We start from the raw sequence: 266,510 nt of genomic DNA on the forward strand, positions 1-266,510 counted from the left end.
TTATACCCAAGGGGAGTGTCCTTAACAGTAGAAATAATGCACAGCCAATGTTAGTACAGCAAGGCTCGCCGGAGGGAAGACAGGCAGCTTGACAGACATTCACCACAGTCAACCCCCGGCAGAAGAAGGGTTAAAATCAAAAGGACAGCTGCTAGGAAAGACTGAAGCAAGCGATACGTGGATACCATGTTTGGCATTGAGAATATTCTAACAGCCAAAATACACCAGTATCTAGCAAGCAATTGAAATATAATGATTCTTCTTTGGCTTGGCTTCGCGGACGAAGATCTATGGAGGGGGTAAAAGTCCACGTCAGCTGCAGGCTCGTTTGTGGCTGACAAGTCCGATGCGGGACAGGCAGACACGGTTGCAGCGGCTGCAGGGGAAAATTGGTTGGTTGGGGTTGGGTGTTGGGTTTTTCCTCCTTTGTCTTTTGTCAGTGAGGTGGGCTCTGCGGTCTTCTTCAAAGGAGGTTGCTGCCCGTCAAACTGTGAGGCGCCAAGATGCACGGTTTGAGGCGATATCAGCCCACTGGCGGTGGTCAATGTGGAAGGCACCAAGAGATTTCTTTAGGCAGTCCTTGTACCTTTTCTTTGGTGCACCTCTGTCACGGTGGCCAGTGGAGAGCTCGCCATATAACACGATCTTGGGAAGGCGATGGTCCTCCATTCTGGAGACGTGACCCACCCAGCGCAGCTGGATCTTCAACAGCGTGGACTCGATGCTGTCGACCTCTGCCATCTCGAGTACTTCGACGTTAGGGATGAAAGCGCTCCAATGGATGTTGAGGATGGAGCGGAGACAACGCTGGTGGAAGCGTTCTAGGAGCCGTAGGTGATGCCGGTAGAGGAACCATGATTCGGAGCCGAACAGGAGTGTGGGTATGACAACGGCTCTGTATACGCTTATCTTTGTGAGGTTTTTCAGTTGGTTGTTTTTCCAGACTCTTTTGTGTAGTCTTCCAAAGGCGCTATTTGCCTTGGCGAGTCTGTTGTCTATCTCATTGTCGATCCTTGCATCTGATGAAATGGTGCAGCCGAGATAGGTAAACTGGTTGACCGTTTTGAGTTTTGTGTGCCCGATGGAGATGTGGGGGGGCTGGTAGTCATGGTGGGGAGCTGGCTGATGGAGGACCTCAGTTTTCTTCAGGCTGACTTCCAGGCCAAACACTTTGGCAGTTTCCGCAAAGCAGGACGTCAAGCGCTGAAGAGCTGGCTCTGAATGGGCAACTAAAGCGGCATCGTCTGCAAAGAGTAGTTCACGGACAAGTGCAAACAGAGGAACTACTGACATGGTCTTTGCCCTCAGACAGCTCCAAGAAAAGTGCAGAGAACAAAACAAAGGACTCTACATCACCTTTGTTGACCTCACCAAAGCCTTCGACACCGTGAGCAGGAAAGGGCTTTGGCAAATACTAGAGCGCATCGGATGTCCCCCAAAGTTCCTCAACATGATTATCCAACTGCACGAAAACCAACAAGGTCGGGTCAGATACAGCAATGAGCTCTCTGAACCCTTCTCCGTTAACAATGGCGTGAAGCAAGGCTGTGTTCTCGCACCAACCCTCTTTTCAATCTTCTTCAGCATGATGCTGAACCAAGCCATGAAAGACCCCAACAATGAAGACGCTGTTTACATCCGGTACCGCACGGATGGCAGTCTCTTCAATCTGAGGCGCATGCAAGCTCACACCAAGACACAAGAGAAACGAAATATAATGATATGTTTTATGAATATGTCAGCCTATCAGGTTGTTTACGAATTCTGGTGCTTCTTCTCAAAACAGGTGGTTCCTTTGCAACCTTGTGAACTGGTACAGTTCCTGGGTCTGTAGTGTGGGACTGACTTCTGGACCTGCTCCAGAATCGCCAGCGTGAGGCAGTGGAGCCTCAGCATGGCCATCTGAAAGCTTACTAGGGGTCACAGGCTGGGGTAGGGGGGCGGTGAGCCCAATCTCTCAGGCTCATTCTGAGTAAGGGTGTGAGGAAGGGGCGAACCAGGCGAGGCCAGACCTCTTAGGGGTATAGTGTCAGTACTCCCATCTGGGAACTTAACATGAGCATAGTTGGGGTTGGTATGCAGTAGCTGAACTGGTTGGACTAGGGGGTCTGTTTTACGCGCCCGAGCATGGCTCTTCAGCAGCACGGTTCTAGGCTCAGATAAACAGGCTGCTCAGTCCATCACAGTTCCTGATATCCTAGGAAAGGCAAACATATGTTCATGAGGTGTTTGATTTGTTGCAGTACACTATAAAGACCGAATAGAATGTAATGCCTCAGGCAGCACCTCCTGCCACCGGGTAACAGGGTAACCATGTGTTTTTAAAGCAAGGTTAACAGTCTTCCAGACTGTAGCATGAGCCCTTTCAACCTGCCCATTGCCCTGTGTGATGTAGCTTGTGGCAATCCCCTTTTGTAGCAGGGCTTGCCGCAGTTCAGTGCTCATGAATGCTGAGCCTCTATTGATATGAATGTAATTGGGAAAATCAAAAGTGCTGAAAATTCTGACAAGTGTCTTAATGACAGATGCTGACGAGACGTCAGGGCAGGGTATTGCAAAGGGAAACCTGGAATATTCCTCAATTACAGTAAGGAAATATACATTTTTGTTGTTGGAAGGTAACGGCCCTTTAAAATCTAAGCTATTCCTCTCAAAAGGTCAGGTTGCCATGATGAGAGTGGCCTCTGGAGCGTTGAAGTATTGCGGTTTGCATTCTGTGCAAACAGGACAACTTTTAGTCAGTTTCCTGACTTCTTCAAAAGAGTAAGGAAGGTTGTTAGCTCTTATGTAGTGGAAGAATCTTGTGACTCCTGGGTGGCACAGTCTGCTATGGATCTCTTTTAGCCCCTCCAGCTGAGCACCAGCAGCAGATCGTGACAATGCGTCAGAGGGATCATTTAACCTGCCCGGTCTGTACTGGATCTCATAATTATGTTGAGAGTTCTATTCGCCAGCGTGCCATCTTATTGTTCTTGATTTTACTTTTGTGTTTAGTACTGAACATGTAGGCTACAGATTTCTGATCAGTGACAAGAATAAATTTTCTGCTGGCTAGAAAGTGTCTCCAGTAGCGAACAGCTTCAATAATAGCCTGGGCTTCTTTTTCAATGGCAGGATGTTTAAGTTCAGGTTTGCGTAATGTGCGGGAGAAGAATGCCACAGGTCTGCCCTTTTGATCAAGGGCTCCTGCCAAGGCACAATCTGAGGCATCAGTTTCCACTTGGAATGGGACATCCTCGTCAATGGACGAGAGTGCAGCTTTGGGAATATCAGCTTTAATTCTCTCAAAAGCCTTCAAGGGCATTGGAGAGAGAGGAAAACATTTAGTGTCAAACAGAGGGTGTGCCTTCGTGACGTAGTGGTAGGAAAAGAATCCCATACACCTTTTAAGGGCTTTTGCTGCGTTTGAGGGTAGTAACTTCTTAAGGGGGGCCATTCTTTCCGGGTCGAGGTGGATTTCGCCCTTGCAGACAATGTAGCCCAGAATGGGTAGCTCTGTCGCATTGAACTCGCATTTGCCCTCGTTAAATGTAAGATTGAGTTCTTTAGCTGTTGCTAAAAATTTCTTTAAGTTGTTGTCGTGCTCAGCCTGTGTTTTTCCACAGATAGTGACATTATCCAGATAGGGAAACGTACCCTGTAACTCATACGTCCTAACAATCTTATTCATTTCCCTCTGAAACATTGACACACCATTAGTGACTCCAAAAGGTACCCTTTTAAACTAATATAACCCCCTCCGCCCCCCCCATCAGCCTCAAATGTTGTATAGGGTCATTTTTTTAAAATGGGGATTTGGTGGAAAGCTGCTTTGAGGTCGATAGTGGAGTACACTTTGTATTGTGCTATCTGATTAATCATTTCATTGATGCATGACAGGGGGTAGGCATCCGGGTTAGTTTAACGGTTGATTGTCTGGCTGTAGTCAATAGCCAGTTGTTTTTTTGTGTGATTTTTCACAACTACCACTTGGGCTCGCCATGGACTCTTACTGAGTTCAATAACTCCCTCTTTAAGCAATCTCTGGGTCTCAGTTTTGATAAACTCACGATCCTCTTTGCTATAAGAACGGCTCTTAATAGCAATCGGCCGACACTCGGGGGATAAATCACTGAAAAGGGAGGGAGCTTTGATCTTTAATGTGGACAGACCGCAGTAACTAGCGCGGGGGATGGTAAGTCTGGGTAGAGGCGCACCGAAATTTAACACTGCACTGTTCATCTGAGATTGAATATCTAACCCCAGTACTACAGGGGCACAGAACTCCAGCATAATAAAGAGCCACACATCAGCCAGGCAATGTCCCTGCAAACTTAACGTAACTTTACACTTGTCCCATACAGTTTTTGTAAGTTCATTACAAGCCATTGATATCTTTCGGTTCGCTGGATATCTCCTCAAATTTAAGGCTCCAGCAACTCTCTTGTGGATATAACTGTCAGTACTCCCCGAGTCTATTAGAAAATCAAGAGTCTCACCATTCACCTCCCCTTCATAGCAGAAACTCATGGTACAATAATGAAAGACAATAGATGTATATACAGTTATATCCAAGTGGAGTGTCCTTAACAGTAGTGATAATGCATAGCCAATGTTAGTACAGCAAGGCTCACCAGAGGGGAGACATGCAGCTTGGCAGACATTCACCACAGCTGTGTTTGAAAAAAATCTGTCGTTTGTCTCCCGAGATCACCCTGTCTCCACGTCTGGAGACAAACTCTCACTCCATGACTCCCTTATCCGTTCATCCCTTTACACTAATCTCCCCCTTGGTTGCTTGCTAATGCAACACTTGTTTCCACAACTCATCCCTCACCATTATTTTAGGCCCCAAACAGTCCTTCCAAGTGAAGCAACATTTTATTTGTGAATCTGCTGGGGTCATCATCTGCATCTGGTGGTCCTGTGGAGGGAATGAGAGCTGATCATGGTGGATAGGCTGGATGGCTTCTTGAGCGTTTTTGAAGCTGCAATGTAAGGAATATGTCATCACCCTCCTGAAATTGAGGGATCAAGAGGTGAAGCAATCACTGCAGGATATCCAGCCTTGAGTCTCATCATATTGTCACAGGATTTAAGTGGTCGGTCCATCTGAGATTCTGGGCAATGATAACCCCCAGGATGTTGATGGGGATGTGGGCAAAGGCAGTGACACTTTCCTGATGCTTGTAACACAAAAAAAGAATTGAACATGGTGCAGTAAACAATCTTGTTTCTGAAAGGAATTTTGGGGTGACCTGAATCTGTTTGGGCTTAGGGCACTGGAATAAAAAAACCTTTTCAGTGAAATCCGAGTAGTTAGACTTCCAACATCTATAAACACCCTTTTCTGCATAAGATATGATTTCAACCTCTGGAGTGTTTTACCTTTGATGTCCATTGAATTCAATTTTACCAGGGCTGTTAAATGCCATATTTAATCAAGTATTGCCTTTATGTCAAGGCCTGTCACTCTCATCTCAGCTCTAGAATGTGTCTGCTTAATCCATGTTTGTGCCAAATTAGGCATCATACACAAGTTACTGTCAGCAAGTGCTACTTGATAGCACAGTCCACAATATTTTCCATCATTTTACCAATGTTTAAGAGATTAATTGTTCAACAGTGAGTTAGATTAAATTTGTTCTTCTTCTTGTAGATAGGAAATACTTCACGATCTGTATTTTTTGCAGATAAATTCACTGACTCTAGGTCTATCACAAAGATTTCCAAACTGAGTAAACATATTTCATTCTGACTTTGTTAAGAATGGACAGAGCCATAATAATGCAACCAAATTTACGTTCCCTTCTGTTACTTTCTTTATAGACTCAAATGATGCCAGATTAACATTGTTCAAATACAATCTGAAGTGTATCCCATAAGATTAGAAGATTGTAGCACTGGCTAAATAGTCAATTTCCATTTCTACAAAGTCAGAATCACAACTACCTTATTCTCTTCAAACACCCATGTAATAATTTTATTTATTTATTTCATTCTATTTATATATTTTTTCCCCTCACACAGAAATCCTAAGATATTACGATAAGGAATACCCAGCCTTAAGCAGGATTTGTCCGTTTACACAGAACCAAACAAAAGTGGCTTAATGCCAAGTCAGTGTTTTTAAAAAAAATATACACAATAAGCCGACATTCCAGGACCAAAAGAAGCAGGACATGTAACACAACAGCATTGGCGTCTACTGTCATGTATAACATACCATATTTGATGGCATGTTAGATCAACTTTTTCCCCCCCAACAAATGTCTCAAAATTATTCCCCCAGTCTTAACTGCAAAGTTCAAATTAGGATGATAGTGATCAGTGTTGGCAATGCTCACTGTTGTTGCTACATGATTCACCTGCATCACTGCTATCCATCATTGAGGGATGGCCATGGTCTATTGGGAGACTCTTCTGGTGGCCTGCTGTCGGTCCTCGCACTGGTCATTGTGTTAGAAAGTGTCAGGTTTGAGAGAGATGAGTCTGGACACAAGGGACTGGAATCAAACATTACTTTTATTAACACAGAATAATTAATAAAAGAGCATGGGAAAATACAATCAACAATTTAATAAAATATATGCACAATTTATAACAGAGCATTGGAAAATCTACTGCAAGTATTGATCTATAGCAGTGGATTTCAAACCTATGTCATCAGTACTCTGTGATTAGTAAGGGATTACTTAAGGTGGTATGTGAGTGGGAAGGAAAGGTTGAGAACCACTGCTCTAGACCCATTTGTTACTGATATATTTTGCTTGAGAAAAATTGTCATTTGCCCATATACTTTGGGAGTTTTGAAATTGTCCATGTAATGCGTCAATTAGCTAAGATTTAAACAGTGGTTTTCAAACTATTTATTTCCACTCACATACAACCTTAAGTATTCCCTTATTATTGTTGGGGGCTGGTGGCAGGCTGTTGGGGAGCAGTGGGGCAGTGGGCTTCAGACTGTTTAAACTGAGAACAAACCCACAGACCAGCATGCTCACTGGTGACTAGAGACATCTGGGGACAGCTGAAAGTGGGATCAGTTTGGAGACTCGTCTTTTATCACAGAGCCACTATCTAACACTAATTTCCTCTCCCTTAAAATCTGAAGCTCTGTCCGTGACTGTCTTGAATACATTCAGTAACTGAACATATTCACACCCTCCTTCTGTTGAGTTCCAGATTCAGTACCCTTTGATATATACTTTTTATCTTAATCATGAATGATCAAACCCTATTTTGAAAGACCAACAGCAATCCCACATCTGCCCAGTCAAAACCATGAATTCTGTACTTAAGAATTAAATCACCTCTCATTCTCTTCCCAGCAACACATCAGTGCTTCACCCACCTAATGAAACAGTGAGATGAGTAAAGGATGCATTATGGTGGCGCACATCCTTGTGGCGAACTACACCGGTGGGGCAGCCGCGAGAAGATGGCGCCATCGGGGGACCTTCGTACTGTGTGCTTTAGGCCAGGGCACGCACCTCAGGCGAGCATGGTGATGTCACTGCCGACGCGGGGGCGGAACTCACACCGTCCTTAAAGGGTGCGCGCAAAGTTTGAATAAACAGTTCGTTTGAAAACCCCCCCAAAGTGGTAGTGGTGTGTTTCATTCCTTGTAGCAGTCACTACATTGGTGATCCGAATGAGTCCAGATGGTTTACTGGCCTCCTGGTATGGATTCAGCAGTAATCAGCGCAGGCGCGGTGAAACTCCCCCCCGCCCCTTCTGGACGCATTGCCCATGCACTTGTTTCAGGCAGGCGGAAGCGCAGCTTCGCCTCAGATGCCATGATGTTCTACCACGTCATGAGCGCGCTCGATGAAGAAACCACGGCCAGGGTGGACAACCTTATTCACCACCCACTGGGGGAAGGTAAATAACTTGCTCTCAGAAGCCTCCTCCTAGGCACCTTCGGCTTCTCCCGTTGGCAGCGAGCTACCAGGCTACTACACCTGGATGGTCTGGGTGACTGAACCCCATCTGCCCTCATGGACGAAATGTTGGCGCTGGCAGAGGGCCACAGACCCTGCTTGATGTTCGAACAGGCCTTCCTCGAGCAGATGCCAGAGGACATCCAACTCCTGCTGGCTGATGAGGATTTCTCAGATCCTCGGAGAGTTGCAGCCCATGCAGACGTCCTCTGGTGGGCCAAGTGAGAAAACGAGGCTGCCCTCAGCCAGGTCACCCACCCAGGACCCAATCGGCCACAACCGCCCCCCAGGCACAAACAGGAAGAACACCACCCCACCTGGTGTTTCTACCATCAACGCTGGGGGACCCAAGCCCTCAAATGCAGGCAGTCCTGTTCGTTCCAGGATAACGATCCGGCCAGCCGCCCTTAGTGGCTGCGACAGCTAGCTGCGTGAACAGCCTCCTGCACGTGATTGATAAGACCAGTGGCCAGCGTTTCCTGGTCGACACCAGAGCAAAACTGAGTGTGCTTCACCCGACTATCCTTAAGACCCACACCCATGAAGGGGGCCCAACCCTACGGGCAGCCAACGGATCGTCCATCAAGACTTTCGGCACATGCAGTGCACAGATCCAGATTGGATCAGGTTTCGCTGGTAGTTTGTACTGGCCTCGATGGGCATGGCGCTACTAGGAGCAGATGTCCTCTGGGCGCACAGCCTGTTGGTGGGCATCAAAGACAAGAGGTTGGTGCATGCCCATACCTTCCAATCCATCTGCCTCGACTCCACAGACATGTGGGACCCAGGAATAGCTTCCATCAGCACCCCCAAGGATGAGAATTATCTCATGCTCGATGATTTCCCCGCCATCCTGCAGCCACAGTTCACTTCCGCCATGTCCCAACATGGAGTCCGCTACCACATTTCAACTCAGGGCCCTCCATCCACTTCAAAGACAAGCCCCCAAGAAGCTGCAACTGGCAAAGAAGGAGTTCTCCTGACTGCAGTAGCTAGGGATCGACCGCAGGTCGGATAGCCCTTGGGCCTCCCCCCTGCACATGGTCTTGAAGGCTTCTGGGGTTTGGCGCCCATGCGGGGACTACCGATGCCTCAATGACACAACCAAACCGGACCGATACCCCATCCCAACATCCCACATATACAGGACTTTACGGCCAACCTGCATAGCGCCCGAGTGTTCTCGAAGGTCGACCTGGTACGGGGTTTACCACCAGATCCCAGTCCAGCCCAATGACATCGGAAAGACTGCCATCATCACGCCGTTCAGCTTATTCGAGTTCCTGCCGATGCCCTTCAGCCTCAAAAATGCAGCCCAGAAGGAAGATCTCTGGATTTTTTGTTGTTATTTGTGATTTTATTTAATACCTGATTTAGATCTTCCCAAAATTTTCTCACTTTCTCACATGCCCAAATTGCATGTACTGTTGTTCCCATTTCCTTCTTACAGCAAAAACATGTATCTGATACTGTTGGATCCCTTTTTTTTTTAAACTTTTAGGGCGTGATATATAACCTGTGTAACCAATTATAATGTATCATGCATAACCTTGTATTTATTATATTCTTCATAGTTCCAGAACATAACTTTTACCATGTTTCATTTTTTTAAATCTTTGTTTAAATCTTTTTTTTTTGGGTTTATAGGTTATTTCATCATTTTCCTTATCTTGCAGTTTAATGTACATGTTCATTATAAATCTTTTAATTATCATTGTCTGTAATCACATATTCAAAGCTGCTTCCTTCAGTCCGTTTCCCAATTTATCCTTGAAGTAGGCTTTCAGTTGATGGTATGCAAACATTGTACCATGAGTTTTTCCATAAGTAAAGAATTAGGCCTCAAATTGGATGAAGCGCAAAAAAGATTTATTATGATAGCCTTAGCTGCAGCAAAAAAATGTATAATGTCAACTTGGAAATCAGAAGAGAGCCTGAGAATACAGCAATGGTACATGGAAATGAATAAATGTATTCCATTGGAAAAAATAACATAATTTAAAAAATAAAGTCACATTATTTGAGCAAATGTGGGAACTGTACATGGAACATAACAGAGAGGGCTTGCCTCGGACCTCCACCCCCTAAGATGATAAGAAGATAAAACGACTTGATCCAGTGTGTAAAAGTAGATGACATTTTTCTTGTTTATTTTCATTGTGTGAAGACATTGTTTAATGGTTATTATATTGTATATGTTGAATGTTTAATGGGTTTGCAGGGGGGTGGGAAGGGGGGAGGGAAGGTAGGGAGGAAAAAAGGGGAGAAAGTGCCACTGTGCATATTTAAGATGGAAATGTTTGTATGTATTTTGATTGATATGGTTCACAGTGTGAAAAATAAATAAAATTAAAAATTTAAAAAAAAACGCGGCCCAAACATTTCAGCAGCTCATGGACGGAGTGGGCAGAGTCTTTAATTTTGTGTTTATCTATCTTGACGACATCTTCATCGCCAGTCGGGACCACAATTAACACAAGGTCCATCTCCGTGCACTTTTCGTCCATCTGGCAGAGTTCGGCCTCACAGTCAACATAGTCAAGTGCCAGTTCGGCAAGGAGTCCCTGAAGTTTCTGAGCCTACCATCTCCGCGGATGGGGCTGCCCCAGCACCCGAGGAGGTCGCAGCCGTACGCCAGTACCCAAATCCTGACACCCTCAAAGGTCTACAGGAATTCACCGGGATGGTTAACTTTTACCAGCACTTCATCCCGGGGGCAGCTTACATCATGCGGCCATTGTTCGCACTGATCGCCGCCAAGAACAAAACTCTGGAATGGGTAGAAGAAGCTGAGAATGCTTTCATCATGATGAAAGATGCCCCAGCGAGCACCACCCTGTTAGCCCACCCACAGCCTGATGGCCACACTGCTCTCTCAGTGGACACTTCAGCCAATGTCTGTTGGGGGCATCCTAGAGCAATCAGTCAATGGCCAGTGGCGCCCGCTTGCTTTCTTCCGCAGAGTTGGTCTACGGCGCACCATTGTCGCTACCCGGGGAGTTCTTCAGCCCAACCATCAGTTCCGCGACCGGGAATCAGACCTTGCTAGCAGACTTGCAGGGTAAGCTCGCCTCACTAGCACCCCCACCACCGACCCACAACAGCAGCTGCCTGTCCTGCATCGCAAAAGAACTGGCCATGGTCGACTTCATTTACATCTGGCAAGGCCCACACACCGCGCTCCTGTAGCTCCCCTACAAAGTCCTGCAATGCTCAGGCAAGACTTTCACCCTAGACATCGGGGGCAAGGGGGAGATATTCACAGTTGACAGACCTTAGCCAGCCAGTAGTGACGGCCGGCTGAAACAAGGTCAACCGTCCAAGCAGCGAGACGCGTAAATCAGTTCTGAGGGGGGGGGGGGGGGCGGAGTGGTGGACTTGTGATGAACCAGCCCCGCTTGTACCGCTGCATTGGCAGGGCAGCCACGAAAAGACGGCACCGTCAGGGGACCTCCGTGCTGCATGGTTTAGGCCAGGGTGTGTGCGGTTATGTCACCACCGACACGGGGGCGGAGCTCATGCTGCCCTTAAAGGGTGCAGTTTGAATAAACAGTTCATTTGACACCCCCACCCCCCCCCCCCCACCCATCGTGGTAGCGGTGTGTTTCATTCCTTGTAGCAGTTGCTACAGTGTCACAATTTCACCACCAGGTCACTTCATCTCCAACTCCAGCTATTTCATCTCCAGCTCATTTCAGACTTCTGCATTTATGGGAGCATGCATAGATATCTGAGATGGGCTAAACACAAAGTGCCAGATTGAATCTGCCTTTTACCTTCTCTGTATAATTGCTGGCCACCGGGAGAGAGCAGGAGAGCGGTATCATTAAAAAGATTGTTCTTGTCCTACATTTTGTCCGTAAATTCAGTACATACCTGAGTTGTCCTTTTACGCAGACAGCATTCCAGCACTGCTACTAATTCAGGTGCTGGAAAAAAGCCAGGACCCCTCCATCCCAAATTCCATGCTGGAGCTTTTTACATAATAGGCATAGCGTAAAAAAGCCGCAAATATCGGAATGAAGTGGCTATGTTAAAAAAAAGCTTGGGTATTTTACTTGAAACCAGGAAAAAGAATATGCATGTATGAAATAGATAATAGAAGGGTAAGAGAACCTGTCAGCCATTCAAAAAGATAATGGCTAATTATTTAAATCTCTGTGCTAATTCTTGCACTAATTCCACATCCCTTATTTTCCTTGATACCATTTTAAAAAATTGATCTCCCTCTTGTGTGTAGCCTTCCTGGTGGGGTGAATTCCTAAAGTTTGCCACCCTTTTAGGTGTAAACATTTCTTCTAATCTCACAGTTTGGCTATATTTTTGAGACTGATACCTGTTCTAGACATTAGAGCTAGGCAATGTATCAACTTGTACTTTTCATTCATTCAGGTACCTTGCCATTTGGCGTGGGCGATCATGTCACAATCTCTGACCCCCACCACCCCCACCCCACCCCAAATTGTAGTTGTTGCCTCCCTTGTTCTCCTTTGGTGAAGACTCCATCTTTGAGCTGAGACCACAGTCTATGTTGAGTTCATGTATACTGAAGTGGTCTCCCGTTGCCTTCTTCAATTGCAGTGTCCATACTGGACAGGTAACCCTGGCCATTGATCAGCAGATTCATCTGCCCAGTGTTTTTAGTTTTAGAACCATAAATTCCAATTTGTAGAATCTGTTTGTAAAATCATCTACCATCTCCAATTCATGGTTTCACGTGAACTTGATTGGGAGACCAATGGTGACCTGCAGGATATCAGATGGAAGGAGCGCCTTGCACCTCTTTTTGCGAAGCAATTGCACAACACCAACACCAGTATACACCCTCAAATAAACCTGAATGTGCATTGTTATATTTCAAAAGTATTAATGTGATTGGTTTTGAAATCAAAAGATAATGTTGTATAAATAAAGATGACTTTCAGTGCCTATACCAGGAAACAACATGCAATGATTAGTTCTTTAAAGTACATATTCGTAGAAACCCATGCTGAGGGACAAGGTGACATAATGACAAACGGCTAAAGGCAGAGAGGTATTAAGATCTTTCTTGTCTTTGGATAATCTTCAAACTTTTCCAGATACCATCTGCAATTAAAAAAAATTAATTATTTTTCCTTACAGTGCCAATATCGTAAATATTTCAAAATATTTGGACAATATTGTCATTATTTTTCTTTGCGTCTTGTCCAGCTCTTCCCAACTTTTTAGAATTAAGCTACATTTGTTCACACATGGTCAGATATACTGTTCTTGCTAAATAAATAATTAATGTTACAGACCTAAAATTTTAAAAAGTGAAATGCTGAAAATACTCAGCAAGTCAGAGGAGAGTTCAGGGAGTTAGGCACTAGTTTGAAGGACTGGATCTCCAGGATTGCTACCCATGCCATGTGCTCATGCTGTTAGAAATAGGAGGATCATGCAGGTTAACATGTGACTAAAGACATGGTTCAGGAGGGAGGTCTTCAGGTTTCTGGATCATTGGGTTTTCTTCCAGGGAAGGTGGGACCTGTTCTAATAGGACAGTTTGCATCTGAACTGGAGGGACTAATATTCTTGTGGGAAAGTTTGCTAGTGCTGCTCCGGTGGGTTTAAACTAGATTTGCAGGGGGATGGGAACCAGAGTGCCAGAGCAGATAGAGGAGTGGAGGGGGGAAAAGATGATGTGAAAATTACATGTTAAAAGTCAACAGGTTGTATGTGGTGGAAATTTTCTAAAGTGCATCTATTTCAATGCAAGGATTATTATAGGAAAGGCAGAAAGCTTAAGAGTGTGGGTTGGCATTGGAATTATGACATTGTGGCCATTAGTGAAACTTGGTTGCTGGAAGGGCAGGACTGGCAGCTAGCTCAATGTTCTGGGATTCTGTTGCTTTAGCTCCAATAGAACCAGGGTGGGATTTTTAGTCTTAGTTTTTAGTTGTTAGGGGGAGATGCCGAGATTGGTATTGTATTAACTATGTTACTTTGTACTTGTATTACTTTAATTTGTATTTTTTCTGTACGTGAATTACTTACTTTCTTCATATGCTAAAATTAATAAAGTTTCGAAACAAAAAAAAGAACCAGGGTGGGAGAATGAAATGGAAAATATCATAGCTGTGCTCAAGACAGACCAGAGGGCTCGTATACTGAGGCTATAAGAGTGAAGCTGAAGAACAGGAAAGGTATGACCACACTCATGGAGTTGTATTATAGACCGTTTAATAGTCAGTGAGAATTGGAGGAGAAAATCTGTAGAGAGATAGAAAACAGCTGCAGAAAACAAGACTGTGATAGTAGGATATTTTAATTTTTCACATATTGACTTGGACTCCATACTGAATGGATTGGAGTTTGTCAAATGTGTTCAGGAAAGTTTTCTAAATCAATATATAGTTACCAACAAGAGAGGATGTAATCCTGATTCTCCTTTTAGGGAATGACACAGGACAGGTGACAGAAGTATGCAGAGGGGAACACTTTGAGTCCAATGATCATGATGCCATTAGTTTCAAGTTAATTATGGAGAAGGATAGGTCTGGGCTTCAGGTTGAGATTCTAAATTGGAGAAAGGCCAATTCTGAGGAAATATGAATGGATCTAGAATGTGTGGATTTGGATAAATTGTTTTTAGGCAAGGATGTGTGAGGTAAGTGGAGTACCTTCAAAGGTGAAATTTTGAGAATATAGAGTTTGTATGTTCCCATCAGGATCAAAGGCAAGATTAGAAGGCATAGGGAACCTTGGTTTTTGAGGGATATTGGGGATCTGGTTCAGAAGAAGAGGTATATACCAGATATAGGCAACATGGAGCAAATGAGGTATATGAGGAGTTTAAAAAATGCAAGAAAAATCTCAAGAAAGAAATCAGGAAGGCTCAAAAAAATAAAGGAATTTGCTTTGGCAGACAATGTGAAGGAAAATCCCAAGGGTTTATACAGGTATATTAAGAGCAAAAGGATAATAAGGGACAAAATTGATCCCCTTGAAGATCAAAGTGGTTGACTTTTTATAGAACTAAAAGAGGTTGGGGAGATCTTAAATGTGTTTTTTTCTTCCAGTATTCAGTCAGAAAACTGGTACTGGGTCTAGGGAAGAAAGGAAAACAGCAGTGAGGTCATGGAACCTATACAGCTTAGAGAGGAGCAAGTGCTTGCTGTCTAAAGCAAATAAGGGTGGATAAATCCCCAAGGCCTGACAAGATATTCCCTTGGACCTTGAGGGATTGAGGGAGGTTAGTGTAGGAATTACAGAAATATTTAAAATGTCCTTAGCCACAGGTGTGGTGATAGAGGATTCCATTGTAGCTCACATTGTTCAAAATCCACCAAAAGTAACCCTGGAAATTTATAGGTCAGTAAAACTGATTTTAGTAGAAGATAAATTATTGGAAGGTGATCTAAGAGATCAGATATACAATTATTTGGATAGCCAGAAACTGATTAGGTATAGTCAACGTGGCTTTGTGTGTGGTAGGTCAGGTTTAACCAATCTTGTAGAGTTTTTCCGAAAAGGTTGATGGATGTCGTCTGCATGGATTTTGGTAACACCTTTGACAAAGTCTAATGTGGGAGGTTAGTCAGGAAGGTTCAGATGCTATAAATTCATGGTGAAGTAGTGAACTGGATTAGACATTGGCTCGATAGGAAAAGCGAGAGTGGAGGTGGATGATTGCGCATTGTGGACATCGAAGAAAGTTTTCAAACATTGCAGAGGGATCTTGTCCAGCTGGAAAAATGGACTGAAAAATGGCAGATGGAATTAAGTGCAGTCAATTGTGAGGTGCTGCATTTTGGAAGGACAAACAAAGAAAGGATATACACGGTGAATGGTAGGGCACTGAGGAGTGTGGCAGAACAGAGGGACCTGGGAATAGATACACAATTACCTGAAAGTGGTGTCACATGTAGAGTTGTAAAGACAGCTTTTGGCATATTGCCCTTCATAAATCAAAGTATTGAATGTAGGAGCTGAGATGTTATGGTAACGTTGTATAAGACACTGGTGAGGCCTAATTTGGAGTACTGTGTGCCATTTGGTCACCTAACTACAGGAAAACTAACAATAAAATAGAAAGAGTGCAGAGAAGATTTACTAAGATGTTGCTTGGATGTCTGGAACTTAGTTACAGGGAAAGGTTAAATAGATTAGGACTTTATTCTCTGAAGCATGGAAGAATGGGGGGAGATTTGATAGAGGTATTTAAAATTATGAGGGGGATACAGTAAATGTAGATAGGCATTTTCCACTGAGGGTAGGTGAGATACAAATCAGAGGACATGGGTTAAGAGAGAAAGGGAATAAAAGTTTATGGGGAACGTGAGGGGAAACTTCTTCACACAAAGAGTGGTGGGAGTGTGGAATAAGCTGCCAGCTGAGCTGGTGAATGCTGGCTCAACTTTAACATTTAAGAAGAATTTGGACCTGTACATGGATGAGAGAGGTATGGATGGCCTTGGACTGGGTGCAGGTCAGTGGAACTAGGCAAAAACAAATGTCAGCACAAACTAGAAGGGTTGAAGAGGCCTGTTTTTTGTGCAGTAACATTCTATGGTTCCATGTTCAGGCTGCATTTGTAGGAAGAGAAACAGAGTTGTTGCTTTAGATCAGAAAACAGTTGAAAGAACTGAAGAGAAGGCAAGAAACTTAATTTTTTATTGTATCCTTTTCAGTTCTAATTAAAGATCTCCGACTTGTTAAGTATGTTGGTCTTACCACAAATGTGACCTGACTTGCTGAGCAGTTACACCATTTTCTGTTTTTATTTTATATTGCCAATAATGTAGTTTTGTCATGTTATGTGCCTGTCCTTTCATGATGTCAGTTATCTCAGAGGACAGTTAGCAGTTCCACCGTTGTGAGAACTAGCATTTAGTTTTTTTTAAATTATGATCTCCCAAACCAAGTTAGTTACAATGCTATCATAATTTTCATTTCATATTTGCACCCCTGCCCCCTGTGGAGTGTTTACACATCCTCAGATGGCAATCACAGTTTTAAACAATTACTAAAATTTAAATTTACTGAACTCTTGTTCAAACACAAATCTAAATTAGTACGATATAAAAATGAAATACGAATACCAAGCAAAAAGCAACACAGATTTAAGTTGAATGCAACTACTGTAGGGTTCTACAAAATGACATTCATGCTGAAGAATTACACAATTTAGGATATAGATTTGCAGTTTAGAAACATTGATAAATTGCCAAGCTTAATAATGTTGAATAACAGCAAGATTGAAATTGTGGGAAAACTGGCTTTAAAACAGCTTTGGTTAACACTGAGAATTTGAGAAGAAAATAAATGTCCCAAGGAATTAGTGCATAAGCGGTGATTGTGCCATGGTAGGTGAGGATTAATAAAGATTGGGAGGTAAAACACGGGGTTTTGTTGACACTGTGGTTAAGTGCAAAAACATGCAAATGCTAGAGAAACTCAGCAGGTCAAACAGTGCCTTTATGTAGCAAAGATGAAGATACATCACTAACGTTTTGGGCTAGAGCCCTTCATCAAGGTGTTGGGGAGCATGAGAGATGTTCAAACAAAAGGGGGAAGGGGGGAGTGGTGAGGGTGGGAGATTGGTGGAGGGGGGTCACTGCAGGGGGTGGGGGGAAGGAGTCTAGGTTAGGTGAAGAGAGAAAGGAAGTAGGAACTGAAATATCTAGTTAAAGGGCAGGGGTAGAGGGGAATAAAAGTAAGCTTGTTAGTGGAATGCAGTGAACTCAATGTTCATGCCCTGGGGTTGGAGGGTGCCCAAATGAAAAATTAGGTGGTGTTCCTCCAATTTGCGGGTGGTTGGGTGGGGTAGTGTGAAAGGCCATGGACAGACATGTCAGCTTGAGAGTGTGACTCAGAATTGAAATGGTTGGCTACACCAAGGTTGTTTTTGCTGCAGATAGAGAGGAGGTGCTGGGCGAAGTGATCTCCTAATCTGCGACCGATCTCACCGATGTAGGGAAGGTGCACAGAGGGCATATCGGATGCTGTAAATAAGTTCTTTGGAGGTACAGGTGAAGTGTTGCTTCACCTGAAAGGTCTGTTTGGGACCTTGAACTGCGGTGAGGAAGGAGGTATGGGTGCAGGTATTACACCTCCTATGACAACAGCGGAAGGTGCCGGGGGGGTGGGGCGATGGGTGGGAAGGAAAGAGTGCACAAGGGAGCGGTCACTACAGAAAGCTGACAGGGGAAGAGTTGGAAAAATGTATTTGGTGGTGGGGTCCTGCAGTAAGTACCGGGAATTCTAGCAGATAATGTGTTGGATGCAGAGGTTGGTGGTGTGGTAGGTGAGGATGAGGAGGATTCTGTGTTTATTGTTTCTAGGGGCGGGGGAAGGTGAGCAGGAAATTGAGGAGATACAGGAGAGGGCCGAGTTATTTGTGGTGGAGGGGAAGGCACATTTGTGGAAGAAGGCACGCATTTCAGAGGCTCTGGACTGGAAGACCTCAACTTGGGAGCATATGCAGCGGAGACAGAGAAATTAAGAGAAGGGGATGGAGTCCTTGCAGGGAACAGAGTGAGGACATTTAGTCCAGATAGTTGTGGGAGTTAGAGGGTTTGTAATAAATGTCATTGGAGAGTCTGTCTCCTGAGATGGAGACAGAGAGATCCAGAAAAGGGAGAGTATCATCAGAGATGGACCAGGTGAGTTTGAGGTCAGGGTGGAAATTGGCTGCGAAATTTATGAAATTGACGAGCTCATCACGGGTTCATGAGGCTGCCCTGATGGAGTCGTTGATGTACCAGAGGAAGAGTTGGGGGATCTTACCAGTATAGGTTTGTAGCATATTTGGCTCCAGAAACAGGCAGGCATAGCTGGGACCCATGTGGGTACCCATGGTTACTCCTTAAATCTGGAGGTAGTGGGAGGAGTTAAAGGAAAAATTGTTAAAGGTAAGGACAAATTCTACCAGGAGGAGAAGGGTGGTGGTGGAAGGTGACTGCTCAGGTCTGAGGTCCAGGAAAAAGCAAAGTGCTTTGAGGCCTTTTGTGTGAGGAATGGAGGTGTAAAGGAATTGGACATCCATTGTGAAGATGAGGCGATCCTTTTCGGGGAATCTGATGTTTTGGAGGAGGTGTAGGGTGTGCAAGGTGTTGGAAATGTAAGTGGGGAGGGATTGAACAAGGGGATAAAATATGGAATCAAGATAGGATGAAACTAGTTCCATGGGGCAAGAGCAAGCAGAGACAATGGCTTAACCCAGATGGTTAAGCTTATGTATCTTGGGTAGAAGGTAGAAATGGGTGGTGTGAGGATGGGATTCAATGAGTTTGGTGGTCATTGGGGGGGGGGGGGTGGGGGGGGTGGGAATGTGCCCAGAGTCGATGAGGTGAGAGATGGTGTTGGTGGCTAGATGAGTGACGGTGGGTTCCTGTGGGAGGGGTTGATAGGAAGAGGTGTCTAAGAGCTGTCGACAGGCCTCAGCAAGGTAGAGGTCAGTGCACCAGACTACAACTGCACCACCCTGTCTGTGGCTTTGATAGTGAGGTTGAGGTTGTTGCAGAGACAGTGGAGGGCCGAACATTCTGAGGTGGTGAGGTTGGAGTAGGAGAGGGGGGGTAATGAAGTTGAGACAGTTGATGTCCCAGCAACGGTTGGAGATAAAAAGGTCCAGACTGGGCAGCTGGCCAGGAGGAGGAGATCAGGAGAAGGAAGAGGTCTTGAAGTGGGAGAAAAGATCTTGGGGGGGGGGGGTGGTGTTGGAGAGTTGCGACCAAAGTAGTGGGCCTGGAGGTGAAGGTTACAGAAGAAGAGTTCAGCATCGATGCATGCATGGACCTCATTGAGGTGTGGGCGGAGAGGGATGAAGGCGAGACCTCTGCTGAGTATAGAGCACTCCACCTCCGAGGGGGGGAAGGTCAGAGGGGATAGTGAAAACCAGGCAAGGATCAGAGTGGGAGTTGGTGGAGGGTTGGAGAGGTCTGAGGATGGAGAAGGGAAGTGGAAGAGATTTGAGGGGGGAGGAGGGGGTTATGGAAGAGCATGGGGGGAGGATGGGGGAGGGAGAGAGGGGGAGAGAAGGTTTAGAGGGGTAGCCCAAGGGAGGGGGGTAGAAAGAGGATTGGTAGTTGGAGGGTGGGGAGGGAGAGGGGGAGATGGGGGTGGAGTAGTGGGAGGTTGGGGAAGGAGGAGTGAGTGGGGGTTAGTAAAGTGGGATCCAATAGAGAGATCAGGACACCAGATATAGTTAATGTCGGGAGCCAAGTGGGACAAGTCAGCGTGAAAGGTTCCAGTGTCTTCTGCAGGTCCAAAGCTGGGGTTGGCAGCGGTGGCATCAGGAGCTGCAGTGAATAGGAGGTTGGAGCCTGGGTTGGGGTGGGATCCAGGTTGGGGTGGGCAGCCATGGCTTCTAGAGCTCTGTCAGGTCGGTGACTGGGGCCCGGATACTGGTAGGAGATGGCATCTGCAGCTCCAGTGAATAGGGTGGTGGTGTGGGTGGTCAAGGCCTGGGCTTGGGTCTGAGGCCATGGCATTGGGAGCTCTATGGTTGCAGTATGCAGTAGCTGAGTCTGAGTCTGGGTCAGCAGCCATGGTGGTGGGAGTTCTGGAGGGTGGGCGACTGGGGCTGGGATGGGAATCCACCTGGAGGGTTACAGAGGCTGCAGTGTCCAGGGAGGCAAGCTTATGGTTCTTGATGGAGGCCAGATGAGCATGGAACTGGTGGTTGAGCACGTGGATCTGGCAGCGGGTGTACTACAGGAGCGTTTCGATGCAGGCCAAGGCCAGCTAGGTCCAGAGCAGTGGCAGTAAGAAAGTAAGTTATTCCTATTCCTACTTCCTTTCTCTCTCCACCTAGACTAGACTCACCACCCCCCCAACTTATCTCCCATGTTCCCCCACACCTTGATGAAGGGGTCTAACCCAAAATGTTGGTGATGTATCTTCACCTTTGCTACATAAAGGCATTGTTTGACCTGCTGAGTGTTTTTTCAATAAAGATTGGGATATCTGTTTTGATTTGGTACATATTGAGTTGGGATTATGGGGCTGGTGGTCATCTGGTATTAGAAAGCTTTACCTAATTATACTGGTCAACATTTCCCGCCCCCCCCCCCCCCCAAAAAGGTTTACTTCCTGAAAAAATAATTGGGGATTATGATAGACAACTTCAAGCTAAACACGAAGATCATTTCAGATGCATGCTGCATCTCCTCACCAAGCAGAAGGTGGTGCTTCTATAGACATAATGTAATAAAGACAAAATATGTGCTCCTGCCTTCCCTATTATCCTCATTCATTTAAGACTTATTGAATTAAGCAGCAGACATAACAATGACAGGAAACTGTACCTACCGATGATGTTGTGCAGCCCGAGATGAAAGAAACAAAAATCCAAATAGAGCAAATGCCATAGTTGGCAGTGACCAGGATGCTACAGCATATCCCATCCATTCCACTATTTCTCCAAAGAAGTTGGCACCAGAAATGTATTCAAACATTCCTCCTTTAAAATATTTTCAAATAAATTATTTAGATATATCAAAGCTGAAAGGCTTGATTGATATTTTTCTGAAATAACTCACCTCGTGGGATTTTGTATCCTGTTTCACCAGGTTTTCGTAGGTTTCGGAGGATATGGTCAGAATGCAGATTCACTAAAAATCCGAGAAACCAGAATGCTGATCCTAAAAACAAATGGAACACTAACTTCATAACTTTCTCTTAACTATCCAGTTCTTTTTTATATTTGAGAAAGATGAAAAAAGACTCAACTGGGATAGAAAAACCAATGCTGCGTTATTTTGCGGCAGTATTAAAGTGTAAATATTACTATAAATTAAATTTCAAAATAAATAAATAGGGCAAGAAAATAGTAGAATGTAAGGTAGTGTCTGTGTTACGAGCCCAGAAGACCCCAAAACCCAGCAGCAATAGATATTCACCTGGACAAATGGTTAATTAAACAAAAGTTGCTTTTAATTATCTTTAAAATTGAAAACAGAATCAAACTTTTATTTATCTCTATAACTTAACTAACCCAACTTAACCCCCTTCTAATTCTAAACACACATGCATGTAATGTGTGTGTAAGTTCAGAAAAAGTTCTTTGATTCACAGTCCAATCTCACTTCTCATTCCTCCCATTTCACTGGTTGCAGAGAATGCTTAAACTGTGCACAGAATTGAACATTTATGAAGTTCACTAGGCTTTCGTGGTTGAAAGGTAAATGGTTACTGCTCAGGGAGGTTCTTGTCGGTTTTCAGAGAGAGATTTGTTGTTCGCTGGACACCTACAACTGATTCCTTGTAACCAGCCACTTCAATGTCATGTTGAAAAAACTTGCTCCATCAGGGTTTTCCAGATGATAACTTCTTTCTTTCAGGTCACCACAGAGTTCCTTTTTTGTTTCCCTTATTTCAAGTGAAACATTAGGCAGCCAGTCCTCTCCTCTTGTACAAGGACTTTGACCAGGCTGAACTAAGCACTCACAACCCTTCTTCCAAATGGGTTTTTTCCACAAGCTTGCCAGTTTGTCCTGTTCCAGACCCAGCTGCTGCTGAACTGAATCCTACCTCTCTCTCTCAGAGAAAAGGTTATTTTTCTCTCCCTGCTTGCAAAACCACATGACCCTCTTAGAACAGCAAGTTCCACTCCAGACATCCTGCGGCTCTGAGTTCTTTCATCTGTTGCCTTTGTGTAAACAACAGTCCATTAGTGAAGTCACTTGGGCACTCTCCAAAGCTTTTGCAAAGGCTCTTGGAGCCAGCCTGTCTAGCATGAACAGAGCTCCAATATTTTAAATAAGATGTGTTTTAAAGTGTTTGTATGTGACCTACTCTAAAAAACCTGCCCCAATTTATCTCCCAAAGACATATTTATACTCTGTCACATTTGTGATTCATTGTCCATTCAGAAATCTGATAGCAGAGGGGAAGATGTCCTTGTGCCACTGGGTGCTCATTTTCAGGCTCCTGTACCTCCTCCCTGATGGTAGCTGTGTGAAGAGGGCATGGCCTGTGTGGTATAGATGTTGCTTTCTTAAAACACCGTATCTTGTAGATGTCCTCAATGGAGTGAAGTCTGGTGCCTGTGATGTCACAGGCTGAGTTAACATGGAGTTTTTTTTTCTTGTCTTGTCATTGGCATACCGGACAGTGATGCAACCAGACAGAATGCTCTCCAGGTACACCTGTACAAATTTTCAAGAGTCTTTAGTGACATACCAAATCTCTCAGATATGAACATGAGCTATTCTATAATTATAACGGTCAACCAGTTTACCTATCTCGGCTGCACCATTTCATCAGATGCAAGGATCGACAATGAGATAGACAACAGACTCGCCAAGGCAAATAGCGCCTTTGGAAGACTACACAAAAGAGTCTGGAAAAACAACCAACTGAAAAACCTCACAAAGATAAGCGTATACAGAGCCGTTGTCATACCCACACTCCTGTTCGGCTCCGAATCATGGTTCCTCTACCGGCACCACCTACGGCTCCTAGAACGCTTCCACCAGCGTTGTCTCCGCTCCATCCTCAACATCCATTGGAGCGCTTACATCCCTAACGTCGAAGTACTCGAGATGGCAGAGGTCGACAGCATCGAGTCCACGCTGCTGAAGATCCAGCTGCGCTGGATGGGTCACGTCTCCAGAATGGAGGACCATCGCCTTCCCAAGATCGTGTTATATGGCGAGCTCTCCACTGGCCACCGTGACAGAGGTGCACCAAAGAAAAGGTACAAGGACTGCCTAAAGAAATCTCTTGGTGCCTGCCACATTGACCACCGCCAGTGGGCTGATAACGCCTCAAACCGTGCATCTTGGCACCTCACAGTTTGGCGGGCAGCAACCTCCTTTGAAGAAGACCGCAGAGCCCACCTCACTGACAAAAGGCAAAGGAGGAAAAACCCAACACCCAACCCCAACCAACCAATTTTCCCCTGCAACCGCTGCAATCGTGTCTGCCTGTCCCGCATCGGACTGGTCAGCCACAAACGAGCCTGCAGCTGACGTGGACATTTTACCCCCTCCATAAATCTTCGTCCGCGAAGCCAAGCCAAAGAAGAAGAAAGGACAAAGAGAAATGTGCGAGTGCACATTATAGGGTTAATATATTAGAATCCTTAGGGCAATGGAAAATTAACAGAAAAAGAGAGAATCATTGTGACGGGTTATGTGATATTTTATATTGTATATAGATTTTTTTTGCAAGATCGATTGTGGGTTTTTTTTAGTTAGGTCACATACAGTTACAAACACTTCAAAACAGATCTCATTTAAAATGCTCAAGCCAAAACGTCCAGGTTCCAAGTGCCCTTGCAAAAACTTTGAAGAATGCCTATAGAGACTTCACATGTGATAACTGGACATGCTGTGGAGTAATGGATTATTGTTTTGGAAAGCAACAGATGAATGGACTCAGAAGATTGGGTCTGGAGCTGCTGTCTGTCTGAATGCTGTTCTAAGGTGGTCATGTGGTTTTGCAAGCAGAGAGAGAGAGAGAGAGAGAGAGAATTCAGTTATAGTTCAGTAGCAGGTACTGGAACATGACAAGCTGGAAAGCTTGTTTGAAACCCCGTTTTGAAGATGGGTTGTGAGTTCCAAGTTCAGCCTGGTCAAAGCTTTCAGTCTTTCAAATAAGACTTGTTTTAAAATGTGTGTATGTATGTAACCTACTCTAAATCTTATAAATTCTCCCCAAATATTAATATTGTTACAGGAGGCAGCATTTGACATGCAGCACTATTTTAACAAATATCTATGAAGTGAAAGAATTTCAAATGCACTCTCAGCCTCCTTCTTCCTCCAAATGCAGATTAATTTTGTCATCTGGTGAATTTTTGAGCACAGCTGCCATATTGTTTGGCATTCAGATACATGTAATGTGTTTCCAGAAGCTCACAATCCAGTGTCTCAGCTTCTTTCTTACCGAGCCTATTTTCCTTGATGTTAACTATGACTCAATCGCATGCCCAAATGACACATTCATTTTTGAGCAATTACAGAAATACCCTGTTGAAGTGAGGACAAATATTATAACACCAAAATCGTTTATCCAAGTGAATATTTAGCAGACTAGTTTGTTAATTCTGTCATTCAATAAGTATTGACAACCACATGCTTGGCAAAAATGTATACCAGATCATGGAGATGTGTAACTACCAAGCCAATATTTAAATTTACCGGTAGTCAAAAATGTGAAAACATCAATAGATACAGATTTTAAATTAACACAAAAACTGGAATAGCTCCTGCTCTCTTGTAACTCTTTCATTATCTTTTTTCTTTTAAAATATTTCCAATGAGTTTAATAAAAAAAATACACACACATAGATCTAATGCATTTGCTAGAATATAAAAGACTTAAAAATGTCAACATTTCAAATAAAACCCTGATTATACATAAGATAAATTGTGTGTATCCCTTCAGATCAAACCCAGTATATCAAAACAATGAAGAAGGAAAAAAAGGAAAAAGAGAAAAAAAAGCATTAATAATCAAGCCCATCCCCCTACACAAGGCAAACTTGCATATCTAATAAGAACAGGAAACAAAGGACAACAGTCAGAGACCAGACAGCACTGTTAGGGAGCATCCAATCACCCTAATTCATTAAATTATGGTAATACTCCATGAATGGGCCTCTCGTCTATAAAAAGTTCTCTATTATCTTTTAACGTCTATGGCCATCTGTCTTTTCTTTCTGTGTGATCCCATTGTTTTCTCTTCTTTGCCACGAATCACAAATTGACATCAACTTGGTGGCTATGAAGTAGTGTGGGCACCAAAATATCCTTCAAACTTCTCGACTGACTCTGCTTTTACTCCCACCATCGCCTGCAGTTTCTATCTTCCTGGAGGATATGGCCACAAATCCCCTGCAGCCCAGCACAAACTAGAACCCAACCAACACAATTCCCATCTCTCATCATGTAATTTGTCAGCACCTGTCTTGCGAAAAGCTGCTAAGTCATCAGCAGAAGATTATGGAACATTGAACAGTTCAGCATGGAGCCTTTGGCCAACATATCAATGTGAAACACGATGTTGAAATCAAACTAAACTCCACTGCTTGCACTTGATAGACACATGAAGGGGATGGAGGAATATCTATCTAGAAGCCTCTTAAATGCTAATATTATATCTGCATCCATCACTGCACCTTGCAGCTTGTTCCAGGCATGCACCATTCTGTGTAAAATATTTTTACGCCACATCTCCTTGACATTTTCTCCTCTTCACCTGAACCATCAAGTCTTCTCGTGTGTGCCCTCTACCTACCTATCCTGTCAATGCCCTTCATGATTCTATAAACCTCTATCAGGTCTCCTTTTTGCTTATGACACTCAGGAGAAAACAATCCAAGTTGCCTGATCTCGCCCCATAACACACCCTCTCAACCAGGAAACATCCTGGTAAACTTCTTCTGTATCCTTTCTGAAGCCTCGACATCCTTCCTGGAATGAAGCGACCAGAATTGCACACAGTATTTCAAGTACAGCCAAACCACAGTTTTATATAGTAATGATTCCATTACTTTAATAGTTAGGATATACAGTTATTTTAAAACAGGTTTGCAAAAAGACAAACTAAATAAAAGTAAAAGGTTACAATATTGTGACAACAATTGGGATTTGCAAGGTAAATTAGAGAATGATGGGTAAGAAAAAATGCAAGTAGTACAACTTTTCTCTGCAGAGGTTATCATGAGAAAAGGTCCAGTACTGCAAGGTGCTCTAGTCACAGGGAGGCACTGATAATCTGTTGGCCTGTGCATTGAGTTTCAAAAGTTGTTTGCAACGATGAGTGGGAGCAGCAAGTGGGCGGTGGATAGATGGGTTAGTCTGATTGGATGTGAGAAAGGAAAATGAAAGCTAAAATTTCCCAAAGACACCTTTGTTCTTTAAAAAAGTTAACATTTTAGTGGCGGCTACACTGCTTACTGAAGGATCGCACAACCAGACAGGTTGAGTTCAGTGAGCAAAAACTGATTTAATGCAGGCTGCCTGTCTGGGAGCCCCTGATATCACCAGGGCATCACATGGGTCCCCAAGCGCGGGCTTCTGAGCCCGGTGACGAGGTTGGGAGGAAACCCCCAACGGTGCCATTTTGGCCAGCTGCCCCGCCACATGCATGACAAGCAGGGCCAGTTTACCTGCCTAATGGCGTACTGCCACACAGCACCCACCACCACCCCCCCCCCCCCGGAACCGGCGCCAATGTCCTTTTTTGCCGGGCGGCCTCACTTCTTGGGTTGGGCCACAACTACTGGTTCGGTGGGATCAAGCTGGGCTGGCTTTAACCTGTCTACCGTAAACAGTTCCCTCTTACCACCGATGTCCAGTGTGAAAGTGGATCCTGAACACTGGTCGACTTTGTACAGCTCTGGTCTTTGTAGAGGTGCTGTGGATGGGCCCCGCCTGAGAAAAACGTACACTGCAGAGTACAGCTCGCTGGGGACGTAAGAAGCCTATGTGCCGTGCCTGGGCAGCGGTGGGGGTGTGACAGAGTTCAACTGGTCCCGGAGGTGGGGAAGTAGACCGTGCGGTAACTACTGGGGGTTGTGAGTGCATTAATGAACTCACCGGGTAGGGCTAGAGGTCCACAGTAGTCCAGCTCAGCTGATGACGCCTGTAGGTCTTCTTTGAGTGTCGAGCGGATGCCCAGGAGCACCCAAGGCAGCTTGTCCACCCAGTCGGGGCCTGTGAGGCAAGCCATAAGTGCCGACTTAAGGTGGCGGTGCAATTGCTCGACTAGCCCACTGGGCTGTGGGTGATAGGCTATGGTGTGAGGGGCAAAAAATACTGGCTCGATCCCCAGTCTGTTGGCAAGCTGTGCCCAGAGTGCAGAGGTAAACTGGGCACCCCGGTGAGGTGGTTAGGGATGCCAAACCGGGCAACCCAACCATTCAAAAGCGCTCAGGTGCAGGAGTCCATAGAGGCTACTGGCATTAGGATTGCCTCGGGCCATCGAGTGGTGCGGTCTACCACTGTGAAAAGGTAATGGTTACCTCGGGAAACGGGTAAGGGCCCAACGATGTCCACATGTATGTGGCTGAACTGTTCCCGGATGTGTCCGAAATCTTGTATGGGCACTCTTATATGCCTGTGCACCTTGGAAAGCTGGCAATGGGTGCAGGTTATGGCCCAGTCTGCAATCTGCTTCCGAAGCCCGTGCCAGGCGAAACGTTCTGCCACCATACGGACCGTGGACCTGATGGAAGCGTGGGAAAGGTCATGGATATGGTGGAAGACTTGCCTGCACCACTGCTGGGGAACCACGAGTCACGGGGTGCCCATGGAGACATCGCACAGTACGGTACCCTCACAGTGAGGAGTCGGGAGGTCTTGGAACCACAGGCCCACGATGGCAGTCCTGAAAGCCTGGGTCTCCTCGTCGGACTTCTGGTTCCGGGCGAACTGGTCGAAGTCGAGGCCGGGTGTCAGCGTACAAATGGCTGGTCATGAGAGTGTGTCGGACATTGATGGATTTGGAACAGCCCCCTAGTTGGGCCAAAATTGAGATGGCAAATATTTTTGAATTTGAAATACATCAATTTTTGTTTAGATAGAATGTAAATTTGTTACAGCAACATAATGTGCCTATACTAAAACATTTAATGAAGTTATGGACAAAAAAAGAAAATGATAGGTTCTAGTGGTGAATTGTCGGCCTTGACTCCGTTGTATAATAATCAACTTATTTCTTTCTCAATACATAATCGAAGTTTATTACATTGTAGATTTATAGGTGTGGAAAAATTGGGAGATTGTTTTAAAGAAGGTAAATTTTTATCTTTTGATCAGATGAGGGACAGTTATGGTATTGATAAGAATTCTTTGTTTCTTTATTATCAAATTCGATCTTTGGTAAAATGTATGTTTGGTAGAGATATGACTTTACCTGAAATGCCTAAATTTGAGACTTTTCTTATGAAGGTACCAGAGAAGGGTTATATTTCAGTTATGTATCAAATATTGCAGGATGGTATGGATAAAAAGGGTTGGGATAAATCTAAAGGTAAAAGGGAAGCGGAGATTGGTTTTATTTTTTCCGAGGATGATTGGTCAGATATTTGTTATGATAGTGTAACTAGACTGATATTTATGCAATGATTAATTATAATTTTTTACATCAATTATACTTAACACCTGAAAAGCTAAAAAAAATATGGTTTTCATGAATCACATTTGTGTTTTAGATGTGGTAATGCTTTTGGAACTTTTTTTCATGCGGTTTGGTCTTTTTGGAAGCAAGTACAATTGTTTTTGGAATACCTGTATAAGATTGAAATACCTTTAGATCCGACAGTATTTTTATTGGGTAGTTTGCAACCTCTGAAAGATCTGGGATTAGATAAATTTCAACTTGCTTTTGTATATTTAGCATTATCTGTAGCGAAAAAATGTATTGCTAGTACGTGGAAAGATACAAATATGATTGATATTAATAGATGGCATAATGAGATGAAATATTGTTTAATAATGGAAAAAAATCACATGTTTCGCGTGATAACTATAGTTTTTTTTATTAATAAGTGGTTGTTATATTCAGAATATTTACATTTTGATTTGCATTGATTAGATCTTAATATGTATGCTTAATTTTTCTTTATTTTTTTTCTCTTTATGGCTTTCCTTAGGAGAGTTGGGTGAAGGGGGGGGTTTCCTTTTTTTTCTCTTTTTCTTTTATATATATAAAATATATCGTTCATGCTTAGTTTATTGTTATATATGTTGCTTAATATCTGTATTTTGAACGAATAAATAAAGTTTTAAAAAAAAGAGTGTGCCGGCAACCACGTTGTCTTTCCCCGCCTTGTGCCGAATGTCGGTGGTGAACTCTGATGCAAAGGAGAGGTGATGCTGCTGGCGGGCTGACTAGGGATCTCTTGCCATAGCAAGCACATGAGTGAGGGGTTTGTGGTCGGTAAAAATGGGGAAAGGCCTCCCCTCTAAGAAATAGCGGAAATGACACACCGCCAGATACATGCCCAGCAACTCACAATCGAAAGCACTATACTTGCACTCTGGCGGGCGAAGAAGTCGGCTAAAGAATGCCAGTGGTTTCTACTGTCTGTTCACCTGCTGCTCCAGGACAGTTCTGATGGCTGTGGCAGAGGCATCGACTGAGAGCGCCATATGCAGGTTGATACGTGGGTGGACGAGCAGGGTAGCCTTCGTGAGGACATCTTTTGTGCCTTCGAATGCCCTGCTGGCCTCTGGAGTCATGGGGAGTGTCTTGTCTTTAGCCACAATGAGGGCGAAGAGTGGCTGCATGATGCGCGCAGTGCCTGGAATGAAGCGGTTATAGAAATTGACCATATCCGTGAACTCCCATAGCCACTTGAGGTTGTCCAGGCGTGGGAACTCCCTGATTGCAGCATCCTTCGTAGCGGCAGGTATGGCTCCTTCAGCCATGATGGTATGGCCCAGGAACTGCATGGACTCTTTCCCAAACTGGCACTTGGCTGGATTGATCATTAGGCCAAAGTCGGACTTATGTTGTGCCTGTCTCTGCAGGTGACAAGGATGTTGTCTAGATAAATGAATACAAAATTCAAATCCCTCCCCACTGTGTCCATAAGGCGCTGGAAGGTCTGGGCGATGTCCTTGAGCCCGAACGGCATGCGTAGAAACTCAAACAAGTCAAAGGGGGTGATGGTGGCCGAGGTATATCTTCGGGGTGCACCAAGATTTGGTGATACCCGTCCTCCAGGTTGACCTTGGAGAATACCCTCGCGCCATGCAGGTTGGCCATAAAGTCCTGGATGTGAGGCATCGGGTAAAGGTCAGGTACTGTCGCGTCGTTAAGCCGTAGATAATCACCAAAGGGGCGCCAGCCGCCAGAGGCTTTCAGGACCAAGTGGAGTGGTGAGGCCCAAGGAATCATCCCCACTCCTGCAGATGTGAGAACTCTTCCTTCGCTATCTGGAGCTTATCCGGCGGGAGCCGGCATGCTTTGGTGTGGACGGGTGGGCCTTGGGTGGGGATTTAATGAAACACCCCGTGGCATGGTGATGTGGTGGAGAACTGCAGCTTGAGGAGGGACGGGAACTCATCCAGGATACGCTGAAACTCGTCCTTGGGCGTGCTGACCATGGTCATCTACGGCTGCTCTGTGCGGGAGGCATTGAGGCAAACGGATTGGAAGGTACGGGGATCTACCAGTCGACTATCTCAAATGTCGACCAGAGTCCATGGCCGAGTAGGAGTTCGACACCCAGGATAGCGGTTGGGACAAAACGGTGAACCTCCATGAGAACTTCCGCTGGCCGATCTGGAAGTGGACGATATTTGGATCTCCGTCAAGTTGGCTGCACAGAGGGAAGGTCCTCAAGGCAGGTTCTGGGACTTGATGTCTGTGGCCGGGATGACGCTGATCTGGGCCCCGGTGTCAACGAGGAAATGTTGGCTGCAGACTGAATCCTGCAGGTAGAGAAGACTGTGTTCTTGGCTAGCCACCACAGCCATTAACAGCGGCTGACCTGGTCGCTTCCCTAGAATGAGCAGGGCTGACGACACTTCCAAGCCTTGGCTCCCCAACGCTGGTGGAAGAAGCAGAGGCCTGAAGTGGATGACTTGCTTCTGGGTATGCTCTTTGAGGCCCATGCAAGGGCTGGGTGTTCCACCGCAGCGCTAGAGGAAGGCTTGGCGTGGTCATGTCCATGACTCGTAACCTGCTGGACTGCTGACCCCTCCGGAATCGTTTGAGCCATGGCTCCTGAGCCTTTTGAGTGACCTACCTAGGGTCAACGAAGCTCTCCTGGGACAGTAGCGGCCGGATGTCTTCAGACAGATGTGCTCGAAGAGTGGGCAGTTGGAGTGATCACCCATGAGCATCTCATCCATCAACTCAATTGGAGTTCTGTCCCCCCCAAGGTGTCGAAGCGCAGCATCCGAGCGGCATGCTGGCACCTGGAGAGGCCGAGGAAGCTGGTGAGCACCCGTTTGATGGTCCTGTACTTACCTTCCGCATGTGGGTGCCGAATGAGGTGCAGCACTCGTTTGGTGGTGGCCTGGTGCAGGGCGGTGACCACATGGTAAAACTTGGTCAAATCCGATGAAATCTGGCGGAGGTGAAACTGAGCCTCTGCGTGGCTGAACCAGGACTCCAGCTCCTGAACCCAGAAGTCAGAAAGCTTGATGGCTTTAGCATTGATCAAAGGGTTATTCATATTGGGTTCAAAGACGTTTGAACCTGTCGGGGTCATCAATTGTAGCGGCGGCTACACTGCTAACTGAAGGATCACACAACCAGATGGATTGAGTTCAGTGAGCAAAAAACTGATTTATTGCAGGCTGCCTGGCTGGTCTTATATTCCCAGCCAGGACCTGGCTGAGAACCACGTTGGGGGCCCCCGATGTCACCGGGGCATCATGTGGGTCCCCAAGCGTGCCAAGATCAGGAGGAAACCCCCAATGACACCATTTTGCCCGGCTGCCCCGTCGCATGCATGACAAGTGGGGCCAGTTCACCTGCCTAATAGCATACTGCGACAACATTGTAGTTACTTTCACTTCTAGGTCTTTTCTGCCTTGACTATCCAGGCCAGAACTTACGACAACTCCATAGCTAATTTTCACATGACTCCGGCCATCCCTAGGCCAGAGCCTCTGATGCTTCTGACACAGTTCCACTCTGACCCTGGCCACCCCCAAGCCAGAGCTCCAACGTGTTTTCCTATTCTGACCCAGGACAGAGCCTCTGACGTGTGTCCCCGGCACTAGCCTCATCCAGATCTCCAAATCAAAGGTCTACCAATGAGTTCTCATATGTCCCAGCTATGGCTGTTTTTTGGTTGGATATATGGGCAATCCATGTTACAAACCTACACAAGCAAACCTTGCAACTCTTTCTCCATTATATTGATGACAACATTGGTGGTGCCTCCTCCATCCACAATGAGCTTGTAAACTTTATCAACTTGGCAACTATCTTGTACCCTGACCTCAAATCCACAGTCCAGAAACTCTCTCACCTTCCTTGATCACACAAAGATTTCATTTCATATTCTGCTGCATGACAAATGTACAGTCACCAATGTGCCAGCATTTGACCTCAATTTTGATGAAGAAAATTACTTCAATTAAGCATTCACATATTTGGTGCAGCCTGTGGCAGTTTGCAAAAGCTTACATAATGACATTGTCTACTTTTCTTATCATTGACTTTCATAATACTGGAAATGTCTTAATTCAGTGCAAAAACACCATCAGAAGCTAAGCAATTTGTCTCCACAAATGAAGTTGAACTGAGAAAGGCTGCTACATATTCACTTCTATAATTGTATGTCACATCACAATAAGAGTCTACTTCTTTCAGCTGGATGACAGCAGCTTCAACTACCTATTCATGAGACAACATATACCATTATTGAAGTCTTTTAATTATTTGATGGCTGTTAACCATTTCTGAATCAATGACCCCAACCTGCAGCAAAAATCAGTAAATCAAGATTTAAAAAAAATAATCTTCAACAGTATCTTTCAAAATGAAAAGATTCACAGCACAAACTTTAATCTGAACCACTAATATAATTTTGTGCTCATTTCATGGAAGCTCCCAATCCATGAGGTCATTCAGTCTACCAAGTCTATGCTGGCTCACAGAGAATTCCCATCAATCCCTTTCCCCATTTATTTCCCCATGATCTATCCTCTGCACACATCCAACAACATCCCTCTGTTCCCATTTCAGGAGACAAACTATCTTCAGACATCTTCTATAAACTCACTGACACTCAGTTTCCTAATGACACTTCTTCTCACCCCATCTCCTGTAAGGATTCTATACCTTTCTCTCAATTCCTCCATCCCTGCCCCAAATGCTTCCACAGTGAAGTTTTTCATTTTAGGATTTCAAAGATGTCCTACTTCTTCAGAAAGTGTGGCTTCCTCTCTACTGCCCTCATCCACATATCCTCTATTTTTCACACATCTGCACTGGTCCCAACACACCCCCACATTTAAAACAAAACAAAAATAGACTTTATTCACGTTAAATTATTTACAGAAAGAAAACAGTTTAAAGACTTTTCCCACCCTTCGTTTCATACCCATACATTTTCCACCACTGTACATGGTTACATTCATTGCCACACAGTGACACCTGGTCATTATTCCCTCCTCTGTTGAAAGAGTAAAGTGCGTCTTTCACTGAATTGATGGTCTTCCAGCAGTTTCGGATGTCTGACTCCGCCTGCATCCCTGGGAACAAACCATAAATCAGAGTCCTCTGTTAGGCTGCTGCTGGGGATGAACAGTGACAAGGACCCTTACCTCCTGCTCCACACACTCTTAGTGAATTTACTTTCTGCAAAGAGGTGGGTGACCATCGCCATCTCACCAGTCATCTTGGGATCAACATGCACTGTGGGTGATGTTCTGGATCTGACTGGGAGGGCTCCTCTCACCACCAGCCATTCAAGGTCCTGGTGAATTTTTGTAAGCACTGGTGATGAGGCATTCTGTCAGATGTCCTAGATGGCCTGCTCCAGGAACCATCTTACCATCTCTCAGTGTCTACATGATGTTCCATGCATAGTGGCATTTGGCGCCCTCATACTTTGGTTCCATGCACAGCCTGATAAAGTCACACATGAAGGTGGACCACATTGGGTATGCCCTTACCCAGCTATTTGGTGGTGTGTACATGATGACCCTTTGAACCCTTTCTATTTTGGATCCCCATATGAACTAGAAGACTGTTCTGGCGATTGCCAGAGCAGAGGTGTGGGAGATGGGTGGCACCTGCGCCACATACAGCAGTAACAAGAGCCCTTGCACCTGATGACAGGTTGTTCACTGTTATTGAAAGGGATTGCTGCAACCATAGACCCAATTTCTGGTGGATCTTTCGTGATAAGCTCCAACCAATTTTAGTTGCATCCCACAGATGCAACAAGGGCAGGGTTCCCCTCGTCCTCACCAACCCCCATGCATTCAACATCAGAATTCCATTACCAGACCCATCTACTCCTCCCCTCTTTGCTTTTTGCAGGGATCGCATCATTCATGACTTCCTCATCCATTCATCCCTTTCTACTACTTGCCTCCCTGATACATACCTACTCCTGTGATCTCAAGAAGTTCACTTACACTTCCTCCCTCACCACCATCCAGTGTAAAGGTTAAAACCTTGTTTATGATTTGTGGTTATTTTATGACTTGCCCTTTAAGAAAAAAAAAGTTGTTTTGTAGAGTTACCATAGTTACTATGACATCATATGTCATAATATCTGACCGGATGAGGAGCTCGTTCTCATTCTTGGAATAACCATGGAAGAGATGTGGGCTCTCGAGAAACTTTTCTTTGAATTTGTTATTATTCATTGTTAATATTTATTATCATTTCAATTCATTTATAATTGGTTGAAGTTGAGTATCGTTATCATTTACAATATGCTTTGTTTTTCTCATGGTTATGAAGTGTGAAGCTAAGAAAATGTTTATTCGCTTTTATCAACAAAAATTAAAGCTACTAACAGATGCAATTACGAAGTTTGATTTATTCAGATGAATAAAATGCAATTCAGAATATCATTCCTTACTTTTCTTGAAGATGACATTTTTTGAAAGTGGGACATATTAGAAGGAGGGAAGTGTCTGGTACCCAAACAGTCCTTCCAAATGAAGCAACAGTTCACCAATCAATCTGTAGGGGTCATTTACTGCATCCAGTGCTCCCACTACTGCCTCCACTACATCAGGAACTGTCACAGATTAGAGGAAATCGCTTAGTTGGGTGCCACATCTGCTGCAATGGCAAGTTGCCAACTGTGGTAGAAATGGTTAAAACTGGTGTACGATGCATTACAACTGTTGAGAATAGCTCAGTGCCAAGAGACTCTGGGAACCAGGGAAAGGGGGAGAGGAAGTGTCTGGAGCAACTCCTGGGTCAAGATAGCAGAGAATAATGAGAATTATAAAGATGTACTCAAAGACTAATTTAAATATATATTTAAATATATCCAACTGCACGAAAACCAACAAGGTCGGGTCAGATACAGCAATGAGCTCTCTGAACCCTTCTCCATTAACAATGGCGTGAAGCAAGGCTGTGTTCTCGCACCAACCCTCTTTTCAATCTTCTTCAGCATGATGCTGAACCAAGCCATGAAAGACCCCAACAATGAAGACGCTGTTTACATCCGGTACCGCACGGATGGCAGTCTCTTCAATCTGAGGCGCCTGCAAGCTCACACCAAGACACAAGAGAAACTTGTCCGTGAACTACTCTTTGCAGATGATGCCGCTTTAGTTGCCCATTCAGAGCCAGCTCTTCAGCGCTTGACGTCCTGCTTTGCGGAAACTGCCAAAATGTTTGGCCTGGAAGTCAGCCTGAAGAAAACTGAGGTCCTCCATCAGCCAGCTCCCCACCATGACTACCAGCCCCCCCACATCTCCATCGGGCACACAAAACTCAAAACGGTCAACCAGTTTACTTATCTCGGCTGCACCATTTCATCAGATGCAAGGATCGACAATGAGATAGACAACAGACTCGCCAAGGCAAATAGCGCCTTTGGAAGACTACACAAAAGAGTCTGGAAAAACAACCAACTGAAAAACCTCACAAAGATAAGCGTATACAGAGCCGTTGTCATACCCACACTCCTGTTCGGCTCCGAATCATGGGTCCTCTACCGGCACCACCTACGGCTCCTAGAACGCTTCCACCAGCGTTGTCTCCGCTCCATCCTCAACATCCATTGGAGCGCTCACACCCCTAACGTCGAGGTACTCGAGATGGCAGAGGTCGACAGCATCGAGTCCACGCTGCTGAAGATCCAGCTGCGCTGGATGGGTCACGTCTCCAGAATGGAGGACCATCGCCTTCCCAAGATCGTATTATATGGCGAGCTCTCCACTGGCCACCGTGACAGAGGTGCACCAAAGAAAAGGTACAAGGACTGCCTAAAGAAATCTCTTGGTGCCTGCCACATTGACCACCGCCAGTGGGCTGATAACGCCTCAAACCGTGCATCTTGGCGCCTCACAGTTTGGCGGGCAGCAGCCTCCTTTGAAGAAGACCGCAGAGCCCACCTCACTGACAAAAGGCAAAGGAGGAAAAACCCAACACCCAACCCCAACCAACCAATTTTCCCTTGCAACCGCTGCAATCGTGTCTGCCTGTCCCGCATCGGACTGGTCAGCCACAAACGAGCCTGCAGCTGACGTGGACTTTTTACCCCCTCCATAAATCTTCGTCCGCGAAGCCAAGCCAAAAAAAAGAGACACTGAATGGGAGAATGTAAGAAAGGATCATGTCAGTTTGTCTGTTTTCTTGTACTAATATGAACTTGTAACTGCTAAAATTTTGAGTTCTCATGATGGTGGCGGCTGCTGCAGTCTCTCCATGCAATTATGTCAATAAACTCTGAAAGCGAATCTCAAAGTCTCTGAGATCTTTTCCGCAAAACCAACCACTTCAATTCCACACCCCAATGCCATAGTCATGTCTGTCCATAACCACATAAACTGCCTAGTTAATGCCACTCATAAATTGAAGGAACACTTTATATTTCTTCTTGGCAATCACCGACCAGACAGCATCAATATCAATTTTTCTGATTTTTGTGGACCCATTCCCTGCTCTCTTGCTTTCCCTCATCCCCTTGTCTCCCTTCCACCAGCTATCCAGCCCCTTCGCTTCCTTCTCTTATCAGAGAGCCATCTTTCTTTGTTGTCTGCCCTCTCCTATCACCTCCCCACTCCTTTCCCTTTTTCCACCTGTATTCATCTATCACCTGCTAGCCGGTGCTCCTCCCTACTTCTCCCCTCCATTCCCCAACCATATTCTTATTCAGAGTCTGCCTGATTTTCATCCCTCCAAAGAAGGGCTAAGGCCCAAATTGTCAATTGCCTTTTGCTTTCTATGGATGCAGTGTGGCCTCCTGCATTTTTCTAGTGTCACCATCTGCAGCTTTCTAGTTTACCTTTAGCTCCTCATTAGTCAGTGGGGAAACTATATGTAATCACCTTCCCTAGGTTGTTGAAATTGCAAGTTAAAAGAATGGTCTAAAAGATATTGCCTAATTGATCACTCCAAACATCAAGTCAAGGCTACAATGGAGGACAAACCGCAAGCTAAACATATTAAAGTCAGAAAATCAATTCAGTTTAGACAGCTTCTGGCCATTTTTTGTTATTCCTGATGAAGTGTTTAGGCCCAAAATACTGCCTTTCCTTTCTAAAACATTGCTTTCCCTGGCCCACTGAGTTCATCCAACATTTCAAGATTCAAGATTCCTTTATTGTCATGTAATAGTACAGAACTCGTAATATTACACAAAATTGTCTTCTGTTTGCCATAAAGCAAAGAGGTGCCCACAACAGTACAAGAGAAAGAGAACCAAAAGGGTCCCTTCAGAGACACAGTGTGTCCATGGGTTCACCTCCAGTGCTACCGCAGCCTCTGTAGCCACAAAGACATTTGCTTGATCCAGCAGCAACCCAGGCTCCAGATCTAAAGCTCTACCATGATAAGGAAGCCTTCAGTATCCAAGGTCCTCTGGGAGCCCTTCTTGCCCATTTTGTTTGTTGCTCCATCTTTCAGTAACAAATGAGTACATTGTTCAAAAAGGGGTGGGGCAGCAGGCACAGTAGCAGGTCATTGCAGATCAAGTGACAAGATGTTAAGTATCCAGTTTTATCTCTGGTTTTATCGACCATGCCAAACATTTGTTGGAATCAAACTCCATCCTTGGTGTGCTGCTGCTTTGCTCAGGTATTTACTTTCTGATTATTCATATCAGCATCCAAGTGATTGTTCATTCTGAGAGTCTCCAAATACATGTGACCAGATGATAATCCCAACTACCACAGACCCCGAGTTTAAAAATGGAGAAAAATATATATATATTTTTTTAAGTTGTCAAGTTGGTCTTTAGATTACAGTAATCCCAAAAGAGGGAAAAGATCCACTATTGCCATCTTCATACATATCATTATTGAATATCTTCTTCTCTTTGGCTTGGCTTCGCGGACGAAGATTTATGGAGGGGTAATGTCCACGTCAGCTGCAGGCTGAATATAGATTATTGAATATAGATTATAAATTAATAGCAAAATTACTAGCAAACGGACTGAATGATTGTGTACTGAAACTAGTAAGGCAAGTCTAAACTGGATTTGTTAAAAAAAAGATGAGCAGCTGATAATGTTTGTAAACTTATTGATTTAATACATGCAGCACAAATAAATAAAATGCCAACGGTAGCTGTTACATTAGATGCAGAGAAAGCCTTTGATAGGGTAGAGTGGAAGTATTTGTTACAGAAATTTAAACTATCGGAACAATTTATTAACTACATTTGAGCATTATATAATAGACTGTTACCAAAGGTAGTAATAAATGGATATGTATTAGATCACTTTAAATTAAGCAGGTCAACAAGACAGGGTTGCCCATTATCCCCTTCATTGTTCGCTTTGGTTATTGAACCACTAGCCGAGTTGATAAGGAAGGAAACTATGATAAAAGGAATAAAAATAAAAGAGAAAGAATATAAAATCAGCCTATTTGCAGATGACATCATAGTATATTTAACAGAACTATACAAGTCAATAAAAAAACTACATATGAAACTGAAAGATTATGGAGAGATATCAGGGTACAAGATTAACACTGATAAAAGTGGCGATCCAATGAACAAAACTGATTATTCAGAATTTTTAAAAAAATACCCTTTTCAAATGGCAATCACAGGCAATACGTTGCCTTGGTATCAAAATAGATAACAATCTAAAACATTTATACAAATTAAATTATGAACCATTAATTTAAAAAATACAGGACGATTTAGAGAATTGGAAAGAACTGCCGTTAACTTTAATAGGAAGAGTAAACTGGATTAAGATAAATGTGTTCCCTCGAGTACATATCTATTTCAAACGTTACCAATTCCCCTGAGAGAATTTTTTGCAAAACTGAAAAAAATAGTAAGGAAATTTTTATGGAAAGTTAAGAAATAAAGAAAAGCGCTAGAAAAATTAACATGGAGTTACAAACAAGGAGGGTTACAGCTACCAAACTTTAAAAACTACGACAGGTTAACACAATTAAAGTACTTGCCAGATTTTTATCAGAGAGGAGAAAAACCAGACTGGACTAAGATAGAATTAGACCAATTGGGAGTAAATATCCCGGAACACATACTTTATAAATGGGATGAAAAATTGGTGTAATATAACAATTCACCAGTACTACATCACATACTTAAATTATGATAAAGAATACATCTGGAAGAAAAAAAGATAAATGATATTAAACACAAAACCCATTAATCCCCTTTACAATAAACAATTTATTTTTCAAGGAATGGGATAGAAAAGGAATCAAGAAAATAGAAGATTGTTTTTAGGGAAATAATTTGAACAATTAAAAGATAAATATGGAATAACACAAAGTACAATATTTACATATTGCCAATTGAAAACTTATCTAAAAGATATATTGGGAAATAGCTTGAGATACCAGAAAGTAGCAACTATGAATATTTAATCACAGACACAATGATAATTAAAAAAATTATTACAAACATGTCCATCAAATTACAATATAAAGAAGAAGATGAAATAAAGTTAAAACTGAAACAAAGTTGAAAAAAGATTTAAACACAGAGATAAAGAACAAAACATGGGAGAAGTTATGTAGAGGAACAATGAGGAACATGATAAATACTAGATTACGTATGATACAATATAACTGGCTACATACATTATTTATTACTCCTCAGAAATTATAAGAATGGGACCCAACAGCTTCGGATAGATGTTTTCGTTGCAAAATAGAGATTGGATCAACATTACATGCAATTTGGACATGCTCAAAAGTAAAATTTTTCTGGGAATATCGAAACCTAATATTCAAGAAAATCACAAAAAATAATATAACAAAAGATCCAAAAAGTTTTCTGGTAAATAATATAAAAGACAAAAAAATTAGGACTAAAATTAGACAAAGCCCAAATAAAATTTATTATGATAGCGCTAGCAGTAGCCAAAAAATGTATTAGGACATCCTGGAAATTGGAAACAAACCTTAAAATACAACAGTAGTATCCAGAAATAAACAAGTCTATTCCATTAGAAAAAATTACAGACAATCTGAAAGACAAGTGCACATTATTTTGACAAATTTGGGAGCCATACATAAAATATGTCGGAGAAGGCCGACCACAATCCTCCATCTCGTAAAACAACATAGTTATGAGCACAATAAGATTTACATATGTAAAAGTGGACAATACGACTTTTTTCCTTTTTTTGTTATTTCTTTGTTTTAAGTGTTTTATCATTTCTCGATTTTTGATGAGGGTGGGAAGGGGAGAGAGGAAATGGGGGAAAAGAAAAAATCTCATTATGTATATATTGTTGATGATCATTTGTGGATGTTGTTATTGATATGACTCGTAGTGCAAGAATGTTTTAAAATTTTAAAAGTTGGTCTTTGGCAACTGAATCATGCAGCTAGAGACCTAGAACCACAAATTAAACATTTCATTTAGAGAAAGATTACCTGTGAGGAAGCGTGGACCAGTTATCCAGTCTGAGGGGTAAACAGCATACTTAATTAGGTATCTGGCCTGCAAGTATCCATTGAATGCGCAAAATATGAAAGCTAATGCAAAAGGAATGAAGGGTGTTGATTTTCCTCCTCTGATTAAAAATGGATACACCAGTGACCTGCAATAAACAAAAGTGTTTATCACCTTTTTCCTCAAAAAGGAAAGATTGTTAATATGATTAATCTGGACAAGAAGCTCATAAGTTATGACATTGGTATTTTTTACTGAAGCTTAAACAAACATTTTTATAAGATATTTCTCAGATATTATGCATATCTAATATATTTGTGCATGTATATCTATTAATTTGTCTGCTTGTCTGTTCTCCATGCAAATCAATATGGAGCACTCTAGAAATGTCCAAGGCACTTCAGTAGGGGTAACATTTGGTGCTGAATGTCATGACCACATTGAATTCAACCTTTTAGGTCATAGGAAGTTCATAAGTGTTTTTTTGTTATATACCAGCTTGCAGTTACTTGCATTACTGTTTACTATAATTATGTTAACATTTGATGCTGAATATCATGACCACATTGAGTTTAACTTTTAAGGTTATATGACACTCAAAAGTTCAAAAAATTGAATGCACCAGGGACACCTCAATTAGTTAAAGTGCTGTGCACCAATATACATTCAGAATAAAAGCAAGTGGCCCAACGGTAACAATATTAATATTTGGGGAGAATTTATAAGAAAGATTTAGAGTAGGTCACACATTTTAAAACAGATCTTATTTGGAAGACTGAAGGATTCACATTGCAGGATCTCTGGAGAACAAAAGCACCTTTCACAAGTAGGTGTTAATTGAACTGACTTCATAAAATACTTGACCATTTTTCTTGCTGGAGTCATGCTGTCTACCAGTACCCTTTCTGCAAAGGGCTCATAGAAAGGTCACTCCTGGATTTTGTTTATCTAATAACAGATGGGAGAGGAGCAGAAGAAAGAACTCCTGTGGTTTTGATCAAGAAGGTGGGGGTTTTGCAAGACATGAGTCACCTGCTCTCTTTGGAGTTTCAGCTGGAAGAGAGACAGAGTTGAGTTAACAGCTCAATCAGTCAGTCAGTGTGTGGGACACTGACAAGTAACTGAAAAGTGCAATCCAGGGAAAACTGTTTGGAACTGATGAAAGCAAGTTCCAGAGCAGTAGATGGTTGGAAATGCTGTGTCTGATGTTTCTCTTGAAATAGAGGAAGGAATGAAGCTCTGTGGTAGCTTGAAGAAAGAGGTTACCATCTAGAAGTTCCTGATGGGGCAAGTTTAATCAGCGAGATCCTGAGGTGATTAGTGGTGGTACCTCAGTTGTGGAAATCCTGGGGCTACTCAGGAGACTGTAAATTAGAATGGTTTGGGGGAGGGAATAAAAAATTGAAGAGTACAGCAAGGAGGGGGTTAGATTGCAAACAAAGAAAGCTTGTAGATAGTGTTTGAGGGTGGAAAGGCAGGTGATAGAGAAGGGAGATGCTCTTTATGAAGATGGAAAAAGAACATAATAGAGTTGTTTGTAAAGATAGGGCAAACAGAGAGTAAGAAGTGGGAAATCTCTGAAATGCATATATTTTAATGCTAGGAGCATTGAAAGGAAGTTGAATGAGCTGAGGGTATGGATTGACTCTTGGCAGTAAGACATGGTAGCAATTAGTGAAAAAGTGCTGGAGGGATGTGATTGACAGCTAACTATTCCTGGGTTTCATTGCTTTAGGTGTGATAAAATCGGAAGTGTTGCATTGCTTGTCAGGGAAAATATTACAGCAGTGCTTAGGCAGGATAGATTAGACAACTCGTCAAGGAAGGCTATTTGGGTGGAATTGAGGAATGGGAAAGGGGTAGTTACACTTATATGGGTGTATTATAGATCACCTAATGGGGAGTGAGAACTCGAGGAGCAAATTTGAAAGGAGATAGCAGATATTTGTAATAAGCACAGGGTTGTGATTGTGGGAGATTTTAATTTTCCAAATATAGATTGGGAAACCCATTCTGTGATAGGGCTGGATGGTTTGGAGTTGGTAAAATGTGTGCAGGATAGTTTTTTTTTAAAACAACAAAACGTAGAGGTACCCACTAGAGAAGGGGCAATGTTGGATCTACTGTTAGGAACATAGGAACGTAGGAAGTAGGAACAGGAGTAGGCCAAAAATGGCCCATCGAGCCTCCTCCGCCATTCAATAAGATCATGGCTGATCTAATTTATGACCTAACTCCATCTACCTGCCTTCTCCCCATATCCCCTAATTCCTCTATCATGTAAAAATTTTTCTAACCGAATTTTAAATATGTTTAATGAAGCAGCCTCAACCACTTCCCTGATTAGAGAATTCCAAACATTCACTACTCTCTGGGAAAAACTATTTTTTCTCATCTCTGTCCTAAATCTACTCCCCCAAATCTTGAGACTGCGTCCTCTCATTTTAGTTTCCCCGGCCAGCTCAAAAAACCTTCCTACATCTATCCTATCCATACCCTTCATAATCCTATATGTTTCTATAAGATCTCCTCTCATTCTGAACTCGAGCGATTACAGTCCTAGACAATTTAATCTTTCATCATAAGTCAACCCCTTCATCCCAGGGATCAACCTAGTAAACCTCCTCTGGACCGTCTCCAAAGTCAGTATATCCTTCCTCAAATATGGAGACCAGAACTGGACACAGTACTCCAGGTGCAGTCTTACCAGTATCTTATACAGTTGCAACATTACCTCCCTACTCCTGAATTCAATTCCTCAAGTGATGAAGGCCAACATTCCATTTGCCTTCTTAATAACCTGCTGCACCTGCAACCTAACTTTTTGCGATTCATGCACAAGCACTCCCAAGTCCCTTTGCACAACAGCATGCTGTAGTTTTTCACCCTTTAAATAATATTCAGCTCTTTTAATTTTCTTGCCAAAGTGGATAACCTCACACTTACTAACATTGTACTCCATCTGCCAGACCTTTGCCCACTCATCCAGCTTAACTATATCCCTCTGCAGACTCTCCACATCCTCATTACAATTTACTCTTCCACTCAATTTGGTGTCATCCGCAAATTTGGCTACACCACATTTTGTCTCCTCCTCCAAGTCATCAATGTAAATGATGAACAGTTGTGGGCCTAACACCGACCCCTGCGGCACCCCACTTACCACTCTCTGCCAACCTGAAAAACTCCCACTTATCCTGACTCTCTGCCTACTGTCAGACAACCAATTTTCAATCCAGGCCAATATATTTCCCCGGACTCTACTTTCCTGTAACTTACTGATAAGTCTCTTGTGCGGCACCTTATCAAACGCTTTCTGGAAATCCAAATATACAACATCAACCTGTTCCCCTCTATCCACCGCACCCATTATATCCTCAAAGAATCCTAACAAGTTTGTCAAACAAGATCTTCCCTTTCGAAAACCATGCTGCATCTGCCTGATTGTACCCTTACGTTCCAAAAGTTTCACTATTTCATCTTTAATGACGGCTTCAAGCATTTTTCCAACTACAGACGTCAAGCTAATTGGCCGATAATTTCCAGTTTTCTGACTACATCCCTTCTTAAAAAGTGGCATGACATTTCCTGTCTTCCAGTCTGCCGGGACCTGCCCAGAATCCAAGGAATTTTGGTATATGACCACCAATGCATCAACTATAACTTCTGCCATTTCCTTCAGAACCCTTGGATGCATATCATCAGGACCAAGTGATTTGTCTGGCTTTAGTCCCATTAGTTTCTCCATCACTACTTACTTTGTAACAACTATTTTATCAAGGCCCTCCCTAACATTCGCATCCTTAACTCCACACTTGGGCATGCTGGACGTGTCTTCCACCGTGAAGACTGACACAAAATATTTGTTCATTGCCTCGGCCATTTCCTCATTTTTTGCTACCAGTTTTCCTTTCTCATCCTCCAAGGGTCCTATGTTAACTCTAGCCACCCTCTTCCGTTTTATATATTTATAAAATTTTTTGCTTTCTGTTTTTATATTTTGTGCCAATTTACTTTCATAATCCTTTTTCCCATTTCTTATTACCCGCTTTGTAACCCCTTGTTGTCTCTTAAAGTTATCCCAATCTTCCAATTTCCCACTGCTCTTTGCAGCTTTATACACCTGCGCGTTCAATTTTATACTCTCCTTTATTTCCTTTGTTAACCACGGTTGATTTTTCCCTCTTTTGCTGCCCTTTTTCCTGACCAGAATATATTTTTGTTGAGCATTACAAATTATTTCTTTGAAAATCTTCCACTGTTCCTCAACTGTTTCATCAATTAGTCTGTGCTCCCAGTCCACTCTGCCCAATTCCTCCCTCATCCTATAGTAGTCACCTCTGTTTAAGCATAATATATTAGTTTTAGATCTAACTATTTCCCCTTCCATCTGAATGAGAAATTCAATCATACTATCATCGCTATTTCCCAGATGGTCTCTGACTATTGCATCATTTACTCTACTTATCTCATTGCACAACACTAGATCCAGGAGAGCATTTTTTCTTGTTGGTTCCTTCACATGCTGCTCAAGAAAGATATCGCGGATGCATTCTATGAAGTCCTCTTCCAGACTCCCACGACCAACTTGATTTTCCCAATCTATGTGGAAGTTAAAGTCCCCCATGACTACTGCCATATCATTATTACATGCCTCACTTATCTCTCTATTTATTTCTTGTGCCACTAAACGATTGTTATTTGGTGGGCGATAGATAACACCCACCAATAATTTTTTCCCTTTGTTATTCTTTATCTCTACCCAAATGGACTCAACATTATGCTCTTTAGATCTTATATCATCCCTCACTACTCCCTGGAGCTCATCTTTGATTAAGAGTGCAACTCCACCTCCCTTACCATCCTGTCTATCTCTTTGCACCACCTGATACCCTTGAAAGTTTAATTCCCATTTAGGGTCACCTTGTAGCCATGTTTCTGTGATGGCGACCAAATCATAGGCATGGGTACCGATTTGCGACTCAAGTTCACTAACCTTATTTCTAATACTGCGGGCATTCAGATAAAGTGCCCTTATGCTCTTTGTCCTTTTAATATCTAGTGACTTCTGTAACCTTTTCTTTTGATTTTTCTGCCCACTATTTTTCTTTGTAATTTTCTTAACACTACCATCGACCTGAAAACTCACTGCACCATCTCATTTTTTACTTTCTCCTCCCAACATTACTTTTCCTATTTTACTTTTCCTGGCCATTACTTTATCTTCCCTACCCTTTTCCCTATCACTCTGGTTCCCAAACCCCTGCCAAATTAGTTTAAACCTTGCCCCACTGCTGTACCAAACATACTTGCCAAAATGTTGACACCTTTTGGATTTACGTGCAACCTGTCCCTCTTGTAAAGATCATGCCTTCCCCAAAAAAGATCCCACTGATCCAAGAAGCCAAATCCTTGCCCTGTACACCAGCACCTCAGCCACACGTTCATTTTCCTTATCCTTACATTCTTTTCATCACCAGCATTTGGAACAGGTAGTAATCCTGAGATCACCACCCTAGTGTTCCTGTCTTTCAGCTTTCGTCCCAGCTCACTGTAATCCCTTTTCATTACCTCCTCCCTTTTCTTGTCAATGTCGTTTGTACCCACATGTACCAAGACATCAGGCTGCTCTCCCTCTCCTCTCAGAATATTTTGGACCTGATTTGTGATATCTCGTACCCTTGCACCAGGGAGGCAGCACACCATATGCACACCAGCTCACATAACCTCCTGTCCGTACCCCTGACAATGGAGTCCCCAATAACTACTGCATTTCTCCTTTTCCTTTTCTTTTGGACCACTTTGCCAGGCTCATTGCCATTGACCTGGTGCCCATGGCCATCTTCTGTCCGGTCATCTCCCTCAACAGAATCCAACACAACATAACTGTTGCTGAGTGGGATAGTCACTGCTGTGCTCTCCGTTTTTCTCGCTTTTTTCTTTCCTTCCCTGACGGTTTCCCACTTACCTGACACGGGTTCTGGAGTATTTATCGCCCTGAAAGTTGAGTCGATTAACTCCTCACTCTCCCTTACAAGCTGCAGGTCATCAATCTGCAACTCCATATCCCTAATTCGGTCCCTTAGTAACTGCATCTCGGTACACCTGGTGCAGATGTGGCCATTTGGGAGGGTGGAGGCCACCCATCGTTCACACATCTGACACCCAGTACAGAGCACTAACCCTATTGGCATGACTCTGAATACGAAGGCAGCCACTCCTCACTGGCCGCTCCCTCCCCTTTCACTCCTTTTATTGGTCTCTTGACCAATTAACTCCATCACTTTCAGCAAGCTCCTCCTCCTCTGACTCACAGCCCGACTCTCTCCAAAATCCTCCTCCGACTCCCAGCCGAACCAAGTAGGCCCAAGCCCTGGTAAGCCCCCGACTTTAATAGCTTACCTTCTCCTCACTTTCAGCAAGCTCCTCCTCCTCTGACTCACAGCCCGACTCTCTCCAAGCTCCTCCTCCTCCGACTCCCAACCGAACCAAGCAGCAAGTGGAAAATGAGATAGGTCAGATAGGTACTTTGGGTCCAGTGATCATAGTGCCATTAGCTTCAATGTAATTATGGAAAGGAGAAGGGTTCGGAGAGCTCATTGCTGTATCTGAGCTGACTTTTTTGGTTTTCATGCAGTTGGATAACCATGTTGAGGAACTTGGGGGGGCATTCGAGGCGCTCTAGTATTTGCCAAAGCCCTTTCCTGCTCACGGCGTCAAAGGCTTTGGTGAGGTCAACAAAGGTGTTGTAGAGTCCTTTGTTTTGTTCTCTGCACTTTTCTTGGAGCTGTCTGAGGGCAAAGACCATGTCAGTAGTTCCTCTGTTTGCGCGAAAGCCACACTGTGATTCTTGGAGGACATTTTCGGCGACACTAGGTATTAGTCTATTAAGGAGAATCCTAGCGAAGATTTTGCCTGCAATGGAGAGCAGCGTGATTCCCCTGTAGTTTGAGCAATCTGATTTCACGCCTTTGTTTTTGTACAGGGTGATGATGATGGCATCACGAAGGTCCTGAGGCAGCTTTCCTTGGTCCCAGCAGAGCATGAATAACTCATGGAGTTTGGTATGCAGAGCTTTGCTGCCAGCCTTCCAGACCTCTGGGGGGATTCCACCCATACCTGCTACTTTGCCACTTTTCAGTTGTTCAATTGCCTTATATGTCTCTTCCTGGGTAAGGACCTCATCCAGCTCTAGACTCAAGGGTTGTGAGGGAGCTGGAGCAGGGCGGATTCTTGGACTGAGCGGTTGGCACTGAAAAGGGATTGGAAGTGTTCTGACCATCGATTGAGGATGGAAATCTTGTCGCTGAGGAGGACTTCGCCGTCTGAGCTGCGCAGAGGGCTTTGGATCTATGGCGAGCTCTCCACTGGCCACCGAGACAGGGGTGCACCAAAGAAGAGGTAAAAGGACTACTTAAAGAAATCTCTTGGTGCCTGCCACATTGACTACCGCCAGTGGGCTGATATCGCCTCCAACCGTGCATCTTGGCGCCTCACAGTTTGGCAGGCAGCAACCTCCTTTGAAGAAGACCACAGAGCTCACCTCACTGACAAAAGACAAAGGAGGAAAAACCTAACACCCAACCCCCACCAACCAATTTTCCCTTGCAACCGCTGCAACCGTGGCTGCCTGTCCCGCATCGGACTTGTCAGCCACAAACGAGCCTGCAGCTGACGTGGACATTATCCCTCCATAAATCTTCGCCTGCGAAGCCAAGCCAAAGAAGACAAAGAATTATGGAACGGGATAGGTCAGGGTGAAGAGTTGAGGTTTCAGAGTGAGGTAAAGCTAGATTTGGGGAGATGCAAATAGTTTGGCAAATAGAAGGAATCAGGAAATTTGTAATGTTTCTGAAACAAAGACACTATAAAGTGGGTTGAAATCTATGAAAATATTGGTATGGAAACTGAGAAAAAAATAGTAGAAAATACAATTCAGTGTTAGGGATCCAAGAACAAAAGTGATAAAAAAAAATAAGCAAAGTGAAATTCAAGAAGTCCTTGTTCCTACCCTAAAAATGTGTCAGTTGATTCTTCTCATTTTCTCCAAATCAAAGATATAGCCATGGACACTTGCATGGACTCTGACTACACCCTCCTTTTCACTGGCTACATGGGGCATTCTTGTTCCAAACCAACCCTGGCACAACCCTCCAAATCTTTCTCCTGACAATTGCATTGGTGCTGCCTCAAGCATCCAACCTGAATGTGTTAATTTCATCAACTTTGGAATTAGCTTCCATGCTGCTCTCAAATTTCCTAGAATCATTTCTGACACCTCTTTCACTTTCTGGATCTCACTTTCGCCATCTTAGGAGTAAAATTATCCACAGACTTTACTGTAAAACCACTAACTCCCACAGTTAGCTCGGCTGCATCTCTTCCCACACTGTTGCATTCCATTCTCTAAGTGCAGACCAGTCGTTAAAAAAAAGTCTGCAATCCAAAGCTCCAGGTTGCAAGCTGTTTCAATTTACCTTCCCATCCCACACTAACATGTCTGTTCTCACCCTCTTTCAATGTCAGGGTGAGGCCAAATGCAAAGGGCAGGAACAATGCCTTATATTCCGATTACAACCAAAGGCACAAAGAAACAATTTAAGGTAACCCACTCCCCTCTGTCAGTTTCTGCTTCTGACCTATTCTTGTTCTCTATTACACTCATCATTTTTTTTTGTATATTTTATTTATTAAAGATATAGTATACAAACATGTAAAGAAATACAGATATACAAACTTTTTCCCTCCTCCCACATACCCTGCCCCCCCCCAAATAAAATAAAAAGTAGTTAACATATGTATGGTCATTTACTTATCGCTGTGTTGGGTGCTCTCTCTTTCTGGGAAGAAAAAAAAACCTTATTGCATTACTAAACCCATATATTTCATATATGGGTCCTACACCTTAATAAAGAAAATCATACAAGTTGTAAGTTATCTTTTCCATTGGAATGCACAATCGTAACTCAGCATGCCATCTCTGAATATTCAACTCAATTTCATTTTTCTAAGTAATTCCTAAGCCAGTTAAATAAATGCAAATTGGGACTTCTCCCATTTTAAACCCAAAATTAATGTACTTTATCCCAGCAAAAATAACATCGGGTCAAGTTCCAATTTAGACTTAAACAGGCCTTCAAAAAATTCCAAAATTCTACACCAAAAAGGTTTCACCTTTTCACAAAGCCAGACTGAATGTAGAAAAGAACCAGTCTCTTTATCACATCAAAAACATAAATCTGAACTTCTTTAACTTCTCATAAATTAAGTGCAGCTCTATCTTACATTTATTAAATTAGTCATACTGTCTTCACACAGTCATCCATTCTTCCTGAGATATTGGAATAGCTAAGTCTCCCTCCCATTTAATTCTCGATTTATACAGATCTGACTTCTTCAATTTACGTTATAACAAGGCATACATTTCTGAAATAAATCCTTTCTTGCCTCCATCTGTAATTAAAGTTTCAAATTTTGTTCACTTGGGTAACTTTAACTCACATCCAGAATTATCTAACAATAAAGCACGGACTTGATAGCATGCAAACAGTGTATTTGACACAATTCCAAATTTTTCCTTAAGTCTGTTAAATGAAAGAAAAGAACCAGCTTCATAGCAGTCTTGAATCAACTTAATACCTTGCTCTTCCCATGTTTTCAAATATTGATTGTTCATCGACAAAGAAAACTCTTTATTCTGGTACAATTGAGTCCTGGCAGAAATTTTACCTTTAGTTCCAGCAATCTGATTCCTGTTATGCCATGTCTCCATTAAGTGTTTTAGCACGGTGGGTGATTGTTTTGGAAAAGGCGAGGATTCCATTTATAAATCAATTGATCTACATTTTGTTCAAAAGTTGGCCATCTCCACTTTAGTCCATATCAGAGGTCGATCAGTATCAAACATCCTATTAATAAATTTTAACTGGGCTGCTTTTTAAAAAAAAAAATATTTTTCGCACTATGAACCATATTAACCAAAATACACACAAACATTTCCCTCTTGAATATACACAGTGTCATTTTCTCCTGTTTATCCCCCCTCCCTTCCCTCCCTCCTTCCCACACCACTCCCCACCCTCCAACATATACAATACATTAAACCCATTAAACAATGTCATCACACAATGAAAATAAACAAGAAAATTGTGTCATCTACTTTCACATACTGGGTCAGTTCATTTCGTCTTCTTCTCATTCTGTCATTTTAGGGGGTGGAGGACCAAGGTAGGCCCTCTCTGTTGTGTTCCATGTATGGTTCCCAAATTTGTTTGAATACTGTGACGTTATTTCTTAAATTATATGTTATTTTTTCCAATGGAATACATTTATTCATTTCTATGTACCAAACTGGGCTGCTTCATAATAATTTTGAAAATGTGGTAATTGTAATCCCCACCTAAAGCATACCTCCAAGTCAATTTTTGTAATGACACTCTTGCCAACTTACCTTTCAACAAAAAAAATAGTACTAAAGCACTTTAATCCTTAATTTTTTTTTATCGTAAGTTTTCAAGGAATTGATTGAAATAAATAATGAAATTTGCAGAAAGATGTTCATCTGTATACAATTGACACATCCTATCAAAGTAATTTCCATCTATTTAATATTATTATTCAATAAAGGCAAGTAATTTAACTTGTATAAATGTTGATAATCAACATCCACAACTATTCCTAAATATTTAATCTTTTCAAACCACCGAAGTCGAGTTTTTTTTGTTTACAAGCTGAATAATCCTCCTTTACCAAAGGCATGATCTTACTTTTCTCCCAATTAACTTTATATCCTAACATTTTACCAAACTGCTCTTATCACTTTTGCAGAAGTCCCAACGATTGCTAAGGGTATGTTAAATGTACTAAAACATCATATGCAAGCAGATTAATTTTATATTCTTCTGAGTTTACCTTAATACCTTTGATATTTTCATCCTGTCTCATCATTTGAGCCAATGGTTCGATGACCAATGCAAATAAGGCTGGTGACAAACGACATCCCTGCCTGGTCAATCTAGTCAATGTAAATGAAGAAGATATTTGCCCATTTGTTACCACCCTAGCCTAATGGATTTTTTTTATATAAAGCCTTCACCCAACCACTAAAGAGTGGTCCCAATTTAAATTTCTCTAATACTTTAAATAGAAAATTTCATTCCACTCTATCAAATGCTTTTTCTGAATCTATAGCCACTATTAAAGGTTGGTTGAGTTGCTCCCGAGAGGCATTGATCAAAGAAATCAACTTAACAATATTGTCCTCTGAATATCTGTTTTTAATAAACCCACCCTGATCTACATGGACCAAATTTGGCAGAAACTTCACTAATCTATTAGCTAAAACATTTGCCACTATTTTATAGTCTATATTCAGTAAAGAAATCGGTCGATAAGATTCAACTTTTAATGGATCACTATCTTTTTTTTGGAATTACAGTAATCAGTGCCTCAGAAGAAGATTCTTTTCTGGAATTTTGGTAGCCTGCTTCACAACTTCCATTAATACAGGGAACAATAGGTCAAAGAATTCTTTATAAAATTCAGAAGTAAAACTGTCCTCGTCTGGGGATGTCCCCATAGGCATAGATTGCAACGTTTCTTTAATTTCCATCTCATAAAAATGATTAATTAACTCCTTAATCTCTTTATCTTCCAAACATGGCATATCTAAATTAGACAAAAATGCATCAATTCGATCATTATCTTGTACAACCTCAGAAGTATACAAATCTTTATAAAACAAACAAAATTCATCATTAATCTCCTGAGGTTTATAAGTAACAATTGCATCATTTCTAATAGCATTAATAGTCCTCGAAGCTCGAAGCTATTCCGTTTTCAATTGCCATTCCAAAACATTGTGGGAACGTTCTCAAATTGATATGTTTGTAAAGCATTATATTGTAGCTTTAACTTAGTTAACTGAGTTTTTTTTTAACCTTCTGTGACATCCCGTTGTACTTTCTTTTTGAATTTAACAATTTTCTTCTCCAAATCCTGACTCTACCAAATATTGTTTCTTAACTTTATCTGCGTAACTAACAATATGTCCCCTCAAATACACTTTTAAAGCATCTCATAAAACAAACTAACACTGCAACTACCGTTCATTTATTTGCAAAAAAGTTTTTATATGTTCCCGTATATAGTCATAGGAACATAGGAATTAGGAACAGGAGTAGGCCAAAAATGGCCCATCGAGTCTGCTCTGCCATTCAATAAATTCAGGTCATTTCAACAATGTTGTACTCATTCTTCAACAGTATGCTGTTTCAGCTCTATCAGAACTTGTACAAGAAATGAATAGAAAAAAATGATCAGACAATATCCTGCTTTTATATTCCACCTGAGTAAATCTATCTTGTAATTGTGCTGATACTAAAAAAAAAGTCAATTCTGGAATAAGATTTGTGTCTAGCCGAATAAAAAGAAAAGTCTTTCTCTGTCAGATTTAACTTCTACCTAATTCAGCTCTTTCATTGTCATTGACAACTGTTTATAGCCATTTTTGTTTTACCCAAAAATTTTGGAAATTTGTCCAATAAGGGGTCCAAACAACAATTGAAATAATCCCCCACTAAAATATTATCATATGCCTGATTTAAATTCAGAAAAGCCTCTGTCATGAATGCCTCATCATCCACATTTAGGTGCACAAATTTGCCACTAACACTCTACCTGCCGTTGCAAAAACAGTTCAATGTGAAAGATAACTTTTTATGTATTAGAATAGCAACACCTCTTGCTCTGGAATTAAAAGATGATGCTATAACATACCCAACCCAATCTCTTTTCAATTTCTGGTGCTCCTCAGTCAATTGTGTTTCTTGCAAAAATGTGATATCAATCTTCATCTTCTTAGTATACGCTAACACCCATTTTCTTTTAATTGGGTTATTAAGCCTGTTAACATTAAAAGTTGCAAAATTCAAATTAGCCATGAGCCCTAAATCTCCCTCGGAGTGGCACACCCCACAGCTTAAAACTAAAAAGAAAAAACTCCTTAAAGATTACTAAGACCCCAAAGTAAAACAGAAAAAAAAAAACCCAAAACTACAGCAATACAAGTGTAGTACCTGTCATGATAATGAATGTGTGAGATGTACCGGAAGTCACGTGGTATGAGAGAGAGATAAGAACACAAGCAGGAGAACAAAGGAAATGGGAGAATAAAGACACTAAGAAGTTTACCTGATAAACTTGTGTTTAATGTTTCATTAATTTCACATTTCGGGCCACAAATGTGACATTGGCGACGAGGATGAAAAAAGCTTGAAGAAAATTAAAGACTAAACAAGATTACAGAGGATTACAGACAACTTCAAGGTGATAAGAATTTTCTCTTTGTCTCAGTACTTTTGGGGCTGGAATATTTCCTCATGGCTGGGGCAGACGGTAACTTTCTAACACATAGTGGAATTGCTCATTTTGACCCGACTGGTGATGCAAGTACTGTAAGTGTGAAGTGGAAGGCATGACTGGAAGAATTTGAATCCTATGCCGACAGTCGTGGCCTATTTCTAGATACCGGTACAGTTGAACAAAAAGTGCAGAGAAGGGCGTTACTTCTTTTCACTGCAGGACCCTCAGTTCGGGAAACATTTAAGACACTTTTGAATACTGGAAGAAAGGATGAGTACCAGAAAGCGGTAGATGCATTAAATGCACACTATGTAGTGACACCGAATGCTACATTTCAACGCCATTTGTTTCGGAGAACGAGACAAGAAGATGGCCAGACAATTGCTCAGTTCGTGACGAGACTACGCCAGCTAGCTGTTGGATGCAATTACATGCCAGCTGATTTGGACAACCAATTATTGGATCAAGTCGTACAGCACTGCAGATCAGATAAACTCAGAAGACGTCTACTGGAAAGAGGGAGTGAGTTGGAACTCACCGATGCTTTAACCATTGCTGCTGCATTAGAGGCTGTTGAAGGGCAATTTCATACCATGACCCTGAAAGACAACTCAAGCCAGCAAATTAAGAGGCTCTCACATCGCCATAACTAGCCAAGATATACGTCGACACAGGACGTGGAGTGTTATCGATCTGGAAACCGAGGTCACTTTGGAAAAGACCCATATTGCCCGGCCAAAGGCAAAGTTTGCAGAAAGTGTGGAGGTAAGGACCACTTTGCAAAGAAGTGCAAAAGCAAGTCCAATGCAGACCAGAAGAGGAGGAGTACAACTTCCAAAGGCAAAGCCTGGGGTAAGGAAAGTATCCTGGAAAGAAAGATACCATTCACCAGATAGACGGTGACGATGATGATACCCAGGAGGAACAGAGTTGTTACCAATTTACGTTGAATGAAGTACATCATGAGAAGGTCCCAGTGATCATTGGTGGAGTGACAGTTTGGATCATTGTAGACTCAGGCAGTGACAGTAATGTGATTGATCGACATTTATGGGAGAAGTTGAAAAGGAAAAAGATCATCTGTACCTCAAAGAAGTGTTCCAAGAAACTGTATCCATACACAGCAACCAAGCCATTGCAGACCATTGGATGTTTTACTTCAACTGTTGAAGCTGGAGATAAGTACACTGAAGCAGAGTTTATGGTCATAGAAGAGAGGGGAGAACCATTGCTGAGTAGAAGCACAGCGCAAGACCTGGCAATACTTCATATTGGAGCTTGTGTCAATTCAATTCAGTCATACGAGGATATGAAGCAAGAATTCCCCGCAGTCTTCCAAGGAGTAGGAAAGCTGAAAGGTCGACAATTGAAGCTAGCGGTAGATGAAACGGTCAAACCCAAGGCACAACCAATGCGCAGAACTCCATTTGGACTTCGTGGGAAAGTCGAAGCCAAATTTAAAGAATTGATCGAACAAGACATTATTGAACCGGTGGAACATTCGACACAATGGGTCAGTCCCGTAGTGATTGTGCCCAAACCAAAGGGTGACATAAGACTATGTGTTGACATGAGAATGGCCAATGAAGCTATAATTCGAGAACGACATCCTATACCAACAGTGGAGGAAATATTTCAAGAACTAACTACCAGCAAGGTATTCTCAAAAATTGATCTGAAATGGAGCTATTATCAATTAGAGCTAGATCCAGGTTCCCGAGATGTAACTACATTTGTGATTCACTGTGGATTGTATCGTTACAAGAGACTATCATTTGGAATTAATGCAGCTTCGGAGATCTACCAGTATGAAATCCATCGAGTGATTCAAGGCATTCCTGGAGTTGCCAACATTTCTGACGACATCATAGTCCATGCACCAACGAAGGAAGAGCATGACAAACGGTTGAGGCGTGTACTATCTAGACTACAGGAGGCAGGCCTTACCGTGAATGGAAACAAGTGCCAGTTTGGTGTGTCAGAAATGGACTTCATGGGACACAGACTTACACGGGAAGGACTAAACCCTGCAGAGGCCAAGGTGAAAGCTATTGAAGAGGCACGTGCACCTCAGAACGCAACAGAGGTGAGGAGTTTCCTAGGATTGGTCAATTTTTGTGCAAAGTTCATTCCTAATTTCGCTACAGTGGCAGAACCACTAAGGAAACTAACCAGGAAAGGTGTACCATTTCATTTTGGATCTGAGCAGAAGAAAGCGTTCACAGCGCTGAAGCAAAGCCTGACAGATGCAAAAACTCTTGGATATTACGATCCGGCGGCATCAACTAAAGTCATAGCGGATGCCAGCCAGGTTGGTTTAGGAGCCGTGTTGGTCCAGATGCATGATGGAGGACCAAGAATCATTGCCTATGCCAGCAGATCGTTATCAGATGTGGAAAGAAGATACTCTCAGACAGAGAAAGAAGCACTCGGACTTGTATGGGCCTGTGAGAGGTTCCATGCATATTTATACGGCATTGAATTTGAACTCATCACAGATCATAAGCCATTAGAGGTGATCTATGCACCTAGATCTAAACCATGTGCCAGAATAGAGAGATGGGTACTCAGACTACAACCCTACAAATATAAAGTAATCCACATTGCAGGGAAAGCAAACATTGCTGATCCGCTGTCCAGATTGGTGAAGGATGGAGGTCCACAATCCAAGTCAGAATTGGGAACTGAAACAGAGAGCTTTGTACGCTTCGTAGTTATTCAGGCGACACCGAAAGCTGTGACTACGAAGGAGGTCGAGAGAGAATCCGAACGTGATCCAGAACTCATGGAAGTAAGAGAATGCATACAGAGTGGACAATGGGACAAGTGTACTCACAAGGCTTACATTCCCATCAGAGACGAACTTTGTTGCATTGGACAGTGTGTATTAAGAGGTTGCAGATTGGTGATTCCGCAAAGATTGAGACCGAAGATCGTATCCTTAGCGCATGAAGGACACCTAGGTATTGTTGGTACCTAGCAAAACCTCAGGACCAAGGTATGGTGGCCAGGTTGTGATAAAGACGCCGAGAAATTTGTTAAAACTTGTCACGGATGTCAAATCACAAGTAAGAGTAATCCGTCAGAACTGATCCGGAGTACGCAACTTCCGACAGGACCATGGATCGACGTAGCTGTTGATTTTCTTGGACCTTTACCGACGGGTGAATCAATTATGGTAGTGATAGATTACTACAGCAGATACTATGAGTACGTGGTGTTGAAGTCAACAACCACTGAAAAAACAATACAAGCGTTAGCAGAGATATTCGCAAGATATGGATTACCTGTTACATTATACTCTGACAATGGTCCACAATTCATTTCAGAGACATTTGCAGAATACATGAGGACCACAGGTATCCACCATCATAAAGTAGCTCCGAAATGGCCGCAAGCCAACGGAGAAGTAGAGAGACAAAATCAGTCCATTGAAAAACGATTGAGGATTGCACACACAGAAGGACAAAATTGGCGAGAAGCATTGCTATCTTATGTGGCTGTCTATCGAGCAACGCCTCATACAACCACTGGAAAAAGAAGCATTTTTTGGGAGAAAAATCCGCACAAAAATGCCAGAAATAAAGGAAATCCGAGACGACCAGGAGATGAGGGACCACGATGGTGAAAAGAAAGGTGCAGCAAAGCTGTACACAGATTCGAAACGTGGAGCCAAGTACTCAGACATCATGCCAGGAGATAATGTTCTAGCGAGGCATGAAACTGGTGGTAAGCTAGACACACCTTATTACCATCAACCCTATACTGTCGTATCCAGAAGTGGCAGTATGGTGACAGTCAAGTCTCCGACTGGAGTCCTGTATAAGAGAAATGTATCAGGTGTAAAAAGGTACCAGTCCAGAGATACATCGAGCGAAGAGGTTGAAAGGCCAATACGAGATGCTGAAACTGAGAGACCTGATGATGTTCCAGAGGCAGTTACCAGCACTCCTGATGAAGTGACTAGAGCGCCAGAAACACCCGAAGCCGTGGTGAGCAGTATTTCCGACGCCGAGAGTGAACAACCGAGAAGCGACGACAATATCGCAGGCAGGCCGAAATTAAACCGGAAAGTGCCCAAACGATACGAAGACTTTGTGCCATAGTTTTAATAAGAACTTTGGGACAGTATTTTAATCTTATATCATAAAGTGCATGTATGAGTGCTGTAGGAAGTAAATTTTATGTAGTTGAGTTATAGTATTACCATTAGTTACGATGTTTGTATGTTTCCGAGAGATATTGATAAGTGAAGGTAAAGTTTATTTCTGATTAAAGGAGGGATGTCATGATAATGAATATGTATGAGATGTACCGGAAGTCACGTGGTATGAGAGAGAGATAAGAACACAAGCAGGAGAACAAAGGAAACAGGAGAATAAAGACACTAAGAAGTTTACCTGATAAACTTGTGTTTAATGTTTCATTAATTTCACATTTCGGGCCACAAATGTGATAGTATCCTCCTCAATTACACAGGAATGACCAATGCCACAAGTGGCTGACAGTTTTGGAAGAGTTTGGAACTGAGCCACCCCCCCCCCTCCCCCCAAACAGAACAAGCAATAATCAAAAGATACAGTTACATCAAGTAAGATAAGCTGCCTCTAATGCACGGTTAACCTGATTATCATCATCAATATCAATCACTTGTGTCTCAGTCTCTCTTTTCTCAGTCCTTCCTCCAGGAATCACCACTTGTTGTTGAGGACCGATCCTGACCCTGCTCATTAACTGGTAAAGAATTAGCAAAAATGAGAGCCACGTGATCATTATCAAAAAACTGAGACTGAAAACTTCCTTAACAAACCTTCAACACCACAGGGTAACAAAATGCAAACTTATTCCCTTTCTGCCACAAAACATTTTTAGCTGAATTAAATTCCTTACAACGTTTGATAATATCTTGACTTAAATCAGCATACACTATTATTTTGAACAATCAATGGACTCAAGGAGTCATGTGAAGAAAAGACAAAGCTCAATAAATACAAAATATAAGAAATAAAAACAAGGAGCCATGGTGGAGAAGAGTGCCCGATCTCTGGGGTTGGTGACAGCCCCGCTGAGTCGCAACCCCCCCCCCGACTGCTGGACTACAAAAATGGCTCTCTGAGCCAAACAACAGTGCGCAAACCAAGAAGAAGGAGAACACTGATGGGAGGGGGGCTCAGCCAAGGAGCGGGCAACCACAGCGCAACCAGCTGAGGGATGCCCGACACCAGGGCTCTCAGCTGGAAGAAGAGGAAAGTGGCAGGAGAGGGAGTGAAAGGAAAGAAGAGCAGCAGCAGGAGGCTCAACAGATGAGCAGCTCAGAAGAAGAGGACCAACAGCAAGAGGCCAAGCCAAGAGGACTGACAAAGTGAAACAAGCAACTCATCAGCTAAGTCAGAAGAAGTCAGAAGAAGAAGACACAAACACAGGTACAGACACAATAGAAGACCAAGATCTTCACAGAGAAATAGAAGGTAAAACAGGTGGACAGAACATAGATAAAGCTTTTTTTTTTCCAAGAATAAATGAGAGCATTAAAAGAATGGTTCGAGTAATGGCTGTATAAATGGAAGTAAATGACAAGAGGAAAATTGGAAGAAAGTGAGAAAAAAAATTAAAGAGTCACAAGAGTTGTTAGCTCAGAAAATTGATATGTTGGAAAATTATAGTTGGCAAAACAACATAAAAATAGTGGGCCTGAAGAAAGATGAAAAAGACACAGATATGAAGGAATTTATAAAAGAATGGATCCCAAAGGTCCTGGGAAAGACAGAAATGCCCCAAAACCACAGACACATCAAAAACCAAAATCCATTTTAGTACAATTTTTGAGATATACGACAAGAGAAAATATACTGGAGCAGGCAAGGAATAAAATTAGAGAAGGCAATAAATCATTGGAATACAAGGGTCAAAAAATATTTTTTTACCCAGACATAAGTTTTGTACTCTTAAAGAAGAGGAAGGAATTTAATACAGCAAAATCGATCCTATGGAAAAAAGGTTATACATTTATGTTAAGACGTCCAGCGGTGCTTAAAATATTTATCCCTGGGGAGCAAAACAGACTGTTCTCGAATCTGGCGGAAGCACAAGAATTTGCAGAATGCTTGCAGGACAGAAGGAGAGATGAAGAGATGTAACAAGAATGAAGAACGGCGATAAAATATATATAAAGATGTTAAAACAATGTATAAGTAAAGAATTAAAGAAGGGAAAGAGAAGGGAAGAAAGGAAATAAGGGGAAAAAGGGAGAACTTTGTTATATGTGTAAAAAATAGTGTTTTCTGGAGGGTGTTGTGGGGGGAGAGAATAACTGTCACTGCGAAATCAGTTGACGCTTGTGATCAGATTCGCAATCCAAATGGAAAGGGGAGTTGTGGTTGCCCGGCAAGGGATAAGGGGAAACTCGGGGGGGGGGGGGGGGGGGAATATTTGGGGTTAATGGAATATTGGATGTGGGAGTTGTTAGAGTATTTTATGTTTTAAATGTATTGTCATACATTGAGTTTAAAAAGGGAAAACTGAGAGATGAAAATGGGGAAAAGGGGGATTGTGGTGGTGAGGAAGCGGAAATGAGGTGTAAACAGGATATGAGATGGCCATGTTGAACTATATGACTAGAAACATTAATGGAATAGATAACCAAATTAAAAGGAAGAGGCAATTAAATTTACTGAGAAAAGAAAAAATAGATATAGCATTTGTGCAGGAAATGCATCTAACTGAAGTGGAACATAACAAATTAAAGAGACAATGGGTAGGGCACATGACGGCAGCATCATATAATTCAAAAGCTAGAGGTGTAGCTATATTAATTAATAAAAATGTACCAATCAAAATAGAGGAGGAAATGATAGATCCAGCAGTGAAGTATGTAATGATAAAGTGTCAGAATTCAGAATTTTGGAATTTGCTCAAGAATTTTGGAATATGCACCTAATGAAGAGGATCAAAAGTTTATGCAAGATATTTTTTTGAAGATTGTAGATACACAAGGAAATATTTTGATAGAAGGGGATTTTAACCTTAATTTGGATCCAATGTTGGATAAAACTAGAATAAAAAGAATAAAGTGACCAAATTTATGGATAAATCAATACAGGAAATGAAACTTATGGATATATGGAGGAAGCACCCAAGAGAGAAGGAATACTCATATTATTCAAGTAGGCATAAAACATACTCAAGGATTGATATGTTTTTGTTGTCGGCCCATATTCAAGGGAGAGATAGGAAAACTGAATATAAAGCTAGATTACTATCTGATCATTCACCCCTGTTATTAGTAATAGAACTGGAGGACATCCCACCAAGAAAATATAGATGGAGGATAAACTCCATGCTACTTAAAAGGCATGAATTTAGAGAGTTTAATGAATGCCAAATTAAAACATATTTTAAAATAAATACGGAATCAGTGAAAGACAAATTTATATTATGGGATGCAATGAAAGCCTTCATTAGAGGACAGATAATAAGTTCTGTAACTAAGATGAAAAAGGACTACAGAGAAGTTGGATAGGGAGATGGTAAGTACAGAAAAGGAACTAGTAAAAAGGAATGATATAATGAAAAGGAGAGAATTGGGGGACAAAAAATAAAATACAAAACATTACAAATGTATAAGGTGGAGAAGAACATAATGAAAATAAAGCAAAAGTATTATGAACTGGGAGAAAAAACACAAAATATTAGTCTGGCAACTTAAAACAGAACAAGCTAAAAGAACTATATTGGCAATAAGGAAAAAGGACAAACAAATTATATATAATCCAATAGACATTAATGAGAACTTCAAGGAATTTTATGAACAATTATACCAAACTGAGAACGAAGGGAAAGATGATAAATTAGAAGAGTTTTTAGCTAAAATTGAACTGCCAAAATTGCAAGAAGAGGAACAAAATAAACTGATAAAACCATTTGAAATAGAGGAAGTACAGGATATTTTAAAAAAGCTGCCGAACAATAAAATGTCTGGAGAGGATGGATTCCCAATAGAATTCTATAAAACATTTAAAAAGTTATTAATTCCTCCTCTCCTGGAAGTAATGAACCGGAGAGAAAAAACACAAAACTTGCCAGATTCATGTGAGACAGCAATAATTACGGTAATACCAAAGACGGGGAAGGATCCACTAACACCAGCATCATATAGACTAATATCTCTACTTAATTCAGATTATAAGATAATAGCAAAATTATTAGCAAACAGATTGGCCGATTGTGTACCAAAGATAGTAAAACAAGATCAAACTGGATTTATTAAGAAAAGACAAACAACGGATAATGTCTGTAAATTTATTAATCTAATTCATACAGTTCAAGGAAATAAGAAGCCAACAGTGGCTGTTGCTTGAGACCCAGAAAAAGCCTTTGACAGAGTAGAATGGAATTATTTATTCAAAGTATTTCAGAGGTTCAATCTACCAGAAAAATATATTAATTGATTAAATGATTATATAATGGACCATTGGCGAAGGTAACAGTAAATGGATATGTATCAAACCAAGTAGGTCAACTAGGCAGGGATGTCCATTATCCCCCTCACTGTTCACTTTAGCAATAGAACCATTGGCAGAACTGATAAGAACAGAAAATAAAATAAAAGGGATAAAAATAAAGGAGAAGTATAAATTTAGTTTATTTGCAGATGACATGATAGTATACCTAACAGAACCAGAAATATCAATAAAAGAATTACATGAGAAATTGAAAGAATATGGAGAAATATTGGGGTACAAGATCAAAGCAAATAAAAGTGAAGTGATGCCAATGAGTAATGCAGATTATACAGAATTTAAAATAGAATCACCATTTAAATGGCAAACAAAAGCAATCCTAATACCTAGGTATTAGGTTAGATAATAACTTAAGCCACCTGTACAAATTAAATTATCAGCCACTAATAAAGAAATTGCAGGAAAACTTAGAACATTGGAAAGAATTACCGCTAACTTTGATAGGGAGGGTAAATTGCATTAAAATGAATGTCTTCCCAAGGAATCAATTCTTATTTCAATCATTGCCAATTCCCTTAACAGAGTAATTCTTTAATGAACTAAAGAGAATAATAAGGAAATTCTTGTGGAAAGGGGAGAAACTGAGGATAGCATTAGATAAATTAACAGAGAGGTACAACCAGGGTGGTTTGCGGTTACCAAACTTTAAAAATTATTATAGAGTAGCACAATTCAGGTATTTATCTGATTTTTACCAGTCAAAGGAAAAACCAGATTGGACTAAGATAGAGCTAGATAAAGTAGGGGAGAAGGTACAAAAACATACACTTTATAAGTGGGATGAAAAGCTGGTACAATATAAAAGCTCACCAGTACTGCATAATTTACTCAATATATGGAAGAAGATTCACTTAGAAAGGAAAAAAACAAATGACCAAATACCAAAATTACTATTGATGCAAAATCCGCTAATCCCGGGGGGCGTGGCAAGATGGCGTAGGGAACAGACGTGCCTTCCAGACCTCTCCTGACTCTGATTTATTGTTTTGTCTTTAAGTGCCTGTTAAAGTTCTTTTAAAAGTTTATAAATAATAAGAGGTGTTGGATTAGTGTCTAATGGTTTATATGCAAAAAAAAGGTAAAAGAAAACATCAACAGACTGTTAAAAAAACTACATTTTCCGAAATTGTCTGAGCCTACTTGTTTACAAGAAGCCAGGACTCAGCGTAGAATGGATCCAGAGGAAGACGTACAGAGTTCGGCATTGAAACTCCGTTTTAAGCCGGTGAGGCTCTTTGAAGGTCGCATTCAACAGCTTTCAGACCAAAGAGCTGGACGGGTGCCAGTATTTCACACAACGGCCACTGTGAGTGCTGTTACTCAGACTTTGACAGTTGAATCAGCTGGGGCGCCACCAGCTGGAGAGTTAAAGAGCTGTCATTCGACTGCTACAGTGGTGGCGATTGTAAGGTAAAAACATCATGAGATGGGACCGGAGAAGGAGTCACCCAATACTAAGGAGTAACAGAATGCAGATGTGACCTTGTACACTCAAGATAAGCTTGGCACTAACAAAAGCTGATGAGCAGCAGACTAACAGTGAAGGGTAGCAACAGCTTATTCATTGGACAGTGTAATGGTATGATAATTTACTAAGTATGTGTCCTGAGGTATAAAAAAACATCACTTGCTGATATCGTTAGAATGCGCCTTCTCCAACTAACACTGTTAGTTGTAAGTGTTACAATCCGGTAATAAAGAACCTTGATTTCGACTCAGTCTGGTGTCTGACTCACTCATTCTTGAACAAAGCAGACCTAACAATTTGGTGACCCCGACGTGATGGGTGAGTGAACACTAGACGACGGTTTCTGTTTTTCCTGACAATCATTTCAGCCGGCTGACAAAAAGGTCCAGAGAAGCCTGTTTTAACAAAATTCTCTCATTTAAAAATCTCTATGATTGTCAGTAAGAACTGGAGATCGGAAAAATTAGATGATCATAATTGAAGGTCGTCACCTGCCAGGATTGTAACACGTAAGTGTTTACAGACAAAACTATAAAAGTCCTTAAGGTGTTTGAGTGACATTTGATAAGTGCTTCGCCGACAAACTACTAGAGTTTAAAAAGTCTTTATTGTGTCGTTGCAAAGTCCAATAGAGTGAGAAGGTGGTCTATGAACAATTGGGGACCTGAGTTTTCTGCCCTAAACTGGTTATTAAGAGGAGAAATCTCCCACGTGAAGGTTGGGCTTTGAAAGAAAACGAAGGTTCAGGCTTATTGGTCTCAATTGTATAAAGACTGGCTTATAAATGTCCGGTAGGTATGATAATGTCTGTACACTTGAAAACTTAAGAATTTATTTCCCAAATTCGCCATGGTAGAATACGACAGCGGACATTAGAGATCACGAGACGACAAAAAGAGTACTCAGAGATGCCTGCCTGGTGAACAAGGGCGACGACCAAAGACTGCAGAAGCTGTGTCCGGATCAGGTAAGAGATATCAATGAAAAAGTTGACAGAATCTTAAGAGACACATGGTTTATTCGGAATATCTTTGACAAGTTAAATGAAGGTATTCCCAGTATCACCAAGGAGATAAAGTTACGTAAGTTCATAGATTGGTACAGGGAAACTGGACAAAAATATAGCCCAAAAATTTGGTTTCCTAGTTGTAATTTAACTTTCAGACCTCTTTGGGAAAACAGAGAGTGGAAGACAAGCAATCAGAGTATACAGGACAGTCTGAGGTCCACCGGAGGACCAGACTTAGAGACTGTTTCACTAAAAAATTTTTGTCATCCGGCCTGCAAAGAGACATTTTTAAAACGATTTTCATTAACATAGATCCCCTAAACGGACAAGAACCTAAATTAAAAGAGGCATAAGGAAGCGACCCCGCAGCAATGGCTGCACAGTTGTCTGCTAAGACCTTTGACCAAGTTATTAGGGAAATTAATCAGGAATTAGAGAAGCGAAATGCCAGTAAAGAGGCATTGAAGAAACAAAAGATTCTCCGAAAATGTGTAGATCGCTGGAGGAAGATGGGGTGGTTACCCGGGAGCGCTGAGATGTTCCTGACAGGTGAGGGAAACAAAATTCTAAAGCGTAGGGTCTTAGATAAACTGGAAGAAACAAAACACAGAAAGGAAAGGAAAAGTGCCTGTTTCCAGTTTCCAGCCACGAAGTATCCGGGTTTGCTCTCTCCCTCCCTCCTTTCCCCCTCCCCCTCTCTCTTCTCTCCCCCTCTCTCTCTTCTCCCCCCCTCCTCTCTCACCCACTCCCCCTCCCAATCCCAATCTGTGGCGGTGCTGCCCTGAAATCCCCAGGTGGGGCAGGGCAGAGAAATACAATTTGGTTTTAATTTTGTGCCCACAATTCCAGCTCCGCATCAAATGGGATCTTGTTTTATCCTCTCTCCCTCCCTCTTTCCCGCACCCCCACCATTGTGGGATCAAGGCAGACATTGTGGGCTGACGTGTAGCTCACTCGAGGTGGGAGGGAAGGAAGGAGTGATGGTCCCCAGTGGTGGGAGACCCAATCTGATCCAGACCAGTGATCACAGGATGAGAACCTTTTAAAGGTGTAACCATGAAACGGAAGTGTTAATCTGAAGACTTTTCTCCCACTGGGGCCAGTGCAAGGCATTTTCTCTCTCTATCTCTCGTGCTCTGTGTATCTGCCTCTCTATCTCTTTCTCTCGCTATGCTCTCTCTCTCTCTCTCGCTCTCTCTCACAGTCTCTGGATGTATGTGATGTCATGTATGTACTCTGACAATAAATCTCTCCGACATGATCTGGTTTTACGGAGACTTGTCAGGGCAGTCATGCTTCCCCGGGCTCTAAGCCTAATTAAGGTGGCAGGCCATTCCCTACAAAACACAAAGGGAAAGGATACACGGCGGCTGACAGAGCAGCCAAACAGGTTACTGGATATCAAGAGCCTATACAGGGGATGATTCTGAGGTCCCATGGCAAAAAAGAGGAATTAGAGAGAAGAGAAAATAGTAGTAAGTTGAGTGACAAAAAAGAGAAGGAGGGAGAGGGACCCCCACCAAATATTGAACATCTGATAGAAATACAGGAAAAAGCTAGCCCAAGTGAGAAAGAGGAATGGATGAAACGCAGTGCTACACGACAGGAGATCATCTATGACAATCGGACAGTACATGTCTGGCGCTCCCCAATAGGTACGATAGTTGCCCCCCGCCAATTACTTCCGCTATTATTTGAAGAAGCACATGGGCCGACTCACATTAGCGCCACCAAAACTTATAATACGCTTAAACAACATTGGTGGAATCCCCACTTACGCGAGCACATTGACAACTTTAAAGCTGAATGTACTATCTGCAATGGGCATAACCAAAGGATCACCTTACCCCACCCGCTTTTACGATTTCCAGTACCGACAGCCCCATGGAAAGAGATCTATATTGACTATACAGATATGGGTACTGACCTTAGGACAAAGGAAGGATACCGATATCTCTTAGTGGCGGTAGATAGGTTCTCACGGTGGTTGGAGGCTGTCCCAATGAAGAGGGAGGATGCGGATAGTAGCAGAATATGCTCTGATAATGGGTCCCACTTTAAGAATGAGCTGATCCGACAGGTTGAAGAATACTTAGGGATCAAACACCGTTTCGGTAGTGTCTATAGGCCTGAGAGCCAGGGGCTAGTAGTAAGGGCAAACAGGACGATAAAAATCCAAATTAGGAAAGGTTTTGGGTGGGACCAGGTTGAATTGGGTCGAGGCATTGCCATTAGTACTGATGTCTATGCGACAAGAGAAGGCCAAAGATACCTTCCTGTCACCACACGAGATTCTAACGGGTCGACCCATGCCCGGTCCAAAGACTGATCCAGCCTGGGTAAAGAATTGGAAAGAAAGGGAAGTGGAACTGGACCATTATATGCAGATGCTGGGTAATATGGTTGCTTTAGTTTCACAACAGGTGGCGAATGCAAATAAGGAGAACCCGGACACTGAAGGAGTTCCAGTGAAGGAGGGAGACCTGGTGTATATCCGTAAACCTGGGAAGGTACATTGGACTGAAATTAGATGGACTGGACCATACACTGTTACCGCCGTGACAGATAGGTCGGTAAGAATTGACAAACCAGGGGATAATAATTGGCATCATTTTGCCTTTTGCTCCAAGGCAAAACAACAAGTAGCGAGTATTGGAAAATATGATGAGACTCATGTGGACAATGCCGAGAGCCCTCTGGGCATTCCTGCTGATGGGTGGCCAAACAAGCCAACAGAGTAGTTCGGATCCATGCGGGGCCAAAGTTATTCTGAAGATAGATAAAGACAAGGAAGCACCTTCCAGTTCGATCTATGCTGCACTTCTATCTCTAATAACACAGGGCCAGATGGGTCACTCACTAAGGGGCTGACAAAACTTAAGGCATTGGCGAAGGAATTAAAAGCCCACTCTGGAGTCTCTAACCCTGTTTTGTCCTGATTACATGGAGTGTTTGGGAAATGGGGCACAATGTTGGGACAACTTTTCCTAGGATTGTTCATTTCTGTATCCATTTTTATCACTTGTGGCTGTTGTATTCCATGCATTCGAACGCTGGTCACGAGGACCATTGAGAGAGCCTTTGCCAACCGCGATGAGCTGCCTCCGAAATATCAAGCTCTACAAGCTACGGAGCGGGACTATCTCACTTCAAAGGAGGCGTCAAAAAATGCTGAGATCGATCCGGAGTCTGATGAAGAATGCGACAGGGAGGAGATGTTATAAAATAGACTGTAGCACGAATGTTTACTATTATGTTAACTAATTACAAATGCTTAGAAGGGAAAACCAGTTAGTTGCTTGGGGGCAAATGGGGAGAAAACTTGTAAACGGGCAATGGGATCGGGGAAATGGATGGGGGGTATATGCTAAAGAGGGTTGGGGGGAGCCCTCACCCACCAGCCGAAAAAATCCCGTGAACAGAACCCGTATAGAGCTTGGCAATAATAGGCGAACTAATGTAACACGGTGGTAGCGTAGTCAGGGCAAGATTGTCCTCTAAAGAGGACAAAGGAGGGATTGTAAGGTAAAAACATCATGAGATGGGACTGGAGAAGGAGTCACCCAGTACTAAGGAGTAACAGAATGCAGATGTGACCTTGTACACTCAAGATAAGCTTGGCACTAACAAGCTGATGAGCAGCATCAGGTAAGGGTAGCAACAGCTTATTCATTGGACAGTGTAATGGTATGATAATTTACTAAATATGTGTCCTGAGGTATAAAAAAACACCACTTGCTGATATCGTTAGAATGCGCCTTCTCCAACTAACACTGTTAGTTGTAAGTGTTACAATCCGGTAATAAAGAACCTTGATTTCGACTCAGTCTGGTGTCTGACTCACTCATTCTTGAACAAAGCAGACCTAACACGCTGCAAAATGCATCTTCAATTACAACGGTTTTTCCAGACATCGATTCAGTGAAGATGATTAAAGAGATTTGGTTTAAAGATAACTCTGATCTTCAGTCTCCTGGCATTGCTGGGGGGACTTTGAGAGGGATTTTTATACGAAGTCAAACTGCTAGAAAAGATACTAAATTAAGGGAAGGGACAGAAGATCCCGTGGTCTCTAAGGAACAGCAAGACCCCATTATGCCTGAATCTACTTCTGTTGAAATGTCTGTTAAGGATCTTGAAGATAAGATATATTCTGTATCGAGTCACTTAGCTAATTTTGTGAACCTGTTTATTTCCAAGATTAATGCGATGGCGGATGTCATTAAACCATTGAAAGATTTGAAATGTGTGATCAAGGTTTCGTCGATGCACAGGATCAACTGCAAGATGAAAATAGAATAATTGAAACATTGCAGATCCAAAATAAAAAATTAGCAAAAAAGGTTGATTATTTGGAGAATCAATCTAGACGGAACAACGTGAAAATTGTTGGTTTGCCAGAGGCATAGAAGGACCAGATCCAAGAAATTTTTTACTGAATGGATTCCACGAGTGTTAGGACAGGATAAATTCCCTGAAGGTTTAATACTGGAACGTGCTTGTAGAGTTTTAAGAAGAAAATCTTTTTCAGGACAGAATCCAAGATCTGTTTTGATCCGTTGTTTAAACTATTGTGACAGAGAGACAGTTTTACGTACGGCTATTAGAAATGCCCAGCAAAATAGATCTCCTTTGATGGTTCAGAATAATCCTGTTTTCTTCTATCAAGATTTGAGTCAAGAAATTATGTTTCATCGACGCGAATTTAATTCTGTGAAAGAACGGTTGTGGAAAAAAAGACATAAGGCAACATTCAGGTATTCTGCGGTACTGAAGATTTTTTAGGATGGAAATTAGCCAAAGTTCTTCGACAATCCTAAAGAGGTTATGGACTTTGCTCAGTCTCTACCAATCATGCAGTTTCAGGAACGATGTAGTCCTTCAAGGTCTCCAAAGAGAGTAGAGATGTAAGGTGGGATCCAGATTTTTAAAATAAATGGAAGCAATGGTGACCGAAGTGGTAACGTTGATTTAAAAAAAATAAATCTTTTATCTTTTTTTTTGAGAAGAGTTTAAATAATGATGATAGTTTAATGAAATGGGAGTTGGGAGAGGGAACTGGGTGGGCACTAGTTTCCAGAAGTCATCAGCTACCTGTGAGTTATCTCACATCCAATATTTTGGGGGAGTTACCGCTTTGGGCGGTTTAAACAGGAGGAGGTAGTTGTGACCTCCGACCTGTTTTTTTTTTCTTTTTAATTTTTGGGTTAAGAAGTGAAGGATTTTTTTTTAAAAATAAATAATTTTTTTTAACTCTTTGTTTTCTGATTGTAATTGAGAGGGAATTAGGAGGTTTATTTTTCTCTCCTTTTTTTCTCTTTTTTTGGGGGGGGTTCTCTTTTTTCTTTCTTTTTTAAGAGGATGATGTTACAGAAAATAATAAGTCAAAAATTGAGGATGTTGAATTAGATGAAGAGGAAGATGAGGAGAAAGGTGATAAGAAGAAAAAGAAGAATATTAAGTACAAATACATTGAGGGAGAAGAGTTTAATAAAATTAAGTTAATTTCGATAGAGAATTTTGAAGATGTTATAAATGAAGAATATGGAGAATTTTATAAGAGTTTGAAATAAAAAGTTTATCTGATTGTTTTTCTAAGGGATGGTTTTGTTCTCTCGATGAATTATAAAGGAAACTTGGTATTAATGGAAATTCTGTATTTATGTATTATTAATTATGATTTTTTGTATAACAGATATGTGGTTGATATATGATTTTAATATTTGAACTTAGTTTTAAAGTGGATTTCATTTGTTAAATACATGTATTATGTTTGATATAAATATATGTTTAAGGGTATTATATTAGTATTGATATTTTTTTGTTGTTAGTAATTTTTTTGTTGTTAAGTTTTATCCTTTTTTTTGTAAGTGGGGTTTTTTCTATTTTATTTACAACATTGTTAATTAATTCTTCACTCTTTATTTTGGGGGGGCTGGACTAATTTTAAATTAGATGATTAATGTTGTGTTATAATCATTGGGGGGGGGGGTTAATTTGTGTAGTTTAATGATGTAGCATTCTAATTTATATTATCTTATTTTTTATTATTTCTTTAAATGTAATTTTTATTTTATTCATGTCATAAAATTTTAAATAAAGTTTAAAAAAAAAATCTGCTAATCCCTTTTACAATAGATAACCTTTCCTTTAGAGAATGGGAGAGAAAAGGAATTAAAAGAATAGAAAATTGTTTTTTGGGAAATAATTTATTAACATTTGAACAATTCAAGTACAAATATGGAATAACTTATGGTACAATGTTTGCATATCATTAACTGAAAGCCTATTTAAAGGATAAATTGGGAAACAGACTGAGATTACCAGAAGGAAGTACCTTTGAATATGTGATTACAGACACAATGATAATTAAAAGATTTATAACAAACATGTACATTAAGCTACAAGATAAGGAAAATGATGAAATAAGCTATAAACCCAAACAAAAGTGGGAAAGGGATTTAAACATAAAGATAAAAAATGAAACATGGGAAAAGTTATGTTCTGAAACTATGAAGAATAAAATAAACACAAGGTGTAGAACTCGTCGAAAGAATCAAAGACTTGTTGATCCAAAACAAGGCTTTTATTAGCAAAAGACAGGAGCTCTTCACAGGTGGCCGACCAGACCGGAATGATCAACCTGGCTAGGGACACAACCCTTTAAGGCCCAAACAGTAGGCGTGGCTTAGCTCTCAGCCAATCGCTGTAAGCACAGTCTAGATACTGTAACTATATACACAATATATATTGGTGATAGATGTGTGCTATCACATTCACCCCTTCTTGGAGAACTGACGCTGGAAAAAAAAACAAAAAAGGAAGAAGAGAATGAAAGGAAGGGGTAGGTTAAGGACTATAGCGGTCAGGGGGTCTGACCATCCGGCGTGACCGCCGTAGTGCCGGGATTGGGGTCGCTGGAGTGGTGTCGCCAGCGGGCTCGTCGGGTGCGACCGCTCCTTCGCTCAATTCCCCAGTCGTGTTGTTGGCAGGGTGGCCCGGGTCGTTGGGGTGCTGTTGGACCTTCTGTTGCGGCACGGGGCCTGGGGAATAAAGAGTTGGGGAAGGTTGGGTTGGGGGATTTGCTGAGTCTACTGCGTCCTGAGCTAGGTCCCGCACCGAAACAGTGTCCTCCCGCCCGTCTGGGAACTCAACGTAGGCGTAATGCGAGTTTGCGTGGAGCAGAGTCACTCGGTCGACCAAGGGGTCATTCTTTGAATGCCGGACGTGGCATCGCAAAAGGACGGGGCCAGGGACGGTGAGCCATGGCGGTACAGTGGTTCCTGATTGGGATTTCATCGGGAAAAGGAACATCCTTTTGTGGGGGGTGGCATTTGTTGCGGTACATAGGAGGGAGCGGATGAAGTGTAAGGCACTAGTGAAAACCTCCTGCCAGTGAGAGGTGGGGAGACCTTTAGACCGAAGAGCCAGTGTAACCGCTCTCCATATGGTGGCATTCTCCCTCTCGACCTGGCCATTACCACGTGGGTTATACCTCGTGGTCCTGCTTGAAGTGATACCACACTCCAGAAGGTACTGTTGCAGCTCTGCGCTCATGAATGAGGACCCCCTATCACTGTGGATGGAATTGGGGTACCCAAATGGCGAAAATACTCTGAAGGGCCTGTATCACTGAGGTGGCAGTGGTGTCTGGGCAGGGCACAGTGAACGGGAAGCGGGAGTACTCGTCGATGGCCTTAAGGATGTAGTTATTATGGTTGGTCAACGGTAGGGGCCCCTTAAAGTCTACACTAAGACGCTCGAAGGGGCGGTTGGCTTTGATAACATGGGAGTTATCCAGATGGAAGAAGTGGGGCTTGCATTCAGCGCACACCGAACAGGCTCGGGTCATGGAGTGGATCTCCTCGACTGTGTAGGGTAGGTTGCGTGCCTTCACAAAGTGGGCAAACCTAGTGACCCCTGGATGACAGAGCGCCTCATGGAGTTTCTGTAGTCTGTCCATCTGTATGCTGGCACACGTCCCCCTGGAGAGCGCGCCAGGTGGGTCATTGAGCTTACCAGGCCGGTACAGGATGTTATAGTTAAAGGTGGAGAGTTCGATTCTCCATCTGGCGATTTTGTCGTTTTTTTATCTTACCTCGCTGGGAGTTGCTGAACATGAAGGAGACCACGCGTTGATCAGTCAACAGTGTAAATAGCACCCAGCGAGGTAATGTCTCCAACGACGCACCGCTTCAACTATGGCCTGGGCCTCCTTCTCGATCGAGGAGTGTCTACTCTCTGGACCCTGGAGGGTTCTGGAGAAGGCTACAGGCCAACCAGCCTGGTTCAAGGTGGCTGCCAGGGCGAAGTCGGATGCATCGCTCTCGGCTTGAAACGGGACAGACTCATCGATCGCGTGCAGCGTCGCAGCAGCGATGTCGGATTTGATTCGATCGAAAGCCGCTCTGGCTTCGGTCGAGAGGGGAAAGGAGGTGGTCTTGATAAGAGGACGCGCCTTGTCGGCGTAGTGTGGAACCCATTGGGCGTAATATGAGAAAAGGCCCAGGCAGCGTTTGAGAGCTTTCTGGGTATGGTGGGGGGGTAAGTCCATTAGGGGACGCATGCAGTCAGGATCTGGCATGACTATCCCGTTCTCCACCACGCAACCTAGAATAGCGAGTCGTGTGGTCCGGAAGACACACTTGTCCAAATTGTAAGTGAGGTTCAGCCGACGAGCAGTTTGAAGAAATTTGTCTAGGTTGGCGTTGTGGTCCTGCGTGTCGTGGCCGCAGATGGTGATATTGTCCAGATACGAGAAGGTAGCGGTTAGCTTGTTCTGGTCCCGCTGGAAGACCGCAACTCCATTCGTGACCCCGAATGGTATCCTGAGAAATTGATATAGCCGTCCATTCGCTTCGAAGGCCGTGAATGGTCGGTCCTCACAGCGGATCGGGAGCTGGTGGTAGGCCGAACGTAGGTCAATGGTGGAGAATATGCGGTATTGGGCGATCTGGTTCACCACATCTGTGATGCGTGGCAGGGGGTACGCATCCAGGAGCATGAAGCGGTTAATGGTCCAGCTATAGTCGACCACCATCCGTAGCTTTTCCCCGTTCTTGACAACCACCCACCTGGGCTCTCCAGGGACTTGTAATGGGTTCGATGATGCCCTCATCCAGCAATCTACGCACCTCACTCCTAATAAATTGCCTGTTTTTGTAACTATATTGCCGACATTTGGTGGCCACAGGCTTCCAGCCAGGGGTGAGGTTTGCGAAGAGTGCTGGCAGGGCAATCCGGAGTGTGGAAAGGCCGCAGGATTGGCCCCGTGGCATGGGGGCGGGTTGCTTGGGTGCTTCGGGGGTGGGGCGATGGCAGACCGAGAGGGGGGCGTGGGGTCCCCCAAAGTGTAGGGACACCGTTCAGAACTGACACTGAAAGTCTAATCCCAGCAACACTGGGGCGCACAATTGGGGAAGGACGAATAATTTGAAGTGGGTGACCGTTACGCCTTGTACTTCCAGCGTGGCGATGCAATGCCCCTTTATCCCGGTCGAGTGCGACCTCGTCGCTAATGAGATCCTCTGGGTAGTGGGGATAATGTCAAGTCCCCAACGGAGGGCCAGATCTGGCTAGATAAAACTGTCAGTTGACCCAGAGTCAAATAAGCAATTGGTGTAGTGTCCATGCACTTTAATCAGTTCCATTGCTCTGGTGAGGGGATGAGAGCATTGCTGGTTTAGTGTAATTGAAGCAGTTGACAGGATAGTTCCGTGTGATGATGTCACGCAACGGGATGACATCACGCAACGGGATGATGTAATAGACGTAGTCAATGCTGGAGGAGCAGGTTGGAGGACCTCCCGGAAGTGCTGTTGTGGCAGCGTCGGCGCATGAAAGGTAAGTAGTGGGGTTTGTAGTTGCTCGCGGTTGGTGGTGGGTAGGTCGTTGGTCGCGGCGGTCGGGCCCCGGTGGTCGTCGGCGACGGACACTAGGGTGAGTACCTGGTTGGCCGCGGCGGGTTCACAGTCGGTCGTGGTGGCTGCATCGGGAGCGCCGTAGGCAGCGGCTGACGGGGATCGGGCAGCAGCAGCAGTAGCGTTGGCCGCAGGGGTGGCTGTGGTGGCGGCAGCGTCGGCTCCGGGGGTGGTTGTGGCGGCAGCAGCAGCAGCCGTTGCCACAGTCGGGACCGAGGCCGGGTCAAGTGTTCCGCACGGGGGCAAGAGGCGGGCCAACACCATGGTTGCGAGGGTGGGCTGCCCCTTCCGGATTCGGCGTCTCCGTGACGTCAGGCGTTGCTGTGCAGGGGAGCCCTCACTCTCATTGGACGAGAGCTCTGGGGAAGAAGAGTTTGAATGGGATAGTGGCGATTGGGCTTCACATGAGGCACTGTGTTTGCCGGCAGCCATTTTAGACCTCCAGACTGGAGCAAAAAGGCCATTTTTAAAGTACTTCTGTCACCTGGCTTTTCTTGCTGGGCACTGGGACCTGCTGCGCTTGTCCCTCCCGCAGAAATAACATCTTGGGTTCTCACGGGGAAGTGTAGCAGCAGCCGACAGGCCGTCAGTATCTCGGGGGGTGGTCGGGTAGAAGGGCACTCTACACACATCAGAACGATGGGTCCAGTCCCTAGAGAACTCGTTGGACTTTAAGGCTGCATCCTCCATTGTGATTGCAATCCGGGCCACGTCCTCTAGTTTTTCTACCCCTTGTTCGAGCAAGCGCAGCCTCACTTCGTTGGATCGGAGCCTGGCCACATAGGCATCCCGGACGAGATCGTTTGTGATCTCGGCAGCAGTTTTGTCCACACAGTTACAGTCCTTGCCCAACGCCTTTAATACTTGTAAATATGCCCTGCTGGACTCGCCGGGCTGTTGCTTCCTCGACGCAAGCACGAGCCGGGCATGAACTCTGTTCATTGGTTGATCATACAGTTCTTTCAGTACCTTTATGGCTGCGGTGTAAGTGGTCTCATCCTGGATGTTCTCGTAGACTCTCAAGGACACCATAGACAGCAATGCTGTTAGACGCTGGTTATCCTCCTCCACCCGAATGAATCTCAGGAAGTTTTCAAAGTTCAGCAGCCAGAACTTAAAGGCTTTGAAGGCTGTAGCTGACTGTGGGTCGATGTCAAGTTTTTCTGGCCGAGTTAGATGCTCCATCCCTTTCAAAAAAAATTCTTTTTGCTAATAAAATTGTAGAGCTCGTCGAAAGAATCAAAGACTTGTTGATCCAAACCAAGGCTTTTATTCGCAAAAGACAGGAGCTCTTCACAGGTGGCTGACTAGTCCGGAATGATCCGACCTGGCTAGGGACACAACCCTTTAAGGCCAAAACAGTAGGCGTGGCTTAGCTCTCAGCCAATCGCTGTAAGCACAGTCTAGATACTGTAACTATATACACTACATACATTGGTGATAGATCTGTACTATCACACAAGGTTACGCAAAATACAGTATAATTGGTTACACAGGTTATATATCATGCCCCAAAAGTTTAAAAAATGGGATCCACATTATCAGATAGATGTTTTCCTTGTAAGAAGGAAATGGAAACAACAGTACATGCAATTTGGGCATGTGAGAAAGTGAAAATATTTTGGGAAGATCTAAATCAGGTATTGAATAAAATCACAAAAAATAACATACCAAAAAATCCAGAGATCTTTCTTCTAAGTAATATAAGTAATAAAGAATTAGGCCTCAAATTGGATAAAGTAAAAAAAAGATTCATTATGATAGCCTTAGCTGTAGCAAAAAAATGTATAATGTCAACTTGGAAAATTGAAGAGAGCATGAGAATACAGCAATGGTACATGGAAATGAATAAATGTTTTCCATTGGAAAAAATAACATATAATTTAAAAAATAAAGTCATATTATTTGAACAAATTTGGGAACCGTAGATGGAACATAACAGAGAGGGCTTGCCTCGGACCTCCACCCCCTAAAATGATAAGAAGACAAAACGACTTGATCCAGTGTGTAAAAGTAGATCACAGATTTTTCTTGTTTATTTTTCATTGTGTAATGACATTGTTTAATGGTTTTATTGTATTGTATATGTTTGAGTATTTATTGATTTTGGAGGGGGGCGGGAAGGTAGGGGGGGAAAAAAAGGAGAAAATGCCACTGTATATTTAATGAGAAATGCTTGTATATATTTTGGTTGATATGGTTCACAGTACGAAAAATAAAAAAAATTATTTAAAAAAACAATCAATGGACTCTAGTTACATCTGGCATTCTGAATCGCAAGTCTCAAAATTGTCTCTCTGACTTGGTACCGTAAGCACCAGATCAAAACGGATCGAGGAGCTTGTCCAGGATATGGTTTTCATCTGACCGCCTGGTGCACTCTATCCAATTCCCGTCCATCTGGAAATTCCACCATTCCTAAGACCCTGGGAATCCATTTTCAGAAAAATTGAAGTGAATTTGGACCCTCACTATCTTCTGGTAGTCCCACAATCTTAACATTATTCCTCTGGCTTTGATTTTCCAAAGTATCATTCTTTTTCAATAAATCTGTCTTCTGCACTTCCCACTGATCAACTCTTTCTTTATATTGGTCCATCTCGGCTTTACAGTCAAGAAAGGATTCTTCAAGCTTTTTAAAATTATCTTGCACTTTATCAACTGCTTGAAGACATTTATTCATATCCATTTTAATTTAAAGGGAGAGATTTCTCCCTGTATCTCGGTCATTGCACCTCTCATTTCAGTAAATCCCCGATTCATTTGCATAGCTAAACTTCCAACCTGATTAACCATATAGTTAAAAATAGGATTAATGGATGATAAATCTGACTTAGGTAAGACAAACTTTGTCATTTTAGGCCTAACCTCCATTAAACTTGCAGCCTCCTCCAGTAACTGTACTTCCTCTTCAACCAGCATGGGGACGACTTCCTCCTCCATCAATAAAACAGTCGGGACCACCCAACTGTGGGTACAGACCCCCCCTCCCCCAACCCAGCCCAGGATCACTAGGCCAGTGGAGTTCAGGTCCCCCCGCAGCCTGGACCTGTTCAGTCAATGTACACGTGCACAAAACTTCGCACATGCACAAAGCGTCCTCCACATCGGAGGAAGAGTGTTGTTGGTTTCGGAGTCAGATGTACCTTGCCCAGTGATGTCCGTTGAGATCAGGGAGGAGCTGGACTCAAGCCTGGAGGCTCACTTTGCAAGGTAGGCTGCATTTCTTCCATACTTCCAGCTTGTTTAACTGTTGATTTCTTTAAAACTTTTTCCAAAATCTGCACTTCGGGTTTTAATTAGTTCTGTCAAGGGGAGGTGTTGTTCCACGTCCTCTTCCTACGCCATCACGCCACGACCCCCCCCCCACCCACTCTTATTTCCAAACACCCCCTCCTCAACAACCCCACTAACCAGGCTTCTTCCATCTGGTTCCTATACCTTCTCCTGGTTCACTTTTGCCTACTATTCTTCTCTCATTTCAGAATCAGAATTTATTGTCATGAACACGTCATAAAATTTGACAAATTTGATCTACTCTTATCAGATCAAAAATGCAGCCTTTTATTGTCTCCACATCCTCAGTGTCTTTATTGCCACTCCATCTTCCACTTCCCTGAACGATTATATGCCAATCAACCTCTCCTTACCTGAATCCATCTATTTTCTTACAGCTGTTACCCACGCCACCTTCCCCACTTTTATTTAAATGGTCATTTCAGATTTATTGTCAGAGTACATACAACCCTGAGATACTTTTTTTTGTTGCTGTGGGCAAGATGTTCTTACCAATCCTCACGCTCCTCTTTTCCACTCCAGATGGAAGGTCTGGATCTAAAATGTAGATTGTCCACCTGACCTCATCACCACACCCACCCCTCATCTACTACTCCATCTTCAGAGATCTTCCAGCAGATCCCAGCATCTTCAGTTTCATATGTTCCTCCAAGTCACTATTAAGCCAATACTCTATTGCATTTCAACACTCCATCTCATGGTTGGCACAGATATTTCTTTTACAAACAACCTGTAATTTGTAGAATTACATGGAACCTATTTTACAATCTTATTACACCATTTATTATGATCTCCCTCTTGATCTATCCAAGCATACGTTGACCTATTATGAGTCCTTAAAATATAAGATCGTGTTCCTGAACACATGCAGTGAACTGGGATTCACTGGTAGTGGGTTGTGCTGATGGGTGGCTCTGCCTCCATCTGCTCACATATAACCCTCATTTCCCGCCGAAACCCAGAACCCTTCTGAAAATTACCGTGAAACCCTACCCATAAGCTAATAAAAGCATTTGTTCTCCCTCCAGTTGTGAGAGCTTTGGAATGATGGAAGTGCTACTCAAGCACATCCTGCTGCTGATGGACCATCTGTCCCCCGACAAGGCTGAGGAGTTCACATACTATTCTGAGTGCTGCACCGGGAAAAAATTTTAAGGAATTAAATAAAGCAGTTTGTTTTTATGGAAAGGCAAGTTGTCAAGAGTTTCTGTGCAAATGTTCACATAGATTTTGGTGGTCTCCAATTACTGCATTTTCAGAATTATTATGAAGCGGCACAATTAAAGTTTATTAATAGGTTGTCTGATATTGATCAACTTCTGGTATGGGTGAAGGTGGAGTTGGACTAGATTCAGGATAGAAATATACATCATTTTATATATAAATGGAATCCATCGCTTCGACAGCAGTAGAAACTGCCAGTTTTGAAATATTTGATGGGTGTATGGTATAAATGGAATCAAATTATAGGTTCAAAAGATAAAATTTCAGCTAAGACAACATTATATCAGAACCAGATAATCCTATTTTCTTTGAATAATCCTTATTTGAAAAACTGAGAATCAAAAGGTGTAATACTAGTGGAGGATTGTTTTGAAGCAGATCTATTTCTTTATTTTAATAGATTTAGAGAGAAGTTTGGTATATTACCAAACACTTTATTTGCTTATTATCAGTTACGAGATTTATTGTTAGAAAATTTTGGTAGAGAATTAGTATTACCTGGTCAAATGAAATTTGAGAAACTAATTGTTGATAAGGGGAAAAAGGAATTTGTTTTGGAAATATATATGTTACTACAGGAGAAGATGACGAAGGTTGATACATTTAAAACAAAAGAAAAATGGGAGAAGGACCTACCTATTCCTATATCTATGGAGGAGTAGTTTAATATGTGTGTTGACAGTGTTTCAAAGTTAATTAATATACTATATAGTTTGGTTAATTATAATTTTTTGCATCAGTTATATTTAACCCCTGAAAAATTGAAAAAATACGGATTTAGTGTATCAGATTTGTGTTTTCAGTGTGGTGAATGTACAAATTCAGTATGGGAATGTACAAAAGTCAAACATTTTTGGGAAAAAAATTATTAAATTTTTTGCGAGATATATTCAAGTTAGATCTATATGTTGATCCATGGGTATCTTTATTGGGATATATGAATACATTAACGACAGGTTTGTGAATGGAGAAACCTCAAATTGCATTTATACATTTAGTGCTGGCAGTAGCTACAAAATGTATAGCTGTCACTTAGAAAAATGATGTTGAACTAAGTATACAAAGATGGCACGACAAAATTCAATCATGTATTTATTTGGAAAAGATAACATAATTTGCAGAATAATAATTTTTTTTGTTAAAATGTGGAGTTTGTATTTGGAATGTATGGGATTGGATGTTAAGTAAAAGTTTTTATTCATAACAAAAGATGTAAAAAGATGGCACACCAAACAGCAACCTGTTATAACCTGGTATTATTGTGTTTTTTTTAAAAAAAAAAGCTCCGAAGGGTGGTGGGTTGTTTTAGATGAGTATATTGCATGGCTTTTTTTTTGTTAAAATTCTTAAATAAAATTTTCAAAAAAAAAATAAGAGTTCACATACTGGCTCGACTGCTTCCAGACCTAACTGGATGCGACCAGAGACGTCTTCCACACCGAAGAACTCAGGAGGTCCGCACTCATTTTAAGGGTAGGAGCAAAAGGGTATCCAGTCATCAGGGACTGCACTACATATGATGCTACCATTGAGACTCGGTACCTGAAGTCGCAAAATGAGGTCCTAGTGAGACACCAACTCACTCTACTTTGCCAATGGCCGGAAGAGACCATCGATGACTACATGCTGGATCTGTGGATGCTTGCCAAGTAGTGCTGGAACTAAGCAGCTACGGGCCGCATTCGTGAGGAAGCACAGATCCGGGACACTCCAGTCGTGGGGGTCCACTCAAGGTGAATGAGGCAGCGACTGTTCGAGTTGGGCAAGGAGGACTTGGCTAGCCACGTTGAACTGGCCAAATCATTGGAACAGGCCAAGCTCGAGAACAACAACCTCGAAGCCGGCGGGCTCAGTCACCCAGGTTACCCCTTCCAAGGGCTGTCTGCTCCTGCTACCCCTGCGTTAACGCCTGCAGCTTCCTGTGCTAGGCAGTGCTTTTTCTGCAGCAATAGCCAGCATCCCCGATCTCATTAAGACTCAGCTGTAGCAAGTAAGGGCATTGGGCCTGCACCATTCCCAGATCCGATTCAAGCCCTAAGCCATCTGCCCCAAATTCACCCGAACCCACTTGCTGCATGACACGCTGACAGAGGATGGCGGTGAGGATGCGACACGCAAAGGCTCGGTGGCCATACTGCTATAACTCAAATTCAAACTTGTTGCCATCATCATCAGAGGAGGAAGGAGGGCGGCCATCTTGTCACACCACGAGGTTGACGCCATCTTACCCATGCAGGGCAACACAGGATGGTGGGGGCCACTCGAGTGAGGAGCATGGAGTCTCTGGGGACCTAGCCTTGATGGTCCTGGATCAGGACAGACCTCACCAAACCAGCAACTCCACTGTGACTGTCAAGGTAAACAGACATTCCAGAAGTGCCTGATCAACACGGGCTCTACTGAAAGCTTCATAAACACACAGACTGTGCAAAAGTACAACTTAAAGACGTATTCTTCCAATTAACGCATATTCCTTGCGTCTTATTCGCATTCTACGCGTGTTCAACAAAATTGTACAGTTTATCTGTCATTTGAAAGAGGGAAGGGAGGAATTCTGTAAATTTCATCTGTACATGCTTGATGAATAGTGTGCTCTGATGTTGTTGGGTCTGGACTTCCTGTGTCACCTCAAAAACGTGACCTTGGAGTATTCTGGTCCCTCCCCCCGTAACGGTTCAGAACAGAGGTCCTCTAAAATCAGATCAAACATGCAGCCTCTTCACACGGAATGTCAACCCCCCGCCCACCTCTCTTCCCGAATCTGTCCTCCGACTGCAAACCTGCTGGTTTTTGGGATCCTCAGGTCTGCGTAACATTTTATGAAGGAATCAGAACAAAAACCAGCAGGAATAGATATGCACCTCAACACGGTTACTTCAACAAAAGTAGTGTTTAATTATAATTGAACAAGAAAACAGAATTAAACTTTAACTTATTATTTAACCTACCTAACCCACTTAATCCCCCCTCTAATACTAAGTGCTGATGTGTGTAATGTATATTTAAGATCAGAAAAGTTCTTTGGATCAGTCCAGTCTCACAGGTTGCAGGCAATTCTTGTTCTGTGCACAGAAGTTAGCATTCACAAAGTTCACCAGTTATTGCTGCTGAACAGGCAAGTGGTTAACACTCAGGAGGGTTCTTGCTGGTTTTCAGAGAGAGATTCCTTTTGTTCCAGCACATCCACAACGAATTCCTTCTCAATCAGTCTTGCTGACGAAACTTGCCCCAGATGATCCTCTTTCTTTCAGGTCACCTTTCAGATCGCCAGTCTTCTCCTTCAATCAAGCAGCCTTCCAAAGTTTGCCAGCTTGTCCTTCTGGAACTGATTTCTGTCTCTCCTCTCTATTTCACTCCCTCCCTGAGAGCAAAACTGTTATCTGCTGCCTGCAAAGATCACATGTTCCCAGGCAATGCTTTCTGCAAAAAGCATTCTGCAAAAGTTCAGTAAGGATTCCGTGTTTTAAAATGTTGGTGTGCAACCTCCTCTAACAATTCCTCCCAAACCACCTCTAAATACTATGTCACAGTGGCCACACCTTGGAAGAACATGATGCCAATCTCCAGAGTTTTCTCCAAGTTCTGAAAGCCCTGCAGCTCACTTATAACTCTGACAAGTGCGTGTTCAGGACTAAACGTCTGGCTATCCTTGGTGACGTGGTGGAGAATGGCATCAATAGCCCCAATCCCGATAGGATGTGCCCCCTTTTAGAGCTCCCCATTCCCAGGACCACAAAGGCTTTGAGGAGCTGCCAGGGATTTTTTTCCCCCCACATATTATGCCCAGTGGATCCCTCAATATGCTGATAAAGATTACCCTCTCTCAAAAGCCACTAGTTGTCTCCTCTCGGCTGAAGCCCAAACGGCTTTTCACTACCTCCGGAACCACATTGTGAAAGGCGCCAAGCACACAGTGGATGAGAATGTACCTTTCCAAGTGGAAAGCGACGCTTCTGGCCACTACCCTCAATCAGGTGGGCAGACCTGTTGCATTTTTTTCCCTCAGACATTACAAGGCCACGAGCTCTGGAACCCTTCTGTGGAAAAGGAGGCTCAAGCCATTATAGAAGATGTCAGGGACTGGAAACACAATCTGGCTGGCAGGAAATTTATGCTCCTCACTGACCAGCACAAGGTCGCGGTCGCATTCATGTTTAATAATGTCAAGAGGGACAAAATCAAACATGACAAGTTTGATAGGTGGAGGATTGAGCTCTCCACCTACAATTATGACATTGTCTATTGGCCAGAAGCGCTGAATGACCCTCCAGATGCCTAACTCAGAGGAATCTGTGCCTCTGCACACACTAGCCAACTGCAGTCTCTGTGTAATGAGTTCTGCCATCCAGGGGTTACCCACATGGCTCATTTTATCAAGGCACGCAATCTGCTCTACCCATGGAAGACATCAGGAAAATGACCAGATCTTGCCAGGTCTGCGCAGAGTTCAAGCCTCATTTCACCCACCTCGCACACCTGATCAAGTCATCCAGGCCCTTCAAACAGCTCAGTGTTAATTTTAAGGGACCTCTCCCCTCCGCAAACAGGAACATTTCCTTCCTCTCTATCATTGATGAGTACTCCCGCTTCCCATTCACCATTCCATGTCCAGACACCTCCACTTCATTTGTCATAAAAGCCCTAGATTTCATTTTCACCCTGTTTGGGTATCCCAGCTATATTCATAGCATCCGGGGCTCTGCCTGTAAGAGTGATGATCTATGTCAGTACCTGCTTGTGAGGGACATTGCATCCAGCAGGACTACTATCTTCAATCCCCAGGGAAATGGGCAGGTTGAAAAGAAGAACACTACAGTCTGGAAGGCTGTCAAACTGGCCCTGGAAATAAAAGGCCTCCCAGATTCATGCTGGCGGGAAGTCCTCCCTAGGGCGCTATATTGCATCTGGTCGCTACTATGTACTGCGTCCAACGCTACTCCACATGAGCTCCTATTCAATTTCGAAAGAAGGTCGGCATCAGGAACTACATTTCCAACATGGCTGACCACTCCTAGTCCAATCCTTCTCAGGAAGCACAAAGATTAGCAAGATCGAGCGCCTCTAGGGAAGGGTGAAACTGCTCCATGCCGATCCCACATATGCCAATGTAGAGTACCCAGATGGCAGGAAAGGCACCATCTCCATCAGGGACCTGGCACCCACTGGAACAGAGGGTCCATTGCCTCAAGTGGCCTGCGAGCCATGGAGCTCATTCTCACCACCCCCAGTCAGGGCCTCAGGGGATCCGGTTCAGGAGGAAACTGCACCCCCCCCCCCCACCATTGAGCCGGAGACCCAGCCCGCCTTTCCTTCCTCACAAGGGGACCAGAAGACCCAAGCAGTCCAAGGCCCCCCGGTGCTAAGGATCTTTATCAGGATCTCCAGACTCCCAGACCACTTAAATCTGTAAATAACTGTATATTTTTCAGCACTTCTTTTTGAACCCATGTTCTCAGTCTTCATTCACAGACCATAAATTTTACAGCAAGGAGTGAATTCAGTGATCTGGGATCCACCCCTATCTGCTGACCTATAACCCTGGTTTCCCACCTAAACCCAGAACCCTTCGGAAGACTACTGTGAAACCCTACCCATAGTTATAAGCTAATAAAAGCATTTGTTCTCCCTCCAGTCATGAGAACTTTTATTCACGTTATGTAGATAAAAGCTCACACTTGACTAGAGGGAGAATTAATGCTTTTATTAGCTTACATCACAGTACAGTTCATGAACAGGCCTCAGAGGGGTTCAGGGTTTAGGTGGGAAACCCATGTTATATATGGGCCCCAGGGAGAAGGGCCAGGAGGTAGCACCAGTCATCAGTACAGGACACTTCTAGTGAATCCCAGTTCACTACATTCATCCCTTCCTTCAGACTTAAGGGTCTGTGGATGAAGAGAACAAGGATCAGAAGCCGGTAATAGACACCAAAGAGAAATATTTACAATACTATTAACAGATTCATACTGTCCGGGGGTCTGGAGGTCCTGGTGGAGCGCCATAGCACGAGAGGACCTTGGTCTCAAGTCTCCCTGTCCACCTATGATGTAATGGTAGTGGGCTGCGACTCCAGTTCGACAATAGATGGGGGTACACTCTGCTCCTGAACCAGGTCCCCTGAGGCCTTGGGCAGGGGTAGGGAAAAAGAGCTAGGTAGCTAGTGGGGCACCTGAGGCAACAGATCCTCGGTTCCTGCAGATCCCAGATCCATGATGAAGATGGTGACCTCCCTGCCACCTGGGTATTCCATGTAGGCATATGTGGGGTTGGCATGGGGCAATTTCTTCCTCTCCACCAGGGGGTCAGTCTTGCTTCTCCTCATGTGTTTCTTGAGAAGGACCGGACCGGGATGTGTGAGTCAGGCTGGGAGTGTAGTCCCTGATGCCAACTTTCTGCCGAATGTAAACATGAGCTCATGAGGAGTAGCACTGGTCACAGTGCAGAGTAGCAACCAAATTGAGTGGAGTGCGATGGGGAGGACATCCTGCCAGCATGAGTGTGGAATGCCTTTTTGCTTCAGGGAAAGTTTGACAGCTTTCCAAATTGCGGCATTCTATTTTTCAGACTGTCCGTTCCACTGGGGGTTGTAACTGGCAGTCCTGCTGGACACAATGCCCCTCACCAGCAGGTACTGACATAGCTCGTGGCTCATGAAGGCTGAGCCGCAGTCACTATGAATATAGCTGGGATACCCGAACAGGGTGAAAATAGAATCTAGGGCCTTCATAACGAACCAGGTGGACGTGTCTGGGCACGGGATAGTGAACAGGAAATGGGAGCACTCATCGATGACTGAGAGAAAGTAAGTGTTCCCATTCGTGGAGGGGAGAGATCCCTTAAAATCAATTAAAATCAGTGCAGACCTGGCATGAGCTGATCATTTCCCTGACAACTTCTATTGAGTGGCACAAATTGAAGGACTTGACAAAATGTGCCACGTGGGTGACCCCTGGATGGCAGAGTTCATTGTGTGCGGTCCGCAGTTGACCAGTGTGTGCAGAGGCACAGCATCCCCCAGACAAGGCATCTGGAGGGCTGATAGTGCCCCTGGCCGGTAGGCAATGTCAAACGACCCTCCACCTCGCAATTTTTTCATTCTTAATTTTGAGGACCCTCCATTCCGAACCGTTACCAGGGGAAGGGGACCATAAAACTCCATGGTTATGCTTTTAAGGTGACACAGGTAGTCCAGACCCAACAACACTGGAGCACACAATTCATCTAAAATGGGACTGGGATGTTAGGTAGATTTGGTAATTAGAATGGGGTAGGAACAAAGGGGTATGCAGTCGTCCAAGACTGCCTGATTTACGAGGCTGCCTTCGAGGTGCTGAAGGCCCGCTACATGAAGGCCCCAAGCGAGGTCCTATCGAGGCACCGGCTTGCCCTATACTGCCAACGGTAGAGTCGATGGAAGACAACCTGCTGGATCTGCAAACGCTGGCTAAGTGTTTCCCTGGGCCACGTCAGGGAAGATGAACAGATCCTCGATACCCTAATCACAGGGATCTGCTCGAGGTACGTGAGGCAGTGACTGCTCAAGTCGGGAAGGAAGGACCTCGCTAGCTACGTCGAGCTGGCCAAATCTCTGGAACCGGCCAGTCTTGAGAACACCGACCTGGAGGCCAGCGAACTCGTGCTCTCAGGTGAGAACCTCCAAGGACCAGCTGCTCCTGCTACAGTGGCCCCCACTCTTACACCTGCTGCTTCCCAAGACTGGGAATGCTTTTTTCTGTGACAAAGGACAGCACCCACATGCCTGCTTCTAGGCCAAAGACTTGGCATGATCCAGCTTGTGGGAAGAAAGGACATTGGGCAAGGGTCTGCCTTGTGAAGGGATGTCCGGGGAAGTCCATGGCCTGTACTTCTCCTGGATCCGATTCCAGCCCCAAGTCATCTGCGCCAGACTCACTCAAGATCGCCTGCTGCGCAACCTGCTGCCTACGGAAACAGCATGAAAAGGCTCAATGGCCATCTTGCATTGGCCCGATTATGAATTCAGCCCCATAATCATTGTCAAAAGAGGGCGGCCATTTACCACGCCACAAGGTCAGCGCCTCCTTACCTGCACAGGTCGTGTCAGGATGCAGGGGGGCACTCGAGGGAAGAGCACTGCTTTTTCAGCAACCTGAATAGACCTCACCAGCTCAGCAACACAGTGACAATGAAGGTAAGTGGACATTCGACCAAGTGCCTGATTGACACAGACTCCACAGGTTTCATAGATTCAAGAACTGCACAAAAATAAAACTTAAAAATGTACCCCTCTGAAGCCTGTTTATGAATGCTACCTATGTTCGAAGCTAATAAAATTGTAGCGTAGATAAAAGCTCACACGACTGGAGGGGGAACTAATGCTTTTATTAGATTAGAACACAGGTAGGGTTCATGAACAAGCTTTAGAGGGGTTCAGGGGACAGGGGAGAAACCCTATATAGTAGCCGGGGGCCGGCCCTCCAGGCGGGGCCCGGGGCCAGCCGTCAATGCGGGAGCCGGGACCGCCCTAGGTTGTAAGATTAATTACAGTGTAAAATCATTTTTTCAACAAGCGAGGCGAGGCAGAAGATCTGCTATTTGTGCGCGGCTGTTCGTCAAGCAATTGAGATAAAGTCATAGCCCATTATTTCGGATGCACTCTGCCGTTTGAGTTCTACACCGAATATTATTCTTATTACTCCTTCATTTTCACTACCAGATTTCTAGTTACGAAATATGCAGACATACCTGTGGGTGTAGTGGCAGATAAATAAACCGAGCAGGAGAAAGTTGGGAAGTTCTAAAGGTTTGTTGTCGGCGCTGAACAGTAAACACAGCGGGACGATCAGCGATGGGAGCTCTTGGATCAACCAAGCAACTTTCACTTTGACTGGAAACCCATATTTACTGGATGCATATCTTCCATATGGCGCATTAATGAAGTTCATGTTCAAAAAAGTCAAAGCACCCAGAAAGATCATCATCCATGACGATTTAATGAGGAACTCGCTTTCATTGCCCATGGCGAAAAGGAACGGAGACATGGATTGCGAGAACGTCGTATGCAACTGAACTGAATGTGATCAGTGCACGTCCGCCTTTATGAACACAGCGCATTTGAATGATCATCTGATTAAACCATTCAAGAGGGGAGCGGTGCTGTGTTGACAGCCTGCAATATTCTTGGTTTGGTCGTGCCCGGAACAACTGGGAGGGAGTGAATGGTCGAAACCAGAAGCCCTAATCTCTGGTCGAAGGGAATGATAGACGAGGAAGCTGCTCGACCCTCCGGATTTTTCTTTGTGCTGTGGTCAGAATATTTGTTCCTTTCATTGTTCTGGGTGGCAAATTGGAGCTGTGAATGAAACGCGAATATGTTTCGTCTTCATTGTAACATTCTTGATCTGTTCATCGGAGATCAATTGGCAATTACGCTTCCAATTGCAAAAAATAATGAAATTCTTAAAGAACCGACAATGCTGGACATGTATTTGAGTTTTCTCCTGCTGTTGCCCGGCCACCGAGTATTTCCAGCATTCTCTGCTTTGGTGGCAGACACACCATTGCTTGGAGTCGTCATACTGCTGATGCGAACTTGCCAGTTTGTAAGCAAATGGCCCTCGCATTTGTGTCGCTGGTTCAGGCTGACGAACGTCAGGCAAACTACCTCCCAAAAATAATATTAAATTCATAAGAGAACCATGCTTTTTTTAAAAAAAAAACCTTTTTCATGTAACCCTTTCCTTCCACCCCCGGAAATTGGACACTATTGGCTACATTTCATTGTTGCAGAAGACAGGAGGAGTTGCTTTCGAAATTGACAAGCAATCGGTGCTATTGATTGCTGTGTAGGACGATTTAAAAAAAAAGAAAAATCCGAAAAACTTAAAACTGACGAGGTTTTCAATGAATTTTTGCTTTTCATCTGTATTTATCATGGAGAAGATCATGAACACCTTGTGGAAGGCTGCACCAAAGGAAAACACAGGCACAATACTGTTTGGGGCAACGCAGCTTTATTCCACTCACATAAATATCTAGTTGGCTGCCAGCTGCGCTCACTGTGTGATCCCGGGAAGAAAGGAGAGCCCATGGTCGGGGACCTCAGGTTTATACCGTGGGCCCTCTGGGGCCACCTGGTGGTCAGATGTCATTAGGCCAATATCTTTACTAAACACAGATTATAAGATAATAGCTAAACTATTAGCAAACAGATTAGCAGAGCATGTACCGAAAATGGTAAATTTAGACCAAACTGGATTTATCAAAAAAAGACGCACAACAGACAATATTTGTAAATTTATTAACTTAATTCATGCAGTAGAAGGAAATAAAGCACCTACAGTAGCAGTTGCTTTAGACGCAGAGAAGGCCTTTGACAGAGTAGAATGGAATTATTTGTTCAAAGTATTGCAAAAATTCAATTTACCGGAGAAGTATATTAATTGGATTAAAGCATTATATAAGGGACCGTTAGCGAAAGTGACAGTAAATGGACATGTATCAAAGCAATTTAACTTAAGCAGGTCAATGCGGCAGGGATGCCCACTAAAACCTTTATTGTTTGCGTTAGCTATAGAACCACTAGCAGAATTGATAAGAATAGATAATAATATAAAAGGAATAAAAATAAAAGACAAGGAATATAAAATCAGTCTATTTGCGGATGATGTGATAGTGTACTTAACAGAACCAGAACTATCAATAAAAGAATTATATAAGAAATTGAAGGAATATGGAGAAGTGTCGGGTTACAAGATAAACGTAAATAAAAGTGAAGCAATGCCTATGAATAATGCAGATTTCTCAAAATTTAAGAAGGAATCTCCATTTAGATGGCAAATGCAGGCAATAAGATACCTAGGTGTACAAATAAACAAAAATCTCGGCCAACTATATAAACTCAATTATTATCCACTAATGAAAAAATTACAGGACGATTTAGAGCATTGGAAAGATTTGCCACTAACACTAATAGGAAGGATAAACTGTATTAAAATGAACATTTTTCCAAGGATATTATACTTATTCCAGGCATTGCCAATACAACTGACAGAAAAATTCTTCAAGGAGTTGAAGAAAATAATAAGGAAATTTTTATGGAGAGGGGGGAAACCGAGGATAGCACTAGATAAATTAACAGAATGGTATAAACAAGGAGGCTTACAACTGCCAAACTTTAAAAATTATTATAGAGCCGCACAATTAAGATACCTATCAGATTTTTATCAAACAAGGGAAAAGCCAGATTGGACGAGATTAGAATTAGATAAAATAGGGGAAAAGATACCTGAACACATATTATATAAATGGGATGAAAAATTGGTACATCATAGAAGTTCTCCAGTATTACATCATCTCCTCAATATTTGGAAGAAGATTCATGTAGAAAGAAATAAAACAAATTATCAATTACCAAAACTAATATTGACACAAAACAAGTTACTCCCTTTTACAATAGATAACCTTTCCTTTAGAGAATGGGAAAAAAAAGGGATTAAAAGAATAGAAAATTGTTTTTCAGGAAATAGATTCTTATCCTTTGAACAAATGAAAGACAAGTACAATATAACTCAAGATACAGCACTGGCATATTACCAATTGAGATCCTACTTGAAGGATAAATTAGGAAGCAGTTTGAGTTTGCCAGAGGCAAGTAACTCCCTTGTTCACTCCCTCCCCACCAAACATCCCCAAGACTACCCTTGTTTTTTTTTGTAAATTTTATTTAAAGGCTTTACAAAGCATAAAACATTTTTAAAAAATTAACAACTACAAAAAAAAACAAACCCCTTACCAAACCCCTCCCCCCAATTCCCACCTAAACTATCCCTTCCCACCCACCCTGGAGCTTGTAGAGTGCGTCGAAAGAACCAAAGACTTGTTGATCCAAACCAAGGCTTTTATTAACTAAAAGACTGGACCATATCACAAGTGGGTCGACCAGTTCAGAATGATCTGGCCTGGTTAGGAGCAATCCTTTAAGACCTGCCAGTAGGTGTGGCTACACTCTCAGCCAATCACAGTCATCCTACACTACAATCTGTACATGTACACATTGGTGATAGAACCTGTACTATCACAGAGCTAAAAAAAAAATTCCCAGTTATTTAATGGTTACTGCTTGGTGTGCTAACCCTTTACATATCATTTATTTCACATCCAAACCCATATATTCCAAATATAAACTCTACATCTTAACAAAAAAAGAATAATTATTTTGCAAATTACAAGTTATCTTTTCCAAATACAAACATGATTGCAATTCATTGTGCCATCTTTGTATATTCAATTCCACATCATTTTTTCATGTAATTGCTATACATTTTCTTGCTACAGCTAACCCTAATCGTATAAATGCTAGTTGTGGTTTATCCATCCGCAACCCTGTCATTAATGTATTCATATTACCCAATAAACACATCAACGGTCCAGTTGCAAATCCATTCTAAATGAATCTCTTAAAAACTTTAACTTTTTCCCAAAAATATTTAACTTTTCTACATACCCAAAGAGAATGTAAAAAAATTCCTGTCTTTTCCCCACATCTAAAACACAAATCTGATGAACTAATGCCATATTTCTTCAACTTTTCAAGAGTTAAGTACAATTGATGTAAAAAAATTATAATTAACCGTACTATATCTCACATTAAGTAATTTTGTAACACTATCAGTGCACAAATTTGACCATTCATCCCAAGACAAAGTAATAGCCATGTCTTTCTCCCATTTATCTTTCATTTTGTCTGCATCAACCTTTTCTATCTTTTCCTGTAGTAACATATACATTTCTGAAATAAACCCCTTCTTTCCTTTATCAGCAATTAACATCTCAAATTTCGTTTGACCCAGTAACACCAATTCTCGTCCAAAGTTTTCTAATAATAAATCTTGAATCTGACAATAAGCCAAAAAAGAATTTAATGAAATACCAAACTTCTCTCAAAATCTTTTAAAAGAAAGAAACTTGTCTGCTTCAAAACAGTCCTCCACCAATTTTATACCTTTCATTTCTCAATCTTTTGTATTATAAGGATTATTTAAAGAAAAAGGAATTATTTTATTCTGATATAAAGGTGATTTAGCTGAAATGTTACCTTTAGATCCTATAATCTGTTCTTGCTTATACCAAATATCCATTAAATGTCTCAATACTGGCAATTTTTTGACTCTCTATCAAATACTGCTTTTTTTACTCTCGCTATATAACTAATGATCTGACCCTTTAAGTATGCCTTTAAACCATCCCCCATAAAATAAATTTGCTCTCCACTGAGCCCACATTTGTTTGTAAATAAAAGACAATTTGATCTCTTATATCCCTAACAAAATCAAGTTTTTTTAACAACATTTCATTGAATCTTCCACGATAAATAGTTTCTACCACCTCAGAGCCAACACATAACAATAACGAATGATCAGATAGTATTCTACTCATGTACCCAGCATAAACCAATCTAACTTGCAATTGTGCTGATACCACAAATAAATCAATCCTAGAAAATGAATTTACACAGAGAATGGTGGATATATGAAACAAGCTGCCAAAGTAACCAGTAGAGGTGGGTACAATCTTTGGCTTGGCTTCGCGGACGAAGATTTATGGAGGGGGTAAAAAGTCCACGTCAGCTGCAGGCTCGTTTGTGGCTGACAAGTCCGATGCGGGACAGGCAGACACGATTGCAGCGGTTGCAGGGGAAAATTGGTTGGTTGGGGTTGGGTGTTGGGTTTTTCCTCCTTTGCCTTTTGTCAGTGAGGTGGGCTCTGCGGTCTTCTTCAAAGGAGGTTGCTGCCCGCCAAACTGTGAGGCGCCATGATGCACGGTTTGAGGCGTTATCAGCCCACTGGCGGTGGTCAATGTGGCAGGCACCAAGAGATTTCTTTAGGCAGTCCTTGTACCTTTTTTTTTAATGGCATATAAAAGACATTTTAACAGCTACATACAGTATTGCTATAGTACAGATTTAGAAGGATATGGGGCCAACATAGGCAAATAGCTCAAGCTGACAACTTAGTTGGCATAGATCAGTTGTGCTGAGGCACTGTTTTCATGCTGTGTAACTTTATTACTCTGAGTGAAGTGATATCGAGGTAGAATTCAGCTATAATCTTGATAAATTGCAGTTTTCTTGAAGGGCCAAATGTCTTACTCCTGCTCCTATTTCTTATTTTCTTCATGCATCCAACCACAGTTGGAAACTTTGCAGAAGTCTATATAATCCGTCTATTTAGAATAGGAAACAAACAATCTTAGATCCCCTGCTATGTATCATTGCAATATGATATTTAGCATTAGCATTGAATTTTCCCCATCACATGTGAAATGTCAAGTGACCAATAACACTGACTGATTTACAAATGAATACATGATAACCATAAAATTTGAACTTTATTCCTAAATGTTTGTACTTTTTGGAACTTTGGAGAATGGTGGTGGTGGGAGAGAATCTCATTGAAACATTTTGAATATTAAAAGGCATGGACAGAGTAGATGTAGAAAGGTTGCTTCCCATGGTGGGAGAGTTTAGGACAAGAGGGCACAACTTTTGGATTGAATAATGTCCGCTTAGAACAGAGATGGAGAGGAATTTCTTTAGCCAGAGGTTGGTAAATCTGTGGAATTTATTGCCACAGGTGGTTGTGGAGGCCATCATTAGGTGCATTTAAGGCAAAGACTGATAAGTTCTTGATTAGCCAGGGCACAAAGGTTATGGGGAGAAAGCTGGGAAGTGGGGCTGAGTGGAAAAATGGATCAGCTCATGATTAACTGGGTGGGGCAGATTCGATGGGCTGAATAGGCTATTTCAATCATATCTTATGTTCTACAATGGATGAACCTCACAGTTAACTCTTAATGAAGGTCAGACGGAGAGGCTACATGATCTTGCACAATCTACACTACACCATGTGCTAAACATCTCTCTCTTTCCTGCACTCTCAATTGAAAGCCCACTATGACGGTTATGAAATTTAAATCCTGATTGTAATCTGGAGCTGTAACAAAAAAAAACTAGTCATGACCAGAAAACTTACTCTTTTATTGGGGAGAGAGTGGGGAATTCATCAAATTCACTGATGTCTTGGAGAAGAAATCTGCTCTGCTACTTCCACCACCGATAATGTACCTCCGCATTACCCCTCTCCACCTTCTGCAGGGACTACTCCCTCCAAGAGTCCCTCATCCACTCCTCCCTCCCCACTAATTTCCCCCTTGTTAGCTACCCCTATGACCACAGGAAATGCCACACTTGCACCCACACCTCCTCCCTCACCAGCATTTGGGGCCTTTCATGTGAAGCAACATTTCACTTGTGAACCTGAAGATGTCATTAATTGCATCTAGTGCTCCATTGGGGCCTCTCTCTACATTGGAGGGACTGGATGCAGACTGGTTGATTGCTTTGTTGGGCATCTTCCCTCTGTCTACTGGAATTGTGGAGATCTCCCAGTGGCAACCCATCTCAATTCCCCACTCAATCCTATGCTGTCATGTCTGTTCATGGTCTCATGCATTACTAGACTAAGACCACCCAAAAATTGGAGGTACATTTCATATTCTGTCTGGGCGCCCTCCAACCAGATACCATTCTCATTGACTTCTCTGGTTTAGCTGCCAGTCCCCCATTCACTTCTCACACTCCTGATCCCATGTCTCCTTTGCTGTGCATTCACTGAGCTCCCTCTTTCCCTTATCAATTCTCAGCTTTTCTCTCCTATCCATGTCCACCTAAGGCATTTTGCTCGTTCGACTGTGCTCCTCCCCCTGCCCCTTCGTTCCTCCTCCCGTATCTTTTTATTCAGGTATCAGCCTGCTTTCTGCTCATACCTTGATGAAGGGCTTAGGCCCAAAATGTTGATTATATATCTTTACTTATCCCAAGCCATCACCAATCAAGTCAAGTCTGCTCCGGGGCAAGTGATCCACCCAGCTCAAACCTGTACAATCTGGGCAGGAAAATCTTTGACAGCCTCATGTTGCTCAGAGATATCACTACCTACATGCAGGACAGGGGTTGGATACTGGCCTGGTCTGCTTAGACCTGGAGAAAGCTTTTGACCCAATAGTGATCGAAGTGCTCTCCAAAATTGGGCTTGGGGATGGAATGCAAAATAGGATTAAGCTGCCTGACACGGACATCCATCGTGCAGTCTAAATCAGTGGGTGAAAAACAGCCATCTTCCCATTCAAGTCTGGAGCCAGTATTGGTTTCCTGCTCTCTAAAGATTTATTTGTGTGCTACATAGAGCATTTTGCTGAATGATCAGAAAAGTCAAGGCCATATGAGGAGTGATGTTGCCAGCCAACTGAAGCACTCAGTTCAAGGCCTTCCTGTATCATGGACAACCTTGTAGTCCTCTGTTTAGACACAAAATTGGTCTACAGATTGATCAGCATGTGTGGCCATTTTGAATCTGAACTGGATGTCAGGGTAAACCATGAGAGCAGGGTAATGCTCTTCAATCACTGGTCTCAACAGTCCACCAGCCCCTTACAGTCGGATATGACTATCTGGAGGTTTTGTGAATCTGGTTTTGAAGGGTAGAGACATGCAACAAAAATTGGTCAGAGTGGATCGCAAAGGTCCCCAAAAAATTGATTCTTTGGCTGCGGCACTCCCTCTCAAATTCAGGGAAGAACCTGGTCATCAGGTGTGAGGTGTTCTTGGTACTGCTGAACATGGTCCAGGTACGGCACCTCCTCCCTGCTTGTCACCAGTCTTCTGGTTCATTTGCGGATCCATGACGGAAAGGGTCCTCAGGGTCACCACGTCCAAGTCGCTAGAGAACTGGGGAAGAGCATACCCAATATGGCCCTCATCCTGACAACTTTGTGTGCGGTTCCATAAGGCTCTGTGTGCAACAAAAGTACAAGGGCACCAAGTGCTGCAATATGCTGAGATTTTATCTGTCCTAGGTGTTGTGAAGGATGAGCTTGGCCACATTGTCGCACAATGTCCCAGCCAGCTGGACTTTGTCACACCACCTATCCTTTGTGGAAAGGTTTTTCCCGGCAAAGACATTTGACCACAAGTTCATCAGGCTGTGGTGAGCAGGGAATGTACTTCGTGAGGAGTTTGAGGAGATTTGGTATACAAAGACTCTTGCAAATTTCTACAGGTGTACTTTGAGGAGCATTCTGACTGGTTGTATTACTGTCTGGTATGGGGATGCCTGAGAGTTGTGTACCTAGCCAGTCCCATCATGACCATGTCTTGACTCCATTAAGGACACCTGCAAGAGGCAGTTTCTCAAGAAAATAGCCTCTATCCTCAAGAACCCTCATCACCCATGTCATGCCTCTTCATACTGCTACCATTAGGAAGGAGGTACAGGAACCTGAAGATGAACACCCAACAGTATAACAATAGGTTCTTCCCCTCTACCATCAGATTTCTGGATGGACAATGAAGCACAGGTACTACCTCACTTTATCTTATATGAATTAATTTATTTAAACATTATAATGTATAGCAATATTTAATACTGCCACAAAACAACAAATTTTGTGACATGTTCACGACAATAAATTCTGATTCATCCTCCTCTACATCGGAGACTGGGCGCAGACTGGGAAATAACTTCATGGACTACTTCGGCTCTGTCTTCCGCAGTAGTAGGGATCTCACAGTAGCAACCCATTTCCATTCCCCGCCACATTCTCATACCAACATGTCTGCCCACGCCCTCCTGCACTGTGTTAGGTCTGCTTTGTTCATGAATGAGTGAGACAAACACCAGACTGAGTCGAAATCAGGGTTCTTTGTTCTTTATTACCGGATTGTAACACTTGCAACTAACAATGTTAGTCGGAGAATGCATTCTGCCGTTATCAGCAAAATGGTGATTTTTTTATACCCTTGGATACGTGCTTAGAACATCATCATATCATTACTTGTCCAATGACTAAAACTGTTGCTATCCTTTCCCTGCTAGCTTCCTGCCTCTCAATCCATCAATGTCTCTCTTATCTTGTAAGTACAAGGATGCATTCACATCTTGTTACAGCCCTGCACAGGGTAACTCCTTACACATTCCCATCTCATGATGTTTTACCTTACAATCCCTCCTTTGTCCTCTTTAGAGGACAATCTCGCCCTGACTATGCTACCACCGCGTTACATTAGTTCGCCTATTATTGCCAAGCTCTATACGGGTTCTGTTCACAGGGTAGTTCGGCTGGTGGGCGAGGGCTCCCCCAACCCTCCTTTGCGTACACCCCCCATCCGTCACCCCGATCCCATTGCCCGTTTACAAGTTTCATCCCATTTGCCCCCAAGCAAAAAACTAGCTAACCCCCCGTACATTAGTAAATTCCCAAGTTAACATATGGTCTACAATCTAATTCATAATACTTGTTCTACAATCTGATTAATAATGTTTGTGTTACAATCAATGTTATAATATTTGTTCTACAATCAAGGTTATAATATTTAGGTTACAAGCAAGGTTAAAATTATATGTGTAACAATCTAATTCACAATCCCTCCTTCCCATCACATTCCCCTTCAGACTCCAGATCGATCTCAGCAACTTTCTCCGCCTCCTGTAATGTGAGATAGTCTTGCTCCACAGCCTGCACAGCTTGATATTTCGGAGGCAGTTCATCACGGTCAGCAAAGGCTCTCTCTATGGTCCTCGTGACCAGCGTTCGAATGCATGGAATACAACAACAGCCACAAGTGATAAAAATTGATACAGAAATGAACAAACCCAGCAAAAGTTGTCCTAACAATGTGCTCCATCTCCCAAACACTCCCTGTAACCAGGATAAAACAGGATTGGAGACTCCAGACTGGGCTTTTAATTCTTTCGCCAATGCCCTAAGTTTCGTTAACCCCTTAGTGAGTGATCCATCTGGCCCTGTGTTATTAGAGATAGAAGTGCAGCATAGACCTCCAAACATAGCACACACTCCACCTTTCTCTGCCAGGACCATATCAATCGCTATCCTATTCTGAAGTGTCATAAGGGAAGTTTCTGACAGTTGTTGATGTATTGCCTCAACAACGTCCCTGGTCAAATTTGCAAGGCGCTGGACATTATAGTGAATAAGGTTGATCCTATTAACATTTTTATTTACAGTGATGGGAAAAATTGCACTAAAAACAGGAAAACTTTCAAACCCAGCTGCAATCTCATCGGCTAATTTAAATTCGTCCGGAATATTCCGGGCTTTCTGTCTGCCTGTATTCACACCCTATCGCTTCCTTTACCATCGGACCCAGCTGTCGACCGTGATGATCTTTGGCAATACCCAAGGTCACATGAGGCACACTTTCTACTCCTAAGCAGAACCACTCCATTTGTTCTTCTGTCATGACAACGATAGCAGCTATTCCCTCCTTACCTACAAAGATAAATGGACAATGTATCGTTTCTGTCTTCCCTTCTTTTAGAGAGTCCCACCTCTCCTCATATTCCTGGTCCGGGTGGATGGTGTAGTTTAATGTAACATGCATAGGATCTAGTGGATAATGGTAATCCCCATACCGAGGAATACTGGCCCTCCACTCAAAAAACTGTTTAATCAGCCCTGGGCCTGGTTCATCATACAGTAGCCGACTCCAGAAAATACTAACCTCCACAGAGTCTTCTGAAGCGTTAGATGGGGTCATTACTATAAACTGTCCTCCCCTTCTTATTGTATCCCCTGGGTATGTTAACCGAAGGCCCTTCTCAGAACATTGTATGGTTATTCCTAGTTTGGTAAGAATGTCCCTTGCTAATAAATTAATGGGGCAACTTGGCACAGCCAGGACAGGCGTTTTAACCCTTTGTCGTCCAAATGTCATGTCGATGTTATCTATATAGGGCTGTGTTTCCCTTATCCCGGAGAATCCTATTTTAGATAATGTTTTGCCCGAAAATGTGCTCCCTGGGGGTTTTTTAATCACTGTCGTAACTGCTGCCCCTGTGTCAACCATAAATTCAATTTTTTTCTCCATTTACCGTCCCCCAAACTTTTGGTGGCTCCCAGGGAGGCGTGATTTTTGATTCTCCAGGGCACCTTCAATAATCAAATTCAGCACCTTCCTCAATATAGTCATTACACTGAGGTGCCTGGACTTGTTGATCACTCTGCCACCCCCCGATTCTCTGGGGCCCATCAATGTGTCCACCCCTACCCCTTGCTTGTCCTCTTAAGTTTCCTCCTCTTCCCCGATAGCCTCTAATAGAGGGTAATCTTTTTCCCCTTGCTCTCCCAGCCTCCGGACAGTTCCGCTGGTAGTGTCCAGGATTTTGGCAGTACCAGCATACTGCATGTTCCCCTCTATACATTGTACCTAGCTGTCTTTCCCAACCATTTCTTACTTGGGGTCCCGGATTTATCACTGGCCCCATGACCTGTGGGACTATCTGTTGGGCCGCTAATTTAACCCCTATATGTTCTATGGCTCTCACCAATTTATCGGTTGTCTTGTCCACCTCCTTCTGGGACGCACTTTCTGACTTAGCATGCTCTGATTGACGATGTCGTTTGATTGCATGTGTCAGGTGTCTTTTCCACAAATCCTCTGACATTGTCTCTAATCCCACAATGTCCCTTAATTTTGCTTGAACCGTAGCAGGTAGTCCGTTTATTATCCCATTACGAAAGTGAGCCCTTCCTAAGGGGCTGTGGTCGGGTCTTTCTCCAGTCCCTGTTTCCCATAAGTCCCATGCTCGAGTGAAATACTCGTGTGCAGTCTCTCCTTCCTTTAGTTGAAGGGTTACCAAGGCATCCAAACTATAGGGTGTAGGAAATGTTTCTCTAAGTGCTTCCCAAAATTTATTCCGAAGTGGGTTAAATTTTATTTCATCCCCCAATTTACTGCTTCTTACAATTCTCTCTATTTGCTTCAGGGCCCCTTCTGCCTTTAATTTTATCATGATAGTTCTGACATCTGCGAGTGCTAATTGTTCTTGGCAGGTTTCTCGCTCAAAACAAGAAATCCATGGACTAGCCCCATTACTCAACGGAGGTAGTTTTTTCATTAAACTCTCTAAGTCCATTCGTGACCAGGGTACATATTTTTTGAGTTCCCCGTCCCGTGATCAGTAATGGGCATTGATATCTCAATTTTGGGGATTTCTGCTCCTTCTTTACTCTTGGCATGCATTTATTTATCCCACCTTGTTCTGACTCTTCTTCGTCACTGTCACTGTCCCTATCAGCTTCCAATGTCTCAGGGTCAAAGGTATATTGGTCACGTTCATCTCTAAGATAATCTTTTCGGCCATAGTTTAGTTGTTTCACATCTTTCTCTTTTGTCCTAACTATGTCCAGGTAGGCATGTCTATTTTTCTCCCTCCCGAGTCTTTTCCTTTTACTTTCCTCCCATGGTGGATCGTTTCTCGTTTCCTCATCTGTACTACACTTTTCGTCCTTTACTCCTATTACCATTCCTTCAGCTTTAATTTCTCCTGACAGTGTTGTAGTTATCTTTTCCACTTCCTTCAATACACCTACCATTAATTCTTTTTGATCCTCACTGATCTGCCCCAGCACATTAATATCTCTGTTTAAGTTTTTAATGTTATCCTGAACCTTTTTCATGTTCCATTTCTGTATCTCTAACTCCTTTTCTATTTTCTTGGACTCCAGAGGGGTCTCCACATCTATTACTCCCCCTTCTATTTTTATTAAAGGGGCCTGTACCTCGTCTGATGTGTCCCTATTCCCGAGGTTCTTGTCACACCCCAGTGTCTCAATATCTGGATATAAGGGACGTGACTCCAGGATCCCATCTGAGGTGCCAGGGGCACCTTTTGACTCCACATATGTATAGGGCGGGGGTCTACAAGCTATTTCTACAGGGGCAGTAACAGGTGGGTTACCAGGGAGACCAAATTCTTCAAATAGAGCTAGGACATCGCGGTACTGAATCTCCTTGTCTCTCACCCTCTTTTTTGCTGACTCGCGATTAAAGATTTTTTTTTCTGTGTCCCGTTTTGTTTCTTCCAGCTTGCCTAAGACTCTACGTTTTAAAATTTTGTTTCCCTCACCTGTCAGGAACATCTCAGTGCCCCCGGGTAACCAACCCCTCTTCCTCCAGCGGTCTACACATTTTCGGAGCATTTTTTGTTTTTCCAATGCCGCATTACTGGTATTTCGCTCCTCTAATTCCTGATTAATTTCCTTAATAACTTGGTCAAAAGTCTTAGCAGGCAACTGTACAGCCATAGCTGCGGGACCGCTTTCTAATGCCTGTTTTAATTTAGGTTCTTGTCCGTTTAGGGGATCTATGTCAATGAAAATTGCTTTTAAAAATGTCTCCTTGCAAGCTGGATGACTAATATCTTTTAAAGGAAGAGTCTCTAAGTCTTGTCCTCCAATTGACTTCAGACTGTCCTGTATACTCTGATTGCTCGTTTTCCACTCTCTGTTTTCCCAAAGGGGTCTGAAAGTTAAATTACAACTAGAAAACCAAATATTTGGGCTATACTTTTGTCCTGTTTCCCTGTACCAATCTATGAATTTACGTAACTTTATCTCCTTGGTGATGTTGGGAATACCCTCATTTAACTTATCAAAAGTATTTCGAATAAACCGGGTGTCTCTTAGGAGTTTATCAACTTTTTCATTAATATCTCCTACCTGATCCGGACACAGCTGTCGCAGCCTTCTGTCGTCGTTCTTGTTCACCAGGCAGGCGTCCCTGAGTACTTTTTTTTGTTGTCTCAAGGTCTCTAGTGTCTGCTGTGGTATTCCACCACGGCGAATTGGGGAAATAAATTCTTAACTTCTCAAGTGTACAGACATTATCATACCTACCGGACATTTATAAGTCAGTCTCTCAGATACAATTGAGGCCAATAAGCCTGAACCTTTGTTTTCTTTCAAAGCCCAACCTTCACGTGGGAGATTTCTCCTCTTAATAACCAGTTTAGGGCAGAAAACTCAGGTCCTCAATTGTTTATAGACCACCTTCTCACTCTATTGGACTTTGCAACGACACAATAAAGACTTTTAAACTCTAGTAGTTTCTTGCGAAGCACTTAATAAATGTCATTCAAACACCTTAAGGACTTTTATCTTGTCTGTAATCACTTACGTGTTACAATCCTGGCATGCGACCTTCAATTGTGGTCGTCTAATTTGTCCGATCTCCAGTTCTTACTGACAATCATAAAGATTTAAAAAAAAAGAGAATTTTGTTAAAACAGGCTTCTCTGGACCTTTTTTATCAGCCGGCTGAGATGATTGTCAGAAAAAACAGAAACCGTCGTCCAGTGTTCACTCACCCATCACGTCGGGGTCACCAAATTGTTAGGTCTGCTTTGTTCATGAATGAGTGAGACAAACACCAGACTGAGTCGAAATCAGGGTTCTTTGTTCTTTATTACCGGATTGTAACACTTGGAACTAACAATGTTAGTCGGAGAATGCATTCTGCCGTTATCAGCAAAATGGTGATTTTTTATACCCTTGGATACGTGCTTAGAACATCATCATATCATTACTTGTCCAATGACTAAAACTGTTGCTATCCTTTCCCTGCTAGCTTCCTGCCTCTCAATCCATCAATGTCTCTCTTATCTTGTAAGTACAAGGATGCATTCACATCTTGTTACAGCCCTGCACAGGGTAACTCCTTACACATTCCCATCTCATGATGTTTTACCTTACAACTGCCAGACAGAGACAACTCTCAAACTGGAGGAATAACACCTCATATTCTGTCTGGGCACCCTCTAACCAGATGGCATTAACATCGACTTCTCTGGTTCCCAGGAGCCACCACCCCATCTATTTCTCCTTTCTTCTAACTCTGTCTCTCTCTTTCCTCTTCCCTGTCTCTTTTCCTGCAGCTCTGCATTTACAGAGCCACTCCATCCCATGGTCAATTCTCACTTTTCCTCTCCTGTCCTATCACATTTTTTTCTTCCAGTCTGTTCTCCTCCTTTCTTTCCCTCTCCCCAGCCTTTTAAATTCAGGCGCCTGCCTGTTTTTTACTCAAACCTTGAAGGGCTCAGGCCCGAAACATGGGTTTCATAACTTCCTCTAGATCAGTGGTTCCCAACCTTTTTTATGCCCCGCACCCCTAAAAAATTTTAATATGTTCTCGCGCCCCTTAAAGTAATAAAGGAGAAGGTGACCAAAACAAATTTGTATAATCAATTTTTAATAATATATAAACAAAAATGAAACATATGGAAAAGAAAAAAAATATTACAACAAATTAAAAGTTGCATAAACCCTACAAAAAAAATAAATTTTCATCCATGCATGAAATTTCTTTAAAAAAAATAAAGAACTAATGTTCAAATGTTCATTAGCCAATTTAAATTGAATGATTCTTTTGTTCCTGTTTATTGCTTAAGAGTTTTTCAAAATGTGGCACTTTGTTGCTGTGCACCCAAGCGATTTCTCGATTTTGTCTTGATTGACAAAAGGGCACTAAATCCAGACTCGTCGTCGCGAATGGGATGAGCCCAGTTGGTGCTTTTTCCACAAAGTCTTGGAAACGTGTCCATTGCCGGACACCAATATTGTTCCAAAGTTTTGCTTTCAAACTGCATTTCAAGAACACGATTTGTGCGCAGTTCAGTCAGATCTTCCTTCAGCTCTTCATCATCTGACATATTATCCAAATCGAAGGGGTATGGATTTATATTAAAAAAACCTGAAATGTTATCTCCACCCCCAACAGATGCGAGCACCCCTGGTTGGGAAACCCTGCTCTCGAGGCTGCAGACGGCCCAGATGTTCAACAATGTTTCAAATCGTCATCAATCCAAGAAGAAATAAAAGAAAGAATTGCTCGAAAATAATGGGGCAGGCATTATGGAACAGCAAAATATCCTTAATTTTGTCGCATGCTGCTAAATTGAGAGCGTGAATACCGGTAATCGAGTGAAATTTAGTGCCCAAGCATGCGATGTATCGGCATTTGGAGCGAGGAGTATCGCACACCATGCGTAATACCTGTTACCAATCATTCAACGTGCGGGATTGGCCGCCGAGGTCTGGGAGGATGCGCCACGCCGGTGATTGGCCGCCGGGGTGTGGGGGGGGGGGGAAAGAGCATACGCCACGCCGGTGATTGGCCGCCGGGGTGCGGGGAGGGGAAAAGAGCATGCGCCACGCCGGTGATTGGCCGCCGGGGTGCGGGGAGGGGAAAAGAGCATGCGCAACGCCGGTGATTGGCCGCCGGGGGGAGGAGCATGCGCCACGCCGGTGATTGGCCGCCGAGGTGCGGAGGGAGCATGCGCAACGCCGGTGATTGGCCGCCGGGGTCCGGGAGCATGCGCAACGCCGGTGATCGGCCGCCGAGGTCCGGGAGCATGCGCAACGCCGGTGATCGGCCGCCGGGGTCCGGGAGCATGCGCAACGCCGGTGATCGGCCGCCGAGGTCCGGGAGCATGCGCAACGCCGGTGATTGGCCGCCAAAGTCCGGGAGCATGCGCAATGCCGGTGATTGGCCGCCGGAGTCCGGGAGCACGCTGAGTCCGGAGTGCCGGTATCTGTAATCTGATGGTGTAATCTTTCGGCTTCTCTATCCTTGTTTGTCGCCGTGGTGGTTCAGGGTTTGCCACCCGCCCCCACCTCTTGTGAAGCGAATCGACACGCTTCCTAGGTTGTTTTCTCTGCTCTACAGAATGGGGAGGCGAAAGAACAGACCGAGAAACCGGGAGAACACGCACCGTAAACCTGTAGGTATTAATTCGGCCTTGTCCTGTCGGCATTTCAGATTTTCTTCTGCTTCTGTTGAATGACCTCCATCAGCGGCAAAGTTTCAGGCGGCCCAGATTTTGGTAGTTTCAAGCCTTTTCTTTTTGTAGGCCTCTTCTGAGTTTAATTCACGTTGGTGACATTAATTGATCGTAGTGTTGCAATGACATCTGGTTGCAGTTGTTGGTGTCGATCATGTCGGTGTCTTTGCTGTCCAGGTGTTCCAGGGCTTTGTGGAGGGCCAGTAAGAAGGCATCTGCCATCGACTTCTTGCTGCAGTTAAAAAATTGGAACAAACCCACGTGGCCGGTCAAGCCTCAGTACAAATCGAGAAGTGAGGATTGGGATAGTGAGGATGTCGTTTGGACTCAAACGTTGTGCTTTAATGCATAAACGTGCTTGGCCCAAGCCTTTCTCGGTTTCAGTGCATGACCTCCACAATCTGGTGTCATCAGTATGTTAAAGGTGAGAGGATTTATATTGCAATTGAGAATATTACCTTTTCAGTTGAATTATGCTTTGTATTTTATAGGGTTGGGGAGCTGGCTACCAAGAAATTATCAAAGAAAATAAGCTGTATGAAGAATATTACCAAGGACAAAAAATTATTCCTGAGGGAGAATGGGACCAGTTTATGTCAACCATGAGAGAGCCATTGCCAGCTGCAATTAGGATAACTGGATTCAAAAGGTAACTGAATTAGAAGAGAATTTGCCTGAGTTTTGCAATTCTATTATTAGTAATACTGTTACTAAATTGGGCTGGATGACGATTCCTGCATTATTTGAAAATCAGAATGTTTTTGTTTTGGCCTACTCTATCCAAAGCAAATTAATGCAGAGGCTAAAAATCTGGAATAAAAACAAAATGCTGGAAGTTCTCTGAGTTCGGCCGTATCTGGGAGTGTGAAAGGTTTAACATACACGTGATGGAATCTGAAGTCAAACACAATTTACTGGCATGATCTCAGATCTAAAATTTGACCAATCATTTTCTCCCACTGATTGTGAGAAAATGATTGGTCAAATTTTAGATCTGAAAATCTTCAAGAGTAGTGTAAAGAGGATAGGGTGGGAGGAGTGAGGCAAAGGGTCCACACAGAAGTGAAAAACAATTGACACTTTGATTAGCTTGAAATGTGAGTTCAGCTGATATCAATTATGGTTTTTAGACTGCTGGCATGTAATGGCACAATCAAGGAATTTTGACACTACATGGGCAGTCTAAAAAGAAAGGTGAAGGAATTTTGAGTCAGTTCCCACTTCGCAATTTACACTGCAGGATCCCTGCAACTTTTTGGAGGAAGCCTGCAGTGTAAATCGTACGGAAACGTTCATTGACAGTCATCCACTCTACTGCACGTCCAACCTCTGGGTCTGTTGCACTCAGATACTTTCAGTCTAAAAAGGCACCCAGTGTGAATGACTACATGGTCTTTAATTATGTTAATTTTTCCACGATTTTCCTGATATTGGAGTCTAAAAACCATAAATGTTTATGGCAGTCACCTTTTTTTTTAAAGCCTTTTGCAAAAGCATACTCGCATTTCGTAATTTCAAGGTTCAGTTTTATTGGCAGAGTACATACATGAAATCACATGCAACCCTGAGATTCTTTTTCCTGTGGGCCAGGCAGAATTTCTTATTATTAGAACAAAAAAAACTGTTCTCAAGTAAAGATATATATGAAAATGAGAGAAATGTAAGCAAAGAAAGAAGTTCAAACTGCAAGATAGAAAATAAATATTCAATAATAAATAATGTGCAAAGTAAGAGTCCTTAAATGATTCTCTGAGTTTATTGTTTAGGAGTCTGATGTTGGAGGGGTAGCAACTATTCCTGAACCTGATGGGATGAGTCTTGTGGCATCTATGCCTCTTTCCTGATGGCAGAAGCGAGAACAGAGCATGTCTTGGGTGATGTGGATCCTTGATGATTGCTGCTGCTCGCCAAAGGCAGAGTTCCATGTAGAGGTTTTGCATGCGATGTACAGGGCTGTCCACTACTTTTTGTGAGGCTCTGCTCAGAGGCATTGGTGTCTCCATACCAGACTGTGATGCAGCCGTTCAGCACACATTCCACTACACGTCTGAAAGTTTCACAAGATTTCTGATGTCAGACCAAAGCTCCTCAAACTCTTGAGAAATAGAGGTGCTGGCATGCTTTCTTCATGATGACATTTCTGTGTTGGGTCCAGCAAAGGTCCTCCAAGAGAGTGACGCCCAGGAATTTAAATTTGGTCACCCTCTCCGCCTCTGATTCCCTAATGATCACTGGATTGTATACCTTTGGTTTTCATGTCCTAAAGTCCATAACGTCCATTTGGGCAATATCTGACTGCATATACGTCCATGATCCCATAAGGATATAATAGAATTCAGAAATCCCAATCGGAGAATGAGATGTAGCGGCTTTCTGCATGCAACACGTGTATTTCATGTCTCCTCCATTCAAAGCGATTGTGCTGCCAGGTTCACCTATAATACTGTACATGTGTCTTGATAATCATAATAAACTCCCATGTTACTATAATATGGTGACCGCACAATGCATAACAACCTATTTCACAGGACGTATTGTGGATGTTGAGTGATGCACAACTGTACACAGTGGGGTATTGAGGCCCAGGTCTTGGAGTTTGCTGATCAGTTTTGAGGGGATTATGGTTTTGAATGCCCAATTTTCATTGCTAAAGAGCATTCTGATGTAGGTGTCTTTGCTGTCCAGGTGTTCCAGGGCTTTGTGTAGGGCCAGTAAGAAGGCATCTGCCAGCAACTTCTTGCTGCAGTTAAAAAATTGGAACAAATCCACGTTACCTGTCAAACAGGAGCTGATGTGGTTCAACAACAGCCTCTCAAAACTCTTCATCACTATGGATGTGAGTGCCACTGGTTGGTTGTCATTTAGGCAGGTTATCTCACTCTTCTTGGGCATGGGTACAATTGAAACATGTGGGTATCACACTCTGCCAGAGTGAGATGTTAAAGATATCTAAATACATTGATAAGTTAGTCAGCATAAGTTTTCACTACTCATCTGGGTAGTCTGTCCAGATCGGGTGCTATCCTTGGATTCACTCTCTTGAAAGCAGCCCTCATATCTTCCACTGACAGTTCACAATGGATCTTTCTTGTTTCAGTGGTCAAATTATGCATAGAAGGCATTGAGTTCATCTGGGTGTGAAGCTTTGCTATTTCCTACTACATCAGATATGGTTTTGTAGCAGGTTATGTTATTTTGGGCCTGCTTTTGGGTATCCATTGTTGTTTCTTTTCTTGGCCAGAATTTCCACTTCACCGAGGATATTGGTTTTCGTAGGTCATACCTGCTCCTTGTGTAGTGCTCTGGATCTATGGATTTAAATGCCTGTGATCTGATTCTTAGCAGGTTCCAGATTTCATTGTTCATCCAGAGCTTCTCATAGGGAAAACCCCGAACAACTCGTCCGCAGCTGTTTTGTTATAGTCTATAACTGCCCTGATGTAATCATTCAGATCCTCAGCTAAGTTCTTGAATACTGCTCAATCCACTGACTCAAGGCAGTCCTGTAATCATTCATCAAAGGAATTATTAATTTTTTGCAATGATAACGAGGAAAGCAATGAGGACAGAATGTCTGATGTTTTGCATGTAAATTTTAGCATTTGTTTTGAAGAGGTGTAACATGGGAGACTGGTCAAAAATTTAAAAGTCCATGGGATTCAATTTGATAGTAGTAAATTAAATCAAATTTGACGATGTGACAGAAGCCTGGGTTGATGGTTAACAGAATTTACTGATTGCATGGCTCTTTTCAGTGTGGTTCCACTGAGCTTTTATTTTACTATTGGTGTATATGAATGAGTTAAATGTAGAAAGCATAATAATGAGGTCTGATGATCCAAAAATTGGCTAGTTGATAGTGAGAAGGAAACCATTAGGGTGCAGGATAATATTGATGGTCTCATTAATGGCACAGAAAAGTGGGAAGTAGAATTCAGATCTGAGAAGTGTACCATATAACATGGCAGATAATATGGGAGGATTGCAAGAAATGTGGAAGGTCCTTGCAGTGAAGGTAGCAGGCCAAGTTGATAAGGTGATTAATATAAAAACCGTATGCACTCTATTTTCTCAGGTGTGAAATATAAGGTTAAGGGTTTTTTTTCTTGGCTGAATAAATCATGTTGTGCAGTTCTGGTCATCAGCTGAATGGAAAATACATTTGTACAAGAATATTGCCAGGGCAGGAAATTTTCTACTTGTTAGAAAACGCTGGATAGGCTAGGTTGTTTTCCTCAAAAGCAGAGGCTGAATTATTTGAGGTATATAAAATAATATTGGCCAATACATTTCCCCCTAAGCAATGGAACATAAAGTCAGAAGTCGGTGAGTGGGTTAAAGGTGATTTGGAGAAAGATTAAAGGCATATTTTTTTTTCACCCAGAGGCACTGGAACTTGCTGTCCTAAAGGGTAGTGGGGCAAAAAACCTCATTGTACATTGATGTTCATTTGAAGGGAAGGATACAGAAGATGTGATTTGACCAGCAGAGAAATTATGGGCTGATAAATTTTGTGATTCTATGACAACAGTCAAAATCACAAATAATATTCCTCCAAGTTAATGTCCATAACTTTGTCATTTTGGACATGTTGGGCCTGAGAATGTTTCTTTGCTGTGCCATGGTATTACTTGACATTTTCAATTTTTTTTTTGAAGACTTTATTTAAAATTTTATAACATGAATACAATAGAGAATTACATTTAAAGAAAAATTTTTTAAAAATTAAAATGGTATGATTACAATATTACATCAGAAAACTACACAAAATAACCCCCCCCCGTTAATTGTAACACAATATTAGTAATCTAACTTAAAATTAGTCCATCCCTCCCCCCCCCAAAATAAAGAGTGAAGAGTTAATAAAATTAACAATATTATATATGGAAAAAAAATACCCACTTACAAAAAAAGAAATAAAACTTAACCTAAAAAAAAATTCTAACAACAAAAATTTTTTTATCAATACTAAAATATCACGCTTAAACATATATTTAAATCAAACTTAAATGCATATAATTAGCAAACGGAGTCCACTTTAACTTATAAAAAGACATCCTACTCTGAATTGAAAAAGATATCCTTTCCGTAGTCAAACAAAATTTCATCTCCAAATACCACTTATCTAAAGTTAATATATTTTTATCTTTCCAAGTAAGTGCTGTACATTTCTTAGCCACGACTAAAGCTAAATGGATAAAGGAAATCTGATGATCCTCTAAACCTAAATCAATTAATGATTGCATGTTCCCTAATAAAAATATATCGGGATCTAATACAAGATGGATATTATATAAACTGTTAAAAATAGATTGAATACCTTTCCAAAACTGTTGCAATCGATCACAAAGCCAACCGGTATGCAAAAAAATATTGGCCGTCTGATCACATCGAAAACAAGCATCCAACTTACTAAGACCAAATTTTTTAAATTTCTACGCCGTTAAATATAGCTGATGAATAAAATTATAATTAATCATCGCTAGTCTAGCGTTAATTAATTTCCGAATACTATTCTGACAAATTTCCATCCAAGCTTCTTCAGCTATTTTATGTCCTAAATCTTTTTACCCATTTCAACTTATCTTTATCCCAGTCTTTTTTACTATCAATTTCTTGTAAAATACAGTAGAAATCAGATATATATCCCTTTTTTGGTATTGAAAGTACATATTCTTCAAAACTAGATTCAGGTAATAAAATCATGTCGACCACATAACTGTTTTACAAAAGATCTTAATTGATAATTTCTTCTTCTTCTTCTTTGGCTTGGCTTCGCGGACGAAGATTTATAGAGGGGGTAAATGTCCACGTCAGCTGCAGGCTCGTTTGTGGCTGACAAGTCCGATGCGGGACAGGCAGACACGGTTGCAGCGGTTGCAGGGGAAAATTGGTTGGTTGGGGTTGGGTGTTGGGTTTTTCCACCTTTGTCTTTTGTCAGTGAGGTGGGCTCTGCGGTCTTCTTCAAAGGAGGTTGCTGCCCGCCGAATTGTGAGGCGCCAAGATGCACGGTTTGAGGCGATATCAGCCCACTGGCGGTGGTAATATAATATACAAATATAGAATTTCCACTAATACCATATTTCCTTTGTAATTCGTCAAAGGAACAAAAACAACCCTCAGAAAAATAATCAGATAAATTTTTTATTCCCTTCTTTTCCCATTGTTTCAAAGTGGCATTGGAGACCGTAAAAGGAACAAGTTGATTATTATATAATGGCAGTCTTCCAGAATATATATTTTTAAGTCCCAATTTTTAAAGTTTACTTGTCCATAAATTCAATAAATGTTTCAATATTGGCACATCGTAAGTTCGTAGTAAATTTTTATTCCATTGAAACAAAAACTCATGAGGAAATTTTTGTAAAATAACTGCCATTTCTATCTTTACCCAACTAGGTGGGTTGTCCATATTCATTAATGCACTAAGAAATTTAAATTGAGCTGCTTCGTAATAATGCTGAAAATTCGGTAATCTTAAACCTCCAAATTGAAAATCCGACATCAATTTTCTCATTGCTACTCTTGGAAATTTTCCCTTCCATAAGAATTCTCTAATCGCTTTATATAAGTCCTTAAAAAAACTTTTTTTTTTAAATAAGGAATTGATTGAAACAGATATTGTATTCTAGGAAAAATATTCATTTTTATGGTATTAATCCTCCCTAGTAAACTCAAAGGTAGATCCCTCCACCTAATCAAATCTAATTTAATCCTTTTTATTAAAGGAAGATAATTAATTGAGTATAATTCTTGAAATTTCGTATTAACATTAATTCCTAAATATTTAATTTGTGTAGTCCACTTCAAATTTGTAATTTACATTTTCAATTTTAAGTAACATTTAAGCCAAATGACATTAATCAACTAAAATATAGTATTATAGTACTTTAGGTGAGATGTTACATGAATTCCAATTGGTGTAGCTTGCAAGTACTGATGTTGAGGTGACTCAATTTGTACACGTGCATTTACTCTGATATCAAAATATCTTTTTTGATCACAGCTCCATAACAAGTTAGTGTTTCTCTTAATATGACATTCTGCATTAACTCGTTTAAAATTTATTTCCCAAAAATAAATTTTATTTTTTAAAATGTGTTTTTGTAGTTCAATAGGCAAAGCTTATTTTACATTTTCTGTATCATTTACTAACATTTTTGGAAGTAAAGTAACAGCTGAGGTAGAGAAATAAAATATGCTGGGATCTGAAACCACCAACACTAATGCTAGAAGAACACAGCCAGTCAAGTAACACCTGTAAGAGCATATAAAAACCTTTTATCAGAATTTTAGAGTCCCAATTCATAAGAAACATTGTTTTCTTGTATAAAATGTTTTAATTTTTTACTCTTTTCCTGTTTTAAAGTCATGCAGAAGAGATTTTGCATTGTTTAAAAAACAAATACTTCCAAGAACTGCAAGATTTAGAGGTGGATGGGCAAAAGATTGAGGCTCCTCAGCCTTTGAGCTGGTAAGAAATTTTACAAAAGTATTAGTGCCACTGAAGTTATCCATTTAAGCAGGCGGGTTAAAATCTTAATTTTTCATTCAGGTATCCAAGTGAATTAGCTTGGCATATTAACATCAGCAGGACGATGCTGAGGAAGTCACCAGTCTTGGAGAAGTTCCATCAGTTCCTTATTAGTGAGACTGAATCTGTAAGTATTCAGAAATGCTTCACTTTTTAAAAAAAACCTTTCATAAACTGAAAAAGAGAATGTCCACAAGTATACAAGTGAATTAAGTTTTATAGTTTACTTAATATAGAGTTGTTCAGATCTGAAATACTATTGGAGAAGATAAAAATTAAATTTTATATGGAGACATACAGCACGATAATGGGCTCTTTTGGCCACCCAAATACACCCAATTAACCGACACACCCAGTACGTTTTTCAATCAATGGGAGGAATCTAGAGCACATGAAGGGAACCCATGCAGATGCGGGGAGAATGTAAAAACTCCTTACAGAATCCCAGTCCCAATTGCTAGCACTGTAACAGCATTGCGCTAACCATGCCACCCTCTTTAAAAAAAAAAAATATGAAAAACAAGTGGGCACACAGATAATCTGCTTGGCTATATGCCATAGGGAACTAATATGTTAATGCATCCTTGGTAATGGAAAATGAATACGTGGGTAAGTTTCTGCCCTCCTGTGCATCCCCCTCCCCCTTGATGTCTGAAAAATGCAGAGTTTATGTAGGCTGGTTTTAAAGGACAAGGGTGAGGTTTGTGGTTCAATAGAGTTGCCTGACCAGTGTTGTGAATGCCAGAGGCTGACATTGGCTACTCGATTTGACAAATATCTTGGATCCTTCACATTGATTGATGTGATGGGAGCTGTATCCCCTCCCTCTGCTTGTCTGCAAATTCTCTCTGGTCTGAAGACTGCCCTTTTGTAACAAGATCAGCAATGATGTGATCACCTTAACCATTTCATTACTTTAACAATGCCAGCAGAGTGGTGAGCCCTCAGTTAATGTGGAAACAAGCAAATTGTGGATTGTCTTCAAGGAATGATATTTTGGACATGCTGAGGCATGTAGTATGTCTGTACATTGCTAAGATATGGGGCTTTGGTCTACATCCTTGCCGGCCCAGTGAATGGAGGCCATTTTTGCGGGCAGACGACGCTCACTCCAAGTGTCGAAAAAAACCTGAGAGAACATTTTTTGGTGTTCTGGTGTTCACTACCATTTCTTGGAACATTCTCTGAGCGCTAAGTGAGGTATGTGTTTACAGATGATGAGAAAATTACAACATTATGTCGTGCAAAACCATGCTCATGATTTTTCAACCAACCAGCATTATTGTTTCCTTCAGTGACTTTTTTTAATTGGAAGTTTAAAAAGGCACAAATTGAAAATGTCAACACCCTATTCACATGAAACTATTCATTCTTAATCACCTGAGTACTGCTATGCTGATTTGATATTGTAATATGCTTTAATTTCTCCCTTTTATCGTTCTCCAGGGAAACATCAGTCGGCAAGAAGCTGTCAGTATGATCCCTCCTTTGCTGCTGGATATCAAGCCTCATCATAAGGTACACAAGATAATGTTGTATAACTGAGAAACTGGCCTTTTGGTCCACCCTATCTGTGCCAACCACCACAAGGACACCTGCACTCACATTTCCTTTTTCTTTGGAATTCCCATAAACATCGATACTTGTATAATTTGCAATAGCTAATTAATCAACCAACCATGACCTCTTTGGCCTTTGGGAGGAAACCAGAGTGCCCAGATCAAACCCTGGTGTTTAGATAGATTAATTTTGAAACATCAGTTTTATACTACAACAATATTGTGCCACTTTTTTTTTGAAATTCTGGAACTTTTGCAGTACAATAGAAATGTTGATGTTCAGTATAAAACTGATGTTGCAAAATTAATCTTGCTGTGTAAATTGCATTGACTTAATAGTATTACTTTTGCTTCAGTATAATTTTAGTTTGCTGTCCATTATAAAATAACTTCTCATTGAAATTATCACGACGTCCATCTTCCAGAAGATTCGTCATGTTCTATCGAGTTTGGGCAGATTATAATCTTACTCCAATTTCAAGTAATTTTATGAGAACTGCTGTCTCTCGTATGAACCTCTTGGATTTTTAAAATCAGTAGCCATTGTATTTTTGCTTATGGTAATCTTGTCTGCCTGCCTATAAACCCATTTATTAACAGGAGAGTAACCTTCTGGGGACTATTCCTTAAGCAAATAGTTTTCCTCAACTGAAAATTTGAACGAAGAACAATACAGCAGTTCCTTCATATGACTTTTTTTTGATGAGGGGGTGGTTGGGAGGGAGGGAGTTTCGGGACTTTTTGAGGTGGAGGGTGGAAAACATCATGTATGTAATTTTAATTTGTTTATCTATTTGTATTATAATCATAATTACTACATGAATGGAAGAATTTAAATAAAATATTTTTTAAAAAGTACAGCAGAATATAGGTGTTATGCTGACCTATTTCAGCTTGGTCAACATCGATCTAACCCTTCCCTCCCTATCAGTCCATTAGGCTCTTTCTCTTTAATCCATGTGCCAATTTAATAATCTTTTAAATGTCCCCACTGTATCATCTTCTACCACCACCCATGGCAATGCATTCTAGGCACTTAAAGAATTTATCTTTAATGTCTCCACTAAACTTTCTTCCATCACCTTGAACAGATGTCCTCTGTTGTTGGCCGTTGCTGCTCTGGGGATCAAGGTGCTGGATGTCCACCTAATCTGTGCCTTTCCTAATCTTGTGCACCTCTACAAAGTCACTTCTGATTCTCTGTTGAATATGTTGTGATTCATTGTGAATTCTGTTGTGATATATTTTTGTTCTTTGTCAGATTCTTGACATGTGTGCAGCACCTGGATCAAAGACTGCTCAGCTGATTGAGATGTTGCATTCTGACATGAGTATTGCTTTTCCAGGTGATATTTTTTTTTAAAACATTTTCAAATTTCTCAAACTTGAATGCTTCAACTTACCATCATAACTGAAATAGAGATGTTTAATGTCAGAAAATAAATCCATGATTATCAAGAAATCTTTTCAAATCAGTGACCTGATTAATTAAGCAAAAAAATGTGACTGATCCTCGGCAAGAAACCAAATTGCTGGAGGATTTGCTCAGTTCCTACAGTTTTTTTTTGCCTCGGTTACAGTCTAGACTCTTGTGCCTCCGTTCCACTAATCTTAGTTCAACATGAAAAGGTATTTTCTGAGTGGCCTTTGCATTACACATTTAGTTTCCGTCTTAACATGCTTTGTTTGTTGTTTTAACATGCACTGATTTTCCTTTTTTTAAAAAAAAAATAATGCTACAGATGATATTTTTAGTGTTTATTACAGAGCCTTCAAAATGATGGGGTATGTGTGTTGTAAGTTACAAGTTGCTCTGGAATTCTCCAAATTTTGTAGTTCATATGCAAAGGCCCAAAGATAGACAAATAGAAATATAAATCTGAGGAACTTTACATGAAACCCTATTTAACACACATGATGCTCTCCTCCACAGTTTCAAGCAAAATATAATGGTGCAAATTTTTTATTGTGCTGAAGCCACTGACTCTTCCCCTTGACAGCTTCTGGGCAGTTTTCATTTAGGGGCACTTAATTTCAACTACTTTGGCATGGCTACATGGGTGCTTTTCAGTACAGGCACCCTGCTGCTCTCACAAAACAACTTTTTAATAACTAGTATGGCTCAGTGCCAAGGCTCACCAGCTGTCAACGTTACTGAGTGTGTGGGCACTTAACGTTCGCAAAGATTTAACAATATCATTTCTGTCCAGAAATATATATAGATAGAATAATGCAATTGAAAATTCATGATGGAGCTTATGAGATTGTGCTTTTCAGGAAAGTGTATAATGTTTTTGGATCATTTATTGATTGGCAGCATAAGATCATAAAAGAAAGATTAGCATTTATTTTGTTCTGGGACCTTGGAGGTCAATGTTAGAGCTAATGGAAATGTATAAAATTGAGCAGAACCAATGAAGTGCAGTTGGGGAAGTGTGATTTATGGATAGTGTTATGAGCTTAGAGGACCCCCAAAACCCAGCAGCAATAGATATTCACCAAGACAAATGGTAACTTAAACAAAAGTTGCTTTTAATTATCTTCAAACATGAAAACAGAATCACACTTCAACTTATCACTATTGACTTACTTAACCTAACTTAAACCCCTTCTAATTCTAAGCACACGTGCATGTAATGTGTGTGAAAGTTCAGAAAAGTTCTTTGGTTCACGGTCCATTCTCACTTCTCATTCCTCCAAGTTCACTGATTGCAGGCAATTCTTACATTGTGCACAGAATTTAACATTTATAAAGTTCACCAGGCTTTGGTGCTTGAAAGGTAAATGGTTACCACACAGGAAGGTTCTTGTCGGTTTTCAGAGAGAGATTTGTTGTTCCAGGACATCCACAGCTGATGTACTCCCATCAGTCACATCAGTGCCTTGCTGATGAAACTCGTCCCTTCAGGGTTCTCCAGATGATAACCTCTTTCTTTCAGGTCACCAGCGAGTTCCTTTTTGTTTCTCCTATTCCAAGTGAAACATTAGACAGCCAGTCCTCTCCTCTTGCATGAACTACAAGGGCTCTGACCAGGCCGTCTTCCAAAATGGGGCATTCCACAAACTTGAGTTTGTCCTGTTCCAGACCCAGCTGCTGTCTGCAGGCTTTAACACTGCAGAACTGATCTCTGTCCCTCTCTGAGAGAAAAGCCTGTTTGACTCTCTCTGCTTGCAAAACCACATGACCCTCTCAGAACAGCAAGTTCACTTCCAGACAATATGCGGCTCCAACAAGCAATTTCATATGTTGCCTTTTGTAAACAATAATCCATTAGTGAAGTCTCTTGTGCACTCTTCAAAACTCATGCAAAAGCTTTGAGGCCCCGATATGTCTATCATTAGCTGAGCTCCAGTATTTCAAATAGGATCTGTTTTAAAGTGTTTGTATGTAACCTACTCTAACAAACCTTTTCCAATTTATCTCCCAAAAACATATCTATATACTCTGTATACTCTGTCACAATAGTCTTAAGCTTGATCATAATTTCCATAGCAGTCGAGGAGCATCTGTTCTAGGGTGATTCAAAGCAAGTGTTAAGATTGGAAACAAGAGAGACTGCAGACGTTGGGTTCAGAGGCAATAAAACAATATGCTGGAAGAACTCAGTGGGTTGAGCGGGTTCAGTTGTAGGGAAGGGTGGGGGTGGGTAAATACTACCTTTAGAACGCAACATACATGAAATTCTTTAACCTTTGTCTCCATAAGGCAGACAGATAGTTGCCACTTTGTTCAGTGCCCCTCATAGAAACCTACAGCATCTGGTGTTCTTAGGTGGACTCCCCTCCAAGTACTGACCAGTCCTGAACCTGCTTAGCTTCTGAGTCAGACAATCACAGGCATGTTAGGCTATCAGGTGCTGTAGGGGAGTCGAGCAGAGGAGAAACGGTCTATGATTCCTTTGCTCATCACTAATGCTGCTTGACCAGAATTTATATCAACTAGATTGTTTAAATTATAAGATTTTTTTTTTGTTATGTAGAAACCTTCCTCATTTGGAATCTGATACTGGAATAATGTACTTGAAAATGTATGAGGTCTGTAAAAGTCAAGGGAGCTAGACTTAGTAAAACATTGAATAAACTGCTCACGATTCTTATTTTCAAACATATGCCAAGGAAAAATTGGATTATTATTGCCATTTATACTGATATTTTCTTTGTTTTAGAGGGTTTTGTCATTGCCAATGATGTGGACAATAAGCGTTGTTACCTGTTGGTTCATCAATCAAAGCGCTTGCACAGCCCTTGCATTATGGTAGTTAATCATGATGCGTCAAACATTCCAAGGTTACAGATGGTCGACGGTGATGGTCAAAGGAACATTCTCTTCTATGACCGCATTTTATGTGATGTTCCCTGCAGGTATTTTTGTGAATGGAGTCAATACTAAATTTATCTTAGTTTCTGAGAAAGATATTTACAGTGTAGCTAAATATTCAGTCTGATCATTATTTTTACAGTTCATGTCTACTTATTCCCAGTAATGGTTTATTTCTCTCTGAACTATCTCTGTAGATCTTTTTTGTTGTTCTGGAGAAAGGTACTTCAAGCATACTTTGTAGTTTGTACTTTTTTTTATGATGCTTCAAAATTGGATATGTCTGTTACAAACACATGCTTTCTTAAGATGGTGGAATTTGAAAGTGTAATCAAACTGAACCAACAATGTCAAATAGCAAGTGTGGGAGAATTTTATAGATTCAGCACATTACTTACAACTTTCAAGGTGATGGGAACAAAAACTCCACACTTGTAATGCTGTCCCTGTCATTGACTTTCCTGTGCTGATGAAGAGTTTTCATTCCTCTAAATTATGCCTCTTCATTCCATTGAATTCCTTAAACATCATATAGATAATCTGTTTGAAAAATCACACAAGATTTTTTTCTTTACAAGCAGAGGCATAGTATACAAGATTAGTGAGGTTTTGCTTGAATTATATACCGTGCATTTAGGCTAGGCTTGAAGGTGGACTTTGTTCTGGCCAGAACAGGAAAGAAATTATTAATTGGAGTTGATGCAGAAATTTCCAAGGATGAAGATTGGAAATTTTTTTAGTGATGGCGAAAGGTTGAGTCGGCAGGCATTTTCTTCGGAATAGATGATGCTCAGGTTCTACTTAATCAGGGTGTGTATAATCCTGAATGATCAAAATAGACCAAAATGTCTATTTTTGTTCATTGAAGAATTATAAAAAGGGGCTTAAATTAAAAGTTATTATAGAAAGGGTATGAATTTTTCCTTCCAGAAGGGAGAGGAGGTTTGGAACATTGGCTGAAAGGGTGGTCGGGATGGGAACGCTGCAAGGGCTTGGAGCTGTGAACTTCAAGGTGGTGGACCTAGTGTTCATGGAATGAAAGTTGCATTAGGCTGCATAGCATTTAAAAAAAAATCTAGCCTCTTAAGCTTTCTGTGAGTGCATGACTTTCTCATTGTATTTTCTGCTGTTGCTTGCTCAATGAGTGCAAATTGAGAAAGTTTTTAATTTGTACCTTGTGTACGTACATGTCTATTAAATCTTTCTGAATTTTGAGAATATTCTTCATTATTATAGTGGAGATGCAACCTTAAGAAAGAATATTGATGTGTGGCAAAAGTGGACAACTAGCAACAGTCTACAGTTGCATGGGTAAGCAGGTGCATGTGAGGAGCAACTTGTTTCCTCCACCTCTATTTCTAAAAGTTCTGTTGTTTCAATCCAATATATTCTTAAAACAGTTAATTCCAGCTACTGTTAAGATCTAGCATGGGTGTAGAATGGGAAATATTGCCTCTTTGTCTTGTTAGTTATTTTTGCAGATTTACTATCAGGAGTTAATTTGAATTTTGTAATGCAATTGATATTGTCTCATGTAATTGAGACAAATTGCTGATCAATGCGATACATTGCATTAAATTGATCCAGTGGATTGGCAATGTGTGATAATGTGCCAAATGGAAATTGGTTAACAAATTGTATATTTCCTTTTGAAATGCAGTTATCTGTTCTGGATATATAAAATCATAACTATACTCTCTCAAGGTCTAGAAGACCATTCATCATATTTCAGAACTACTTAGAAATATTTGGTTAAATTATTTTTTTTCCCTCCCTGGTATAGTAAGGTGGACTGAATGGGAATGAATTAATACAGTCATTGATCAAAATATTCACTCCATGTATAATTTAAAGCAATACTGTAGAATTGTCACAATAACAAGTTGGGTTTTGTAGGTGTGCAAGTTATAAAAATAAATTTTTGATATAAATATTAAAGTGCACCAACACCAACCAAAGATGGTTCGGACAATTAAAATGTAAACAACTTCACCTTGTTTAAAATATTGTTCGCCTTCTGAGTAAAAGATGGAAGTATTCCTGATCTTCAGTCCAGTGGAAGGTAGGACATCTTTATTAGTACTGGACATTTCATAACCTGTGGAGGTAGACTCTTTATATTATTTTTGTCATATTGTTTCTGTCCAGAAGTGCTCACAATCAACCAGTTACAGTACTTTTCAAATGTGGTTGCAGGTGTTTTCAGATTTATTGTCAGAGTACATGCATGACATCCACATACAACCCTTCAGGAGCATCTGGTTTTCATTATGACCCTTATCTACTTAAAGAAGCCTTTACAACATCAAAAATAATAATCCATTTTGGATTTTGTTAAAGCTCTGCATGTTGATCCTTAATTGTTGGTTTAGATCTGATTTATTGGAGCAATGTGTGAGGAAAATTTTAATTGCCTTTTAATTTGCCTATTGTCCAAGTTTACAGCAAAGAATTGCAGTCCGTGGTGTGGAACAGTTGACTGTTGGAGGAAGGATGGTCTATTCTACCTGTTCTCTGAATCCTATTGAAAATGAAGCTGTGATAGCAGCTGTTCTTGAGAAGAGTGAAGGTGAGCTTTTCCAGTATTTAATGGATGTTTTGTAAAAGTACTCTTTGTGAAATCATTATTGATTGTTATTATTAAGTCAAATGGAATACATGCAGCCTAAAATTCTGCATTCAAGCTTAACTAAAAACTGTGTGGGATATTTCAAAAGAAGACACATTGAAAAGTTCTTAACTCCACTCTTATTAAAAGTAAAAATATTCATTTCCATGAAGGTGATAACAGTGTTGTAAAGTATGTGTTTGGCAGACTTGCTTTCTGTGATCAGGGCACGGAGTAAAGAATCAGGGATGCTGTTTTGTAACTGTACAAGATGTTGATGAAACCACTTTTGGAGTATTGTGTGCATTTCTGGTCACCCAGCTACAGGAAGGACGACATTAAGCTGGAAAGGGTGGGATTTAGTACAAGGTGAGGTTGAATAGGCTGCGAATTCTCTCCTTGGATTGTAGGAGGCAAAGGGGTGAGCTTGTCAAGGTATATAAAATGAAGAACACAATTTCGGTAAGTGGTCATAGTCTGTTTTTCTGGGTGGTAGAATCTAAAACTAAAAGGCAGAGATTTAAGGTAAGCAGGGAAATATTTATACACACAGTGCTTAGTATGTGGAATGAACTGCCAAAGGAAGTGGTAGAGGCAGGTGCCGAAGGAAGTGGTAGAGGCAGGTGCCGAAGGAAGTGGTAGAGGCAGGTGCCGAAGGAAGTGGTAGAGGCAGGTGCCGAAGGAAGTGGTAGAGGCAGGTGCCGAAGGAAGTGGTAGAGGCAGGTGCCGAAGGAAGTGGTAGAGGCAGGTGCCGAAGGAAGTGGTAGAGGCAGGTGCCGAAGGAAGTGGTAGAGGCAGGTGCCGAAGGAAGTGGTAGAGGCAGGTGCCGAAGGAAGTGGTAGAGGCAGGTGCCGAAGGAAGTGGTAGAGGCAGGTGCCGAAGGAAGTGGTAGAGGCAGGTGCCGAAGGAAGTGGTAGAGGCAGGTGCCGAAGGAAGTGGTAGAGGCAGGTGCCGAAGGAAGTGGTAGAGGCAGGTGCCGAAGGAAGTGGTAGAGGCAGGTGCCGAAGGAAGTGGTAGAGGCAGGTGCCGAAGGAAGTGGTAGAGGCAGGTGCCGAAGGAAGTGGTAGAGGCAGGTGCCGAAGGAAGTGGTAGAGGCAGGTGCCGAAGGAAGTGGTAGAGGCAGGTGCCGAAGGAAGTGGTAGAGGCAGGTGCCGAAGGAAGTGGTAGAGGCAGGTGCCGAAGGAAGTGGTAGAGGCAGGTGCCGAAGGAAGTGGTAGAGGCAGGTGCCGAAGGAAGTGGTAGAGGCAGGTGCCGAAGGAAGTGGTAGAGGCAGGTGCCGAAGGAAGTGGTAGAGGCAGGTGCCGAAGGAAGTGGTAGAGGCAGGTGCCGAAGGAAGTGGTAGAGGCAGGTGCCGAAGGAAGTGGTAGAGGCAGGTGCCGAAGGAAGTGGTAGAGGCAGGTGCCGAAGGAAGTGGTAGAGGCAGGTGCCGAAGGAAGTGGTAGAGGCAGGTGCCGAAGGAAGTGGTAGAGGCAGGTGCCGAAGGAAGTGGTAGAGGCAGGTGCCGAAGGAAGTGGTAGAGGCAGGTGCCGAAGGAAGTGGTAGAGGCAGGTGCCGAAGGAAGTGGTAGAGGCAGGTGCCGAAGGAAGTGGTAGAGGCAGGTGCCGAAGGAAGTGGTAGAGGCAGGTGCCGAAGGAAGTGGTAGAGGCAGGTGCCGAAGGAAGTGGTAGAGGCAGGTGCCGAAGGAAGTGGTAGAGGCAGGTGCAATGTGACCTGTAAGCTATTTTGGCAGGTGACGGGTGCAACAAAAGGAAGTGTTTTGGAGGAAATGAATCAAGTGCCAGCAAATGAGAAAGCCACTTTGTTTACGTAGGCAAGTTGGGCTAAAGGACCTTTTTGAGTGATGTTCGTCTGACTATTATATTTTTATCCAATTTTTTTAATTGCATTTTTCATTGATAGATTGAGATAAGGGAAGAGAACCTTCAGGTTAAACTAATTTATTAGTATTGTCAGATTTTGTAGGTAGATATCCAATTTTGTCCTCCAAGTACAGATTTTAAAAAACTTAAAGCACACGCTTGAAGATGATTTTTTAAAAAAAACAGCTGCTTATTCAAATGAAAATTGACCACATGACAATTTTTGTTGTAGGATCTCTTGAGTTAGTTGACGTCTCATCTGAACTGCCAGGGTTGAAGCGGATGCCTGGTTTAACTTCATGGAAGGTAATTCTTTTGATCTGAAAAGTGTTTCTTTGCCCATCCAAAAAGTGTTTAAAGCAAAATTATATTTTGTTTTCTAAGCTATCGAAGCTTGGTTCATTATCTAAAGCTGAGCTAATTGAAAATCAAAGGCATACCACTGATGAGAAGGCTTAAATTTAAATTCCATTCTTGATTGACTTGTATATGCTCAGTTGTAATGTTGTTTCCTTGACAATGCTGACAGTGGGGTGTTGGGAGGGAAACTAGAAATAAATATATGAAAATGAGAGTGGAGGTTTTGTCTTTTAGTTTGTATTAGTTCACACATTGTGTTGATTTTTCTTCAATTGTATGATCATAAAATCTATTTGCTGTCAGGTAATGACAAGAGAAGGTCATTGGTATGCTGAGTGGTCAGATGTGCCAGAGAACAAACACACACAGATACGCCATACAATGTTCCCAATCAAAGACCCTCAAAAGCTCAAAGTAATGAATCTGGAAAGATGGTTAGTTCTGGCCAGTTCTTACAATGCTACGAGTGCAATTTGTGCAAGTTTTAAACTTGAAAGTAAAATTTTGGCTAATTCAATTATGGTACCTCCTAATTCATGTCTCTTAATTTAATTGAGCTTACAACTAATCTTGGCCACGTCCATGATTAGCAAAAGCCTGAAACCACATTACCAGGGGGGGTTTCCTCTCATCGGTATTGTTAATCTTGTCATTGCTTTAAAGTAAATGTGATACAGCAGTGATGTAAATTAAATAAAAACTATGCTGAAATATGGGACTATGTGGAATCAATTTTTGTGAAATATTTTAAAATTGCTTTCCCAGTACATTAATATTTTTGGTGTAAATTTTTGAATTAGATTTTGGACTACAATGTTATGTTAAAAGAAACTAAAGTTGAACAGAAGAGTGAAATGTCTTTTTTGTGCCTGGCATAATATCTAAAACTCTACTTGCTTGCTTTTGGCATTTTGATTGAAAGCAGTTCTTGAGCACTTTTTGTCTCAGTATTTGTCTTTGTCTTGATTAATCATTGGGCTCCCATGATAGAAAACAGAGCCATAGTGAAATGTCACTTACCTTGTACAAAATTCAATTTCTTGCAGCATTAGGATCCTACCTCATCATCAGAATACTGGAGGGTTCTTCGTAGCTGTTCTGGAGAAAAAGGCTCCAATGCCATGGAACAAGCGGGAACCAAAGGTAACTTTGAGGTTTCTTTCAATATTTTTTTCACTCTTCCATCCAGTATTTACTGATCCACTGAGAAGGTCAGCAGATGGCCCTTCCTTATCATGCAAAAAGTTGCAGTTATGATTTACTAATGTTTAAAGGAATTTTCTGGGCAGTCAGTGTTGGGTATCAGACAATCGGATAAATTTATAGTTTGGAGTTCATCAAGAAAAGTGACATTAGAGTGTCATCAAGATTTATGGATAAACTGATAAAACTTTTAGACTGTATATCATCTAGCAATAGGGAAACCAGACCGTGCCACTGCTGATGACAATCTGGCCACAGCTGGTTAGAATGGAGTTGAGCTGGGTGAATGCAATTCCTACTTCGCCTGCATGATTTTAGTATTGGAATAAGATGTCAAATGTGAGAGGTGCCAGAAGGAGGTTGATATGGACGCGGGGGTGAGGGGGAAACAGATTAATTTTATAACAATTGTATTTTTGCCACAACTGTTGGTACTGTAAGAAGGGGTGGAATTATTATTGGAGAGATCTAAGCGGAGTGTTTTTAATAATACCGACACTTGTTTGAGCTCTTGGAGAGGAAGAAAGTATTTGTGATTGGTGAAGGTCAATGTTTGGCTTTCAGAAGAAAGGCAGTATTCGCAGATTGATGTAGAATGAAACATTACCTTGAAAGGGAGAAGCTTCAGCAACGTATGCAGGTGTTGGAATAGGAAGAGCAATTGGGTGGTCAATGGGTTAGTGGGAGTTGTGTGGAGAGAGCAGGAAGTGGAACTCAAACAGATTTCCAGTGGGCATGAAAAAAAACAAAGGTGCCAAAGCACTACAGAGCTGCGTACTTAGCCAGTGCTGTACACAGTTTGCACGAGTGAGCGCTCAGTAAAACTTGGCTGAATGTTGCACAAGCAATAACTGCTCACTTAATGTCACCAAAATCAAGGATCTGATTGTGGGAAGGGAAAACCGGAGGTGTACGATCCAGTGATGATTGGGGGATCAGAGGTGGAGAGGGTGAGCAAATTTAAATTTCTGGTTATCACTACCATAAGACCCTCTAAAGACCCAACATACTAATGTCATCATGAAGAAAATAGATCATCACCTCTATTTCCTCAGTGGTTTGCGAAGGTTTGGTATGACATGGGAAATTTTGGAAAACTTCTACTGATCTGGAAAGTGTGCTGCCAGGCTGCATCCCAGCCTGGTATGGGGCACCAATACCTCTTGAGTGAAAATCCCCACAAAAACAAGTGGACGTAGCCCGGTACATCGCAGGCAAAACTCTCCCACCCTTGAGAAAATCTACATGGAGCGTTGCCATTCGAGTGCAGCAGCAATTATCGAGGATCCACACCAGTCCAGCCTGTGCTCTGTTCTCACTGTTGCCATCAGGAAAAAGATATAGATGCCACAAGACTCGTACCACTCGGTTCAGGAACAGTTGCCACTCTCCGCCATCAGACTCCTAAACAACTAACTCAATCACAGATTCATTTAAGATTTCTTAATTTGCACATTATTTATAATTTTTTCAGTATTTGCTGTCAATTTGTATACATTTCCTTTGGTTGTATACATTTCTTTCATTTGTATGCATATCTTTTGTGAAGTTTACAATTACCAATAAGAAGAAATTCTGCCTGACGCTCAGGAGAAAGAATCTCCATGGTTGTATGTGATTTCATCTATGTATTCTGACAATAAATTTGAACTTTGAATGGTGAAATAGGATAAATGGAAGAAAATGTGCCCAGAAAGTCAGGAGAAGAGTACGAAGTCATGATCATTCCATTAGTGGTAAAGAAATTCATGAATTCTTCCCATTTCTAATTGGGAATGAAGGTGGAGGAGACTGAATTTTAATGGAACTGGACAGTTTAAGGTGACCCTGATATAGCAGTTTTGGAAGATTATATCAGTGTTCAGTAGTTCATTGTGGAAATTAAATGATTCAGGAGAGAAACCGACTGTCTGTTTTATCTCTTCATTATGGTAGTGATTATGAGGCCTTATTAGTAAGGGTGACGGCCAGGGTGAGAGAGAATAATACTTTTGACTGGAGATAGGATATTAAAGGTGGAGCTTTTTATTACAATCATAATTTGAAGTTATCACTAATGTATATTGTCACAATGTATGTGACAATAAACATAGTTAAAAAACACAAATGCTGGAGAATCTTAGCAGGTCTCACAGCTTCCATAGGAGGTAAAGATATATAATCAATATTTCAGGCCTGAGTCCTCCTTCAAGTTGGTGTTTTCCACTACATTCACGGCATCTCCAGACTTTCATGCTTCATTCCAAACAAACTTTGCTATCATTTTGAATGTAGATGTCTTAAGTTGATTGAAAATTTGGGGTTATTTTTATATATAAACGATAGTATATAAAAAGAAATGGGGTTGGAAAGAGGAATTGAGTGAAATGTTTTTTCTTTTTGAAAAGTGAGTTTGCTGATCAGTAGGGCTCAATGGATTTTTTTGCTGTAACCAAGCAAAAATAAGGAGATGGAATCTCTAGGCTCATCTAAAAGGGTAGAAGGTGGAGAGGTTGGATACTTATCAGTTAAAAAATAATTTAGTCATCATTTTTTTTAACGTGTCTGCTTTTGTTTAGTTAAGACAGAAAGCAGCAGTGGTACATCCTTTGGTTAAAGGTGCTGATGAAAAATCTGCAGCAGTGGATGAAACTGAAGCAACTGATGGTGAAGACTTGTTAACCAATAAGGATAATACATTTTGGTAAGTTAGACGCTGGTGTGTGAAACTTATCAAGTGTTACTTTTGTTAATTTTCAGTACTGCTTAGAACAAACAACACAGTAACTGGGTCGTTTAAGGATCAGGCAATCTGTGCTAAAGTAGTATGATGTGAATTTGTCCAGTTGAATCTCTGATAACGTGTCAACTTTGCATCTGATGGAGAGGCAATTAGCTTTTGTAGTGAGAGAAAAGAACATTTGAGGAGGATTTCTTTAGCTCTGATTTCCTTCAGGATTTTTCATATAGTCCTTTTGGGTTTAAATCCTCATTCTTAAATACTTCTAAGTTTGCATGCTATTGGAATTTATAGCTATTTTAATTGTTTTAATTTATTTAAATGAATGGTGATCAAATCTCTGGCTGGATAGTAAGAGACAAAATTGGTCCCCTTGAAAATCAAAGTGGTCGGCATTGTATGGGAGCCAAAAGAAGTGGGGGAGATATTAAATGTTTTTTTTATATCAGATTTACACAAAGCAGGTACAGAGTAGTGGAAAGTAATGAAAACAAACAGTGAGGTCATGGAACCCATGCAGATTAAAAAGGAGCAAGTGCTTGCTGTCTTAAAGCAAATAAGGGTGGACACATCCACAGGGTCTGAAAGGATATTCCCTCAGATCTTAAGGGAGGCTAGTGTTGAAGTTGCAAGTGGTCTGGCAAAAATTACCATATGTTTCAGCGTACAAGTCGACCTTCAATTAATTCGGGTCCCCATGTTCAGCCTCATTTTAATGGTTTTATCATATATCGGGCATATAAGTTGACCCCCCCCCACCCACCCCAAAAAAATGTGTTGACCGAGTTGTTGGGCATTGTTGGAAGGTGGTTGTTATCATGGAGCCTCCATCAAAACGTGGAAAGTATGAAGTGAGTTTTAAGTTAAAAGTAATAGAAGTGACCAAGAAATCCAGAAACTGTGCTGCTCCAAGAAAATTTATTGCAGGTTGGGTTCTTTTTTGGTGTTTCAAGTTGTCATATACGCTGAATCTAGGTTGAGTGGGGTTTTTTATTTGAACTTCAGATCTCATTTTTGTATCTGGCGTATAAGTCAACCCTGATTTTTGTGTGCTTTTTGAGGGTTTCAAGACTCAACTTGTACACTACAATATACGGTATTTAAAATGTCCTTAGCTACAGGTGAGGTGCCGGAGGATTGGAGGTAGCTCATGTTGTTCTGTTTAAAAAAGGCTCTTAAAGTAACCTTGAAAATTATAGGCTGGTGCCTGATGTCAGTAGTAGGTAAATTATTGGAAGGCATTGGAAACTGATTAGGTATAGTCAATGTGGCTTTGTGTGAGGTAGGTTGTGTTTAACCAATCTTGTACAGTTTTTAAAGGAGGCTACCAGAAAAGATGACGAATGAAAGGATGTGGATGTTGTCTACATGGACTTTAGGAAGGCCTTTGACAAGGTCCCACGTGGAAGTTGGTCAGAAATGTTCAGACACTAGGTGTTCAATAATGGCTGGATGGAAGAAGCCAGGAGTAATGGTGGATGTTTTCTTCTCAGATTGGAGGACTGTGACTAGTGGTGTGCCTCAGATCAGTGCTGGGACCATTGCTGTTTGGATGATAATGCGGTCAATTGGATAAGCAAGTTTGCCGATGATACTAAGATTGGAGGCATTGTGAACAGCAAAGAAGGTTTTCAGCACTTGAAGAGGGAACTGGACCAGGTGTAAAAATGGGCTGAAAAATATCACGAATTTAATGCATATAAGTGTGTGGTGTTGCATTTTGGAAGGACAAATCAAGAAAGGACATACACGGTGTATGGTATGGAACTGAGGAGTGCAGAAGATCTGAGGGACTTGAGAATACAGATACATAATTTCCTGAAAGTGGTGGTGTCACAGGTGGATAGGGTTCTAAAGAGAGCTTTTGACATATTAGACTTCATAAAGTATTGAATATAAGAGTTGGGATGTTAAAGTTGTATAAGATTAATGAGGCCAAATTTGGAGTATTGTGTGCAGTTTGGTCACCTAATCACAGGAAAGATATCAATAAGTTAGAAAGACGGCAGGGAAGATTTACGAGGATATTGCCCAGACTTCAGAAACTGAGTTACAGGGAAAGGTTAAACAGGTGAGGACTTTATTTCCTGGAGCGTACAAGAATGAGGGGATATTTGATAGAGGTATTTAAAATTGAGGGGGATAGACAGAGTAAATGTAGATAGGCTTTATTCCACTGGGGTAGGTGAGATACGAACCAGAGGACATGGGTTAAGAGAGAAAGGGGAAAAGTTTAGGGAGAGCATGAGGAGGAATATCCTCACACAGAATGGTGGGGGTGTGGAATGAGCTGCCAACTGAAATGGTGAAAGCGGGCTCAATTTTAACATTTAAGAAGAATTTGGACAGGTACATGGATGGGAGATGTATGGAGGGCTATGGACTAGGTGTAGGTCAATGGGACGAGGCAGAAAAAAATGGTTTGGCACGGACGAGAAGGCCGAAGGGGCCAATTTCTCTGCTCTAGTGTTGTATAGTTCTGATTAAATAGTGATCATTCATTCAAAGTTAGAAAAAAATGAATTGTGATACAAAAATCCTCTTCAATTTTGTTACACAAACATTTATTTTACCTTTATGCTTCAGCCCACCACCATCAAAGAAAATGAAATTGTTTGGGTTCAAAGAAGATCCATTTGTGTTCCTGAATGAAGATGATCCAATATTCCATCCAATTATGTAAGAGTTCATTGAATATGGTTATCCGATCGTAAAGAATAGCTGTAACCAATTATGATATCCTACTTTAGAGAATTCTGTGTGTGTGTCTGTGTATTTTTTTTAATCTGTCTCATTTACTTGTAGCTTGTATGTGCTAAAGCTAATTGATGTTTTGGTGAAATATTGTCAAATTAAACTATTAACCCTGACCACCTCTGAGGTAAGTTTGTGGCCCGTGTAGATTTTGACCAGGCTTGCCTGGTTCGGCCCTTTCAAATAGCCCTGTACCTGGGTCTTCAACCTAGTAAATTATCCAGTTAACCCCATTTTACAATGCAATTTGAAAGGGAATTCTAGGCAAACCCAATAAAAACTTGCCAATTTGAAAGGGGAAATGGCTCACCCAGTTACTTTGGAACTTTAAACAGAAAGAACACAGGGAACAGAGGATTTTCACTTACTGCATCACTCACCATGTCATTGCAGGGCCAGGATCCCCCTTAAATTGCCAGCTTGATGATTAACAGGTAGGTTAGGCTGCTATTTGAAAGGTGCAGGAGAAATACACTACCCAGTAATCTCACCTGGGTCCCAGGAGGGCTGGCTACCCAGGTGCTTCAATTTGAAAGTGCCTAAAGTTTTTTTCCCCATATTGCCAACTAACTTGAATATGTCTACCATTTTCAATTTTATATTTCTACCACTCTCAGTGCTTGCATTTGAAATGCCAATAGTTTAATATGAATTATAATGCATTGGACTATTGGAAAATGAGCATTCCAAACCTAAGACCATAGTCTAGTTCACTATTCAGTTCTGGCCTCTTTTAAACTGCAGCACCTGTGTAGAGCTCCTGGGACCTAGGTATGATTACTGGGGCAAAGGTACTCAAAGCATCTTTTAAATTGTAGGGGGATTGACCCATTAAATCACCAACCCAGCGATTTAAGGGGGATCCCACCTCTGCGATGACGTGGTAAATGATGAGTCACGCACTCACGGAAACTATTGGTAATCAGTCTCCCCGGCCCTGCCCACTGGCCATCAGTCGCCATCCCCATTGTCAATCGACACCCACCCCATCAATTGTGTGCCCCCAACCCAGCCACATCCCGCTACCACAAACGTTGAACCATTGCTGCGAACTGGAGTGGCATTTGCAGCAGCGGCAGTTCGTGCCCCCCCCACCATGACAGTGACCTCTCTGCCCTCACGGCAGCAACCTTTCTCCCGCCAATCGTGGCATCCCCCCCACCACCCCAGGCAGCAGTGACCTCTCCCCATGGCAGCCAAGTCACTCCCCCCCAGATTGTAGGCCCCCCCCCCACCTGGACCCAGTGGCAGCGACTCCTCTTCCCCCCCCCCCAATTCGCGACAGGCACTTCAGCCAGGGTTTCCCTGTGACACAAGCGCTGAAGTCACCAAAGTAACTGGGTTGGCCATTTCCCTGTTCAAATCGCCTGTGGACACGACCTAGGTTTAACTGGGTTCCCTGGCTATCTCTGAGGTAGGTCATGGACCCAGTTGGATTCTGACAGGGTAGCCCAGTTAACCCCATTTTGCATGGCAGTTTGAAAGGGCCTTCTGATCATTCCTGATCTATTTCTCAACCTGAATTTATTGCTTTTGCTTCATTTCCCTTGACCACAGAACCTAACAAAGATATTTTTGTTTTAAAATTAGCATCCATCGCTGTTCTTGGAATATGGGGAGGGAGGGTGATTGATGGGTGCATTTTCCAAATTTGTTCAACAAGTGTAGGGTGGGGACTGCATGTTCTAATTTTGCTGCTTAATAGCCAAACTCTCTAATTTTGAGATAATGGATTGCTCTTAGTTTTGTTTTAGAACTCTGAAAAGCAAAAGTAACCTTGCATGTTGTATTGTTTCAGCCCTTGGAAGCAAAATAAGCACTGAAGTTTTAACTTTTAAAATAAATAAATAAATACCTTTTTAATGTTTGCCTATTTTAATATCCTTGTTTATAATTTGTGATGTTAGGATAACTAACAAGGACGTGAAATGACAAAGGAAGTTGTCATGTTTTGGTTGGTCCAAAAACAAATGGTCATTTCTTTGAGAATAATGTGTTAATTGTATAACCCTGTTTTATAACAATCTGAGGTATGCATGGGTAAATTCCATTGTGTTTCAATCTGAGGGTTAAGTAGCTGATGAAGGGCTCAGGCTGGCCCAAAGCAAGCTTTGAATGCCAATGGCTTTCCGTAGATGCTGCATGATCTGCTGAGTTCCTCCAGCATTTCTTTTGGTAGTAGTATTTTTAAGTAGTTTAATAATGCATAATGACACCTTGGTTGTGTCCTTTGTTAATGCAAAGTCCTTGAGGAGAGAAGGAAGACTTGATTTGGAGTTGATTATGGGCAGTAAGTATGTAAAAGTCATTAAAATAACTGGTTACAAGAGGACCAAGCCTGAAGGTGTTTAGATTATTGGTCATTTCATGTCAGCCCTCCACGTGGAGGCAGGCTACAAGAGCGGATCTAAAACTTACCTTTCAGACAGCAACCCTAAAAGGCTGCCCCAGCACCCCATTCACGTTGAGAGGCTCCTTGCAGTGTCCTCCTGAGCCGATGGAGGTGGGGCAAGTAGTGGCGTAGCGCCACCTGTCATAAATACATGGCAGGGCAACAGTTGTCTTCCCTACCCATCATCCCCCACGCAGCCACTCTGTTTCCCAGAAAGTTCCAACTGTGTGGAGGATGATGGGTAGGGAAGACTACTATTGCTCTGCTGCATTTTGAGCCGCAGAGAGCGGGCCCAAAGGCCAAATTGGCCAAGTGAGGCTGTCACAGCCTGTATCCGCTTCCCCCTAATGGCTCCCGCCGGGCCCTGCTGCCGTCCCGCCTTGGGGTGGGTCATGGAGGGAGAGGGGTGAGTGGGCAGATGGGTTGTGGGTTGACAGCATCATCAGCCTGCCCCTAACCAGTCACTTGCAGTGGCTGTACATTCAGGTCAGGTGGCAGAGCACAGTGCTCCGCCGATTATCATTCCCTGAGAAGGGTTGGAATTGGCGCCTCAGAGCCGGCCACAGCACATTCAAAAAGGTAAGTCTTGAGGCGCAAGGGAGAAGAACCTCTGCCTTTACAGATGGGTGTTTTCCTTGCTTGAAAGTGCCTTATGACTTCTGTGAAATTGGGTCAACGGTGGAGATGTTAGGGGTTTACAAATTGGATTATAACATGAGTTTAATCTGCCAATTTGGCAGGTTTTCTATCCATGTATAGGCCAATTGGTGGTTCAGATTTTTTTTTAAACTGCACAGGTAGGCAAACCACCTTGGATTGTCTCCCCATGTACATACACCATGTAACTGCTGCTGGTCAATTTGTAAGTGAGCTATGGCTGCCTGTGTAGCAAATGACATCAGTGCTTCCTTACCCATAATCTCCCACGCTGATGTAACACCAGAGCGGTTCCAGCAGCTTGGGGGATTATGGGTAAGAAGGACGGCCATTGCCCCGGCCCCAACTCTGCTCTTCGCCAGCCCATTCTGCTCCCCAATGGCCTGACAATGTTCGCCCCGGACTCCCAACAGCGTGTCTCCTCCCCCATCTCAGTCCCCGACTCCATGTCCCTCTCTGACCCTGACTCCAACAGCACTTCCACCCTCCTCCCCCCCCCCCACTTTTGGAGTCCAGCACGGAATTCCCTGAGGGGACTCGTGCATTGCGGTGAGTGCGTGACTGAAGGGGCAGTTCAACTGGGTAATTTTGGGTCCAGTGTTTAAGTGGCTGCAGGGACCCACGGCATGCGTAGGAAACATGGGTCCCGAGTCACACCAGTTTGTAAATTCCTATTGTTGGTGCAAGGGTAGTTTTGGAAGGAAAAAAATATATTGCGTGATAATTTCAGATCTAGAATCTGAATTCCAGAGGTGATACTTTATCAACTTGTTTACTGCTCAGTTTGCTGATGTAAAGCCTTGGTTTGTAATTATTATCATGAAGTTTAATGGAATAGAGGTTTTGAGTCAGGCCATTTCAGACAAAATGGGAAAGTGTGTGCCCACCCCCCAACAAAGGAATGTGAAGTAGGTCCAGCTTAAGGTTTTATGTCTTGAAGCAACTGACTGGACATAAATGTGACTAATCACAAGGCCATTTTATGTCAGGCTTCTGCCTGGAGGCTGGCTACAAGCAAGTAGGGAAAAATATAAACTTAACCTTTCATTGAGCAGCCCTAAAAGGGTGTCCTTGTGTCGCATTCATGTTGAGTGGCGCCAGAGCAATGGCCGTCTTCCCTACCCATAATCCCCCATGCAGCTGGAACCTCACTGTTTCCCAGAACAGTTCCAGTTGTGTGGGGGATTATGGGTAGAGAAGACAGCCATTGCTCTGCCGTGTTTTTCAGCCGCAGAGAGCGGCCCTGAAGGATAAAGCAACTCAGTGAGGCTGTCATAGCCCGCACCAGCTGCCCCGACAGCTTCCACAAGGCCCTGCGACACCTGAACCCCCCCCCCCCCCGGTGGCAGTAACCCCAGTGGACGCAACTTAGTTAATTTTAACTGGGTTCTCTAACTCGGAGGTAGGTAGAATTAGGATCCGCTGACTGGGTTGAAACCTTTTTAACTGCCACGTGAGTGGTGCACTATCTGGGCAAATTGCCCAGTAAACCCCATTTTACACAGCAGTTTGAAAGGGCTTAGTAAGAGATAATTAGATGGCAAATGCACATACTGATAATAATGAGAACCTGTGCAATAAACCAGAAAACTTAAATCTGTTTCAATTTTGCAAGAAGCAATTGGAGTGGGGCATGAACTGCTTTTCTTTGTATGTTGTCCTGTTAGGCTATTTGTTTTATGAGAAAAGCAAAACAAATACATTTTTAATAATTTTTATAGGAATTTTTATCAATTGGATCCATCATTTCCAAAGTTGAATGTCCTCACCAGGACATACGAGGGAATAAAGCGCCATCTGTATATGGTTTCAAAGGAATTAAGAAATGTACTTCTCCATAACAGTGAACGATTGAAGGTTTGTTTGCAGTTTCCTGATATTTACATTTCAGCTTGTATTGCATTGTTAGTCTTTGAAATTTGCTGAATATTTTAGTGGAAGAATCTCGTGACTCCTGGGTGGCACAGTCTGCTATGGATCTCTTTTAGCCCCTCAAGCTGAGCACCAGCAGCAGATCGTGACAATGCGTCAGAGGGATCATTTAACCTGCCAGGTCTGTACTGGATCTCATAATCATAAGTTGAGAGTTCTATTCGCCAGCGTGCCATCTTATTGTTCTTGATTTTACTTTTGTGTTTAGTACTGAACATGTAGGCTACAGATTTCTGATCAGTGATCAAGGTTAATTTTCTGCCAGCTAGAAAGTGTCTCCAGTAGCAAACAGCTTCAATGATAGCCTGGGCTTCTTTTTCAATGGCAGGATGTTTTAGTTCAGGTCCACGTAACACGTGGGAGAAGAATGCCACAGGTCTGCCCTTTTGATTAAGGGTTCCTGCCAAAGCACAATCTGAGACATCAGTTTCCACTTGGAACGGGACATCCTCGTCAATGGACGAGAGTGCAGCTTTGGCCACATCAGCTTTAATTCTCTCGAAAGCCTTCAAGGCCATTGAAGAGAGCGGAAAAGATTTAGTATCAAACAGAGGACGTGCTTTCGTAGCATAGTCAAGTACCCATTTACAGTAGTAGGAAAAGAATCCCATACTCCTTTTAAGGGCTTTTGCTGAGTTTGGGGAAGGTAACTTCTTAAGGGGAGCCACTCTTTCCGGATCGGGGTGGATTTCACCCTCGCGGACAATGTAGCCCAGAATGGGTAGCTCTGTCGCGTTGAAAATGCATTTGCCCTCGTTAAATGTAAGGTTGAGTTCTTTAGCTGTTGCTAAAAATTGCGTGAGGTTGTTATTGTTTTCTGTCTGTGTTTTCCCACAGACAGTGACATTATCCAGATAGGGAAACGTACCCTATAACTCATTCATTCGAACAATCTTATCCATCTCCCTCTGAAACACTGACACTCCATTAGTGATTCCAAAAGGTACTCTATTAAACTGGTATAACCCCCCCCCCCACCATCAGTGTCAAAGGCTGTATAGGGTCGTTCCTTTTTTTTAGTGGGGATTTGGTGGTAAGCTGCTTTGAGGTCGATAGTGGAGTACACTTTGTATTGCACTATCTGATTAATCATTTCATTGATGAATGGCAGGGGTAGGCATCCAGGTTAGTGTAACAATGGATTGTCTGGCTGTAGTCAATAGCCAGTCGTTTCTTAGTGTGATTTTTCACAACTACCACCTGGGCTCGCCACGGATTCTTACTGGGTTCAATTACTCCCTCTTTAAGCAATCTCTGGGTCTCAGCTTTGATAAACTCATTATCCTCTGCTGTAAGAACAGCTCTTAGTGGCAATCGGCTAACACTGGGGATAAATCACTGAAAAGGGAGGGAGCTTTGATCTTTAATGTGGACAGACCACAGTAACTAGTGCGAGGGATGGTAAGTGTGGGTAGTGGCCCATTGAAATTTAACAATACATTTTTCATCTGAGATTGAATATCCAACCACAGTAACACAGGAGCGTAGAGCTCAGGCATTACAAAAAACCAAACATCAGCGAGGCAATGTCCCTGCAAATTTAAAGTAACTTTACACTTGTCCCGTACAGTTTTTGTAAGTTCACTACAAGCCATCGATATCTTTCGGTTTGCTGGATATCTCCGCAAATTTAAGTCTTTGTTGACCTTCTCATGGATGTAGCTGTCAGTACTCCCAGAGTCTATAAGGCCATCGAGAGTCTCACCATCCACCTTCCCCCTTTATAGTCGACCTTTCTAATCCGTAACATTCCCCAAACTTTACAGTAAATTGAGCTATCACAGGGGAACTTTGTGCTGATCTCACCTCGCTGTCACTTGAAATCGATTCATTCGGCTCGTCTGAAGATTCCTCCTTTTCACAGTTGTCTTCCATTCCTGCAGCCCCAGGTTGAATTTTCTTGGCACTTCTCTTATCAGTAGGAGTACTTTTCGCCTTACACGCTTTAGCGAAGTGGCCGAGTTTCCCACAATAGCTGCAGGTAGCAAATCGAGCCGGGCACTTCTGTCTGGGTTGCCAGCTGTTACCACAGAAGTAGCATTTGCCAGGAGTTCGCTCTTTTCTTTCCTTTGGGGTTGCAGCACTCCAGGATGTTCCCCTTTTGGTTTCTAGCATTTCACTGGACCACATAGCACTTCTCAGTGTTTTGGCTAGAGTGACTGCCCGGTCGTAGGTTAAGGGGTCCATCTCCAGCAGCCTCTGTCGGATGTAACTGGAGTCGATTCTGTTGACAAAAGCATCCAGCTTCAAGGTGTTGCATTGTTGTTGCACATTGACTGCCCTGACATCACATTCATTTGCCAGTGAGTCGAGGGCTAGTGCACAGGCAGCATTACTTTCCCCGGGTTTCTGACGTCTAGTCAGCAACTGGTGTCAAGCGAGCACCACGTTCCGTGGCGCCGCGTAGTGAGCAATCAGATGTTCCTGGGCTATAGCCAGAGTGGTAGCTCCTTGCCTTATGGCAAAAGGGACCTCACCCAGCAGGGAATTCAGGTGGCCCCACTGTATCGCCTCATTGACCACGTTGTTTCAAGCCATGTAGTAATCGAAACAAGCAATCCAGTGGTTGAAAACTTCTCTGGCCCTCGGGGCAGATTGGTCGATTATCAGCCGCTCTGGCTTGAGGGCTGCATCCATTTTTACTAATAAAATTGAAATGCCAGTTGATGAAGTAGACAAAGACGATGTCTTCAAACAATAATCATGGCTTTTATTAGCAGAAACTCTTTTGCTTTGCTTCGCGGACAAAGATTTATGGAGGGGTAATGTCCACGTCAGCTGCAGGCTCGTTTGTGGCTGACAAGTCCGATGCAGGACAGGCAGACACGGTTGCAGCGGTTGCAAGGGAAAATTGGTTGGTTGGGTGTTGGGTTTTTCCTCCTTTGTCTGTGAGGTGGGCTCTGCGGTCTTCTTCAAAGGAGGTTGCTGCCCGCTGAACTGTGAGGCGTCAAGATGCACGGTTTGAGGCGATATCAGCCCACTGGCGGTGGTCAATGTGGCAGGCACCAAGAGATTTCTTTAGGCAGTGATAGACAATGGGTGCATATACAGTTATATCCAAGGGGAATGTCTTTAATAGTAGATTGCCCTACCAGTTATGATGTATGTCCTTTCTTGGTTTGACCTTCCAAATTGCAACATCTCATACTTATTAAATTCCATCTGATAGCCATTTTTCAGCCTATTTTTCCAACTGGTCCAGATCCCTCTACAAGCTTTGAAAACCTTTTTCACTGTCCACAATATCTCCATTCTTGGTGTAATCTGCGAACTTGCTGATTCAATTTACCATATTATCATCCAGAACATTGATTATAGATGACAAACAACAATGGTCCCAGCACCAATCTCTGAGGCACATCACTAGTCACAGGCTTCCAGTCTGATAATCAGTCATCCACAACTACTCTCTGGCTTCTCCCATCCAGCCATTGTTGAATAAAGTTCACTACTTCACCATGAATTCCTCCTCGGCCAATTCTGCCACCCACTAAGTGATTCCATTACGAGACACATATTCTCCCCTCCTCTCTCCTTCCACGGTCTCCTCTCCCTCCATCTTCCACAGGGTCCACTCCCTCCATCCCAACCAATTGTCCCTTTGGTACTGACCCCTGTGACTGCAGGAGATGCTGCACTTGTGCCCACAACTCCTCCCTCATCACCATTCAGGGTCCCAAACATTTCACTTGTGAATCTGCAGGGGTCATCTACTACATCCGGTGCTGCCATTGTGATCTCCTCTATATCAGAGAGACTGAGCGCAGACTGAGAGACTCAGGTCTGTCTGCTGCAATAGCGTGGATCTCTTGAGTGACCACCCTTTTCATTTCTTCATCCCATTCCTTTGCTGACATATCTGTCCATGGTCTCCTGCACTGCCAGACTCAGACCACCTGCAAATTGGAGGAACAACACCTCATCTTCCAACTGGGTACCCTCCCAACTAGATGGCAGTAATTTTGACTTCTCTGGATTTCATTAAACACCTTTCTACACCTCCCCCTCCCCGCCAACCACCACTTCTTCTCCCATTGCCTTCCCCCAGCTCTATCTCTCTCCCTTTTTCCTGCCTCTGTTTATACAGACATATTCAATTCTCTTTTCTCCCCCTTATCCTATTCAATTAATACCTGAACTCCTCCCCTAGTCAGCACTGTCTCTATTCTGAGATTTCCTGTGTTTTTTTTTGTTTATTCTGTGAGGTTCATAATGATGGTGACATATCTTTAGGCCCTTTCATACAGTGGGGCAGGAGTGGTCGGCGGGATTCGTCAGGGTAGGGGCAGCCAGTGGAAACTGTTAGGGCTAGGACTGTCAGGGCAGAGGCTGTTAGGGCCGGTGCAGGCTGTGACAGCCCCACCAGCCATTGCAGCACTTCACTAGGCTGCTTCGGCCTTTGGGGCCACTCATCAGCATCTCAAAATGCATCAGAGCAATGGCTATTTTCCCTAAATATAATCCCGCACACAGGGGTTCCAGGTGCATGGGGGATTATGGGTTGAGAATACAGCCATTGTTCTGCTGCGTATTTATTACGTGTAGCACTATGGCACCATTCGCCTCCCCTTCATCAGCTCCAGGTGCCGCTCAACATGAACGCGATGCAAAAGCAGCTTTTTTATGCTGCTTCATGAAATATAAGTTTATATTTTTCCCTCCTCGCTTATAGCTGGCCTCTTGGTAGAGGCTTGGCTTGAAAGGCCCTCATGTCTCCTGTGGACACTGAAAGATCAGCTGAGTTCCTTCAGTATTTTGGTGTGTTTTTACTACAATCACAGCAACTGCAGACTTTCATGTTTTATGTGGTATAGCCAGGCAGTGCACTTTTCACAGTACACCTGTAGAAGTTTGATATTCAAAGTTATCTCTACTCAGACTTCTTGGGTATTAGAAGCAGTGTTGTTAAACAAGAAAGTCTGCAGGTGCTGGGATTGAGTGCAATACCAAAGAGAGTCTGTGTTTCATGCAGGCATTGTTGTCTTCATCACCATTGCCTTGATGTACTGGTTCCAGGAGAGGTCCTGAAAACATTTAACTACATGTACACAATCCTTTATCCAGACATCGAAAATCCGGAAAAAGAGAGAAGGCAGCCCAACTCGGGTGGGTGAAGGAGGAGAGAGATAGCAGAGTGACTCAGGCGGGTGGGGAGGGAGAGAGATGGCAGCCCGACTCAGGCGGGCGGTGGGGGGATGGGAGGGTGGCAGCGCTACTCAGGTGGGTGAGGGGGGGGGAGAGAGACGGCAGTGTGATTGGGGGGGAGAGAGACGACAACGTGACTCGGGTGGGGGAGAGAGACGGCAGTGTGACTGGAAGGGGGTGGATATGGGAGCACAATTCAGGTGGGCTTAAATCTGGGGCAGCTGGCTTTTGTTCTGAAATCCAGAAAAATCTGCAATTTGGAACACACGGTACCCCCAAGGATTCCGGATAAAGGATTGTGTACCTGTATTTGTTCTTTTTCATTATATTTGTCTTTTCTGTTCAATGACTTTACCAACCTGAATTCCACGGATTCCATTTGGAGTCTGCAGCTTGTGCCTCTCCCAAATTGTAATACAAGTGAAAAGAGAGTTGAGATTTTATTTTCTACAGAGTTCTATTGGCTGCATCTTGCTGTTCGAAAGTGAAAATACAGATAGCTCGTAATGCATTTTAATGTTTTGCATATAAAACGAATGAAGAGAGAAGATATTACAAATAAAACTGAAACATATTTGAAGTACATGGCGAATTCATAAGTAACACTATTCCTGATGAATTGGTTTATTTTAATTTCGGTATTAGAATAGTAAAGCAGCTTATTTACAGTTTATTGTTCTAGATTTGCTTATGCCAATTCTGCCCCAAAAATCCACGTTTCAATCTTGTTCCCTGCTTTCTTCCCTGTAATTTGTTTACTTTCCATCTTGTAGCTAAGCATTTTGTAGTTGTTACTGAATGGATTTGTTTTTTTTTAAATGAGCATTTTTTAACTTTAATATACTGTGTATTCTGTGTTTCTGATAGGTAATTAACACTGGAATTAAGGTTTTGAGTCGTAATAATGATGGAGAAGAGTTTGGCTGTGCCTTCAGATTAGCACAAGAGGTAATTACAATTTGTCATGTTTAAGTGGTATTTGTGGTGATAACAAATATTTTAACATGAATAACAAACAATGAAGCAGTTGTATTTTTATCTGTAGAGGTTGTGTTTTAAATTTAAAATGCAAATAATTTTTAAGCTTAAAAAAATAGAGCAACACCATGTTGTAAATAAGGTATACTATTTCACCTTCTCTGTAACTGATCACTGTTGTTACCATTTTGCATGCCTTCAATACCTGAAAATGTCCCTGAGATTAGACTTTTAATTGCCTTCCAATAGCACTAGTTGGTCAGATAACTGGTGTTATCACCACCTGATATTTCGTACTGTAGCTAACCGCTACAAAGAAACACACACAGTGTGGGAGGTTAAGCTCACTTACTTTATTAGGGCTGGAAAGGCTGCTTTTATACTGTTCAATTTCCCACTGTTTTTGCTGATTGATTGAGTGAGCCTTATGAATAGCAATAGCCGGGCGGGAAGATCCATGCATATGCCCTTTTTCCCTAGCCTGTTTCTGCTGAGCTAGCTGGGCAGCTCGACCAACACCATTTTAGGGCTGTTGGTTTGATGCTGCCCCAGCTCCTGGGGCTCGTTGTCCTGGGAGTCGCTTTAGCAATCTCTGTCCGCGTCTGCTGCCGCGCGATCTGCCGGCCTAATCTCCACAATTGCGGGCCCCCACAGGACATTGGCATCATATGACCAGAATATATAATGAAATTAGTCACTACTATCCAATTTGTAGCTTGAGGCTTAACTTCAGCAAATAAACAAGCTGCTGGAGGAATTTGGGAGGTTAGGCTACAAGTGAGGAGGCAAAAGCATTTTGGGTTGAGATCCTACAGGACTAAGTATACAGGGGAAATGGGAGGAATAAAATCGACAAGGGGAAGGGTGAGATAGGAGCTGCCAAGTAATAGGTGGATCCAGGTGAAGAAGGGTTGATTGGCATAGTGAACCAGGTGGGTAAAGGAAGGATGGAAGTATCGACAGGTTGGAAAGCGTAAAAAGGTGAGGAATAGATCCAGACAAGGGAAGGATGGTGGGCAAATGGGAACAGAAGAGGGAGGTGATGGGAGACCCAGTTGGGTGAATGTGGGGATTTAAGTAAATGGATCAGGTTGGGAAGGTGATGAGAAACTTGGTGTCAAGATAGGGAAATTTGGGAAGAAGAGGGACTGTGAGAGGACCAGAGAAACTTAAGGGGGGGGCGGGGCGGGGCGGGGCGGGGGCAGGGGCAGGGGCGGCGGGTGTCGTGAAATTGGAGAATAACAGTGGCTTTGTTGCTCCTGAGCTGTTTGTTCAGTCCCTTTTGCACTTGCATTTTTCCATGCTGTTTATTTTAATCAAAAGTAGGTGGAGTTTGAGTTCTTTTTGTGATGCCACTGCTTCACAGTTGGGTGCTTTTTAACGCCTTCAATTCTGTTGATATCTATCACCCGTCTCAAGCTCAAAACATTGGTTATGTATCTTTATCTTGGCTATACACCTACGGCTCCTGACACAAAACTCAAAACGGTCAACCAGTTTACCTATCTCGGCTGCACCATTTCATCAGATGCAAGGATCGACAATGAGATAGACAACAGACTCGCCAAGGCAAATAGCGCCTTTGGAAGACTACACAAAAGAGTCTGGAAAAACAACCAACTGAAAAACCTCACAAAGATAGGCGTATACAGAGCCGTTGTCATACCCACACTCCTGTTCGGCTCCGAATCATGGGTCCTCTACCGGCATCACCTACGGCTCCTAGAACGCTTCCACCAGCATTGTCTCCGCTCCATCCTCAACATCCATTGGAGCGCTTACATCCCTAACGTCGAAGTACTCGAGATGGCAGAGGTCGACAGCATCGAGTCCACGCTGCTGAAGATCCAGCTCGCTGGATGGGTCACGTCTCCAGAATGGAGGACCATCGCCTTCCCAAGATCGTGTTATATGGCGAGCTCTCCACTGGCCACCGTGACAGAGGTGCACCAAAGAAAAGGTACAAGGACTGCCTAAAGAAATCTCTTGGTGCCTGCCACATTGATCACCGCCAGTGGGCTGATAACGCCTCAAACCGTGCATCTTGGCGCCTCACAGTTTGGCGGGCAGCAACCTCCTTTGAAGAAGACCGCAGAGCCCACCTCACTGACAAAAGGCAAAGGAGGAAAAACCCAACACCCAACCCCAACCAACCAATTTTCTCCTGCAACCGCTGCAATCGTGTCTGCCTGTCCCGCATCGGACTTGTCAGCCACAAACGAGCCTGCAGCTGACGTGGACTTTTTACCCCCTCCATAAATCTTCGTCCGCGAAGCCAAGCCAAAGAAAAAAACACCTACGGCTCCTAGAACGCTTCCACCAGCGTTGTCTCCGCTCCATCCTCAACATCCATTGGAGCGCTTTCATCCCTAACGTCGAAGTACTCGAGATGGCAGAGGTCGACAGCATCGAGTCCACGCTGCTGAAGATCCAGCTGCGCTGGGTGGGTCACGTCTCCAGAATGGAGGACCATCGCCTTCCCAAGATCGTGTTATATGGCGAGCTCTCTACTGGCCACCGTGACAGAAGTGCACCAAAGAAAAGGTACAAGGACTGCCTAAAGAAATCTCTTGGTGCCTGCCACATTGACCACCGCCAGTGGGCTGATATCGCCTCAAACCGTGCATCTTGGCGCCTCACAGTTTGGCGGGCAGCAACCTCCTTTGAAGAAGACCGCAGAGCCCACCTCACTGACAAAAGGCAAAGGAGGAAAAACCCAACCCCAACCAACCAATTTTCCCCTGCAGCCGCTGCAACCGTGTCTGCCTGTCCCGCATCGGATTTGTCAGCCACAAACGAGCCTGCAGCTGACGTGAACTTTTACCCCCTCCATAAATCTTCGTCCGCGAAGCCAAGCCAAAGAAAAGAAAAAGATAAAGTACACTAACCTGCTGAGTTTCTCCAACGTTGTTCTTTTACTTTAATCAAGTCAAGTGAACTGTATTGTCATCTCATTGTACAAGTACAACCCGATGAAACAACATTCTCCAGTCATCGGTGCAAATCACATTGACACACAATGAGATATCACACTCATACAGACAAACAGTGCCTATGCAGGACAACTATTCAGCTATTCAAATAAATGAACATTGTTTAATGTATATGAGAGTCTTCGATGGATAGTGCGAGCAGCAGTTGCTTTGGTTGTTCAGGATTCTCACTGCCCATGGAAAGAAGCTGTTCCTCAGCTAGATGGTGCTACTTCTGATACCTGCATCTTTTTCCTGACAGGAGCAGCTAAAAGATGCTGTGTACAGGATGGAAGGAGTCCTCACTGATTTTGGGCACCCTTTTCAGACAATGATTCCAGTAGATCAAGTCACTGGGGGAAGGGAGACAGCAATGATACTCTTTAGCATGAACAGGAGCAGGCTGAGCACACAGCCCTGAGGTGTGCCAGTGCTCAGTGTGATGGTGCCTGATGTTCTGCTCCCAACCCAGACGAACTGTGGTCTTTCTGTTACAAAGTCTATAATCCAGTTATAGAGAGGGGTGTGGAATCCCAGTGAGGAGAGCTTGTTCATCAGCCTCTGGGGTCATTCTCCAAGTGGGTCAGGACGCACTGAAAGGACAAGGCTAGAAGATCACTGCGTCTGCAGACTTTAGTGTTCCTCTTTTGATAACTCTGACTTTCATTGTACCGTGAGTGTAAGAGAAAGGTAATGTTCCTTCTGCTTTTTAAAAACACCTGAGTACATTACAAAAGATTCTTTGTAATAGAGCTAAATTCTATTTTTGTTTCTTCAGGGTATTTACACGATAAATCCATATATTAATGGAAGAATTATCAAGATTTCAATTGAAGATGTTATGGTTCTGTTGACGCAAGAAAATCCATTCATTGGCAAACTTACAAGTGACCCTCAAAAACAGGCCAAGAAGCTGAGTATGTTATGTTGGTAAACTTTTTTTAAAATGAAGGAGCATTTGTTTAAGACTTCATGGAGTTGGAAGACAGGAATGAATGGCCAGGCTATTTTGCCACAGTTTGCATTACTCACAGATGTGTTGTAGCCATTCGTTGCTTCTTACATGTGAAATGGGCTTCCGCTTGCATATGACAGAACTTGCATTCAGTTGGAAGCTGGTTGCATTCAATTTAGTCCAACAAAAAAAGGTGCAAACTTGCCACATGTGGTTCCTATGCAAGAATCTGGATTGTACCTGGGGGAATGCACCCTTCTGTGGTGACAGATTATGGTTGGGTCCAATGCTTGTTATCTAAATCACAAAAATGTGTTACTTCAGGAACTTGATAGATACCAGAAGATGTACAAATAATTGTGTAACAATTTTCTCTTTTCTACTTTGCAAAACAGACATGGGAAGTGTTGTGTTGCAGTATGAACCAGATCCTTTGTAAGTTTCTTTGAACCTATTTTGTGTGCCTTTTTAATCAAAAAGGGTTTATGTACACCTGCAAGCTGCTGTTAATTGATTAATTAGCAATGTTATTTTGTGGTAATGGGCATTTCAGATGAACCTTTTTTTTGTGCTGATACTTAGCCATGGATTTTCTCTCCAAGCCCTGATGGCAATTGGTACTTGTTTGCTATTTCCCAAATGAGAGTGCAGCTTCCTTGGGAATTAAAACTGGTCTAGGGTCTGCTTTCCAGGGGATTTGCATGATGGATGATCAAACTCCACATGCATCAGGTCATGATGGCAGAATCTCTTCATTGGAAGAAAATGGTGACAAAATTGGATTTTTGCAATAATACTCAGACTTTTGTCATTTTATTTTGTTAATTTACAATGTGAAATTCACAACCTCCTATGATAGAATGTAAAGTCATAAACCCTTTCACTCCTTTGGAACGTAAGCTGGACTGCCATAGATTCCTCTAGAATTGTGAATAAATATTGGCATACCCATCAACTGAAATATTTAGCTTCAAAAATAAATTCACTGCTCAGATGCTTATCAATCTACTGAACTCTGTTTTTTCTACTCTTGTTAAAATTGAGCCTCCATTCACCACTTCAGTTGGCAGCTCCTTCCACACTCCCATTCTTTGTGAAGAAGTTCCCTAACAAGGCCTTAAAGTCCCTGCAGACAACATCCACAGCCTTTCCTTCATCAACTTTCTTGGTAACCTCCTTGAAAAACTATACTGGACTGCTTAAACATGACCTACCATACACAAAGCCATGTTGACTATCCCTGATCAGTCCTAGGCTATTCAAATACTTGTATCTCTAATCTCTTAGAGCACCTTCCAATAATTTATGTACTGCTGACATCAGGCACACTGGCCTATAATTTCCTGGGTTGCTTTTTGAGGCTGCTTTAAACAACAGAACAACAAGAGCTTCTCTCCAATCCTCTGGGACCACACCTGTGGCTAAGGACATTTAAAATATTTGCGTGAGGTTGCAATTTCTACACTAGTCTCCCTCGAGGTCCTAGGGAATATCATGACAGGCCCTTGGGATTTATCCACCCTTATTTGCTTTAAGACAGCAAGCACCTCCTCTTTAATCTGTGGAGGTTCCATGACCTCTCTGCTTGTTTCCCTAACTTCCCTTGATCTGTGCCAGTTTCCTGAGTAAGGTACTGATGGAAGAAGTCCATTTAAGATCTCTCCCATCTCTTGGCTCCATGCATACTCGATTACTAATCGACTAATTTTGTCTCTTAGTATTCTTATGCCTGTAGAAACCCTTAGGATTTTCATTCACATCGTCTTCCAAAGCAAACCTGTGTTTTGTTTTAGCCTTCCTGATTTCATTCTTGAGGTTTTTCTTGCATTTTTTAAACTCCTCATGTACTTCATTTGCTCCATGTTGCCTATACCTGCCTTTTCTTCCAAACCAGATCCCCAATATCCATCAAAAACCAAGGTTCCCTGTGCCTTAAAACCTTACCTTTGATCCTGACAGGAACATATAAACTCTGTACTCTCAAAATTTCACCTTAAAAGGTCTTCCACTTACCTTGCACATCCTTGCCTAATCCACATATTCTCAATCCTCTCATTTCCTCAAAATGGCCTTTCTCCAATTTAGAATCTCAACCTGAAGCCCAGACCTATACTTTTCCATAATTAACTTGAAACTAATGGCATTATGATCACTAGTCCCAAAATGCCCCTACACATACTGGCAAGATGGCGTAGAGTCTAGACGTGTGATCTCGACCTCTTTGGCCGGACTTTTAAGTACCCGTTTTTAACCCTTTGTTTTCAAATTTAAACTTTTTAAATTTTAGTTTAAAGTATTAAGGAACTGTTATGGCCATTAATGGTAAAAAGATTAAACCTCAAGTGCAGAAGAAGTTACATTTTCGAAGTGTTGAAGATTTGGGGCCTAAACAACTTGCTACAGCTTCAGGTTTAACTTCCTTAGTGCCTAAACCACAAAGATTGCCTGTGGGAGCTGAAAAAAAAATGTCTACTACTAACCAAGTGAAGGACAGTGCTGGAATTACCTGTTCTCTGGAGGAAGGTGCGTGTTCCCAAGAAGTGAATCCCGATTCTGGCAGCCTGCCGATTTTAATGGAGGGAGCACGCAGGAAGATGACTCCATTGCCTGAAACGCTTCAGGAAGCATTCCGACCTGAAGATCTCGATCTCCTCCGTGATTTTTTGAAAAAAAAACAGCGAGCTGGGGGGGGGGGGGAGACCAGCGTCGACCCCCTGAGGAAGTCAGGGTGCTGTCTTCTGAGCTACAATGTAAACAGTTAAATGCTGTCATCCAGCCTATAATGAATGAGATGGCCCAAATGATGTTCAGAATTGAATACAATTAAAGCACGTGTGGAAGCATCTTGTGAAGAATTTAAAAAATTTGTCTGCTTTTTTTGGAATGTAAACAGCAAGTGGCTTCTAATACAGAAAAAGTGTTGAAGGTTGAAAAATCCATTATAGAATTGCGAGAACGTGAGAAGGAGTTAGAGAGGAAAATAGACTACTTGGAGAATCAAAGCAGAAGGAATAATGTGAAAATAGTTGGTTTGCCAGAAGGTATGGAAGGACAAGATCCTCTTCGTTTTTTTAAAGACTGGATCCCACAAGTACTAGGGCAAGAATTTTTTTCTGGAGGCTTGGTATTGGAAAGAGCTCATAGAGCTTTAAGAAGAACACCTTTACCTGGTCAACCACCGAGACCTGTAATAATTCAATGTTTGAATTATTTGGACAGAGAAGCAATACTTTGTCTAGCAGTGCAAAATGCAAGACAACGTCAAACTCCGTTATTGATTCAGAATAGCAGAGTTTTTTTTAAATCCTGATATGAGTCAAGAGGTCATTCAACGTCGACGTCGATTTAATCCAGTTAAATAAGTTTTGTGGCATAAAGGCTATAAGCCTACACATACTTCTGACACCTTTCCTGTCTCGTACCGAAATAGGAGATCCAGTATTGAACTCTCTCTAGTTGGTACTTCTGTATATTGATTTATAAAAAAATTCCTGAACACATTTGACAAACTCAAAGCTATCCAGCATTTTTACACTATTGTAGAAAACGCATACAATCTTAGAGTATGGATTGGCATGTGGAATTAGTCAATATGTATAAAGTTAAAATCTCCTACTATCACACCTTGTGTTTCCTGCAGCTGTCTCTTATCTCTCTACAGATTTGCTCCTCCAATTCTTATTGATTGTATAATTCAACCCCATGAGTGTGGTAATATCTTTCCCATTCCTCAGCTCAACCCATATAGCTTCAGTAGCATCCCTCTGATCTGTCCTGTCTGGGACAACTGATATTTTCCCTGTTAAGCAATGCCACTCCTCCTCTTTTGTTTTCCCCCTTTCCACCTCCCCCCAACCTAGTTGTATCACACCTGAAATAATGGAAGCCTGGAACATTGAGCTGCCAATCCTGCCCCTCCTGTAACCAAGTTTCACTAATGGCCACAATGTCATAATTCCATATACCAGTCCATGCTCTAAGCTCGTCTGCATTTCCTACAATACTTTTTGCATTGAAATAAATGCACCTGAGAACATTTTCACCATCTACAACTCTTTGACTTCTTACTTTACATGCAATTTTCACATCATCTTTTTCCCTCCTCCACTCCCCTATTGTTCTGACACTCTGCTTCCCATTCCCCTGCAAATCTCATTTAAATCCCCCTGGAGCAGAACAAGTAAACCTTCCTGCAAGGATTTGTGACCCACTTTGGTTCAGATGCAAACTGTCCCATCAGATCAGGTCCCACCCACCTTCCCTGGAAGAGAGCTCAATGATGCACCATGTCTTTTGCCATATGTTAAGCTGCATTCTCCTCCTATTTCTAATCTCACTAGCATGTGGCACTGGTAGCAATCCTGAGATCACAACCCTAGAGTTTCTGTCCTTCACTTCATACATTTACTCCCTGTGCAGGATCTCATCACTCGTCCTACCCACGTCATTGGACCTACATGGACTATGACATCTGGGTGCTCACCTCCCTCTGAGAATGCCATGAACATGATCTGGCACCAGGGAGGCAACATCAGGGCTTGATACTTTCCACAGAACCTCTTAAAGTACCCTCCATAATGTTTGGGAATAAGACACTTTTTTTCCTTTATTTGTCCCTGTTCACCACAGTTTTAAATTTATAATCAAACAATTCATATGTAATTAAATTACAAATTCCAGATTTTATTCAAGGTTATTTGTATACATTTTGATTTGACCATATAGAAATTAGTTTTTTTTAATCTGTAGACCCCAAAGGCACCATAATTTTTGGTATATTTGGCTTCACGGGTGTTTGTGAGGGTTCGGGTATGTTTAATTGCTTCATTGGTGCAGATATAAAAGCTTGGCTTGCTTCTAAGCTTTTGATCACTTTTGGAGTCTGTAGTTGCCATTTTTCAACTTGAGGACTAGACTTGAACCAATGAAAATTAAAGAAGCCATTATGAGGATGAAAAAAAAATGAGAATAAATCACTGGATGCACTACTGACAAATGAAATCATCAGGGATACAGCTGGCTTACCTGACTACCCACATGCTGCAAGAGGAGCATTCCCCTGCCCTGCCAGCCACTCCTTCTGTCTATGACTGGAGGAAAAAAATCTATAAGATAAATAAAACCTGCCCTTAGCTAAACCTATCTGCTGAATCCTTTTTGTTCCTCGATTAGAATGCCTCTTACTTACTTCAACTTCTGCATGACCACTTTAGCTTCTTCTTGCCAAAGCCCCTTGAGCACAAGCCTTGCCATTCCAACGATGACCCTAACTTTTATAGTGATGCTTGGTTCACCTGACCTCGATTGCCCAATCATCTGCTGAGTCTGAGCTTTTCTGAGCTCAAATCCTTCCCTCCCTGTTTTCTCTGAAATATTGCTGTTCTCCACTCCATTCTTGTCTGTTTAGTGAAGGGAAAGATCTTATAAAATTGTAGTCAGCTAGAATGTCTTCAGTGAATGCTTAGGAAATGTTCAATTTAGTCATTTGGAACAATATTAACTCCTTTCATTTAAAAATAATGTGCAAGGAGAGAAGTATTTTTTGGAAAAAAAATAATTGCTATTTCATTCAGCATGGAGATTTCCTGTTTTTCAATCTATTATTTCAGTGACTAGGAACATGTGTGCTGGTTTTTAATTATGCTATCCCATCATTAGAAATACTGGTGTTCAAGTCAAAAGAAAAATTGAAATAGGCTAATCTCCCACCCTCCACAGCACATGGAAAACATATTAGCTCATCTGAATGATTAATCGCTTTATCCTTGCACCCCCCCCCCCCCCCCCCCATTCTGTTTGCAGAAACACGGAAGGTCCAAAGTGCCCAATTATATTGTGCGGCTGGAGGGGGAAGAATTCAATCCGTGCATTTGTGGCCAAGAATGAACGTTTACATTACCTACAAATGCTGGGAGTGGAGGTTTTCAGAGATGAGAATAAGGGGAAAGGATCTGACAAAGTCACTGTAAATCCTGAGAAATGTATGCAACCGATGGAAGAAGTGGCATTAAATGTACAGGAAGGTGAGACGATGAAAGAAGATGCTGAAGTTCAACAGAAATCTGATGAATATGATGACAACTTCGGTCTTGTTAAAGAACCTGTGCAACATTTGGAAGCTGTACAGCATGTGGAGATGGTAATTAGTAATTCGAAACCACTGTCAGAAGCTACTGATACAAGTGCAAAAATTGAGAAAACTGATAACACTGCTGTGACATGTCCTGATGGAAAACAGATTTGAGGTGGTGCAAAGTAATTGCTGAACGTGGACTGGTGTGGACTGCACCACAAGAAAACTAGTCTTCATGTCCTATGATCTATCATTGTAACTTGATATAAAGGCTAATAAATTTAGTGGGGCATCAAGAAGTCTAAACCAACCTATGTTTGACATGTACATTATGGCTATATGGCCTCGCTTAGAATTTCCTTCTTTGGGAGGGGGGGGAAGTGAAGAATGAAACAATGAGGAAAGATGGACCGATTTCATGGTGATGAAATTCATAAGGGATAAAAATGAATTTCAGCATCATTCAGGTCTTTCCAAATGGTTTGACAACTCATTTACATTCAGAAAATGCCTTTAGAACAGACAAAAATGAGAAGCTGGAAGGATTCAAAGGGCAGAAATGGTCAGTCAGTGATTGTGATTCTAAAGGAGTTCATTCTTCAGAATGAACTTTTGTGATCTGTTTGCCATTTCTATGATTACTTGTGCTTGGCATTTTAAAAAAAAAAACCATGAATCCCATCTTTCAAAGTGGTTTTAAATAGTTAATAGCTAAATTTATGAATATGAATTGCTAAATCGAATACATCCTCATGAGTTGAACGATAACTTCTCCATGCCTTTTTGGATGGTAATGGAACAGATTGCATACCTAAATTATCTCTTCTCTAGCAGTTAGTTGTCCAAGTTATGAAGATGACTTAAATTGAAATATTTGCTTTGCAAAATCTTTGCATATACCTTTGGAGAAACTATGTAGTTTTCTTATATGCTTACAAACGTGAAAATGTTTTTTTTTGGTCAAGAAACCATATTTTACCCAATAAAATGCACTAAATTTTCATTTTCATGTCTTTTTCATTTTTTTTAACACTGAAGATTCTAGTGACTATATAATTTAATTCTTGCTGAGGCAACAACCTTGTTGATGTGCAACAGTACACTATAGATCTTAGAAACTGCTATCCCAAGCTCCCTTTTGAAGTCTGCTCACTTTGTGCACGAGTCTTTGCGGAGTCATAAATTCATAGTCATACATCATGGAAAAGGCCGTTTTGGCTAACTTGCCTATGCCCACTCACACTAGTACCACATGCCCATATCCCTCTCAACCAGGAATGGCCAAATTTGCTTAATGTAAGAACTACATGTGGGTCTCAAATATCTGGTTTATTGCAAAACATGAAAAAGAATTACATACACGTTTTTACTCTTCTATTTTGTTACAAAAATGTTATATAAAGAAATACATGTATAATATTTGTGAAGACTGTATTTTTTTAAACTGCTAGTTTGTTTAAGCTTTAATAATCAAAAAGTACACCAAATATTTTCAAAATTCTGACATTTTTTCTGTGGAAATCTCTGCCCAAGGAAGCAGTAGACACTGTCTTATTTAATCTATTTTAAGATACAGAAAGAAATTTTTGCTTTGTTAGGATTTAAGGGTTATGGGACAAAGGGGGAGCTGGGTCCAAATCCAGATCAGCTGTGATCTTGTTGAAGGGAGCAGGCTTGACAGGCAGGATGGACAACTTCTGCTCCTGTTTCCGATGTAGTTCTCTTTGGGAACACTGCTGCTACTGGTCTCTGCAGAAATCTACCATTGAAGTGTCCACAGTCAAGTGCATGCTGCAGGAAATGACCCAATGCAAAGCTGCCTCCTGTGCCAGGGAGAAGCCAAGAAGTCCACAGCTCTGCTTCTCCCCATCCCACCCTCCAATCCCCTCTTCCTGGTCATTGGCAGGATGGGGGGAACAGTTGCTGGGGTATGGAGCAGTCCAAACTTTGCACTGCCTGGTGCTGACTCTCCATCCATTAGGGCCAGGGCTGGTCTGTGGCCACTGACATGACCGGTGCTGCTGCTGCCCGCTCCAGCTCTGTTCTGGCTTGGAGGCTGGATAATGTCCTCTTTGGGGACCCCCTCCAACCTCTCCCTGTCTCTGAGATCCCCCCCCCCCCTCAGCCGTACGAGAGTACCTGGAAAGACACCCTGCTTCTGGGGCAGGCCATACCTCACCAGAACTCTCCTAGTCCAGCCCTGGGTCAGAGAGTAGTGGTAGAAAATTGTTTGTCCAATTGGAGGCCGGTGACTAGTGGAGTTCCTCAGGGATCGGTCCTGGGTCCACTATTGTTTGTTATATATATTAACGATCTGGAAGTAGGGGTGGAGAATTGGATAAGCAAGTTTGCGGATGATACAAAGATTGGTGGTGTTGTGGACAGTGAGGAAGATTACCGTAGATTAAAAGGTGATTTAGGAAGGCTGGAGGTGTGGGTTGAGAAATGGCTGATGGAATTTAATACAGATAAGTGTGAGGTGTTACATTTTGGAAAGGCAAGTCTAAATAGGTCATATGCATTAAGTGGTAGGCTATTGAGATGTGCAGAGCAACAAAGGGATTTAGGAGTTGTGGTAAATAGTACCCTCAAGGCTGATACTCAGGTAGATGGTGTGGTGAAGAAGGCATTTGGAATGTTGGCCTTCATAAATCGGAGTATTGAATTCAAGAGTAGGGAGGTTATGATGAAATTGTACAAGGCAATGGTGAGGCCAAATTTGGAGTACTGTGTACAGTTTTGGTCACCAAATTATAGGAAAAATATAAACAAAATAGAGAGAGTGCAGAGAAGGTTCACAAGAATGTTGACAGGATTTCAAGGTTTGAGTTACAGGGAAAGGTTGTGCAGACTGGGGCTTTTTTCTCTGGAGCGTAGAAGATTGAGGGGGGACTTGATAGAGGTGTTTAAGATTTTAAAAGGGACAGACAGAGTAAACGTGGATGGGCTTTTTCAATTAAGAGTGAGGGATATTCAAACTAGAGGGCATGGTTTAAGATTGAAGGGGGAAAATTATAAGGGGAACATGAGGGGAAATTTCTTTACGCAAAGGGTGGTGGGGATGTGGAATGAGCTTCTGACAGATGTGGTCGAGGCACGATCATTGGTTACATTTAAGGAAAGACTGGATAGTTACATGGAGAGGAGAGGACTGGAGGGGTATGGACCGGGTGCTGGTCAGTGGGACTAGGAGGGTGGGGATTTGTTACGGCATGGATTAGTAGAGCCGAACTGGCCTGTTCTGTGCTGTAAGTGGTTATATGGTTATAAGGCCACCCATCTCCAGAGAGCCTCAGTGCCCTGTGCATCTGAACTTTTGTCTCTCAGATGCCAATCAGCTGAAACTTGCACAACTCCTCCTGGGCCAAGCCTCTGCACTCCTTCCTGGATACGAGGAGATACCTGAAGAAGGACCATCTTCCACTGATCACAAACTAAAATTAACATTAACCACATTCACACTTGTGTCCCACTAAATCAGCCATTAGTGTCCCCAGATAGGAATGGGGTTTTGGCTTTTCACACTTGACCTAACTGGGACATTGAACGCTTTCACACTTGCAAGGAGCCATCTCTGCTATTTGATCTGTTCTACCTTCAATCGGAAGTGCCTGTGTGACGCAGCATGCAAAAAATGGAAGCGACGTCATCTCATTCTGTACACTACCAGACATCAGACAAATTGCTTTGGATGTCCTGAAGATGTGTGAATCTATCACCAGAGAGACAGATCTTATCAGCCTCCTTGTCTGCAAGTTGGTGCAAAGAGAAACTGGCCCAAAAAAAGCGAACTCCTGATCTCGGGTGGCAGAATTTTAATGACCTCTTGCGTATAACCTGTTTGAGGAGAACCATTTGGCTGAGCTGAGATCTGCCATAAAAAAAAGCTTGTTTATAATGAAGTATCTTGAAAGGGTGCATAATAGCTGAAGGATGTGGAAGAGGAAGAGATTAATTTATCAATGAACATGATGATATCCTGCTCTTCCTTTCTCTCTGGAATGCCAATGAATCAGATTGTTGTTCCAATGACAGTTCTCCAAGTCCTCCAGTTTATCTGTTAGCTATTCAATATCCACTTGGGTAACCAATGGGTTAACTTCTTGTTCCCTATCCACTGCTTCTAGATAGTGAACCCACTTCTTGACCTCTGCAAGCCTACCTATAAGTGATTACAGCTTTGACATTCTACCCAGTCATCCAAGATTTTTTTCCAAAGCACATATACGCCTCTTGCTGCACTCCCCCAGATGAATGGCCTCTGAAATTTTGATCCAAGGCCTCCTGCCTGGAGCACTGCGACCTCAAATGTCTCTTAATATCTCCAGAAACTGTCACCTAAAGTTGTTTTGACATCTTTCATGAACGGTAACATTTTAAAGCTGCAATTGTAATAAAATATACTGTAACAGTGAATTTTTTCTGGGAGAATATTCTCGGCGACACTAGGTATTATTCTATTTAGTAGAATCCTAGCGAAGATTTTGCCTGCAATGGAGAGCAACGTGATTCCCCTGTAGTTTGAGCAGTCTGATTTCTCACCTTTGTTTTTGTACAGGGTGATGATGGTGGCATCACGAAGATCCTGAGGCAGTTTACCTTGGTCCCAACAAAGCTTGAAAAACTCATGCAATTTGGCATGCAGAGTTTTGCCGCCAGCCTTCCAGACTTCTGGGGGGATTCCATCCATACCTGCTGCTTTGCCACTTTTCAGTTGTTCGATTGCCTTATATGTCTCATCCAGGGTGGGAACCTCATCCAGCTCTAGCCTTAGGGGCTGTTGAGGGAGCTGGAGCAGGGCGGAATCTTGGACTGAGCGGTTGGCACTGAAAAGAGATTGGAAGTGTTCTGACCATCGGTTGAGGATGGAGATCTTGTCGCTGAGGAGGACTTTGCCGTCTGAGCTGCGCAGCGGGCTTTGGACTTGGGGTGAGGGGCCGTACACAGCCTTTAGAGCCTCGTAGAAACCCCTGAAGTCGCCAATGTCCGCGCTGAGCTGTGTTCGTTTGACGAGGCTAGTCCACCACTCATTTTGGATCTCCCGGAGTTTGCGCTGAAGATGGCTGCATGCGCGACGGAAGGCTTGTTTCTTCTCTGGACAGGACGGCTTTGTAAGGTGAGCCTGGTGGGCAGCTCGCTTCTTTGCCAGCAGCTCCTGGATTTCCTGGCTGTTTTCGTCAAACCAGTCCTTGTTTTTCCTGGAGGAGAAGCCCAGTACCTCTTCAGTGGATTGCAGTATGGTAGTCTTCAACTGATCCCAGAGGGTTTCAGGGGACGGGTCCGTGAGGCGGGTTGCAACGTCGAGCTTTGCTTTGAGGTTTGCCTGGAAGTTTCCTCTTCGCTTCGTCTGACTGCAGTTTTCCAACATTGAACCTCTTTCTGGGGGCTTTATTGTTCCTGGGCTTTGGCTTGAAGTGAAGGTTGAGCTTGCAGCGAACCAGCCGGTGGTCAGTGTGGCATTCCGCGCTAGGCATGACCCTGGTGTGGAGCACATCTTGTTTGTCACTTTCTCGCACCAGGATGTAGTCCAGGAGGTGCCAGTGTTTGGATCGGGGATGCATCCAGGTGGTCTTAAGGCTGTCCCTCTGCTGAAAAAGGGTGTTTGTAATGACAAGCCGCTGTTCTGCGCAGAGCTCCAACAGGAGGCGCCCATTGTCGTTGCACTTGCCGACGCCATGCTTGCCCAGGATTCCTGGCCAGGTTTCTGAGTCTTTGCCGACACGAGCGTTGAAGTCGCCCAGGATGACAACCTTGTCGGCTGTAGGGGTACGCTGGATGAGGTTGCGCAGGTCGGTGTAGAACTTGTTCTTTTCTGCTGGTTCCGCCTGGAGGGTTGGAGCATAGACACTGATGAGGGTGATGTGACGCTTGTTTTGAAGTGGGAGTCGCATGGACATGATTCGGTCCGAGAGGCCTGTGTCGCCGAGAATATTCTCCCAGAATCACAGTGCGGCTTTCGCGCAAACAGAGGAACCACTGACATGGTCTTTGCCCTCAGACAGCTCCAAGAAAAGTGCAGAGAACAAAACAAAGGACTCTACATCACCTTTGTTGACCTCACCAAAGCCTTCGACACCGTGAGCAGGAAAGGGCTTTGGCAAATACTAGAGCGCATCGGATGTCCCCCAAAGTTCCTCAACATGATTATCCAACTGCACGAAAACCAACAAGGTCGGGTCAGATACAGCAATGAGCTCTCTGAACCCTTCTCCATTAACAATGACGTGAAGCAAGGCTGTGTTCTCGCACCAACCCTCTTTTCAATCTTCTTCAGCATGATGTTGAACCAAGCCATGAAAGACCCCAACAATGAAGACGCTGTTTACATCCGGTACCGCACGGATGGCAGTCTCTTCAATCTGAGGCGCCTGCAAGCTCACACCAAGACACAAGAGAAACTTGTCCGTGAACTACTCTTTGCAGATGATGCCGCTTTAGTTGCCCATTCAGAGCCAGCTCTTCAGCGCTTGACGTCCTGCTTTGCGGAAACTGCCAAAATGTTTGGCCTGGAAGTCAGCCTGAAGAAAACTGAGGTCCTCCATCAGCCAGCTTCCCACCATGACTACCAGCCCCCCCACATCTCCATCGGGCACACAAAACTCAAAACGGTCAACCAGTTTACCTATCTCGGCTGCACCATTTCATCAGATGCAAGGATCGACAATGAGATAGACAACAGACTCGCCAAGGCAAATAGCGCCTTTGGAAGACTACACAAAAGAGTCTGGAAAAACAACCAACTGAAAAACCTCACAAAGATAAGCGTATACAGAGCCGTTGTCATACCCACACTCCTGTTCGGCTCCGAATCATGGGTCCTCTACCGGCACCACCTACGGCTCCTAGAGCGCTTCCACCAGCGTTGTCTCCGCTCCATCCTCAACATCCATTGGAGCGCTTACACCCCTAACGTCGAAGTACTCGAGATGGCAGAGGTCGACAGCATCGAGTCCACGCTGCTGAAGATCCAGCTGCGCTGGATGGGTCACGTCTCCAGAATGGAGGACCATCGCCTTCCCAAGATCGTATTATATGGTGAGCTCTCCACTGGCCACCGTGACAGAGGTGCACCAAAGAAAAGGTACAAGGACTGCCTAAAGAAATCTCTTGGTGCCTGCCACATTGACCACCGCCAGTGGGCTGATAACGCCTCAAACCGTGCATCTTGGCGCCTCACAGTTTGGCGGGCAGCAACCTCCTTTGAAGAAGACCGCAGAGCCCACCTCACTGACAAAAGGCAAAGGAGGAAAAACCCAACACCCAACCCCAACCAACCAATTTTCCCTTGCAACCGCTGCAATCGTGTCTGCCTGTCCCGCATCGGACTTGTCAGCCACAAACGAGCCTGCAGCTGACGTGGACTTTTTACCCCCTCCATAAATCTTCGTCCGCGAAGCCAAGCCAAAGAAGAACAGTGAATTTTTAAAGGATAATTGTATACCATCAGTGTGGAGCATTGTTCTAAGCAGCTTTCTTAGCCATTGCATCAAATGATTCCCTGAGAGGAATGTTTCTACTCAATGAACTATCATCTGAAATAGAAGGATTTATGACAAAAGGTTATTAACTCAAAATGTTAAGTGTTTTTGTACAGATGCTTAATGATGCAAGTGTTATTTTTCACAAAACAAATCATACCAATCTGCCATTTCTATCTTGCCATGACTTGTTTTCCTGCTAAAGCTTCCCTTCCAGAATTATTACAATTCCTCATTTTTGTTCACAATTCTATGATAGATGGCCTCTACTCCTGTTTCACAATTCAGATTAAGAATAAATTTTTACTAACTTTGAATAGATATTAAATGTTTATTTTTTTCCTTATCCAATTCATTATGTTGAATGGTTGATGTTAGTCCAATTATTTCAGAGATTAAAAAAAAAAGTTAATTGCTCGGAAAACTAATTTCATGGTCTAGGACAATTTGCATGTCCTTTTGGAACTAGGAAGAACATCTTCATATCCTGCACCTATTCTGATGAAAATGCTGGTGCCTTCATTCAAAATAATTCAATTGACCTTCAGCTATCCTCCAGCTACAACTTGGCTTCAGTGTGGCCAAGTTCCAGTAAAGCTGATGCAATTGGATCATTCTGCCAATGGTACAATCCACTGTGGTTAAACTCTGCATGCACATCTTTAATTACAGAGGTACCTATCAAGAATTATAGTTCTGTAAAGCTGAGAAATGTTTCAAATGAGTGAATACTTGTCAAAATTAAGTAGAATTGACTGCCAAAGAACTGTGGTATATTGTTCATCCAGAGAATCCTGTATGAACTTGCAGACTCCACACATATTCTCATTTTAATTTCTATGTGGGAAAGAGGTTGGCTGGTTTTGAATGAGTTGTCTGATTTGGGAAAGGGAAACTTTTTTTTGAAACTGCTAATAGATTCACTCTTCAGATCAATCAATAGATACATTTATTACCACCTTGCAATTATGAACATGGGTATGGACTGGATTTGGTAGCAGAGAAGAAAATTTTGAAAACTTCCTTTTTTTTGTTTTTTGTTTTTTTTTTCTCCAAAAATATGCATAATAGAATCTTCAATAACACAATCTATTAAAACTTTTCTTACAAACAACAAAACATTCCCTCACTCCTCCCACCCCCCATCTATACATACAGATCCACACCCTGTCAGAGCTTACATTATCTTTTAAATACATAGAATACAGTTGGGAAAGTCACTTTTGGGTATGTATAATATCAGCACTTATATTTATTTTTTTAAATTGTATTTGGGCCCCTATGTGATCCAGGTATGGCTGTCACATCTTTACAAAAGTATTCTGAGGTGAATTGTGCACCCCTGTTTGATGTCAGGTGCTCCGGGACTCTGAATTTGGCCACTCTCGTGTTTATTGGGCCTCTGTTGCGGTTTCCACCAGTGGCCACCTTGTGAGACAGTCTACCATTGTCAACAGATACCGTGACTCTGGCAGGGGTCCCATTATGTATATGTGCACACTCCGTCAAATGGCTGGGGTGGTCGTATGTCTATACCTTTTTAATTAATATTTTTAATGCATTTGAAAATGGACAACAATCATGTGGAATAAGAATTACAAGCAGTCTCATATACGTAGATGGAAGGTGTAACACGCCATCCAGTGGCAAGTGCAGAAAAGTGTCAAGTTTCCGAGCAACAGAATTTTGACACTAGGTGTCAAAAAATAAATTATGGAAGAAGAAGTAAAAAGATATTCAAAATCTTAAATTAATTCACAGGTCAAGTGAACTTCCAGAGTTCAAGCACAATAACATTACATTTCAAAGTTGGCATTCTGGTTAAGTGAGCATAGCAAATGCAGGTAACTAACGACCTGGCTGAGATCATGCTTTGGCACAACCATTAGCTTGAAGGCCGCTGCTTATTTGAAATATTACTACTTGGCTGCTCTCAGCTTTGGATCGAATCACAATTGCTCGCAGCGTTTAATTCTTTTTTTCCTCTTGGGGACAGGAAGAGAAGCTGCTTCATGTTTCCTGAATTGCAAGCAAAATAGAAGCCAACCATCACAAAGTACATCCTACTCAAAAAGGTAAGTGAATACATACTTGTACTTCTGAAAGAAGTTTGGAGCATCAAAGAGTTTGGACCACTCCATTTTACCCATTAAAATTTCATCTGTGATTGAAAGACCTTGCTTAAACTCTTCCATCATGTCTGCCCGTGTAGATGCAGAGACATTATAGGTTGAGTTTTGTTGTGGATAGGCTGGTGTAATAATTGGCATGAGGTGGTAACAGTCACTTGGGGTAACCCGTGGATCCCAAACTGGAAGATTCAGATTGCAGTCCTCAGGTTGTTTTAACAAGACAGGATTTGGCCATTCCCATTTTGAAAAAACCAAGAAGAACTTGTGTACTAGTGTTGATGCAACAGCATTGGGGTACAGTGGCATGTTCGTGCCACCAACATGGCCCATGAAACACCACCCAGAAAGCCTAGTATGTTAGAGTAAATGTGGCACTTTGCCCATAATTTAATTGCCCTCAGTGTTAGTCTAAAATTTTCAATATTTGGTACGAAATGCAGTATTATTCTGCAACCATCAAGACTTCTAATGCACCTCAAATCCAGATTTTTAAGCAACACATCATCTCTAAGATCCAAATCTTCAGGAATTGTCTGAAGAGCCAATCTTGAAAACAAAATATCAATTTCTATACCATCAAAGGATAGTTTAATGACTGGAATAAATGCTTCTTCAACAGCCCATAAATTTCTCACTTCATCTTGCTGCTTCAGCTTTTCACAGAAGGATGTGAAGAAGTCAACTCTTTCAATATGACGAGGTGCAACACATAATGCATCAATATCAGCACCTTTGGTATGCACTCCTAATCTGTATGAACCAAATGTAAACATTTTCCCACCAACATTATCTATTACAGATGGAGGAAGGTTCTTAGTTTAACTCGTATAACGGATCCACTCTTTCACTAAGCTATTTAGGTTTCCCAGTATTGAAATTCTGTGCTGCAATTCCTCCTCCTCTTCAAAAACACCATAAGGTTTTAGTGCCTCAATAAGTTTCTGGGTAAGCACATAATCATTTTCTTTTGGCAAAGCCAAGGTGATTGAAGATGTAATGCCTTAATGCTTTTGAGTTTGGGGGTGCAGAGATCCCTGATCTGAAGAAGGGTATGGCATGGCTCCGTTCCACTCCCCGTCCCCCTAACGGTCTCCTAGCTTCATTCTCATCTTGTGCCCGGGCGCTTTCCTCTCGATGGTGGGGTGTTATTGTTTTTTTTTAAACCCTCCCTATGGAGCCATGGATTTTTTTTGGGGGGTGGGGGAATACCCGGCCCACTTTCTTCCTTTTTATCTCATTTCTGCTAACAAAGCGCACATTCCCAACATGGCAGAGGCTGGATGAAAACCGTGTGTCTATACCTTTGACGACTGGCAGTGTGTGCAAGTTCTGGCCCATTGGCTGATCTGTTTGCAGAGGCCTTGCCAGGTGAACCTACTTGCTACCATCTTGATGGTGGTCCTGATGGCAGGGTGTGCCAGGTTGTACATTAAACACCTGTCATCTGCATGCTGCCAGGATGATGGATCAAGGCTTGCCAGTTGAAATGTCACAAAAGAGGGTCTGGTTGTCAGGGCCAATGAGGACATCCTCCATATGAATCCCATCACTGTTGCCCTGTATGCAGAGATGCCAGGGTCTATCTGTTGTGCCTGAGCCATGATCCCTTTGACAGAGTCTGTATGCCTGGACTGTTGGCCGGGACAGTGTGTCGGCCACCATGTTGGTCTTCCCGGCGATATGCTCAACATCTGTGGTAAACTCAGATATATAGGACAGGTGAATCTGCTGCCTGGCTGACCAAGGGTCCAACACTTTATTGAAGGTAAAGGTTAACAGCTTGTGATCCGTGAAGACCTTGAATTGCTTCCCCTCCAGGAAATACCTAAAATCTCGGACTTTTAAGTACAATCCCAGGAGCTCGCAGTCGAAAACACTGTACTTGAACTTGGGGGGGGTGAAGGTAGCTAGAGGTTGCCATTGTCGCATGACCCATTGCTCAAGTACTCCCCTGACTGCTGTATTGGATGTGTCCACTGTGAGAGTGGTCGGGGCATCTGCCCTTAGATGCACCATGAACGTTGTGTTGACCAGGGCGTCTTTGGCCTTCTGGAAGGCTTCCGACGCTTCCTTCTTCCACTCAACCTCTTTTTGCTTCCTTGACATACCACCGGTATGAAGTGATGGTAGAAATTAATCATACTGACAAACACCAATGTGGCTTGGTGAAATGCCTGACAGCCTCTATCTTTTCAGACAAAGGTGTCAATAGGCAATAGACAGTAGGTGCTGGAGTAGGCCAATTGGCCCATCGAGCCAGCACCACCAATGGCTGATCATTCTCTGTCAGTAACCATTCCCTGCCTTATCTTCATAACCCTTAACTCCTCTGCCCACAAGAACCTTGTCTAACTCCCTTTTGAACATATCCAGCGAATCAGCCCATACTACCTGTGGTGAATGTCTGCCAAGCTGCCTGTCTCCCCCCTCTGGCGAGCCTGGCTGTACTAACATTGGCTGTGCATTATCTTTACTGTTAAGGACACTCCACTTGGATATAACGGTGTATGCATCTATTGTCTTTTATTATTGTACCATGAGTTTCTGCTAATAAAAGCCATGATTATTGTTTGACGACATCGTTTTTGTCTACTTCATCAACTGGCACTTCAATTTTATTAGCAGAAATGGATGCAGCCCTCAAGCCAGAGCGGCTGATAATCGACCAGTCTGCCCCGAGGGCCAGAGAAATGTTCAACCACTGAATTTCTTGTTTCGATTACTACATGGCTTGAAACAACGTGGTCGATGAGGCGATACAGTGGGGCCACCTGAACACTCTGCTGGGTGAGGTCCGTTTTTCCGTAACACAAGGAGCTACCACTCTGGCTATAGCCCGGGAACGTCTGACTGCTTACTATGCAGGGCCACGGAATGTGGTGCTTGCTCGACGCCAGTTGCTGACTAGACGCCAGAAACCCGGGGAAAGTGATGCTGCCTATGCACTGGCTCTCGACTCACTGGCAAATGAATGTGATGTCAGGGCAGTCAATGTGCAACAACACTGTAATGCCTTGAAGCTGGATGCTTCAGTCAATGGGATTGACTCCAGTTACATCTGACAGAGGCTGCTGGAGACAGAGCCCTTAACCTACGACTGGGCAGTCACTCTAGCCAAAACACTGAGAAGTGCCATGCGTTCCAATGAAATGCTAGAAACCGAAAAGAAAACATCCAGGAGTGCTGGAACCCCGAAGGAAAGAAAAGGGCGAACTCCTGAAAAATGCTTCTTCTGTGATAATAGCTGGCACCCCAGACAGAAATGCGTGGCTCAATTTGCTACCTCCAGCTATTGTGGGAAACTCAGCCACTTTGCTAAAGTGTGTAAGGCGAAAAGTACTCCCACTGATAAGAAGAAGAAGAGGAGCCCAAAAAAAATGTGTCCTGGAGCTGCAGGAATGAAAAACAACTGTGAAAAGGGGGAAATCTTCAGACGAGCAGGCCGAATCGACTTCAAATGATGGCGAGGTGAGATCCCCTGTGATAGCTCAATTGACTCCAAAGCTTGGGGGACGTTATGGACTGGAACGGTCGACTATGAAGGGGGAGGTGAATGGTGAGACTTTTAATTGTCTAATAGACTTAGGGAATGCTGACAGCTACATCCACGAGAGAGTTGCCAGAGTCTTAAATTTGCAGTGATATCCAGCGAACCGAAAGATATCGATGGCTTGTAGTGAACTTAGAAAAACTGTACGGGACAAGTGTAAAGTTACTTTCAATTTGCAGGGACATTGCCTGGCTGATGCTGGAGTTCTGCACCCCTGTGGTACTGGGGTTAGATATTCAATCCCAGATGAACAGTGCAGTGTTAAATTTTGGTGGGCCACTACCTACATTTACCATCCCCTGTGCTAGTTACTGCGGTCTATCTACATTAAAGATCAAAGCTCCCTCCCTTTTCAATGATTTATCCCCCCCCCCCTCCGAGTGTCGGCTGATTGCCACTAAGAGCCGTTCTTACAGCAAAGAGGATTGTGAGTTTATCAAAGCTGACACCCAGAGATTGCTTAACGAGGGAGTAATTGAACCCAGTAAGAGTCCATGGCGAGCCCAGGTGGTAGCTGTGAAAAATTACACTAAGAAACTACAGCCAGACAATCCATTGTTACACTAACCTGGATGCCTACCCCCTGCCACGCATCAATGAAATGGTTAATCAGATAGCGCAATTCAAAGTGTACTCCACTATCAACCTCAAAGCAGCTTACCACCAAATCCCCATTAAAAAAAAAGGAACGACCCTATACAGCCTTTGACACTGATGGTGGGGGGGGGGGGGAGGGGGGTTATACCAGTTTAATAGAGTACCTTTTGGAATCACTAATGGAGTGTCAGTGTTTCAGAGGGAGATGGATAAGATTGTTCGAATGAATGAGTTATAGGGTACGTTTCCCTATCTGGATAATGTCACTGTCTGTGGGAAAACACAGACAGAAAACAATAGCAACCTCACGCAATTTTTAGCAACAGCTAAAGAACTCAACCTTACATTTAACGAGGGCAAATGCACCAGCAGCAGATCATGACAATGCGTCAGAGGGATCATTTAACCTGCCCGGTCTGTACTGGATCTCATAATCATAAGTTGAGAGTTCTAATCGCCAGCATGCCATCTTATCGTTGTTGATTTTACTTTTGTGTTTAGTACTGAACATGTAGGCACACCCTCTATTTGACACTAAATCTTTTCCTCTCTCTACAATGACCTGAAGGCTTTCAAGAGAATTAAAGCTGATATTGCCAAAGCTGCACTCTCGTCCATTGACGAGGATGTCCCATTCCAAGTGGAAACTGATCCCTCAGAATGTGCCTTAGCAGGAACCCTTAATCAAAAGGGCAGACCTTTTTTTTTAAACTTTATTTATTCGTTCAAAATACAGATAATAAGTAACATATATAACAATAAACAAAGCATAAATGTTATATTTTACATATATAAAAAAAGAAAGAAAAAAAAGGAAAGAAACCCCCACCCCCCTTCTTTCAGCCAACACTCCTAAGGAGAGCCATAAAGGAAAGAGAAAAAAATAAAGAAAAGTAAAGCATACATATTGAAATCTAGTCAATATTCTGAATATGTAAATATTCTGAATATAACAACCACCTATTAATAAAAAAAACTATCTTTGGCTTGGCTTCGCGGACGAAGATTTATGGAGGGGTAATGTCCACGTCAGCTGCAGGCTCGTTTGTGGCTGACAAGTCCGATGCGGGACAGGCAGACATGGTTGCAGCGGTTGCAAGGGAAAATTGGTTGGTTGGGGTTGGGTGTTGGGTTTTTCCTCCTTTGTCTTTTGTCAGTGAGGTGGGCTCTGCGGTCTTCTTCAAAGGAGGTTGCTGCCCGCTGAACTGTGAGGCGCCAAGATGCACGGTTTGAGGCTATGTCAGCCCACTGGCGGTGGTCAATGTGGCAGGCACCAAGAGATTTCTTTAGGCAGTCCTTTTACCTCTTCTTTGGTGCACCTCTGTCTTGGTGGCCAGTGGAGAGCTCGCCATATAACACAATCTTGGGAAGGCGATGGTCCTCCATTCTGGAGACGTGACCTACCTAGCGGAGTTGGATCTTCAGCAGCATGGATTTAATGCTGTCGGCCTCTGCCATCTCGAGTACTTCGATGTTGGTGATGAAGTCGCTGCAATGAATGTTGAGGATGGGAGCGGAGACAACACTGGTGGAAGCGTTCTAGGAGCCGTAGGTGATGCTGGTAGAGGACCCATGATTCGGAGCCGAACAGGAGTGTGGGTATGACAACGGCTCTGTATACGGTAATCTTTGTGAGGTTTTTCAGTTGGTTGTTTTTCCAGACTCTTTTGTGTAGTCTTCCAAAGGCACTATTTGCCTTGGCGAGTCTGTTGTCTATCTCATTGTCGATCCTTGCATCCAATGAAATGGTGCAGCCGAGATAGGTAAACTGGTTGACCATTTTGAGTTTTGTGTGCCCGATGGAGATGTGGGGGGGCTGGTAGTCATGGTGGGGAGCTGGCTGATGGAGGACCTCAGTTTTTTCAGGCTGACTTTCAGGCCAAACATTTTGGCAGTTTCCGCAAAACAGGATGTCAAGTGCTGAAGAGCTGGCTCTGAATGGGCAACTAAAGCGGCATCATCTGCAAAGAGTAGTTCACGGACAAGTTGCTCTTGTGTCTTGGTGTGAGCTTGCAGGCGTCTCAGATTGAAGAGTCTGCCATCTGTGCAGTACCGGATGTAAACAGCGTCTTCATTGTTGAGGTCTTTCATGGCTTGTTTCAGCATTATGCTGAAGAAGATTGAAAAGAGGGTTGGTGCGAGAACGCATCCTTGCTTCATGCCATTGTTAATGGAGAAGGGTTCAGAGAGCTCATTGCTGTATCTGACCCGACCTTGTTGGTTTTCGTGCAGTTGGATAACCATGTTGAGGAACTTTGGGGGGTATCCGAGGCGCTCTAGTATTTGCTAAAGCCCTTTCCTACTCACGGTGTCGAAGGCTTTGGTGAGGTCAACAAAGGTCATGTAGAGTCCTTTGTTTTATTCTCTGCACTTTTCTTGGAGCTGTCTGAGGGCAAAGACCATGTCAGTAGTTCCTCTGTTTGTGCAAAAGCCGCACTCTGATTCTGGGAGAACATTTTCGGCGACACTAGGTATTATTCTATTTAGGAGAATCCTAGCGAAGATTTTGCCTGCAGTGGAGAGCACCGTGATTCCCCTGTAGTTTGAGCAGTCTGATTTCTCGCCATTGTTTTTGTACAGAGTGAACTATAGTTATCCATGAAACATATGTAATTTTTTTCCATTATTAAACAATATTTCATCTCATTATGCCAAAAGTCTCAAATTTAATCATTTCAGGTAAAATCATATCTCTACCGAACACGTTTTACCAAAGATCGAACTTGATAAAAATACGCTTACACTTAATTGGACTGTTTAAACCCCGAACATTAAAAGTAGCAAACTTCAACTTTGACATATCCACTAATATTACTAAAAACTAATATCAATATATAAAGACTCAGATCAACGTAAATAGGCCCTCCAATAGGAGGAAAAGAAACTACAAATTAAAGTCTAAATAAAATGAAAATTAAAAAAAGATTTAAAAAAAACCCCAAAAAAACTACCAAAAGGTAGTAATCCCTAAACAAAAGTTGGGTGTGGATCACCCACCAGTGGCTGATGACTAGTAGAACATAGAGCAAATTTCTCCCTCCCCAGCCAAACAAAGAATAACAACAAGATATCATAATGACATAAAAAGAAAGTAAAAATAAAAAAGTTCTTCTATTCATCCAAAAGATTCCAGACTCGGCGACTCCATTTCAAGGAAACGGACTCTTTCCATTCCCATTTCTCCCATTTCTGCCGTTTCTTCCATTTCCAGAACAACCAGATTTTTCTTTAGGAGACAATGGTGGGCTACATCTTTGTCCTCTTACATCTGGAAACGAGTCAGCAAAACTCATTGCTTCACGCTCATTCTCAAAAAACCGAGATTGAAAGTCTCCATAACACACCTTCAACACTGTCAGATAGCGAAAAGTAGACTTATAACCTTTACACCACAAAACTTCTTTAACTGGATTAAATTGACGCCGACGCTGAATAACCTCTTGACTCAAATCAGGATAGAAAAAAACTCTACTATTCTGAATCATTAACAGGGCTTGTCGTTGTCTCGCGCTTTGCACTGCTAAACGAAGTATCGTTTCTCTGTCCAAATAATTAAAACATCGAATTATCAAGGGTCTTGCTGGTTGACCAGGCAGAGGTCTTCTTCTTAAGTCTCTATGAGCTCTTTCCAATGCCAGACCTCCAGAGAAAAATTCCTGTCCCAGTATTTGTGAAATCCATTCAGTAAAAAAAACGAAGAGGATCTTGTTCTTCTATACCTTCTGGCAAACCAATAATCTTCACATTATTCCTTCTACTTTGATTCTCCAAATAATCTACTTTCCTCTCTAACTCCCTCTCACGTTCTCGCAATTCTTTAACGGATTCTTCCACCTCCAACACTTTTTCTGTATTAGAAGCCACTTGTTGTTGAGATTTCAAAAAAGCATCCTGAAATTGTTTAAAATCTTCACAAGGTGCTTCATGTTCATCTATTTTAACTGTATCCAGTTCCAAACTGAGCCTCTGAGACATTTCATTAAGCATAGGCTGAATGATAAAGTTTAACTGTTTACATTGTAATTCAGAAAAGCTCAGCCCTGCTTTCTCTTACATAGTGGCAGAACCAGGTAACTGCAGCTCCTGTTGCATCTCAACAACAGGCAATTTAACAGTTTTACTGTGGGTCTGGACTCCCAGTGACGGCACCCCGACTTCCTCAGGGGGCCAACGCTGTTCTCCCCCCGCAACCCATTGTTGCTTCAAAAACTCACAAAAAAGACCAAAATATTCAGATTGGAGTATATACTGGGGTATTTCAAGCAATGGAGTCGTCTTCTTGCGTGTCCCCTCCGTTAAAGTCGGCAGGCTGCCATGATCGGGATCCACATCGGGGGCACACACACCTTCCTCCTGAGAATGGGTATTTCCAGCAATGTCCTTCTCCTGGTGAGTAGTAGTCATTTTTTCAGCTCCCACAGGCAATCTCTGTGGTTTAGGCTTAAAAGAAAGCAAATCTGAAGTTGTAGCAGACTGTTTAGGCCCTAAATCTTTAACACACCGAAAATGTAGTTTCTTCCGTACTTGAGGTTTAATCTTTTTACCATTAATAGCCATAACAATTCCTTGATACTTTAAACTAAGTTTTAAAAAATTTAAACCTTAAAACAAAGAGTAAAAAACGGGTTCTTAAAAGTCTGGCCAGAGAGGTCGAGATTAGACGTCTAGACTCTATGCCATCTTGCCACGCCCCGCATCAAAAGGGCAGACCTGTGGCATTCTTCTCCCGCATGTAACGCGGACCTGAACTTAAACATCCTGCCATTGAAAAAGAAGCCCAGGCTATTATTGAAGCTGTTCACTACTGGAGACAGTTTCTAGCCAGCAGAAAATTTACTCTTGTCACTGATCAGAAATCTGTAGCCTACATGTTCAGTATTAAACACAAAAGTAAAATCAAGAACGATAAGATGGCACGCTGGCGAATAGAACTCTCAACTTATGATTATGAGATCCAGTACAGACCGGGCAGGTTAAATGATCCCTCTGACGCATTGTCACGATCTGCTGCTGGTGCTCAGATGGATGGGCTAAAAGAGATCCATAGCAGACTGTGCCATCCAGGAGTCACGAGATTCCTCCACTACATAAGGGCTAACAACCTTCCTTTCTCTCTGGAAGAAGTCAGGAAACTGACTAAAAGCTGTTCTGTTTGCGCAGACTGCAAACCTCAATACTTCAAAGCTCCAGAAGCCACTCTCATCAAGGCAACCCAACCTTTTGAGAGGATTATCTTAGATTTTAAAGAGCCATTACCTTCCAACAACAAAAATGTATATTTCCTTACTGTAATTGACGAATATTCCAGGTTTCCCTTTGTGATACCCTGCCCTGATGTCTCGTCAGCGTCTGTCATTAAATCATTTGACAGAATTTTCAGCATTTTACATTCATACTGATAGAGGCTCAGCATTCATGAACGCTGAACTGCGGCAAGCCCTGCTACAAAAAGGAATTGCCACCAGCCGTACCATGAGCTACAACCTGCAGGGCAATGGGTAGGTTGAAAGGGCTAATGCTATAGTCTGGAAGACTGTTAATCTTGCATTAAAAATGTTTATCCGCCATATTGAGTGGTGGGACACCTACCGGGCTATCACATCTTATTCCTTTGTCATACAATGAATTCAATATTTTATTGCCTAAGTTTATAGGCAGTAACACATTTTTACACAGTGGAGCTTTTAGGGATATCCCTACTTTTCCCTGTACATTCATTAATTTCCTGCCACGTTCTGATCATATGTATTATGGGATTTTTTGTCTTTTTTTTATAGTGATCTGACACTCCATTTATAAATAAAATCCTTTGCTTCCCCCTCCTCCATTGAATACATTCCCAAGATAAGGAATGAAGAAGGCTCCAAGAAATTTAGCCTGTGCAACTAGGTAATATTTATTTAAATCTGGGAGCCTAAGTCCTCCCAGCCCATAGTCCCATGTAAGTTTTACCAATACAATTCTTGGTAACTTATTATTCCATAGGAACTGTCCAATATGATTATTTAATAATTATTTAATAATTTAAATAAATTTTTAGGTAATGAAATAGGCAGCAATTGAAAAAGATATTGCAGTCTTGGCATCACTTTCATTTTGACACAATTAACCCTTTCCACTAAAGTAATCGGTAAATCTCTCCATTTCTGTTGGTCTTTTTTCTATCTTCCCAAAAAGAGGAACATAATTTATTCCATATTTTTCTAATGCTTCTTGTAATTTTTCCAAAGATCTAACTGGTTCTGATAGGTAAAATAGCATGTTATCCAAATATAGACTAATTTTGGATTATGTTTGTCCAACTTTGAAGCCCCTTGTATCTGGATTCCTTATTATCTCTGCTAGCAGTTCAATCGCTAGTATAAAAAGTGCTGAAGACAGGGGGCATCTCTGTCTGCTCGATCTATTCAAGGGAAGCACCACTGACATTATTTGGTTATAATTTTAACTTGTAGTTTATGATATAAAGTTTTATTCAGTTTATAAATTATCTGCCTATGCCAAATTTTTCCAGCATTTTAAATAGAAAGAACCATTCCAAATGGTTGAATGCTTTTTCTATGTCCAGGGAGACTATAATATTTGCAAATTGTATTATATAAAATAACCTTCCTAAACTATTTGAGGAATGTCTTCCTTTAACAAATCCTACCTGGTCTGTATGTATCAATTTTGGTAGATATTATCCGATTAGCCAGTGCTTTTGCTAGTATCTTATAATCAGCATTTAACAGCAAACTTGGTCTATGTGACAAAGTTTTTAATGGATCCTTATTAATTTTGGTAGTACTGTAATTATAGCATTTGAGAATGATTCCAGGAAGTTCTATGCTCCACTGCTTGGGCCCAGACAGGGGCATTAGTAATTATTTGAATTGTCTGTAAAACTCGAGAGGGAATCCATCCTCCCCCGCTGATTTATTAGGCTGTAGAGTACCCAAGGATTTTTTAATTTCTTCTCATAAAAAGCAGTGTCTAGTTCTATTATATTTGACTCTCTTCTAGTTTTGGATCTTCAACATTCCACAGAAGTTCTTCCATTTTATTCTTGAAATCTAGTAATTCTGATTTGTATAATTTTGTGTAATATTATCTAAAGATATAATTGATTTTGTTTTGTTTATATGTTGGATTATGTGTCTCTGTTTTTATAGCATTTATTATTCTTGATGACTCCTCTGTTTTAACTTGTCAAGATAAGACTTTATGTGCATATTTGCCTAACTCATAATATTTTTGTTTCATTTTTAATATAGCTCTTCCTATTCTATACATTTGTAATGTATTGTACCTTAGCTTTTTATTCTCCAGTAATATGTATTCTTTTGTAGATCTGTTCATTCATTTTTTTCTAATTCTGTAATATATTTCTCTAAACTGTACTTTTGCCATATATTCACTCAAGATTTTTTGTATAGGATATAATTTGACCCCTCAAGTATACTTTGAGCGTGCCCCATATCAAAAAGCTATAATTATTAGATGCCTGATTTGTCTCTTTATAAATATGCAGAAGTCTGTTCTTTTGAATAACATGGCATTGAGATGCCACCTGTATACATTTTCTATCTTTTCCATTATTGCAATAGTTAATGTTTATGGTGAATGGTCTAATAAAATCCTCGCTAGGTATTCTGTTTTTATCATTCTATTATTTTAGCTGGGCAGACATTAAAAATAAATCAATCCTTGTATATGAATCATGTACCCTTGAGTATAAGGAATCATCTCTCTGTGGGATTTAATTGCTTCCATATATCAATAAGATGTATGTGCACCATTTCATAACTCCAAAGGAAATGGGCCAATGACAATTTTTCTCAAGCAAAATATTTCAGCAACAATCTGGTCTAGAGCAGTGATTCTCAACCTTCCATTACCATTTACATACCATCTTAAGCAATCCCTTACTAATCACATAGCACTTATGGCATAGGGTTTTCTTAAAGTGGTATGTGAGTCGAAAGAAAAAAGTTGAGAACCACTGCACTAGAGGTTTTCAATACATTTGTTTTTGCTGAGGCAGAAAACCATGGGAAGTTTGACAAGGTTATTGAGATATTTGATCAACACTGTTCACCAAAGAAAAATGAAATGTCCAAGAGGTAGATGTTTTGCTTGTGCATGCAGCTTTAGGGAGAGAGCTTTGATACTTTTTAACTGTCTTGAAATCAAAAGCAAGAACATGCAATTTTCAATCAATGCAAGATTCAATGATGCATGATCAAATTGTGTTTGACATTATTGATAAGTAAGTGTGAGAGAGGTTGCAGCTGTGAAGGTATGCCACACCATTGAATTAGCTCTGCAGCATGCAAAAAAGTTCAGTGAGAGTGCAAAAGCCTGTGAAAATGAAGGCATAGTCATAGCCACACATAACAAAAAATGGAGAGACATTCAAGTATAAATGATGTGGCACTCAGCATGCATCAAAACAGTGCCCAGTCTATGGAAAAGTCTGTAATAAGTGCAAAGTGCAGAATCACTATGCAAAGCAATGTTTTTCAAAAGGGAAACAAAACAGAAGTTAAAGCATACACACTATAGAAGTAATTGCCCTCTGTGATACACTTTTCATGAGCATGGTACTGCAGAAAGATTCTAAAGTAACAGACACTGAAGAGCCAAGTGTGAACAGAATTGAGCAGGTTAAGTGGACTGCCATTGCATACAAATAGAACAAATATTCCTTTCAAGCTGGACACAGCGACAAATGTCAATTTGATCTGTGAGTGTGACATCAGGGCAATGATGATAAAGCCATATGTCCATGCAAATCCTGTAGAGCTCAAAGCTACAATTGACAGATTATCGACACATAAGGTGCATGTAAACTCAAGGTGAAAGTTAAAAAGCACTACCTCAGGTTCACAGTAGTTCCAGATGGACATGAATTACTACTGGGTAACAAACCATTTGAAAACTTAAGCCTAGTCAAGAAGGTGTACACATCAGGGAAACTTATTATGTTAGCTGATGCATTATCCAGGGCAACAATGCAGAGTAAATCACACAATGAGAGTTCCACAGAGAGAGATGAATTTCTTCCTATATCTGACATAAATCCAAGTAGATTGTAGCTGAAACAGAAAAGGACACAGTTCTACAGAAAGTCATCAAGAATCTGAATGAAGGAAGGTTTGGAGGTGAATATCAGCCAAACTACAACATTGGAGCTGCGCTGAGTGTTGTCAATGGGCTTCTACTCAGACAGGGCAGATTTATCAATCGTCAATCACTGCAACAATAAATGCTGAAAAGGATACACGAGGATCACCTTCAAATGGAAAAAAAGCAAGAAGAGGGCCAGACGGCTGTTTATTGGCCAGGGATAAATGCTGACATTAACCGAATGTTTTCAAGCAGTGAGACTTATTTGAAACATCACACAAAGCAAAGAAACCCATGATAATAACTGATGTACCAGCAGAACCATGGCAGAAAGTTGGGACTGATTTGTTCCACGTGGATAGAAATAATTACTTGCTGGTTATTGATTATCTATCAAACTATCCAGGGATTGTGCTGCTTCCTAATATGTTTGCGGCTTGCATGATTAAAATGTATGAAATCGATCTTTGCAAGAAATGCAATTCTCTAATTGTCTTCAGTGTCAATGGACCATGCTACAGCTGTAGAGAATTCCAGAACTTTACAGAAGAGTATGATTTCCGACATATGTGACTTCAAGTCCTCTGTATCCACAGTCAAATGGTAAAGCAGAGAAAGTTCACAGTTGCTCAAGAAAGTACTAGACAATGGCAAAAGGAAGCAATTAAATATTTATGAATTAATATTGACAGAAAATTGAATTATCTACCATTACAAAAAAAATCGAGAAAGATTTAAAGAGATGGAAAGATTTACCAATAACTTTAATAGGGAGGATAAATTGTATAAAGATGAATATTTTTCAGAGGTTGCAATATTTATTTCAATCATTGCCCATTCCTATACCAACAAAGATTTTTCAAGAATTAAATAAAAATGTAAGAAAATTTATTTGGCCTGATAAATTGCCAAGGATAGCTTTGGAAAAATTAACTTGGAAATTTGATCAGGGAGGATTACGGTTACTGAATTACAAAAATTATTATAAATCAACTCAATTAAGAATTCTATCCTCCTGGTTTCAAATTGGGGAGAAGACAGCATGGATACATATTGAAATGAATAATATAGGAGAAACTAATCCAGAACATTTTTTTGTATAAATGGAACAATGAACTTTGAAAGGAGTACTAATTTTTTAAAAATTATTCAAGATATGGACTGGAATTCATATACAAAGAGGAATTAAGAAATACCTAATAGTTAAGATTATGTTAAAGCAGAATCCACTTATTCCTTTTACTTTAAATAATCCTTTCTGATATCTGGCACAATAATGGGATAAAGAGGATAAAGGATTGTCTCTTAGGTTCTTTTTTCTTGATTTTTGAACAAATGAAAGAGAAATATAATATACTAAATAAAACTATTTTTTCATACTATCAGCTTAAATCATATTTTAAAAAGAACTTAGGTCCAAATTTTAGACTTCCAGAACAGAGCCCATTTGAGTATTTAATAATTCATACATTTATTGAGAAATTTATTACTATGTATATAACATTACAAGACACAATGCAGAAAAAGGAACTATTTAATTTTTTTTTAATGGGGAAAAAGATTTAAATATACAAATTCATGATGAGGCCGAGTTAAGATTGTGACAGGAGAGTGTAACTAATACAATTAATGTTAGATATCAAATGATACAATACAATTTTTTGCATCAATTATACTACTCTCCATATAAATTACATAAACTCAATCCAAATTGTTCTGAGAAATGTTTCAGATGTAACAAAGAAACAGGAGAATTTGGTCTTGTGAAAAAGTGGGAACATTTTGGGAAGATTTGAACAATTTGGGACAAATTATGAAGATACAAGTATCAAAAGATCCCAGAATATTTTTGCTTGGTGATTGATATTACATTGATTCTAAATTGAAGTTAGACAAATATCAATGAAAATTTTTGAGTGTAGCAATAGTGGTGGCATGGAAATGTATGGCAGTAACATGGAAGTCAGATAATTTTATACAGTTGGATAGAAGGCATACAGAAATTCAAAATTGTATACCATTGGAAAAGATTACTTATAATTTAAGGAATCAATCTGAGAATTTTTATATGATTTGGAAACCATATATGGATTTCATCAGTAAGAGTCTTTCCACATCATCCATAACACCTACTCCTCCCAATTAATATGTACAGGATAGAATAATATGTTAGGAATATATGAATAGTGAATGATCATAAATTCAGGTGTTTGCTCTTTTTCTCACTACTTTTTCTTGTTTCTTTGCAGGAGGGGGAGGGATAAAAAGAATATATATAATTTTGCTTTGTTTTTATGATATTGTATTATATGATGAGGAATTTATATGTATGTATTGATGCAAATGAAAAATAAAATTTTCCAAAAAAAAAGAGAACACTGGACAGTGGCTCAATCTGTATCTAGCTCTATTGAGTTACAGAACTTTGCCAATTGAATATGGCATGCTATGCGCTGAGCTTTTGATGGGACATATTCTACACACCAGACTTCCCTACTCTGCAGACCCAAACATGAACAGAGATGTTGAATGGAAACAAAAGTGCCTGCATTGGAGACAAAAAGCAAACTATGACAAGTTAGTGAGAAGCTTCGGGCTACTGGCACAACATGACACAGTGAGACTCAGAGATTCCAACACTTGGGATAAAAAGGCTACTGTACTGGAGGAAGTAAATCTAAGATCCTACACTGTCAGAACAGAGGATGGTCAAATACTGAGAAGGAATCAAAAGAGCCTGCTGAAAATGCAAGAGACACTGCAGGAACAGACATGCAGAAGATCCAGCCTAATAAAAGAAGAAATAAGAGAATCTAATGAATCAAAAAAGGATTTGGAAAAATTGTTACAGCTTGAAAAGTATATAGAGATTTAGGCAAAATATTCATTTTGATAACTTTAACATGTTCAATTAAAGTCATTGAAAGAGGAAATGAGGTGGAAATCATGTGACTCAGAGGACGTAAGATGTGGAATCTTAACCCGCCCGGGGAACATTATAAAAAAAATTAAAAGAAGTAAAACAAAGTTTAACAGGAAGAAATATTGTAAGAAGAATAAGGTGGTGAATATGTTCAGATAAGAGAATTGTTGTTGGAGCTCATCCTGGTATCTCTGAGGAGATTGAAGGAAGGCCTCCATTGCAGAAGGAACCTGGATCTAGAGTTGTGATGAAATCCCGACAAAGGATTGAATTGGAAGGGATGCCTGTGGATGCGTCCCTCTCAAAGACTGGGGAAGATGGTATGTTTCCTTTTTAACATCAACCATATATGATTTTTTTTTAACCTCTAATGAAAGCTTTAAAAGCATCCCAGATTATAAAGTCAGAAACCTCCAAAGAGAAATTTTCAGTAAGAACAAATGGTGATTTGGTCTTCCATTTATTTCAAAAACTCAGGGTCAGATAGTAAAATAGAATTAAACTCGCCCCTTCTGGTAGTTCTAAGTAAGTTTGGGATGTTTGGAGATAAAACCACAGGAGAGTGGTTCCCATTGAGACAGCTATTCTAATGGCTGAATAACAGTATCTCCCCCCTTCCCTGATGTGTTGCTGTGTTTTAAGCTCAGATTCTAGGTCATCAATTTTGAAACTCAAATCTTTGAGGAACAAAAACTTGTGGCAGAGGTAGTCATCAGGGACCACAATAGGGTCCCCCTGTTCCTCCATCTTTTAGCAGCAACACACCACCTGATCCTGCATGCTCACTTTATTTAGTTTAAGTTCTTTTTTATATAACCACTGCCAAAAAAAACCCCTCGCTTCCTCCTCTCCTGTCCCTCCTTGCGGAGGCCTCTTGTCATAGTCTCAAAGTCCCACTCCTACAATGAGCCACTCATACACTGGCCACTCCCCCTTTTGTTTTGGTTACAGCTAATAAACCAATGGAGAAATTTAAAAGAGCGCTTATCCTTCCTGGTGCTTTTTAAAGCCTTCTGTGCTCCTTTAACAGTCCTGGCTCTGCTTCATTCACCTTCTCTTTTAAATATCCTGCGAACAAAGTTTAGCTCCCAACACTTGCCAGAACCCAGAGATCAGATATACAATCAGATACAGCCAGCGACTGATTAAGGAGGGATAGCATGGCTTTGTGTGTGGGAGAACTTGATGAACCAATCATATTGGGGTTTTTGAGGTGGTTAGCAGGAACGTTGACTGTGGATGTTGACTACCTGACTTTAGTGAGGCCTTTGACAAGGACCCACAGGGAAGGTTAGTCAGAAAGGTTCAGATGGTGAGGTAGTGAACTGGATTGGACATTGGCTATACAAGAGAAGCCGAGAATGCTCGTGGATGATTGCCTCTCAGACTGGAAGCCTGTGACAAGTGTTGTGCCTCAGGGATTAGCTCTGAGACCATTGTTGTTTGTCATCTATTTCAGTGTTCTGGGTGATAATGTGGTAAATTGGATCAGCAAGTTTGCAGATGACACTGAGATTGGAGGGGTTGTGGACAGGGAGGAAGGCTTTCAAAGGTTGCAGAGGGATCTGAGCCTGCTGTAAAAAAACATAGAAACATAGAAGATAGGAGCAGGAGTAGGTCATTCGACCCTTCGAGCCTGCTCCGCCATTCAACAAGATCATGGCTGATCTTAAAGTTCAGTACCCCGTCCCCGCCTTCTCTCTGTAACCTTTAATACCCTTATACTGAAGAAATAGATCTAATTCCCTCTTAAATATATTTAATGAACCTGCCTCTACTGTCCTCTGTGGCAATGAATTCCACAGACTCACCACCCTCTGGGTAAAGAAATTCCTCCTCATCTCGGTCCTAAATGGTTTGTCTATTATCCTCAAACCATGGCCCCAGGTTCTGGATTTTCCCATCCTTGGAAACATCCCATCTGCATCCATTCTGTCCAGTCCTGCCAGAATTTTATAGGTCTCCATGAGATCCCCTCTCAATCTTCTAAACTCCAGGGAGTACAATCCCAATTTGCGCAATCTTTCCTCATAAGTCATTCCTGCCATTCCAGGTATCAGCCTGGTGAATCGCCTCTGCATTCCCTCCATTGCAAGAACATCCTTCCTTAGATAAGGTGACCAAAACTGCACACAATACTCCAGGTGGGGTCTCACCAAGGCCCTGTACAGCTGCAGTAAGGTATCCTTGTTCCTATACTCAAACCCTCTTGATATGAAGGCCAACATACCATTTGCCTTTTTAACCGCCTGCTGTACCTGCATGCTCGCCTTCAGAGACTGATGTACAAGTAACCCTAGGTCTCTCTGCACTTCCCTATCTCTTAATCTATTGCCATTCAAATAGTAATCTGCCCTCTGGTCTGTATTACCAAAGTGGATAACCTCACATTTATCCACATTGTAGTGCATTTGCCATGTATCTGCCCAGTCCCTCAATTTATCCAAATCACACTGGAGCTTCCTGACCCCCTCTTCCGTGCACACAACCCCTCCTAGCTTAATGTCATCTGCAAATTTGGAGATATTACATCCAATCCCCTCATCCAGATCATTACTGTAAATTGTGAACAGCTGGGGTCCCAGTACAGATCCATGTGGTATCCCACTGGTCACCGCCTGCCACTCAGAAAATGAGCCATTTATCCCAACTCTCTTGTCTTCTACCTTCCAGCCAGTTCTCAATCCACATCAATACTTTGCCCCCAATCCTATGAGCCTTGATTTTGGAAGCCAGTCGTTTATGCGGGACCTTATCGAAGGCCTTTTGGAAGTCCAGGTACACCATATCCACTGGCTCTCCCCCATCTATTTTACCTGTCACCATCTCAAAGAATTCCAATAGATTTGTCAAGCACGATTTACCTTTTGTAAATCCATGTTGACTCCGTCCGATCCCTTCTCTGCTAGTCATATGCTCCGCTATTACATCCTTAATAATGGATTCCATCATTTTGCCCACTACTGATGTAAGGCTCACCGGCCGATAATTCCCCGCTTTTTCTCTACCCTCCTTTTTAAATAGTGGGGTTAACATTAGCTACCCTCCAATCCATGGGTACTGATCCTGAGTCTATCGGGTTCTGGAAAATAATTCTTAAAGCATCTGCTATCTGAATGGCCACTTCCTTGAGTACCCTAGGATGTAGATTATCAGGCCTTGGGATTTATCTGCCTTCAATCCCATCAATTTCCCCAAGACCATGTCCTTAGAGATGCTGATTTCTTTCAGTTCCTCCCTTGCATTAGTCTCTATGTTTCCCAACATCCTTGGGAGGTTATTTGTATCCTCTCTTGTAAAAACAGAACTAAAGTAAGAATTTAATTGGTCTGCCATTTCCTTATTCCCCATTATATATTCCCCTGATTCCGACTGCAAAGGACCTACTCTGGATTTCAGCAATCTTTTCCTCTTGACATATTTATAAAAGCTTTTTGTAAAATAGCAGATGGAATTTAATGCAGATAAGAATGAGGTGTTGGATTTTTGGATGGACAAACCAAGAAAGTATATAGACAGTAAATGGTAGGGCATTTAGGAGTGCGGTAGAACAGAGGGATCTTGGAATAAAAATACATAATTCCATGAAAGTGGCGACAAAGTTGTAAAGGGAGGTTTCTGGTGGCACACATAGAATCGGTGGAGAATCGGCTCCACTTGTTACATGCAGTCAGCGGAGCAGCCGCAACAAATATGGCGTCATGGGTCCTTCCCTTCTGGTACAGACTGGAAGTACACATAGGCGCTTACATTAGAGTGACATGATCTCCGATACATTAAGGGCAGGCTCCCAAGGATCTTAAAGGTTGCAGCGCAAAACTCGAAGTAAACTAGTTGTGCTTAATGAGCTCACAGCTTGGTGTCTCAGTTCTTCCTGCTGTGCTCACTATGACTGGTATCCATATTTTGAAGACTCAGCACGATGGACCCCGCACTATAGGCACCATTGCGTTAAAGCTGCCCACATTCTGGATGAACAGGCCCCACACTTGTTTCGGCCAAGCGGAGGCCCAATTCCAGATCAAACAGATTATCTCTGATTCGACAAAATACTTCCACGTCGTCAGCTCACTGGATCAGGAGGGCGCGTTGCAAGTCAGTTACCTCAACTAGTCACTGCCAGAGGAAGGTAAATACATGGCTCTAAAGAATCTCCTCATAAACACTTGTGGGCTTTCAAGATGCGAAAGGGCCACCAGGTTCCACCACCTGGATGGTCAAGGGGACAAAACGCTCCTCGATGAGATGCTCACCCTGTCAGAGGGACACAAGCCCTCCCTCATGTTTGAGCAGGCGTTTCTCAAGCAAATGCCTGAAGACATTATGCTGCTGCTGGCCGATGCAGACTTCAGTAACCCACTTAAGGTTGTGGCACGGGTAGACATCCTTTACCACACCAAATGTGAGCCTGCAGGGACAGTCATCCGAGTTACAAAACTGCCGTCTAATCCAGCGCCCAAGAGCAGCCCAACACTTGAGCCAGAATTGCCCCACCTACGAACGGAGAAGACTGATCCAGTGGTGCAGGAGCACGCAGGTGCTATCAGATGTGCTCATTTCAGTGCGGACACACTCCCTATTGGTAGACCTTCAGGGCAGGTGATTGGTCCATGCAGAGACCTTCCAGTCAGTACTCCTTGGCACGTCTAACGAGCCAGTCACCCAGCTCGCCTATGAGGAGAATTCACACGGCCAATACAGCTGCCTCCATGCCAGTTATCCCTCCATCCTGCATCCCTAGTTCACTGTCACCATGCCAAAGTACGGCATTCAGCACCACATCACAACCACAGGTCCACCTGTACTTTCCCAAGCCTGGGTCCCAAAAAGCTCAACCTTGCCAAGGAAGATTTTAGGCTAATGGAGGAACTTGGTATCATCCGCTGATCCGACAGTCCATGGGCATCTCCCCTCCACTTGGTGCCCATGCCCAACAGCAGCTGGAGACCCTGTGGAGTCTACTGATGCCTCAACAATACAACAATGTCTAACCACTACCCAATCTCTCACATACAGGATTTTGCAGCAAACCTCCATGGTGCACGTACTGAGACTGACAAATCACTGAGATTTAAATTTGCCTTGTTGGATAACTTCTAGAGCTGGTCAGCTGCACTGGCCTTCATTGCCTGGGTTGGAGGTGAATGGGGACTGTATGTAGTTGGTTAAATTCAGTACAATTGCTGATCTTTGGAGATGTTTAAAAACAATTAAAAATGAAGTAAATTATTTATCAAATTTGATCATTATTATATATTTTAAAGTACAACAGACTTAACTAAAGGTGTTTTTAAAAGATACAAATAGTAGTTCAAAACAAAGCAAACTATCTTTTTGGCAACCTGCATTCCTTTTCAGTCTCCCAGTCCTTTTCCTGCAATAGCTATTGAAATGAACTGGATCTTAAATCCTGAGCGAAGTCTAACCCGGCACAGTATGTGAGAGATAATTTCCCAGCATAACCAAGATAGGGCTGCATGATTGGGTTCCAGATTCAGCCTTCAAGAGCTATGTGTGGTCACTGATGTGCTTTTAATACTACATACATGGATATCAGGGACTTTCTAAATTTTAACGAATCAAATTTGGGGAGGCACGGTTAGTGTAGTAGTAGAGCTACATTTGACAGTACCAGGGAGCTGGATTCAAATCTGCTGCTGTCTGGGAGGAGTTTGTACGTTCTTCCTATGTTTGCATAGGCTTCCTCTCATGTTTCAAAAGTCATGCAGGATAAGTAGATTTAATTGGTCACATGGGTGTATTTGGGTGGTGTGGGCTCATGGGCTACTGTTCTGTATCTCTAAATTAATAAAAAGAATAAATGTTACCAATTATGAACAAAATCACTGATAATTGCCAGTGAGATTTAGCCCTCTGTTTAATTGGACCAACCTCACACCCTTCCCATTCAGGCCCTAAGTCCACAGTTAGTGTGAATTTCTCAGTGATAAAGCTCTTCTGATCCTCATTCTTCTTGGGGGACAATTATAATAAATCACAAGAAAGATCAGAACTGTATTGTTGTAGAGCTTGTTGAAAGAATCAAAGATTTGTTGATCAAAACCAAGGCTTTTATTAGCAAAAGACAGGAGCTCTTCACAGGTGGCCGACCAGTCCGGAATGATCTGACCTGGCTAGGGACACAACCCTTTAATACCCAGACAATAGGTGTGGCTTAGCTCTCAGCCAATCGCTGTAAGCACAGTCTAGATACAGTAACTATATACACTATGTACATTGGTGATAGATCTGTACTATCACATTCACCCCTTCTTGGAGAACTGACCCTGGAAAAAAAACAAAAACGAGGGAGAGAATGAAAGGAAGGGGTAGGTCAAGGACTGTAGCGGTCAGGGGGTCTGACCATCCGGCATGTCCGCCGTGGTGCCGGGATTGGGGTCGCTGGAGTGGTGTCGCCAGCGGGCTCGTTGGGTGCGACTGCTCCGTCGCTCAATTCCCCAGTCGTGTTGTCGGCAGGGTGGCCCGGGTCGTTGGGGTGCTGTTGGTCCTTCTGTTGCGGCACAGGGCCTGGGGAATAAAGAGTTGGGGAAGGTTGGGTTGGGGGGTTTGCTGGGTCTACCGCGTCCTGAGCTAGGTCCCGCACCGAAACAGTGTCCTCCCGCCCGTCTGGGAACTCAACGTAGGCGTAATGTGGGTTCGCGTGGAGTAGAGTCACTCGGTCGACCAAGGGGTCGTTCTTTGAGTGCCGGACGGGGCCAGGGACGGTGAGCCATGCCAGTAGAGTGGTTCCTGATTTGGATTTTCTCGGGAAAAGGAACATCCTTTCGTGGGGGGTGGCATTTGTGCAGTACATAAGAGGGAGCAGATGGAGTGTAAGGCACTAGTGAGAACCTCCTGCCAGTGAGAGGTGGGGAGACCTTTAGACCGGAGAGCCAGTGTAACCGCTCTCCATATCGTGGCATTCTCCCTCTCGACCTGGCCGTTACGCGTGGGTTATAGCTCGTGGTCCTGCTTGACGCGATACCACACTCCAGAAGGTACTGTTGCAGCTCTGCGCTCATGAATGAGGACCCCCTATCACTGTAGATGGAATTGGGGCACCCGAAGATGGTGAAAGTACTGTGAAGGGCCTGTATCACTGAGGTGGCAGTGGTGTCTGGGCAGGGCACAGAGAACAGGAAGCGGGAGTACTCGTCGATGGCCGTAAGGATGTAGGTATTACAGTTGGTCGACGGTAGGGGCCCCTTAAAGTCTACGCTAAGATGCTTGAAGGGGCGGGTGGCCTTGATAACGTGGGAGTTATCCGGACGGAAGAAGTGGGGCTTACATTCAGCACACACCGAACAGGCTCATGTCATGGAACGGATCTCCTCGACTATATAGGGTAGGTTGCGCGCCTTCACAAAGTGGGCAAACCTAGTGACCCCTGGATGACAGAGCGCCTCATGGAGTTTCTGTAGTCTGTCCATCTGTATGCTGGCGCACGTCCCCCTGGAGAGCACGTCAGGCGGGTCGTTGAGCTTACCAGGCTGGTACAGGATGTCATAGTTAAAGGTGGAGAGCTCAATTCTCCATCTGGCGATTTTGTCGTTTTTTTATCTTACCTCGCTGGGTGTTGCTGAACATGAAGGAGACCACGCGTTGATCAGTCAACAATATAAAGCGTCTTCAACGACGCACCGCTTCAACTATGGCCTGGGCCTCCTCGATCGAGGAGTGTCTCCTCTCTGGACCCTGGAGGTTTCTGGAGAAGAAGGCTACAGGCCAACCAGCCTGGTTCAAGGTGACTGCCAGGGCGAAGTCGGATGCATCGCTCTCGGTTTGAAATGGGACAGACTCATCGATCGCGTGCAGCGTCGCAGCGGCGATGTCGGATTTGATTCGATCGAAAGCCGCTCTGGCTTCGGTCGAGAGGGGAAAGGAGGTGGTCTTGATAAGAGGACGCGCCTTGTCGGCGTAGTGTGGAACCCATTGGGCGTAATACAAGAAAAGGCCCAGGCAGCGTTTGAGCACTTTCTGGGTATCGTTGGGGTGGGGGGGGTAAGTCCATTAGGGGACGCATGCGATCAGGATCTGGCATGACTATCCCGTTCTCCACCACGCAAGCTAGAATAGCGAGTCGTGTGGTCCGGAAGACACACTTGTCCAAATTGTAAGTCAGGTTCAGCCGACGGGCAGTTTGAAGAAATTTGTCTAGATTGGCGTCGTGGTCCTGCGTGTCGTGGCCGCAGATGGTGATATTGTCCAGATACGGGAAGGTAGCGGTTAGCCCGTTCTGGTCCACCATCCGGTCCATTTCCCGCTGGAAGACCGCGACACCATTCATGACCCCAAATGGTACCCTGAGATATTGATATAGCCGCCCATTCGCTTCAAAGGCCGTGAATGGTCGGTCCTCGCAGCGGATCGGGAGCTGGTGGTAGGCCGAATGTAGGTCAATGGTGGAAAATATACGGTATTGGGCGATCTGGTTCACCACATCCGTGATGCGTGGCAGGGGGTACGCATCCAGGAGCATGAAGCAGTTAATGGTCTGGCTATAGTCGACCACCATCCGTAGTTTTTCCCCGTTCTTGACAACCACCACTTGGGCTCTCCAGGGAATTGAATTGGGTTCGATGATGCCCTCATCCAGCAATCTATGCACCTCACTCCTAATGAATTGTCTGTTTTCGTAACTATATTGCTGACTTTTGGTGGCCACAGGCTTCCAGCCATGGGTGAGGTTTGCGAAGAGTGCTGGCGGGGCAATCCGGAGTGTGGAAAGGCTGCAGGATTGGCCCCGGGGCACGGGGGCGGGTTGCTCGGGTGCCTCAGGGGTGGGGCGATGGCAGACCGAGAGGGGGGGCGTGGCGTCCCTCAAAGTGTAGGGACACCGTTTGGAACTGACACTGAAAGTCTAATCCCAGCAACACTGGGGAAGGACGAATAATTTGAAGTGGGTGACTGTTACGCCTTGTAATTCCAGCGTGGCGATGCAATACTCCTTTATCCCATTTGAGTGCGACCTCATCGCTAATGAGATCCTCTGGGTAGTGGGGATAATGTCAAGTCCCCAACGGAGGGCCAGATCTGGCTGGATAAAGCTGTCAGTTGACCCAGAGTCAAATAAGCAATTGGTGTAGTGTCCATGCACTTTAATCAGTTCCATTGCTCTGGTGAGGGGATGAGAGCATTGCTGGTTTAGTGTTATTGAAGCAGTTGACAGGGGAGTTTCTCATGATGATGTCCCGCAACGGGATGACGTAGTCAATGCTGGAGGAGCAGGTTGGAGGAACTCCCGGAAGTGCTGTTGTGGCTGCGTCAGCGGATGAAAGGTAAGTAGTGGGGTTTGTAGTTGCTCGCGGTTGGCGGTGGGTAGGTTGTCAGTCGCGGCGGTCGGGCCCCGGCTGTCGTCAGCGATGGACGCTAGGGTGAGTACCTGGTTGGCCCCGGGGGTGGCTGTGGCGGCGGCAGCAGCAGCGGTTGCCACAGTCGGGACTGAGGCCGGGTCGAGTGTTCCGCACGGGGGTGAGAGGCGGGCCAACACCATGGTTGCGAGGGTGGGCTGCCCCTTCCGGGTTCAGCGTCTCCATGATGTCAGGCGTTGCCGTGCAGGGGAGCCCTCGCTCTCATTGGACGAGAGCTCTGGGGAAGAAGAGTTTGAATGGGATAGTGGTGATTGGGCTTCACACGAGGCACTGTGTTTGCTGGCGGCCATTTTAGACCTACAGACTGCAGCAAAGTGGCCCTTTTTAAGGCACTTCTGGCACCTGGCTTTTCTTGCTGGGCACTGGGTCCTGCTGTGCTCATCCCTCCCGCAGAAATAACATTTTGGGTTCGCACGGGGCAGGGTAGCAGCAGCCGACAGGCTGTCAGTGTCTCGGGGGGTGGTAGGGTAGAAGGGCACTCTACTCACATCAGAACGAGGGGTCCAGTCCCTAGAGAGCTCGGTGGACTTTAAGGCTGCATCCTCCATTGTGATTGCAATCCGGGCCACGTCCTCTAGTTTTTCTACCCCTTGCTCGAGCAAGCGCAGCCTCACTTCGTTCGATCAGAGCCCGGCCACATAGGCATCCCGGACGAGATCGTTTGTGATCTCGGCAGCAGTTTTGTCCACACAGTTACAGTCCTTGCCCAACGCCTTTAATACTTGTAAATATGCCCTGCTGGACTCGCCAGGCTGTTGCTTCCTCGAAGCAAGCACGAGCCAGGCATGAACTCTGTTCACCGGTTGATCATACAGTTCTTTCAGTACCTTTATGGCTGCGGTGTAAGTGGTCTCATCCTGGATGTTCTCGTAGACTCTCAAGGACACCATAGACAGCAATGCTGTTAGATGCTGGTTATCCTCCTCCACCTCAATGAATCTCAGGAAGTTTTCAAAGTTCAGTAGCCAGAAGTTAAAGGCTTTGAAGGCTGTAGCTGACTGTGGGTCGATATCAAGTTTTTCTGGCCAAGTTAAACGTTCCATCCCTTTCAAAAAAAATTCTTTTTGCTAATAAAATTGTAGAGCTCGTCGAAAGAACCAAAGACTTGTTGATCCAAACCAAGGCTTTTATTAGCAAAAGTCAGGAGCTCTTCACAGGTGGCCGACCAGTCCGGAATGATCCGACCTGGCTAGGGACACAATCCTTTAAGGCCCAGACAATAGGTATGGCTTAGCTCTCAGCCAATCGCTGTAAGCACAGTCTAGATACAGTAAATATATACACTATGTACATTGGTGATAGATCTGTACTATCACAATTGTATCATAAATATATACAATCACATGCACAAAATCTACTAAAAAGATTCTGAAATTTTGACATATTTGGTCACTCCGATCCTGCTTATTGCAACTATCCTTTCAACAACTGCTTTGATCAGCAAGTTTGACTGTGATCACTGAAAATTGTATCAGATAGATCTAAATCACTTCCTATGTGTAACATTTTGCTGCAGAGGCAAAACAAGAGCTCAGCAATATTTATCTGACTGGTAATGTAATGCAGTTTCACATATGAACTGATGGGTTGGCAGTGTATGAATAAATCTCTGGTTCATAGGCAGTATGATCCAGTGATCATTGGGGGATCAGAGGTTAAGAGTGTGAGCAAGTTTAAATTCTTGGAAGTCACTATCTTGGAAAAACTTTCCTGACCCCAACACATGAATGCCATTGTGAAGAAAGCATGTCAGCTTTCTTCAGGAGATTGCGGAGGTCTGACACGACATCAAAACCTTGGCACACTCTACAGATGCACAGTGGAAAGTGTGCTGCATCAGGGCCTGGTATGGGGGCACCATTACTTCTTAGCAGAAAGCCCTGAAAAATGTAGTGGACACAGCCCACCATCAAGAAAATCGAGATGGAACACTGCAATCACCAAGGAACCAAACTCTCCAGGACTGTTCTCGCTACTGCCATCAGGAACGAGGTAAAGTTGCCAAAGACTCGTATCACCAGATTCAGGAACAGTTACCTCCCCTCAACCTTCAGACTCGTAAACAAAAGAAACTCAATCAGAGACTCATTTAAGGACTCTTACTTCGCACATTATTTATATCCAATATTTATTTTCTGTGTTGCAGAGTCAGTTTGTTTGCATTTCTCTGTTTTGTGTATGTATCTTTTCTTGAGTACAGTTTTTTGGTACTAACGGTAAGTGGAAATTCCGTCCAGCCCACAGGTAAAAGAATCTCAGGGTTGTATGTGATGTCGTGTATGTACTCTGACAATAAATTTGAACTTTGAATTTGTTCATAAGGACTTTGAACGCAAAGATACCCATTCAAGTTACAGCTGGAACAGTGGTCTCCTGACTTTTATTGAATCCATCTCCTTGGTGAGTTATACTTAAATACTTCCTCAATACCTCTCGTACTAATGAGAGATTGTGCAGAATGATATTGCGTACAAATGGAAGTCTGTTTAAATTTATCAGTTAGATGCACAGCTGTTGGAACGCCCTCTCAATGATTAAATAGTGATATAATTATCACTGTCAGACTTTCCTTTTCGTCTTGGTCTTTCCACGTGTGTAAATTGTCAGTGGTGAAGAAGACACAAGTTGCTGTATTATGCTTTCCTTCACTGACTGCCACTTCAATTCAGATCAGTCATGTTTATTTGAAACTTGGGCACAATTTGTCCAGCCCTTTTATTCTTATGTGATCATCTGGGAATGTGCAATTGGTTCTGAACTAAATGTGAACTCTGGAAAAAAAATCTTTTACTCCACCTCCTGGTTTCTTGTTACTTCGCCAGTTTGCTCCCTCTATAGGCACAGCCTCCTTAAAAAAATTTTATTTTTCACACTATGAACCATATTGACCAAAATACACACAAACATTTCTCTCTTGAATATACACAGTGTCATTTTCTACCCTTTCCTCCCCCTTCCTCCCTCCCTCCTTTACCCCCCCCCCCTCCCCACACACTCAATGTTCAACCTATATGATACATTAAACCCATTAAACAATGTCATCACACAATGAAAATAAACAAGAAATTTGTGTCATCTACTTTTACACACTGGGTCAGTTCATTTCGTCGTCTTCTCCTTCTGTCATTTTAGAGGGTGGAGGTCTACGGTAGGACTTCTCTGTTGTGTTCCATGTACGGTTCCCAAATTTGTTCGAATACTGTGATGCTATTTCTTAAATTATATGTTATTTTTTCCAATGAAATACATTTATTCATTTCTATGTACCATTGCTGTATTCTCAGGCTATCTTCTAATTTCCAGCTTGACATAATACATTTTTTTTTGCTACAGCTAAGGCTATCATAATAAATCTTTTTTGTGCTTTCAATCTTGATGACAAGAGTATCAGTTAAAACGTTAGCAATTTACCTTTGGAAATATACTTGTATCACTCCTCCCTCATTGACCCTTTATGATCAAATCAATTTGCCTTGAGAAAAAAATTTGCAGGGTTTATTCATCAATGACAGTTCTCCAAATGACAGCTAATTCTGTCTTGATTATTATCTCTAGAACTTTCATAACCATTAAATTTAAATTCACTGATCCATTTTTTAAACAAACATTTAACTTTTGCAATTTACTCATCTTTTGATACAAACTCTGAAATTAAATCTGTTAGGAAGTATACAAACTAAGCTTCTGCAATTTCTAACCTTACCTCACTTAACAACATTGGATGCATCCCATTTGGACTTGATGTTCATCCACTTCAGATGCAGCTAGGCCTTCAAACTCCTCCTTATCATATCTCAACTAGTGATCGCACATTTGTATATGATCCGACCCCTACGTCTCTTCTTACTTTTCCTGTTTGCAGGCATACGTTTTGCTGCTTCTCGATTCTCGATTCTTTCCTAATTTAAGATTCAGTGTTGCTGATGAGACATAAACCTCAAGCTCAATAGACATTTGGTGAAGGAAAGTGAATTTCATCTCATGCTATCCACAACCCATCTGTTCCTACCATCTCTAACAAGCAGTTCGAAAGCAGAGCAGCAAACACTGGCAGATGGTGACAAACATATAGTTATCACAGCTCTCACAGTTAGGATTGGATTGTGAAAGAAATATTCACTACATTAAAATTCTGTATATAATTACTTATTACTTCTTGAACACACATTGAAGGGGACGATGTATAAAAATGTTGTAATTTCTACATGGGTCAAGCCAAAATGTATACAAATAACTGAATAAAATTTTGAATGTGCACTTTAATTTCATGTGAATTGATTGATTAGAAATTTAAAACTGTGGAGCACAGGGGCAAATAAAGGAAAATGTGTCTTTGTCCCAAGCATTATGGAGGGTACTGTATATGATTGATAATCTTTCTCAGTCACATTAACTGAAGGATAAAAAAAATGTTCAGTGTATATAAAAGATACAAAGACCACATTTCTTAGTACCCTGCTTAATAAAATTGTGGCACTCTTCTTGTGGATTGATACTGTGATTAAAACTGTTTATACTGTTACGAGCCCAGAGGACTCCAAAACCCAGCAGCAATAGAAATTCACCAAATCAATGGTTACTTAAACAAACGTTGCTTTTAATTTTCTTGAAACATAAAAACAAGATTAAACTTTAACTTATTACTATTAACTTAACCCCCGTCTAATTCTAAGCACACGTGTATATAATGTGTATATGTTTAGGAAAGTTCTTTGTTTCACTGTCTAATCATTCACTTTTCACTTCTCCAAGTTTACCAGTATCAGGCAATTTTTATACTATGCACAGAATTTAACATTTATGAATTATGGTTACAGTTCAGGAAGGTTCTTGTTGGTTTCAGAGATATATTGGTTACTCGTTGGACACACATAAACTGATTACCTCCAATCAGTCACTTCAGTGTCTTGCCAGAGAAACTTGGCCCATCGTGGGTTTTCCAAATGATAATTTCTTCTTCCAGGTCACCACAGAGTTCCTTTTGCTTCCCTTATTTCAGGAGAAACACTCGAGCCAGCCATTTCCTCTTGTAAGGACTGCAAGGGTTTTGAACAGGCTGAACTCAGAACTCACAATCCATCTTCAAAATGGGGGTTTCAACAAGCCTGCCAGCTTGCCATGTTGCAGCTTCAATTGCTACTGTAGAACTGACTCTTCTCTCTCTCTCTAAGAGAAGAATCCTGTTTGTTCTTTTCTCTCTCTGCTTGTAAAAACAAAAACTTTTTGCAGGCTCCAAACCAAATCTTTGAAAGATTTTTATCAGCACTTGAGCCCAGACTTGTCATTTGCACCTGCTTTTGAAGGTTTTTCCTAAAGCAGATCCATTGTCTTTGCAAAATCATTGGTGCCTGAAAGTCTAGATTCGGCAAAGCTTTTGCATTTTAAATGAGATGTGTTTTGTTACTCACAATCTATCTCTTTTAAAGACATTTATATATAATATAAGCCATAACAATACTCTGTGAAAGATTGAAATTCAGTTGCATTTTTTAATATTTACCAGGTACTTAAACATATCAAGCAATATTACTGAAAGCAATTATAAATAACATGTTTTAAAATCATTTGGGGTTCATGGTCAATTGTGCATTCTGTGGTACATACTTGAATCTGAACTGAAACTTGGGAAAATAAAGTTATTTCAAAACAGGCATAATTTATCCTTCATTTGTTGATTGAATTGTTTATTTTCATGTGTACCAAAATATAATGCAAAGGTTTGTTTTGTACATTATCCAGGCAAATCAATTTATTCTTAAGTACAGCAGATAATGCAATAATAAAGCTATGGATCTAAATCAAATATGCAGGTGGAAGTGTTACAGTAAGTCAAATGTGCAGGTATAGAGAAAACTATAATTAAACAGTGGCAGGATTATCTTTTATCATTTAAGTGTATGATAGGAGTAGGAAAGGAAGTTCTTGAATCTGGAGCTGTATGTTAGCTCCCCTCTGGAAGTGGGGTGAAGGGATGGGTGGATGGGTCCTTCCTGAGGTAGTGGGAGATATAAATGGAGATGATGGAGGGGAGGTTGGTGTGCTCGATAGCCTGAGTTGTATTCACAACTTGCTACAGTTTCTTGAAATATTAAGCAGATTGGTGATGTATCTGGACAGAATGCTTTCTATTGTGCATCTATAAAAATTGGTACAAGACATTGGGCATACATCAAATTTCCTTAGGTTTCCAGCTAAGTCACATTGATGTGCTTTCTTGACTGCAGTATCATACGTGGTTGGAGCAGGATAGGTTGATATTCACATATGTAAACTTCCCCATCATGCTGAACCAAGCCATGAAAGACCTCAACAATAAAGACGCTGTTTACATCCAGTACCGAACGGATGGCAGTCTCTTCAATCTGAGGCGCCTGCAAGCTCACACCAAGACACAAGAGCAACTTGTCCGTGAACTACTCTTTGCAGACGATGCCGCTTTAGTTGCCCATTCAGAGCCAGCTCTTCAGCGCTTGACGTCCTGTTTTGCGGAAACTGCCAAAATGTTTGGGCTGGAAGTCAGCCTAAAGAAAACTGAGGTCCTCCATCAGCCAGCTCCCCACCATGACTACCAGCCCCCCCCCACATCTCCATCAGGCACACAAAACTCAAAATGGTCAACCAGTTTACCTATCTCGGCTGCACCATTTCATCGGATGCAAGGATCGACAACGAGATAGACAACAGACTCGCCAAGGCAAATAGCGCCTTTGGAAGACTACACAGCAGAGTCTGGAAAAACAACCAACTGAAAAATTTCACAAAGATTAATGTATACAGAGCCGTTGTCATTCCCACACTCCTGTTCGGCTCCGAATCATGGGTCCTCTACCGGCATCACCTACGGCTCCTAGAACGCTTCCACCAGCGTTGTCTCCGCTCCATCCTCAACATTCATTGGAGTGACTTCATCCCTAACATCGAAGTACTCGAGATGGCAGAGGCCGACAGCATCGAATCCACGCTGTTGAAGATCCATCTGTGCTGGGTAGGTCACGTCTCCAGATAGAGGACCATCGCCTTCCCAAGATCGTGTTATATGGCAAGCTCTCCACTGGCCATCATGTCAGAGGTGCACCAAAGAAGAGGTACAAGGACTGCCTAAAGAAATCTCTTGGTGCCTGCCACATTGACCACCACCAGTGGGCTGATATCGCCTCAAACCATGCATCTTGGCGCCTCACAGTTCGGCGGGCAGCAACCTCCTTTGAAGAAGACCGCAGAACCCACCTCACTGACTAAAGACAAAGGAGGAAAAACCCAACACCCAACCCCAACCCACCAATTTTCCGCTGCAACTGCTGCAACCGTGTCTGCCTGTCCCGCATCGGACCTGTCAGCCACAAACGAGCCTGCAGCTGACGTGGACATTTATCCCTCCATAAATCTTCGTCCGCAAAGCCAAGCCAAAGAAAAAAAAAACTTGCCCATCATCTCAAGCTCAGCTTGTTGATACAGGCAGGGCATGTACTCTTCATTTTGTTGATATAGAGGGAGAGGTTGTTGGTATGACACAACTCCTTCCTGAACTCTGTCTTGTCATTGTTTGAGATCCGGCCTATTGCAGTGGTGTCATCAGTCAACTTTTAAATTGAGTTAAAGTGGTAGATTGCACAAAAATGGTTTTAACATGGTTGCATAGATCATTTAAATTAAATGTTTTTGAGGTGTTATTTGCAATTATTGATGTAGTTTTATCTAATTTTTTTTTCCATTGGCTTCTTTGTATACAAATGAATTGTCAATTCTGCATGTTAAACTCAATAAAAAAAATTTAAAAAAGAAAAGATTGCACAAAAAGCTGAGGTTCTACCTGGTAAATTTACTTGCATGTTTAGGCGGTATTTAATGTCTACCTAGCTGCACATTATTTTCATCTTTAAACCAGCTGCTCTAATGTAGAACTCATCTAAAAGCTATAAATGGACTCTGGATAATTCAAAGCAAATTGATTTTCCAAATTAATATTGCATTAAATAATTGCTTCAATTGATACAGAATTATTACTTCACAGAGAAAAAAAAAGGGGCCTATTACTATCAAGTCAAAGTTCATTTCTGAGCCAGAATACTGGTTTGTGTCTATGTAGACTGCTTCTTTTCCATTCAAATTTTAACCATTATTGCTAAAAGAATATATTCAATAAAGGGCACTAATTGAAAAGCACACAATGATTTCTTGCTTTCCCACTTTATCTTCAGTAAGTATTTGCATACATTTGAGGACAAATAAATTATTGTATGATTAAAAATAACTAATGTGCATTGCACTTCCCACACATTCAAGCAGAATATTTGAATAGTTAAATCGCTGTAGAGATGGAAATTCTATTACAAATGAAAACATCACCCCTAATAAGTACCAAGGAAATCAAGGCTCATGGGATTGGGGGCAAAGTACTGATGTGGATTAAGAACTGGCTGGCAGGTAGAAGACAGAGAGTTGGGATAAATGGCTCGTTTTCTGAGTGGCAGGCGGTGACCAGTGGGGTGCCACAGGGATCTGTACTGGGACCCTAGCTGTTCACAATTTACATTAGTGATCTGGATGAGGAGATTGGATGTAATATCTCCAAATTTGCAGATGACATTAAGCTAGGAGGGGTTGTGTGCACGGAAGAGGGGGTCAGGAAGCTCCAGTGTGATTTGGATAAATTGAGGGACTGGGCAGATACATGGCAAATGCACTACAATGTGGATAAATGTGAGGTTATCCACTTTGGTAATACAAACCGGAGGGCAGATTACTATTTGAATGGCAATAGATTAAGAGATAGGGAAGTGCAGAGAGACCTAGGGGTACTTGTACACCAGTCTCTGAAGGCGAGCATGCAGGTACAGCAGGCAGTTAAAAAGGCAAATGGTATGTTGGCCTTCATATCAAGAGGGTTTGAGTATAGGAACAAGGATACCTTACTGCAGCTGTACAGGGCCTTGGTGAGACCACACCTGGAGTATTGTGTGCAGTTTTGGTCACCTTATCTAAGGAAGGATGTTCTTGCAATGGAGGGAGTGTAGAGACGATTCACCAGGCTGATACCTGGAATGACTTATGAGGAAAGATTGCGCAAATTGGGATTGTACTCCCTGGAGTTTAGAAGATTGAGAGGGGATCTCATAGAGACATATAAAATTCTGGCAGGACTGGACAGAATGGATGCAGATGGGATGTTTCCAATGATGGGAAAATCCAGAACCTGGGGGCCATGGTTTGAGGATAATAGGCAAACCATTTAGGACCGAGATGAGGAGGAATTTCTTTACCCAGAGGGTGGTGAGTCTGTGGAATTCATTGCCCCAGAGGGCAGTAGAGGCAGGTTCATTAAATATATTTAAGAGGGAATTAGATATATTTCTTCAGTATAAGGGTATTAAAGGTTACGGAGAGAAGGCGGGGATGGGGTACTGAACTTTAAGATCAGCCATGATCTTGTTGAATGGCGGAGCAGGCTCGAAGGGTCGAATGACCTACTCCTGCTCCTATCTTCTATATTTCTATGTTTCTATGACCTGCATTTAAATCTGGAAGAAAATAAATTTTGAACTATGGTGTTATGGACATTGTCAGTGTGAACGTGATCTCATTTTTACTTTTCCCCTTTATTCCATCATGGAAAACATCTAAACCATGAGGATTCAAATGAGCTATTTTTTTTAGACATTTTCTTATTATTTTATACTTTAATAATTTTTCTCCAATTCAACTCTGAAGTTGCAGGAGTATAAAATTTATCTGGAAGGATTTTCCAGCCAAAAGGTAAATAGGAACAGTTATTTAAAATCATACTGGCATATTTCCTCATATGTTCATATTCTGTTGGTGTAACTTTAAGCACTTTTGAATTGAATGAAAATCTGATTGGGCTTATAAATACTGGGTGAAGGTAATCTATTCCAATCTGTTAACTATGGATCACAATTCTTGTGATTGCATGCACAGCTGGTTTACAAACACCACTACCTCACTCACCCACTCTCACCTCACTCAGCACCATCCTAACTTCACCACCAAATTTGCAGTTAAGGAAGGCGCAACTCCGGTCTGATGTACGTAATGATAGTGATCATGGTTGCAATCATCTAGCAATGCCTTACTGTTTGATTAGACTTGGCTGCCAGCAGGGGGCTGACACAGTATGTGAGATCTATAATGGAGACTTGCAGCCTCATGGCATGCATCATAGTGCTGTTTACAACAACTTTAATGTAAAAAACCTCTTCCTTCAATCATGTGTTGTCTTAAGAACTCACACATATGAATACAAGATGAAACATGGTTTCAGAAGTGGAATGAAAGAAATTAAAAGGAAATTCTTTAAAAGGTAAAATCTAAAGTCAGCAACTGATCAGTGAAGAGAAAATAACACAGTGAAAAATGGAAGGATTACACCCACCAGTGAAACTTCAGCTGACAGGTAATGTGGCTGAAAATTGGAACAGATTTAAATAGCATTTTGGATTGTATTAAGTGGCAGTCAGAGCTCATGAGAAAAGTAATAAAGTGAAAGCATCAGTTTTCTTACATGTCATGGGTGATGAAGCCCTGGAGGTGTATAATAACTTCACATTTGCTGCTGAAGGAGACAAAATGAAACTGAAAAAATAATGGAATAGTTGAAGGCATACTGCATACCTAAATGTAACATGATGTTTGAGAGGCATAGATTTTTCACATGCACAGAAAATGGAAGACAGTATTGATCAGTATGGGGCTGAATTGAGACACAGAAGCAAAATGTGTGAATTTGGTGGACTGACTGACTCAGTGATAAAAGACAGACTTGTGTGTGGTATTCCAGATAGTCTATGGGAAAGACTGCTAAGAGAACAGAATCTAGACCTGGAAAAAGCCATAGCACTCTGTAGGACTACAGAAAATGTAAAAATGCAGGAAAAAGAGCTGTTCAATGAAACTAGCTGTAATGTGGATGCAGTGAGCAAGAACAGACATAAACCATTTAACAAAAAGTGCGGCAAAGTGAAAAGAGAGGTGTGGCCAGTGAACAAAAATGAAAGGGACAATCGAAAGCCATGTTGTTGATGCGGAACAGAACACCTACCAAAAAAGTGTCCAGCATATGGTAAAACATGCAATATGTGCAAGAAAAGCAACATTATGCCCATTGCTGGAGGAACCAAGTGCAACAAAGCAGTAGATGAAAGGGAGATAGAAGAATTCTATGTAGACGTTGTGACTGAAAACAAGAAAGAAAAAAAAGAGACTGGATGTTGAGATTAAAAGTGAATGGCATATACATTTCAGTTAAATTCGATACTGGAGAACAAATTAATGTAATATTAGAGGCTGATTTTAAGAAGATTTGACCCAAATCATAAATGTATGGAACAAAAAGGAAAGTGACAGGATATTTGTGTCCCGATATACCAGTGTAAGGAAAATGAATGGTCAAAGTGAAACACGAGGACAAAGAAAACATGTTGACATTTATTATGGTACTAAAGGTCATACTAGGTTTAACAGCCTATGAGAAAATGAACCTGGTAAAGAGTCCTCATGGAAAGAGAAGGAGACAGTCTATGATGAACTCATGAAAGAGTACAATGACCTATTTCAGGGTCTTGGCTGCCTTCCAGGAGAACACACGATCAGAGTGGATAAGCGTGTGCCACCGAAAATACATCAATGCAAAAAGTTCAATTTGAACTTCAAAAGCAACTAAAGGCAGAGCTGGACATGATGGAAAGCCTGAACATGATTCAGAAGATAGATGAGCCAATGGAGTGGGTGAGTTCGCATGTTGTTATTGATAACAAGAATGGAAAGCTTAGAATTTGCCTGGATCCAAGAGATCTAAACAGAGCAATAAAGAGAGAACATTTTGAGGTTCCGACGCATTAAGAAATCTGGTGCCAGATCCTTGGTCAAGACTGTGTCCTCATGTCCATTGGGGTACCTGACGTAAGCATTTGAATGGAGAAGGAGCACCTGCTTGACCAGGGGATTGGACTTGTGGGTCCGCATGTAGGTCCCGGAGACGTCAGCCAAGCTGGTGGGGAGATGTCAGTCACCAATTTCCTAGGAAAGGAGAAAAGGTGTTCATGAAGGGTCTGATTGGTAGCTGAGCACAAGAGCAACTATACAGCGTGGAGTGCCTCAGGGAGGGCCTCTTGCCAATAGTCAATGGACCAGCCTTTAAACCTCAGGGCCAGAGGATTGCCTTCCAGATTACCCCATTTTCACACTCCACCTCTCTGTTGCCCCTGGGCTTGTAGCTAGTTATGTGACTAGATGCGATGCCTTGCACCGCCATGAAGTGGTGCAGCTCCTCACTCATAAAGCTGGACCCCCAGTCACTGAATGAAGGCAGGGTATTTGAACATGGTGAAGTTCTGCGTCAGAGCCCTAATAATAGAGGTGGTTGAGGTGTAGGGCAAGGGATGGCGAAAGGAAAATGGGAGTAATTGTCTATGACCGAGAGGAAATAGGGCCGAGTGGTCTTGACTATGTGGTCCTGCAGTGGGCAGAAGAAGCATGGTTTGCACTCTGTACAGACACTGCAGGACTCAGTCATGGTTCAGACTTCTTGGATGGTGAAGGGGAGGTTCTGGGACTTAATGAAATGGTACAGGCGTGTGACACCCGGGTGGCAGAGGGTGTTGTGCAGCGCCTGCAGTTGCTCAGACTGCACACTAGCGCAGGCTCAGGACAGGGTTTCAGGGGAGTCATTGAGCTTCCCCAGCCTATAGTGGATATCGTAGCTGAACATGGCCAGCTCAACTTTCCAGCGCAAGATCTTGTCGTTTTTGATATTGCCTCTGTGGGTGGTGCTAAACATGAAAGCCACTGTGCATCAGTCTGTGAGGAGGGTGAACCTTCTGCCTGCCAGGTAGTGGCACCAGTGGCAGACTGCTTCCACGATTGCCTGGGCCTCCTTTTCAATGGTGGAGTGTCTGAGCTCTGAGCGTGGAGGGCACTGGAGAAAAAGGCCATGGGTCATCCCCCTTGATAGAGGGTGGCAGTGAGGGCAACATCAGAGGCATCGCACTCTACCTGGAATGTGGTGTCCTCATCCACGCATGCATCGTGGCACTGGCAATGAACTGTCTGTCATGGATGAAGGCCACTTGCACCTCGGGGAGGAGTGGAAAGATGGTGGCTTGGGCTAGTGAGTGGACCTTGTCCAAGAAGCGGGGGACCCACTGGGAGTAGTAAGAGAAAAGCCCTCGGCCTTGATCATGTGAGGGAGAGGCAGTTCCATTAGGGTGCATATGCGTTCGGGACCGGGACCGATGACACCATGTTCCATGAGGCGTGTGGTACTAAACACACACTTCTCCCTGTTGTAAGTGAGGTTCAGTTCCTCAGCTGTCTGGAGAAATCTCTCCAGGTTGGCATCGTGGTCCTGCTGGTCGTGGCCGCAGATGGTGACATTGTCCAGGTACGGGAAGGTCGTTGTTATGTTGTGCCAGTCTACCATGGAGTCCATCTCCCATTGGAACATGGAGACCATATTTGTGACCTCAAAAGGAACCCGGCGGAACCCGGGCATGGTGATAGGCCAACTTCAGGTCATTTGTGGAGAAAACCCTATACTGGGTTGTCTCGTTTACCATGTTGGCGATGTGGGGCAGTGGGTTAGTGTCCAGCTAGGTGTACCGGTTGATGGTCTTGCTATAGTGATGACTATCCTTGGTTTGGTGTCCCCTTTTACAACAAGGACCTGGGCTCTACAGGGGCTGGTGCTGGGCTTGATGATTCCTTCCACCAGAAGCCGTCTCATCTCTGCCTTGATAAAGGTCCTATCGGCCACACAGTAGCGCCTGCTCTTGGCAGCTATGGGCTTACAGTCTGGCGTCAGGTAGTTGAAGAGGGAAGGAGGGGGCACCCATATGTTGAAGAGCTCACAGATGGACTGGGGGGCTTCGTACTGTGGAGGAGTGGGCCACTGAATGTAAGGGTGAGGCTGTGGAGGTGACACTGGAAGTCTAGCCCCAGGATAACTGTGGCACAGAGCTTGGGCATGACCAGGAACCTGAACCCTTGATATGTTCTGCCCCCCCACCCCCCCACTGTCAAGTTCACTGAGCAGCACCTGAGTCCTGTGATGTACTGGTCTTGGGCCGCGAGGGCAATAGAAATGTTCGCTGGGTATACCTTTAATTTCAGCACAAAACTCTCAGTATTACTGCTATTAATCAGGCATTTTGTTATCTTCCCATTGACAGCGATGTCCATCACTGAGCGCCTGAATCCATGGGGAATGTCCTCCATTAGCATGGTGGGTGCTAGGACCACCTCGGGGTCTGAGCTGTTGCTCATCAACAGTTGTGGTGAATCGTAGCCAGCGGGTGCCTTTTGTATGTGGGGTCTGACGGGTGCACAGTATGTTGATCACGTCATCCGGTCAGAAAGCCGAGCGAGATGGGGAAGTCGGGGACCTCTTGGCCCATGAAGGCAGTGCCCAGGGGCCGCATGTGGTGTTGATGTGGTCGGCCAACCCAACTGGAAGTGAGGCCGGAGGTGACATATTCTGTGCAGGTGGAAGTCGGACAATGAAAGATGGTGGTGCCTGTGGTGATCACACTGTGGTGGTGTGGGCAGTCGGCTGGGCCAGAAGTGACGTCAATAGTGCCGACAGAAGTGGCGGGAAGACTAATGATGCTGTGTGGCATTTACACCTGGTGCTATCCAGGGGGGTGGGTGGGGGCTCCCAGCTAATTGTGGAGGGCCGCAGTGCTCCAGGTAGGTCTGAAGAGGCACACCTTAGCGAAGTGACCTTTCTTGCTGCATCAGGAGAAATCCAAGTTCCTCTCAGTACTTACAGCGGCAGAATTCATCGGCAGCAGCGATCATATCTTCCATTTCGGGCCCCTTAGCAACAGCAGTCGTCGGCGTCGACCAGACCAGAGGTTGTGGGTGGAGGTGTCGAGCATCAAAGACCTCTACATGGTAAGCTGCAGCTTCTAGGGAGTGGATCACCTCCATGATTCTGGTAAGGGAAGCATTATTCTCTTCCAACAGTCTCTGTCAAGTCACCCTCAACCACAAACCTCACATGTAGGCATCTTGGTTAAGTTGGTCCCCCTCCCCTTCACTCACCCCAGCTCCGATCACGCACAAGCATGTTAGCTCCTGCAGTGTCCCCAGGTAAGCAGCTGCCATCTCATCTGGCTGCTGTACCCTGATGCTGAGCAGGTACTGGGCATAGAGTACGTTTGTCAGGGGCTGGTATATCTCCTTCAGGATGGCCATCGCTGGCTCAAAGTCTGTGCAGTCTTGGATAGCCTGGAAAGCGCGGGGGCCCATTTTGGTTTGAAGTACCATGAGTCTCTTCTGGTTCGTGTTGATGACATCAGCCTGTGTCTGGATGATCCCCTCAAACGCATGTTTCCAGATCTCAAAGAATGCTGGGGCATCTGGGTGTTGAGGGTCGACATCCCGCCTCTCGATAGTGAGGAACTTCTCCATGGTCCTTTAAATTTTGAGCTGATTAAATTGTGGTGCACCATGGTGCAGCAAGAGACACAAAACATGAGAAGACTGTACTACAGGCTTTAATCAGCTCAAACTCTGTCCACACCAGTCTTAATATCTTTGCTGGCTCCATGTGTGCCTGGCTGTCTTTTGCTGGCTCCACGTGTCCAATGACCCTGGGAGGGGCCAGCTCAAATCTGTATACAGGCCAGTGATTGACAGCCAGCCAGGTGGGGCCAGCCTCCCAGGTTGCCGACCTACAGATTCAATGGTTGCCGCCTGCAGTAGGCTGGTAGGAGTGCAGCCAGTGTAGTGGTTGTATCACTACAGAGTTCACTCCAGTTTCCATCTGGAAGGCTTTCTCTCCTTTTGGGCAGACAGAAATGTTGTTTCTAGTAAGACCCATGATGGGGAGGTTGGGTGGGGCGGGGGGGGGGGGGGCGGTGTGGAGGGGACATGCACCTTTAACAAGGATTGGTGTATGAATGTCTCTGTAGTAAAGACCCACTGCTCGCCAGAGACAGAATTCATAATAGTGAAGCACAGGGAATTCATAGCCACTCATATCACAGAAGTTTATTTTCCTCCTTCTACAAAAGATGGGGAATCATAGAAACATTTACAGGGACATCTGTGAAGCCCAGGCAACTCACCCTGATGGTTGTATGATTATTGTCGGTGACTTCAGTAACGTCAATTTAAAATCAATCCTGCTGAAGTTTCAACAACATGTCAACTTTGCAACCAGAGGAGAGAATCTATTAGATCTGATCTACATGTCCTTGGAGCAAGGCTGTCCACTGCCCCTACATTGGATATTCAGACCACATATCCATCCCAGCTACAAAGAGAATGTAGACTGAAACAAATAAAAAGAAATGATCCTCGGAGAGGTGGGAGAAAAAAGGATAAAGGCCAATGGTGGCAAAAAAATCAAGTTTAAAAAAAAACTCATTGGTGACCTCTACCTCCTCAACAACGGCAAGAATCATTTCCTGGCCTGATCCTGTTGATTCCACATAAAGACAATATAGATCTTAATTATGCAACAATTTAGATGATGTGTGCATCATCCTTGATCATGAAGGATCAAGACCATGCCTTTGTGAAAAGAGAAGTCTCTGTGTGTCTGGGTGAGTGGCTGATTTGAAGAATTAGATCCTTCAGTTAAAACTGCAAGCATTTGAATGTTTTGGTATCAGTGTGTGAAGCCCCCATGCACAAGTTTAATCCTCCCAGCAAATATACTTCATTGAGATGAGCTTGATTCAAATGGTGATTCTTTTGTGTTCTTATAATAATCTTTAGTGACTATTTATTACAATGAGTCGAGTCTTACTGTAACCTTTTCTTCAGTTCCATAAATAGGAAGATCTGAGCATTTACTGATACTTCATTGTACAATGTACCTAAAATGAATATAGCATGAATGTTTTCCATTTACACATAAAGTAAAACTAATCTTTCATTGTAGGAACTAGATGGCAATGTAATTCAAAAAATTGCAAAAGAAAGTGCAAAAAAAATCAATATTTCTTTAAAGAATCAATTTTCAACATGTGAGAGTTACAAAAGGAAGTAGAATGTGAAGTAAAACATGAAAAATCTGTAGTCACCGTGGTTGAAATAAAAACACAAAATGCTGGAAAAAATCTGAAGGTCCTTTATATAGCAAAGATTAAAATACATAACCGACGTTTTGGGCTTAAGCCCTTCATCTATTTTGTTAATCCCTGGTGAAATGAGTCAAACCAGTTCACAGAGAGACCAGGACCTGGCCAAAGGAGTGATGGAAACTGGAGTAAATGACTACCACCCAGTGATTCTGATCATTAAGTACTTTGACCAGCATGTGATGGAACATATCGAAGCACACCTTACAGTGACATTGGACCTGTTCCAGTTTGCCTACGTCCAAACCTGTCTATTGATAATGCTCCAATAGCCTTGACTTCCCACTCCTTCCTGACCACCAAGAGAACAATGCCTCATCCAACAGGCTGTTGTTCATTGACTTCAGCTGGCCATCCAACGTCATCATTCCTCAGAGGCTGGTGGATGAACTGTCCTCACAAGGACTCCACACCCCTCTCTACAATTCCTCATTTCTGATGGAAAGACCACAGTCTGTCTGGCTTGGCAGTAAAACCTCAAGCCCCATCATGTCGAACATTAGCGCACCTCAGGGCTGTGTGCTCAGTCTGCTGCTGTTGACATTGCTGACCCATGACGCACTGCCAGATTCAGTGCTAATTGGATCATTAACATTGATGAGTTACATCACAGAGACAAGGTTGTAAGGTGTAAAATTATGTGAGAACAACAACCTAAGTCTCAATGTGGATAAGACAAAGGAGATGATTGTGGACTTCAAGAGGATTGGAGTCAACCACCCTCTTCTGTACATTAATAGCTCAGTAGTGGAGAGCATGAAGTTCCTTGGTGTGCATATAAAGGAACATTTTGCCTGGATTCACAACACTTGCTCATTAATCAGGAATACACTTCCTAAGAAGGCAAGAGAACTGGCTCCCATCTTGACAACCTTTTACAGGAGCACCATTGAGAGTGTCCTGCCTGCCTGCATCATTGTGTGGTACAGCAGTTGCAAAGCATCAGACTAGTTGTTGATACAGATAATCTTTAGAAATGCAAATAAAAATCACTGGGGTCTCTTTTCTGTATTGACATTTACTAGTAGCATTACCTGTATAGGGCTTCATCCAGCACACAGTTTCTTTAACCTATCAAAGAGGCACAGTAGCATCAAAATCAGGACTGCCAGGCTGGGGAATAGCTTCTTCCTGCAGGCTGTGAGATTGAACAGAATCCTGTAACTGTACAAATCATTCCAAATATTTATTTAATTATTTATGGGAACATTATGTATTGTACCTTGTGCTTTTGTGTGTGCACCATGGACCAGAGAGTTGCCAGGTTGTACATATACAATCAGATGATAATAAACTTGAACGTGCACCAACTGGGACTTAATCCATGCTGTGAATTATAGTAACTTTGTCATATGAACATGGTGGAGGTTTAACAGAGTCCCATTTATTCTTTTCCTTTGTTCCACTTGAATGGGAAGCTTTTTGGAAGTGAGGGACAATGTTGGAATAGGGAAAACTGAAACACAGGGAGAGCATACAAACTCCTTTCAGACATTACAGGATTCGAATTCTGGTCTGGTCCCATTCGCTGTTACTTTAAAGGCATTGTTCTAACTGCTACAGCACCCAGAGGGTTACAATGAAAAGGAAGTTCCATTAGCACCAAGGTTAGTATTGATACATTTTTATGGGGTTCATGTAGGAGCCTGATAGCTGCAGGGAAGAAACTTTCTGTTTTGACAATCTTAAGCCTTCACTCCAAAAGGAGGAAGAATAACAGAGTGTGTCTGGGGGATGATAAGTCTGTCAGTATGTTGGCTGCCTTTCCCAGGCAATGTAGATATAGATGGAATCCATGGAGCATATTTTCATTATGTTCTGAACCTGGCCCAAAGTCTTGGTATCATTGTGAATTTGAAGCTGGAGTTTGAATGGTATTTAGCTGCATTGCCATGGGTTTACAAGGAGGATAGTAAGGGATTGAGTTTACATTCTTGAGGGTTGAGTGTGATCATAGAAAAAATGTTGTTAACCATCCTCAATGATTGCTGTCTGTTAGATAGGAAGTCAAGGATCCAATTATAGGGGGGGGGGAGGGGGGGTGCTGAGGCCAGAATTCCAAAGTTTAGAAATTAATTTACTGGGAGCTATGGTGCATTGAAGTCAGAACTATAGTAATTACTCCTTTCAGCACATTTGAGTTTCAGCAAATGTCATGCAGTCCTTAGAATGTAGCCCAGACATTCCAATGGTTTGTGGTGGTCTAGGTCTGAGTGGTGAGTTAGGGAGACGGCATCTATTGTGGATCTGTTTGGCCAGCAGGCCCTTTGAAGTGGGTTAAGGCTGGCAGGGAGGCGAAAGTTGATGTGAGCCATTACCAGTATCTAAAACCATTTCATGACGGCGCACTCAAAGCCACTGGTTGGTATTCATTTTGGTCTATTATTATGGTTTTCTTCAGTACTGACATGATGGTGCAAATGGAGACTTTGGCCTGTTGCATGTAGACATTAACTTTATCTTCACCACTTAATCCATGCAGGCTTTCAGGCCATTTCATGGGTCTCCTTCTGGGCCAGTCGCTTTTCCATAGTTAGAAAATTACAATCTCAAAACTCCTAAGTTCCATAAGTGGCCACAAAGTATATTATTCCACAAAAAAAATGAGAAAAATTAAAAAAAAAGGTCACTTTTCCCAGTGTGTGTGAAGCTGATTTGTTTGCACTCTGTCTAGTGTCAGCTGATCAGAGCAAACCAATCTTGCATTTAGGCCCTAAACAAGGACTTTTCATCAAAATTGCAATTGCCCCACTCAACAATCTGCTGAGCTGTTATCAGTATGGTGGAAAGTGCATTTCAACTTCATAATGAGTATGCTTGGCATACTGACAACCTGAAAGATGGCTTGGTATCTAAAAAAAGCATCATTTTCAGATACTCTTTGCAATCATTTGAAAATGAAATAAACACCCCCCCCTTTATTTATATACCCTGCCACTATTTATAAAATCTAGAAAAGAATTTTCAATTTTTTCCTCAATTTTGTAAAGGTTATAGACCAGACATCTGTTTTGCTGAAGTTTGTGCTCCAGAACTAGGTGAATCTTCAACCAGGCTGTTCTGATATGATTACAACCCTGGCACCTATATGGTAAATTGTCTGGGTATATCATGTTCACAAAAATACATCAAATCTAATCTAGATAATACTTTCCAATGAGCCTGCTCTCAATATGGCAGAAAACCATTGGACAGGAGGATCAGGTGTCACCGACTTACCTATAAGCTGCTCACCAGCACACAAATTGGGTATCATGTGGACCAATTGGGTCAGAGTTGAATTCTAGAATTGTGGTGAGAGTGACTTTTCATCAAGTCAGCATTTGACCAAGAAAAGTATTAAGGCAGATAATGGAATCTTGAGTAGATGCTGGGATTTTGAGCAAACAATGAAATGCTCAGCAGGTCAGGAAGCATCCATGGGTTGAAAGTGGCAGTCCATGATTCTAGTTGGGACCCTTTTATCAAAGCTAACTATTCCAACCCCAAATGTTAACTGGCCATTTCTACCTATGGATACTGTCTGACCAGTCAAGTACCTCCTGCATCTCACTATTTGCTCAATGCATTAAGGCATCCCGAGACAATGGGTCAACAGGCATCAAAGGAAAAACACCCCAATCTTTTGAGATACCTCAAGCATAGGAAAGTGGTTGTGGTTGTCAGTCAATCATCTCAGCCACAAAACCTTACTTCAGGAGTAGTCGAGAGCAGCAGTTAGAGATGTTGCTGAGGATTGTATAATCTTCAATTCCTTTCACAACTCTTTGAACATGCAACCTATGCCTGCATGCAGCAAAACGTTGACAACATTCAGGCATGAGCTCATAACTGACAAGTCATTGTCTACCTACAGAACTCCCAGTGACAAATTTCTATAAGCGAGAGTCTAAACTTATGTCCTTGACATTTAATGGCATTACCTTCACAGATTTCCCCATCTGGAGGTGGCAAAAAGTAGAGTGTGGGCTGGAGAAATACTTCTTTCATTGATTCCACATCATGGCAAGTGATTTCAAATACATTTTTTCTGAGATACAGAGACCATTGCTGGTTTTTAAAAAAGTGATAAGCCACATGTAAATCTAGAAAAAAACATGACATAGAACCATCTAAAAGCACATTTTAGAAAAGGTCCCAGAATTACTTCAGGATCCTTACTGACATATTAATTGAGCACATTGCTTATCTAAGACTGATCTTTGTTTGCCTCTCAGATAGTTTTGCCAACGGGCCCAGGAATTGAGTCAATGCCCGTAGCCCAATTGAGAATTATCTGGGGGATGGGAAAATCACAATGGCTTTAAATGTTTTTTTTTGCAGGTGTTCCATTATCAACAATAATTTTGGAGATGGGAAAAAAATTATTTACCACCTAATTGAAGAACAAAGGATATATTCATTACACATCTAGCTCCTATTTTCCAATTCAAATTCAGATCCATTTAGACCAACAAACCAGGGCCCTGAGTTCAAATCCCTCCAATGCTGATAAGGAAATTAAATTTGGTTTACAATCTGATAATACTAAGGATAACTGGATTGTAGCACAGATTTATTTGGTCCACACATCTGTTAGAAGAGGGCAGTTGGCCTGACCAGTTTCTATTCCAAATTCATCATCAAAGCCAATTCTTTAATGCTATAAGAAATGCTTCAGCAAACTGCCTAGTTTCAGGGAAATTGGAATGGAAAATAATTGCTAGCCTTGTCAGTGACACTCAGGACCTAATAATTAAATCACAATGCTTATTTGCTAAAGCTTGTCATGGAAATATTTAGGCTCAATTTCAAAATAAATCACCAATAACATCGATGAATAGATTAAAAAAATAGCTGCTATTGACCGCAACTCTCGCAGATCCTCATAATGTTCAGCAGCAGAAGTCTGCGCATACCAATTTGACCTTGTGTGATCTGCTGTACTGTGTTGGCAGCCAAGATGTGCTGTTATTTTTGGGATCTCACAATGGAAGAGGTACATTAACTCAGATTCACGGCTGGAACTTGGCTATATTTGAGGTGTGGAGTGCTTTCAATTTGTCATTTATTTTTAATCTTCATAATTATGTTAGCTGTTAATTTTTTTCAAAAATTAGGGTTTGATCTAAATGGGAAGTGAGTCACTCTAATTTCATTTGAAAAAAATTACTGCCTCCAATCATAGATGAAGAGGGATAATAGGTTCAAGGATGAGATGCACCCTGGATCATTTATCATATATCAGATTTAGATAATTAACTTGGATAATTAATTTATGAGATGCATAATTATTCATCTAATATTAAGTGGTGGATTTCTTGTTAATTGTATTTAATTACATTTCTGAGGATATTTTAGCTGTGGATAGAATTTTAGACAAATGAGAATAATGTGAAATGTTTAAAGGAAATTTAAGTAAATATATCACAGGACAAAAATGCAGATCAATGTGTAAAACATTATACTTAATCCACATTCTTACCACAGCCTCTGAAATTAAAAGAAAAATACTCCGGATTATATTTTGCTGAAAGAAAAAAAAACTGAACCTTGTTTCCACAAGAAGTGAATTTTCTGCATATTCATCAACACTGCTGGTCTCTTCAAAGGATAACTTGGAGCAGCATTGTGTAGAGCTACTGCTTCACAGTTCTCTTCTGATTTGGACACTGTGAGGGGTGTGTACATTCTCCCTACAACTACAGGAATTTTCTCTGGGTGCTCAGGTTTCCTCCCTCATTATAAGGGCATGTGGGTTGAGGTCAAGTGACACTGTAAATTAGTCCCATTAATCTTTGTCCGCGAAGCCAAGCCAAAGAAGAAAAAGCGGTGACTGACAGAATCAAGGGGGATGGATGGGGTAGTGGATGGGAATTTGGAAAATAAACTGGTAGATTTAGTTCTTTACAAAATGGGTACTCTAGACATTGGAGATGCAGTGAGCCAAAATGCCCTCTTTCCACGATGTTTCTCTTGGTGACAATCCTTGTGTTGGCTCATGGAAACATCATAAAGGTTTGGTTGCAATACACTCATACACATAAAACCTTAGGGTATAGAAGGACTGGTTGTGACCCCTATTGTTGCCTTGAATAAATTTGTGTAATTCAGTACACAGAATAAAGTTGGAAACTTTATGGGTTTATGACCTATTTAGTTACTCTGCGAACTATCAAGAAAATTACATTATTTTTGTTACACGACTCCATCAGGACCAAACCGAGGTTCAAATCTCGTGCCGTATGAAAGAAACATGTATGTTCTTCCTGGGTCTGTATGGGTCTTCTCTGGGGGCTCCAGTTTCCTCCCATCATTCAAAAACATACCGGGGTGAAGGTTAATTGGGTGGCATGGACTCCTGGGGTGAAATGCCCTGTTACCCTGCTGTTTGTATAAATAAATAAGTCCTAGAGTCATTTATTCCGACAGGCCACTCGGACCGAATCATGTCCATGCGACTCCCCCTTCAAAACAAGCGTTGCATCACCCTCATCAGTGTCTATGCTCCAACCCTCCAGGCGGAACCAGCAGAAAAGGACAAGTTCTACACCGACCTGCGCAACCTCATCCAACGCACCCCTACAGCCGACAAGGTTGTCATCCTTGGCGACTTCAACGCTCGCGTCGGCAAAGACTCAGAAACCTGGCCAGGAATCCTGGGCAAGCATGGTGTTGGCAAGTGCAACGACAATGGGCGCCTCCTGTTGGAGCTCTGCGCAGAACAGCGGCTTGTCATTACAAACACCCTTTTTCAGCAGAGGGGCAGCCTTAAGACTACCTGGATGCATCCCCGATCCAAACACTGGCACCTCCTGGACTACATCCTGGTGCGAGAAAGTGACAAACGAGATGTGCTCCACACCAGGGTCATGCCTAGCGCGGAATGCCACACTGACCACCGGCTGGTTCGCTGCAAGCTCAACCTTCACTTCAAGCCAAAGCCCAGGAACAGTAAAGCCCCCAGAAAGAGATTCAATGTTGGAAACCTGCAGTCAGACGAAGCGAGAGGAAACTTCCAGGCAAACCTCAAAGCAAAGCTCGACGATGCAACCCGCCTCACGGACCCGTCCCCTGAAACCCTCTGGGATCAGTTGAAGACTACCATACTGCAATCCACTGAAGAGGTACTGGGCTTCTCCTCCAGGAAAAACAAGGACTGGTTTGACGAAAACAGCCAGGAAATCCAGGAGCTGCTGGCAAAGAAGCGAGCTGCCCACCAGGCTCACATTACAAAGCCGTCCTGTCCAGAGAAGAAACAAGCCTTCCGTCGCGCATGCAGCCATCTTCAGCGCAAACTCCGGGAGATCCAAAATGAGTGGTGGACTAGCCTCGCCAAACGAACCCAGCTCAGCGCGGACATTGGCGACTTCAGGGTTTTCTAAAGGCTGTGTACGGCCCCTCACCCCAAGTCCAAAGCCCGCTGCGCAGCTCAGACGGCAAAGTCCTCCTCAGCGACAAGATCTCCATCCTCAACCGATGGTCAGAACACTTCCAATCTCTTTTCAGTGCCAACCGCTCAGTCCAAGATTCCACCTTGCTCCAGCTCCCTCAACAGCCCCTAAGGCTAGAGCTGGATGAGGTCCTCACCCTGGATGAGACATATAAGGCAATCGAACAACTGAAAAGTGGCAAAGCAGCAGGTATGGATGGAATCCCCCCAGAGGTCTGGAAGGCTGGCGGCAAAACTCTGCATGCCAAACTGCATGAGTTTTTCAAGCTTTGTTGGGACCAAGGAAAACTGCCTCAGGACCTTCGTGATGCCACCATCATCACCCTGTACAAAAACAAAGGCGAGAAGTCAGACTGCTCAAACTACAGGGGAATCACGCTGCTCTCCATTGCAGGCAAAATCTTCGCTAGGATTCTACTAAATAGAATAATACCTAGTGTCGCCGAGAATATTCTCCCAGAATCACAGTGCGGCTTTCGCGCAAACAGAGGAACTACTGACATGGTCTTTGCCCTCAGACAGCTCCAAGAAAAGTGCAGAGAACAAAACAAAGGACTCTACATCACCTTTGTTGACCTCACCAAAGCCTTCGACACCATGAGCCGGAAAGGGCTTTGGCAAATACTAGAGCGCATCGGATGTCCCCCAAAGTTCCTCAACGTGATTATCCAACTGCACGAAAACCAACAAAGTCGGGTCAGATACAGCAATGAGCTCTCTGAACCCTTCTCCATTAACAATGGCGTGAAGCAAGGCTGTGTTCTCGCACCAACCCTCTTTTCAATCTTCTTCAGCATGATGCTGAACCAAGCCATGAAAGACCTCAACAATGAAGACGCTGTTTACATCCGGTACCGCACGGATGGCAGTCTCTTCAATCTGAGGCGCCTGCAAGCTCACACCAAGACACAAGAGAAACTTGTCCGTGAACTACTCTTTGCAGACGATGCCGCTTTAGTTGTCCATTCAGAGCCAGCTCTTCAGCGCTTGACGTCCTGCTTTGTGGAAACTGCCAAAATGTTTGGCCTGGAGGTCAACCTGAAGAAAACTGAGGTCCTCCATCAGCCAGCTCCCCACCATGACTACCAGCCCCCCCCCCCCCCAACATCTCCATCGGGCACACAAAACTCAAAACGGTCAACCAGTTTACCTATCTCGGCTGCACCATTTCATCAGATGCAAGGATCGACAATGAGATAGACAACAGACTCGCCAAGGCAAATAGCGCCTTTGGAAGACTACACAAAAGAGTCTGGAAAAACAACAACTGAAAAACCTCACAAAGATAAGCATATACAGAGCCGTTGTCATACCCACACTCCTGTTCGGCTCCGAATCATGGGTCCTCTACTGGCATCACCTACGGCTACTAGAATGATTCCACCAGCGTTGTCTCCGCTCCATCCTCAACATCCATTGGAGCGCTTTCATCCCTAACGTCGAAGTACTCGAGATGGCAGAGGTCGACAGCATCGAGTCCACGCTGCTGAAGATCCAGCTGCGCTGGGTGGGTCACGTCTCCAGGATGCAGGACCATCGCCTTCCCAAGATCGTGTTTTATGGCGAGCTCTCCACTGGCCACCGTGACAGAGGTGCACCAAAGAAAAGGTACAAGGACTGCCTAAAGAAATCTCTTGGTGCCTGCCACATTGACCACCGCCAGTGGGCTGATATCGCCTCAAACCGTGCATCTTGGCGCCTCACAGTTTGGCGGGCAGCAACCTCCTTTGAAGAAGACTGCAGAGCCCACCTCACTGACAAAAGGCAAAGGAGGAAAAACCCAACACTCAACCCCAACCAACCAATTTTCCCCTGCAACCGCTGCAACCGTGTCTGCCTGTCCCGCATCGGACTTGTCAGCCACAAACGAGCCTGCAGCTGACGTGGACTTTTACCCCCTCCATAAATCTTCATCCGCGAAGCCAAGCCAAAGAAGAAGAAAGAAAAGAAGTGGGACTGTGTTAACACACCTGAGATTATTCCACTATCTTCAAGATCCTCTGCAAAGTGAATTGTAAAAGCACTGTGACCAATAATGTTATATTTTATATTATGTATAGATTTTTTTGTAAGATAGGTTGTGGGGTTTTAGATCACCGATACAAACACTTCAAATCAGATCTCATTTTAAAATGCAAGAGTTATGCATAAAGTGGTGCCTACAAGTCTGCAACTCAACTCCTGGGCTGGAGATTTTCACAATGAGGTGCAAATGGAAGGGCCCATCTCAGGAAACTGATAAAATCTCTCATGAATTGATTTTGGGAGTCAGCAGGCTGTTTTGATGGGAGTGGGCTGTTTTGATGGGAGTGGGCTGTTTTGATGGGAGTGGGCTGCTTTGATGGGAGTGGGCTGCTTTGATGGGAGTGGGCTGCTTTGATGGGAGTGGGCTGCTTTGATGGGAGTGGGCTGCTTTGATGGGAGTGGGCTGCTTTGATGGGAGTGGGCTGCTTTGATGGGAGTGGGCTGCTTTGATGGGAGTGGGCTGCTTTGATGGGAGTGGGCTGCTTTGATGGGAGTGGGCTGCTTTGATGGGAGTGGGCTGCTTTGATGGGAGTGGGCTGCTTTGATGGGAGTGGGCTGCTTTGATGGAGTGGGCTGTTTTGATGGAGTGGGCTGTTTTGATGGAGTGGGCTGTTTTGATGGAGTGGGCTGTTTTGATGGAGTGGCATGTATTGATGGAGTGGGCTGTTTTGATGGAGTGGGCTGTTTTGATGGAGTGGGCTGCTTTGATGGGAGTGGGCTGCTTTGATGGGAGAGGGCTGCTTTGATGGGAGTGGGCTGCTTTGATGGGAGTGGGCTGCTTTGATGGGAGTGGGCTGCTTTGATGGGAGTGGGCTGATTTGATGGGAGTGGGCTGATTTGATGGGAGTGGGCTGCTTTGATGGGAGTGGGCTGCTTTGATGGAGTGGGCTGTTTTGATGGAGTGGGCTGTTTTGATGGAGTGGCATGTATTGATGGAGTGGGCTGTTTTGATGGAGTGGGCTGTTTTGATGGAGTGGGCTGCTTTGATGGGAGTGGGCTGCTTTGATGGGAGAGGGCTGCTTTGATGGGAGTGGGCTGCTTTGATGGGAGTGGGCTGCTTTGATGGGAGTGGGCTGATTTGATGGGAGTGGGCTGATTTGATGGGAGTGGGCTGATTTGATGGGAGTGGGCTGATTTGATGGGAGTGGGCTGCTTTGATGGGAGTGGGCTGCTTTGATGGGAGTGGGCTGCTTTGATGGAGTGGGCTGTTTTGATGGAGTGGGCTGTTTTGATGGAGTGGCATGTATTGATGGAGTGGGCTGTTTTGATGGAGTGGGCTGTTTTGATGGAGTGGGCTGCTTTGATGGGAGTGGGCTGCTTTGATGGGAGAGGGCTGCTTTGATGGGAGTGGGCTGCTTTGATGGGAGTGGGCTGCTTTGATGGGAGTGGGCTGCTTTGATGGGAGTGGGCTGCTTTGATGGGAGTGGGCTGATTTGATGGGAGTGGGCTGATTTGATGGGAGTGGGCTGATTTGATGGGAGTGGGCTGATTTGATGGGAGTGGGCTGATTTGATGGGAGTGGGCTGCTTTGATGGGAGTGGGCTGCTTTGATGGGAGTGGGCTGCTTTGATGGGAGTGGGCTGCTTTGATGGGAGTGGGCTGCTTTGATGGGAGTGGGCTGCTTTGATGGGAGTGGGCTGCTTTGATGGGAGTGGGCTGCTTTGATGGAAGTGGGCTGCTTTGATGGGAGTGGGCTGATTTGATGGGAGTGGGCTGATTTGATGGGAGTGGGCTGATTTGATGGGAGTGGGCTGCTTTGATGGGAGTGGGCTGCTTTGATGGGAGTGGGCTGCTTTGATGGGAGTGGGCTGCTTTGATGGGAGTGGGCTGCTTTGATGGGAGTAGGCTGCTTTGATGGGAGTGGGCTGCTTTGATGGGAGTGGGCTGCTTTGATGGGAGTGGGCTGCTTTGATGGGAGTGGGCTGCTTTGATGGAGTGGGCTGTTTTGATGGAGTGGGCTGTTTTGATGGAGTGGGCTGTTTTGATGGAGTGGGCTGTTTTGATGGAGTGGGCTGTTTTGATGGAGTGGGCTGTTTTGATGGAGTGGGCTGTTTTGATGGAGTGGGCTGTTTTGATGGAGTGGGCTGTTTTGATGGAGTGGGCTGTTTTGATGGAGTGGGCTGTTTTGATGGAGTGGGCTGTTTTGATGGAGTGGGCTGTTTTGATGGAGTGGGCTGCTTTGATGGGAGTGGGCTGCTTTGATGGGAGTGGGCTGCTTTGATGGGAGTGGGCTGCTTTGATGGGAGTGGGCTGCTTTGATGGGAGTGGGCTGCTTTGATGGGAGTGGGCTGTTTTGATGGAGTGGGCTGTTTTGATGGAGTGGGCTGTTTTGATGGAGTGGGCTGTTTTGAGGGAGTTGGCTGTTTTGAGGGAGTGGGCTGTTTTGATGGGAGTGGGCTGTTTTGGTGGAGTGGGCTGTTTTGATAGAGTGGGCTGTTTTGATGGGAGTGGGCTGTTTTGATGGAGTGGGCTGTTTTGATGGGAGTGGGCTGTTTTGATGGATTGGGCTGTTTTGATGGAGTGGGCTGCTTTGATGGGAGTGGGCTGTTTTGATAGAGTGGGCTGTTTTGATGGAGTGGGCTGTTTTGATGGAGTGGGCTGCTTTGATGGGAGTGGGCTGTTTTGATGGAGTGGGCTGCTTTGATGGGAGTGGGCTGCTTTGATGGGAGTGGGCTGCTTTGATGGGAATGGGCTGCTTTGATGGGAATGGGCTGCTTTGATGGGAGTGGGCTGCTTTGATGGGAGTGGGCTGTTTTGATGGAGTGGGCTGTGTTGGTGGAGTGGGCTGTTTTGATGGAGTGGGCTGTTTTGATGGAGTGGGCTGTTTTGATGGAGTGGGCTGTTTTGATGGAGTGGACTGTTTTGATGGAGTGGGCTGTTTTGATGGAGTGGGCTGTTTTGATGGAGTGGGCTGCTTTGATGGGAGTGGGCTGCTTTGATGGGAGTGGGCTGTTTTGATGGAGTGGGCTGTTTTGATGGAGTGGGCTGCTTTGATGGGAGTGGGCTGCTTTGATGGGAGTGGGCTGCTTTGATGGGAGTGGGCTGCTTTGATGGAAGTGGGCTGCTTTGATGGGAGTGGGCTGCTTTGATGGGAGTGGGCTGCTTTGATGGGAGTGGGCTGCTTTGATGGGAGTGGGCTGCTTTGATGGGAGTGGGCTGCTTTGATGGGAGTGGGCTGTTTTGATGGAGTGGGCTGTTTTGATGGAGTGGGCTGTTTTGATGGAGTGGGCTGTTTTGAGGGAGTTGGCTGTTTTGAGGGAGTTGGCTGTTTTGAGGGAGTGGGCTGTTTTGATGGAGTGGGCTGTTTTGATGGAGTGGGCTGTTTTGATGGAGTGGGCTGTTTTGATGGAGTGGGCTGCTTTGATGGGAGTGGGCTGTTTTGATGGAGTGGGCTGCTTTGATGGGAGTGGGCTGCTTTGATGGGAGTGGGCTGCTTTGATGGGAATGAGCTGCTTTGATGGGAGTGGGCTGCTTTGATGGGAGTGGGCTGTTTTGATGGAGTGGGCTGTTTTGATGGAGTGGGCTGTTTTGGTGGAGTGGGCTGTTTTGATGGAGTGGGCTGTTTTGATGGAGTGTGCTGTTTTGATGGAGTGGGCTGTTTTGATGGAGTGGGCTGTTTTGATGGAGTGGGCTGTTTTGATGGAGTGGGCTGTTTTGATGGAGTGGGCTGTTTTGATGGAGTGGGCTGTTTTGATGGAGTGGGCTGTTTTGATGGAGTGGGCTGTTTTGATGGAGTGGGCTGTTTTGATGGAGTGGGCTGTTTTGATGGAGTGGGCTGTTTTGATGGAGTGGGCTGTTTTGATGGAGTGGGCTGTTTTGATGGAGTGGGCTGCTTTGATGGAGTGGGCTGCTTTGATGGGAGTGGGCTGTTTTGATGGAGTGGGCTGCTTTGATGGGAGTGGGCTGCTTTGATGGGAGTGGGCTGCTTTGATGGGAATGGGCTGCTTTGATGGGAATGGGCTGCTTTGATGGGAGTGGGCTGCTTTGATGGGAGTGGGCTGTTTTGATGGAGTGGGCTGTTTTGATGGAGTGGGCTGTGTTGGTGGAGTGGGCTGTTTTGATGGAGTGGGCTGTTTTGATGGAGTGGGATGTTTTGATGGAGTGGGCTGTTTTGATGGAGTGGGCTGTTTTGATGGAGTGGACTGTTTTGATGGAGTGGGCTGCTTTGATGGGAGTGGGCTGCTTTGATGGGAGTGGGCTGTTTTGATGGAGTGGGCTGTTTTGATGGAGTGGGCTGCTTTGATGGGAGTGGGCTGCTTTGATGGGAGTGGGCTGCTTTGATGGGAGTGGGCTGCTTTGATGGAAGTGGGCTGCTTTGATGGGAGTGGGCTGCTTTGATGGGAGTGGGCTGCTTTGATGGGAGTGGGCTGCTTTGATGGGAGTGGGCTGCTTTGATGGGAGTGGGCTGTTTTGATGGAGTGGACTGTTTTGATGGAGTGGGCTGTTTTGAGGGAGTTGGCTGTTTTGAGGGAGTTGGCTGTTTTGAGGGAGTTGGCTGTTTTGAGGGAGTGGGCTGTTTTGATGGAGTGGGCTGTTTTGATGGAGTGGGCTGTTTTGATGGAGTGGGCTGTTTTGATGGAGTGGGCTGCTTTGATGGGAGTGGGCTGTTTTGATGGAGTGGGCTGCTTTGATGGGAGTGGGCTGCTTTGATGGGAGTGGGCTGCTTTGATGGGAATGAGCTGCTTTGATGGGAGTGGGCTGCTTTGATGGGAGTGGGCTGTTTTGATGGAGTGGGCTGTTTTGATGGAGTGGGCTGTTTTGGTGGAGTGGGCTGTTTTGATGGAGTGGGCTGTTTTGATGGAGTGGGCTGTTTTGATGGAGTGGGCTGTTTTGATGGAGTGGGCTGTTTTGATGGAGTGGGCTGTTTTGATGGAGTGGGCTGTTTTGATGGAGTGGGCTGTTTTGATGGAGTGGGCTGTTTTGATGGAGTGGGCTGTTTTGATGGAGTGGGCTGTTTTGATGGAGTGGGCTGCTTTGATGGAGTGGGCTGCTTTGATGGGAGTGGGCTGCTTTGATGGGAGTGGGCTGCTTTGATGGGAGTGGGCTGCCTTGATGGGAGTGGGCTGCTTTGATGGGAGTGGGCTGCTTGGATGGGAGTGGGCTGTTTGGATGGAGTGGGCTGTTTTGATGGAGTGGGCTGTTTTGATGGAGTGGGCTGTTTTGATGGAGTGGGCTGTTTTGATGGAGTGGGCTGTTTTGAGGGAGTTGGCTGTTTTGAGGGAGTGGGCTGTTTTGAGGGAGTGGGCTGTTTTGATGGGAGTGGGCTGTTTTGATGGAGTGGGCTGTTTTGATAGAGTGGGCTGTTTTGATGGGAGTGGGCTGTTTTGATGGAGTGGGCTCTTTTGATGGGAGTGGGCTGTTTTGATGGATTGGGCTGTTTTGATGGAGTGGGCTGCTTTGATGGGAGTGGGCTGTTTTGATAGAGTGGGCTGTTTAAATGGAGTGGGCTGTTTTGATGGAGTGGGCTGCTTTGATGGGAGTGGGCTGTTTTGATGGAGTGGGCTGTTTTGATGGAGTGGGCTGTTTTGATGGAGTGGGCTGTTTTGATGGAGTGGGCTGTTTTGATGGAGTGGGCTGTTTTGATGGAGTGGGCTGTTTTGATGGAGTGGACTGTTTTGATGGAGTGGGCTGTTTTGATGGAGTGGGCTGCTTTGATGGGAGTGGGCTGCTTTGATGGGAGTGGGCTGCTTTGATGGGAGTGGGCTGTTTTGATGGAGTGGGCTGTTTTGATGGAGTGGGCTGCTTTGATAGGAGTGGGCTGCTTTGATGGGAGTGGGCTGCTTTGATGGGAGTGGGCTGCTTTGATGGGAGTGGGCTGCTTTGATGGAAGTGGGCTGCTTTGATGGGAGTGGGCTGCTTTGATGGAAGTGGGCTGCTTTGATGGGAGTGGGCTGCTTTGATGGGAGTGGGCTGCTTTGATGGGAGTGGGCTGCTTTGATGGGAGTGGGCTGCTTTGATGGGAGTGGGCTGCTTTGATGGGAGTGGGCTGTTTTGATGGAGTGGGCTGTTTTGATGGAGTGGGCTGTTTTGATGGAGTGGGCTGTTTTGAGGGAGTTGGCTGTTTTGAGGGAGTTGGCTGTTTTGAGGGAGTGGGCTGTTTTGATGGAGTGGGCTGTTTTGATGGAGTGCGCTGTTTTGATGGAGTGGGCTGTTTTGATGGAGTGGGCTGCTTTGATGGGAGTGGGCTGTTTTGATGGAGTGGGCTGCTTTGATGGGAGTGGGCTGCTTTGATGGGAGTGGGCTGCTTTGATGGGAATGAGCTGCTTTGATGGGAGTGGGCTGCTTTGATGGGAGTGGGCTGTTTTGATGGAGTGGGCTGTTTTGATGGAGTGGGCTGTTTTGGTGGAGTGGGCTGTTTTGATGGAGTGGGCTGTTTTGATGGAGTGTGCTGTTTTGATGGAGTGGGCTTTTTTGATGGAGTGGGCTGCTTTAGGAGCATCATGTGGTTTTGCAAGCAGAATTAAACAAGTTTTTCTCTGAGAAGGTGACAGAAAGAGACTGCTGGTTTTCTGCAATGGAAGCTTGTTTGAAACTCCAATTTGAAGACAGGTTGTGGTCCAAACAAGAGAACTCTGGTTACCTGAAAGAAAAAAGGTTATCATCTGGAAAATTCTGATGGGGCAAGTTTCTTCAGCAAGACATTGAAGTGGCTTGAGCAACAAATCTCTCTCTGAATACCCACAAGAGCCTTCCTGAGCGGTAACCATTTAACTTTAAGCACCAAATCCTGGTGAACTTCATAAATGTTAAATTCTGTGCTCAGTTTAAGAATTGCCTGATACTTGGAAGAGTGAGAAGTGAGATTAGACTGTGAATCAAAGAACTTTTCTGAACTTACACACACATTACATACACATGCGCTTAGAATTAGAAGGGGGTTGTTAGGTTAATAGTAATAAGTTAAAGTTGATCCTGTTTTTATGTTTAAAGATAATTAAAAGCAACTTTTGTTTAAGTAAACATTTGTCCTGGTGAATTTCTAATGCTGCTGAGGTTTGGGGTCCTCTGGGCCCATAACAGCATAAACAGGCATTCTCATATCTAGATGACTAAGGTGATTACAAAAGGCAGTAGGAATTTAAATAAATTAAAGGTACATACAAGGAAAGTAATGGACTATGCACGTAAAATTGGTCAAAAATCTAAAGGAATATTTGAGAGTTATACATACAAATCTGTAAAGAGGTGCATCTCCAGATGATCGGGAGCAACAACTCTGAAGAAGAACTTTTCCAGAAGACCCTTGAGTCAGGTACTTGGAGAAGATCTGGTCAAGTTGAACCCCAGCTAGATTCATCTGGAGAAGGTAATATCTGAAACCACGTTGTACATTTTAGAAGTCATAAAACTATGGAGTCATGTTTCCAAGAGATGTGTAACTAAAGAGTTCATTATTTTTGCTTTAAACTATGTAATAAATCTTTGAATTGTTTGGCCTATTCATTACTAATTAAGAAATTATCAGGCAAAGTCATTGTTTGATTTATAGTACACTGAACCGAAATGACCACAACATGATATTTTCACTACAGCCATTTTAACATGGACTTGGCTGCGCTGTCCGCTTCTTGGTGGGTATCCTAGATATGAAGATCAGGATCCCGTGTGGATATTGATTATTTATAATTTTCAGAAGAAGGGTGGAGCTCAGGTTTTGTAGTTTTCCTTTCTGATTTGAGAGGCCTAACCAAGTTTTTAAAAGGCACATGCACTAAAACAATTCAAGAAAGGCTTATATTTTAGTATGTTTGAATCGGCAGGTTTCTCTTCTCTCCTCATGATCAACTCCCTCCAGGGATCCACCTGTATGCTAGCATGGACAGCGAGACCTCTGATAATACATCAGCCTGGTGTTGGTGTGCCCCTTCGTCATACTGAGTTGTTGGATGGAGAATTCTAACTGAATAAAAATTAAAACTATACGTTTCTTGCTTGCAACATTTGTGTTGCTTGTATGCTCCCGTAAAATGAAGATTCACCTTTCAAGCACTCCCTCTATGTAAATAATAATAAAATCTAAGTCCAGTCAAGCCTCTTTTGAACTCCATTATTAAAATATTCTTGATTGATTCTTAAGGATAAATCAGATAAAGGACAATGCTCATTTTCCATATTTTTGAGTATAAATTTCAAGGCATTTTCATAAACTTAGGTGTGCCAACATTTTAAATATTGAGATAGCAAACAATCATTGGAATATAATGTTAATCAAACTGAAAATAAATACCACTTGTCTAATGCAAGAAGGTGGTCTTGAACCTAATTAAAATATGAGTGCACTTCATTCCCTGCTGCAACATTCATTATCAATAATGAACAATTCTGAATGTGACACGATGCTATAAAGGAATCAAAGTGTGCCAACATTGCTGGCTGCAATAATTAATTCCAAATGATTTATGAAGTCATCTGATCTCCTGCCTCTTTAGTGCCTTTGTTGCAGACAGACATTTATTGGGTGTTTTGCTCGTTGGCTTTATATCCTTTATTGCTTATATGATTTATTGATGCAGTTTGGTTTCTGTTCAGGGGGCTGCACTACAGCATGGCAGTAATTTTCTGTCTGTCATCAAAGAATTCTTTTCTCTCACTGATAATTTCTTGCAGGAATACAATCATGTTTCTGAAATATTTGCAGAAAGCTTGAAAGATAAACAACATTTTGTGTTCTTGCAAATTTAACACTCCAGCCTAGAAATCAGCAGACTCAGCATTATTTTCTATATGCTGTGTAGCTATTGTGATACATGTACAGAGACTTGGTGATGGAGCTTTCAGCTCTGGGTCAAAAACAGATGGCCTTAATTCCCATTCCAGGTCAAAATCAAAGCTTACTTTCCTGTGATAAATAAAGATTTGAAATATTGAAGAATTAAGGGTAATGGGGAATGGGACTGAACAGCAGTTGCAGACAAGATCACATGCATAGTGGGGCAGGCTTGAGTGAGTACTGAAGGAATGCCATAATGCCAGAGAATCAGCCTGTCTCGGATGAATGGGATAAAGAGTGCAACATTATTGGAAAGAAGACAATGTTATCATTTCAAATGACCTCACCAATAATAATTGCTGCAATCAACATCACTAAAAAAAAGTTACAGTGAAACACAAAAGTCTGCAGACTCTGTGATTGTAGTTAGTAAAAACAAATGCTGGCTGAACTCAGCAGGTCTCACAGCATCCATAAGAGGTCAAGATATATAAAGGCCTTAGAACTTCTTCAAGATACAAGTGAAAAGCAGACAGGCTCCCAAATTAAAAGAAAGGGCAGTGGGGAGGAGTACTGACCAAAAGCAAATGGTGTTAATTGGATATGAATAGGTGGACAGAAGACAGGAAAGGTAATAAATAAATCACTAGGGGGAGGGGGGGGGGTGGTTCTGTCAATGCAGAACTGGGGGAAGAGAGGGAAAAGGGAAGAGAGACAGAGCAACAGGAAAGGAGACATTGTGATAGAGATGGGGGTGGGGGGGGGAGGGGAAGGAAGCTAATGGAAGCCAGGGAACGTGGTAATACCATCTAGTTGGAGAGTGCCCAGACATAATATGAGGTGTTATTCCTCCAATTTGTGCTTTTAGTCTGGCAGTGCATGCGGGTAGGGAACAACACCTTATTTCCATAGGACACCCTCCAACTCACTGGAATGAACATCCTTCTCCAGTTTCTGTTAGCAACCCCCCCCCAATAATCATCTCCTTTCGTCTAGCTCTCTCTTGCCTTTTCCCACCCCCCCCCCCATCAAATCTCACTTTTCCCTCTCTCCTGGCCTCTTCTCCATATCCAATTAACACCTTTGGTCTGTTGGGCTGTACTCCCCCAGTTCTTTCTTTTAATTCAGGCCCACTTTTTACTCATACCTCAAGAGGGCTCAGGCCCGAAATATCAGTTAGACATGTTTACCTCCTATGGACGTCGAGTTCCTCCAGCATTTCTGTGCTTTTACGAGAAACAGTTAATTTGGTCAATGCCATACATCTGCTTGTGGGAATTCTTTCTTTTTTTCTTTGGCTTGGCTTCGCGGACGAAGATTTATGGAGGGGTAAATGTCCACGTCAGCTGCAGGCTCGTTTGTGCTGACAAGTCCGATGCGGGACAGGCAGACATGGTTGCAGCGGTTGCAGGGGAAAATTGGTTGGTAAATATCATGACTTCTTCCACCTTTCCACCTTTATTGAAGTTATGCAATTTCAGGCAATGCCAGGTTTCAGGCAATGCCAGGTTGTCTGTAAGAGTTTCACAATAGAGACCAGCAGAAAGTGGATTTGGATTATAAACTAGGAGCAGTACAAGGGACATCGGAACAGGCCCATTTTTATTGATTGGTGAGGTTAATGCCCCCTAATGTAAAACAATGGGTCATCTGGCCAAGTACTGAAATGAAGAATCTATTCTTGGGGTAGGGAAAGGAAACTCAGATGTTTACATTTATAGAGGCCCAATGCTGACTGGCCTTTGATCAAGAAGAATGTGTCCTGGTGTCAAGTGTTCCATCAAATTGTGTGGAGTGTATACAAAATCGAGGTGTCAAAGTGATGATAGTATCTTTGAGAATCACTTTGTTGAGAAGAGCCTAAGGGAAGTGAGATTTCTACTATTTTAGATCAAAAGGCTCAGAAATTTTAACATATATAAGGAAATTTGTTCCCACTTGTGAATCTGTTGCCAAGTGTTTTCACCATCAGATTTATGCAAAGTTGAACTTAATTTTGTCAAGTTGAAGTAATTTACTATTTTGTGCTATCAGTTTTATTTGGGAGACCCCCCCAACAATATTTAATTGAAACTCAAAAGTTAAATGCACATGATGTGTCACTGTGAATATTAATCTATCTTCTTAAATTTATTATTTCCATTTTTCTCTCATGGCACATTATGGGAATTTAATTTATGCTTTTGTCATTGGTGCACCTTATATACTATGGGTCCATCTGCACATTTTAGTCATTTGCATAAATACATTCTCACAAGAAAATGCTGGTAATATTCAGCAATCAGGCAGCATCTGTGGAGAGAAAAATAGAATTAAATACTGTTTGCTGAGCAATATTCCTTCATTACTACATTTAAATTTAGATATACAGCAAGATAACAGGCCATTTCGGTCAACTAGTCTGTGCCACCCAACTAACCTATTCCACCAGTACATTTTTGAACAGTGTAAGGAAACCGGGGCCCCCAGTAAAAACCTACTCAGACACAAGAGGAAGGTACAAACTCCTTACAGACAGCGAGGATTCGAACACCAGTCCCAATTGCTAGCGCTGTAAAGGCGTTGCACTAATTGCCACGCCAAACATGCGGCTCATGTTGATTATCAAGCAGTTTCTGCTTTATTTTGGATTTCTATCTTATATAAATGATTAGACTTTCAATTATCTCCCCAAATTAGGCTTCTCACAACACACCCATCTGAAATGTTAATCCCAGTAACAGTTCAGTCCAATGATTTCATTTGTATTACACACGCAGTTTTCTTTTCTTGAAATATAAACAAACTGGTTTCCTTTAACTAAGAATAGCAGCATGTCATATTTTGACAGAAACAGCCAAACTAATGATTCTTTCCTGGACACGTATTTTAGCATGTCAATTTCAACATGGCGTTTTTGCAAGCATGTTAAATCTGTTTATTTGCAGGAAGTTCTGCTTTGTAACAAAAGCGCTATGGCATTGTGACGGTCTCTTAATTATTCTCTGGTGTAGGCAATAGTTTACACCTGAGCCCCGAAGTCTATTTTGTACATTAAATCATACCTCTAAATGGTTCAGAATTAGTGATAGAGTGCTACCACTAGGAGGAGTCAGAGTGGAGTGTGGAATTGTGGCATCTTGGGTAGATTTAAGATGGATGTCTCTACAAGGTCTTGTCTGAGTGGGTTCTGCATTAGTTAATAAATATAGTTGTTTATAAAAAGAACATAGGTTTCTTTATTGTAATAAATTCATCACATGGTTTTAGGAGTGTACAGTGTGCACAGGAGTGGAAGAAAAGGTACCAGAAAAAAAAACCCACCCACAGTGTGAAGAGTGAATACAAGTGGATAGCAGCAGAGACATGGAAAATATAAACGCTCCTGACACAGTAAATTGGACTGGGAATGTTGACTATGAGTGGAGACTGTTTAAACAAAGATTCACATTATACTGCAAGCCATTGGAATTGATAGCGAACCGAATGCAAGGAAGATTGCACTGCTACTTATTGTGGCAAGACCTCAAGCTCTAGAGGTTTTCAACACATTTGTTTTTGCAGAGGCAGAAGACCAAAACAAATTTGACGAGGTTAATGAGATGTTTGATGAACACTTCACCAAGAATAAAGGAAACCTTTGAGAGGTATGTGTTTTGCTTACACATGTAGCTGCAGGGAGAGAGCTTTGATACTTTAAAAAAAATATATAAAAAAAGACTTAAAACTAAAAGCAAGAACAGCTGCAAATTTCAATGATCCATGATCAAATTGTGTTTGGAATTCATGATAAGAAATTGGAGAAAGGTTACTATGAGTTTACCTTAGCTGGAGCTGTGAAGATATGCCATACCAGTGAATTAGCTCTGCAGCACATGAAAAAGTTCAGTGAGTGCGCAAAAGCCAGTAAAAAAAAAGTACACATAGTTGTAGCCGCAGTGTCTGGACACAAAAAAATAAGAGATACAAGAAACAACAGAAAGATGTGGCACTAAACATGCATCAAAACAATGTCCAGCTATGGGAAAGTCTGTTACACGTGCAAAGTGCAGAATCACTATGCAATGTTTTTCCCAAAGGGAAACTAAACAGACGTGACACTTTAGAAGAAACTGCCCTCAGTGATGCATTTTCATGGGCATGGTAGTGCAGAAAAATAAGAAACCAACAGACACTGAACAGCCAAGTGTGAACAGAGTTAAGCAGATCAAATAGACCGTCATTGTATATAAATGGAATATGTATTCCTTTTAAGCTGGACACAGGGGCAAATGTCTATTTGATCTGTGAGTATGACATCAGGCAATGAAGATAAAGCCATAAATCCATGCAAATCCTGTACTGCTCAAAGCCTACAATGGAGAGAGCATCGACACAAAGGGTACATGTAAAGTCAAGGCAAAAGTTTAAGATAAAGAGCACTACCTCAGGTTCACAGTTGTCCAAGATGTCCAAAGCATGTGAAAACTTAAGCCTATAAAAGCAACAATGCACAGAACAGCCAGAGGAAATACTGGATCAATTTTCAGACATCTTGAAAGGGTTTGGAGTTCTACCATTCACCTATAATGTTGAGTTTAAAGGAGGACGCACACCCAGTAGTGCATGCCCCAAGGCAAGTTAAGTGTCACTAAAAAAGCTCAAGCAGGAATCCAACAGAATGACAGCAACAGGGGTCATAAAGAAAGTGGAGGTGCCCACAAAATGGGTGAATTTAATGGTGTGTGGCAAAAAGAAGAACAGCAACCAACACGCATGCATGGACCCAAAAGACCTGAATGCCAATATAAAGAGGGAATGTTATCAGATTCCAACCAGGGATGAAATTACAAGTGAGATGGCCAGTGCAACGTTTTTCACTAAATTGGATGCATCCCAGAGCTTCTGTCAAATAAAATTCCATGAAGATAGCACAAAATACTATACATTTAATACTCCATTTGGCTGATACTCCTACCTGAGGATACCTTTTGGAATTTCCTCAGCTCTGCAAGTGTTTGACGGGACAATAGAACACATCATTAAAAGGGATAAATGAGGAATGTGTGCACATGGATGACATTCCTAGAGGTGAATGTCATATATGCTACAATATTAGAGCTAAGCAGAGTTATCATTCTTCAATCACTGCAACAAGAGATGCTGAAACAGGTGTACGAGGAGAATCTTGGAAAGGGAGGGCCAGAACTCTGTTTAATGGGCAGGGATAAATGCTGACATTGATAGGGTGGTTTCAAGCTGCGAGACCTGTTTGAAGCATCACACAAAGCAGGCAAAGGGACCCATAATAACTGACTTGCCAGCAGAACCATGTCAGAAAGTTGGGACTGATCTGTTCCACGTGGATGGAAAGAATGACTTGCTGGTTATTGATTATCTATCGAACTATCCAGAGATTGTGCTGCTTCCTAACATGTCTGCTGCTTTTGTGATCAAATATATGAAATTGATCTTTGCAAGACACTGAATTCAAAATTGTTTACAGCGACAATGAACTATGCTACAGCTGTAGAGAATTCCAGATCTTGCAAAAGAATATGATTTCTGACACGTGACTTTAAGTCCTCTGCATCCACAGTCAAACGGTAAAGCAGAGAAAGGAGTTCACATAGATAAACATTTGCTCAAGAAAGCAGTCAGTAATAAATCTTTTTTGTGCTCCATCCAAATCGAGTAAAAAAAAGGTATTATGTCAACCTGGAAATTAGAAGGTAGCCTGAGAATACAGCAATGGTACATAGAAATGAATAAATGTATTCCATTGGAAAAAATAACATATAATTTAAGAAATAACATCACAGTTTTCGAACAAATTTGGGAACCGTACATGGAACACAACAGAGAAGTCCTACCGCGGACCTCCACCCTCTAAAATGACAGAAGGAGAAGACGACGAAATGAACTGATCCAGTGTGTAAAAGTAGATGACACAATTTTCTTGTTTATTTTCATTGTGTGATGACATTGTTTAATGGGTTTAATGTATCATATTGGTTGAACGTTGAGTGGGTGGGGAGGGGGGTGAAGGAGGGAGGGAAGGGAGGGGGGGAATGTATATTCAAGAGGGAAATGTTTGTGTGTATTTTGGTCAGTATTGTTCATAGTGTGAAAAATAAAAAAAATTAATACTTCTTTACTCTTCAGGCCCAAACAAGAACAGAGATGTCAAACAGAGACAAAAGTGTCTGCAAGGGAGACAAACTCTGACAAGTCAGTGAGAAGCTTAGGGTCACCAGTGAGACGCAGAGATTCCAACACTTGGACAAAAAGGCCACTGTTCTGGAGAAAGTAAATCCAAGATCCTTCAAGGTCAGAACAGAGGATGGTCAAATACTTAGGAGGAATCAAAAGAGTCTGCTGAAAACGCAAGAGACACTGCGGGAACAGAAGATTCAGCCTGCACAGCAACAGAAGAACCACCACCAGTGCACCAGGACCAGCAGAGCCGACACAAGCACCAGTGTTAAGAAGATCCACACAAGTCGTCAAAGCACCTGACAGACTGACTATCTATCTACACACTTAAAAATTTGTGCTGCTGATGTTCATGTTACGTTTGCGTTGAACTTTAAATTGAAAGAATACTGTAACAATGTGTCACGTTGGATTAAATATCTCAAGGAAAGGGGATGTAGTGACAGAGTTCTCCCATTAGGAGGAGTCAGATGAGTTTGTGGAATTGTGGCATTTTGGGTAGATTCAAATTGGATGTCTCCACGAAGTCTTTTCTGAGTTCTGGTTTAGTTAATAAATATAGTTGTTTAAAAATAACCCAGGTTTTTTTATTGTAATAAAAGAAACATCACAAGAATGTGAGTAAAAATGCAGTAAGATAATCAAAAATTACTTACACTGGAGCAGGTTAAAAAGAGCATTTATTTTCTGTCCAATACGATATTTTCATTGATTCTTCTTTCTTCCTTTTGCCTTTTACATGCCTCTCCAAACACTTGGCCACTTAAGAACTGTACATAAGTGCGATTGACCTCCCCCCCCCCACACAGATTTAAAAAAAAAATCAAACTTCATACCTTGAAGTTTTTTCCCCTTCAGTCAGAATACCCGTCACATGCTCAAAAAGGCTATGCATTTGGCAAACCACAAATAAATTAACAGAAAAACACAAATGCCATTGCCACTTGTCAAAATGTAATAGCGCTTGACACAGAACAAATGACAGCAACATTCTTTCAGCAAACTAGCAACCACTTATTCCTTAAGCATGCAGATACAGTAGGAATTGAAACATCTGAATTATTTTAAGACATTTAATGAATGCAGGAATTTGAATCGTATCTCTGCAGTGTCTTAAAGCTACTCCTCTATAATCTATCAGGAGAATGTTGCTTTCTTTACTCCCACACACATTTGATGTACAATTCTACTATTAACTGTGACATTATTTACCACATAGGCACAATATCCCTGTGAGATGTTGGTCTGAATGACAGAGGGGAATACCCCTGCTAAAGAATGCACAGTAGTGCCAATCAACAATGAGGCTGAAACATGTTAAACCTTCTACTTTCATCTCACTGGATTTGAAGTTAGAACAGTTCACTTTCAGTGATCAATAACCAGCTACAAGACATGGAATTTTAATTTTAGCAACAAGAGCACAGCTCCACACAAATTATGATCTTCAAGTTGCATTGACAATTGGCTTGTGAAAAACAGCACAGCAAAATGTCAACCTATGCTTGCCACCTGGGTATTAAATATTAACGCCTTCATTTAAATTTAAATTAGTAGAATGGTGAGGAATGGAACACATGATGTCATTTGTTTATCATTAGCATGGAGAGAAGCATACTACAGCGTAGTAAAATGGGCAAATGATGCAAACGTGATGCAGAAGAACCAAATTCAGATGAACTCAATTCTGGCACAAGCATGTCATTCCCCCCCTCCCTCCCCACCCCTCCCCCAACCAAAAAAAGAGAAATCCCTTTCAGGCTTTTATCCGTAAACATCTCTTTTCATAAATAATGTAAATGTCTCCTTTGTGTTGCCATGTCTAATTGAAGCTGAAATAGAAAGAATGGATCGTAAAACAGCACTGAGAGGATGAAAGTGTTTTTGGGTTTGATAACATTGGGAGCTTGGTGGTTCAGCCATCGGACACGGGGGGAGTAACCCAGCCATACTTCTCGTGCGTCTTCACCAAACTTTTGAATGTCGCTTCAGCTTCTTTGCGAGTGAAGGCTTTCTTTGTCTTCCCCACTTTTCTACAAATTCGACCCTAAGTCAGATGAAGAAAACACAAAGTAAAATGGACCAGCTATCTTTGTTCACTGAAGTAACTAAAGGAAACACATATCATATCATGCTACACAATAAAAATAAAAAATAAAAAAATGTGCATGTAATCACTTCTACAGAAGATTGTGCTCTTTTAAGCCACATTGCCTTTCCAGAGGAACTTGTGTACATTTACCATTGGAATCCAGTGGGTGGAGCAATAGCATCATCATTGGCAAGGAGCTTGGCCTACTAAAATATTATGCAAGTTTAATAGGGTGATTTACAAAAAAAGTCTGCTGGAAGAGAGACACAACTGCAGATGCTGAAACTAAACCCAAACCGTTGGAGGAACTCACAGGGTCAAGCAGAATTTATGGAGAAAAAAAATAATGGTTGACGTTTCGGGCAGGAAATCTTCATTAAGACTGGGAGTGCAGAGGGAAGACAGCCAATATAGGGAGTACAGGGTGGGAGGGGTTGGACACGAACCAGTAGGAAATTGGTGAAGTCAGGTCAAGGATGAAGGGCACATGGGGAGTTGTAGGCTGACGGTGGCAAAGGAAGAGGTAGGTCAGAGAAAACAAACAAGGGGTCAGGTGGAGGAAGGTGAGGCACACAAGGTGAAGTTGGATATAGCTCGAGGAGGGTGATTAGAGTGTGTTGTTTTACTGCTAGAGAAAATACCCACCTGGAGACATACCAGCAGAAAAAAATTGCAGGGTAAAAGTGGTGGAAGAATGAAATGGGAGACTAGTACAAACATCTAGTTAATGGAGTAGAAATTTAGCAAATGATCTACACTTCAAGATTAGTCCCTCAGGAACAGAGGAATTCTTTTCTGCAGAGGAATTTATAAGCTAATAAAACTGGTCTATTAATTTAAAAAATTAAAATTATCTGTTGTTTATGATTGGCACTCAGGTATTGTTGGTGTGAAACATGAAAGTTTGCAGATGCTATAATTGTAGTCAAAACACAGAAATGCTGGATAAACTCAGCTGGTCTCACAGCATTCAAAGGAGGAAAGATATATAACTGATGCCGTTCCTTAACGTATGACTAAATTAAAAGTTGGGGAACAAAAGATGAAAGAATGGGAGGGGAAAGAGTACAGATCATCAGACAAAAAGTGTTAGCTGGATGTGATGAGAGTAAAGGTGAGAATTAATTTGTATTGTATTGCTTGTATCCCTGTTGAATTATTATAATTTTGTATTTTCACTTTTTTTACTATGAAAGAGAAATTGTGGGAAATGCAGGCAAAATAAGAAATTTATTACTCTATGGAGAAAAAATGGCAGGCTGGGTTTATTTTCTCTGGAATGAAGAATGCTGAGGGTGAGCTGATAGAGGTATACAAAATGATGAAAGGCAGAGATGATGAAGAAGATGGCCAGAATCTTTTTCACTTGGTCGGGTTACCAAAAAACAAGGCGGCATATAGGCTCAAGGTGAGAGGAAGTTTAAACGGGGTTTAAATGGGAGTACAGGGCAGCATGGTTAGTGCAACGCTGTCACAGCGCCAGTGATCGTTGACCAAAATAACCTGTTACCGTGCTTTATGTCTAAATTTAAAAAAACACAATTAAGAAGAAAGATTTTAATAGTGATTGATATCTGTATCACTTTCCAGATATGGTAGTGGGATCAGATACAATCATTACATTTAAGAGACATTTAGACAGGAACTAAATTAGGCAAATCATATAAAGATACAAACCTTGTATGGACAAACAAGACTGGAGTAGATGAGCAAAATGGTTGGCATGGACGTGATGGGCTGTGGGGCCTGTTTCTGTGCTGTTAATCATCTTTCCCCCTTTTCTAATGTTCGGTTTTTATTTTAGCTTTCCAATATCCTTGATATTTTAACAGAACAGTCGAGCATGGGAACAGGTCTTTGAACTCAACGTGTCTGTGCTGACACGTTGCCAATCTAACTAACCCACCTGCCTGTGCATAGTCCTCTGTTCCCTGCCTCCACCTGTGTCTAAATTAGTCTTAAACATTGTTGTCGACCCTGTTTCTACTGCCTTCCCTGGCAACATGTTCCAGGTGCCTGTCATTCTGTGTCTAAAAAAAAAATGGCTCATAAATCCCCTTTAAACATTCCCCATCTCACCTTAACCTATACCCTCTATTATCTAGGGTGAAAATACCCTAGATAAAAGATTCTATCTACTCAATCTATGCCTGTCATAATTGTATACATTTCTATCAGGTCACCCTTTTAGCCACCAACACTTCGGAGCAAATAGCCCACGTTTGTTCTGTGACTAAAGCATCCATGTCTGCTTTTTACATTATTTTAAAAGACAACAGTCATCAAGGAAATGCTATGAAGAATATTGAATTTTGAATTTGTTTACCATGTATTTATGAAATTTCACAGTTCATTTAAAATAAATGTAAAAAAAAATCCGAAGTTTACAGCATGTATTTTGTAGTCCTCAAATATCAGTCAACTCAGTTCTAACATACAGTATTTGCACTCTGTTCTACAAAGTGAATGATCAATTGATGTAATTAAACAACAAATGTTCAGGGAACAGTGATGTAGCAGGGTTCACTTGATACAATACTCTTCTTCTTTGGCTTGGCTTCGCGGACGAAGATTTATGGAGGGGGTGAAAAGTCCACGTCAGCTGCAGGCTCGTTTGTGGCTGACAAGTCCGATGCGGAACAGGCAGACACGGTTGCAGCGGCTGCAGGGGAAAATTGGTTGGTTGGAGTTGGGTGTTGGGTTTTTCCTCCTTTTATACTTTTATACTAATACTGAAATAAACAACATATGCTGAATCACACACTAAATTGTTCATTTTCCAATTTGAATTCCCCACCAGGAATCCTACCTGCTGGGATCACATATTGAACACGTGCACATGAACTGTGCATGTTTTTCAGCGAGTTATCAGTTGTGACACATACACTTGGATTCCCGACTAGTCCTGCTGACCAAAGCCTCCAAATATGAATGCAACATTTCAAAAAAAGGTGACATTCAAACAATTCACTCACTGTAAATAATGTTTCAGTGCATGGTCACCGGATTAAATTTGGAATTGAGAAGGTTTGCAACAAACTGAGTACCATATTAAAATAGTTACTCTCCCAAATAGGCAGACTGTTTTTAAATAAATTAGTGAGAGGTGGGTAAAGGAAAGTTCTCCTTATTCCCACCATCATTGTGAAAAATAGGGGAATTGAATGAAAATAAAATCACTCAGACTGCTGGGTGCTGTTTGAAAAGATGGTTGAGATAGAAATCTTCCTCAGATTTAAAACAAGTGTGTGGATAAGCTGAAGTGCCTTAACCTTCACTCCTTAACAAGGAGTGCCACCTGGAAAATTGGCTGGTCTTAATAGTTCTTTCTTAGTCCACGAGGACACAAAGAACCAAATGGCCCCTTTGGAGCTGTAAATTTCTATGGTGGTCCGTTTGGTAACACTGTGCATAATTCTGTTGTTGAACATCGTGAAATGATGCAGTCAGATGAGTTTTCAACATTCTCCTAACTTTATATGTTAGGTTTCCTTTGAATCAGAATTTATTGTCATGACCAAGTCATGAAATTCATTGTTTTGCAGGAGTATCACAGTACAAACATTCATAAATCACCTTACAAAAATAAATAAAAATAGTGCACAAAAAGTAAGGCAGTGTCTTTAGTTCATTGATTATTCTGGGGAAGGAGCCGTCCTTGTGCAGCTCACTCTTCATCTTTAGGCTCCTGTAGCTTCTTCCCCTCCAATGATGGCAGAGTGAAGAGGGCTTGGCCTGGGTGGTGGGGGTCCTTAGGCCCTTTCGTACAGTCAAAAAAACCAGAATGTAAATGACGTGATTTTCTACCCTTGCGTCGGGAGACTTACTTACATGAATACACCCTGGCCATCTCCAAGGTGCTGACTACAATCCCTACAATCCATTGAGGTGATGTCATCAGTCAGCGACCCATCTCACTCACCCCTCTCCCTCCATGACCGACTTAGGGCAGGGGCAGCCAGTGGGGGCTGTGACAGTTTTCTGGGCCGCTTTGGCCTTTTGGGCCACTCGTCAATGTCAGCAGCTTAATACACGGCAGAGCAATGGATGTCTTCCCTATCCATAATCCCCCACGCAGCTGGAACCATTCTGGGAAATGCAGAGCAGTTCCAGCTGCATGGGGGGGATTATGGGTAGGGAAGATGGCCATTGCTCTGCCGCGTATTTATGGTGAGCGGTGCCATGGCAAGTTGCTCTGCCTTCAGCGGCTCCAGACGATGCACCGAAGTGATGCTCTGCATAAAAGCAGCACTGAAACAGCCCTTTAGGGCTGTTCCATGAACAAGCAAGTTTAAAATTTTTATCTGCCTCTGCAGCCCAGAGGCCCAGCATGAAAACACCTTTGAGGATAGAGGCTTCTTTTTTAAGACACCACCTCTCATTGATGTCTTCAAGTCTGGCAAAATGTTATCCATGTCTCTCCTCACAGAAGCCTCCTGGCTTACTAGATATTTCCAGTATTTGTGATTTCCTATCAAACAAATTCTTCTCCTGTCACAGTAAAGTTACGTTCAGTAGTTTTCTTATTGACCCTCAGAGACCTTGTAATTGTCCTTTGAACATTTATTTGTCTTCACTATTAAAGGATGGATCAGCCTCTGCAACAGCTTCTTCATTTTCCCCTGTAGCCAATCATTCCCAAAGCATTTCTTCAGAATAGGAAAGCTTTCAAGTAGGGAAAAAAAAACTACAGAACAAATATCCTGTTTCTGCTTTCCATGCATAAAGCACCCCACAAGCCCAACAGCTCAAAGCCTGAAAAAAGACAAGTGGCTATAACTTAGAGCAGCAAATTGACAACTAGTGTTCAAGTCTACTCTCTGCTGCCTGTTAACTGAGATCAAAACCTATTTTGGTCCATGGGTATAACACCCAAATTGAATTTTTCCATTTTGATTTGAGGCATGGCACCCTGCCCAAGATTCAAGAATTTGTTTGGTCCTTACACAGAGTGAGAAATATCTGGCAGCAATCTTTCCTATATCAGGGCAATCTTCAGTGATCTGAAATTTGGTACTCATGGAACAAGTGTTCCATGTTTTGGAGAATAAACAATATCATAACTTAGAAAAATAGTTCAGATCAGTTTATGCCATGTGCAGTAATGTCTCTTTTCCTTTTGTAATCATGGATGAGTTTATTAACTTAATTTAGAAATGCAGCATGTGAACAGGCCATTTTGGTTCACAAGCCTGTACCGCCTACTTACACCCAATTAATCTACAACCTGGTACGTTTTGAAGGGTGAAAAAAAAACCGGAGCCCCTGGGGAAAATCCATGCAGACACAGGGAGAACGTATAAACTCCTTACAGACAGCACGGGGATCGAACCCCAGTCCTGATCGCTGGCGCTGTAACAGCAATGTACTAACTGCTACACTAACATTACAGCAATCTGATTCTTCTATCCAACATTTTAATTAGCTTCACTCTCCCAGTTGTAAGAATGTTTAAAGCAAACCCTTCATGACATACTAGAGATTAAATATTTATCATCCCCCACACCAGCATTTACCATCAATAGACTGCCCTTTACCACCTTTGCATTGCCTCCAACAAGAACACCTTCCAGCTACTCTCCCTTTCAAAAAGAAACACTTTCTCTACAATAGTGGTCCGCAACCTTTTTCCACTCACGTACCACTTTAAGCAATCCCTATGCCATCGGTGCTTTGTGATGAGTAAGGGATTGCTTAAGGTGGTATGTGGGTGGGAAAGAAAAAGTTTGAAAACCACTCTTTTAATGGACTCGTGATGCACATGGTTTCACAACTCCAAAGGAAATTGACCCATGACAATTTTTCTCAAGCAAAATATTTCAGTAACAATTGGGTCGAGAGCAGTGGATCCTCCACCTTCCCACTCACTTACCAATCCCTTACTCATCACAGAGCACTGATAGCATAGGGATGGCTTAAGGTGGTGCGTGAGTGGAAAGAAAAAAAGAGTTGAGAACCACTGGCTCGACAATATCCTGGCCACTGCTGGTCTCCTTCTCAATACATCTTCCGATGTATTGCAAAGGAAATGCAGCACCTGTCTTTTAACCTCCTCCATTCCCACTGATTCAGAAGGTCCTTACAGGTGAAATTTGATATCCTGCTGGTTCAGTACCATGTATAAACTTCTTTACGTTGGGGAGACCAAAGATAGAGAGATTCGATGTATCCATTCCCTCTGCTTCAATTTTCTCTTTACCCATTCTTTCTTTAGCCCCTACATACTTCCAAAGATATTCAACTGAGGTTTTGTAAACAAAAACCACAATAAGATGTTTTATCGATTCAACAGTAATGACAGATCCTACTATCTGCTCCTTACATTTCATCCCCCAATAACTACCATGGAAATGATGGCAGCTCCAGATTGATTTTTTTTCTTACCTCGCAAAACAATCCCATCATTGTAACATTTATTGCCCAAGAGCCCCCCAACATTTTGTTCATTCCCCCACTTTTCTCTTGACTCATTTAAGACCCATTACCCCTGCAGCATTTTTCTCTTGACTCATTTAAGACCCATTACCCCTGCAGCATTTTTCTGTTGACTCATTCAAGACCCATTACCCCTGCAGCATTTTTCTGTTGACTTATTTAAGACCCATTACCCCTGCAGCATTTTTCTCTTGACTCATTTAAGAACCATTACCCCTGCAGCATTTTTCTGTTGACTCATTCAAGACCCATTACCCCTGCAGCATTTTTCTCTTGACTCATTCAAGACCCATTACCCCTGCAGCATTTATCTCTTGACTCATTTAAGACCCATTAACCCTGCAGCATTTTTCTCTTGACTCATTTAAGAACCATTACCCCTCCAGCATTTTTCTCCTGACTCATTTAAGACCCATTACCCCTGCAGCATTTTTCTGTTCACTCGTTTAAGACCCATTACCCTTGCAGCATTTTTCTCTTGACTCATTTAAGACCCATTACCCTTGCAGCATTTTTCTCTTGACTCATTTTAAACCCATTACCCCTGCAGCATTTTTCTCTTGACTCATTTAAAACCCATTACCTTTGCAGCATTTTTCTGTTGACTCATTCAAGACCCATTACCCCTGCAGCATTTTTCTGTTGACTCATTTAAGACCCATTACTCCTGCAGCATTTTTCTGTTGACTCATTTAAGACCCATTACCCCTGCAGCATTTATCTGTTGACTCATTCAAGACCCATTACCCCTGCAGCATTTTTCTATTGACTCATTTAAGACCCATTACCCCTGCAGCATTTTTCTCTTGACTCATTTAAGACCCATTACCCCTGCAGCATTTTTCTGTTGACTCATTCAAGACCCATTACCCCTGCAGCATTTTTCTGTTGACTCATTTAAGACCCATTACCCCTGCAGCATTTTTCTGTTGACTCATTCAAGACCCATTACCCCTGCAGCATTTATCTGTTGACTCATTCAAGACCCATTACCCCTGCAGCATTTATCTGTTGACTCATTCAAGACCCATTTCCCCTGCAGCATTTTTCTCTTGACTCATTTAAGACCCATTACCCCTGCAGCATTTTTCTGTTGACTCATTTAAGACCCATTACCCCTGCAGCATTTTTCTCTTGACTCATTTAAGAACCATTACCCCTGCAGCATTTTTCTGTTGACTCATTTAAGACCCATTACCCCTGCAGCATTTTTCTCTTGACTCATTTAAGACCCATTACCCCTGCAGCATTTATCTGTTGACTCATTCAAGACCCATTACCCCTGCAGCATTTTTCTCTTGACTCATTTAAGACCCATTACCCCTGCAGCATTTTTCTGTTGACTCATTCAAGACCCATTACCCCTGCAGCATTTATCTGTTGACTCATTCAAGACCCATTACCCCTGCAGCATTTTTCTCTTGACTCATATAAGACCCATTACCCTGCAGCATTTTTCTCTTGACTCATTCAAGACCCATTACCCCTGCAACATTTTTCTGTTGACTCATTCAAGACCCATTACCCCTGCATCATTTTTCTGTTGACTCATTCAAGACCCATTACCCCTGCAGCATTTATCTGTTGACTCATTCAAGACCCATTACCCCTGCAGCATTTATCTGTTGACTCATTCAAGACCCATTTCCCCTGCAGCAATTTTCTGTTGACTCATTTAAGACCCATTACCCCTGCAGCATTTTTCTGTTGACTCATTTAAGACCCATTACCCCTGCAGCATTTTTCTCTTGACTCATTTAAGAACCATAACCCCTGCAGCATTTTTCTGTTGACTCATTTAAGACCCATTACCCCTGCAGCATTTTTCTCTTGACTCATTTAAGACCCATTACCCCTGCAGCATTTATCTGTTGACTCATTCAAGACCCATTACCCCTGCAGCATTTTTCTCTTGACTCATTTAAGACCCATTACCCCTGCAGCATTTTTCTGTTGACTCATTCAAGACCCATTACCCCTGCAGCATTTATCTGTTGACTCATTCAAGACCCATTACCCCTGCAGCATTTTTCTCTTGACTCATATAAGACCCATTACCCTGCAGCATTTTCCTCTTGACTCATTTAAGACCCATTACCCCTGCAGCATTTTTCTGTTGACTCATTTAAGACCCATTACCCCTGCAGCATTTATCTGTTGACTCATTCAAGACCCATTACCCCTGCAGCATTTTTCTCTTGACTCATTTAAGACCCATTACCCCTGCAGCATTTTTCTGTTGACTCATTCAAGACCCATTACCCCTGCAGCATTTATCTGTTGACTCATTCAAGACCCATTACCCCTGCAGCATTTTTCTCTTGACTCATATAAGACCCATTACCCTGCAGCATTTTTCTCGACTCATTTAAGACCCATTACCCCTGCAGCATTTATCTGTTGACTCATTCAAGACCCATTACCCCTGCAGCATTTTTCTGTTGACGCATTTAAGACCCATTACCCCTGCAGCATTTTTCTCTTGACTCATTTAAGACCCATTACCCCTGCAGCATTTATCTGTTGACTCATTTAAGACCCATTACCCCCGCAGCATTTTTCTGTTGACTCATTCAAGACCCATTACCCCTGCAGCATTTATCTGTTGACTCATTCAAGACCCATTTCCCCTGCAGCATTTTTCTGTTGACTCATTTAATACCCATTACCCCTGCAGCATTTTTCTGTTGACTCATTTAAGACCCATTACCCCTGCAGCATTTTTCTGTTGACTCATTTAAGACCCATTACCCCCGCAGCATTTTTCTCTTGACTCATTTAAGACCCATTACCCCTGCAGCATTTTTCTCTTGACTCATTCAAGACCCATTACCCCTGCAGCATTTATCTGTTGACTCATTTAAGACCCATTACCCGTGCAGCATTTTTCTGTTGACTCATTACACCTGCAACATTTTTCTGTTGACTCATTCAAGACCCATTACCCCTGCAGCATTTTTCTGTTGACTCATTTAAGACCCATTACCCCTGCAGCATTTTTTTGTTGACTCATTTAAGACCCATTACCCCTGCAGCATTTTTCTGTTGAATCATTGAAGACCCATTACCCCTGCAGCATTTTTCTCTTGACTCATTTAAGATGCATTAGCCCTGCAGCATTTTTCTCTTGACTCATTTAAGACCCATTACCCCTGCAGTATTTTTCTCTTGACTCATTTAAGACCCATTACCCCTGCAGCATTTTTCTGTTGACTCATTTAAGATCCATTACCCCTGCAGCATTTTTCTCTTGACTCATTCAAGACCCATTACCCCTGCAACATTTTTCTGTTGACTCACTCAAGACCCATTACCCCTGCAACATTTTTCTCTTGACTCATTTAAGACCCATTACCCCTGCAACATTTTTCTGTTGACTCATTTAAGACCCATTACCCCTGCAGCATTTTTCTCTTGACTCATTCAAGACCCATTACCCCTGCAACATTTTTCTGTTGACTCATTTAAGACCCATTACCCCTGCAGCATTTTTCTCTTGACTCATTTAAGACCCATTACCCCTGCAGCATTTTTCTCTTGACTCATTTAAGACCCATAACCACTGCAGCATTTTTCTCTTGACTCATTTAAGACCCATAACCCCTGCAGCATTTTTCTCTTGACTCAATTAAGACCCATTACCCCTGCAGCATTTTTCTGTTGACTCATTCAAGACCCATTACCCCTGCAACATTTTTCTGTTGACTCATTTAAGACCCATTACCCCTGCAGCATTTTTCTCTTGACTCATTTAAGACCCATTACCCCTGCAACATTTTTCTGTTGACTCATTCAAGACCCATTACCCCTGCAACATTTTTCTCTTGACTCATTTAAGACCCATTACCCCTGCAGTATTTTTCTCTTGACTCATTTAAGACCCATTACCCCTGCAGCATTTTTCTGTTGACTCATTTAAGATCCATTACCCCTGCAGCATTTTTCTCTTGACTCATTCAAGACCCATTACCCCTGCAACATTTTTCTGTTGACTCACTCAAGACCCATTACCCCTGCAACATTTTTCTCTTGACTCATTTAAGACCCATTACCCCTGCAACATTTTTCTGTTGACTCATTTAAGACCCATTACCCCTGCAGCATTTTTCTCTTGACTCATTTAAGACCCATTACCCCTGCAGCATTTTTCTCTTGACTCATTTAAGACCCATAACCACTGCAGCATTTTTCTCTTGACTCATTTAAGACCCATAACCCCTGCAGCATTTTTCTCTTGACTCAATTAAGACCCATTACCCCTGCAGCATTTTTCTGTTGACTCATTCAAGACCCATTACCCCTGCAACATTTTTCTGTTGACTCATTTAAGACCCATTACCCCTGCAGCATTTTTCTCTTGACTCATTTAAGACCCATTACCCCTGCAACATTTTTCTGTTGACTCATTCAAGACCCATTACCCCTGCAACATTTTTCTGTTGACTCATTTAAGACCCATTACCCCTGCAGCATTTTTCTCTTGACTCATTCAAGACCCATTACCCCTGCAACATTTTTCTGTTGACTCATTTAAGACCCATTACCCCTGCAGCATTTTTCTCTTGACTCATTTAAGACCCATTACCCCTGCAGCATTTTTCTCTTGACTCATTTAAGACCCATAACCCCTGCAGCATTTTTCTCTTGACTCATTTAAGACCCATAACCCCTGCAGCATTTTTCTCTTGACTCATTTAAGACCCATTACCCCTGCAGCATTATTCTCTTGACTCATTCAAGACCCATTACCCCTGCAGCATTTTTCTCTTGACTCATTCAAGACCCATTACCCCTGCTGCATTTTTCTCTTGACTCATTTAAGACCCATAACCCCTGCAGCATTTTTCTCTTGACTCATTTAAGACCAATTACCCGTGCAGCATTTTTCTGTTGACTCATTTATGACCCATAACCCCTGCAGCATTTTTCTCTTGACTCATTTAATACCCATTACCCCTGCAGCATTTTTCTGTTGACTCATTTAAGACCCATTACCCCTGCAGCATTTTTCTGTTGACTCATTTAAGACCCATTACCCCTGCAGCATTTTTCTCTTGACTCATTTAAGACCCATAACCCCTGCAGCATTTTTCTCTTGACTCATTTAAGACGCATTACACCTGCAGCATTTTTCTGTTGACTCATTCAAGACCCATTACCCCTGCAACATTTTTCTGTTGACTCATTCAAGACCCATTACCCCTGCAGCATTTTTCTCTTGACTCATTTAAGACCCATTACCCCTGCAGCATTTTTCTCTTGACTCATTTAAGACCCATTACCCCTGCAGCATTTTTCTCTTGACTCATTTAAGACCCATTACCCCTGCAGCATTTTTCTCTTGACTCATTTAAGACCCATTATCCCTGCAGCCTTTTTCTGTTGACTCATTTAAGACCCATTACCCCTGTAGCATTTTTCTCTTGACTCATTTAAGACCCATTACCCCTGCAGCATTTTTCTCTTGACTCATTTAAGACGCATTACCCCTGCAGCATTTTTCTCTTGACTCATTTAAGACCCATTACCCCTGCAGCATTTTTCTCTTGACTCATTTAAGACCCATTACCCCTGCAGCATTTTTCTCTTGACTCATTTAAGACCCATTACCCCTGCAGCATTTTTCTCTTGACTCATTTAAGACCCATTACCCCTGCAGCATTTTTCTCTTGACTCATTTAAGACGCATTACCCCTGCAGCATTTTTCTGTTGACTCATTTAAGACCCATTACCCCTGCAGCATTTTTCTGTTTGAAAATGATCATTAGTTTAATCTCATTTCAAAAATGTCTTCTGATCTGCTTATCATTTTTGGTATTTTCAGGTTCTCAATGATCTTTGTATCCAATTTTGGATATTTATTATTCAATCTTTTAATGGGTCTCTGAACAGTCGACCTTATTTCTCTGACATTTCATAATACAGAACAGGATGAATACCCTTCTACTCTTTTTGATATGGATAATTTTATGGTTAAGTGTAAAATTTGGTTGTGTTGTTCTTGCTGCTCAGAAATTATAAGTCTTAAATTCTTTCCAATTCAAGTCCCATCTGGCCATGCAATTTTATCAAGGGTATCGCACTAATTGCTTTTTTTAATATAAAGAGATTCTGCATCTTCACCAAAACCATGATATCCCTTTTGAGTTTGCACACTTATTGAACTACATTCTGAAGTTAAAGCCGAATCTACGCTTTAATACAACTTCCTGGTATTTGCATCTCCTCTGGCCATCATATCAGAATTTTTAGAAACAATTTCTGTTACATCAGTAAACATTTTTTTTGGAGAATTTTAAGACATTAGTTGATCAGACATTTGGCCAGGTTGGGTGCATGGATAATTAACATATTTCTATTACGTAGAATAGAACACCATGGAAACTGGCCTTTCAAGGTACAATTGCCTATGCTGACCACAATACCAATTTAACCTAATCCCATTTGCCTGCAGTCCACATCTCTCCTTCACTTGGCTGTTTATGTGCCTGTCCAAATGCCTTTTGCTGTTGTATCGACTTGCACCATAACCTCCCTGGCAGCTTGTTCTGGGCACCTACCACTCGGTGTGTGTAAAAAAAATCTTTCCTCGTCAAATTTTCGCCCTCACTCACTGGTATTTGACATTTCCATCCTGGGAAAAATATCTACCTTACCTATGCATCTCATAATTTTACATACTTCTATCAGGAAACCCTTCAGCCCCAAATACCTTAGAGAAAATAATCCATCATAATAGGTAATACGCTCCAGTCCAGGCAGTAGCCTGGTGAACCTCTTTTGCACCCTCTCCAAAGCCTCCACATACATCCTGTAATATGTTGACTAGAAGTGAACTCAAATCTCCAAATGTGCCCTAACTAAAGTTTTTTATGTTTCTAGAGTGCCATCCCACTTTTATACTCAATGCTTTGGATTTGCCACTTTCAATAGAATTTTCTCAGTTTTATTTTTGATTCATTCATTTTTCTTGAAAGGTCAGTCTCCCTTGATATGGTGATACTGAACCAACTGCTTGAACTCTGCAGTCTGGTAAAATATTGCTTTGCGTGCGCGTGTGTTTTCAGAATTTAGATGCGGTAACAATAAGTGATAGTGTGCCTACTGCTCTGGTCTTTAGTGCTGTTAAGAGGTCATGGAAAGTGATGTTGGAACAACACAGTTGAGTCACTTCACTGCTTTTTTCTAAATGGTACACACAACCATGGTATGCTGGTGGTGCAGGGGCTCAGTGTTTCAGCTGGTGGATGGGGTGGGTGCCAATCAAACAGGCTGATGGCATTGAGATTCAGGAGTGCTATTGGACTGCACTCATACAGGCAAATGGAAAGCATGCCATCTTGTTCTCATCTTGTGATAATTCACGAGAGTTTTAGCAACACAAAATGAAATCGACAAACATCTCCGAATGAATCTCAACATTATTTTCTAATTGCAGCCTTCAGGAGCTGCAAGTTTGCTCCCCCCCTTGTTTGTGTCTGATTTAAGACCTTGGTCCGTAGAAGCTTGCTCTAAACTAATATTTGTTGAGTTCTAGCTTTTATTAACAACAATTTTTGACATACTTTCATCTTCATTAGGTTGCTCAGCTATCTGGACTGCCTTTCTTTCTAACTGTTTCTCATACTCTTGCCTGTGCCGAATTTCCACTAGAGAACTAAATGCAGTGTAATACATAATTATACATAGTTGCTAAATAATGAATATAGTTTGATAAGATGATCCCAAATATCCTGTATTGGTGAAAATTCACTGTGCAGTTCTTAGCCTTGAAGTTGCTTCTCTTTGTTCCATGTGTGATAGGTTTTTGGGCACAAAGCTGATTTATCAACTTGCTCTGTTGCAATGTTTTGAATTTTTTGTTCTTTTCATTGCCATTGAAAGTGGCCTGAAGTGACTCCTGTTAATATTATCTCTCCCTGTGGAGGCAGGTGTCCAGGAAGTTGATACCTGTAGCATTAGAAACAAAGTAGATGACCAGGTTGCTCAGATTCAAATAAAAAGGTATGACATTATAGCCATTACTCACACATGACTCAATGAGGCATGAAATTGGGAGCGCAATATCTGAGGTTACACAGTCTAGAGGACAGACAGGCAGGAGGGTAGAAGTGGAGGGGTAGCTTTGATGATCATTAGAAAGAAAGGACATAGGGTCTAAAGTGGTAGAATTAGTATGGGTTGAATTAAGAAATACCATTGGCAACAAGATTATATTAGTAGTTATATACAGGCCCCCAAACACCAGCCGGGAAGTGGATTATGAGATACAGACAGAAATATAAAGGGCATATTTCAAAGATGGCATCAAAATAATTGTGGGAGATTTTAACATGGCAGGGGATTGGGAAGGACAGGAATTTACTGGATCGCAGGAGAGTGAGTTTGTGGAAACCCCAAGAGATGGATTTTTTGAACAGCTTGTTGAGAAGTCCACCAGGGGATCAACAGTTCTCAACTGGATCATGTACAATGAACCTGAGGTCATTAGGGAGTTAAAGGTCTTAGAACCTTTAGGAAGCAGTGACCATAACACGGTTGAATTCAATTTCAAATTTGAAAAGATAAAAATGTTATCGGATGTATCAATTTTTCAGTGGAATAAAGGAAATTATGGTGGTATGAGGAAAGAACTGGCTCAGGTTGACTGAAAAAGCAAACTAGTCGGAGGAACAGAGCAGGATTGGAAGATTTTTTTTGCAAATAATAAAAGGCATGAGGATACATCTATTCCAAGGAAAAGGAAATTAATCAAAAGAAAGATGGTACCAGTGTATCTAACAAAAGAGGTTAAGCCCAAGATATAAAGTAACCATATAACTACTTACAGCACAGAACAGGGCAGTTCGGCCCTACTAGTCCATGCTGTAACAAATCCCCACCCTCCTAGTCCCACTGACCAGCACCCAATCCATACCCCTCCAGTCCTCTCCTATCCATGTAACTATCCAGTCTTTCCTTAAATGTAACCAATGATCCCGCCTCAACCACGTCTGCCGGAAGCTCATTCCACATCCCTACCACCCTTTGCGTAAAGAAATTTCCCCTCATGTTCCCCTTATAATTTTCCCCCTTCAATCTTAAACCATGCCCTCTAGTTTGAATCTCCCCCACTCTTAATTGAAAAAGCCTATCCACATTTACTCTGTCTGTCCCTTTTAAAATCTTAAACACCTCTATCAAGTCCCTCCTCAATCTTCTACGCTCCAGAGAAAAAAGCCCTAGTCTGCACAACTTTTCCCTGTAACTCAAACCTTGAAATCCTGTCAACATTCTCGTGATGATTGTCTCTTCTGCAGTGTTGGTCAAATATTGAATTTTCTACAAGACGTGGACTATGGCAATATGTCTCTACTGTTACCCACAGTAATAATTTAGTTTTAATTTAATTTAGACATACAGCACAGTAACAGGCCTTTCTGGCCCGCGAGCCTGTACCGCCCAAATATTCCAATTAATCTACTTTTTCAAGAGAGGGAGGAAACCAGAGTATCCAGTTGAAACCCATGCAGATTCTAGCTAAAACTAGTGGGAAATCAGAGGACTGGCACTCCTTTAAAAACTTACAGAAAGAAATAAAGAAAGTCATAAAGAAAGAAAAGATGAGTTATGAAAGGAGATTGACAAACAATATACTAAGAGTTTTTAAAAAATATATAAAGGATGAAAGAGAGACACGTGTTGACATAGGACCAATAGAAAACGATGCTGGGGAAATTATAATGGGTTATAAAGAAATGGCAGAAGAATTAAATCAATATTTTACGTCAGTATTCACTGTGGAGGACATTAGTAATATCCCAGACAGACAGAGGCTTCAGGGAGAGTTCAATACAGTTAAGATTACTAGAAAATTGTGCTAGGTAAATGGAATGGATTAAAGATAGATAAATCTCCCAGACCAGACAAGGTACACGCATGGGTTTTCAAAGAGGTGGCTTTGGAGATTGTCACCAATGGATCCACAATCTTCCAGAAATCAATATTTTCTAGCGTGGTTCCAGAGGATTGGAAGGTTGGAAATGTGGTTCTGCTATACAAAAAAGATGGGAAACAGAAAAAAAAGGAAACTATAGACTTATAAGTCTGATATTGGTGGTTGGGAAGATATTAGAATCGATCCTCAAGGATGAAGTTATGAAATACTTTGAAATGCATGACAGGATTGGTCCTAGTCAGCATGGTTTTTTAAAGGGTAGATCATGCCTGACCAACCTATTAGAGTTTTTTGAAGAAATCTCAGGTAGGATAGATGTGGATGCAATATATTTGGATTTTCAAAAAGCTTTTGATAAGATGCAACATGTTAGGCTGATAAATGAGGGCCCAAGGAAATACAGGGATGCTATTAGACAGAATAGAAGATTGGCTGATAGGCAGAAAGCAAAGGGTTGAAATTAAGGGATCCTGTTCAGGATGGCTGCCTGTAACTAGTGGTGTTCCACAGGGGCTTCTGTGGTTTACAATTTATATTAACGATTTGGATTGTGGAATTACTGGTTTTGTGGCCAAATTTGCAGATGACATTAAGATAGGTGGAGGATCAGGAACTGTTGAAGAAACCGTAAAATTACAGAGGGATACAGACAGATTGGGAGACTGGGCAAAAATATGGTAGATAATGTTGAGAAGTGTTCAGTTCTATATTTTGGTAGTGGAAATAAACATACAGAGTGCTATCTAGATGGGGAGAAAATTCAACCCTTGGAGGTGCAAAGAAACCTGGGTGTTCTCGTGCAGAGTGATCTAAAAGTTAATGCCCAGGTGGGATTGGTAGTGAAGAAGGTGAATGCTACACTCGCATTCAAGAGGTATAGTGTATAAGAGTAGAGAGGTGTTAATGAGACTCTATATTTGGAGTACTGTGTACAGTTTTGGGCCCCCGTCTTAGCTTGTTGGAGAGGGTGCAGAAAAGATTTACTAGGATGATTCCTGGAATGCAGGGTCTGGCGTAAGGGGAGCGTTTGGCAGCTCTTGGTTTGTATTCATTGGAGTATAGGAGAATGGGGGGTGGGGGGGGGGGGGTGGAGAATCTCGGAGACCTTTTGAATATTGAAAGGTTTTGACAGAGTGAATGCGGACAAGAGTTTCCCTTGATGAGTGAATTGAAGACAAGGGGTCATAGTCTTAAAATTAGGAATTATCCAATTAAAACAGAGAAGAAGAAGAACTTCTGTAATCAGAGGGTTGTGGAATTTACTGCCTCACAAAGCAGTGGAGGCCAGATCAGTGGGAGTATTTAAACAGGAAATGGATAAATATCTCATTAGTAAGGGTAAAATATCTCATTATTAATGGTATCAAGGGATATGGGAAAAGGTTGGAAATTGGAACTAGGTGTAAACTAGTTCAGCTTTGTGTAGAATCACGGAACAGACTTGATAGGCCTAGTGGCCTGCTTCTGTTCCTTTATCTTGTGACCTTGTGTGAAGTTTTCCTTTTCTGAGCAAATTAGATCAGAGAATGATGGGGTGACAACGAGAGTATTATTTGATGAGATGGGTTAACACAAGAATGGCACGGTTTACGAATGTGTTCGAATTTGGCACCGACTGTAAGGAGTTTGTATATTCTCCCAGTATCTGCATGGGTTTCAACTGGATACTCTGGTTTCCTCCCTCTCTTGAAAAAGTAGGTTAATTGGGCAGTACAGGCTTGCGGGCCAGAAAGGCCTGTTACTGTGCTGTATGTCTAAATTAAATTAAAACTCAATTATTACTGTGGGTAACAGTAGAGACATATTGCCATAGTCCACATCTTGTAGAAAATTCAATATTTGACCATCATTGCAGAAGAGACAATCATCACCCATCCCACAGGTCAATGGAAATAAAAGACAAATACGTCAGAATTCTCTTCATCAACTACAGTTCAGCATTTAACACCATCATACCCTCAAAACTGATCAGCAAACTCCAAGACCTGGGCCTCAATATTTCACTGCATAACTGGATCCTGGATTTCCTCACCTCAAGACCATAATTAGTGCAGATTGGTAAGAACACCTCCTCCACAATCTCCATCACACTGTGAAGAAAGCACGTCAGCGGCTATACTTTCTCAGGAGTTTGTGGAGATTTGGAATGACATTGAAAACCTTGGCAATCTTTTACAGATGTGTAATGGAAAGTGTGGAGGCACCAATAATTCTGAGTGGAAAACCTTTCAAAAGGTAGTGGACTCAGTGCAGTACACCATAGGCTCAACTCTGCCCATCCTAGAACCATAGAACGATATCACACAGAAAAAGAGGCCTTTCAACTCTTCTGGTCAGTGCTGACCAATACTAACTAGTTGCATTGACCTGCTCTCTTTCCATAACCCTCCAGACCTCTCCTATCCATGTATTTATCCAATTTATTTTTAAAACTCGATTGAATGTGCATTCACTAAATCAGATGGCAGCTCATTCCACACTCCTACCACTCTGAAAAACTTTCCCATAATGTTCCCTTATACTCCTCCCCTTTCAGCAGAAAGCCATCGCCTCTCTTATTTATCTCCCTCAGTCTCAGGGAAACATCTTAGTCACTCTGTCTATGACCCTCACAACCTTATAAATCTCTATCAAGTCTCCCCTCATTCTCCTTCATTCCAAGGAGTATGGTCCTAACCTGTTTAATCTTTCCCAGTATCTCAACTCCTGATGCCCAGGCAACATTTTATTAAATCTTCTCTGTACTCTTTCAATCCTATTGATATCTTTCCTGCTGCCTGGGAGATACTGAGAACTGCACACAATATTCTAAGTGTGGTCTCAATGACTTGAATAACTTCAACATAACATTCCAACTTCTATACTTTGATTTATAAAAGATACGATGCCAAATGCTTTCTTTACAACTCTGTCCACATGTGATGCCACCTTCAGAGAACAATATATATGTATTCCCAGATCTCTGCTCCTCTGCGCTCCTCAATGGCCTACCATTTACTGTGTACGTCCTACACTGATTCGCTCTTCCAAAATGCAACACCTCACACTTATCTGCATTAAATTCCATCAGCCATTTACTGGCCCAATTTCCCAGCTGGTCCAGATCCCTTTGCAAACTTTGAAAATTTTCCTCACAGTCCACAAAGCTTTCTATCTTGGTGTCATCAGCAAATTTGTTGATCCAATTCAACATGTTATCATCTAGGTCATTTATATAGATAACAAACAATAATGGTCCCAGCACAGATCCCAGAGGCACATCACTCAACACAGAGCTCCAGACTGAGAAACAACCATCCACCACCACTCTGTTTGCTTCCACCAAGCTAATTTTGAATCCAGTTTGTAACCTCTCTATGTATACCAAGTGTCCTAACCTTCTGAATCTACCTCTCATTTAACGCCTTTAACAAGATTCCACAAAAGACCATATAGACAACTTACACACCTTTTCCCTCATCAACCTTCCTGGTAACTTCCTAAAAATCTCTACAAGGCTTGTTAAACACTACCTACCGCACACAAATCCATACTGACTGTCCTTAATCAGCTGATGATGGTTCCAAATAACTATATATCCTCTCTCTCAGAAATCCTTCAAATAATTTACATACCACTGACATCAGGTTCACTGATCTATAATTGCCTGGTTTACTCTTGGAGCCCTTCTTAAACGGCGGGACAACATGAGCCACCCTCCAATCCTCTGGCACTTCCACCATGACTAAGGACATTTTGAATATATCTGCCAGGGGCCCTGCAATTTCAGCACTCGTCTCCCTCAAGGTGTGGGGGAATATTATTACTGGTCCAGGGGATTTGTCTACCTTTATTCGTTACAAGGCAGCAAGTACCTCCTTTTCCTTAAACTCCATATGTTCCATGACACTTCTGTTTGTTTCCCTTCCATCCTGATTCACTATGCCAGTTTCCTGCATAAATATCAATGCAAAAAAATTGTTTAAGATCTCCCCCATCTCATGAGGCCCCACAGAGTTGACCTCACTGATTTTCTAGGGGTCTAATTTTGTCCCTTACTATCCTTTTACTTTTTATATACTTGTAGAAACCCTTTGGATTTTCCTCTCACATCATCTGCCAAAGAAATGTTATATTTTCTTTTTGCCTTCCTAATTTCCTTCTTAAGCATTCTCTTACATTTTCTATACTTTGCAAATAGCTCATTTCCTCCTTGTTGTCTATACCGCATATATATTCCCCTCCTTTTTTTTTAACCAGCTCTCCAACATCCCTTGAAAACCTAGGTTCCCTATGTCTGTTAACTTTGACCTTATTCTGGTAGAATCTCTGTACTCTCAAAATTTAATCCTTGAAGGCCTTCCACCTGCTGGATGTGTCCTTTCCAGAAAATAACTTTTTCCAATTGACTCTTCCAATTATTTCCTTATTTCCTCAAAATTGGTCTTTCTCCAATTCAGAACATCAACTCGAAGACCAGACCTATTCTTCTCCATAATTAACTTGAAACTAATGATATTATGGTCACTGGACCCAAAATGCTCACCTACACATACTGACCTGCCTGGTTCCCTCGAAGAAGATCAAGTATTGCATCTTCTCTTGTTGGTACCTCTACATATTGAGGTAGAAAACTTTTCTGTACACATTTGACAAACTCCAACCCAACCAGTCCTTTTTATCATACAAGAGTCCCAGTCTATGTGCGGAACGTTAAAATCTACTATCGCAACTTTGTTTCTTACACTGGTCTGGTATTTCCCTACGCGGCTCCAATTCTCTTGGACTATTGGGTGGTCTGTAATACCACCCTATTAGCATGCTCATGCCCTTCCTGTTCCTCAGCTCCACCCATATGGCCTCTGTAGATTAGTCCTCAGTGCTGTCCTATCTATGCAAAGCTGTGATATTTTCCCTGATTAGCAATGCCACACCTCCTCCTTTCCTCACTTGCCCTCTATCCAATTTGAAACAACAGAAGCCTGGAAATTGACCTGCCAATCTGCAACCAAGTCTTACTAATAACAATAATGTCATAATTCCACGTGGCAATCCTTGCTCTAAGCTTATTTGCCTTATCAACAATACTTCTCGTCTTGAAGTAGATGCATGTGAGACGATTTCTTTCCTGAACAATCCTGTTTTTACATGCAATCCTTGTATGATTCTCAGCATCTTCCACTTTACTATCTGCTCTAACACTCTGGTTCCCCTCCCCTTCTAGAAAATCTACATGTTACGCTGTCATCAGAGTGTATCAGCAATTATCAATGATCAACACCACCCAGTACACACTCTGAACTTTGAACATATTGCTTGCTATACTTTGATTTATTTTGTCTCAGGTGATAGAGATTTGAAAATGAAAATTACTGGTCTGAAGAAGTCCAGATTGCTTTTCTCACTTCTACCCAACACTGTTCTCACCACAACCCCTACTCTCCACCACATCAGCTTTTGCTCCCCAGCACTCTCCAAATACAAACACATGTTCGCTCAATGAGTTGGAGAGACAGGAACTCATTGCTTTGTGTCCTCAGTCATCTTCTAATGCAAAGAACAACCTGCTCCAGGAACTCTGCAGTCAGGGAGCATCCGTGTTGGCAGCGGAACAGTCAACTTTTCAGGTGGAAACCCTTCATCGGGACTGAAACAATACATACCAGAAATATTGACCATCCTCTGCCTCCACAGATCCTGCTTGACACAATAAGTCCCTCCAGCAGTTTGTATTTAGCTCCAAATCCCAGCCTCTGCAGTCCCTTGCATCTCAGTCTCTATTATCACTCCCTTAAAAAAAATAATTATTGTCATGAACATGTCATTAAGTTTTGCGGCAGCTTGACAGTGCAAACATTTATATAATCTCCCTGCCAAAATAAAAGTAGCACAAGAAAAAGTCCAAGTAAGGTAGTGTCTATGGTTCATTGATCATTCAGGAATTTGATGCAGCAGGGGAAGAAGCTGTCCTTGTGTTGCTGAGTGCTCATCTTCAGGCTCCCGTAACTTTTTCCCCGATGGTAGCAGAGTGAAGAGGCGTGGCCTGGGTGGTGGGGGTCCTTGAGGATAGAGGCTGCTTTCTTAAGACACCGCCTCTTGCAGATGTCCTCAATGGAGTGAAGTCTGGTGCCTGTGATTTCACAGGCCAAGTTAACAAGAATTGTTTTTTCTCCTGAGCATTGGCACCTCTCTAGCAGACAATGACACAACCAGCAAGAATGCTCTACATGGTACACCTGCAGAAGTATGAGTCTTTGGTGACATACCAAATCTCCTCAAAATCCTCACAAAGCATAGCCACGAGCAAGCCTTCTTCATGATTGCATTGACATGGAGGCCTCAGGACATATCTTCGGAGATGTTGAGGTGTATGGTTCGGGACATTGCAATTCTGGGCTGTGTGGGAACTTGGCATTAATAGATCCCTGCCTTTTTCAAGCAGATTCTGCAAGACTTCTGCTACAGACTAGCTCGAATCCTTGAGAAGTTTGTTTCAAATTTCCTTTGTTCTTTTTAAGGAATTGGGTGGCATGGTTAGCATAGCTGTTAGCGCCACACTGTTTCAGCACCAGTGATCAAAACCAGGGCTGCACCGTCTGTCTGTAAGGACTTTGTACAACCTCCCCATGTATGCATGTGTTTCCCCCCCCCCCCCCCCCCCAGGGGCTCTAGTTTCCTCCCACTATTCAAGATGTATCAGGGTTTGAAGGTAACTTGGGTTTAATCAGGTGGCATGTTACTGTGCGGTATGTCTCAATTTAATAAAAATTTAAAGTGAAAAAGTTGACCATATGGTATATGTCCAAAATTTTCAAATTAAAATTTATTGTGACATTGACCAAGATAAATAATAAAGTCTGCATTAACCATGAAGATTCTTGGCTTAATGACAACCACAGTGGGGGTGGGGGGGGGGGGGGGGGTGGTGCGGAGAGTGCAGATGCTGTTCATCTGAAACAAAAACAGAAAATTCTTGGCATGTCAGGCTGTATCTGTGGGGATAGAAAGAGTCAATGTTTCAGGTTGGAGATGTCTTACCAGAATATTGCGACCACCCGAAACGTTGATCACCAGGCTAAAGATAATCACATCAGCCTGGTTATCTAAAATACAATTTTGATTACCCTCACCCTATAACGTCATTTGGCATTTTCTTGGGTCCTTGACATGCCACATTTACTTTAGGGTTACAAGTAAAGTATATTATCCCAGTTTCTCACTTGTTCCTCGAAGAACATTAGGATAAAATTTTGGTTTTAATTCATCAAATTAAAAAAAAAAGATTTTTCCTCTTGCAATTCATTAAATTTGCTGTAGTGATCATACCAAGTGCATTTTTGGCTGAAAGCTTGACAAGTTTTATTTATTGGATTGTTTTACTTCCAGCAAATGGTATGGATTTGAATTCTTGGTATAACCAAAAATTCTATAAGCTTAACTTCTAACATTCTGAAGAAAATGTCTGATTTATGTCAAAATTCTCCTAACACTTAGGTTTTGACTACATTGCCCACTGCTTATTCGCTCAAATAAATCTTCCTGGAAAGCGGCTGCTGCAACCCCATGCTTAAGAAGCTTTGCACTTTATGTCAATTATTAGTGTTGTTATTGGTTCTTGCAGCAGTACTGCAGGGAACAATAATCTACATTTTCACAAAGAAACTAATTAAGAGCAGACAAAGGACTCAGCTTGCCTGGTCCCCTCCACCATTCAATAAATTCATGGGTGAACGGAGTGTAACCACCTTACTATCTGGCCCTCAATCGTTTCACCCCCTTAGCAAGAATCTGTCTACTTTTGCAGCTTTTGTGCAATTGATGAAATATTGGGAACATTTCTTAGCACTGACACTGCCAGCTTGAAGCTATAAAATCAAACTTCACAACACTACAGGGAGCATGACGTGCCAATTGATTTTACTGCAGCTTCCTCACCCACATCAGACTGCTTGCTATTTAAAGGTTTCAGTGCCCAGGCAGCACAACCCACATTTTAGACTCTGAACAAATCAGCAGGGTTCTGATAATATGAGTGGTTAGATCTAGTTAAAGATAAGCTGAAATACTGAGTTAGTCAGCATCCTTTAAAAGAGACAGCTCTGAGGCTTGTCCACCCACTGACAGCCATTCTCAAGAGAAGTGGGGAAAAAAAGCAGTCTGCAATATTTTTGCATTGTGACCAAAGTGCAAAGTTGGAGTGATGTGGCTGCACAGGGCTAAGAGATTTTATAGACAGGACTTGAGACAATGCCTGGAGATAAGCCTCAAGGGCTTAGATGAGGCACTACAAATAGCTGAATGACCTCACAAGTAGAGTGAAAGCAGAATATATTGCAAACACCCCACAGGTCAGAACCATTCATAGGAAAAGAAACCAAGTCAATGTTGCAGTTTGAAGACGTTTCACTGGAACTGAAAATAAGCTGCTCAAGAGGCAAGGCAGGAGAGGATGTCTCTGATAGGATGAAAATGGGGTAACCTAAAGGGATAACCTGTAAACAAGGCTAGCTGGGAGCAGTTAGAGAGTGAGAACATTGACAAAGGAAGATGGGAGTTACAAAATGTGGAGCAGGAGGTCATGTACTAGATTTGGTGTAGGTTAGGCTGGCCATGTCCTCCACTCCTAGATTAAATAAAAGGTGGGGGTGGGGGGGTGGGAAGAGAAAAAACAAGCTGTATTAATATCACAGATAGATAAGATGCCCAATACAAACTGAAAAATTGTTACTTGTTCAATATGGAGATCAAATATGAAATGTGTCCAGACAGAAGATCAAGAACTGTTCCTCAACCTTGAAGTGAACCTTAATGTGACAGTGTGTGAGCACACAGACCAATAATTTGGTTTGGGAGAGGCAACAAGAATTAAAGTGGCAGATAAATTAAAAAAAAACAGGAATCATAGGATTGCCCCATAAATGGAACCTAGGTGTTCCACAAAGCAATTGCTCAATTGCATTTGTCTTTTCCAAAGTAGGGGAGACCACATTGTGAACACCGAATCTAGTACATGAGCTTCTGCAGATTTTATTTTGACCTTGCAAGAGTCTCCAGAAACACCATACACCATCAAAAGCACTACTAGTCCCAGACACACATCCAACATTTGCATTCTCCCCTCCACACCAAACTTATCCATGCTAAAACACCTCACACCTAACTCTAAGTTTTATATCCTGCCAGTTAATCACCCAAGACAAAAAAAATCAGCTCAGCAAACTACACGCCACACATGAATGACACTTGCAGGATGCAGATGCACTTAGCTTAAGGTTCACAACACAACCTAACCTCAATGAAGAAGAAACTACTGGTCTTTGATGGCATGCTCGTGCTGAGATCCTGGTCAGGATTCAGCTGAAACCACTGTAGATGATGGCCCCTAATTCACCCTCAACTCACATTCTCTCATTAATTGTGAATTTCTAACCTTCCTCTACTTTAGCCCTTATCCAATTTATAAAATTAATTGGAATTCAAAAAAACCTTCAATACTTTCTATTCTAATCCCATTCTAATCTGTCAAATACTTTTTCTGCATCGAAAGCCAAAGCTAATGATGGTATTTTTTCTTTTCTGAGCCACATTTAGCAAACTTAAAAACTTAACAATAGTATCAGCTGATCTTCTATTCTTGATAAAAACCTGCCTGGTCCATATTAATCAATTTATAGGTAAACAATTAGCTAATCTATTAGCTATTAATTTAAACAAAATTTTATAATCTGTATTCAATAATGAAATTGGTCCATCTGAAGAAGGAAGCAAAGGATCCTTCTTTTTTTTTAATAACTTCTTGATGCTGTTTTAAATTACTCTGGTAAATCACAAAGATCATTCATTTTATCTAATAATCAATAACTTTTTAAATTCTTTGTAAAACTCCGGAGAGAAACAATCTTCCCCTGGGCTTATTATCAATATGTCATATACTTCTGCAACCATAAAAGAATTTGTTAATTCAATGTTCTCAGCACTTAATCTGGCAAAATAATTTGTGATAAATATTCATCTATTTTCATCCTTCAAACATTCCGATTGATATAATTTCTTATAATATTTAATAAAAACATCATTAATACACTGTATTTTACAAGTAAGTTGACCTTTTATAGCTATTTCCGTTTTTGCTAATTGTTCAGTCTTCAATTGCCATGCTAAAACTTTATGGGCTCTATCTCCCAACTCAGTATTTTTGTCAAGTTCACCTTGTATCTCTCTCCACTTTATGTTTGTATTTCATTAAATTTCAATTAAAAAAATCCAATACTCTTAATTTCTCATCATTTACTTGATTTTGTAATTCTTTTTCCAACTTTGTAATTTTATTTTCCAAATGATTAACTTCAGACATATATATTTTTTTAACCTTTTAACCTGTATAACTTATTATTTGTCCTCTTCAATAAGCCTTCATAGAGTCCCAAACCACAAATTTATTGGTTACAGTGTTCATTAGTGTTTAAAAAATGTTTATCTGCTGTCTTAAAAAAAAACTTTTGTGAATTTATAACAATGCAGTATTAAACCTCCATCTTTAACCTATATTTTGCACTTCTTCCAATTGAATTGACATAACTAAAGGTGAATGATCAGACAATATTCTTGCTTGATATTCAATGTTTTGAACTCTTGCTTGTATTTGAGAGATTAAAAACATATCTATGCGCTAATATGTCTTATATCTAAAAAAAATGAATAACCTCTAATACCAGAATGCATTTTCCTTCAACTGTCAACAAGTTTCATTTCATTCATAAAATTCTTCAGTTTCAACTACCTTTTTTTTAAACTATAATTCCACCTGATCTATCCAACTTTGAATCAAAAGTAACATTAAAATCTCCCATAATTATTTAACCCTTTGAATTAGCTAATTGCATAAAACATCTTGTATGAATTTCCATCATCTACATTCAATGAATATGTATTCAATGTTCAATATTCTAAATAATTTTTACTCTTTTCCATGCCATATCTTCCCACTTTATCAATAAATACATCCAATATTTTAATTGGTAACCTTTCATTTATTAATATCACTGGCTTTAGAATAAAATGAAGATGACAATACCATTCCTTCCCAATCTCTCTTTAAGTTTACATGTTTTATTTCCATTAGATGAGTTTCTTGTAAAAAAAGAAGCCACATTTACTTTAGTTTTTTCATACAATTTAATACCTTTTTTTTCTGTCAGATTCTTCATTCCATTAATATTAATGCTAATAAAAGACAATTTCCCCACCATTCAACACCAATATTAAATCATATGTCCATCCAGCGCTCCCTTCCCTCCAATGCGCTCACCCCAATACTCCTTATTCATAAGCAATCCAGGCTTGAGACAAAAAAGTAAAAGATAATGAAAGGATGTGTTATGAGCCCAGAGGACCCATAACCCAGCAGTAATAGATATTCACCAAGACAAATGGTTACTTAAACAAAAGCTGCTTTTAATTATCTTTAAACATGAAAACAGAATCACACTTTAACTTATCACAATTGACTTAACTAACCTAACTTAACCCCTTTCTAATTCTAAGCACAAATGTATGTAATGTATGTAATGTATGTGTAAGTGTAGAAAAGTTATTTGGTTCACAGTCCAATCTCACATCTCATTCCTCCAAGTTTACTGGTTGCAGGCAATTCTTATACTGTGCACAGAATTTAACATTTATAAAGTTCACCATGCTTTGGTGCTTGAAAGGTAAATAATTACCACTCAGGAAGGTTCTTGTTGTTTTTCAGATAGAAATTTATTGTTCTAGGACATACACAACTGATTTACTCCCATCAACCACTCCAGTGTCTTGCTCCTTCAGGGTTCTCCAGATGATAACCCCTTTCTTTCAGATCACCACAGAGTTCCTTTTTGTTTCTCTTATTCCAAATGAAACAGTGATCTCCTCTTGCATGAACCAGAAGGGCTTTGACCAGGCTGAACCAGGAACTCACAACCCATCTTACAAATGGGGCTTTCCACAAGCTTGCCAGCTTGTCCTGTTCCAGTCCCAGCTGCTGTTGCTGACTGTAACACTGTATCTGTGTGTTTCTCTCTCTATCACACACACGAAAAGCCTGTTCACCTCTTTCTGCTTGCAAAATGACATGACACTCTTAGAACAGCAAGTTCCCTTTAAGACAGAATATGGCTCCAACAAGCTCTTTCGTCTGTTGCCTTTTGTAAACAACAATCCATTAGTGAAGTCTCTTGGCCACTCTCCAAAACTCTTGCAAAGGTTGTGGGGCCGATATGTCTAGCATTAGCAGAACGCCAGTATTTCAAATAAGATCTGTTTTAAAGTGTTTGTATATGACCTACAACTAACAAACCTTTTCCAATTTATCTCCCAAAAACATATCTATATTCTGTCACAGAAGAAAGAAGAGAGTGAAGAAAAAATTCCAATGTTCCAATGACTCTTACTGGGGACAGAGCTTAGCAGTAGGGAGAGGAGAGGAGAGGAGAGGAGAGGAGAGGAGAGGAGAGGAGAGGAGAGGAGAGGAGAGGAGAGGAGAGGAGAGGAGAAGGACAGAAAAGAAAAGAGTCCGGGGCAGGTAAGAAAACTTTTTAAAAAGTCTCTTACCAGGGTCTGCGGGGAGGAGTCGGCGTCGGAGGCGGCCATTGGTCGAGCCAGCGTACAGGAGAGTGTGACGGGAAGGTAAGGTCTTTTTAAAGACTCTTACTGGGGACAGAGCTTAGCAGTAGGGAGAGGAGAGGAGAGGAGAGGAGAGGAGAGGAGAGGAGAAGGACAGAAAAGAAAAGAGTCCGGGGCAGGTAAGAAAACTTTTTTAAAAGTCTCTTACCAGGGTCTGCGGGGAGAAGTCGGCGTCGGAGGCGGCCATTGGTCGAGCCAGCGTACAGGAGAGTGTGAAGGGGTTAATTGGTAAAGGGCCAATAAATAAGAGGGACAGCGAGTGGCCCAGCGAGTGAGTGGCCCAGTGAAGGAGTGGGACTTCCAGGCTTTGGCTCATCAGGCTTCGGCGAAAGCAGGCGGAGAGAAAGCTAAGATAGTCTTCATTACTTCTTCATTGGGGTAAGGGATGAGTGTTAAGGCTGTGTGTTGTCAGGAGTGCCGGATGTGGGAGGTCCTGGAGTCTTCCAGACTCCCGGATGTCCATATCTGCACTAGGTGTGTCGAGCTGCAGATTGTCAGGGACCGTGTTAGGGAACTAGAGCTGCAGCTCGATGACCTCAGGCTGGTTAGGGAAACAGAGGTAGTCATAGACAGGAGTTACAGCCAGGTGGTCACGCCAGGGCCACGGGAGGATGAAAGGTGGGTAACTGTTAAGAGAGGGACAAAAGAACGTAAGGTGCCAGAGACGAGCCCTGTGAATGTAACCCTCAGCAATAAGTACGCCTCTTTGAGCACTGTTGAGGGGGACATCAAGGTTGGGGGGAGTGACAGTGGCTGTGCCTCCGGCACGAGGTCGGCCCCTGTAGCTCAGAAAGGGAGGGAAAGGAAGAGGAGGGCAATTGTGGTAGGAGACTCCATAGTTAAGAGGACGGATAGGGGATTCTGCGGACGCAGCAAGGAGAACCGGATGGTGGTTTGCCTCCCTGGTGCCAGGGTCTGAGATGTTGCTGCTCGTGTCCCAGATATCCTAAAGTGGGAGGGACAGGAGCCAGAGGTCGTGGTACATGTAGGTACCAATGACATAGGGAGAATTAGAGAAGAGGTCCTAAAAAGTGAGTACAGGCAGTTAGGTAGGGAGTTAAAAAGAAGGACCGCAAAGGGGGTAATCTCTGGATTACTCCCTGTGCCACGTGACAGTGTGAATAGAAATAGAATGAGGTGGAGGATTAACACGTGGCTGAAGGGGTGGAGTAAGGGGCAGGGTTTTAAGTTTCTGGATAACTGGGACCTTTTTTGGGGGAGATGTGACCTGTACAGTAAGGACGGGTTACACTTAAATCCCAGGGGGACCAGAATCCTGGCAGAGGTATTTGCTAGGGCTACTCAGGATCCTTTAAACTAGAATGGTTGGGGGGAGGGAACAAAATAGTACAGAGCAGTAAGGAGAAGGTTAGAATGCAAACAATGAAAGTTTGTAGTAAGTATTTGAATATGGATGGGCAGGTGATAGAGAAGGGAAATGCTCTGGAAGAAGATGAAGGGCAATTGGCAGGAAAAGAAAATAATGTTGTTCTTAAAGATGAGGGAAAACAGGGATTAAAAAATGGGAAATCCCTGAAATTCATATATTTTAATGCCAGGAGTATTGTAAAAAAGGTGGATGAGCTGAAGGTGTGGATTGATACTTGGAAGTATGATGTGGTAGCGATTAGTGAGACATGGTTGCAGGAGGGATGTGATTGGCAACTGAATATCCCTGGGTTTCGTTGTTTTAGGTGTGATAGAGTCGGAGGGGCAAGAGGAGGTGGGGTTGCATTGCTTGTCAGGGAAAATATTACAGCGGTGCCTAGGAAGGATAGATTAGAGGGCACATCCACGGAGGCTATTTGGGTGGAACTGAGGAGTAGAAAAGGAGAGGTTACACTTGTAGGGGTGTATTATAGACCACCCGGAGGGGACCGAGACCTAGAGGAGCAAATCTGTAGGGAGATAGTAGATATTTGTGATAAGCACAGGGTTGTAATTATGGGAGATTTTAATTTTCCACATATAGATTGGGAAACACATTCTGTGAAAGGAATGGATGGGTTAGAGTTTGTGAAATGTGTGCAAGATAGTTTTTTACAACAATATGTAGAGGTGCCGACCAGAGAAGGAGCAGTGTTAGATCTACTGTTGGCAAATGGGATGGGTCAAGTGACGGAGGTTAGTGTTGGCGAGCACTTCGGGTCCAGTGATCATAATGCCATCAGCTTCAATGTCATTATGGAAAGAGAGAAATCAGGGCCAAGGATTGAGGTTTTTGATTGGGGAAAAGCTAGATTTGAGGAAATGCGAAAGGACTTGCAGGGTGTGCATTGGGACAATTTGTTTTATGGGCAGGATGTAGTAGAGAGATGGAAGTCTTTTAAAGATCAGATTTTGAGAGTGCAAAAGCTTTATGTTCCTATTAGGTTAAAAGGAGGGGCAAAAGGTTTGAGAGAGCCGTGGTTTTCAAGGAATATTGGAAACTTGGTTCGAAGAAAAAGGGAGGCGTACATTAGATATAAGAAGCATGGAGTTAAGGAGATGTTTGAAAGATACATTGAATGTAAGAGGAATCTTAAGAGAGGAATTAGGAAAGCTAAAAGAAGGTACGAGAAAACTATGGCAAGCAGGGTGAAAACTAATCCAAAAGAGTTCTACAAATATGTTAATGGTAAGAGGAAAGCTAGAGACAAAATTGGTCCCTTAGAAAATCAGAGTGGAAAACTGTGTGTGGAACCTAGAGAAATGGGGGAGATATTGAACAGTTTCTTTTCTTCGGTATTCACTAAGGAGAAGGATATTGGGAGATGTGGGATAAAAAAAGCAAATTGGGTAAATATGGGGAATATAGAGATTACAAAAGGTGTAGTTTTAAGGCTTTTGAAGAATATAAAGGTGGATAAGTCTCCGGGACCAGACGGGATCTTCCCCAGGACATTGAGAGAAGTGAAGGAGAAAATAGCAGAGGCTCTGGCGGTAATTTTTCAAATGTCATTAGATATGGGGATAGTGCCGGAGGATTGGCGCATTGCGCATGTGGTTCCGTTATTTAAAAAGGGTTCAAGGAGGAAGCCTGGCAACTATCGGCCTGTGGTAGGTAAATTAATGGAGAAAATTCTTAGAGATAGTACTTATAAACATCTGGATAGACAGGGTCTGATCAGGAGCACTCAACATGGATTTGTGGGAGGAAGGTCATGTTTGACCAATCTGATTGAATTTTTTTGAAGAGGTGACTAGGAATGTGGATGAGGGTAGCGCAGTGGATGTTGTCTATATGGACTTCAGTAAGGCCTTCGATAAGGTACCACATGGAAGGTTAGTTAGGAAGGTGCAGTCTTTAGGTATAAATTTTGAGATAGTCAAATGGATTGAACATTGGCTGAAAGGGAGAGGCCAGAGAGTGGTAGTGGATAATTGTCTGTCAGGTTGGAGGCCGGTGACCAGTGGTGTGCCTCAAGGATCTGTATTGGGCCCATTGTTGTTCGCTATATACATTAATGATCTAGATGATGGGGTGGTGAATTGGATGAGTAAATATGCAGACTATACTAAGATAGGTGGAATAGTGGATAATGAAGAAGGTTTTCAAGGGTTGCAGAGGGATTTGGGCTGCTTAGAAAAGTGGGCTGAAAAATGGCAGATGGAATTTAATGCTGATAAGTGTGAGGTGCTTCATTTTGGTAAGAAGAATCAGAATAGGACATATGTGGTAAATGGGAGAGCATTGAGGAATACAGAAGAGCAGAAAGATTTAGGAGTGACGGTACATCGTTCCCTGAAGGTAGAAACTCACGTGAATAGGGTGGTGAAGAAGGCTTTTAGTATGCTGGCCTTTATCAATCATTGCATGGAATATAGGAGTTGGGAGGTGATGTTGAGATTGTATAAGACGTTGGTGCGGCCTAATTTGGAGTTCTGTGTGCAGTTCTGGTCGCCTAATTATAGGAAGGATATAAACAGAGTGGAGAGAGTGCAGAGAAGGTTTACCAGAATGTTGCCTGTGTTTAAGCATCTGGAGTATGGGGAGAGATTGGACAGATTGGGTCTTTATTCTTTGGAGCGTAGAAGGTTGAGAGGGGATTTGATAGAAGTATTTAAGATTATGAAAGGGATAGACAGAATGGATGTGGATAGACTATTTCCGTTAAGAGGAGGAAAGTTTAAAATAAGAGGACATGAGTTAAGAATTAAGGGGCAGAGGTTTAGAGGTAACATGAGGGGGAACTTCTTTACTCAGAGAGTGGTAGCTGTGTGGAATGATCTTCCGGGAGAAATAGTGGCGGCGGAGTCAATTGTATTATTTAAGAAAAGGTTGGACAGGTATATGGATGAGAAGAAGATGGAGGGTTATGGGCATTGTGCAGGGAGGTGGGATTAGAAAGGGGTGTTTGGTTCGGTGCGGACTAGAAGGGCCTAATGGCCTGTTTCCGTGCTGTAATTGTTATGTTAAAATGTCTCTAATCCCCTGATCTATATATGGGATGCAAAAGGTATCACATTAGTGCCCATGATTCTGTAGTGGTCAGAATCTTATTCCCCACTAACTCACTCAATATACCATACCTTCCCTCACTATAGTTTTTCCAATAAATCTAATAATTCATTAATCTTACCAAATATAATAAATCACACACATTATTGGTTAAACCTTCCTCCCTCTTTAAACTCTCTCAAAACACAATATAATTTCAGTTACAGCAAAATTCTTAGTTAATTAATTCAGTTATCAACAATCACCTGTTGGTCTTTAGCAGGCATTGAATTGGCATATACCTTTGCTTCATTGGGCTCTTTAAAATATTTTATTCCTCCCTCCCGGGAAAAATACTCAAACCAAAGGCATAGCCTTTTTTTCCCCCACAACATATCTTTAACTGGATTACACTCTCTCTTTTTTAACAAATCAAAACTTTTGTCTAGATAAAAGAAAATCTTATTTCCATTATAAATCAAAGGTGATTATATCTTCTCTCTTAATTCATATTGAAGAAATCCGACAAGTATTGGATGGAACTTTTGGTCAGGCTGAGATTTAGGTCTCAGTGCCCTATGGGCTCACTCAATCTCCAAATCTCCTTGAAATTCAGCCTGATCTAAAGATTCCAGAATCCATCTTTGAAAAAAAAAGTTTTTTTTCTCAAATTTTGACCTTCACCTTCATCCAACAATTTTGATATTATTCCATCTGCTAAAATTTTCAAAAATATCTATTTTTTGCATTAATTGATCATTCTTGGCAGCAGCTTCTGCTTGTACTTTCTTTTTTGGTCTTTAATATATTGAATCTCAAATTCATTTCCTTTAATTTTCCTATCCACTATTTCAAATCTTGTGTCAACATTTTGCATTAATCTTTTCATCTTATCACCATTCTTCCTTACTTCATCAGTTAATACATAGATTTTCGAAAAAAATCTAAAAATTGCTTCATTTCTCCAGAAGATAAAGAAGCTTCTACACCTTTTCTGCTTTTTTTTTGATTGCAGGTTGTTCTTGATCTTTCCTTTGCTTTTTTAGGTCTTCTTCTTGATTGCTGGAGCTATGAGTATCCTGTATCTTTTATAAAATTCCTTCCTTTTTTTATATATATGCTCTGCGCATGCGCAAGGAATCACACAAGTGCAGAGTCACTTCTTCAGTCGATGTTGGCTGTCATTGTCGGGGGAAATCTTGTGCAGCAGTGTCCAGGATCCTTTCTCAAGGTAGGCCTCTCTTTTTGTTTCTTTTCTTGCTTGGTTTCTTGTATTACAATAAGGCCTTTATCCTTCTTTGGTGGCATTGTTAATATCTTCTATGTCTTTAAACAATTCTTCCTTATAATTTCTTCAACTTTTATAGTTTTTTTTTAAATCACTTTTTCTCAACATTTTTGAGGAGAGCAGGGATTACCAGTCTAACCCTATGTTATCACGTGGCACACCCCTACTTTTATTTAATTCTTGAAAAAACTTTGTTGGTATAGGAATAGGTAACAATTGAAATAAATATTGCAACCTCGAAAAAATATTCATCTTTATACAATTTACCACTCCTCTTAAAGTTATTGGTAAATTTTTCCATCTCTTCATTTTTTTTGCAATGGAAGATAATTCAATTGAAAATAAATCATTTAAATTTCTATCAATATTAATTCCAAAATATTTGTTTCCTGTTGCCACTTAAACTTCATCACCTGCTTACTTTATACAGACCTCAGAATTCATAGGCATCATTTCACTCTTTCCTACATTGACTTTATAACCTGATATCAAACCATATTCTGTCAATCGTACATTTATGGTTCTGTAAGATATATCATCTGCAAGCAAGCGAATTTTATGTTATCTTCTATTGTAAAACCCTTAATCTCATTGTCTCTTCTTATCATTCTGCCAATGGTTCTACAGTCAATTCAAATAAAAATGGTGATAATGGACATCCTTGTCGAGATGACATTTCTAATGGAAAAGGTTTAGATATTTGCCTGTTTAGCTTTTAGATGATGATACAAAGCTCTTATCCAATTTATAATATCATTTGGAATTCAAAAAACATCCAATACTTTAAATAAAAAGTCACATTCTAATCTATCAAATGCTTTTTCCACATCTAAAGCCACAGCTACAGCTGGTATATATTTTTTTCTTTCTGAGCTACATTTAATAAACACAAATTTAACTATATTATCCACAGATCTTCTATGTTTAATAAAACCAGTCTGATCTATATCTATTAATTTAGGTAAACATTTAGTTAATCTATCAGCTAATAAGTTGGATACAATTCTATAATCTGTAATAATATGTCTATAAGAGGATGGTAATAAAGGATTTTACCTTTTTTTTGGAATAACTGTTATTAATGCTGTTTTTAAAAATTCTAGTAAGTCATTAGAGTCTCTCATTTGATCTAAAAGTCCCATAAAAACAGGAATTAACAACTCCTTAAATTCTTTATAAAACTCCAGAGAGAAA

The 266,510-nt window shown here is 42.3% G+C and overlaps 4 protein-coding genes across 4 annotated transcripts; 1 reads left to right on the forward strand and 3 right to left on the reverse strand.

The window, feature by feature from the left end:
• Nucleotides 1–12,384: 12,384 nt before the first annotated feature.
• On the reverse strand, nt 12,385–90,238 carry srd5a1 (steroid-5-alpha-reductase, alpha polypeptide 1 (3-oxo-5 alpha-steroid delta 4-dehydrogenase alpha 1)). The gene is made up of 5 exons (XM_069914190.1): nt 88,924–90,238; nt 41,382–41,548; nt 21,434–21,535; nt 21,204–21,354; nt 12,385–13,010 (listed from the first exon to the last, which is right to left on the reverse strand). Exons 1-5 carry the CDS (start codon nt 89,217–89,219, stop codon nt 12,944–12,946), a joined length of 783 nt encoding a protein of 260 aa, XP_069770291.1. The 5' UTR covers nt 89,220–90,238; the 3' UTR covers nt 12,385–12,943.
• A 9,105-nt stretch (nt 90,239–99,343) lies between these two features.
• LOC138751639 (uncharacterized) lies at nt 99,344–103,533 on the reverse strand. The gene is made up of 2 exons (XM_069914191.1): nt 103,404–103,533; nt 99,344–103,278 (listed from the first exon to the last, which is right to left on the reverse strand). Exon 2 carries the CDS (start codon nt 102,340–102,342, stop codon nt 101,128–101,130), a length of 1,215 nt encoding a protein of 404 aa, XP_069770292.1. The 5' UTR covers nt 102,343–103,278; nt 103,404–103,533; the 3' UTR covers nt 99,344–101,127.
• A 2,016-nt stretch (nt 103,534–105,549) lies between these two features.
• On the forward strand, nt 105,550–153,312 carry nsun2 (NOP2/Sun RNA methyltransferase 2). Its single transcript, XM_069914192.1, has 19 exons — nt 105,550–105,815; nt 106,367–106,524; nt 113,245–113,349; nt 113,431–113,536; nt 114,856–114,927; nt 116,230–116,314; nt 119,135–119,330; nt 120,523–120,597; nt 121,725–121,855; nt 123,986–124,059; nt 124,417–124,547; nt 125,160–125,256; nt 127,875–127,999; nt 130,622–130,714; nt 135,560–135,695; nt 141,783–141,863; nt 145,644–145,782; nt 146,216–146,255; nt 151,623–153,312. Exons 1-19 carry the CDS (start codon nt 105,762–105,764, stop codon nt 152,062–152,064), a joined length of 2,340 nt encoding a protein of 779 aa, XP_069770293.1. The 5' UTR covers nt 105,550–105,761; the 3' UTR covers nt 152,065–153,312.
• A 7,960-nt stretch (nt 153,313–161,272) lies between these two features.
• LOC138753432 (poly(A) polymerase type 3-like) lies at nt 161,273–162,929 on the reverse strand. The gene is given in 2 exon segments (XM_069916424.1): nt 161,273–161,805; nt 161,808–162,929. Coding segments are annotated over 2 exon segments (840 nt in total). The 5' UTR covers nt 162,277–162,929; the 3' UTR covers nt 161,273–161,434.
• Between the last annotated feature and the right edge of the window lie 103,581 nt (nt 162,930–266,510).

This window comes from Narcine bancroftii, chromosome 1 (genome assembly GCF_036971445.1).
Source record: "Narcine bancroftii isolate sNarBan1 chromosome 1, sNarBan1.hap1, whole genome shotgun sequence".
NCBI classification, from domain to species: Eukaryota; Metazoa; Chordata; class Chondrichthyes; order Torpediniformes; family Narcinidae; genus Narcine; species Narcine bancroftii.

What these genes read in the sequence shown, in the direction of transcription:
- LOC138751639 (XM_069914191.1), bottom strand. Translation starts at nt 102,342, where the DNA reads ATGGCTGTACAGTTGCCTGCTAAGACTTTTGACCAAGTTATTAAGGAA.
- nsun2 (XM_069914192.1), top strand. Translation starts at nt 105,762, where the DNA reads ATGGGGAGGCGAAAGAACAGACCGAGAAACCGGGAGAACACGCACCGT. An exon ending in AGGATAACTGGATTCAAAAG is followed by an intron (nt 106,525 to 113,244) that starts GTAACTGAATTA and finishes CCTGTTTTAAAG; the next exon opens with TCATGCAGAAGAGATTTTGC. An exon ending in ATATCAAGCCTCATCATAAG is followed by an intron (nt 114,928 to 116,229) that starts GTACACAAGATA and finishes GTTCTTTGTCAG; the next exon opens with ATTCTTGACATGTGTGCAGC.
- srd5a1 (XM_069914190.1), bottom strand. Translation starts at nt 89,219, where the DNA reads ATGTCTCCGTTCCTTTTCGCCATGGGCAATGAAAGCGAGTTCCTCATT. An exon ending in AGGATACAAAATCCCACGAG is followed by an intron (nt 21,355 to 21,433) that starts GTGAGTTATTTC and finishes AATATTTTAAAG; the next exon opens with GAGGAATGTTTGAATACATT. An exon ending in CGGGCTGCACAACATCATCG is followed by an intron (nt 13,011 to 21,203) that starts GTAGGTACAGTT and finishes TTTTAATTGCAG; the next exon opens with ATGGTATCTGGAAAAGTTTG.